This window comes from Cynocephalus volans, chromosome 10 (genome assembly GCF_027409185.1).
Source record: "Cynocephalus volans isolate mCynVol1 chromosome 10, mCynVol1.pri, whole genome shotgun sequence".
NCBI classification, from domain to species: Eukaryota; Metazoa; Chordata; class Mammalia; order Dermoptera; family Cynocephalidae; genus Cynocephalus; species Cynocephalus volans.
In genome coordinates, this window is record NC_084469.1 from 59,412,150 (window position 1) to 59,688,641 (window position 276,492).

The following is a 276,492-nucleotide window of genomic DNA, read 5'->3' on the forward strand; positions in this document are numbered from 1 at the left end:
TTCACAGAGGAGATCCACAGACCACATCGCAACTGGCTGCAGGATTTCTATACATGAACGTCTTCTGACAGCAGTCTGGTGGCAGTGGGGTTACTGGAGCCTTGTCTTGAAGCTGTTTGCCCAGTAAGCTCTGTTTCCATTTAGGATTTGGGGGGGGCTTGGAAATGGGGATCATAGGACATTATGGGGGCCAAAATCCCACTGGCCACCCCCATCCTCTATCCTGGACATATTAAACATCATCCATGTCTGGAGCATGCTTTTGGACATGACCCCATGACAAGCCCTTAGGGTGAGCAAGGAGAGAAGGACCACCCACTCCCAGTGCTGCCCTCCCAGGTCTCAGTTGAATCCAGGAGCTGGGGAAAGCCTTATACACTCCCCAAAGGATGAAACCTCCCCACCCTCTTGCGTCCCATGCTGGTTGTTACTGCCTCAGACCAGAGCTGAGTCCCTGGGCTTGAGCGAAGGGATCTTTCAGGAGGATGGGTCTGCCCAAGAGAGGAAGGAGGCACAGAGTTTGGGACACACTGGGTGGATAGGACCTGGTATCCAGGAACAGGGAGACCCAGGCAGGGGAGATGGTGGCCTCTGTGCCACAGAAGAGGCCTCAAGCCATGCTGAGCAAGACAGGTAGGGCATGGGGAGCAGTGGGGGGCCATTTGAGGTGCGGGGAGCCTGGGAGGGAGGCGGCACAGGGGAGGCCAGGCTGGGCTCAGGGCTGAGCGGTAATTAAAGGAGACGTAGGGGGCTCCCCAGGGCCAGCGGGGCTGGTAACTGACACGCGGGCCCCATTGCTCCGCTCATATTTCTCGCCGGATCGATACGTTTGACTCCCGACAAGACAATAATCGCTTGTACGCGGCCGGCGAGTCGATCAAATACATTATTAGAGCGAGGTCCCCCGGGGGCCCGGCGGGGAGTTGGAGAGGGGGAGCAGCCGGCCCACTGGGGAAAACAGAGCTCGATTCTTCACCCCTCAGGGCCCCCCAGCCATGGCCTTTTCCTCTTGGCCACCCCTGGGGACCCTCTCTGTGGCTCAGTTCCCCAGCCTTCCTCTGGAGAGAGCCGTCTTTGGCGATCTCTCCATTTGGCCCCCAGCCTCATCCCTGCTCTGTGTAGGGCCCAAGGGTTCTTTCCCCATAGGTGCTGTCTTCATCTGTAGGGCTGTAACATGTGGGAACTCAGAGAGGTCCCTCAGACCCCTAGCTTGGCAGGAGATAGGTAAACCAAGACGTAGACACACTGTGAGTCAATGGCTGGGCCAGGAGATGAACTTGGGCCCAAGATTCTTTGACACCAATCTCCCTCTGCCCAGCCTCCCTTCTGCATCTAAGCGCATCAGCCTTCAGCAGAGCTCAGGCCAGGGGCAGCCTCTGGGAGGTTAGGAAAAGCTGGTTTAGGGACATAAACAGACAGGAAAACAGGTTGATGGGGCAGCAGACAAACACAAAAAGAGATGTGTGACTAGTCCTGTTGCAGTGCCAACTGTCCCTAGTGGGCCTCAGATGCCCTCAAACTATGCCCAGCCTCAGATGCCCTCAGACCACGCCCAGCGTCAGCCCTGGCCTGTCCTGGGCACTGCTTGCCCACCTCTTGCCCACATTCCTGACTTTGGGACTCAAGCCTATTTTCTGTTTACATACCTGTCCTCACCCTCCCACCCCTCCGGCCCCGGACCAGAGATACCCTCAGGACTGCTTCTCCAGTGGCCATGAGTCAAAATCAAGTTCTGCTTAGGAGCATCCAGCATCCAAGGACTTAAAATCTTCTCCTTCCCGCTCCTCCTCCTCCTCTTCTTCTTCGTCAGCAGCAGCATCACTGTCTATTCTGTGCTAATTGAACTCATACATTATTTCTAAACCTTCATGACAATCTGAGGAGGTAAGATCTGTTATCATCTCCATCTTACTGATGAATTGGGGTTCAGAGAGGTGAAGTCACCTGCCCCAAGTCACAAAGCATATAAGCAGTGGTCAGGATTCAAACCCAGTGGGCTGTCTTCCCAACAGCTTACTTTCTCTTCAGCTTACTCTCTTTACTCAGCCATAGGCCACCTTCTTAGAGCTTTGAAATGCTCTTCATCCTCCAATGAACAGCAGGAAAAGCCACTTCCTGCCTCCTCAGGAGCACTGGAATCCCATACGCACAGCCCACAGCCCAACAGCCTTAGAGTCTGTTTCTTTTCTTTTGGCAGCTGGCCAGTACAGAAATCTGAACCAGTGACCTTGGTGTTATAAGGTTAGGCATTAACCAACTGAGCTAACCAGCCAGCCCAGAGTCTGATTCTTGATATTCACCAGTGCATTGGACTCCTGATCCTATCAGCTCCTGGCTGAAGGTGGGCCAACCCTTCCCATTTCCTTCAGTTCAAACATTTCCTACATGTCTCTTGGCACCAAGCCCTGTGCTGGGAGCTGAGGACTCAGAGATGAGCTAGATTTGAAACCTGCCCTCAAGGAACTCATGGTCTGAGGGAAAGACTAGAGCAGATTAAAAAAAAAATACCCTGATAATCCATCACTTAGTCAGTGAGTATCCAATAAATGCTGTTATGTGCCAGGATATTGCTAAGGTCAGACAATACAATGGTTAAAAGCAAAGTGGAGACGTGTTTTCTCCTCCCATAGAACCTACAGTCTTTTGGGGGAGAAAGAATTTTAAAAAGCCATCAAATAAATATGTAATTCCAAGTTGAGAAAAGTGCTTTCAAGAATAGGTAGAGGAGGATACCTGATAGAAGATGGAGGGTGACGTATTGTGAAAAAACGTTCTGAGGAAGTGGCATTTACACAGCAATTTGACACAGCATTCATGAGGCAAAGAATGTGGGGAAGGACTCTCCAGGCCATGGGAACAGAGAAGGTGATGGCCCTGATGCAGCAGAAACACGGCAATTCCAGTAGCAGAAAGGAGGCCCGTATGGCTGAAGCAGAGTGAACAAGGAAAAGGAAACAGGAGATGAGGCGGAGAGGTGGGCAGGGCCAGACCACACAGGGCCTTTCAGGCCATGGTGAGAATTTCAGACTTTACTCCAAGTACAGTGAGACACCACCAAGGGGATTTTAAGCAGGGGAGTGACATGACTCTGTGAACATTTTTATGGATGATGTGGCTGCTGTGAAAGGACTAGAATGGGAGGAGGTCGGCCATGAGGAAGCTGATGTGGTGTCCACGTGAGTGACAATGGTGGCAGGACCAGGGTGGTAGCCCTGAGGGAGGAAGGAAGCAGGTGTCCCTGGAAGCAGTTTTGAGAGTAAACCAAGTAAGATGTGGTAATTGGCTGAACGTGAGCTGTGGGGAAGAGGGAGGAATGAAGAATGAGCCTCAGATACGTAGAAGTATCTTTTGTACCTTAGGAAGATGGGAGGAGAAGGGAGAGATGGGAAAGATCAGGGCAGGACGAGATATGTGCCTTGGGGTTGGATTTGATGTAGGTGGAAGCCTTCTGAGCAGGGAGAGTCTGTGTAAGGAAGATCCATTGGGGTGGAGATCTCTGGTGTGGGGACAGGCTGATGAGGTGGAATCTGGAGGCAGGATGGGACCTGTAGGGAGCTGGGACAATGGTCCAGGCAGCAGAGAAGGATGGAGCCATGAGAGTAAAACTTCAAGATAGAATCTACAGGAGGAGGAGACTGGAAGTGGCGGCTGGGTGGATGCTGAGGCCGTCTCCGATACACAGTGGGGAGGAGAGCATCTTTGCTTGGGTCAGTGCCGGGGTTAAGGTCAGGAAGAGGCGTCTTGGAAGCAGTGGGTCTATGGACCAGAAATCCAGAAGATGCTTTAACAATTCACCTTGACACAAACACTCCTCCTTATCATTTCCTACATCACCACAATTTCCCAAACCACCAGAATTTCCAGTTCACCTCAAGTAAGAAGAGAAGCACTGTGATACGGCTCAAAAAAGATAAAAGTCAGAAGGCCAACCAGGTTCTCATTGTGAAACTGGCCATCTGGTGGCCTAGGACCAGCCCTCCGTACTGTCTCAGCCTCAGTTTCCACATCTATAAGTGGGAGGTGGGCTGGAGGCATACTCTAAGACTTCTTCCAGCTCTAACATTCTATAGTTTGAAAGAAACAAGGACAGGCGAGATGGACTGGTGGATCACCTAGTTGTAGGACAAATAAACAGAGAGAGAGAGAATGTATTGCAGGCTTACTCTAGGGGGACCTGGCTGAGTACACTTCAGGATTCCACTGTCTCCTCACTGCCATCCTATGAGGTAGGGACTGTTATTATCCCCATTTTAAAGATGAGAAAGCTGAGGCCCATAGTCCCACAGCTAGGCTGGAGCAGACCCAGAGTCTCACAGATGCCAAAGCCTGGGCCTAAACTGCTGTGCTGAGCTCTCTGTTCTTCATCCTGACTTGCACATGTCTCTCCCAGACCGTAGGTCCCCCCAAATCATAGTCCTTGGCATCCATCACCACACACTCACCAGTGTCTCCAAATGAGCCGTGGAAGCAGGTGCCTGGCCCTGGGCCTTAGGAGCCCCCAGCTACCCGCTGCTGTGCCAAGGCTTTCCACAGCCCAGCTCTGACCTCCCACTCACCCAGCACCAACTCCACAGGCTCAGTGGCCACTGCTGTCTCCCTAGTGCAGGGAGCTGTCCAAAGGCTGAAACTCAAAGGCCCTCATCCTCAGTCCAGAGCCCTGCAGTCCTGCTGCCCCCAGGACAAACCCAATCACCTTACAATGGCCTCCAGGGCCCTGCACTCCCCTCTCCTCACACCAGCACCACCCTCCTTGGGGCCTTTGATCTTGCCGATCCCAGCGAATGCTGTTCCCCACTTCTTCCCATTCCTCTCATCCTTCAGGACTCAGCTCAAAGGCCACCTCCTCAAAGGAGCCCTCCCATAGTCACACTCCACTACATTACCCAGTTTTATTTTCTCCATAGCACTCTGGAATTCAATTAGGGTCTACTTGTTTTACTGTCTATTTCCCCCTCTAAAACATAAGCTCTCTGAAAGCAGGTGTGCTTTTCTATCACATTCATTGTGGTATTCTTGACACTTTAACAGTCCCTAGCACATAGCAGGAGCTCAAAACCTATTTGTTGAATGAATAAATCCTTCCAAGCTTCCATAGCCCACAGAATGAAGTTCAAGGATGGTTTTCCAAACCCAAGTGGATATGGTCCCTGTCAACCCCTTCAGCCATTTCCCTCTCAGAGCTCAACTTCTTTCTCTGTCCAATCACTTGGGTTCCCCCATGTGCCCTGTCCTTCATGCCTGCTTTACCTGCCACACCAGTTCTACCCACCAGCTTCCCTGGAAGCCTTCCCTGACTCCACCAGCAGCTCAGTTAATAGTAATGACCTCAGTCTTCCCACAGCTCCAGGCAGCATCCCTGGGCTTTAGCACTAATCATACTTCATTGAATTACTTCCCAATGAGTCTGTCCCCCACAGGCTGTGAGCACCTACAAGATAGGGCTGGGTTGATTAGTTCTTGTAGAGTCAGAGCCCAGCACTGGGCCTTCATATAGCCAGGGCTCCAGGAATGTTTGTTGAATGAGGACACCCAACCCACAGACAGGTATATACAATGACTGGTTTGGGATTCAGACAGGTGAGGGCTTGAAAACTGGTTCTTCCATTCATTTGTCATGTGACCCTGAGCAAGAAACTTCCATCTCTGAGTTTCAGGCTCCTCATCTGTGAAATGGGGGCAGTAACATGGGCTGACAGGAACTTCATTAATCTTAAATATAATACTTGCCCTATGTACAAAGGTGTTCATTATATCAAGGTCCAAGATTGAGAAAAAACAGAAACAGTCTAGATGCCACCAACCGGACAGTGGCTATGTAAGTTATATTATATTCATCCTCAGGAGTACTATGTAGTCATGAAAGAGAATGAGACAGATCTATGGATATGGAAATGGAAAGTTTTCTAAGACACCGCTGAGTGGAAGAGCAAGTTGTCCAATGTTTTATACAATTTGATATCCTTTATGTAAAAGATACAAAAAACACAACTCATTTTCCTGGGTGCACAGATATTGAGAAAATGCAGAGAAAAAGGTCTGGAAGGTAATTAATTAACCAATGACCACTACCTTTGGTCAGAAGAACAGGACCGGGAAAGCAGAAGGGACTTAAAGGGGACTTTTAACATTTTCTTTAATGATTTTGGTTTTTGTAATGAGATTGTATTTATTTTTTTTAATTAAAATTAGAATATGGGTTGGTTGGTTAGTCCAGTTGGTTAGAGCACGGTGCTGATAACACCAAGATCCAGGATTCAATCCCTGTACTGGCCAGCTACCAAAAAAAATAAATTAAAAAAAATAAAAATAAATAAGTAAAATTAGAATATGTTAAATGATATACAGGTGGGAAAACAAAGAAATAATTATCCCGAAAGTGAGGATTGTGGTTACCTCCAACAGAGAGGGAGTGGTATGTTCGAGAAGGGACACATGGGGGGAGGGGAGCTTCTGGGTGCTGTGCGTCTTCGACATCTCCACCCAAGTGGTGATTACACAGATGTTCACTCAATCAAGGTTCATTAAACTATGCATTTATGTCCCGTCCAGTGACTGCACACTTCCTGTGGGCAGGGGCCAATTCGGACTCATTGCAATATTATCTGTCCACCCTACTACCTCCCCCATATTCACTGCCCAGAAACAGATTTAATACGCCCATGTTCGGTAGGGTGCGCCCCATCGCTGCAAGCGCTCCAAAGGGCTGAGGCTGCTGTCCAGGGTACTAACGGCCCAAGCCTGGGAGGCCACAAGTAAAGCTGGCCAAGCAAGACCCCTCCTTCTAAAGGGCTGCCCCTCGACCCGCCTTGTGACCTGGCCCCTGCCCACCTCTACTCTGCCGTCTCCCATCACTTGCCCCATCCCCTTCACTCATTTCGTCCATGCTGGCTGGCTTTGTGTTCCTGCAACACAAGCCCAGGCTCCTCCACACCTCAGGACCCATGCCCTTGTTCTTGTGGTGCAATCTTTCCCCAGATGTTTCCATGGCTCATTCCCTCACTTATTACAGGATTCCACTTAAATGTTCCTTCCACAGAGAGGTCTTTCTGATCATCCTACTTCATACAGCCCTTCTCACCACTCTCTATTCTTTACCATGTTGCATTTTCTTCTAGCACTTCTCACTGCCTAACTTCAAGTTTCCGTGTACTATGTGTTCATTACTTCTCTTCCCCCAACTTGAATGTTTGTGCCAGGGGCACAGGGAGCATGTCTTTCCTGTTATTTTTTATCCCCCTTTTTAAAAGGACCTTGGGTGCACAAAATTGGATTAATCATAATCCTTGGTCATGACATACTCCTAACATTGGGCTGGACGGAGCTCTCTTTCTTTATTTATCTGCTTATTTATTTTACTAATTTTTAATGATGTGTTAATGTGAACCTCCCCACTCAACATACAGATTAGAACCATGACAATAATCACACTAACTTGTGTCTGTCCTGTTCACTGCTTTGTCCCCACCACCTGCAACATAGGAGACACTCAGTATCTATTTGCTAAAGAAGAAGCTAACAAAGGGACAACGACCTCCACACCCTCCAAAAGGGAGCTAATGGGGATGTCCCTGGCCTCAGAAGGAGTGGATGGGGGTGGAGACAAAAATCAAAGGCCAGGCCCTCCACTAAGCTGCCCTTGTTCTCCCCTGGTGCTCCCACACCTTGGTGCTCCCTGGCCAAGGGCCTCTTCAATATGATTCAATTCTACACCTGCAGGGAGGGCCGATTGTGCCAGGCCCTGTGCCAAGAGCTGGGGACGCAGGGCGGGTCAGTCTTGGCTATGCCCTTGAGGAGTTCTCAAACCTCTATGCAGCCCCTTAACTATCCCACTATTATAATAAGTAATAAGAGCAGCTACACAGTGCCTGCTCTGGGCAGGCATGTACTGTGTGCTTTCTTTGCATCATATCTGGGCATCTTCCCAACAATACACTAAAGCAGATGCCCCCACCCCTTTTCAGAGGAGTACCCTGAGGTAGGTCAGAGTGGGCAAAGACTTGCCCAGAATCAGTCAGAGGCAGACCAATTCCAGAGCCACCAGGCCACACTGCCTGTGTTGCATTGATCACATGCATGTTTCTCACCCTCAAAAGTCCATGAGGCCCTGGGCCTCTTGCATCTCTGTGAAAGCAACTGAGGACAGTGGGAAAGGTGTCAACTTTGGAGTCACATAAAAAGGGGTTAGGTTGCAGCTGCACAGCTCAGCACAGGCTGGGTAGGGTGTCACTTAGCCCAGGTTTCACATTCATGAAGGGACAAGATTAAAACAAGATGTGCATTTTCAACTTTACACCTGGATGCCACTACCAGACCACACCCCCTATAGGACACTGTGAATTTTGCTTTAATAAATCCTGAAATTACCTTGTAAATATCAGTTAGTATGGCATTTTGTTGTTGTTGTTGCTAAAAGCACAATTCTGTAACTCCACTTTGGTGTCCCTTAATTCTAAGTATACTGGACAGCTTGAAAATTAGAAGTAGCCTGGGCCTCTCTCAGCTGCTGTGAAGCCTGCTAAGTCCTTGCTGTGTGGCTTCAAGCAAGCCACTCCACCTCTCTGTGCCTCTCCCAGAACTGTGCAGACTCTGAGCAGCATCCACAGAGAGCCCGGCCTGAAGGAGGCGCTCTACAAGCATTTATTCAGAGTTTAACTTAAGGGAGTTGGGTTGGCCCAGGTCTTATGAGACATGGTCCCTGCCATCATGAAAGCAAACTCCAAGCTCTGGATGCTTGAAGGAAAGGGAGGGTTCAAGAGAGATGTATATGTTTTTGGTCTGACAATCATTTACTGAGATGGACATAAGCTCCCGGAGGAGCTTGGGGACAGGGAATCAAGAGTTCTGCTCTAGACAAGTTAAAGGAGAAGTCCTACATCTACGGGTCAGAAGCATTTTCTCATTGAATCTCCTCAACACTCTACAAGAAACGTATTGTTAACTTCCCAGTTTTACAGGTGAAGAAACTGATGCTCAGCACCAGGTCAAACCATTTGTCTGGGGTCACACAGATGCAACCAGGTTTGGCACCCAGGCAGTTAGACTCCAAAGTCAAGGATACCACTCACTGTTCTCTTGCCCTCCCTCAAACTCTTGCCTACCTCTCCCCTTTGGCTCAGCAGGAGACACTGGACTTGGATCTTGGCTTTGCCATTTGAGACAACCACATATCTCCCATCCTTGTCCCCAGTATGGCCTCCTGCCAAATATGAGCCATTCACTAACAGCTTTCACATTATTTGCCCACCTGGGATGCAAACTGAACAGTATTCCCCATCCCCACTTTATGGGGCCCTAGTAGATTCTCTAAGCTCACACAACAAATCCAGCTGTGAGGGGAGCCAACACCTTTGGATCCATTCACTCCCAACAGGATCCCAGTCTGGCAACAAACTTCTCCTCAGTGCCAAAGACACCAGGCACTTTGGGGTTCATGTGGAGAAAACCAAATAGATGCAACCCAGGCCCTTGCCTCTCAGAGGCTTCCCCAACCTCCTAGAGAAAAAGTAGCACCTATCCTGGTGAGAGGAAAAGCTGAGGTGAATTGGGGGGGGGCAGACCCTTGCTCTGCTCTTCACTTCTTTGAACCTCGATATTGTCACCAACTCCCCCACTACAGTCCAGGCCACCACCACCTCTGACCATCTCAGCAACCTCCTCCCTGCAGGTCTCCTTGATTCCATGCCTGACCCCAGTAGGCTCATCTCGCCCTGGCACCCAGGAAAGGTCTTTCTAAAACTTAATCAAGCAATGTCACTCCCTTGCTTAAGACTATCCAGGGGCTTCCCATACATTTGGGAATAAAACCCAAGCCCCTTAACAAAGTCCTATATAATCTGACCCCTGCCAACACCCATCTCTTACCCCATTGCCTACCCTGCTCCAAGCCACCCTCCTTCCTCTCTGTTCCTCAAACCAAGCTCTTTCCTACCCCAGGCCCTTTACATGTACCATCCCCTGTGCCTGGAACACTCGTCCCTTGCTCTTTGCCTGGTTAAATACTGATCATCTTTCAAGGTTCAGTTTAAATGTCTTGCCCTCTCTCTCTTGGCTCCTTGTTCTAGTCTGTTCTTTGGGGGAATTTATCACAATTTCTGATTTTATATTTAGTTGATATTTGCACTTGAAGATCTGCATCCCTTCTAGTTTGTCAACTCCATGAAAGTAGACTGTGCTGGTTTTGTTCACTGCTGTATCTTCAGTGCCCAGCAAGTGCTCAGCACATGGCAGATGTTCAAGAGACATGTGGAATGCATGAGTTAAATGGTTCCTTTCATGGAGACAAGACCGGAGACAGAGTACTTGAATCTTCTGAGCTCAGTTTCCACTTCCATAAAATCAAGATAATAATTCCTCCCTTACAAGGTGGTGGTAAGGACCCAGACAGAAAATGAACACTGGCAGTGCTTGGGAAAAAATACTCTACAAATACAAAAACTTGGAAGAACTAGAACCTAGAGGATGGGCCGAATCCAGAAAAAAAGAAGGGCAAGAAGGAAGGGCATGGCCATTTGTCAGGTAACCTCATTTGCATTTTACATTTCCTGTTTCACTGACTCCTATGAGGTGGTGTTTATGACACAGAGGAGGAAACTGAGAGAGGAGGAGCCACCTGCCAGGGTGTCACACAGAGGCCCAGGCAGAGCCTGGCTTTGAACCTCTCACATGGAGGCAGTTAGATTTCCCAAGCACCTCCTAGGAGTGGGCTCTTGACAAACTTTTATGGGTTGCACTAATGAAGAAGGCCAACCAGAGTCACTGGGCCTGGATGGCAGTCCTGGCTCTGCCGCTCACTGGCTGGTGACCTGGGGCAAGTGACTTCCTTTCTCTGAGCCTCAAGGTCCCCATCTGCAGAATGGGAATAATGATAATGCCTACCATCTAGGGTGGTCGGGGCCCATAAGAGCACAGAGGCCAAGTTCTTAGCACACAGAAAGGAGTCTATGAACAGCCATTAGGATTGTCACACTTCCACACAAGGGAACAGCATGAGCAAAGGATAAGAGGCCAGTGGAGAGAGGGTCAATCAGGGAGGACCTCTCAAAGGAGGGGCATCTCGAGCCAGATGGAAAGGGACTCACGATCTGCACCCAGCTGCCAAGGCAAGAAGTGAGAAGCCTTGATGTATCCCTAACTCCAAAGAGAAGCCGCTGTCCAGGGAGCCATCCTCAGGCCACCAGGGAGGTGCAGTGGTCGCTGCAGGCGAAGGGTCCCTGGTCTCCTGCTGCTCTCTCCACCCTCCACTGCAGATCCCTTACCTTTTTCCAGGTTTCCTGGCCTCAGTCAGAATCCCATACTCCTCAGCCAATGCTGCCAGCCTCCTCTCCATCCCAGGACCCGGCCCTGCCCCTAGTCCTCTTGCTCACGCCCTGGCTTTTCCCACATGGCCCAGAGGGATCTTCCTCTCTTCTGTTAGAAAGACCCTTGGCTAATTGGAAAACTATTATCTGAAGACAGTACCAAAAAATTCTTAACTGGTGAAGATTAAGGACGGTTTTCGGCATAAGCAGGTGTATGGCACGTGGATAGGGACAACCTTTTTAACAGAAATGGCCTCTTCCCCCACATCAGAGGATCTCTCCAACACAGACCTCCTCACTGCCCTTTGCAAACCAGGTAGCTATGAGGGCTAAGGCAGTGACATGTGAATGCTGCACTAATGCAGAGGTTTGTTGATGTGGGGAGGGGGTGACTGGTCGGGTCACTGAGTCCTAAGTGAAGGGTGGGTGGCCACTTGGAAAACAGACCCAGGTTCATCCTGGAATCATCCTCCTCCTGACTGCCCCACCTGTCAACTTCCCTTCAGTTCAACCCAGAGGTGTCTGAATCCCTCTGCTCCTTCCCCTGCCTTCTCCCACTGAGGCCCTGCCCCATCTGAGGTCACCTTTCTCTCCCCGCACCCCCACCCCACCACCTGTCCCGTTGCACAGGTTCTTCCTCATTTGCTCACTCTCTCCACAGATATTTCTTAAACCCCATCCATGTGGCAGACACTGGGCTAGGGACCAGTGACACCACAGCCCCTGCCCTGGGGAGCTGACAATGGAGTTGGGGTCTGGGGTCTCAAATCCATGCCCTATACTCCTCCTTAAAGCATGACTCTGGTCGGGTCACTCCTCTGCCCAGATCGAGAGGGGAAATCTTGGTATCCTAGACCTGCCCACTTCTCCAGCTTCATCTTCCCAAGCTGCCAGGAGAAGGTGAGAGGGCAGGCCTGAAGCCTTGAGATATCATGGTGGGGGACCCTGCATGGAGGGCTGACCATGTTCCCCAGCATGAGGATCCTACTAGAGCGGCCCCCCAAACCATCCCCAGAAGCCTGAGAGAATCCTGGGCCTTCAAAGCACAGGCAGGGCTATAAACACCATCTGAACAGCTCCTTTTTCATGAGAAAACTGAGGCTCAGGGCAAGCATGTTACCTGAGCAAAGCCACACAGCACATCTATGGCAGACAAATAGGACCCACTTGGTTCTCCAGCTCTATCTCTGCAGGTATAGATGCATTCTAACTCCTCTGGACACTGATGCGCCCAAGGGAAGGAGAGGAGAGGGGCTTAAGCCCCCTTCTCCAAGCTTTCTGCCGACATTCTAAGGACCTGGGCCTCTGTTTATTTTTATGTCTGTGGGAGAGGGGAATGAAACAAGAGAGATAGATATGGGCTGAGATGAGGGATATGGGGGGCAGGTGGGGTAGGAAGGGCAGAAGGAAAAGCAGGTAGAGGGCAGAGAAAAGAGGGGTGTAGGGAAAGAATACCTGGGAACTATCAAGGTAGAAAAGAGAAGCATATGGTTGTTTTTAAATCCCTGGAGGGAGAGGCAGCAATAAAGGAGAGAGAGTCAGAGTCAGACAGAGAGAGACAGAGACAAAAGGATGCAGAGAAAGAGAGGCAGAAAGAGAGACAAAGAGAAAAGGAGAGAAAAGAAAGAGGGAGGGAGGGAGGGAGGGAGGGAGGGAGGAAGAACAAGCCAAGGTGGGGCTACCCAGCCTTCTGTGAGTTGCTTTCCCAGCACCCTCTCCTCTGCCCCTCACACCAGCAGTCCTGCAGGAGGTGTGGTGTTGTCCCCAGCCCCGAAGGAGCTGTTCCAGGCAAAGCTGAGACTGATACATGGGAGGGATGTCCACCCCCCTACCCTATCTCTTCCCCCTTCACCCAGCTGCCTCCCAAAGAAAGGGACCCAGTTCAGTGTGGAAAGGGTGGGGACAGGTTCTGGGGCACTGCTGGGGGCATAGGGGCTGGGGCCTGCCTTCACCTTCCAGAGCCCTGTGCCTGCAGATACCCCACCTGTTCTTGTCCCTGTTGGCTGCTGCTGCGGGGCAGGCTTCTGGTCTCCTGACTTTGGCCAACGCCTCCCTCAACCTGTGGCCCGCATCTCCTTGCTTGCCCACCCCGACAACTCCTGTCCCTCCTCCTGCTCATCCCTGTGCCCCCCAAGACCGTTCATTCAAAGCCCACCTTTCTGCTCCCCTGTGGGTTTGGGGTTAGGGAGGAGGACTCAGACGCCTAGAGGGGATGCGGAGGGCTTGGCGGATTATTGAGGATGTGCAGGACTGCGGCTGACATGGATGAGGAGGAAGAGGAGGGGGTCTTGGTGATGGACGATGCTGATTCTGTGGTGGGGGGATGGCAGGAGAGGGGGTGGAGGGAGGCTGGGGGAGGGGTGGTGAGGAAGCGGGTTGGTTGGGGGGGGTAGAGCAGGACCAGGCTCACATTTGGCATTCAGGGCAGCTGACAATAAAAATGCTTTATTGCCAAGAAACTGGATCGATCGGGGCTGGAGGGGGCCGGCAGGGGGGACGCGGAGGGCTCAGCGCAGAGGCCGGCGGCCCGGCCTCCGCAGCGACCAGGGCCCGAGCCGCCCTCCCCCTGCACCCCCCTCCCCGCCTCCTGCCCTTTCTCTCTCCTGCAGCCACCGCTTAGTTCTTATTATATTTTTTCTTATATATTTTTCCCCCAGCTTCTCCTGCTCCTGTTTTTTTTTTTTTTTTTTTTCTTTTAATTTTTTTAAAACTCGCTGCACTCCCAATGCCTCGGGCTGGGTGGGGGTGGGGTCAGGTGGATGGCCTGGCAGATGCCCCCATCCATAGGGTGTACAGAGCTGCTGACTCTGAGATGAGCCCCACTTTGCCTTGGTGTCCCCCAGTTCAATCAGGCTCCCCCCAGAACCTGTCTCCTGAAGGTACCTATCTCCCTCTGCCACCCCTCCTAAGGGGCTACTTCTACCCATGGAGCAACCCCCCCAACATACACACCCATGGTAGGCTCAGGGCTCCAGCCAGGCCTTTCTCCCCTCCCCCCTACCTGGCCCCCTGCTCACTCCCAGAGCCATTTGGCTGATGGTCAGAACTGTCCGTCAAGGGGGCTCTGAGCCCCTGGGGACCCAGATGGGAGGAGGGAGGGGGAGAGGTCGGAGGTCAGGCCACGTCCCCTCAGCTCATCTCTTTCCCCTCCCCCTTCCTAACAAAGGGAGCAGCAGCCCGACGGTGGGAGGGTGGGGGGGCTGCCTGATACTTGGAGAGGAGAGGGGCTGCAGGGTGGCCATGGGCTGGAGGCAGGGTGGGGGCCTGCCTGTCCCTGCTCAGCCCTCCCCCTCAGGTCAAGGCTAAGGTGATTCCTCAACCTCTTGGAGGCTGGGCTAGAAGGGGAGGAGGATCTGAACAGACAAAGAACCAGAGCCCCGGGTACTTGGGGGCTGGGGGGACGCACCTGGGACACAGGCAGTCCTGGCTGAGGGAGGGGTGGCAGGCACCTTTCTGGCCCTGGTCTCACCCTCCGTATGACCCTGCCCCCCATCTGCACCAACCGCTACAGATCCCAGAGCCACACAGAACCTTCGAGCCAGGCAATAGGGATGTGAGGGAAACTGAGGCATAGGAAGGGGAGACTAAGCCAGGTTTGGGATCTAAGATGGAGGCAAAGGCCCAAGGTTCTCAGCACTGTCCCGGAGCCTCTCTCTTCACCTCCCTTCCTACCAAGGAAAGACATCTTCCTTTCCTGCCCTTCCTCACCCAAGTCAGGGGTGGCTTGAGATAGAGGGGCGGTTGGTAGAAGGTTCTATGGAGAGGGAAGAAGAGAGGAGAGACTGAGCTTCCTCCTCTCTCAGGCCAGGGCAGAGGGTGAGGAACCAGAAGAAAGAAATTCTAAATATGATCTGTCTCTAGCAATGGTCTGACATAGCTGTGGGGAGAAACTTAAAATTGGAAAGGACAAGAAACCAAACATAGACCAAGTGGTCCTGAGCGCCCCACTAGTGAAGGCGGGGGAAGAGGGCCTTCAGAGAGGTTTTCTCTCTTGCCCACAGTCACACGGGGAAGAAGGAGGATTCGTACTCCGGTCTGTCCCCAAACCAACATAATGCTGCCTTGGGGCCTCCACCCAGCCAGCCTGACTGCAGGGGCAAAAGGGAGCTGAGGGAGTGAGCAGCTGCAAACCACATGCCCACAAGAGATAGACGATGCCAGAGAGACAGAGACGAGCGAATCTTCTGTACCTGAGCTCTTCTACCGAGGCTGAGCTGGCTCTCAGGGAGAGGGCCTCAGCCAGGAGGAAGAGGGGGCGGACAAGGCAGGCCTCTTTTGGGGGGTGGGCCAGGCACAAGCATGCCCCCAGAGCTTGCCAAGGAGGCCCCAAATGGGCTGAGGACTATAGGGGTCCCGGCTGTCCTCCCCCAAACCTCCCCTCCCTTCTCTCCTCTCTCTTTCTCGGCTGGCTATCGACCGGGGCTGTGACATGGTAGATCAATACAGCAGGGATATAAAGCCGGCTGGCTGCCTGCCTGCCTCTGCCTCTCTCTCTCCCTCCCTTGCTTGCCTTGCTTCCCTTTCCCGGAGCCGCACCCAGGCCCCCCACCCCCATGTGCCCCTTACTCAAGCCTCTGAGGGGCCAGGGTCCCCCATCACCACTTCCCTACGGCAAGAGAGCTTAGAGAGGCTGAGAGCTTGGACAGCCAGGAGAGGGGGTGAGTATGGGAGTGGGCGGGGAAGCAGGTGGGGATGGGGGTCACACTCGAAGGTAAGGGGGCTGGGATAAATCGAGGAACAGTCCCCCTGGGAGAAGGCAGGCATCCCCTCAGCTGGAAGCAGCTCAGGGAGATCGGACTCTTCAGAGGTATGTGAGAGACAGAGCTCTGGGAGGTGGGCAGCGGACACCTGGGGATGCTGGGGAGACATTGCCCTGAGCCATGGGGCAAAGAGGAAGGCCTGGGGGCTGCTGGAGCAAGCTAGGGTGTATGGATACCAAGAAGAGTGGGGCAACCCACCAGGCAAGCCTGCTGTCCCCTCAACAGAGCTGGTGGCTGCCCCATCCTTTGGGTCCCTGAGGGTAGAAGCTGCCTTGGCCTCACCCCAGGGCCTGGTCTGCACATATGTGGTGGGGGTGGGGGGCTTGTGAGGCTTTGGACTGGAAGGGGGCTGTGGTGTCTGAGCTGCCGTATATGTACGGTGTGCGCGTGTCCTTAAGCTCTGCTGTGGGACTCTGGGACTGTGTGTCCCCAAGTGCCTTGGCTCCTGAGTCACGTCTCTGTGTGACCATGAGTCTGTGGGTGTGTCCCAGGGGCACTCGGTGGCTGTGTATGTACTTCAATGAGTGTCTCCCTGACCCTGGTGTCCCCAAATAGCTGCCTGTCCCTGAGGGAAGTATAAATGTATCTCAGGAGCATCTCAGGGGATATCCTCTGTCCCCAGATAATGTGGTGTCTGTGTGTTCCTATGTGCTCTTGCTCTAGAAAATCTGTGCGTGTTGGTGAGTGCGTGCCCCTGCCTGAGCACAATTCAGTATGGCTGTTCCTTTGAGTGAGTCTCTGTGTTTCCCTGTGTGCGGATTCTGTGCCTGTGTCGGCGGGTGGCTGCATATGTGTTTCAGGGACTCTGCATGATTGTTTCTGTGTATCAGAAGCTCTTTCTCTTTATGAGTGTCAGGGATTCCGTGTGGCTTCTCTGTGTGTCTATGTGACTCCGTGTGTCCCCTTGTGCCAACAGCCGAGAATGATTCCATGAGTGGGTTGGAGGCTCTGGGCGTGTCACTGGGTGTCATGGAGACTCAGTGCACACGACGGTGTCCGTGGTGGAAGGGGGACTACATCCCTGAGTCTCTGAGTGGGGGAGAATGGCAAGGGAGCAGAGGCTGCCACCAAGATGCTGGCTGGTCCGTGTATCTCTACATCGTCTCCAAACACAAATGTAAGGGCCTGGCTGCCTTCCCTCCCAGGGCCCCAGACCCCTGCCAGGATGGGCCCAGGGCCCCCTCCCTCCTCCCACCTTGGATGGGTCATACCTCTGCTCCTCAACACCCCTTGCTTGGGTGGACACCACCTCAACTCCATCAAGCGACCTCCGTCCCTCCCAACCCCCCCAGTGCCACCCGCTCCCCCCGCCCTCCCCCCACCACAAGTCCAGTCCAACCCAGACAAAAGCAATTACTCCTGAGGTAGGATGTGAGTGTGGGTGTTGGAAACAGAAAAGGGGGGTGGGGGAGGGGGGAGGGAGAGCAGAGAAACACACACAGAGGTAGGGATGGACAGCCAGAGACCCAGAGAGACAAGGAGCGAGAAAGAGACTGACACAATGTGAGAGACAGAGGGACACACAGAGAGACGCAGAGACAGATGACAGAAGCAGAAGATGAAAGAGACTAGAAGGGACACGGACACAGACACAGAAACGAGGAAGCAAAGGCAGAGAAAAAGCAGAGGAAAGGCCAATGGAAGGAACAGAGAGAGACACAGAACCGAGACCAGAGAGACGGAGAGAGATAAAGCTAGAGAGATAAACAGAGAGAAAGAGAAACACAACAGAGCGGAAAACCTAGAGATGGAGCCACACAGACAGAAGGCACAGGGACAGCGAGTGGGAGCCAGAAACAGAGAGGACTGGAACACAGAGGCAGAGAGGGAGGCGGGGGGGGTGTCAATCTCTGCAGAAAGGAGACAGAAAGACTGAGTGAGAACGAGACCAGGCCGAGAGACAGAAAGGCGAGCCAGAGAGAGAAAAGACGGACACGCAGAGAGAGGGGGAGAGAAGTTGGGAATGTACTAGAGACGCTGAGACGGCAAAGCTAGAGAGGAGCTGAAGGGAGACCAAGTCCAGAGCGATCTCGCTCTGTCTATCTCACACACACACACACATTCACACTCCGCTTTCTCCCCACCCCCATCCCCAGCTGGAAGTCCGATGCTCAAGCCCTTCCCTTGTTCTCTGGGCACCTGTGAGCTGGGGCAGGGAAGGGACAGGGTGGGTGGGCAGGCATGATCTTGGGCAGCAGCAGGGAGAGGCCGGAGCCGACTGGACTCATGACTACAAGGGTAGGTGGGAGCAGTGCACCCCTCCCCAGCACACGCCCTGTCCCCTCACCCTCCACACATGGGGACACACGCCGGGGCCTTGGCCAAGTTACTTACACTCTGCCAGGCACAGCGAGCCTGGTGAGGGGGCGCGGGCCCCAGCCCAGGTGGGAGGTACTTTTCCTCCCTGCCCCACATCGTGCCCACCTTTCTTGGCTGCCCTTGGCCCCCTCCTTTCTTGTCGCGCCCTCCCCCACCAAGCCCAGTGGCCTTCATCTCTCAGGGCTCATGCTCACATGCGCTCTCTCTCCTCCTCGCTGTTTCTTTCTGTCTCTGAGTCCCTCACTCTGCTTTCCTGTTGGACTTTTTGCTGATCTATTTCTCTTTCTTTTCTCAGTCGCCCCTTTTCTCTCTCTGCACTTCTCTGTTACTTGGTGCTCTCTGAGTCTCCTGAGTCTCTCTCCCACTCACTCTCCTCCGGTATAGTTCTGGACTCCCCTTCCTAGGAGGACCACCTCTCTGGCCCTCCTGTCTACCACGTGCCCCAAGAGGAGCAAAGACAGATGGCTGTGCACGGGGCTTGTCCTGGAGTGGTGGGAGGGGGGGGACATCTCCTTTCTTGCTTTTCCCTCAAACGCCTTTTTTCCTACTCCTTTTCCTCGCCCCCGTCCCCACCCCCAGCAGGCCCTACATCTCCGTGTGTGGCTGTCTCTGGAGACAGAAGCTAAGACACACACCCATACACTCCCTATAGGCAAGATTCGGAAACAGAGATCCAGGCTCAGAGAAATGGAGAGGCCAAGACACAGATGAAGACCAAGAAAAAGGAAGAAAGAAGAGGACGGGGGTGGAGCCACAGGGAGAGGAAGAGGAAAGCCAAGAGCAGAGACAACAGGGCAGCATGAGCTGGACAGTCCCAGGGTGGGGGTGGGGCGCTCAGCACGATCTCCAACAAAACGTTGCTAAAAATGGCTAGGGTGAGACTCTGAGGCCTGCGCTCTCCTACCAGCCCTCACCAGTGCTCCGAAGAACCCTGAGGAATGTCTCCCTCTATTTGAAGTCAGGGCCAAGTGCCTGCCCTCAGCCCCTGGGGCCCTGTGCTTACCAGGATGGCGGGCACTTAGTCTTCATTTGCTGTGGGACTGTCAGGGATTCCAGGGACTCACTGGTCCCTGAACCTGCTAAGAGATGGGAGCCACTTTTACTTCCTCCACATCTAGAAGCCCCATCCCATGGCTGACAAACACTCCCAGTCCCCAGTTGTCTCCACCCACTGGGTGACAGAGCAAAGGCAACCAAAGGGATCAAGCAATCTCTTGCCACCTCTAAGCACCCCACACAGTAAACAGCCCACTGCATCTGGACTCCACACCCAACAAGGAACACCGCTGCCTGCAGCCCATCCTGTGGGTCCCACTCACATCCAAGGGAGTGGCTCCCACACTGAAGCTCTGTCCCAGCCCAGCCCACCCCCAAGACACCTCTGTAACAGCACACACCTTATTCCCATAGCCCAAGCACCCAGGTGCGATTCAGAAGGAGGCTGACTGGGCCTAGGGCATCTGGACGAATCCCTGACCCCACCTACTCCTTATGACACTGGTGCACAGAGGCCTGCCCTTCAGATGCACCACCACACCTACACTCCTGCCTGAGGGAGAGCATCCCCACCTTGCGCTCAACATCCCCCCTCACGTCCCTCCTCGTGCAGCCCTGGGTTCTCTCCAAGGCACCTCACCAGACCCAGTGATTTCACCCTTTTACCCACACCTAAGCTTCTGCTTTGAGGCATTCAAGACTCCCTTGGGGTGTGCAGGCCCCAGGGCACTCCCCCTGGTGCTTATACCTAAGTCATCTCTGTGACCCCAGGATTGGCTCCACACCAAAGGCCACTGTGTCTTTTTGTGGAAGGATGGAAGGACAGAAGGGACGGAGAGACAAGGTGGCAACACAGTCCTGCTCCTGCCCTGGCACTCGGAGGGCTTTGGATATCCAGGGAACTGTAGCTGGCTGTGGGGACTCTGAGGCCAGGCCAGTATCCACAGTCACCAATAGTGAATAAGAGCCCAGTTGGCAGCCACCCCTTCCCACCCACCTGAATCGTAACTTATTCCTTGGCTTCTCCTAACCCTTCAGGGGTCCCCTCCTCCCAAAGACTTCCTGAGTGTCCCCCTACCCCAGGCGGGTCAATCTCTCTCTCTCTCCCCTGACCCAGCACCTTGCAGTCCCCCTGGTTCTGGTTGGTAGTGTTTGTGCCTGACTCTCCACCAGCCTGGGGCCCCCTCAGAGGCCACACAGGTATGCCTCCTCTCTGAATCTCCAGACAGTGGCACAGGGCCTAGCACACAAGAAGTCCCAGAAAATGTTGGCTGATGGAATAAATGGATGGATATGGATTTATGTGTCTGTTTGCTCGCTTATTTATTCATTCAACAAATATTACTGAGCACTTACACTGTGCCAGGAACTGAGTGCAAATGTGCTAGACAAAGAGAGAAGTTCCCCTCACCGTGAATTCTTCTGGGGGCAGACACTAAACACATAATACGTGATCAGATATGTGACAGTGCTCAGGAAAGAAGAGAGGGTGTAATCATCCTAGGGGGGTGGGGAGGGAAGGCTGCTCATAGTGGGAGAGCCTTAGAGGATGTGCTGAAGGGGGTGGAGGAATGAACCCAGCTAAGAGTGGAGAGAAGGCCCTGGCAAGGGTGGGAGGAGAGCCAGAAGGGAGTGAAGGAGGGGGAGCCACACAGCAGCAGTTGGAAGAGACCACCACTCCAAGGCGGGGAGGGGCCCTCACTCATCCTGGGCTCCAGCTCCCACGAGGAGCATTGAGGAGGCCTCCAGACTCACCTGGGAAATCACTCACCTTCTCAGTGTGGCTATAAAGGAAAGACAGTAGCGGGGGACAATGTTTGTTGTAGTTGTTGCTTTGCAGCGAAATTATACACCTGTAAGAGTGTGGCCTCCTTCAAAGACCTCTCCCTAGGAGGTTAAACTTTTCCTTGAACCCCTAAGATATTTTGGCAATGGCCTTCATGTCCAGTTTACAAATTCCAACAGCAAAAATCTCTCTATTATATAATTGTCTCTAATTTCTATTGAAAAACCAAGTGGCCCCAGTATTATCCAACCCCTTCATTGTTAAGTTTATCAGAGTTAGTGCTAAATCAGACTTTAGGTGTTCTCCCAAATCAAATTCACTCCCAAAGTGCAGAGATTTATTGCCCTGTGGAGATTCCAAAAACTATGGTGGGTTTTGGTGTGATAGAAGAATGAGAGCTTTAAGTTAAGATAGACCTGAGTTCAAATTCTGTCTTCTGTCTCTACCACTTACATGCTGGGTGACCTTAGGCAAGTTGCCTTTCCTCTCTTCCTCGGTTTCCTTCTCTCTCTCTCTCTCTCTCTCTCTCTCTCTCTCTCTCTCTCTCTCTCTCCCTCTCTCTTTATTTGCCAGCTGGTATAGGGAGCAAAGCCCAGACCATGGTATTATCAGCACTATGCTCTAACCAACTGAGCTAACCAGCCAGCTTCAGTTTCCTTCTTTTGTAACAGGTGACTAATACCCACTTCATAGGTGATGTTAAGAGCAAAGTGCCCAGAACAGGCCCTGGCACATAGGCAGCCTCTAATAAATATCAGTTTCTCACTGGGAAACTCTCTGTCATGTTTCCAAATCTGTCACACATGTTTCCACGAAATCTTGTATACTTAATGAACATCTATTGGAAGGAAAAGAACTAAAATCATAGACCTGACTGCAACCTCCACCAACTCTGAAACATAATTGAAGCCTTTCTGTTATGTTAGCCCAACTTTCAGGCACTCATAAAAACCAGGCTCTAGCCCCCAAACTAGTTCTGCAAACTGGATGCTCTTTGGCCCTCTTTTCTTTTTTTTTTTTTCTTTTCTTTTTTTTTTTAAAGATGACCAGTAAGGGGATCTTAACCCTTGACTTGGTGTTGTCAGCACCACGCTCAGCCAGTGAGCTAACCGGCCATCCCTATATGGGATCCGAACCCGGGGCCTTGGTGTTATCAGCACCGCACTCTCCCGAGTGAGCCATGGGCCGGCCCTGACCCTCTTTTCAACCTTAATGGTATCAGGGGAGGTTAAGATGCCTGGGAAAGCTACAACTCTGGTTCTCTAGAGAAAGCACGCTAGAGAAAGGACACATCTGTAACTAAGACTCCCAAGTTCCTCACCAGCTAGAACAAGAGTCCATGAATGAGCTTCAGGAGGTCCGTGAACATCCCAAAGTTGTAGCACAATTGGATAAGTATATGTGTTTTCCTGGGAGAAGTTCTATACTGTTGCAAAACTAAACATTTATGGACCAAAGGTTGCCTGAAACATGTCGTTGGGACCACAAGGAGATTTTTGAAATTCTGCATTAGTTGCCAACATTTAAAAATTGGGAGATGACACACAAAAGTATGGATATCTGGCTTCTCTTGAAAAAAACTGGAAAATCTGGCAAGTCAGAGTGGCATCTGTGCACGAGGACAGTCAGTGGAGCTGAGAAGCAGCACCCCAGTCCCATGCATTTTCTAGTCCACCATGGTCCCCGCCACACCAGTTTGCAAACTCTGGGCTACAGCTTTCATCTGCTTCTTAAAAAGTGAGGCTGTGATTCATGCACAGCAAAAGACTCCTGGGTAGGAGTCCTATGAGGGCAACCAAAGGCCTCTCCTGAAGCCTGTGAGTTAAGCTGCTGTGGTTGGAATAGGGGTGGCAGCATGGGTAGATCCCACTCCAGAGGCCCTGTCCTCACCCCTCCCCAGATGCTCCTTGCCAGGGCCTCACAAAGCTGAGTGGAGCAAACACAAGAGCAAATGCCCAGAACTCCTGCTTCCCACAGAGCTGAGCAGCTGGAGAGCTCCAGCTTCTCTCTGGGGGTCTCGGTGGGCTCCAGGGAAGGGCTTCGCAAACCCTATTAGCTGAGGGGAGCCCTTCCAGATGCATTTCAGGCTCCGACTTCCTGAGGCTACATGCTTTCGAGAAATAACTTTTGTCATCTTCACAACGCCTCTGTGTGGTGCTATCCTTCCTCTACCTCCTTTTGTCCTCAGGTCAGTGCTGAAGGTGGGTTCTGTTATGACTCCCATTTATAGATGAGGAAGTGGAGGCTCCAACTTTTCCAAGTCCTTCACAGTTAGGAACGGGCAGAAAAGACAGTGTGTGCCTGACCCCAAAACTGTGATCTGAGCCACCGAGTCACCCCATGTCTTTCCTACTGAGCCCTAACACTTATCAACAGAAACGCCCAGAGTCACCCACACTCAGAAGCACTGGTTTGGCCAGAAAGCCATAGGGATGCATGGAGGATGGAAACACAAACCAGTCAGACTCCAGCCTCTAGGGCAGGGGCACAGGAAGAACAGGAGAGGGCGGCAACCCCCAGGGTGAGGCCAGGGACAAGGATGGGAAAGCCGGGGCTTCCATGAGAAAAACAGATCCCCAAAAACGGCAATAAGCAAAATTCTGAGGCCTTGGCCCTTACCTCTTGGGCAGACGCAGCAAATCTAATACATTCAGGCCACCAATCCGGTCCAGTTGAGAACCTGGAGAGAGAGGAGAATGGAGTTAATATCGCAGGGACTTGTCTCAGATTCATGTGGGATGATGCACTCTCGAGTGGAGGGACTCTCCTCCTGTCCCACCATCAGGAGTTGCAAGTTGGTGAACTGTGGAGTCGGGTGCTTAGGACTCAGGTCCTGCTGGTCACTTGTTACCTTCTGTCGTCATTTCTAGCTTCTGAGTCTCAGTGTCCCGATCTCACAATTGGGCAGACTGATGCCTGTCCTTGTTGAACATCTGTTTTTCCCATCAGACTGGAAGCTCTTTAAAGGGCTGAGACTGTGTCTTGCAGCTTCAGTACTTAGCAGAGGGCCTGGCAAATTTGAGATGAAATACTTAATGGATGATTGAGTGAATGGATGGATGGATGGATGAATTAATTAATTAATCAACAAACTGTGGAACTCAAAGGACTGTTGGGAGGATCAAATGAGAAAGAAATTTGAAAGGTTACTCATTAGGTGCCTATGTGCCTGGGGAGCTGAAAATAAAAGTCATAATGAGGATATTCCTGACTTGTACCTTTGTCCATTCATTTATTTATTTGGTTAACCAACAAAATATAAAGGTTTCCCTGAGTGGGCTCTGAACCAAGTAGGGGGGTGGGTACAGAGATGGATTAGACAAGGTCTCTGCCCTGTCTACTAGGGGGCTCACAAGCAAGTTGGGGAGACAGAATAAAGAGCCAATGCCAACATGCTGGGGTAGACAGAGGGTACTATGGAAATCCAAGTGGACATTGGAGAAGAATTAGGGAGAAAGTGACACCCAAGCCAAACATGGAAAACAAATAAACTTTATTCAGGCAAAGAGCCAGGTGGGAGGAAAGAGAATGTCAGGCCTTTGCCTGCCCAGGGTTCAATGACAGAAGTGGGGAAGGACAAGGCTTCAGAGATTGCAGTGGCTGCACCCTGCAGGGCCTCAAGTACCTGGTCCATGCAGCTGGGGCTTCATCAGAGAAGGGGAGGGACACACAATTCATATTTGGAAAGGTCCCTCTGCACGCCATGTAGAAGATGGAGAGGACAGAGAGGTAGACAGGAGGTGGGGAGACCTATCCCCAAAGAGTGTTTACTGAGCCTCTCTGAAGGCCTGCAGGAAGGAAAAGTGAGAACTGGTATCATCCCTTTACAGATGCAGCAGGTGAGGCTGCAGGGGACATTACTTGCCTAGGATCAACTTGCCTAGGATCATGTACAGCTCATGAGCGGCAGAGTTAGTTAAAGAGCTCAGGTCTATGTGCCTCCCATTGAAACTTGGTTTCCTGCCTTCTGAAACATACCCTTTTTGGAAAAGCCGCTCAAAATCACATAAGGACCACCCTTGCCTCTGCCTGCTATGGGAATTCAGAGAAGGAGCCAGGGACTGTGGGATAGGGAGAGATTTCCAGAGGAGAAGGTCTTCAGGGAGACCTTCCCACAAGGCAGGTACTGAGGAGCAGACAGTGAGCCATGGCTCAGAGATGGAGAGCCCTGCAGGCTAGGCCACAAAGCCAGTAGGCCCAGCCCTGTCTGACACCTGTGTGTCCCAGTGACAGTGCTCCAGACAGGGGAGGGGAGAAGGGGGTGGGCAGGACTGGCTATAGACTTAGTTAGAAGTTTGGTAAGCAACTTTTCTATATCATAGCAAATCTGTTGGCACAGATAGGGAGACTGAGGCCCAGGACTGGCCAAGAACACATGGAATTAGGAGAGGTACCGGAATTCAGGACGAGAAAAGAGAAAGAGAAGATGGACTGAGATGGAAGGGAGAGAGATGGAGAGAGCGAGAAAAAAAAGAAGAAAGAGATGGAGAGGCAGAGAGGAGTAAAGGGACCAGAGTAAACCCAAATCAGTAAGAAAAAGGGGGTAAAAGGCACCAGAGGTCCACCAAACTCCCCTCCCCCAACTCCCTCTCTCTTTACTTTGGTCTCTCACTGGGCCTCCATCTTCAGGGGCAGAAGGGACCAAGACCCCTGGTGCCTGGGGGGAGGGAGGAGCTGGGGGTGCTCCCCCCTCGGGGGCTGCTCCCTGCTCCCCCCGCCCCTCCCCGGAGCTAATCAGCGGCTGTCATCTCCACAGTGAGGTCTTGGTTAAGGAGATTTAGGGCTGGGATCAATAGGAAATTTAAAAATCGATGCAGCGCGCAGGGCAAAATCGATGGCGTTTAATCGCCTTGCCGATTCCCAGTCAAAACAATTAGCCGCGCTGAGTGTAGAACATGGTGGCGACACGGCATTAACCGTCAATATTGGTGTAAGTGATGGCGGGGCGGGTAGGGGAATCCCCAGGCCTTGGAAGGGCCTGGAGTCAGACAGCGCCTTAGGGCTGGGGTCTTCCCCGAGGCAGCGCCCCCCACTTGAGGCTTCCCTCCAGCAGGGCCCACGCTTCAGTTTCTGCCCTCTGCCACCTTCACCTGCCGTGCCCATGGGCAGCACCAGCCCTGCCTGTCTACCTGCAACTCTCCACATCCCATCTCCCAGGCCCCTGAGCCTCCATATGCCCTGAGATGAGGGGAGAGGACCCCTTTCCCAAGTAGACAACATCTCCAAGTACAGAGACAGCCCAGGAGGAGCTGGGAGCTGTATCCCCAGTAGTGGGCCTTGAGACTGGGAGATGGTAGGAATGGGAGCTGTTTAGAAGATGCCTTCTTCCTGTTTTACAGATGGGGACTCAGGAACAGAGAGAAGTAACTGACCCACAGTTACCAGTCACAGGAAGAGGAGGAGCCAGGATTTGAACCTGATGTGTCTGACTCTAAAATCTATACTCTTTGCAGCTATGCCACAGAAGGGTAGATTCTGATGTTTGCAGAAGAAAAGAAAGCTCAGGGTTTGGTCCTGCCCCCTCAGTTCTCCTCACAGCCAGTATATATAATGGTTTACGGTGTTATGGTGTTGGTCTGCCACCCACTTGCCAGACAGTGAGCTCCTTGAAGGCAGGGCAGGGCCTGGCTCCTCTGGGGGTCCCCAGCGTTGTCCAGCACAGGGTAAGACCTCAAGCTGGGGCTTGGGACAAGCCTAAGGATGATGGTTCCACTTGCCCCCATAGACACAGACTTTCCACATATACCCCTACCAAGGGAAAAACAAATGGAGAGACCTGCACCCACAGACACATCAGTACAGATAAGTTCTCCAGAACATCCCTTAGTGACAGCAACTGGCATTTCTTGAGTGCTGGCTATGTGCCAGGCAAGGTTAGTTGCTCTGCAGGTGTGATTTCTCAGAATCCTCATAACTGTTTGGTAAGTATCGTCCCCATGATACTGTTGAGGAAATGGAGGCTCAGAGAGGTAAAGTCATTTGCCCAAAGTCACATAGCTAAGAGGGGACAGCTCTGTCTAACTGGACCCTGATGAATACGGGATGCAGTACAAACAAGGTCTAATGACTACAAGCAAAAGAGGTGGATGCAAGGAGGGGGTGCAGGAACCTGGCACTTAGACATAGGGCCAGGAGTGGCCTGCACAGGGCCAGGGGGCTACTAGTTCTGGGGTGCTGTTTGGGTAGGGCAGAGGCTTCTGTGGCCACCTGTTCCCTGGCGCAGAGGAGCAGGAGGGAGTGTGTGGGCAGGGGACGAGGCCCAAGAGATGAGCCGGGGATTGATCTGACAAGGTCCTAATCAAATGGTCAATATCACTGACCTGACCACTTAACCTATTGATAAGCTAGCAAGGATGGAGAAGGCGGCAAGTGGGCTCAGGGAGGGAGACAGTAAGAGGGATGGGGAAGCCTGACAGGGCAGGGCTCAGGTTCATGTCATGCCTGGATCGAGTGGCCTGGAAGAGGGTGGTCTCTTCCTCCAGTGCCCCTGCCTCCCCTCTGACAGGTTATATGCCTTCTGTCTGGGGGCTTCCTCTACCCAGGTCTCTTTCTCTTCTCAGGCCTGCTCAGTCCCTCCCTGAGTGAGGCTGGGAACTGCCCCCAGCACCCAAGCCACCCCCAGCTCCCCTTGGACCATGCCTTAGCTTTTCATGCACATGAAAGACTTCACATCTGAGCCTCAATGTCCTCATCTGTTAACTGGGGATAATGATAATAGGGAAAGCCAGAAAACAAGATGTCCTATTACTGGGGAGCAGTGCAATAAATGATGGTACAGCAGCCACACAAAGGAGGGGTCGTAGAAAATATGCTTGAAATAAATTCATTGACAAGGGAGGGATGTTCATAATGCATTATTAGGAAGGGAAAAAAAGGCAAGTTATAAACAAGTATGTAGCATAAGATCCCATTTTTACAAAACGCACACACACACTCTCCACCCCCTACCCCCAAAGAAAAAAGGTTTAGTGCAGAAATCAGAATTCTGAGTTTGGGTCCCAGGCATTTGAATTTTAATAAGTTCTTTGAATAAACTCGAAGGCATAGTCCCATTGGAGAAAAACCTACCTAGAAGGATAGACATCAAGAAGTTAACTAGGTTTTTTTTGGTTTGTTTAACTAGATTATGATGATAATAGTTTTTTCTCGTCTCTTTGAGTATCCATATTTTCTACTTTTTCTACAATGAGCATTCATTACACCATTAGTCTGTAATTGCAAAAAGTGGGGCTAATGAATACTGCTTCAGCTGCACTGTGGTCAGTCACTCAGTGGACACACAGTGAACCTCTCTCTGCTCCCCTTTCCCTTTCCCAACGGAGAAGGGCTTGTTCCTCTGGTTTTTGCTCTCAATAGATTGGGTAGGGTAGGACCAACCCAAGTTCTGTCCCCTGTCCCCTCTTCAGGAAACGGGCTGAGGGCTTACAGATAGGAGAAACATCTGGAGGGAAAGCTGAGACCCACAGAGAGGGAAGAGATTTTCCCAAAGTTACTCAGCTGGTTATGACAGAGCTAGGACCAGAACTGGGGCTCCTGGCTCCTTGGTCATGACAGCCTGCTGCTGGGAGGGGAAAACTGCATCAAGTGTGCACACAGACTACTGAGGGAGTGTGCACTTCTGCAGGGCAGAAGAGCATGGTGGTTAAAGACTGGGTCCACCACTTCCTCACTGTGTGACCCTGGGCAAGTCACTTCACCTCTCTTAGTCTCAGTTTGCTCAAACATAACATAAAGATAATGACTCCTGCCTCACAGTGCTAGTGTAAACAGACAACAAGCTAATGCTTAGAACTTAGCAGAGGGTGTGACACACAAAAAAGGGGTAAGTGAGTGGTAGAAATGATATTATAATTATCAGCCACAAATGCTGTTATGTGAGTGGGATATGAAGGAAATGGGAAGGGAAAGGAGAAGGTGTGTCTTGGTAACCTGAGCAAATGAGCAAGTGCAATGAACACACCTGGCTAAACACGTTCCTTTGTTCATTTGTTCATTCATTTATTCATTCATTCATTCAATTAGGATTTCCTAAGGCCAATTCTTGGCCACACCCTGTGCTGGCTCCTGCAATCCAGATATGAATCATGAAATCTCCTACTGGGTTGATAAAGGGGAATTAGGGATGGCTGGGCCTGGTCCCTCATCTCTAACAGCTGCTGCCTCAGTGGCCCGCGAACTGCCCTTTGGGGCTTCTGCTGAAAAGCGCAGGGCATAGGAGCACAAGCCCCCCACCGTCTGACTGGTGTGGTATTTCAGGTATTTATACGTGTATGCACACATTGGAATAGTAAGCTTTGTGCAGATGGGTTATGTTCACCTTTGTAATTTACCGCACCAAGCACCAGGTCTGATGCTCTGGGGACACTCCATGCTCATTCTTTTTTCCTCCATTTTTTTTAATGAAAAAAAAAAGTTCAAAGCACCTAGCACAATGCCTAACACCTGGCAGGTACTCAATACATAGCAGCTATTATTAGTGTCATCATCACACATGCAACCGCTCTTCATCCCCACAAAAAACCCTATTTTGCCAAGCAGAGAGCTCAAAGCTTAGAAGGAGTGATGTGATTTACCTACAGCCACATGGCTGAGATTTGAAGCTGGTGTGACTGACTCCACAGTCTGTGGTCTCCCCTCCTTTGTGACTGGGGGTGGGGGCCATCAGGGTGTATGTCAGGGTGAAGGGGAGGAAAGGCATGAGTGTGTGGGAGGAACAGATATGACAACAGGGATGAGGGTGTGTTGGTTGGAGTGAGGGGACTGTTGAGAGGGAGATGGGAAAGCAGAATGGGAGAACACACGTCCACCAGGATGACGGCTGTGAAGTCTGGTTGCTTTGAGGCTCAGGCAGGAGGTGGTCTGACTTGCCAGTGTACCCCTACAGCACTGGTAGTTGCAGTACCCCGAAGATCCCCCTACCCTTGTCTGATACAGCAGACATTCACCTCCAACACTATATTAGGCAAGTAGGATGACAGAGGATCTGGCTCCAATTTATTTAACATCACTGAGCACTTACTGTGTGCTGGGCACTGTGCTAGGCTCTGGAGATGTAGCCAAGAACAAGACAAAGTCCCTGCTCTCATGCTTTGGCTTCTAGTAGAGGAAGAGATACAATAGACAAGAAAATACATTTAAGGCTGGCTGGTTAGCTCAGTTGGTTAGAGCACAGCCTTATAACACCAAGGTCACAGGTTCAGGTCCTCATACTGGCCAGCTGCCAAAAAAAGAGAAAATATACTTAGGAGCTAAGAAGGAGAATAAAGCAGGTAGGGGGTGGGTTATAAAATGATGTTATTATAGACTGAGTGGTCAGGAAAGTTCTGTTGGGGAAGGTGGGTTTTGAGTAGCAGCCCAAATGAAGTGAGGAGAGAAGAGCTTTTCTGGCAAAGAAAACAAGTGCAAAGGCCCTGAGGCAAGAAACAGATTTAAGAAACAGCATAAAGGCCAGAATGGCTTGAGCTTCTGGAACCAGGAAGAAAGGAGTAAAAGTCAATCAGGCAGATAGGCGCCAGCTCAGGTAGGGCTTATAGGCCAAGGCAGATGTTCTTCTGAGTGTGATGGGGGAGAAGAGGCTCTCTCACTGTGGCAGGTGAGGGTTGGTCTCACCCTCAGAAACCAGGTTCCATCTTTGCCCCTTCCCCATATACCCTATGGGGCCTTCTGACCCATTCATTCTCCAAGAGCAAGCCCAAGAAGCCTTTGATAAGCCCTTGATGTCCCTGACAAGACATTGTCAGGGTCAACCTCCCCAGGCTGGGGACTCTTCTGGAACAGGGAAGGATATGACCCTTCTGTGTACCCTGGCACCCAGCTCAGGCCTGGCCATAGGAGGCCTCAGAAATCAGTAGAATGTTAGTAGTCGTTAAGGGGCACTATAATCCCTGACCACCAGCCCCCAGAAAATCTCCATTTGGTGGCAAGTCATAGCTAGTTTGATTCTGCCCAGTCTCCACTACCTCCCTGGGCAGGCCTTTTCTGGGGTTCCCAGAGTGGACAGGTAAGGCAGGAGGCCTCACAATGGGTGGCCTGTGCACCGGATCCCTTCCTCCAGGGTCTCCCCATCCTGTTCCTCCTCCCCACCAGGCTCCAAGGGATCCCTGACTTAGTACCAGGCTCACACATCCTGTGTAGTCCCTCCTTCAAACCCTTCATGGCTATGTGACATGCCCAGAATAAATCCTGAGCCTTACAGCCCTTCCCAATCATGTCAAGCCTCCTCTCACTCCTCTTGATGGTCTGGTGACACTGGACCTTGGATGGCGTTGGGTACATTCCACACTTGTTCACAAGATCCATGCCTTCACATAGGTGAGCACCTCCATTTAGAAATCCCTCCACCTCCCCTGCTCCTCTGAATCCTACCCACCCTCTCCATGTCTCCTCCCCCTTGAAGCCTCCTGGACTCCCCCCTCAGCATTGCCCCAGCATGCTTTGTTCCTCCATCAGAGCCCAGAGTCTGGGACCCAGCTGAAAAGACTCCATTTCCCAATTAGGGACATGACAGAGGAGTTTTCTAGAGGGACAGTTGTGACGCAGCAGGGTAAGGGTGGGGGCATCTAAGTCCTGCATTACTTATGCATGTGTGGTGAACTTCAGGAGGGCTAGGTGTGCACATTTAGAATCTGTATGTTATGTCTAAGGCTCAGCTTAAATGTCACCTCCTCTGAGGTATTACACCTGACCCACCAATGTAAACCAGGTTCTTCCATGATCCCCTCCCACAGCCCCTTATTCCTCTCCTCTTCCCAAATATAATTGCCGTTTATAATTAACTGTACACTAAGGTCTGATCAGTGCTGGTCCTGTTGACTCAGAGCTCTTGGAGAAAAAGGCACAAGTCTGTCTTGTAAACCGCTGTTTCCCCAGCTTCTAAGATGGGGCCTGCCTCATGTAGGGCTCAGTATCTGTGTGATGAGTGAATTAATTCCAAGAACATTTTCAAACTTGAGCATCTATCCATTTTCATTTCACTTTAAGCGGAGGAGGCTAGACCGAGGAGTGTCTGTGTGCTATAACTTAGGGTGTGTCCCTTTTGGTCACCGTGTGTGGCTTCCCCATGGGATCTCTGAACACGGCCTGTGTGTACTCATGAGCATGTGTGCTGGGATGTTGCCATGTTTAGTGTATTTGTACATTTTCTGTTGAAAAAAATCTTCACATGAGGAGCACCCAGTTGTTTTGGTACTTGTCTTGCCCTGCAATGTCTCAGTACCTACGTGCCTGCATAGACATCTGGGTTTTCATACCTGTGTATCTGTGCTTATCCTTGTTTCCAAATCTGGTGTGTCCACTTCAGCATCTCTGTAGACTTGTACACAAGTGTCTGTGTGAAACTCTAGGCTTTAGTATCTACATATTTTCTAAGAGAATCTTTGACCGAGGGCATAGTACCTGGGTCTCAGGACCCAAGGGCACGCATGTCTCTCATATGTTTCAGAATCTGTGAGTGTATCAATTTCAGGATCATTCCATACATCTGCATACATATCTATTTCAGTATTTGCCTATGCATCTGTTCAAGACTTATGTGGCCTCTCTAGTTTGCAGAGTGTGTGTGTGAGTGTGTGTCTGTCGGGGGTGATATGGGCACATGTACACCTGTGTGTCTTTCTTCCCCTGGCTGCTGCTGCCTTCCCAGTCTGGATGAGTACTCTCTCTCTCACACACACACACACCCATGCTCATATGTGCTGTGTGGATGGGGAGGGGGCTGGGGTGTCAGCGAGCTCCTGTGTCACAAGGTTAATTTCTCCGCAGCCAGGCAGGCTGGGCCCTGAGGGGAGTGGTGGGGGAGGGGATCGTCCCCACAGCCCCTCTGATAAATATGTATTTGGGGCTGCTGTGCTCAAAGGTCATGGGGGGGAGAAGGAGGAGGAGGGGTGGCCTACACTGTGCTGTGTTGCTGGGTCCCAGCCAGGCCAAGCATGGGTTCTGTGACCCTCTTCCAGAGGGATGATGAGATTCAGGGAGATGCTCCCCCATCCCAGTTTGGCCCACCCCACCCACAGCCATGCTCAGCGAGAGATGCTGTTGTGCACACACAGATATTCAAACTCTCGAGCAGGCAGGCACACAAGCCCATGCCCACCGATACTCAGAAGCTCAAACGGATGCACAAAGACAGCCTCGTGGGCACCAGATGCATGGATAGCTGAGAGTCCACAGCCAGACCCATCCCTTCTCCCCCACCCCAACCTTCATCCCAATGCTAAAAAAACACTAGCACACAAGAGTGCATAGCATCTCATAGTAAGAAAGGTCCCTACATGTACTCATTACAAACACACACACACACACACACGGACACAAAGGTGCACAGGGTCCAACAAGAAAGGTCCCTGAACACTTTGTGGGTGGGCATGTACACATATACACACAAGCAAACACACACAAAGGCATGTACATAGATGCATACCAAGAGTCCCAAAGACACAAAGTTCTTCAGAGGTAGGCACACACTGACAACTGCAGATAAATGTATGAACGCACATGCACACAAACATGCTCACTCACACATACAAAAGACCTCAAGACACACACACCAGGCAGGATGCATGGTGGAGCCAGGCTGGGAAACTCACCCTGCTACAACATAGCCCGCTCTGGCCCTTTCCCCACTGAGGCGAGAATGGCTGTCTGGTCTCTGGTCCTTGGCCCCCCAGCCAGTTTCAGCCAAAGGCACCATCATTTGTCCAGCTCTGAGTTACATCAATTGTCAACCTTCTCCTCCTCGCTGACCAGCCATCTCGGCCGTTGGCGGCCTCAGCCATTAGCTGGCTCCTGCCTCTGGCCTGCATTTGTTGAATCTCCCTTACCTGGCAGAACCGTCCGGACCAATGGAGCCCTTTCAGGGTCTGCCTGACCCTTTCCTCAAGAGAATCCGATGTACCCTGTTGTGACCCTTGGCCCATGCCTCAGGGCTACCCCCCCTCCTCGGCACACTGCTCAGGCTGTCATTCTTCAGTGACTGCTGGCCACTGTGGTCATGGTGGATCACGAGGCTGTGTTTGAGTGTGTGTGTCTAAGTCTGCCTGTAGGTATGTGTGTATGGGTGCTGGGATGGCTACAGCTGTTCTTTAAGTCAAAAGGAGTGTGTGTGTGTGTGTGTGTGTGTGTGTGTGTGTGTGTGTGTGTGTGTGTGTGTGTGTGTGTGTGTGTGTGTGTGTGTGAATAAGGGGTTAGGATGTCACAGCCTTGCTTAAAGTCAAAGAGTGCCTGAGTTTATGGTTGTGCATATGGGGAGATAGAATATCAGATGCTGTGCTTCGTGTGTGTGCATGTATGTGCCCGTATGTGTGTGCTTTAAGGCAGGAGTGACTGGGTGTATAAGGCTGGGATTGGTGTGGGGGCCATGAGGGGCTGCCTCCTTCTTGTGCATGTGGGTAGTACAGTACAGGCGTCTGTTTCTCAGAGGTCGTGAGCAAGTGGAGTGTGTCTCTCTCAGACCCCGTTGCCTGTGTTTATGAAAGTGACAGATGCTGCCTCCCTGGCCTCACTGCAGCGGATTAAGACTGTGAATGCCACATGAGTCTGCACCCCAGGTGGGGGAGGGTCCCCAGCCTGCTTTTACACTCGTGTGTGTGGGCCACAGCCCTGTACATCATAGGATTCTGGGGACAAGGGCTAAATAAAGTTCCCCCCTTGTTGGTTTCTGCGAGGGAGATTCTGAACAGACACCAGGATGAAAGTCCCTGTGTGTATGCACACAAGAGCACACTGGTGCTCACAAACTAGTCCATGTTGTCCAAGGCACACTGTTGTGAGATGCACATGTGTGTGTCATTACATGCATGATATCTCCCTGTGGCAAGCCAGATCAAGTCCAAACTTCTCAGTGAAGCACCTGAGCCTCCATAGAGGGGGCCTTGTAATACAGTGCCCATCTCTGCACTTGGGGCCATGCCACCAACCTGGACTGCTTCTTCTTGCTTCCCTCAGCCATCTTCATGCCCTCCCACCACTCTCCCTTCCTTGATGCTTGAGCATCCTCAAAGACCCACCTCCCTGTCCAAACCCATGCCTTCCTCTTTATCCACACTCCTAATGACCTGCAAGTTCCCTTTGTGCTCACAGTACAGGCACCCAGAATCTTGTCTAAGGCTGGCACTGGTTCCTCTTCAGAGTCCAGGCTTGAGTCAGTCTATGGTTGGTGCCTAACCACCCTTTTCAGGTAAGAAGTGATCATGCTACCATTGCCTTATTACCTCAGAGAACTTACTGTACTTCATTCATTCAGTGATTCACACCACTCAGTAAATATCTACTGAATGCAAGGACCTTGTATGTGGGGCCACCATCTCCAGGCTCCTTCCAAATGTGTCAGAGCTGGGAAAGCTGCCTGCCCTGAGGATCTAATGAAGTTTGAGCACTGGGTGAGTGAGGGAAGGTGCACTTGCCTTCCAAGGCCACCGTGTGCATATGGAAAAGTGACACAGAGCTCACCAGAAGGGGCTGGGAGGACCATAAGCTCACCCATACCCCTGTCTTTGAACAGGCCCAGCCCCAAACCGCTACTGACAGAGTAGACTCAACTATGCTCATTTGCCAGCTTTCCCTTTAGGATACAAAGCGAGACTCAGGTCTTCGAAGCCTTTGCTGAGCCACATAATGCATCCATCCACCTGACAGGTCCTGGGAGACAGGTCTGTGGATGGATGTCTCAGGGGGCAGAGAGGAAGCGGGGGAAAGGGCAGAGCCAATGAAAGAAAATGGTGCTGGGACAGCTAACAGGAAAGGGACAGACCTCTAAGAACAGACAAAGCTCAATACCAAGAGTCCAAAGACCTTGGATCTAGCACCAGCTTGGTTGCTTATGGGCTGAGCAAGTGATGTGGGCCTCAGAATCCTCATCTGTTAAAGGGGCACCATCAGGACTGCTGTAAGAGCTGGGGGATGTAAGGGGCATTATCATCATTATTATTAGATCAGGTGGTGTTTGGCCCAAGGGAAAAACTGGTGAGTGGTATATATTTAGAAGGAAAAATAGACCCCAGTCTGAGGAGACTCCAGTCCACTTTTTCTTCTAACAATTCTTCACGCCTGGGTTTCTCAACCATTTCCATCCTGAAAATCCTGGAAATTAACCAGCACATGCCAGAGAGGGAAACTTCTGCCTTGCCCCCATCAATGTCCAAGCAGCCGCTAGCATGGCCACCTGTCCCCGCCCCACCCCCAGCAGGTCATACCCTCACACATTAGGATTATGCACCAGGACTACGGAAAGTCCTACTCAGTGGGGCATAAAGGTTGGGGCCCCTTGCTTGGTTGTCACATTGGTAGGTGAAGAGGTCTGCTCTATGGGCCCTGCATACAAGGAGAGAATATATATGAACCAGAATGGAGGTGACCTAGAGTGGTCACTGACGGACCCTCTGGAAAAAAATCTGGCCAGCACACCATCTAGGATATATAGGCTAACAATCTCTATTACACACACACACACACACACACTCACACTCACACTCACACACACAGTGGCTCAGTTCTTTCCCTACCATGGCCCTGCCACGGACACCTTCCATTTTCCCTGCAAAGACTGGCAGAGGAAAGTGAGGGCAACCAAGACCTCCAAGGATGGCACTGCAACCTGCCAGAGGGTTTGCCTGCAGCCTCAGGGAAATGGGGATCTGGACTTCTCCAGTGGGCAAGGATGGTCCTCTGTCCAGCATTACCCATAAATCAGGAAGTAGACACAGAATCTCCAGCAACTGGAGATGCTGCCTGTGGCCCTGACCAGCTTCCCTCCTGGCCTGCCTGTCACCTCTGACACAGGCTGCTTTGTTACTGTGGAAGGGCCAGGGAAGGTTTTCGTGGGCTGGCCAACTGCAAGGAGAGGGAATCTTTTCTTGTTTTGTTTTCTCAAACCCAGCTCCAAGGTTGCTGTGCAAGCATGCTGTCAAACCCCCCATACACCCACAACCTCTGTGCACTCACACATCTCTCATCACTCCACCCAGACCCCACTTCGCAAACCCACCCTACCTCTTACCCGGGACACACAGACTCCTGACAATAACAACAACAAGAATAATATCTCCATGCTGAAATCATACTTTCACACATGTGACTTTCTTTTATGTGCACCATTGTGTGCACACACTACATTCAGACCTAGTGCCCATACGCGGAGCATCTACTCCAAACACGCTACACATATTGAGTATCACGTGTCCACTGCTGATGCCAGACTCAGTACACAGACCTACACACGCGTGGATGCCTTCCACACACAGAGCCAGAGAGGGCCTCTTGATTGCGCACACAGCGAGTGGTACATAAACATCAAGGCGAAGGACACCAGTACAGATACATGTGCTGCCTCCCTCTTCCACATGTATCACCTACAGTGGGGACCCCAGTACCCAACCCCCCACTGAAAACACACCTTATGATTCTACTCCTTTGACTCTTCACTCTGCCAAGGCTCCTGCACACGTAGTTAGCCCTTCTTGAACACCTCTTGCCACGCATGCAGGCCTTGTACACATGTACACTGCCGCCATGGTCTGACTCTGTCCACCCCAGCCCTTCACCGTGCACTGACTCTAACACCTTCCCCTCACAACCTGGGCGGGGGGGAAGAGATTCACCTGACAGGATGGCAAGAGGCTAAAAGCTACTGAGTTAAGCAGCTGTTTGGGTCTTTCTCTGAATCCAGGACCTTCTCCCCAACTCCGCAGGCCCCAGGATGGAGAGAGAAAGTGGGGAGTGGTCAACAGACCAGAGGCTTTCTCTTGAAATTTTTCTTTATGTTGGACTCAAAATCTCTAGGGACCCTCTCAGATGGACCCCTGACCCAATTTCCTCCCCTTTTCACTTCCCGCTAGCCATCCATGTCATTTTCTTCTCTGTCCACACCCTTCTCTCTCAATGGGGCTGAGTCCATAGCCATAAGCCCTCACTTAAGATCGTTCCCTTTCCCTGCTATAACCTCAGTGAGCATCTAGGAAGACTTCCCTAGAGGTCAGAAGGAAATAGGGGGTGATGCTAGAACCCCCAGGGCAGACCCAAGCCCCCAGCCAGGAAAAAAGAGGGTAAAAAAACATGGGTTTCAGAATAGGGGTTAGGCTCTGGTGGGAAGTTGGGGGATTCCTCCCTCTATACAGAGCCCCTGTCCCTGGCACCCTATTCAAGGCCGGTGCTGCAAAAGTGATGTATAAATGAAACTGAGATGGGGTAGAAAGGATAGGTGACAGAGGAAACGAGTGGCAGGAAGGGAAGAATGAAAGAAAAGGGAAGAGGGGCAAGGAGGAGAAAGGGGAGAAAAAGAAAGGAATGGGGTAGACAGAAGGGAGATAGAAAAAGAAGAGAAACTAAGGGGGGTGAAGAAAGAGGTTTTATTGAGAGGAGGAAGAGACAGAGAAACTGGAAAACAGAGAGATAGAAAAACCCATAAAGGAATTGAAGAAAAAGGAGCCGAGAAAGGGCATGAGTAGGGGAAGAAAAGAGAAGGGAGCCAAGAGGCAGAAGGAGGCAGCTAAAGGGTTCCCCAAGTTGCAGACTTTGCCCAGAGAACTGAGGGGCGTACCGGACTCCCCAACACCACTCTGCGGCCCTGGAGCTCTGCTGTCCGCCTCTCCTCCTGCCTGAGACGCCCCACCTCTCCGCACCCCATCCCGGCTGCTTCCTCCTTCCCTTTCCCACCCTTCCTGCAGTCCAAGGCACCCCGTTCTTTGCTCTCAGCCCTCATTCCCACCCCCAGCCCTTTCTCGTTCCCCGTGTCCTCTTACCTCTCCCCCCCATGCACCCTGCTTGCTTCGGAGCTTCAGACGGCATCACCAACCGATACCCTGACCATCATCACACTAAACTGGCCCCACACCCCAGGAAAGGGGAGAGAGAGAGAGGGAGAGAGAGGGAAAAAAAAAAAAAAAAAAAGCAGGCGGCACCGCCACCAGCCCTGACCCCCTCTCGCCTCATTTTCTCCACAGTCGCCCCTTCCTCAAATGAAGGGTCAGAAAGGGGGTCCCGCCCAGCCCGGGGAGCCTCTGCGAAGCGCCGCAGCCAGCCGGAGCGGACGCCGCCTCGCTTGTCCGCTCCTCTCCCGCTCCTTTTTGTGTTCGGTGTCCCCGGCTGCGATGTGTTTTTATTGGTATTATTTTTTTCTTTTTCTTTTCTTTATTTCCTGGCCTGGGGGCGGCGGCGAGGCGCCCGCTGCCTGCCTCCCCCGCCGGCTGCGCGGCGGTCCGGCTCTTTCTCCAGCCCGCGCTCCTCTCGCCTCCCGCCTGCCCTTCGCTGCCTGGGCTCTCGCTCCTCCGTCCTCAGCCGGCTGCCCGCGCCCGTCTCCGCCGCCGCCCGCTCCACGCCTCTCCGTTCGCCGTCCTTCTTGCCCCTCTCCCCTTTTTCTCTCCCTCTTCACCTCCTCTCCATCCCCATTTCTTCCATCCCTACCTCCCCCCACGTACGTCTCTCCTCTGGTTCCTTTACTGCCACCAACAGCGAGCCAAAGCCCGCTCCCTCCCAAATAATAAAAATACCCAGCCAGGGGGCAAAGCCCCGGCGCCGGGCGGAAGGCGAGAGGGCCGGGGCCGCAGCGGCGGCGGGCAGCCGGAGCGCGGTGCGGAGCGAGCGGCGCCCGCCCGGCTCCCGCCCGGAGAGCTCTGCAATAGGCCGAGCCGGCTGCATTAAGCTTCTTGCAATCAATAAAGCGCGGGTCAGATTATGCAAAGCGCAGATATTAATATGCAAAGTTTTAAAGATTTTTAAATGGAAGGGCGAGCGCGGCGCGGGCGGGCGGGAGGGCAGCGGCTGCGAGGGGAGAGGGAGAAAGGGAGGGCGAGCGGGCGGGCGCGCAGGCGAGCTGGGGAGAGGAGGAGGCTGCCCGCCGCCCGCCCGCCCGCCCGGCTGCGCCGCGCCGCCTTGCCTTACCGCTGCTCCCATCGGTAGGCGCCGCTGTCTTCGCCATGCGCGTCAGCTGCACGGCTCCGAGGGGATGGCCGAGGAGGAGCCGCCGCCGCCAACGCTACCCCCGCTCCCGCTCCCGCTCCCGCGCCCGCTCGCTGCCTGCTGCTGGCGCTGCTCTGGCCGCTGCTCCTCGCCTGAGCTGCCGGCGCGAGCCCAGGCGCGCGCCATCCCCGGCTCCCACCTTGTCCCCATGGCAACCCCGGGCCCAAGGATGCTCAGAGAGAGAGCGCGAGCGAGAGAGCGAGGGGGGAGAGAGGGAGCGGGAGAGGGCGGGGAGCGCAGGGGACACGGAAGCAGGGAGAGGCCCGAGACGCACAGAGACAGAGAGACACAGAGATATGCAGAGACAGAGACACTCAGAGATATGCAGAGATACTCATCAGAGACAAAGAGAGGGGAGGGGGTGGGGAGGAGAGGGGGACACCAAGACAAGGAGAAGCCTTGAGACCCACAGAGACTCACAGAGATACTCAGAGACAAAGAGACACAGACACATAGAAAGAGACAACAGGGAAAGGGAGAGGAGCAGGGAGCAGAGGGGGACTCAAAGGCAGGGAGAGACCCTGAGGCCCAGAGACTCACAGAGTTACTCAGCGACACAGAGACAGCCAGAGACTGAGACAGAGAGAAAAGGGAGAGGGGACAGGGCAGGGAGCACAGAAGACACAGGGGCGGGGAAAGACTCATAGAGACAGATGCTCAGAGACAGAGACACACAAAGACACACAGAAACAAGTAGGCACAGGGACACACAGAGAGAGAGGAGAGACAGAGGAGGGTGGGGAGCAGAGGGGGACTCAAAGTCAGGTAGAGGCCCTAAAAGCCAGAGATTTGAAGAGACACACAGAGACAAAGAGGAAAGGGAGAAGGGAGAGAGTGGGGAGTACAGGGGACATGAAGGCAGAGAGATGTCCAGAGACACACAGAAATGTACAGACACAGGGACAGAGTGCAGGGGGAGGAGGAGAGAGATGGGCAGCAGATGGGGACACAAAGGCACAGAGAGGTACCAAGAACCACGGAGACGCCAAGAGACAAAGAGATAAAGAGAAGGGGTCCGTGCAGAGAGAGAGATTCAGAGCCAGAAAGACAGCCGCAGAGAAGCAGACACACAGAGACAGGGAAATACAGATTATAGAGAGAGAGAGAGAGAAAGAGAGAGAGAGAGAGAGAGACTCAGAAAAAGATAGAGAGACATTGAGATAAGAGAGGTAGTCATGTAAGAATGTCATGTAAGAATCAGAGATAGGTGAAAGAGCCATATGTGGGGAGAGAGGATGAAGAGGCCAGGTGTACCTGGAGAGACACAGAGACAGAAAGAGACAGGCACAAAGAGAGAGAGAGGCACAGATAGACAGACAGAGATAAGAGAGATAGACCTACAGAATCAGAGAGACTGAAGAAAGAGACATTGAGAGAGAGTGTGAGTAAAGTCAGAAAGAGACAGACACCAACAGATACCAAAAGATACAGAGACAGACAGAGACGGACTGAGAGAAAGAGAGAGTCAGACAAGGAGACAGATGATTAGTGAGATGTAGACAGAAACACAGAGAAAAATACATAGGGATTCTAAGAGATAACCTAAGAAACAGAGACAGAAAGAAATGTGCAAAAGAGACACAGAGACCAAGACATTAAAAAGAGACAAAAAAGAAATACACAGCTAGTGAGAGATAGAAAGCAAAGACATTGACTTAGAGAATCAAAGTGATGCAGAGAAACACAGAGGGACACAGAGAAACACGGACAGAGACTGCAAGAATGACACGGGAAATCAGAAACCTAAGGAGGCACAGAGAGAGATACAGGGAGATGGAGACAGGCACTGGAAGAGGCTTTCTGGTGGACAGAGACCCACAGGGAGATACAAGACAGAGACAGGAAGAGATAAATGGACAGTCAAACACAGAGAATGAGACCTGGAAAAGACACGGAGTGGGGACAAAGACAGAGCCCAGGGAAAGCAGGAAGGGGCAGGCTGGGGTGAGAGCAGAGACCAGGAGAGTGACAAGAGGGTCTAGGAGGACACTAAGGGGGACAGGACAGGTGGGAGGGGAGAGAAGAATGGCAGAGAGGAGAAGAGAAGGCAGGGAAGAGAGGAGGGCAGTGCCCAGTCACTGTGCACCTCTCCTGTGCCAGGCACAGTATGGCTGGGGACGGGGAGAAAGGAAAGGAGGGCAGAGAAGGAAGGGGCCCTGAGCCAGGGGAACGTCTGCGCTGGGTCTGGAGAGGGTGTGTGGCTCCCGCCCCCTGCCGGTGGGGGCGAGGCAGTGTGGGGAGGAGGATGGGGCTGAGAGTGGTACCCAGACCCAGACCCAGGAGGGGGTGTGGGGAGAGGAGGAAGGAGGACGTGGGCACGCGCAGCGCGGTCTCAGCTCAGCAGCCGCAGCCGTCCTTCGCTTTGTTACCGGTGTGGCTGCCCCGCGCGCGTATTGAGTGGGCACGCGGGACCCTCGCGACGTGTGCGTGAGAGAAACATGAGAATCCCCAACTGCCCACATGTACAGAGAAGGCTCCTGGGACCTACACTGCAAGTGCATAACAGAAATAAATACAGGAAACACCTACCCCGCGGGTGTACAAAGTAAGTACTCCGGACCTGTGCAGCCCGAGCATTAATTGACATGTTACTACCTACTGCTCCCTGTGCGGAGCAGCCTCTTGGGACCCACATTGTGTGCAAAACACAAATGAATGCAAGAAATACCTACCCCATGTGCATACAAAGTAGATTCAAGGACTTATGTGGCATGTACATAACAGACATGGAAACACTTAATACCCCCTATATGGAGCAGGCTGTATGTACAACAAATACATACAGGAAACACCCACCCCACTCACATACAAACTAGGCACATGGAACCTACAGGGCATGAACATGAACATAATGGACATAGAACTACCCAGTAGCCACAAACCCAGCAGCTTCCCAGGACCCACAGTGTGTGTGCACAACACGAATGCAGGAAGTACCCTATCCCCCATGCCTAGAAAGTAGACACACCAACCTAATAGGCCTACCTGGTGTGAACATAATAGACACCCATGAGCAGATTCTGGTGACGCACAGAGTGCATATAACACAACTAAACATAAAAAATTACACTCCCCCAACCCCAGCTTGCATGCAAAGTCACGTGGAGTCCCACTAGTAAGGAAGGAACTCAGGCTGGCCAGTTAGCTCAGTTGGTTAGAGTGTGGTTCTGATAAAATCAAGGTCGAGGGTTTGGATCCCTGTACTGGCTACTGCCAAAAAAAATAATTCTGCCAAGAGGAAGGAACTCAAAAGGGGTGTGTGTGTAATGACAACACACAAACTGCCCACTCTGGAAGGAAAAAGAAGGGACATTGAACCCTGCAATGAATATACCCAGCAGTCTCCTGAGACCCCCAGTCTATATGTGTACAATAGACCCAAGAGGAGTTACAGACACCCTGTACACTAGAAGACAAGTTCCAGGACAGGATAAGGCCCAAGGATATCCTGTTCCCTGCCTCACCCCAGCACCTAGAAGGATTGGCACATGGGGGTGGCATGGAGTATGGTCTCATCACTTCTAAGAATGATGAAGTACATGATAATTATGTATACAATAAGTACATACTAAGCACATGAATACCAATGTTAAGGATCAAATAAATCCACATCATATGCTTGCTGGACCGTATGCTCAGTGTCTATGGTCCAAAGCCTATGTATGATTGATATCTCTTAATTATCCAGAATATTCATATTAAGCAGAAGCTGACATCCCTCACGTACTTACCAGAGGTAGGTCACAGGAGACTCAAGCAAGCCCTGAGTGCAGGTTGTCCTAAGTGATCTCGAGGGCTCCACCCAGCCCTGAGTCATGACTCCATGAGGGTTGATGCAGCACATGTATACACACAAGGCATATGCAAAGATACACATGGTACACTGTACACAACACACCGCAAAAACACGCGTGCTGTCTCTGCTTCTGAAAGAGCCCCAATTCCAGAAGTACTAGCTTCCTCTGAGGGGTATGCGTGCTTGTGTGTCTCAGTGAGGGCTGTCTCTGGGTTGGGTGCACACGTGCACAGCTCTTCCCATGCAAGTTAATTTTTGTGCTTAGCTCTCACTCATTTTGCCTGTTCACATTTCAGAAACATGTATAAAAATAATAGTACTGTCGTATACTAAGTGCAATACATTGCAAGCTGTGGATGCTCTTGTGTGTGTGCGTCTGAATGTATCTCTAGGTAAATGCACAGGCTCACTAATGCAACGTGTCTCTTCATGTATCTGTGACCGTGTGTGTGTGTGTGTGTGTGTGTGTGTGTGTGAACATCTTGGTGTTTGGTCATAAAACTTGGGTCTCCCTTAGAGGATAAAGGGGATAAGATAAGGGAAATGGAAGCACACAAGGGAGGAAGGAAGGAAACTGGTAGAAGAAGGGAGGAAGTGTTGCAGGGAGAAGGGGCAAAAAGAAGAGACCTGGAACTGGAACTGGACCTAGGAAAGGAGGAAGGAAGACCTGAGGAAAGAGGCAGATGGACAGAGAGCAGGTGAAGAGGGAAGAGGGCAAGGATAGGAGAATGGGTGGGAGAGAAAGGCGGGGAGGCTGGGAGAAGGAGGAAGGGAGGTGAGTGGTGAGAAAAGAGCAGAGTGAAGTGTCAAGAAGAGTGAAGGAGACTGGCAAGGAGAGAAAGGAGATGGGAGAAAGAGGGACGGAGCCATGGAAAATAAGAGAGAAACAGAGGCTTTTCTCGTCTGAACAAAATTTAAAGATTCTTTAAAGGGCCTCTTTGGGGGAAGGTGTTTTAGTGGAGGGATGAGGAAGAAGCAAAAGAGAGAAAGGAAGAGAAATCATAACCTAGCTCCCCAGAATGGAGCAGCCAGCTGCCTCCATCATCAGCCCCAAGAGAGAGGTACACAGCACTAGGCAGAGGCACCTGAAGGGGGAGGTTCCTGGAAGAGACAGTAGAAGGAGCTGAGAGACTGGCAGACTGTGGGAGGTGAGGGCTCAGCTATGTGGAGACTTCCAAAGACCAGAGGAGGCTGGAGTGAGCCATGGAGCAGGGGGCTAAGACCAGGAGTGGGGTACTGAGGACCAGGTGTAGAGAAGGAGATTAGAAAGGGGCAGAGCAGGGCCGGCCTGTGGCTCACTCTGGAGAGTGCGGTGCTGGTAGCACGGAGGCCGCGGGTTCAGATCCTATATAGGATGGCCGGTGCGCTCACTGGCTGAGTGTGGTGCAGAGGGTTGCGATCCCCTTACCGGTCAAAAAAAAAAAAAAGAAAGAAAGGGGCAGAGGAGGAAGGGCCTGCTGAGTGGAAATAGCCAGGTTAAATGGAGTAGGTGAAGTGCAACGCGAAGGCCAGGTTCATCTTGCAGTTGGGTCCTACCTTACACATCCCAGGTTCCAAAGCTCTCCTAGGTTGGCTTTCCAGGGCATTTGATTCAGTTGCATTTAAGAAACATGTGCTGAGTACTGCTATGTATTAGCACTAAGCTTCAAGCTGAAGAAACAAAGGTGAAGAGATGCAACTCTGCCCTCACAGAAACCCTCATCTGGGGAGAGAAATAAACAATAGTTATTGATACACACAGCAACATGGATGAGCCTCAAAAGCAAAGTGAAAGAAAGTAGATGTAGAAGATTACATACCGTAGGATTCCATTTACATGAAATCCTAGACAGAGCAAAACTATCATGACAGAAAGTGGATCGGTAGTCGAAAGGGGCTGGAGTAGGAGGAGGGGACTGACAGCAAAGGGACAGGAGGGAACTTTTGGGGGTAATGGAAATGTTTTGTATCATGATTGTGGTGGTGGTTACGTGACTGTATGTGTGTGTGTGTGTGTGTGTGTGTGTGTGTGTAACTCATCAAATTGTACATTTTAAATTGGTGAATTTTATTTTATGTAAATTATACCACAATATACCTAACTGCAAATAAATGAATAAACAAGTGATTACAAGCCAGAACATTAATAGCCAAGAGGAGGTGGAGGGGGCAGTGAAGGAAGGCTTCTGGGCAGAGGTGATACCTGAGATAAGACCTGAAGGATAAGGGGGAGGTGGCGTGGGGGAGGCATTTCCATGGAGGAAGGACTTTCACATAGAAGCAAATGAGAACTGAAAAAATCCCACATGTCATTTTATTTTATTTTATTTTATTTTATTTTATTTTATTTTTTGGCGGCTGGCCAGTACAGGAACTCGAACCCTTGACCATTCAGCATGTTTTGAACACAGAATTCAAAGTAGGACTATCAAGAAATGAGAGCAGAGAAAATCAAGATCTAAAATACAAAACCCATGGCTATTGGAAGTACTGTGTTGAACAAGCCCCACCAGCGCCCCCTGTCCCCAAAGGTCCACAAGAAGGAAACTGCAAGACAGGACTGGGAACTTCCAATCTGCGCCCACAGAAAGAGCCTCCTTCCCAGAACTTCCCAGAACGTCTTTCATTCTCTCTTCACATAGGGACGTCCCTCCTGCTAGGAAACTGCCTCTGCTTTGGACCAATCCCCCAATCCCGGCCCACATTTTACTTTTACTAGCCCCAGTGAAGTCCTCCTACCTGGATTCCGTGTGGCCACTGCCCCCTGGTGGCTAGGATGATGCATTACTGAGGACTAAGAGCTACAAGGCCAGGCCTGGTCTCCACCCATCCAAAGCCCAGGCCAGGCCGCTCCCATCACTGTCCCCGCTCAACAGCTTCCTCTTTGCTAAATACAACAGTTTGCTAAATAAAACAGTCAGTCCTATCTGACTCTCTTTCTCTGCAGCATGCAGCCACAACTATCTTTTAAAAATTCTTTTGGCATCTAAGAAACCTCACTCTCTTGGTTCTCTTGCTCTGTCTGGGCTACTCTGCCAGGGTGAATCATCCCCTCCCACAACTACTTTCTCTATGTTGATAATCTTTGCGTTTGTCTCCATCTTACTCATAAGTTTAAGGCATAAAGGGGAAATTGTCCTCCCAATGTGGAGAAAGGGGTATTAAAATCAGAGGACAGCATGAACAAAAGCATGCACATGAGGAAGAGTAGGTTGTATGCAGGCAGGCAGTTGGGGTTGCTAAAGCACAAACCGTAAGAGAAAGATGCTTCCAGAGAGGCTGGATGGGGCCCCAATCCGATCACAGATTAGATGAGGAGCTACTGAAGGGTTTTCATCAGAGGCAGCTTTGCATTTTTAAGAGGATGCATTTGAGGCGACAAATAGAGGTAAGAAAAATCAGGAAGCTATTGCAATATCCTGGGCAAGAGATGCTTAAGGCCGTATTACAACATTGGTATCAGGGACACAGAGGAGGCAGTAGGTTTGAAAAACCTGCTGGTAAGTCAAGTCAGCAGAGCTTTACGTTTGGATATGATGGTGGAGGAGAGGACGGCGCCAAGGATGATGGCCATGCTTCTCACTTGGCTGCCTGAGTGGATGGAGGTGCCACTCACTGAGATGGGAGAAAACAGGAGGATGCACAGGATTTATTCAGCTAAGTTCTTTTTTGAACTCTTGTGTCTGAGGTGTCTATGGGACATGTCCTGGATACAGCAAAAAGTTATATTGGTTCTACAGTCTATATTAGAATATATTTGTATGCAGTATCATGGGGAGAGGTCTGGACTGAAGATTTGGGCATCATTAGCATACGGTTGATAGCTGAAATCATGAGAGTCAGTGGTGCCTCTCAGGAGGAATATGCAGAATGTGAAGAGCTATGGGCCAAGGAAGGAGCCCAGGGGAAGACCCACATTTCAAAGGTAGAGAGAGAAAGAAGAGTCCCTCAGTGGACCAGAGAATAAGTTGTCAGAGAGGAAGGAAGGGAACTGTGAGCCTGCTTCATCACGGAAGCTATGGTAGGCAGATGCTACGAAGCCTCCTACACTCATGCCTTGTGTGATGTCCTCTGCTTGAGTGTGAGCTGAACCTAGTGACTCACTTCTAATGAACAGAATATGGCAGAGGTGATGGGATATCGCTTCTGAGATTAGATCATAAAAAGACTGGCTTCCATGTGTCATGTGTGTGTGCACATATGTGCGTGTTTGTCTCTCTCTTTTTCTCCCCTGCTCCCTCCCTTTATCCTTCTCTCTCTCTGTTGTTTCATTCACCCTAGGGGAAACTATGTCATGCTATCCCGCCCACAACCCAAGCCTTCAGAGACCACAGCCCCTCAATTAAGCTACTGATGGATTCCTGATCCACAGAAACTTTGAGATAATAAATGTTTGTTGTTTTGAGATACTGTTTTGGGTTGATTTGTTATACAGAAGCCAAGGGAGGAAAAGTTGCCAAGAGTGAAGTACTGTTCAATGCAGTTAGAAATTGCAGATAGAGACTGAAAAATGTCCTTGGATTTGGCAAGAGAAGGTCCTTGCACTCTCAATGTGAATGGTTTCAGTGAGTTGAGACTCTGATGGGGCTGGTGAGCAGGACTGCTCTGTCATCATGTTTTGTTCCTGCCTGCCCATCATCTGTAACAGTTTCCTGACTTACCTCTGAGTAACCACCCATGGCCTACTGAATACGTTTCTGTGAGACTGTCAGGGCACCCAGCTATCGACAGGTCAAGGGGAGCCCACATGACTCAAGCTGCATTAATCAGAAGCTTTCCCCGGAATTTGAATCATGAGCTTACATCATAGGGGGCCCAAACCTGGTTGGAGCTTATTCAGGCTGCAGCCAGCGTCCCGAGGAAACTGCCATTCCTTCTTCCTGCTACCTCAATCCCCAGTACTCCCTGGTTCCAGTCTTTTCTGAAGCCTGGTTGATGGAGTTTGGATGTGTTGTCCCCTCCAAAACTCATGTGGAAATTTGATCTCCAATGTGGCAGTGTTGGAAACTGTTTGAGTCATGGGGGCGGATCCCTCATGAATGGATTAATGCTCTCCCTGGGGGAGGGGGGATTAATGAGTGAGTTCTCGCTCTATTAGTTCCCATGAGAGCTCGTTGCTTAAAAAGACCCTGGCACCTTCTCTCTCTCTTGCTTCCTCTCTCTTGCTTCCTCTTACCATGTGATCTGCTTGTACCCACCGGCTCCCTGCCACTTTCTGCCATGAGTAGAAGCAGCCTGAGGCCCGCGCCAGATGCAGCTGTCCCAGAATCGTAAGCCAAATAAACCTCTTTCCTTTATAAATTACCCAGTCTCAGGTATTTCTGTTACAGCAACACAAAATGGACTATAACACTCGTTCTTCGGTCTCTCCCATTGTTATGGGTGCCACCCTCATTTCCTTCCTATAAATACCTTTATTGCTTAAGTTGGCAAGAGTCAGTCTATGTTGCTTGCAGCCAAAGAACCCTAATTCATACTTGTTCTTTCAAGAATTTGGGCTGACACGAGAAGGACAACAAAGGACGTGCACTAGGGGAGCACTGAACAGAGGGAGGTACAGTTATTTTGTGAGTTTTTAAGATGGTGGAAATTTGGATATATTTATATGCTGAGAAGGAGAGAAAAGAGGGAAGAATGTGGAAACAGAGTAAGGAAGAGTGATGGAGTGATATTCTGGGGAATTGTGATGGAATGAACAATGCACGGATGGTGGGGTGGGACTAGAACAGAGCCTGGAGAAGTGAAGTAAATATGGGTGTAGAAACATGTATGTTTGAATGTGAAGCTGAAGGAAATCATAACTGATTTGCCTCAATTTTATTTGTTAAGGCTGAAAAAGTAGGGTTGGGAGGATACTCAAGAGAGAGTGATGACTGAGAGAGGGGGCTGACCAAAACGTTGGAGTGGCTCCCATATGTACCACTTTGCCATCATTTTTCCCTGAGCCAAGCTCAACCACCTGGACCAGGGTTAGGGATGTGCTGGTAGGTGAGGCAGAAGGTGAGGGGTGTACAGGAATTGAGAGTGTATGCTGGTCATTTTCCATTTGCCCTCCAGGTCCACCCTCCACCCTTCTCTATGCATATGGATGGCATCATCTGGGCTCCCTTGACCTCTGACTTCTCATTAAGTTCTCCCCAAGTGAGGGACCAGCAGGGCATTACAGAGAGGGGAAAGAAAGCATTCTGGATATTTCGTCTCCTACTCCCAGCTCTGTCTCAGTACCTTGGTTCTCGCAGTGGCTGTACCCTTCCACAACTCCAGCTCCTCTCAGGTGTGTGCCATGACTCTCGTGGGGGCTCCATCAATACCATCTCCTCAGCCCTTCAGACCTAAGGGCAGTCACACCTTCCTACTGCCTTCACCTCCCTTGTTGTTTCCCTCAACCCTGCCCACACCTCTGCAAATAGTCCCTTCATTAAATTATTCTCAAAATCCCAGCTGTGGTGCCTTCTGTTTCCTGCTGGGACTCTGACTATTAGGGAGCTAGTGAGAGAGATTAGATGGTCCAATATGACACTCTGGCTGGGCAGGGAAGGGAGAGAAGCCAGTAGGGGTCTGGCAGACTGGCAGAAAACAGAGGGATCAAGGGAGTGGAGCTCACTATGAGTTGATGCTACAGGCGAGATGGCAATGAGGGCCTGTCAGACCTGAAAGGCAGGTGCTGGGATCATAGAAAAGGATTCTGGATTTCAAACATGAAAGATAGTACTGGGTTGTGGTTAAAACCAAGAATTTTTAATATGGGACTCAGATAGTCCTGTGTTAGAATCCTGGATCTGCCATTTTACTAAATGTGTCACCCAGGCAAGTGACTTCAGCTTCCTGAGTGTGTATCCTCATCTGTAAAATGAGGATGCCAATACCAACCTTGCAGGTTAGTGTGAGGGATAAAAACATGTAAAGCATCTGGCACAGTGCCTGGCACGTGGTATAAGTGCTCAGTAAAATGTTTGCTATGTATGCTACACTTCCAGTTAATGACTAAGTCCAAGGTGTGGTCACAGGAGTGGATGGGTAGAGTGGGATGAAGGTTACCAGAGATGAGAGGGAAAGACACTGTGAGGCTAGATAATTGGAAAGATGGATCATCTCAGAGCAGTTAAATATCCCAGCAGGACAGCACAGATTGAGGTGGAGAGGAAGTCTGTGAGCAGATGCTGGAATCTTCAGGAATGGAGGGAAGTGACGAAAGAGTCAACAGATGTCCATGAGGAAGTGGGATAGAAAGGTTAGAACCTGAGGACCTGGGCCGGCCCGTGGCTCACTCGGGAGAGTACGGTGCTGATAACACCAAGGCCCCGGGTTCGGATCCCATATACGGATGGCCGGTTCGCTCACTGGCTGAGCGTGGTGCTCACAACACCAAGTCAAGGGTTAAGATCCCCTTACCGGTCATCTTTTAAAAAAAAAAAAAAAAAAAAAAAAAAAGAACCTGAGGACCTAAGCCTGAAGGAAGCCTGGGTTCTGCAAAGCCAAGTTAGAGTCAGCAGCCACCTCATCTCTGCTCCCACATCCCTTTGAGATGTCCCAATGATCATGTCCCCTACTAAGCCAGAGTTCATCAAGGGAGGGACTGGATCTAACCCATCCTGTAGTACCTAGAAGAGAAGTACAAGGGTACTTCAGAAACTTCATGGAAAGTTTCACATTATCTTTTAATTCTATTTTTCTCAAAATTTTTGAATTACTCTCACATAAGTTGGTAAATGTTTGTTGAATGACTTGGTAGTTGAAAGAAAAACAAAAGTCTACCTCTGCATTTTATTTACCCTCGATCTTGTTCCATTTATCTCTCTGCATTCTCTTTAGATAACCTAATGCTAAGAGGCCGGCCCATGGCTCACTTGGGAGAGCATGGTGCTGACAACACCAAGTCAAGGGTTAAGATCCCTTTACCAGTCATCTTTTTAAAAAAAAATAAGTAAATAAATAAATAACCTAATGCTAAAAAACAAAATTTAAAAAACCTCTTATTCAACTTAAACAGATGTTTCCTGTGTCCTTCATACATGCTATTCCATCTACCTAGAATGCTCTTGTCCACTATATCCACTCAAATATCTCCTACTCCTCATTTAAGAATGAGCAGAGGGCTGGCCGGTTAGCTCAGTTGGCTAGAGTGTGGTGCTGATAACACCAGGGTCCAGGGTTTGATCCCTGTACCAGCCAGCTGCCAAAAACAAACACAAAGAGTGAGTAGAAATTTATCATCAGCGGGAACAAAAATAAACCGCAGTGATATTACCGCACATCCATCAGATCAGCAAAATTAAAGCACCTGATAATACAAAGTCTTGGTGAGGACGTGAAGGAAAGAGAACTCCCATTCAGTGCTGGTAGGAGAGTAAACTGGTACAGCCACTTTAGAAAAACAGTTTGGCAGTACAGTAGGTAGAAAAACGCCCCCACAAAGATGTCCAGACTTAATCCCTGAAACCTGTGAATGTTACCTTGAACAGCAAAAAGGATTTTGCAGATGTGATAAAAGGATTTTGAGATGAGGAGATTGTCCTGGATTATTTGAGTGGGACTTAAATGCAATCACATGTATCCTTATGAGGGAGGTAGATGAAGATGTGACACAGGCAGAACAGAAGGCAATGTGACCACAGAGACAGATTGGAATGATGCCCCCAAAAGCCAAGGGATGCTGGCTGCCACCAGAAGCTGGAAGAGGCAAGGAATGGACTCTCCCCTAGAGCGTCAGGAGGGAGCATGGCCCTGCTGACACCTTGATTTCAGTCCAGGGAAACTCATTTTAGATTTCTGGCCTCCAGAACTGTGAGAGAATAAATTTCTGTTGCGTTAAACCACCATGTTTGTGGTAATTGGTTATAGCAGTTATAGGAAATGATATAGACAGTACCTACTAAACCTGAGCATATTCTGCTTCTAGGTGTATCCCATCAGAAATATAAGCATTTGGTCACCAAAAAACATGCACAAGAATGTTCACAACAGCATTATTAATAAAAGCCCCAAACTGGAAACAACCCAAATGTCTGTCAACAGTTCAATGTACAAACTAATTGTGGTATATTCATATAATGAAATACTATACATCAATAAAAATGAGTCAACTACAGATAAGCACAACATGGAAGATTCTTACAAACAGAACACTGAAGCAAAAGAAACCAGACACAACAGGACACATATCGTATGACTCCATTTAATTAAGTTCAAGAAGAAACAAAATTAGTCATGCACCATAAAACATTTTGGTCAATGTCAGACTGCATATACAACAGTGGTCCCATAAGACTGTAATGCCTATACCATTATAGCCTAGGTGTGTAGTAGGCTATACCATATAGATTTGTGTAAGTACACTCTATGACGCTCATATAATAATGAAATTGCCTAATGATGCATTTTTCAGAACGTACCCCCAACATTATGCAATGCATATCATTAAGTAATGAAAAACCAGAGAGTTAGGGCTGGCCCGTGGCTCACTTGGGAGAGCGTGGTGCTGACACCACCAAGTCAAGGGTTAAGATCCCCTTACCGGTCATCTTTTTTAAAAAAAGAAAACCCAGAAAGTTAAAGAAAAGCGAGGAATTAATTACTATAAAAGTCAGGATGGTGTTTTTAGCTAGGGGAAAGGGGATGGGGGTTGTGATCAGGAAGACACAAATGGTGGACAAGGGGGCTCCTGGGGTGCTGGTAATGATTTTCTTGGCACAGATGGCTCAGGTGTTCTCTGGTAACATTAACTGTACATTTGTCTTATATAATCTTCTGAATGTTATATTTCACAACGAAAATGTATATTAGTGGTGGTGGTGGTGGTGGTAATTTTTAATAAAATGAACAGGGAGCTTCCCCATCCCTAATGCCCTCCTGGGTCCCTCCATTCAGTGTCCTCTGGGCTCCTCCAGCCTTTGCCATTTGCTCAGTCATGGCTCTGACCACTCTGGGCTGTGACCCACTGTGTCCCAGTCTACCTCACCCACCAGAACAGGAGCTCTCCAGAGCCAGTGTCCAGGCTGGAGTCTTCTCAGGGTGCCCAGCAGAGCCCAGCTCAGGGCCTGGCACACGGGAGGCCTTGTGAAACATGTGCTGCCATGCCCCAGTCACACTGGGCCTGCCTTATGTTACCACCTTATCTTGTAACTGTCAGGGTCCCTGTCTGTCTCTCTGCCGGTTCCTGCTCCCCACACTTAAGAACATGGTAGCAAATGACTGCTGACCAAATAAGGGGCTGGCTGGCTCTGCATTTCCAATTAACTTCGACTCCATCCATCTGTCTTTCTACACCCCATTCAAGAATGTTCCAAAGCCTTCACAAAGGCTGTTCTGCCTGGAATATCTCCTGTCCTTATGTTGAACTCCTATTCATCCTCCAAGGGCCAGTCCCAGGCTCCTCTCCTCTGTCGAACCATGGCCCACCTTCCTCTGAGTTCCACAGGCCCCTGTGCCCTGCCCCACAGAATCCTGTTCTCGACCTCTGAGGCTTTTTTATCTGCCTGGGTTGTCCCCATGGCCTGGGTCTGACCCACTTCTGGGCCTCGAAGGTCTGTCCGGCTCCCCCAGCGGCCCTCGCACACCCGGACGAGCTTAGGCGAGCTCCACAGCTCGTGCGCTCAGGGACACTCAGGAGGCGCGAGAGATTGCCTCGTGGTTCCCGCCAACGCCGACTTTCTGGTAAGCACCGCGCCTGCGCGGGCTCCCTCAGCCTCGCGGTTCCGTACTTAATGCACCGTGGAACGCAAGCAGGGGGTGGGACCGGAAGTGTGTCCAGCCAGGAGGCGGGACCCATCACTCATGAGGAAAGAGACAAGCCTCAGGGATCGAGGGAGAGAGAGGTGGATCCTGGAATTTAGTCCAGTAGTTAGAAGCGCCCACCTGCACACACAGGTAAACCCCAAGTAGAGAAGAGCCTCAAATTTTAGGTCATGAAAACAAATCCTATCGCAGGCCAAGGAGAGCCCCCCAGCTCCAGTGAAGGGTGGGAGTAAGAAAGTAAAAGCCCCACCGCACTCCCCAACCTAACTGCTGTCACTAGGGTAGAGATACTCTCCTCAGTTCTTCTGTGTCCCTCAGGCAAGCCACTTCCCCTCTGAGATCATTTCCTATCAAAAATGGGGATAAAATCCACAGAGTGGCTAAGTATTAAACAGATCTTGAGTAGGTGCCAAGTAGAACTTGAGAGCTCCCATAAAGAGCATAAAGACAGGGTGTGGGATCACCCAGCAGCTGGCTGGGCCAGGCTTTGGCTTGTGGACAGGACTCAACTCCTAGACTTGCCACTACGTCCATGTACATCAACACAGGTCAGGGTAGGGCAGGCCCGTGGCTCACTTGGGAGAGTGTGGTGCTGATAACACCAAGACCACAGGTTTGGATCCCTATATAGGGATGGCTGGTTAGCTCACTTCGGAGAGCGTGGTGCTGACAACACCAAGTCAAGGGCTGAGATCCCCTTACTGGTCATCTTTAAAAAAAAACAAAAAACAAACAAACAAAAAAAACACAGGTCAGGGATCCAGGACAGGTTCCAAGGTGTGGGCAGGTGCACATTTTCCCCCAGGAAAAGCAGGCCCTTGGGAATCCCTGCCCACCCTACACCCAACTCCGCAGCCCAACTTCCCCCTCAGGAAGGAAAACGTGGGGTATTGCATAAGAAACTTGAGTTCCTGAGCCTTTACACAGGGGTTGGGGAAGGGGCAAAAGAGGCGACAATCTCAGCTGTAGCCGCAGAGCAGCAGGAAGAAGTGTTGGGCCTCAGAAAGAGGAAGAACAGAGACCCAGGTTAAGAGAAGGTGAACGTCCAGAGGGTACGAGGGCTGGGGAATCGTGGAGAGAAATTCCAGGAGAGAAAACCCTTAGCTGCCTATCTTTCAGTTCCCAAACCCTGGGGCTCCATCAACCTTGGGGGTGGCTGGCCCACCTCACTGAACAAGTTAAAAATCCTGAGACACCCCCACCCACCCACACAGGAGGATATACAAGAGCAAAGCATATGTGAACAGGGTTGGGTAAGTTTATGACTACAAGGCAGTATTTTGTCTTTTGACAGATGAAAAAAGTGAGGCCCCAAAAGAGCAAGTATATGATAGTAGCTGGCAGATGATCAGGCGTCCTGCCTACCCTCCAACCCCTAACACTGAGCCAAGAATACCCCTTCCCCTACCAACAGAGTTCTAGAAAGCCTTGATGTCCACCTATGCCCCTTCCAGGGCAGTTTTATTGGTGCCATTTATAAAAGGTCTTTCCCATCAGCTCCCAAGCCCTTGCCTTTCCTTTCCAAGAAGGCAGTTGTTTTCTGGTCCTGGCCCCATAAGCAACAATAAGCCTTGGTCTATGCTGCCACAACACCCACGTGTGATACTCAGTCCAGGTGCAAGTCTTCATCCAGCTCTGGGGAGGAGGGGAAAGTGAAGAGAGCCAGATCTGTGTTTGGAAGCTGCACAGAGCCCTGCCTGGCTAGAGATGTGTCGGCAAGGTGAGCAGGCCCCATGTGCACCCCAGCTCCAGTGCCCACTGGCATGGCTGAAGCCCAGGTTGGGGGTGGTAAAATTGGAGATCCTGAGAGAGAAGCCTTTAGGCCAAAGAAGTGTGTGGAACAGGCCAGAGCCGGGGCTCAGAGGAGATTTCAGAGGGGGTAGTATGTGGGTGAGCGTGCACTACCATGCACACAGACAGTCCAGATTCAGGGAAAGGATGTGCAGGGGGCCTTTGGTAAGTGCATGGCTATGCCCCCTTCCCTTTGGGGATCTGCATGAGCCGCTGGCCTCCTGAGGCTGAGGAAACACACCTGGGGGTGCGGGGGGGGGAATTTGGGAAGGAAACTCAGCTGGAAGTGGTTTAGGCCCCAGAGCCCACATCCTGTGGGAGGGGCTGTCAAGTGGCCGACCGTCCTGTTGCAGTCCTCAGAGCTGCTGCAGTAACAGTCCTCTAGGAGCAGAGATGGTCATCCTCCAGGGGAGAAGATGGCCCGGAGACTCAGTCCTGCCAGATCCAGGATCAGGAGGCCTCCGTCGGGTGCTGCCCACCCCCCTCCTCCATCAGTAACAGGCGGCGCCGGCCAGCCTCATAGTCAGCCTCATCCACACTGACCAGCAGGCGGACAGCCTCCCGGCCCACAGCCTCACGCAGGGCCTCAGTCAGGAACACGCCCCGCAGGGCCTGCAGTAGGGCACCACTCAGGTAGTCACCCCAGAAGGCGTCCAGATAGGAGAGCTCTGAGAACTTGATGTCACACACCACGGAGCCCAGGTCCCTTGAACGCAGCACTGCTGTGGCCTGCCCAAACACGTCCAGCTGCCGAGCCAGTGCCTGGGGCCGCCGGGAGGCCACACCCTGCTCCAAGGCTGGCCCATGCTCACAGTACTCTGCTCGAACCCGGAGCCGGATGTCTGCAGGGAAAGGAGGAACTTGTCAACATATAGATCAGGGGGACCGCCACTTTTCCTCCCTCCAGGGTCCTCCCGCTGCCCCCTTCCGGTAACCACATCCAAGTACAATGACATCATGACACAGCCTCCGCAGCTCCTGTGGGGTCCAGTCTCTATTACCTCTCCCTGACCTCAAGTCCTCCTCTCCAGCCTCACCACCTCCTCGCTGTTTTCCCAACCACCAGGCTGGCTCCACCTCGGCCCTGCCTCTCCCTGGCCAGGAGTGCTCTTTTCCCAGATCTCCAAGGGTCTTGCTCCCTCACTTCCTGCAGGTCTTTGCCCAAATGCCACCTTCCCAATTAGGCCCACCTGAACCAACCTATTTACAACTCCACCCACCACTCCTCCTGCAGCATTCCCAGTTCCCCATACCCTGCTTTATTTTTTCCCAAGGCTCTATATCACCCTTTATACCATGATTACTATGGTATCTGTCTTCTCCCAGTAGAAGCTCCCTGAAGAAGGGATTTTTGTGTTTTGTCCACTTGTATACCCTGTGGCACACAGTAGGTGCTCAATAAATATTTGTGAAAGAAACAACACATGAACTAATGGACTTGTCTTTAGGCAACCAGCCTCATGCCCCTACCCCATGCCCTATCTTCAAACAGTAAGATCGATGTGGGCCCAACCACATCCCCATCCCTCTCATCCACCCTAGCAAGCACCAAGGAGGCAGACGGGCCCACCAGGCCCAGGAAACTCGAGACTCAAACTGTGCTGGCTCTACTGCAAATCAAGTGCGCTCTTTCCACAGAAGCTGCTAAGATGGTGGGCTATAAGCCCAGAGCTGCTGGGGGCCATTGTGCTATCAAGTGAGGAGAGAATGAAGCCTACGCAGGGCCAACAATAGAGAAAGATTTCTGAGTTCATCATGTAAACCCAGGATCACAATGCGCTTGGATTTTCAGCTACAATCAATTCTCATTTTGGCTTAAGCCAGTTTGAGTTGGGTTTCTGTCACTTATAACTTTACCCAAATCTGCCCAAATGGGGCGACAGTTCTGTACAAGGGACAGGACACATGATTGCTGAGACTACCCCTGTAATGTGAACTTGGGCATATCACCTGGGATTTCTGAATTCCCACCAGTGAAATGGGGCTACTAACAGTAGCACCTCTCCACAACCAAACACAAGGCTGTCCTGAGGATCACCTATAAGCTGGAGATAACAGCAGCCAATATTTACAGAGCACTGACTGTCAGGCACTACTCCAAATGCTTGAATCACATGAACTCACTTAATCCACAAACCACACTGTGAGGGAAGCCCTATTATCACCCCTAATTTACAAATAAGGAAATGGAAGCCAAGAGAAGTAAGCTGACTTGCCCAAGGCCACATGGCACGGTGGTTAGCAGTCATTTAACCTCCCATGCCCCAAAGAGCAGCCTTCTGAGTTGACAGAGCTGATTCTAATCCAGGAGGCTTCAGGCAGTAGCTGTGTGACCTGGGACAAGTCACAACCTCTCTGATTGTGGATTCCTGCCTAAACAAGGGGACAACCTCTGCCATAAAGATCTGTTGAGAGAATTAAAAAGAGAGCAATGGTTAGAAAGAGGCTAGCACTGTGCACAATGGGCGCTCCAAGAATGGCAGCCACCAACAGCTCTAATGTGCCAAGTGCTTGATCCTTGGAAGTTCAGCAGAATCACTTCTGAGGGACAGAGGCCACATTCAGCCCATTTGATAGATGAAGAAACCAAAGCTCTGGGAGGGGAAGTCTCATGCTATAGGTTCCCTTCACCTTTCACAGACTGTGTCAGCAACAGAGTTGAAAGTGGTACGCAGATGCCCTGCTCCTCCAGATGACTTCTCAGCCCCACCTACTTCCTCCTCCCACCCAAAACCCTTCCTCTTTCTGCCTCAAGGAAAACCCCATTCTATCTACTCAACGCCCAAGGAAGCCTGCCTGGCCTCAGCCCCCAGGCCCTCCCACGGCACTCAGACCCAGCTCCCTCCATCCTGAGGACCAAATAAGCCCTCTGGGCCCACATGCTTGACTCCTGTGTCTGGTCAGGCCCTTGATCAATATGGGCAGGGGAGCAGGAGGCGGGGAGGAGTAGCACCTGTCCAAGGCCACACAGGCTGGTCAGCAGAGGCAGAGCCAGAGTAGAGGCAGAGTCCCACAGACCTTGAGGTGAGTCCCAGCTCTGCTACTCTCTAGCTATGAGGCCTTGGGCATGTGACCTCACCTCTCTGAGCCTGTTTCCCCATCTGAAAAACATAAACAGACAAATAAGAGGTCCCTGCTGCATGGTAAAGTCACAAGGATTAAGTAAGGCAACTCGTAGAATGCTTGACTCAGGGCCTATGACACAGAAGGTACCCAGAAACAGGAAGTGGGATTTTGACATCCACCTCTACCCATCCAGGGTCCCCATCCAGGCCTTCACCTCTCTCACCTGGGTCCCTGAGCCAACCCCTCCAATCCCTGCTACAATCCTACAACTCCTACAATCCCTGCTACATCCTCGGATACCCTGCCACATCAAGTCACAACAAAGTGACTCTCAGCACAAGCCTTATTCACAAAATCACCTGTCCACCATGCTCACCAAAGCTCAGCTCACAGGACCTCACATCCTGCCCAGGTGAATCCTTTCCTGGCACAACCTTCTCAGCATAGATCTAGACCTATGGTATAAATCATCTGTCTATTCACCCAGAGCCCCCACCATAGGGGTGAACAGAGGACAAGACCAGGGCAGACTCATGTGTCCCCACTCAATCTCTCAATTCAACAGATATTTAGTGAGTGCCAGGCACACTAGGGTGACACAAGGGCCCTGTCACATGTGAGACAGGGAAACAAGTAACTCACAGTTAGAAAGGACTCCCTGTGTGCCAGCCGCTACTCAAGGGCTTTCCCTGCCCTAGCCCACCTAATCCTCAGAGCACTTCCATTATCCCTGTTAACAGGTGAGGAAATCCTTCACCAGCACATAGACCAACCTCTGATCTGGAAAACACAATCACGGGAGATAAGAGGGAGAGGACGAGGAGGCTCCACTGGGCAAAAAGAGAAGATGAGCTGTATCTGAGCCACTGCTCCATCCCTGGCCCTGAATCACAATCACGGGCCTTTCAGGCAATCTCTCCTTTACCCTCACCAAAAAAATAACAACAGACAACACTTATCTACTACTTCACATCTATTGATCCTCTGATCATCCCCACGACCTTATGAGGTGATGCTGTTATTATCCCATTTCTGCAGATGCGGAAACTAAGGCTCAGAGGTTACATCACCTGCTCAAGGCCACACGGGTAGAAGTGGCAGAGCCAGAATTCCATCTGAGGTACCTGGCTCCAGAGCCCGAACTCTTAAAGAGCTCTCCAGAGCCCTATCCTGTTTGCTGCCTCTCTCACAATCATACACATAAATACATAATTAAAAGACATCCTGAGAGCCAGAAGAGAAAATTACATAGAGCAAATTATAATTTAGATTGAAAGGATAAGACAGGACCTCTCTAGGAAATGACATTTGAAGTGAAATGTAAAGGAAACAAATAGGTTTAGAGAGGAAAACAAGAGAAAGGGAAGAATGGCATTCCCAGAAGAGAGAAGGGCACTCGAGGAAGTCCAGAAAGAAAATGAACTTGGGGCTCTCACAGGCCGAGGGGCCAGCACAGCCAGAACGTGGTGGAGGAGAAGGGTACAGGGCAGAACTGGTGGTGGCTCAGGGAGTGTGGTCTCGCTCAGCAGCAGAGCACCACAGCTCTGGGGCCTCTGAAGGTAACCACACCTCTCTGTACCTCAGTGGCCTCCTCCGTAAAACAACGCTTATCCCAGCACCTGCTCTCACAGGGCTGCTGTGAAGATTACATGGCTGAGTGCAAATAAACACTGAGGCCAGTGATTGGAATGCAGGAAGGACAGAGCCTCCAACTCAGAGGCAACTCCAGCTGCTCTGTAGAAGTGGCAAGTTGGCAGGAATAGGGCCAGGGCAACAGACAGACAAGGGCTGCAGGTGGCTGTCCAGGATGGGAACAGTAGAGGTAGAGAGAAGTGGATAGACTAGTCCAGGTGTGTCAGCGAGGGGCAAGGCCAGAAGGGCACCCAGCATCTATCTATGTGACCTAGGCTGGGGGCTGGCTGAATCGGTTCCACTTTGGCAGCTGTGGAGAAATGCTCCCTGCCCCTAATGGGTAGTGGGGAGGCTATGCCTTTCTAGGGAGGAGAGTTGCTCCTACCTCCTGCACTCAGGTGGGCTCCAGTACCCTCCTGTCCCCCAACCCCACCTCATACCCCAGGAGGTCTCTCTTCTGGGACAGAATGGGACACAGAGGGAAGTGGGAGGGGCTTCCTAGAGTGAGGTTCAAGGGAGCAGGCCCTGGGCTAGGTGCCAGACGCTATGCTGGGTGTGCCAGAGATGAGCCTCACTCAGGTCTTCCCTCTCAGAATTCCTAGTTGGGTGGCCTGGGGACAAAGAGAACCTGTCTCTTATGGCGCTGGTGGGGAGTTTCCAGCCTTGGTGAAGAGAGGCAGCCAGTATGCTTCAATGGAAAGACACCCCCTCCTGCCACAATGTGGCCAGCACTGCTCTCCTCTAGACAATGGAAGGACCCCTCCCCAGCCTCCTGCCTTCACGCCTGCCTCACTCCAGTCTCTTCCCCACAATACAGACAGCATCATCATGTCAAATGCAAAGTTCTCAGCTCCTACTGAACTAATGAACTGAGGCAAAGAGATGTTGCCGCCAACTTAAGAGAAAGATAAGGCTTTGTTTGCTTCCTGATGAAAAACACAATACCACCCAGAAAGTGAACTTGTAAAAAACAAAACATCAAACCAGAATCTGACCAGGCCTCTCCAGACCCAACCACAAATTTTCAGGAAATACAGATGACAGGGGAACACGTTAAATCAACTCTTCCACAGGATGCAATTGGCAAAATCCAATATTTGGAAAAAGCTGTGGGACAACTGCTTTCAATAAATAACGATGCAAGGAAGGAAAAGAGAGATGGCAGGGGAATCCTAGCAATTAGGAGACTTAAGAGAACCAGATACTTATGAGACAATTGAAAATTTGAGTACTGATTAGATATTTGATGGTAAGAAATTGTTGTTATTTTTTCTGGTGTGGTAATATTTTAAGGAATTTTTATCTTTTATAGATACACAGTAGAACATGAACCATTGTAACTACAAAATAACATGGATGATGAGACAAGATCAGCCATGAGTTGACAACCACTGAAACTTAGGGGAGCTGAGGGTTTGTTATGATAGTCTATCTGCTTTGGTATTATTTTCCATAGAAAAAGTCCATAGAAAAGTTTGGGGAAGGAGAAAGCAAAGCGGATCCTGTCATTCAAATCCTCCAACTGTTTTCCATAATTTAAAAAAAATGCTAAGCCCAGACCCATGGCTCACAAGGTCCTGCAGGATCTGCCTTGGTCACATCTCCTGTCCTCATCTCCTAGCAGTCTCCTCCTTGCTCCCTCCATTCCAGCTTCGCCAGTTTCCTTGCCACCCCTGGCACTCTCCCACTCAGGCCCTTGCTCCTGTTATCCCTCTATCTGGGACACCCTTTCCCTGATATCTGAAATTTCTGTCTCTTGGCCTCCTCCCATCAGAACACAAGCTCAATGAGGGCAGGGGCCTCCCATCCCTGCTGTGCCTAGCACATAGCCAGCACTCTACAAACATAAGTGGAACAAGTAAATGAACAAATCCGAGTTTCAGCCCAGCTATGCCCAACACTCATTCTAGTGACTTCCTTTCCCTCAGCCCGTTTCCACCTTAGCACAATGGGGGACGTCACCCCTACCTCAATGACTGTCTTGAGAATTCAAGGTCAGGTAAGTAACACGTCCAGCACAGTACCCAGTGGACAACCCTAAGGAATGTGGAAACTCCAAGGCCCTGAGTCCAAGCCCTGGATCCCCAAGTTCCCCTCCCTCACACTCTCAGACACTTGGGAGTTTAGTCTAGTTCTATCCCTCAAACGAGGACAGCTGACTGCAGATCAACTCTCACAGGTGAGAAGGGGATAAGAATGGCAGGCTTCTTCCTCAATCAAGTCAGGAGGGGCCTCCTTCCACCCCGGCACTGGGCCTTGTTACTTCATTAAGGCTAAGATACTGTAATGTGGTATTAATTTCTGTAACACCAAGGTCAAGGGTTTGGATCCCCATACTGGCCAGCTGCCAAAAAAATCAAACAAAAAAAAAAACAACGAAAGCCATTCCCATTTTTCAGAGGGGAATACTGGGGCTCAAAGTGGGGGAGCCCCACCCTGCCTAGTGAGTCAGCAGTCAGACCTGCTCACCAGTCTCCCATCAAAACGCAGCCACACCCTGGCTAACTACCTCCTGGCCTCAGGGAGGAGACCTGCTCCTGTCCTCCCTGAGGCAGCGACTCCCTTGCCTGCCCAGCCAGCCTGGTGGCTCTGGTCATTACTGCCTGACTGGGTGTTTTGTGGTGGGGGAATGAGGAGTCAACACCAGGCAGCCACCGTCTCAAGCCTGGAGCTGTCTGAGGACACAGGGCTGGCTCTATTGGTCTGTTCCTCCTGACGGCACCCAGTACAGGTATCTGCAGCTTCATCTACGAAGCACGCGTGACCTCCACTGCCTAGAGGGCCACGATGGGAACTAGGGGGAGCAGGGGCACCCACTCTGCAGGAGGAGGGAGGAAGCACACACTCTCCGCACCCTGCTTATATTTCCATCCCATCACGCCAGCTCCTCCTGTCTCCTGATCAGCTTCCACATCAGCCTCCTTCCCTGAGCCCTTTCTCCTCTTTGGGCACCAGCCGTCAACCCGCTCCCCCCGAGTTACCCTTGAGGTACCCCAGGAAGCTCCTTCCTCACATCATTCAGTCTCAGCCCCCCCCACAAGGGTGCTTTCCCGGCTTCAACAAAGTGCACTAGCTTTCTGTTTCTTCACAGCACCCATTAATAGTTGACGTTACATGATATACTGGTTGTTTACCAGTTACCTATTTCACCGACTATAATTCTCCAGGCTGGGGACTTTCTCTACATGGTCCATTTCTGTGTCCTCAATACCTAGAACAGTGCCTGACATATAGACAATACTCATTAATGAAAATTAAGTGAGAGAATTAGCAAATGATCCCTTCCATGGCTCTCCCAATCCCTAGAACAGAGTCCAAACCTTCAGGGCCCCCACCTGCCTCATGTTCCCGGGCTTTCACCTACAAAGCCTCTGCTCCTGACAGATTCAACCCTAATTACATCCCACTGTGGACATACAGTTCACTCTGCGAGGAATGCCGTTCCCAGGTCCTCTGCTTCCTCAAGCTTATTCTGGAAGAGGCACCTCCACAGGGAAACAGGCTGGCCAGAGGTCTCCCCTACACACCCGAGTCCCTGTGCTCACACTACTTGTGGTACCTGTCACACCAGCCTGGCTGCCACTTTCCTGGACTGTCTTCCCTGCAGCCTGGGAGCTCTGGAAGCTCGGACACCATATCTGATGTCCTCTTCATCCCCAGGCTTGCCTAACTCAAAGAAGGAAGTACCAGAGATGGAGGGGGAGTGGGGGCCTATGTCTATGTCCTCCCCACAGGACCAGGTGAAATTTCTCAAAGGCAAGGCCTGAGCAGAGCCCCCAATGCACCCCGTCTGCAGTCAGCTCTATGTCCAAAATATTTCCTTAGCCCACTCCTCATCACGCTCTCCAATGTGACTATCCTAGGCCAGATCTCTGCCCTCTACTTCTCCTTGGACTGCACAGCCTCTTCACTCATTTCCCTGCTTCTGCATTATTTAATCTTCTTAATATGCACCTAACAGAGCATATATTAGATGCTCAGCACCGTCCTAAGCACTTTACAAACCCTAACTCACTCATTAACTTATTTCCCAGATGAGGTCAGAGTTCCTTTTTTTTGGCACTGGCCAGTATGGGGATCCAAACCCTTGACCTTGGTGTTATCAGCACCAAGCTCTACCAAGTGAGCTAAACAGCCAGCCTGACAGTTCCTTTAAAAAGAGGTATCAGAGGCCGAGCCCGTGGCGCACTTGGTAGAGTGCGGCGCTGGGAGCGCTGCGACGCTCCCGCCGCGGGTTCGGATCCTATATAGACCTGGCCGGTGCACTCACTGGCTGAGTGCCGGTCATGAAAAGGACAAAAAAAAAAAAAAAAAGAGGTATCAGATCACGTCCCTGCCCTGCTTAAAAAGAGAGCTTAATAAATGGAATAAAATCCAAACTCCCACCTGCCAGGCCCAGCTGCTCGGGCCCCTGCCCAGGCCCATACCTGCTCCCCACTCTCTCTTCATGGCACTCATCATTGTCTAAAGTACCTTCAGTTTCATGGCTCTGTCACTGGACTAGAAGGTCAGCTCCACAGGGCAGAGACCTCAATGCTGCATTCCCACCCCAAGCACAATGAATAGGAACAGTGTGACTGACAGCAAACTCTCACACTTCATATGTCTCAGTCCAGGCATATTCCAAGCATATTACATGGGGTAACTCATTTTCTCTCACAACCCTAGTTGGGAGATACCATTATCAGCCTCATTTCACAGTTGTGGAAATTGAGGCACAGAGAGGTTTACTCCCCTGCCCAAGGTTAGCTTATTTAAGTGCCAAGGCCAGGATGTGAATCAGGTAGCCTGACCCAGGGTCCTTGTCTTTTTTTCTTTACCTTTGTGATATTCCACCACTGCACAAGAAGTGATTGTCCACTAAGTAAAGCCCTGCAGATGTCTGCTGAATAAAGAAATGAAATTGGGGAAAGGGGTTGTGAGGGTAGGCTTCCTGGAGGAGGTAGCACATGATCTGATCCTTTAACAATGGTAGGATATAGAAAAGCAAGATGGCAGCAGAAAGAACAAGAATTCCACTGTGCTCAATGGGTAGATAAGAGTTGCTGCCCATCTGCCAGGTGTGTCACACCCCAAGCAGATTTCTCCCACCTTCTGACTGACTCTACAGCTTGCCCTGGGCACCATACATGCACTACCAAGGCCCACAGACACCTACCACAGGTCACTTTGCCTTCTGACACAGGCCCAGCCTGCTCCTGCTGGGGAGTGGCTGGGCCCCCTCTCCTCCGCCTTCTGGCACCACCACTGGGTCGGCCCCGACTCCGCCGCTGCCGCTTGGTAGGGGAGGAGCCTAAGGAGAGACAGATGGGGCAAGCTGAGGACCACGATGACAGGTGGATGCCCAGGTGGGTACCAAGGGAAGAGCTCAAGGCTGGTCTCAGTGCTATGAGCCCTTGGGTGAGCCCCTCTGCTTCCCTGCCTCAGTGGCCCTGTCTAGATGACAAGCATCATCTAGAAGGGCAGACAAGCACACCCCACCACCCAGGAGGCCCACTCCAGGTCTGACCCCAGAAAATCCCCTGCACACACACACCAGGAGACACACATGACAACAGCCACTAGGCATCATTTATAATAACAGAAATAAATAATTTGTGAGTCTAAAAAAGAGAGATGGTGGAGAGCAGGAAAAAAGGAAAACTCCACTTGATACAATTCCAGCTAACAAAGCTAGAAAAAAGAAAAAAATTAGAAAATCATTTTACAGGGGCAGGCCCGTGGCTCACTCGGGAGAGTGTGGTGCTGATAACACCAAAGCCACGGGTTCAGATCCCATATAAGGATGGCCGGTTAGGTCACTGGGTGAGCGTGGTGGTGACAACACCAAGTCAAGGGTTAAGATCCCCTTACCGGTCATCTTTAAAAAAAAAAAAAGAAAGAAAGAAAGAAAGAAACACGTCCAGCAAAGACAGCTAGATAAAAGATGATACCCACAATGTAATGCCATTTAAATGAAATATGAAACCATGTAAAACAATTCTTTATGTTGCTTCAGGATATGTGCTTCTAGGGCCAGCCCGTGGCTCACTTGGGAGAGTGTGGTGCTGCTAACACCAAGGCCACGGGTTCGGATCCCTATATAGGGATGGCCGGTTAGCTCACTTGGGAGAGCGTGGTGCTGACAACACCAAGTCAAGGGTTAAGATCCCCTTACCGGTCATCTTTTTAAAAAAAAAAAAAAAAAAAAGGCTATGTGCTCCTGTAGCAATAATAAACACATACACACACTGAGAACATGAGACAGAATGACCCCTTGGGCCCCTTCCTTCATGGGCAACGATGGGGGAGGTTCATTAGGGTCCAAAAGGAAGAGAGGGACACTGTCATCCAGCTGGACTCACCTGTCTCCCACTGACCCTGCTGAGAATCTGAAGAACTGCTTGATGGCCGATGGCGACAGCAGCTGCCCTCTTTTCTCTTTGAAGAGCCAGAGGTGCCATAGCTGTAGCGTTCTGGAGACACTGTGTAAAGAGAAGAAGCGTTCACAGCCTCCCACCCCTCTCAGGCCCAGCTCCCAATCACCTCCCCTAGAAGAATGCCTGTACCACACAGTGCCCAAGCACCTGCCCAAAGGCTGCTCAGATGCCTTCTGAGACAGAAGATTCATCACCTCTTGCGGCCATCCAACCCATGTCTATAGCAGCTACAAGTGTCAGGGTTATTCTCCAAGCAAGCATAGTGAGAATCTCTGCAAAGGCCCCTTGCTCCCATCCACTCTCCCCAGCTCTCCCTGAGGCCCCAAGGAGTAAGCAGACCTTTCTACAGCCTCCACAAATCTTCTCTTCTAGAATCTGACCCTCAGATATGTTTTCCCCAAAACACTGTCAGCCTTCCCTAGAGTTGCCCTTCTCCTGTAAACCAAATCCCATGGGCTTACTCTGGCCATATTGCCCCCTCCCCAAACTAGCCACTGCACTTGTAGTAACCCCACTAAAGGCTCAACAGCCTAAGCATACAAGGGCTCCTGAAACCCTCCCAGCTCCTTACCTTCTCAGCTCTGCTACCCTCCAGGAGCACTTCTCTCACAAGGATTAATGGCATCAACTCTGGCAAGGCAAGTTTGAATCCTGGCTTCCATACTTTCTAGGTACATTATCTGCAAGCCCCTTTGTGACGTGGCTTCTCACCTACCTCTCTGCCCTTGCTTGGATCCCCTCTGCTCCTGCCACGCTGGCCTCTGATGATGCCCAGCTCATTCCTACCTCAGGGCTTGGATCCCTGCCTTTCCCTCTGCCTGGAATTTTCTCCCCTGAGATCAATGCATGGCTGGCAGGGCAGCCTCAGTTCAAATATAACCTTCTTAAAAAGCTCCTCAGTGGTTATCCAATCTAAGATATCTTCCCTTCACTTTGCTGCCCTCCCTATTCTCTCTATTCCATTACTTTCAGTCTTTCTACAACCAAATATAAGAATAAATTATTTACCTGTTTTATTGTCTGATTCCTCCAATAAATGTAACCTTTATGGAACAAGCACCTTGTCAGTCCCATCACCTTGTATCTCCTACACAGGATTTAGTTCTTATATGTGGGCAAGCTGTTTAACTTCTCTGAACCTGATATATTTTCCCTGTACAGTGAGGACAGTAACAGGACTTCCTCATGGAATTACTGGGAGGACAAAAGATGATAGTTCATGAAGGACTTAACAGGCACATGCTGTGCCTAGCATGAAACAAGCTATCTATAAACAGTGGCCATAATCATCATTATTGACATGGCCAAATTCTACACCCCTCCCAAAGCCATGTCTCCTCCCTCTTGTGTTGCTCATTGATACTCTGGGAATAGGGGGGAATGGACTGGAAAACCGGCTATTTGATACGACACTGTCCATATCAGGATACCATGGGGGCCCAGCGGGAGCAAGGCTCTCTCCCCACCGAAAGTCCAGCATCCTCCCATTCAACCATACCTGGCCGGGGTCGCTTGCGCGCCAGGTGCGGCAGCAAGTCATGGCGGGACAGAACGCGCAGGAGTTGCCCCAGCAGCCGGAGGTTGCTCTCGTCGCACTGCCCGCGGCGCTCCAGCTCCAGCATCAGCTCCAGGCCGCTGCGGGCCCGAGCCAAGCCTCCAGCAGCGCCGGGAGCCTCGTCCAGCAGGAAAGCCAGGAGCTCCAGCTCGCACTCGGTCAATTGCCCGCCTACCACCTCGAACATACGGTGAAGTGACAGCATCCCGTAGTAGTCCAGGCACTCATCCTCCTCCCAGCTCGGAGCCGGGGTCGACCCGGACAACGCCATTCCCGGGCGAGGGGGGCGGAACAAGCTCAGAACTGGGGCCTAGAACCCAAAAGGGAAGGAAGCAGTGGTCAGCGACGCGGGGTCCCGGACCTCACACCACCAGTGCATCTCCCCCGCCCCGTCGCGCTGGGCAAGGCCGCTCCCACATCCGACTGTCTAAGCCTCCCCCTCCCTCAGAAAGGAATGGTATTGCTCGAGGTCCCCTAGTAACAGGTCGAAACACCAGACCCCGCTCATCCTCCGACCAGTAGGGCCGCCGCGCCCGAACGCCCCTCCCCAGGTGGTACGTTCCGAACTAACCTCCGGACCCAACCAAGTGATTCGGCCCGAGGCCCATCCCGGGGGACCCTGCTTACTACCCTTTGACTCTGGGTAATACTGTCCGGACGTGCCCCTTGGCTCCGTCCACTCGTACTGTTCGATTAGCCCCACGGCTCCACCCAAGTAGTACCGTCCGAAAGTGACCCTCCGCCCCCTACAAAAGGGTCCAACCAAGGTAGCTCCACACAGGTGGAACTGGCCGAACCCGACCCCTTCGCCCTGTAAGGGCGGTCCCACGCTCTCCCCAGCGTCCACGTAGTTTCGTATATCCTCCACCAGCCGTCCTTAGGCCCCTCTGGCTCCTCACCGGATTGTGGCGTCCGATGACTCCCGGACGACGGCCGCAGCCACTTGTTTTGGATCTTTCTGGCACCTTCTGTATTATTACGCCTGCGTCACCTCGCCCCTCCTTCTTCCCCCAACTCGCGCAGGTGCGACCGCCACGCCCCTTAGGCGCAAGCGCAGAATGAAGCCTTCAAGCCCCTCCCCTCCCAGGCCTCCTGACCCGCCCCCAACAGAAGCGCCTTGTCTTCCTTGTGCTGCGCTTGCGCAGGGCGAGATCTGTGCTGCGCCTGGGCCGGATGTGGTACCCGATTGCAGAGTCCCTGCTTCCCACCAGTGACTTAAGCCCCTGGGCCCCTGTTGCCCCACGTCACGACCTGTTGGATCTCATGGACTACAGCCACCTCCTGATCGCAACCTCAACGCTCACATTACCACTGCCCCAGCTGCCCTTGGCAAAAGACCACAATCACGACCGTCCCTGCTCCCAGTAGCGCCCAAGCCTCTCAGGATCGGGACCTGGACACTCCTCCATTAGATTGTCCCCACTTCTACTGGCAACCAGGAACCTACATCCCAACCATGCCGTCTCATGATCCCGACTGGAAACCCCCGCTCATTCAACAGGACCCCCCTCACCCCTTCCACTATCTATCAGTTCCTTCCCCTGATCGAGACCAGGACTTGGCCATCTCATGTTCGGGACTAATACCTCCTTCCAAATCGCAATAGACCCCTCCTTTCCTACTGTGCACCTCCAGATGGTGTCCATCATGACCCCCACATCACAGTCAGAAAACCCCCACCCAAGGTCAGAGCGGCCCCTCTATAACCTTCCAATCTCTGCCCTCCAGGGTCACGGAGCCACCCAGATACCCCCTCCCTAAACTGCAACAATGGGGAGTAAGCATTGAGGCTGCAGGTGCCTGAGACAGGTCCTCTTCCCAGACCGGTTCTCATCCCCGGAATTGTCTCTCCTTGGGAGGTGGGAGACCTGGGTTCTGCTTGGCATTGGCTCAGTACTGGCTCTGCTTGGGCTGCAGCAGTGACCTCGGAAGAATCCCTTCCCATCTCTGGGCTCACTCCCCAACCTGTGAAAGAGATGGATGGCAATGGTCGCCTACGGAACCATAGTCCTGGGCCAGACACACAGTGGGTGCCCAATAAGTGACTATCATCAAATCAAACGAAGCGTGTGGGGAGGTAAGGGAAAGCAATTTTACAAATTGGGAAGGATTATGTCCACATTAGACGGGTTATAGTTGGCACCCACGGTGTATCAGGCCCTGTGCTGAGTGCTTTTACATGTGTATCATCTAATCTCATCAGCCTTCGAGGTGGATGACTCAAGCCCACTTTACATGTGAGTAAAGCTGAGGCCCAGAACCGGTAAGTATCCCATCTGTGTCTGACTCCAAAGCTCTCAGAGATGCTCATTTTCAACTGTGAAATGACACCTTTGTCAAAGTCTCCCTCCGCCCAGTCCACTCCATGGACCCTCGCTCTCCACGGATGCCCACTTCACTGAACTTTCAGACAGAAAAGGAGGGGGCCTTGAGAAGTGCGCAGGCGCTTTCTCCTCGCCCCAGCCCCGCCCACAGGGCAGAGATGGGTGCGTGGAAAACTTGCGGGGCCCCGCCTGAGCGGCAACACGCAGGCGCAAGGGCGCGTGCCCTACGCTACCGGCTCTGATTGGCCGCCATGAGTAAGGGCACCGCCCAATGGGAGGTGTGGATAGTGAGGGGTCCCACACGCCTGGAGCCGAGGGTCTGTGTCAAGAGCGGCAGGGGCTGCAGCAGGCAAGAGAGGCGGGTGAGGGCGCCGCGGAGCGGGCCGGGGAAGAGTGCTTGGCGTACGGAGGCGGCGGAGGGAGAATGAAGGGAACACCGCGAGTCGAAGAACCTTGGGGCCCGCGCTAGGGCGGGAGCGGCGCGGGTAGGCAGAAGAGTACTCCTTCCTGTGTGCCCTGGAGCGTTGGTTGAGGGTCTGCGGTGTGCAGCGCCCTGTGCTTGACCTCGCTCCCCCACCCCCACCCCCTTCAGGAACGCTCAGTCTGCAGATGAGTCTGGTAGGAGGAAAGGGCTGTGTAGCGGGAAAGTTGAACTTGCAGGCCCTAGTGGGTTCTTTCCTGGAGGGACTTATTGATGTACGCTGTCAAAAGCCCCTATTTCTCCTCCTAGTTGTTCACAATCCAAGATAGGGGAAGGGAATGCAGATGAGGAAAGTGCAGACTTCAGGTCTCCTGGCCCACCTTCTAGAGAGACATTTTTCAGATGCCTACTTAGTGCATGCAATCCTTGCAGCCGGCACTGGACCTTCCCCTAGGGGAGATCTGTTTTCAATGGGGCTGTAAACAAGGAAAAATGGAAATCTGGTAGACTACTTCCAAGAAGATCCTTTATGGAATGACTATTGTGTGCAAGGCGTTGGAATATTAGATAAGGAAGTTTAGCTACTGGACTTGTAGTAAATCATTTACTCAAGGAGCATTTATTAGGCACCAACTGAAAGCGAGGCCCTGTGTTGGGCTGTGTATTGTGTGAATTCACGGTCTAATGGGACGGCTGGTCTGGTAAAAGTGGGATGTGCACAGGGACGGTTAAACTCCCAGGGCCTCACTTCCCGGAGGGAGCATTACTCATTCACTAAATTTCTACTGAGTGCCTACTGTGTGCTAGGCATTGTTTTTGGCATTGGAAATACCTAAGTGATGAACAGGCTAAAATCTCTGCCCTCTGGGAGCTTAATGTTTACAACTTTTACATGCAAGGCTATGAGCTAAATTCCGCCTGCCCTCTGGCACTAACAGATGAGGTGAAGAAGAGATAAAGAAAGTGGAGATTGGATTCAGATTAGTTTCTGAAAGAAGAAGGATTGGATTCAGAAGATTAGTTTCTGGGCATGGGAGGTGGCAGTCATTTGTTGAATGGACTCAGCTGCTGCTTTGTGAAGAGGTGTGGGTTGAGTTGAACCCACACAAGTAGAAGGGGAGATACTGCACATAGAGGGAAGTTTGAAAGCTAAAATTCCTGTCCCTAGTTACTGGTTTTGCTGGTGACTAGGGCTCCCACAATGAAACAGACTTCCCCTGCCTGCAAGCTCTCAGTCCAGTGAAGAACACAGAGATGTCATCCCAAGCTCAATATATTTGCTATAATAGAGGTGGCACAGGATACAATAGGAACATGAAGAGGTGGGAGTGGCCAACATCCTGAGGATGTGGAGATATTGTCATAGAAGGCTTCACAAAGGAGATGCTGGGTAGGAATTTGCTAGGCAAGAAGAAGAGAGAACTTTCTTTGGCAGAGGGAATAGCAGCATCAAAGACTTAAGGTCCAGAAACAGCCTTTCTATAGCTAACCTTTATCAGGTGCCAAAGATTTTGTCGTCAGTACTACTTTTAACCCCATTTTACAGGTAAGAAAACAAAAAGGGAGAAAGTAAGTGGTAGGTCTCAGATTCAAGCTGAGGGCAGTCTGGTTACAGAGTCTGTGCTCCTAAACTCTTTGCTGTATTTCTGTGTATGTGTAAGAGAAGGAGGAAAAATGTTGCACAAAAAGGAAACCACACAGGCAAAGGCTGGGAGGCCCAAAAAGACATGCCATGTTCTCAGAAAGGGTGTGACTGGCCCTCTGGGAGGAGGGCAGCATCAGAGATCAGACTGAAGAGTGCTGTCTGTCTCTTGCAGATGCTTCACTGCCATGGGGCATGGGTAGGCTTCAGAGACACGGGATCATCGAAAACTGAAGCATAAACATTGGATTAAGTCTTGTTGATTGATAGAGGCTGGTGAGTACTGGATGGACGACGGAACTCCTGAGACATCCTCCCTTCCCTTGGGTTCCTGGTATCTTACTGGCTCCTGTCCTTTTTTCTCCAGGAACTGCCTTCCCCATAATGGCAGAGATGGTGGCTAAGGTGGCAGCTGAGGTTGCTGAGATGCCAACACAGATGTCACCGGAGGCAATGGAGATGTCAACACCATTGTTAGGGGAGATGACAGAGATGTCAACAGAGGTGACTGAGATGACAACTGGGGAGGCCCTTGCCTCATCCCTCTTCTTCCAGCACCACCAGTTCATGTGCTCTGAGTGTGGCAGCCTCTACAACACACTGGAGGAAGTCCTCTCACACCAGGAGCAGCACATGCCCACTATCTCAGAGGAGGAGGCACTGACCTCCCAGGATGCTGGCTTGGAGCCAGACCTGGTGCCAGGCACTGAAGAGGGGCCTTTCCAGTGTGGTGAATGCAGCCAGCTCATCCTCTCCCCAGGTGAGCTCCTGGTCCACCAGGACACCCACCTTCGGGAGTCTGCAAGCCAGATCCAGTACCAGTGTGGAGACTGCCAGCAGCTGTTCCCTTCACCTGAGCTGTGGGTGGCTCATCGCAAGGCCCAGCACCTTTCTGCTACAGTTGAGCCACCAGTGCCACCTCCTTTACCTCTCCCAACACCACCGCCCCCACCCCCTCCACCACCCGAAGTCAAGATGGAGCCCTATGAGTGTCCTGAGTGTTCCACCCTCTGTGCCACCCCTGAAGAGTTCTTGGAGCATCAGGGCACCCACTTTGACTCCCTAGAGAAAGAAGATCGTAATGGGCTAGAGGAGGAGGAAGAAGATGAGGAGGATGAAGAAGATGACGATAAAGAGACAGAGAATGAGGAAGAGGTGGCAGCAGAGGCCGGTGATGATGCTATGGGAAGTGACAAGTCCACAGCTGGCCAAGCCCGGGGCTGTGGAGATTGTCCCCAAAACAAGACCTCAGCAGGAGCACGCCGGCAACACCGGCGGGCATCTCACAGCCCAGCATCAGCAGCCCACCCCTTCCACTGTAGCCAGTGTCAGCGCAGCTTCAGCTCAGCAAACCGGCTGCTGGCTCATGGGCGGGCCCACATAGGGGGCACACATGAGTGTACGACCTGCTCTAAGGTCTTCAAGAAAGCAGCCTCGCTAGAGCAGCACCTGCGGCTGCACCGTGGCGAAGCCCGCTACCTCTGTGTAGACTGTGGCCGTGGCTTTGGCACAGAACTCACATTGGTGGCCCACCGGCGAGCCCACACTGCCAACCCATTGCATCGCTGTCGCTGTGGCAAGACATTCAGCAACATGACCAAGTTCCTCTACCACCGGCGCACTCATGCTGGCAAAAGCGGGGTGCCCCCCGTGGCAGCAATAGCCTCCCCAACTCCAGTTGAACCCAGCCCTCCACCACCGCCTCCTGCCCCACCTGCCCAGTTGCCCTGCCCACAGTGCTCCAAGTCCTTTGCCTCAGCTTCCCGGCTCTCCCGGCACCGTCGTGCAGTCCACGGGCCCCCTGAGCGGCGGCACCGCTGCGGGATTTGCGGCAAGGGCTTCAAGAAGCTGGTGCATGTGCGCAACCACCTGCGGACACACACAGGTGAGAGGCCCTTCCAGTGCCACTCATGTGGCAAGACCTTTGCTTCTTTGGCCAACCTCAGCCGCCACCAGCTGACCCACACAGGTGTGCGTCCCTACCAATGCCTGGACTGTGGCAAGCGCTTCACACAGAGCTCCAACCTGCAGCAGCACCGGCGACTGCACCTGCGGCCGGTCGCCTTCGCCCGCGCCCCCCGCCTCCCCATCACAGGTCTCTACAACAAGAGCCCCTACTACTGTGGGACCTGCGGCCGCTGGTTCCGTGCCATGGCAGGCCTGCGACTGCATCAACGGGTCCATGCCCGAGCCCGGACTATCACACTGCAGCCTCCCAGATCACCACCTCCTGCCCCGCCCCCACCCCCTGAGCCTCAGCAGACTATCATGTGCACAGAGCTGGGGGAGACCATTGCCATCATTGAGACGTCCCAGCCACTGGCGCTTGAGGACACACTGCAGCTATGCCAGGCTGCACTGGGGGCCAGTGAAGCGAACGGGCTGTTGCAGTTAGACACGGCCTTTGTGTGACACAGCTGAAGAGCAACAGTAAAAGGGTTTGGTTGCACAGCGAGTGTGGGTACCTCTGAGGAGAAAGAGGACCACTCCTCTGGCAAGCTGATCTGGCCCCCACTGTGTGCCAGCATCTGCCTGACCTCTTTTATCCACTGACTGCTCAGAACAGCCCTGCCAGGTTTCTCTTGCCACCTTTCTCTGCCTGAGGGGAAACTGAAGCTCTGAGATGCCATGTGATCTGTCCCAGGTTACCCCACTGCATTGCAAAGGGCATTGCCAAGACTTTTTCACTGCATCGCCCTGGTGCTCAGCACCATCAGGTAACCTTTACTGAATACCAACAGTGTGCCTGGTCTGTGTAGGGCACTCTCATATACCTCTTCAGATCCTCTGTTTGTCCCTTCAACCCTAGCCTTCCGTGGACTTTGGGGACCCAGGACTTGGCTCTGCCTGGTGGAGAAAGGCACCTGACTTCTCTGGGCTTCCTTCATCTCGGTTTTGACAATGTGGAAGGAAATCTGTAGTAACCCACATACTCAGTTCCAGACTGGGTGATGCTGGAGACCCAGAAATGAGTCAGACATGGCTCTGCCCTCAGGAGGCATGCATGGTCTGGTAGGAGGAACACACACAAGTACAGATGGCTTGTTCTCTGAGTGTGTCTCCTTGATTCATTCAGCCTCTGTGTCCTAAGGCCTTCCTCCCGCCTACTAGGTGATGCTGGGGGCCAGAGACAGTCAGGTCTAAGGATTCTCAGGGCTGTGATGGGGATGTGCAAGGGATCCCAGAGCAGGGAACAAACCTCTGTAGTGAGAGATCAGGAGTCAAGAGACTTCCTAGAGGAGGTAGTCCCTGAAGAAAAAGTAGGAATCTGCTTGTGGAAAAGGAAAAGAACATTCCAGGCAGACAGCACTGCAAGAGGAGGGTGAGTTCTTGGTAGGTTTGGAGACCGTCTAATTATTCACAACTACAATATCAGTGAACATTTGCCTAGCTGTGGCAGGCACTGCACTTGGCACTTTGCTAAGTATGCTGTGTAAGCCTGCTATGATCCCGACAGACTTGTGAGGTAGATCTCAATATTATCCCTGTTACACACATGAAAAAACTGAGGACAGAGACATGCCCAAGGTCTCGCAGCTAGGCAGAGGCATTGTGAGATATGAACCCAGGTGGTCCCTTGAGCCCACGTTTGTAACCAGTACTGTTCTGAGTGATTAAGACCTGAAACTTGTGCAAGGGCTGGAGAGTCAGAGGATTCATTCTAACTGGAGGAAAAGTAAGTGAGTCTACAGAGCAGTTGGGATTTGAGGGGGTCGTGAAAGATCAAGGGTCTTGGGAGAAGGGGATCCCCAACTTTTTCAAGAGTTACTTTGGATAACAGTTTTTAGCTCCCTAAGTAGATGCAGATGATTATTGGCAGTTCAATGGGGCAGGCTTTTCCTAAGCCTCTGCAGACCGGGGTGCTTGGGTAGGTGAAACAAAATGCAGCTGGTGATGGGAATTGTCCAGAGGGAGGCCTAGACCTTGGAATGCCTTGAAAACTGGGCTGTGTAGTTCAGGACAGCGCAGGGGGTGGGGTGGGGTGGTCATAACTCTTAGGTCTCCCTGGGGTCAGAGTGGGGTGAGTGGGAGGCTGGAGATGGTCCCAGGGGAGAGAACAGGGTCAGAGCTGGGCAGGGGCCATGGGAGTGGGAGGAGAATGAGGGATACCCTCAGTGATCTCGTGGTTGACCAGATGTGAGCAATGGGGAGGAAGGGATCCCCAAGAGCCCAAGCTTGGTCTGCCCTTTGCCCGGACCAGCCACCCTCCCACTTGTCCAGTGTACTTGCTCTATGTATTCATTTTACAAACAAGGTGGTTTGTAAAGATTATGTTAAGCAAGGGAGGGACAAGGTCTGTCTTGGGCAATATAAAGATGCCCCTGTGAGTGGTATAAGCAGATTGGAGAGCCTAGACACCACAGTAACAGTTTCTGCACTCCCTCTGGGACCTGTTCAAAACCCCTCTCTTTTTGTTCACAAGTGGAATCCAGCAGAGGACATGTCATTGCTCCTCTCCAGGCTCCCTTCCACTTCTGGGGCCTCCTGCCCACGCTTACTGCTTGGCACCACATGGAGGAAATACCATTTCCATCTGGCACCAGTACATTTTAAAAGTGAGGGGGAAAGGGCTGAGCCCGTGGCGCACTTGGTAGAATGCTGCGCTGGCAGCGCGACGACGCTCCCACCACGGGTTCGGATCCTATATAGGACTGACCGGTGCACTCACTGGCTGAGTGCCGGTCACGAAAAAAAAAAAAAAGTGAGGGGGAAAGCCAAGCTCTTTGCCCCAACACCCCTAGAAGGTGGACAAGGTAGGTGCCTTGTTTAAGACAAGGAAATGAAGGCGTTTGGATCTGCTAGGGTTCTTCCCCTGGTCACGCCCACCCAACTTGAGAGTCTACAAGCAGGCCAAGTTTTGTCCTGAGTAACCCCTCACCTAGTGTCCCCACCAGACCCTGAAGTATCAGGCAGCTCCAGCTGAGACAGATAGCCCTTTGTTCAAATCTTGACACCACCCCTTAAGCTCTGTGGCCTTGACCACTCTGATCCCCAATTTTCTCACCAGTCTCTAGGGATGCTAATCCTTCCCCCTCTGAGCAGTAGATGATTTCTGCTGGGTCATGGGGTAGGCTCCTCCCAGGGCACTGCAGTGGAGAAGCCAGATGGAGCCACCATCCCCACAGGTGCAGAGGAGAAAGCTAAGGTGCAAGAAGGTTGGGCACATGAGTGAGGGCTAAGACTTGGGCCTCCCTACATTCCCTTGCCTTAGAGGCAGTACGCTCCTGTCCCGGAACAGCTCCCCAAGCACTCCCCCTCACCTCGGTGGAAATAGGCAGCCAAACAGGAGAGGTTTTCATGCCAATAATTTATTGAACGGAGGTCTGTACACAGGCAAACCTTACTGTGGAAACTAAGACGTCAGAGCTCTCCCCATTCCCCCGGCCCTCTAGGGTGGGGAAAGGAGGGAGACCTTGAGGGCAGAGGACAAGAGGGGAGATACAGCTGTAGGAGGGGAAGGGGCCAGGTTGGACAGTGCCAATCGACGTTTTCTTTAAGAAAAAAATTATAACAATCTATTTACACCCAGGGGGCAGAGAAAGGAAGAGGAGATGGGCTGGGCCGGTTCTATTTACAAGGGACACAAGAGGGGGGATGGGGGTTGCAGGAAGTGGAGGCCTGGGGGGAGGGGGGCCAAGGGGGTAGGAGATCCTCATCCCCCAACCCCCCCGTCCTTCCTTCTTTTCCCTCCCTACGACCAGTTAAGATCCTCTTAAAAAGCCCACCACAGGGGTGAGGCTGCTGAGGGAAGGACTGGAGGTGGGGACAGGGACTCATTTACCTCTGCTCTCTAGTCTAGGGGCCCAGCCAGGGCAGGGGCTTGATGAGCTATGGGCCCCCTTCCCAGCCCCACTTGGGGCTCCCAGATGGAGGTGGAAGGGAGTCGGTAGGGCCCTCAGGAAGAGTTAGTGAGGGTAGGTGCGGCATCGGGCGACTGCCAGTCTGAGCCAGTCTGAGCTTCAGTTAAAGCTGAAGTCGGGGGAGGGAAGGAGAAGACAATTAGACTTTCAGGCACACACCCTCACCCTCACCCAAGAATAGGAAAATTTGGTGTAAGATGCTACATTAAAAGTTGAAAGCTGTTGCTTCAGGTCCAGGGTTGCAAACTCAAATGCCAAGGGGTCAGGTTGATAATTGAGTGACTCACACCACGGAGCCAGGCTCCACATAAAAGATGCAGCTGGAACTCAGCTTCACCTGCCTACTGTCAGGAGGAAAGCAGGCCCACTGCTACCAAATCTGATTTTCCTCCCCAAGAGAAACAGGAAATCTGGATTTTTACAAAATAGCCTGATTTTTAAATGTAGGCAGCAAATTTAACTTTGTTCAGACCGAACATATTTTTGGGGGTTTTCCAGTCAGCATTTAAACACCAATGTAGGCAATAATGGTCATCATTCACATACTACAAAATATGCTTCCTATGCCATCAAAATGCCAACAACTAAAAATTATGTGCAGGAAACCCAGGGACTGTGAGAATGACCCCACACCTCCCAGTTTGAGAATGCTGCTTTAACCATCAGCAGATGACCCCCAACTTACCTTGTGAGGACGGGGTGAGGGTGGTAGTGCCCGCCGGGGACCTCAAGTGAGGAGGGATGAGAATGGCATTGAGAGATGGTTGGATGGAGAGTTCTAGAGACAGAAATTGACATGCCCAGTCAGCATGAGTGCAGGGCATATGGAGACCTGGTTAGGGTTACGATGGGGCACCAAATGGGGACCTGCTATTGGCAAGGCCAGTTGTTTGTGAATACTTGTAGCCACAGAACCCTTAAAATGAAAAACCAGAAAGAGCCTAACACAAGGCAGTTCACAGTAGAGTGCAACTGAAGCAGGTTTGCTTCTCCCTGAAGCTGGGGAGGATCCTCCGTGAGCCCCAGACCTGCCTTGTTACCACCTCCCCCAGCTGCCCACTCCCATTTTCAATACCAAGCTTGTCTCTACTATCTTTGGCTTCCCCTCCAGCTCCCCAGATCCCAGGTTGTACCCTCACCGCCAGGACTGAAATTGAAGAGTGGGGGAAGCGGGCGGTTGTTGGGGAGCTGGGTTCCGAGACATCGCAGTTCATCAAAGAAGCTGTGGGCGCAGGCCTCTAGTGGGGAGAGCCTCGAGGACGGTGTATACTCCAGCAGACTAGAGCAGAGTGCGATGGCCTCGGGCGGCGTTCGAGATTTGAACACCTGAGGGAGGGAGGTATAAGGGGTCATGAGGGTTAGAGATGCAACAGGCACTGGCGTCCTCCTGTATCTCACTGCCACAGTGCCCGGGCAGATACAACTGCCTGCCTCCCACAAACCCACCTTCCAAATGAGGAAACTGAGACACAACCACTGAGGGGAGGTCAGTTTGTATCAGGTAAGCAGCCAGCCCAGGTCCCATGTATGAGCCTCAGTTTCCCTGCCATAAAAACGGGAATCTTGAATTTACTTATAGCTCCTCAACTTTTAAAATTCCATAAACTCTGAAATCTGATAAAAGTTTTTGACCCACTTCCTGGATAACTTCATATCTGCCCAAGCCATGATTCTGAAGCCAGGTCCCAGACCAGTTGGCCTTCAAGGGAGACCCAACCCTCAGCTAAGCTGCCTGAGCCCCTAGCCCTGCCCCGACCTTTGTCCAGGGGTGAGCTTTAATCTGGGGAAACTTGAACTCCGTGTAGTTGGGGTTCATCTCTCGGATTTGTTCCCGGGTTGGTGTTCCCAGCACCTGTAGGGGGAGAGAGGCGTCTGAGAGAAGGGCTCCTATCCCTCAGCCCCGCCCCCTGGCCACCCTGGACCGGCCCTCACCTTGATGATCTCCACCAGCTGGTCCACCCCACTGTCCCCTGGGAAGATGGGCTGGCCGAGGAGGAGCTCAGCCAGTACACAGCCAGCTGACCACACATCTGAAGGGAAATGGGGGGCGGGAGAGAGCTAGGTGAGCAGGGCCACCAAGCCCATCTCACAAGCCCATTCCCCTCATGGCCATCCTCAGAGGTGTCAGGAGCCCAATTTTCTCAGCTCAGAGAGGAAGCAACTGGCCCAGGGGGATACACAGCTTAGGAAAACTGGAGCCTGACCTTGAACTTCCAGGTCTGCCCGACTTCACTGCACTCTGTAGTCTAGGTATGTTTCCAGCCCTCTCCCTCCACTCAACAACCCCAATGAGCCCTTTCTCTACCTCTACCCTTGGTAGACAGGCCAAACTAGGCCCAAACCTGCCAACAGGCACTTCTGTTCTTCGGGCCATGGGAAGGTAAAGCTTTAAATCCTGAACTGCCTTTCTCACTTCCTATCTATCCTGACAATAGGAAGAGCTGTAGCCTGGCAGTCTCACCCCTCCCTGGTCTGTACCTTGACCCCTATGGCACAAGTTCACACCTAAGGACCACACAGGTCCTTCACACTGCTAATGAATGTTCTCTTTCAAATCCTTTCATGCTCATTTCTTCATTTCAGCCTTCATTCATGACTATTATCCCCATCAACAAGAGAAGGACATAGAGCAGGCTGCACCCTCATGGTGGCAAAGCCTCACCTCCCAGTTCCCCCAGTGTCACCACTAGCCCCTCCCTCCCACTGAGAACAGAGGGCTGACTGGGAGGTTCCAGAGCTGGTATGGACTCTGGAGTCAGGTCAGCTTTCAAATCCCAGCCCTGCCCAGTCCCAGTAGTGCAACTGCAAGCAGGTGGCCTCATGGCTGTAAGCCTTAAGATTGCTCATCTGTAAAATGAGCATTCAGCAGCATCAGCCTCCTAAGTTTGTGAGGACTGGGTAAAAGAACAGATATTAAGCTTTTATCACCAAGCCTGGCATAAAGCACATAGAACTCAAATACTGCCAAGACTGTCATTCGCCACCCTTTCCCTCCCATAACTCTGACCGATGGACGAGGTGTAATCAGTGGCTCCGAAGATGAGCTCAGGGGCCCGGTAGTAGCGAGAACAGATATAGGAGACGTTGGGCTCCCCCCGGACCAACTGCTTTGCACTGTGGGAAGAGATGTGCAGGGGTAAACACAGGGCAAGGGTTAGGGTCCCCCATCACCCCTTCAGCCACCTAGCATGTCCCAGGTCAGTCCCACCTGCCAAAATCGCAGAGCTTGAGGACAGCAGTGTCAGGGTCCACCAGCAGGTTCTGGGGCTTGATGTCACGGTGACACACACCCTGGGAGTGGATGTAGGCCAAGCTCCGGAAGAGCTGGTACATGTACACCTGGCAGGCAGGGGAGAGCAGAACTTCAGCCCAGCTCTTCCCACATGGCACACCACTGTTCACTGTCTTGGCCTAAGCAGCCCTTCCAGACCCACTATCTCTGCTGCCCCTTTGAGATCTCAGGGAACTCCCTGTTTTAAACCCTTGGTTCTTAAACTTTAGCGTGCACCACAATCACCTGGACAATTGTTAAAATAGAGACTGCTGGGCCCCACTCCCAGAGTTTCTGATTCACTGAGTTCAGGATGGGCATTTACAACAAGCCCTTCAGCGCTGATGCTCATCCTGGACCACACTTTGATAACTATTGCCTTAATCACACCCCTTGGCAGAAGCCTAATGAGACAGATACATCGGAAGACCTTGTCATAAAGCAGGCTGGGAAGCCAGGCACTCAGCTTCCCCCTCACCAAAAACCACTAGGTCTAGAAAAGACTCAGCCTCCTTAATCCAACATCAAAACCACCCACGAGCCAGCCCCTCCTCCAGCTTGATTTTCCTGCCACTCTCCCTCCCACTGATTAGAATGTAAGTGCCAAGAGAGCAAAGTTCTCTGAGTTGATCACTGCTGCATCCCCCTGGGCCTATACCAGTGCCTGGCCTGTAACAACTGATCCATTTCTACACCACACACAGGGCTGCTTCCTGGGTCCCCTTCTTCCTTGTTCCCATTCCTCCCCGCCACAGAAGTCACTTCCTTACCCTGCACCTGGTCTCCTCCCAGAAGGACCACCTCCTCCTTCCTTGATCCTCCTTGCCCCCAAACCAGGCTGGGCCAGGGGCTTCCTCTGTTTCCAGAACTCACTGTGCTCCCTCTCATATGGCAGCATCTAGCTATTTCTATAGTTTTCCAATGACAATGCCTGTCTACCCTACCAAACTGAGAGCTCTTCAAGGGCAAGTCCTGGGTCTCCGTCAGCTGTGCCTCTGGAATTGCTCAGCACTGGGCCCAGTACACAGGCAGCCACAGGACACTCACCAAATCAGAGAACTCTCCTTCTAGGAGGTGAAGTCCAACAGCATCAACCACTGATAGAGCCCATGTCAGCTCACCTAGGTGGTGCTTAAAGTCAGCAGGAAGAGCAGCTGGGCTCAAGCAATCTCCAGCAAATGAACCCACCCATCTCTTCCCAATGCTCCAGCCCCTGTTCTCCATATCACTCCTGGGCTTCAATTATTCATTCAAACACCCAGAGCACCGTGCCAGGCACTGGGGATTGAGCCTGCACAGACAATGGATGAAGATGCATTCCTGACTCTGTGGACACTAACCTTCCTCCAACCCTAATTCCTTCCCACCTACTCCCCCCACCAAGGCTCCAAAGGCCTGTACTCTAACCTCAGCAGCTCTCCCTCTGCATTCTTGGTCCCCACCATCCCCTTTTCCTGAGCCAACCCCAACACCAGTGGTGTCACCAGGCTCCTAGAGTGAACCTGAACAGGTACCTTGCAGCTCCTGAGCCCCCAGTCAGGCTGCCTTCCAGATTCAGTCAAGCCTCACCTTGGCCCTCCCCTGTGTTTGGCAAGCTTCATCTCCAGGGGTTGTGGGAGCAAGAGCAGGGAACACAGGGCCTCCAGAGACCAAACTTGGAGGATGAAGGGACCCACAAAAGGCAGGAGATTTCAGAGCCCCTGCCTTTGTGGGCCTGGGCCCCAGCAGCCTGCATGCCTGCCTACCTTGACATAGATGATAGGTATGGTCAACTTGGCCTTGGTGAAATGACGGGCCACCCGGTATACTGTCTCGGGCACATATTCCAGCACCAGATTTAGGTAAAGCTCGTCTTTCTGCAAAGAGCAAAGTAGAGGTGTGAAGCATTGTGAGAAAAGAGGTAGGGGGGAGGGAAGATGCGTAAGGAAGAGAGGGGGAAGGACTGGCACTCATGCGAAAAGCAGGCAGGAAAATACCTGGGTATAGTCAAAGTGGAGTGCCCCTCTCCCTCACGCCCCCATGTCTCACCTTCTCCCCACTGGAGTAGAAAAAGTATCTCAGCCTCACAATATTGCAGTGGTCCAGCTTACGCATAATCTGTAGCTCTCGGTTCTTGAGGCCAAAGGAAGAGAGTCTCAGAATACAACCAACTCTCTGCCTCCCCTCCCTAGCACCCCTCACCACAGCCCTACTCCCCCATTCCTACCTGTGGAGCCAGGCAGGTACTCCCTGTGTCCCAGTTTCAAGTCCCCTCTGAGGCATCCCCTAATTCCCCCCCCCATCCCATTCCTCTCACACAAAGCTGGAGGCCTGTGAGCTAAACCCAGACCACAAATGTTTTCTTCAGCCCACTTTAAAAAAAATTTTCAATTTATTGCTGGCATTTAAAAATCAAATGATGGGCTGGCTGGTTAGCTCAGTCAGTTAGAGCACAGCCTTATAACATCAAGATCATGGGTTCAGATATCCATACCAGCTAGCTGCCAAAAAAATACAGCTATCAAATGGCTTCACACATAAATCCAGTTTTCAGCTTCTCTTGAAAAATCAGATGAAATGGCCATATGAGGCTCATCACCATAGGTGGCACAAGCAACAGTAGACAAGTAGTGGCTATCCAGTTCACTCTGGTCCCCACCACTCTCTACTGCTTCCCCTGGAGGCATGTGGGTTCTTGAACTCCAGCTTGGATGGTAGGTCCCAGACTCCAGGCTTCCAACCCTCATCTTCCAATCCAGGCCTCAGCCTCTTCCTAGAGGCCCAGTCTCAGCATTCTCCCCCATTCTCTATTCCCCCCAGGGCTTTAGAACTCCCTGCTTCCAGATCCCTCTCACTTCTGGAACTCAACTCTAATCAAATTTTGGGGGTTTTTTTGTTGTTTTTTTTTTAAAGATGACCGGTAAAGGGATCTTAACCCTTGACTTGGTGTTGTCAGCACCATGCTCACCCAGTGAGCTAACCGGCCATCCCTATATGGGATCTGAACCTCTGGCCTTGGTGTTATTAGCACCACACTCTCCCGAGTGAGCCACAGGCCAGCCCTCAACTCTAATCAAATTCTGACTGACACCTGGAGCTCCTGCCACCCAAGAGTTCTCACTGCCAAGACCCAGGCCATGGCCTGATTCCCTTCCAGCCTAGACTCAGTTTTCCTACATCCAGACTAGACTAGGTTCCAAATGCCAGTCTTTGAAACACCAATTATCCCTTGACTTCCATCTCCATCTAGTTCCCTGGGCCTCGACTTCCATCTCCATCTAGTTCCCTGGGCCTCGACTTCCATCTCCATCTAGCTCCCTGAGCTGGATTCCATCCTGCACTGGCCAAACCCCTGAGGAAGACCGTGACCAAGAAGTGTGACCAAGTGGTTGGTTTAGGTGGAGAGCTTGGGAATCAGGCCAGATTCTAGTCTTAACTTACTTCAGGACCTCTAGACAATTCTCTTATCTGAGTTTAAGTTTCTGCTTACTTAGTACAACAATAACGATAGCATCTACCCTCAGAGAATCTTTATTACATAAATTAAACAAGAACCTGCCTATATAGCATTTGCACTAAGTAAATGCCCAATTAATGTCACCTCTAGGCTCTCCTGGAATCCCATCTTCCACACAACTCATTCCTTTCTCTCCCCCTTTCTCCTCTGGCCCATGCTCAGATCCCCTCTGAAACCACAGGCTCAGCTCTCCTGCTGGGGCTCTCTCACCAGTCATGCCCAGTCCCCAAACCTCATTCCCATTCCCCCTAAGCTACCTTGAACCTCTTATCCTGGAGAACCTTCTTGATGGCCACCAGTTCTCTGGTCTCTGCCAGCCGTGCCTGGTACACGACCCCAAATGAGCCATTGCCAATCACTTTGATGTCTGTGTAAGCCACCTCTTGGGAGCGCTCTGGGCCTTGGCCTAGGGTGGCTACCACTGTAGTCACCTTTCCACTGTCACCTGGGGAACAAAAGGGACACACGATCAACTTACCTTTCCTCTCTGACCACCACCCTAACCTGGGGTTGTAAGAGGGAGGGAGGGAAATCTCTGCATGAAACTCACTGGTGGGCCACTTTGTCCCTTCCCCCTCTTTGAGGGAAGGTGACTGCTAGAGACTTCCCAGTGACCTTTCCCTTCTTTCCTTCAGGGAACCCTAAATCCTGTCTCCTGTCATATGAAAGGATATTGACACCTAAACTACTTTGCTGTTCAAGAGTTAGCCAAATCCTAATTTCTACTTCCAGGAAGCAGCAACTCACTCACTGGTTCCTCTTGGTTCTGGGAAACATCAGCACCCCCAGATGTTGAATCTGTCCACTCTGGGCCCACTACCCTCTGGCCCCTCCTATTTAGGGAAAGCTTAACCTAACTTCTCCTGCTTAAGGAAGCAGTAACCGTGAGGTATTCCTACTTTAGGAAAACGTTAACTATTCTCATAGCCTGGAGAACAGTGACCTCTAAGTCCTCCCTGATGGAGCTAATAACTTCACCACTGATTCTTGGATGAATGTCCTCTTTTGGTATGAGTACTAGTGCCCTGACCCTCACTTTTTAGGGATAGTTACCCCTTACCCAGATGCTTTGGGGTTAGAAAAGGCACTGAACTGACCTCTTCACCTGTGTGGTCCAGAGCCCAAGACCTCTCCCTGTATGTGGGCGGTCCCTAATGGACAAGCACCAAATTGTGAGAATGGTGAACCTGATCTCTATTCCAGCCTCAGTCCTTTGAAGGAAAGCTATAATACCCAATTCCCATTCTCTGAATGGCAGCAAGCTTTGGCACCATTCATAAGGGATAGTGACCCCTTTTCTTTGGAGAATCGATGAACTCAATCCATTTTGAGGGTCCAATGACACCTTTTTTTGAAGGAAGATGACCCTACCTCGCTATTTTCTTTCAGAGCCGATAACGCCATACCCCAGAATATTTATTAAATAAGTATAACCTCAGATCCATATTCCATGGGGAACTGTGACCCACCTCTAACCCCCAATCCATTTTTATTAAAGGAAACCCACCAAGCCACGCTTTTTGAAAACAAGTATAGACTTCGTTTGAGGGGTATGCTGACTCCCAATCTGTCCTTACTTCTAAGAAGCAGCAACTATTAATTCCCACCGTTACGGGTACATCTCTACATATTTTGGGTAGGTAACGATGCCAGGCCTTGTGTTTTAAAAGGAAAGATGACCTGGGTACCAGGTTTGGATGGCCCTGGCCCTGTTCCTTCGGGACACAATAACCCCAAATCCCTGCTTCTAAGTGATATTCACTCCAAATTGCCATCCTCTGAAGGACAGCGAATGCAGATCCACTTTTGGGGAGTGGTGGTGATCTTATTCCTGTTCTCTAAGAAAAAAATAACCCTAGATCCCCACTTTCAAACGACTGTGACCTCTGATCCTGTTCTCTAATGGATGGCAAAGTCAGATTCCTCTTTTTAAGGCTCAAGGACCCAAGACCTTGGTACTGGAAATAGGGACTTGTGATCCCTGTTTCTTTAAATGTTAGTAATTCTGATGGTAACCACAAAACCCCTTTCTCTGGGAGAGAGTTCAGATCCCGGATTTGGGAGGAACAGTGACCTCAAGCTCCTATCTGGACATATGAAAGAACATGATCGACGTTTGAGGCGCTTCGTGAAACACGACCACTATCCCACACGGGCACCTCTAGTACTCACGGCCCAGCTTCACTCCCGGCGGCGGGAAGCTAGTGCCTGCGCCGGGGCCGCCGCTGCCTCCTCCGCCGCTGCCGCTGGGGCCACCCCCGGAACTCGAGGCCCCCACGCCCCCACCCATAGCCCCGACCGACGCCTTTCCGCCGCCAGTGCCGCCGGGACCAGAGGCCGAGCCCCCGGGGCCGCCTCCGCCGCCTCCGCCTCCGCCGCCTGGCTCAGCGAACGAGCTGGTCCGCGCCCGGCCCGAGCCCCCAGGGCCGCCTCCCGAAGGCCCGCCGCCGCTCATGGCGCCGAGCGCAGGCCCAGGCCGCGGGGCTCGGGCTTCCCGGGCTATCCCTGCCGCCGCCGCTGCCGCTGCCTCCCCCGGGCTCCGGCCTCTTCCAGGCCGCGCCGCTCGGGCTCCGGGCTCCGGCTCCGGCCCAGCGCCCGCCGTAGGGCACGCCGGGAGATGCAGTCCGCCCGCTGTCCCAGCCGCCGTCGCCGCCCTCGGTCTGCACAGAGCCGCCTGGCACGCCGGGAAATGGAGTTTGTAAAGGCCTCCGAGTAGACAGCAAGGATGACGGGTAGCGCTGCACGTTGGGAAATTGAGTCCGGGGTAATCCGTCAGCTGACTTAGCCGACGGCTGACTCTGAAGCACTGTGGGAAACTGAGTCAGAGCCGCACACTCACTCTGCTGCGACAACGGCGAGACCCTAGGTGCGTCTCAAAGACGTATTCGCAGCCCCTCCGTCCCTGAGCTGTGTAGGCCTGATGCACACCGGGAAACGGAGTCCAGCTGCTCACTTAAGTCTATCGGCTATGTATGTCTACCGGCTCCAGGATTCGGCAACCGTGAACCCGGATATCCCGGGCCGTGAGGCAAGCCGGGAAATGGAGTCGTCGCCACGCCCTCACCGCATTGCAGGTGTAAAGCGGTTTCCAAAACACGCTGGGAAATGGAGTCCCAGGAGGTCCCTAAGCCCCAAGTGGATACTCCACTTCCGGAGAGAGGCTAGGAAATGGAGGAGGTATCGCGCTGCTCCTCTCCGGAACGCTAGGCCGCAGTCCCTGCCGGGAAATGTAGTCGACACCAAGGCTTCAGTGGCATTTGCTCCAGCGAGACTTGGTGTCTTCTGGGAAATGGAGTTCAAAAAAGCTTCCCCATTCACTGAGGAGGCGGGATCTACCATGAGTCGAAGCACGCTGGGGAATAACGCAGACCCGATCCTGACCCTTTGTGAGGCCAGGCTGCAGAGGCTTGCTGGGAAGTGGAGTCCAATGGGTAGGGTACCGTCAGGGGAGTATGAACGAAAGGTTAAAGATGGCAGTTCCCTGAGGAGACTGAAGTGTGTTTCATCTCCTTCTTCGCCCCCAGGTCCTAAGAAGGAGCCAAAGTCAATTAGGGAGTTGTAGAAAATGGAGCCCACGCACCTTTAAGTTCCAGGTGATCACATGTCGGCCAGGAATAAACGCTCCCTTCCTCCACCCTCAAAGGATTTGGGAAACAAAGTTCCCGCCGGTTTCTTAGAACACTAGTCTTCGGATAGTCTAGCTTTCTCTAGCAATGTGTGTCGCAGCAGGAGGCTGAGCGGAGTGTTAAAGAGACGGAGACAGAATTTCCGTCTTGAACCCCCATTAACTTTTTTGCGTCCTCCCGCTTCCTAAATTACAGGATCCTGGAGGGCCCAAAACAAGGAAGGCTGCTGTAAGCAGCCTCAGGTTTTGTGCGTTTGGTGAGTCGCCCCACTTATCGATTAATACCCGGAAGGAGAGTAGTTCAGAGGGCGCCGGAAAACAGTTCGTGTGCGCGCGCGCGAGAAAAGGGTGTCTCACTCTCTCGGAAGTAGTTGGGACTAGAATGAAAACGCCCTCAGCCCCTCACGCCTTGTGGAGTGGTGGGAAATGGAATCTCTGGGCTTCACTTTAATCCGAGCCTGTGTTCACACTGTACTACCATTCCTGAAGCTTGACGGCAGTCCTGTCCACTCGGTCTGTTCCTGACTGTAATCCCTAACAGACACACAACAGAGGCATAGTAAAGCCTTTTCAGACTACATTACCCAGAAGGCAAAGCGCCCACACACTTCCGCTCCCTTCGCAAAGCATGCGGCTACATCGGTCACAGATCGGAGCGGGTGTTTCTGGGAGTTGTAGTTTCCCAGCCAAATGGTGCCTGCTGCCCTCTGATGGCAGCTTTGAGTGGAAAAGTAAAAGTCCGAGTCAAGTCCAGAGGCCTAGGGAGTCTGACAAGGAACCAAGAAGGTTCAAAGGGCAGCGGAGCGCAGTGGGATAGCGGCGGCTACTTAACCGCCACAACCCCTAGGACATGCGCAGTGGGCCACGCGTGGGCAACCTGCACGAGATTGAGGTCCATGGGAGTTTGAGGGCGACGATCCGAGGAAATCTATCAGGATGTTTGTAGGGGATGGGAATGTTTGTAGAGGATGGGAATGTTTGTAGGGGATGGGAATGTTTGTAGAGGGGTGCTAGGAAGTGTCTAAGAGGGGCCTAAGGGTGTCTGCAGGGGCTGAGGGAAGTCCGTGAAGAGGTGAAGGGGTCTTTGATGAGCTATAGGCACTTGAGACCAATTATTGGGGAACAGTGGAGATGTCTGAGGGGACTTAGGGAGTCTGTAAAAGGTCTTTGGGAGACTGCGAGAAATTACTGGTGACTGTGGGGATCCCTTAGCAACCTGAAAGGGTGAGGGATGGTTGACAAGCATCAGGAAGGAGCTTTGGGAGTCTATTGGGTGCTGGAGGACTGTAGGTGCAAAGAGGGTCTTTGATGGGATGAATGAATCTGTGAAGTGTCCTGAGGATCTACAACAGGCTTTCTACTTGGAAATAAGATCTCGGAGGACATGAACAGGACCAAGGGTGTCTTCCTATAGGAACATTTCAGGACTGCAAATGGATTTAGGTGGGTGATTAAAGATTGGGGGAGCCCCTAGAGATTCCTGGGCCAGATGCCACCTGTGACATCCCACACAACTAGAATCTGGGGCAACAAGTCATGGTCTGACCTGGTGAGCAGTTCTGGAGCTCAACACTTACGAATACATGTGAGAGGTGCTTTGAAGGCTCTGAGGTCAGGGCCTTAGGCTACTAGTCAGGGCCCTATCTCCCTCCCCCCAGTGACATCCCCCTTTTCTCCATCATCTCACTACCTCCAACTCAGCCGCATCTATGTTGCCAGGAGACATGCCTCATCCCAACTTCCAGAAATAGCCCAGTAGCCCCCACCCCAGGGAATGACTTACATCACCCAGGAGAGGGAGCAGTTGCCTGCAGCATGCCAAGGGAGCCTCGGTTCCCTGCCAATATCCCAGCCTTGGATTCTCTCTTCACTGCCAACCAGCATCATCTGGGACCACCCACCCTGGGCTGGCATGAGATGAGGTTCAAGCAAAAGTGGGTAGCAGTTGCCAGTCAACATCTCTTCTCCCTCAGGGTTGCACAGGGTGGGGTTTCATGGTGAAGGCAGTCCAATAGGCCTTAAACTCTCAATTCCCACTCCATCTCCTTCCCCTTTCTGGGCCTCAGGCACCTCACCTGCACTGAAGGGATTGGACTTGTTTCTAAGGGCACTTAGAAACAACTGGATTCCTTGTTCTGATTCTTTGATCCCTGATTTGAGCTCTCCAAACTCAACTTCTAACTTTATTTGTTCATCTGTTAGACCCCATGATCCTGAGACTCTCATCTGGATCCTACCATCTTGGCTTTAGAGAGAAAGGAGTTGTTCAAAGAGCATGGGCTTTGGAAACAGAACTCATTTAGTCCTGGCTCAGCCTTAGGACCTTAGGCAAGACACTTAACTGAGTCAGTTGCCCCTACCTTGTTGGATGTTTTTTTTTTTTAAAAAAAAGATAATCGGTAAGGGGATCTTAACCCTTGACTTGATGTTGTAAGCACCACTCACCTAAGTGAGCCACGGGCCGGCCCCCTTGTTGGATGTTGATGGGGCTAAAGCAATACAGCTCCTAAGTACTTGGCACACAGTAGCTCAATCAAGTAATTATGACCAATGAGCCAGTCCCTTCTCAACTTGCTGGCCAGGGGTGTTCCCAGGGTTGGACTGAAAAATAGTTACCTTGTGAGGTCTCCATATAAGTGTCTCCTTGCTTAACTCAAAGTACCCTGAAGAGAATGATGTAAGGAGAATGCTAGAGGCAGTGCAAAAAGAGCTCCTGGCCTTCACTGGGTACTGGGGGTTTGGGCAGAAATTAACAGGACCAGAAAGAAAAGGCATTTCAGGCCATCAGAAGAGCACGGACACACTGGCTGGTTAGTTCAGTAGGTTGGAGCAGTTATAACATCAAGGACAAGGGTTTGGATCCTCATACCAGTCAGTCACCAACAAAAAAACAAAAAAAGCAGCACAAAGGCAATGGATTTAATGGGTGAAGAATCTAAAGAGCTTCTAAGGACAAGCAGATCCCCATGGAATAGGGGAGCAGACAGATATAGTGACAGAGTAAGCTCTGGGGTTTATGTACCCCTAAGGTCAGATAATTTCCCAGGCCTGGATTTGACCCATTCAGATGGAGTTAGGACCTCTGGCCACAAATCCACTGGGGTCCCAAAGTAGGCCCCATCTTTCAGAGTCAAGCAAAAGCTGTGGTCCTGCAGCAACTACACCCAGCACCTAAGACAGATGACCACATCCAAAGGTCCAAAGTTTTATTGTTTTGAATACATTCTCCATCAGCCCCCCTACTCCCTCCCCCCTCCATCCCCAATACAGAATAAGGCTTGACCACAGCTCCCCTACCCAACCCCAGGGGCCCCAGCTGGGAGGCAGAGGGGGCTTCCAGTTTGGTTTCAGGGCACCCCCTTCCCAACCCCCAATTCACCTGCCCATGGGCCAGTCCTAGGAGCAGCTGGGGGTGAAGGGGGTGGATGGGTGCTAGGGTGGGGAGTGGGAGAGGGATAGCAGGCACTTGTAGAGATTTGTGGCCCATGGGCTGCACCCCTCACCCTCTTCCACCCCCCCCACTGACATGGAATTTTTGGTTCATCATAAAATTCTCCCTCCCTCCCCTGCTGCAACCTTGTGGGGTATGAGAAACCCAGGCACTCTTGGCCCCTGGAGGGGCAGGGAAGGCAGGATTAGAGCTAAGGATGGCTGGGGGTGGAAGGAGAGAGGTACAAGAGGCAGAGGAAAGGAAGGGAGACAAGGCTTTACTTCCTAAGCGATTGTAATAAAAAAGTTCCTGGGTGTTAAGGCCAAAGCCTCAGTTCAAATATAAATTCCCCAGAATGGAGGTGGCCCCCTTAACTCCCCCCTCCCTCCCCACTACCACCACTTTGCCTGGAGCTTAGAAACCCACAGAGACAGGGGATAACCCCCAGCCCTGGGCACCCACCCACCCCACCATTAAAAAAAAGAAATTAAAGTTTTATACAAAATGTGGGGAGGAAAAAGGGAGGAGGCAAGGAAGAGACTAGAGAGTTATCCTCACCTCCAGGGCATGGGGGGGGGGGGTGGTTAAGGCAGCAAAAGAAGCATGGGGGGTGGGGAGGGAAACGTGAGTCCCCTGCCCACAGCCCTCAGGAATCTCGGTGCTCCAGGGAGAGCTGGGCCGTGGCATGCTGGAGGTCAGAGCTCACCCGCCTTGGGGTGAGTGGTCCCCCAGCCTCCCGGGGCACCTCCCCACGCACCTTCTTGTCCTCACCCTCATCCTCAAGGCCCCCAGCAGGGCCTCCACCCCCCTCCAGGCGACAGTCTTCACTCCAGCGCCGCTTAAAGCGCAGCTTGAGGGGCATGCACTGGGCTGCCCCAGGTGTGTCGCCCAGTTCAGGCTTGGGGGGCGCAGGTGGGGCACGGGGTGTCTTGAACACCTCCCCATCTTCCTCATCCTCATCACTAATGTCAGTCACCTCCACCTCCTCCGACTCGCCTTCCGAGATAGGCTCCACCTTGATCTGCGGTGGTGGTGGTGGCGGGGCCAGCACCCCAGCCCCCTCAGCCAGCCCGCCTGTGCCACTGCCAATGCCAATGCCAACACTGCCCTTGTCGGCACCTACTGGAGCCTTCTCCCCAGCTGCCCGCCGGCGTCCTAGCGGGGGTGGCTGGAGCTTAAACTTGAATGGGGAAGAAGAGGAAGAAGAGGAGGACGAGGCCGAGGAGGGGACTGGTGGGGTCTCAGGTGCCACTGGCGGCAGCGGGCACTTGTCAGGGCGCTGGGGCTGGGGCACCACCAGCCCAGGGTAGTGCAGGAAAGCGCGGGGGCTGAGGTGGTAGTTGTAGACGCTTTGGGTGTGGGCCTGCAGGTACCGTTTCATGTCCTCAGGGCTGAAGGAGAAGTGGGAGCCTCCTCCTGAGCCGCTGGGGCCACTGCCACCACTGGGGTACATAGGGCTCAGCGTGGGCGAGGGTGTGTAGGCCAGGTGGGTGGGCGTCATAGGCAGAGCCGGTGAGAGCTGAGGGGGGAGCAGAGAGCCAGGCCCGGCCAGAGGTGACACAGGGAAGGGGCTGAGGGGTTCAGGGCCTCCCCGGGGCCGGGGGTAGACACGGAAGACGCCAGGGTCATGGGGCAGGCGGGCCAGGGGGGGCCCTCGGAAGGCACCCAGCTCCGGAGGGCCAGGTGGTCGGGCCCGGAGGTCCTCTCCTAGCGGCTCCTCCAGCTCTGATGTGCCATCACTACAGTCACTGACAGAGCCTCGGCCCAGGCGGCGGGCCACCACAGCTGAGAAGAGTGAGGATGAGGATGAAGAGCAGGCCGGTGGTGAGCGTGGGTCCTCGGTCGGGGACAGCACCTCAGAGGGCGTCGAGGGAGGGAAGCGGAAGTGGCTGCTGCCCGACGGCACTGGTGGGGCACTCTGGGGCACAGCACCCCCTGGCAGGAGAGGAGAGACTTGGGTGTCAAGGCCCCCGGCCTAGCATGGACATACAGACAGACCCTCTTCCCCCTGTGAGGCCATTCCCATTAACCCTGGTACTCACCAGCCAACCCCACATCGATAAAAGGGTAATTAACCAGCACCAGTTTGTTGAAGTTGAACTTGTAGGTAAACCGTTTCCCCTTGGTCTTGTGCAGAATGCGTTTGTTGTAATAATAGCTGTGGGTGTAGAAACACCATTGGTCAGTCACACAGGACCCAGGTCTTACCTCCAAACCTTGACATGAGTTTAGGTGCTGCTTACAAAGGGCAACCAAGAAACACGGGCCACACAAGAGAAATCAAGTGCCCAGACAGTGGGGACCAACTCTCCCCTCAGGTCTGGGGCCAGACTAAAGGCTCTACCAATGACCATTCTCTCCTCAGGACACTTTCTGTGTTACCAAACGGCTTGGAGAAGAGCTAGGACTTGCCCAAAGTCACACAGCTAGGATTTGGCAGAGCCCTGAGTCAAACCCAAAGCCTGTTCCCAAGGGTCGGGGGCTGTCCAACTAGTGGGAACTGTCCACATCTGCTCAGGGGCCCCCAGCTCCTCCTCACCGCAGGGCCCGGCTCAGCTTGTCGTAATTCATCTGGGGCTTGCACTTGCGGACGCCCCAGAGCCGGGCCACCTCATCAGGGTCCTTGATGACAAACTCCCCGTAGTCCCCCTGCCAGGCGATGACGCCCTGGTACTCCTCTTTCCGAAGCAGCTCCAGGATAAAGTGCCACAGCTGGATCTGCCTCGAGCCAGGGGACGACTCCGGCTTGTAGGCCCAATCCGGGAAGGCAAACCCTGGGGACGGGAGACAGGGAGTGGCCCTGTGTCAGGACACCAAGTCTGGCGCTCTGGGTTCCATACCAGGGTCCACCTCCTACCCCACCCTCAACATAGGGAAATCCATCTCCCCTCAGTCAAGTCAAGACCTGAATTAGAAAAAGACAGTGCGTGTCTGTGTGTGTGTGAGGGGGCTAGACGGGAGCCAGGGGGAGGGGAAGCTGGAGCCTGCTCCAGCGACACCAGGAGAAACAGGAAACCGTCGGCGGCGGGTCCCGGGGCCAGTGCCAGGGGGCCAGGCACCAAGCCAGGCCAGCGGGCAGGGCTGCCAGTGGGGGAGGGGCAGGAAGGTGCACACGTGGCCAACAGAGTTGGGGCTCAGCCCCCTCAGCCCCCCCTTCTCATTCAGAGTCAATTATGCCCCCCCTCCCCCCTAGCTCTTCTGGTCCCCTCCTTAGACCATACACTATCTTCCTCTCAAGGCCCAAGAGAAACCCCGTTCCTACCCTAGGACCTGAGAGGAGGATTTTTTTTCTTAAAAGACCAGGAGGGGTGGGGTGGCTGGTTGACGATGAGGTCAGCGCTTGCACACACAGAGGCTTCTGTCTTCCCTGGAGAGTGAAACCCAGACTGTCTGAGAGGGCGCCCCCCCACCCCCCCCAGCCCTGGACCCTCTGAGTTGCACTGCCCTCCCCAGACCCAGGCATCCAGGCCCAACCTGGCTGGAAGGCCCCCAGCCCAGACCTTGAGATTAAGCAGGCACTGCTGGAGCTGTCGCACTCTTCTCACTTCTGCCTCCTCATCCTCAGCTTCTTCCCTGCCCACCTGCCTGCCTGCCCCCAGCATTAACCTTGGGTAGAGGTTGGTGGTGGGCTGGCTGGTCCCTGGAGGGGGTGGGCAGCCCGGGGTGGGGGTGGGGGGCTGCGGTTGTTGTCATTTCCCAAACCCCCGGGTAATCAGGGGCCATCAATAATTCAGCACTAGGCAGCCGGTAATGGAGGGATGGGAGGAGGGAAAGGGGAGGAAGGGAAGGAGGGGGGAGGCAGGACAGGGGCCCTGGTACCACTAGAGAAGGAGAACATCAAGGTGGACTGCTAAAGATGGACAGGTCCCAAGTCCCTGTCAGGCTGCTGGAGTCAGTCTTCCTCCTTTGGCCTAAGTTCAAGCAGGTACCAACCAGGCCTCTGGGCAACACTGAGCCTCCCCCGAAGACTCCACCCCAGTCTGGAATCCAACAGGGGATCCTTCCCCTTGGGAACACAGAGGATCAGTAGTTCCTGCTCCCATAGGGCCCACACCCTCCAAACCCTGAGCTTACTGTCCTGCACAGGGAGCCAGGCCCCTGACCCCTGGCCCTGAGTAGACTGGCAGGGCCAGTAGGCTTTCCCCACATAGTCCCTGCTTCATTCAGGAAACCCAGCCTCAAACCAGCCCCTCCAAGCTCCCAGGATATGACCTCCAGCTGTTCAGACCCAGAGTCCTTCACCAGCAGCCCCTGCTCTATTTAGATGTGACAGTCCCTGGCAACTCTTTCCAGGAACCCTAGCATCCATAGCCCTATCCCTCTGTTGGGACTCTAGGTGTTCACCCAATTTTCCTCACCCTGCTAGAGAACCCAGGTGCTAAGTTCTCCCTGAGGCCCAGAGTTCTTTGGGACCCAGGTGACCAAGCCACTAGCTCCGTGCATCCTCTCCAAAAAGCTCCTGGCCCCCCTCAGGGCACCAAACTCCATGCTACTCCCACCTCAGCACCAATCTGGCTCCTAGACCCGGGGGGTGGGGGTGGGGGGGCTTGAAACCGTTGAGCCATCAGTCTGTGGGTGGGGGGTATACTGACTTCCACCCTCCCCCCCAAATTAAAGCCACCCTTCCCAGCCCACCAGCCCCAGCCTCCGTGTCCCGGTAACCAGGCAACGTGTGTGCAGCGACAGTCCTGGGAGCGGGGGAGCAGGAGGCTAAAAATAAACTTTGCAGAAGAGAGGGAGTGAGAGAGACTACATGCAACACAAAGGGAACTCGGAAAGGAGGTGGGGGGGCTCTGGAAGGGCCTCAAGCGGCATTCTGGGAGCTGTCCCAGGCCCCCTAGTTAACCCTCTTCCCTGAGCAACCCCCCTCACCCCCCAGGGCCTGGACCTCAACTCCCACTCCTGGCAGGGACCCTTCCCTGCTCCCAGGCCCACCCCAATGCCAGCTTTCCTCATCCGACACAGCATACATGAAGGCCTGTTCCCAGCTTCGGGGGGAAAATGAAGGGAGGGGTGACGTCAGGGTATCTCAATGGGGCTCTGTTCCCCAGGCCTTGGAGCCAGGAGCCAGGAGCCAGGCACGAGCAAGGGGAACATGAGTGTGTGTGTGTTGTGTATGGGTCCACGTGCTTAAAACAGGGAAACACCGGACTAGCATCAAGAAAGCTTGGGGGTGCAGGGCTTGTGGAGCATGGGGGTCCACTGAGGCAGCAAATGAACAGCCATAGAGAGAGGGATGCAGGAAATTGCGAGATGGTGTAAAGGTGGCAGCTGACAAACAGGAAGGGATGGGAGGCAGGGTCCCAAAAGGCATATCTGGGTTCCACAGTGGTGGGGTAGGGATTCTCCCGGACTGCAAGCCTGAGAGTGCAGAACTCCTGGGCACCCCCCAACTTCACCTGACTGCCCAAACTTTTTTTTAAGGTACTATAGGGGTTGGAAGGGAGGAGTGGTTGTAAAGGAGGAATACGAATACGCCGGCCTCCTGGGGGGACCCGCCACCTCCCCCGCTCCAGGCAGCCCTCTATGGCGCCAGAGCCGGGGAAAAAACAGGAAGTGGGAAACAGCCACGGTAGAGGAGAGAGGGGCTGGGATGGAGGATCCAATGGAGGTGCGCATAGCCCCCAACAGCGAGGCAGACGGAAACACGAACAGATGAGGAGGCCACTCCAGACCCCTCGCTTCTTTCCACTCCCCCAGTTAAAAAACCCACACATTGCTCCGGCCCCCAGACAGGGTTGGGGGAGCGGCCCAGCCGGTGCCATTCGGCCAAGGCCCTCAGTACGAAGGGAAAACGAGGCGGGGTTGTCTGGGCGCCTCGGCCCCCTCCTCGGGCGAGGGGAAGTTCTTGCTTCCCCCAAGACCCAGCAGCTCGGGAGCCTGTGGGAGCCAGGGAGCTTGAAGGACGCACGTGACTGACCCTACTGCACTCCGCACCCCTGCCCCACCCCCAGCCCCCCTCCTCGGCCCCAATCCCCTGGCGCTTGAGCCCTGCTCCGAGCCCTTTAAGAGCCGCCCCCACCCGCCGAGCAGGGGGGTGGGGTGGGTGGGCCGGTCGGGGCACACACCCGCACACAGGAGCCCTAGCCGCGGCCGCCGCCGGGGGAAGGAAACAAGTTTGAACAGCGGCGCCCGGCCCCCTTCCCCCTCCCCCGTCCCCGCCCCGGGCCGGATTCCGACGGGGTAGACGGGCAGGGGGCGGCTAGGACCCCTCCCCCGCGCGCTCGGGCGCAAAGTCCACATTGCACGAGCCCGGGGGCGGCGGGGGAGGGGGGAAAGGTCCGAGTGGGAGGGGGCTAATCCCACTGCCCCCCGCTCTCCGACCGAGGGGGGAGGGGAACCCTGGCCCCTTAAGGAGGAGCAAGTTGGCGGGGAAGAGAAGGGAGGAGGGAAAAGACGGCTCGCTGAAACAGAAGAGCTGGATCAGGGAGGGAGGGCGAGGGGGGAGCCTCGGTGTCCCACCCCCTCACCTCACCTTCCCCACGCTCCTCAACCCAGGGCCCCTGGCGGCGCGGGAGGAGGGTATCCAGGTCTCCCCAGAGCCACCTTAAAGCCGCGCGTTCTAAGGTCGGAAACAAAAAGTTCCTTTTTCGAACGTTCGGGCTGCGCTTTGGAACTTTGCGACTCGGCGCGGGCGGGGGAGCGAGGAACCGGCGGAGACGGGGCGGGGGAGGGGCGGCGCAGCCCGGACCCCGAATCCCCAGCTTCTCACTTCACGCCCTCCGCCTAAAGACCATCCCTTAACCTCCCCCAACCCGTTGCGGGGCAGGCGCCGCCGTGAAGGTCAAGGGCCGGACCGCGCAGCGCAGAACCGGGGAGAGCCGGCCCCGTGGACAGCCCCCACCCACCCCACACACGTCCCGGCCCCTAGAGTGCAACGTGACAGAGCGAAGGGGAGGAACCCCGCCACCCCCGTGATCCCAGGAGTTGGGGAGCCCAGCTTGCGGTGTCCAGGCAGGGAGAGAGGACCAGGACCCGCAGCACCCACAGCACTCCGCCCGGAGCCAAGAATCGGGGTCCCAGGCAGCACCTCCTCTCGCGCTGCGAGAAGCAACAGGTCTCGAGTGCTTAGGGGTCCCCCAGAACGGGGGATCACTGGGGTTCCTCCAGAACCCTTCAACCCCCCCCAAAGTTTCTCCGCCCGGTTTCCCGAGGCAACAAGTCTCCCCCACACGTGCTGCCCCCGCCCACACCTGTGTCCGCCGGGGTCTTCATGCTGGGGGGCCCGGGGCGAGGTGCTCCGACTCCGGGCCGCGGCTCCCGGCGCCCGCGCTGCCCCGTCCCGTCCCGCGCCCGTCGGGCTGCCCTCGCCGCCTCACCCGGCCTCGCCTCTCAGAGCCTCTCCCCTCCCCGCCGCCGCCTCCCGGGTTAATATCGCACTCCGGGGCCGGGACGCCCACGCCCCCCGGCCGGCTACGTCACCGCCGCGTCGCCATGGAGACACTGCGCCCGCCCCCTCCTCGCACACTCACACACACGCTCGCGGGCGCACAGCCACTGAGGACCAACCGGCTCTGGGCTTAAAGGGGCCGCACGGCGGGGGAGGGAGGAAGGAGCGGGTAGGATGGGATGGGGTCCTGGAGGTCATGACCCTTCTCCGAGGCTTCAAATCTGAACATAAGTCCTCCGCACTTGCTACCTGCCGCCCCCGCTCCTCTTCTGCCCACTAGGGGTTCTAGAGTTTCTTTGGGGAGCCTGTAAGCGGGGAAGGGGGGCGCGGAGAGGGGACCTTCTGAGGGGGTTCAGAAACTTTTGGGGGAAGGGGCATGGATCTTTAGGGAGGAGGCAGAATCTTCTCTGCAGGGGAGCGGGGTCAGGACCTTAGAGGATGATCAAGACCGTAGCATTTCCCATCCTGGCCTTACTCACCCCACCCCCACCTCACCCTGAGTCTGAATGGGGGCAGCTGTCCAGGGGTTGGGTGGAATGGGTGGGAAGCATTTCCCAGCATCGGAAATGGGGAGGCGGCTGTGCCCTCCGTTCCTGTGGGGATGGGGTCTTGGCCTTTCTGATAGCCGCCGTCCAGCTGGGGAGGAAGTGACCAGAGACAATGTATTCGGGAGCCACCACCACCACCACTACCATCCACAGTCTGCAGCTGTCCTGGGGACATGGCTGGCGCCGGAGGTCCCACCACCTCCACCACTAGGGCAGGGGGTTCCGGAGGTGGAGCCAGGATGCGAGGGGGCGACCAAAGTCTGAACAAATGTGCTCCCAAGGGACACTGGGGTCGCCAGGAAAGAGGAAGATAGGGCTTAAGACTGAAGGCCGGGCTGGCCCTTTAGCTCAGCTGGTTAGAGTGTGGTGCGGATAACACCAAGGTCCAAGGTTCGATCCCTGTAAGGGCAGCCGCCAAGAAAGAAAAAAAAAAAAAGACTGAAAGACGGGAGCTTAGGGGAGTGCTAAGTCTCTCTCCCTTCTCCCCAGCAGCAGCAGGATGGATGGAACCTAAGGCCCTGGGAAACAGGAAATCAGAATGCAGATCTGATGGAGGTAGCAGGGTATGGGGAAAGTAGAACCAATATTCACAGACAGAGTCTTAAAAGAGATTCTGAGGTACCAAAGGAGGGGGGCTCAGGACTGAAACCTGGAAGATGGGCAGAGAGAGACAGACAAGCCACAGGGTGGGAAGGCCTGTGGGGGTCAGGCTCTGGGTTGTTAGGGCTTCAAGTCCAGCTTCCTCATTGCTAGATTCCTAGTGTGCCTTAGCCAGCTCCTCACCAGAGCCTCAGAAGAAGTCTCAGGCCTCTTCCTTGGGGAGATCAAGGCCTCCAGGGAAGCGTCCTCCCCCCACCCCGGCCAAGGAATTAGGAATTATGTAACCCTGCCTAGGACAGCGCAGCTCCTCCACGTATATTGTTACCCTCTGAGAGCAGTGTGGTCCAGCAATAATAATTATCATCACTGTTAGAATAACAGCTCCTGAGTTCCGAGTGCTCAGTGTGTGCGAGGAGCTAGGCCAAGCACTGTCAGGGGCATCTTGTCATTTAGTCCTCACAAAATCTCATTGAGGGACATTACTATTGTTATCCTCATTTACAGATTGAGAAAGTGAGGCTCAGAGGGGAAATCAGTCTGCTAATGTTGTATAGCCAGGACTAGTTTGAAACCAGGATTCGCACCCAGATCTATCCAATTCCAAATCACCACCTTTATTTTTTATTTATTTATTTTTTTTTTAAAAAGATGACCGGTAAGGGGATCTCAACCCTTGACTTGGTGTGGTCAGCACCACGCTCACCCAGTGAGCGAACCGGCCATCCGTATATGGGATCCGAACCCGGGGCCTTGGTGTTATTAGCACCGCACTCTCCCGAGTGAGCCACGGGCCGGCCCCCAAATCACCACCTTTAACCATCAAGACAGAGACCTGGGCCGGCCCGTGGCTCACTCGGGAGAGTGCGGTGCTGATAACACCAAGGCCACGGGTTCGGATCCCATATAGGGATGGCCGGTTGCTCACTGGGTGAGCGTGGTGCTGACAACACCAAGTCAAGGGTTAAGATCCCCTTACCGGTCATCTTTAAAAAAAAAAAAAAAAAAGACAGAGACCTGGGTTGCAACCCTAACTCTGCTACTTCCTATCTGTGACATAGAGCAAGTAAGTTAACCTCTTTGAGCCTCAGTTTCCTCATCTGTAAAATGGGGGTGTGAATAGACCCTACATGATGAAGTTATTGTGAGAAATCAGGGATGTGAAGTAAGTATACCATAAATACTGGATTACCAGAGGTATCCAGAGGTATTAGTGGAGGTATATATAACTATATACCCCATGGATAATATGAGTACCCTTTACCCGGCAGACTCCAACTGTAGACAATAAACACACGGCATTGACAGTGTGAAATTGCCTATTGTCATAATCTCATCCTAACTCAGACAGCTCAATCCCACTGTTCCCATGAAAGAGCCGTAGAAGATAGGCATGCCTCATGGGAGCATCTGAACCATCTGCAGGGAATGGGAGTCCGGTGAAAATGTCCCCTGGGCCCCATGACTTCAGTGGTTTGTGCAAACCTGTCCATGGATATTGTAGCCTTTCAGGGGTCTGTGTGACTCCACCACAGAAATTTGTACCCTCTAGGATAATTTAATTGCTTCCTGAACACTGAGAGCCACCCCCAGAGATGGTAGAGATAGTGAACACCATCATTACTGTGTGAAACACCCAAATATTGTGAATTTGTGATAGAAACTACCCATCACCACTGGCCATTCCTTAAAAACATGCCATCCAACCAAGGTTATTCAACTCCAGTGAACAAGGGGACCCCCTCCCATTTCACTATGGAAAGCCTCCACAGATACTCCTGGGGCTGATGAAGAGTGCGGCCTCTCGTGGACCCAGAACACGCCTGAGATGAACAGCTCCATGGAGAAGACAACTCTTTCCAGACAGGACACCCCCACTCCCATGGACCTGGTAGTTCTTGTTCCAGTTTACTGCACTGACACAGATAATATTTATCCCACTGTTGTCAGGCAAAGGCATGGACAGGACCTGTGCCCATAAAAGTCACAACATTTCACAGACTTGTCACCTCTCTCCTGAAAAGGAAACTGTGTGGACAATAAAAATCATAATCACCACCCACCCATCAACCCTATGAGCAATAATGAACCATGAAGATACCAACAGCATTGTACTTCCCTTTGAAATAGTCTGACCCACTTCATATAGACAGTGTAGCCATCATAAATGTAACCCCATTATAATATCCCCCTTTCTCATCTCCCTGACCTGAGATGCTGAAGGCCCAGTATCTTCCATCCCCACTTGTTTCCTTCATGATCTCCACCAGTCCCGTGGTGGCTATACCTATGCTGATTATACGCACATTTCTATCTCCAGCCCGCAACTCGCCCCTGAACAATCTCCCACATCCAGCTGCCTCAACCAGTGTCTCCGTTTGGATTTCTCAAGCTTGCCAAAAAAAAAAAAAAAAAAAAAAAAAAAAAGGCCTTCCTGAGCTCCTCCAAACTGTTTCCCCCCGGTCTTCCCCATCTCAGGAAATTTCACCTTGATTTTGCTGGTTGCTCGGGCTGAACATCTTGTAGTCATCCCTGTCTCCTTTCTCTCATCCAACATCGAATCTGAAGGGAACTCCCATCGGTTCTACCTTTGGCTATTCCAGAACCAACTACTCTTCACCATCACCCCCCGCCCCCCAGTCCAGGGTCTCCTTACTAGCCTCTCCTGCTGCCATGAGCCCCTACAATCTGTGCTCCACCTGCAGCCAGAGGGGTTCTGGTAAATTAGATCATACCCCTTTGCTGCCCCAAATGCTCCAGTGGCCCCAGTGGCCCCTCTGCTCACTGGGAGTAAAAGCCAACCCCTTCCAGTGGCCTATGAGGCCCTTCCCTAAATTCACTAACCTCCTTTTCCTTCATTTCCACTCCAGCTACACTCAGCCTCTTTGCTATCTCTTGGACATGCCAGGCATATTCCTTCCTCAGGGACTTTGCTCATGCTTTTTCATCTGACAGGAAGGCTCTTCCCCAAGACAACTACATAGCTCTGTTCCTCATACCTTTCAGGTTTTTACTCAAAAACCACCTTCCCAATAAGATCCTGCCTGACCACTCTATTTTATATTGTAGCCCTTTTCTAGATCCATATGTTCCTTTTATGTGCTATTTTTCTCCATAGCACTTATCCTCATCTGACATAATATTTCCATAATGTATTCACTTGTTGCCTAAATCTCTTCTCTATGGAATAAAGGGCAGAGATTTTTTGCCTGTTTTGTTGCTTGTGACATCCACAGAGCCTGGCACAGTGCCTGTCAATCTATGATGAATGAATAACCCCATCTTTGGACAGTGAACCTCCAATGTAATACCAATAAATGTAACCCCATACACACAGAGAAACTCTCGTGGACAGTTAATGCCAGTGCAACACCCTAAAGACATGAATCCCAACACGAACCTCATAAACAGAGGAAACCCCATAAAGGATGTGATGTCCTTTTCTTTTTTCTTTTTGGCGGCTGGCCGGTACAGGGAACCAAACCCTTGACCTTGGTGTTATAAGGCCACATGGTCTAACCAACTGAGCTAACTGGCTAGCCTGATTGTCCTTCTGAATGTCAGCTCCACAAAGACAGGGATTTGGTTTATTTTCTTTACTACATTATCACCAGGGTCTAGACCAGTGTCTGTTATAAAATAGGCTGGTAATAGTATTTGCTAAAGTGAGTTGAGTCAACATAAAGCTGGTATAACCCCACCAACAGTATGAATCCATAAAATGGTACAGTGTCCATAACTGATATAAATCCACATATAAAGTGTGATTTTCATACCGACAGTGTATGTCTCAAATAGCACAATACTCAAAAACGATGTGAATCCCCATACAAGCAATGTGACCCTCATAAACAGTGTAAGCCCTAATGTAGACAGTGAAACCCTCATAAGCATCGTCAGCCCCATATAAATGGTGAGCCAGCGTATAAACAATGTGTGCCCCTGTACAATTCCATTAGTGTGACCTACCATGGAGGCAATGTAACCTCTTTTAACATTGTATGAACTCCTCTCTGAATAGTGTCAACTCCCATAACGTGGGTAAAACCCATATGCATGGGGTAACAACCATATAAACAGGGTCACTCCCATAAGCAGTGTAACTCTTCATGTGAAATGAACATGACCTCATGCAGTATAACCCATGGACATCGCGCTCCCATATAGATAGTGCCACTTGCCTGGGTGGACTACCAATGAGTACAGTATAGACTATGAACAGTGTAGACTCATCAATGCAACAGGTGCAATAAACCTCAATGTCAGTGTGTCAGCTTCATGAAATCATGGATAATATAACTCTTTTCCATAGACAGGTAGCAACTCCATGTTCGATTTAAACTCTTTGGGCCTTTGCGAACTTTATAAAATTATATGACTCTCCCCCCCCCAAAAAAGTCTTAATTCTCTCATAAAAAATTGCCCAACCCGTATTCTACACACACACACAGATTAAGACACTATGACTCTCTCAAGGGTGGTATATCCTATTATGGACAATGAGGTCCCCAATAAAGGTGAAGAGATGACTAATTCCTGAAGGGCAGGGCCTTCCCAGGGTCCAGTGCAGGACACAGCACATAAAAATCATAAGTCCTATTTATTGAGCACTTACTATATATAAGGCCATGGGTTAAACATCTCATTTCATCCTCACCTCAACTTTATGAGGTAGGTTCTCTAATTATCCCCACTAGACCATAATGTCTCCTGATGGATTGATAAATGTCCCATAGAAATGCTGACTCCTGGAATCATTCAAAAATGTGTCACTGTCACCACCATCACCATCACCACCAGAGCACACACAAAGTATGGACAAGGTTAGCAATAAGATTGTGACAGCATAAACTTTTCAGGTAGAGATAAATTCCTTCTGAATAACAATAATCGCAATTGCTAACATCTTGGAGGACTTAGTCTACTTACTCTTACACTGTTCTTTTTTTTTTTTGGCGGCTGGCCTCTATTCTAAATGCTTTGTACATGTTAACTCATTACATCTTCATAACAACCTTATCCCTTAGGGTTCTTTTATTATGTTTTTATTACAGGAGTGGAAATCAAGGCACAGTGGGATTAAGTGACTTGCCCAAGGTCACACTGCTGGGAAAAAGTCCAGCTGGGATTTGACCCTGGCAGCCTGGCTAAACCTGTGCTATCCTGCCTCCTGCAACATCACCCCTCACCCCACATGACAGTGTAATCTCAATGAACCATATAACTAAGTTAACTATGGTTTATGTAATTCTCCCAAGGGCAGAGACAGCTCCCTGCACATACCTTTCCTCTATGACAGGGGAAATAGGCCTTGGACAGTGTGAACTCCCACTGACGGGTTTCCTTCATGCATGGATTAACTCGCATAATCAGTGGGGATCCCTCAGTGGATATTACAATACCACACTCCAACAAACTGAGCTAACTGGCCAGCCCCTCCATGGATATAATAAATACAAGGGTACTTCGAAAAGTTTGTGCAAAAATAGTTTGGTTTTTTTTTCCAGGCTGGCTGGTACAGGGATCAAACCCTGGACCTTGGTGTAGTTCGTGCAAAAATATAATCAAAAGATAGTCTGAATCTTTCTGTGAACTTTTTGAAGTACCAGTTCATGAAAGCCAGAAATAATCCTTAACTGACAGCAGAGACCCCTTTTCTTTTTTATTTATTTATTTTTGTGACTGGCTGGTATGGGGAACGGGGAGACCCCTTTTCACTACAGTAGCAGAATGCTTCGTAGGCAGGGTGAGTTCCTCTCTAGAGAGTTCAGACTTTCCCCCTAATAGTCTAATTCTCCCTCACATCTGATGCGAACTGACTGTGGAACAAGAAACCCCATCCTAATCAATGGAAATGTCCTGCAAACACAATGTAAACTCCCACGAGCAATGTAAACTCCTGCTCAGTATAAGCCTCCCCACGGACAGTGTAATCTCCTCCACGCATAGGAAACTTTCTGTGGCTGCTGTGCACCCATTTTGTGACAGCATGAACCACTCCCCAAGGGTCTACCTAAGTGGGCAGCATGAACTCTTTCAATGAGTATAAATTTCTCACAGATCCAGCATCTACCAGATGAGCACAGTATAAACTGCCCTGCAAAATTTCCTTCAATTTTGGATTCACCCAATATGGAAGTATGAGCTGTCTTTTTAGAATAATGTTAAAATAGGGCCTGGCTGATTAGCTCAGTTGGCTGTAGCGTGGTGCTGATAACACCAAGTTTCAAGGTCCAGGATCCTTTTTTTTCAACAGCCAGCTGCCAAAAAAAAAAAAAAAAATCAAAATAGTAATAGTATGATAGCATAATATTGTATAAATAATAACAGCATAGATAATAGTATAAAATTCCTTCCACGTGTGAACTCTTTGTGGACAGTGAAATTTTCCCCAATCTCAGGTAAATACTCTGTGGAGTGTGAATCTCCTTCATACTAAATGAACCCCACTGAACAATTGATATTCCTTCCACGCCCTGTGTGAACTATCCATATACCATAACACATTCTCTCACACGTAGTTATTACATGGACAAGTACAAATGATACATGGACAGTATGACCTGTAATAGGCTAGATGCATTTTCTTCACAAATGGTGTGAATCCCATGTGGATACTGGGAACCCATCACAGACAAAAGAAGCCCTCCCGGCTGCCAGTATACACCGCTCCCCATTACCCTTGGTCCAGGGTAAATCCAATGTGGAGAGTATGGATGCACCACGGACAGGTTCACACCTGGTGTAAACTCCAAATCGGGGCAGCAGGCATCTACAACTAAGAAGGCATCTCCCTCTCCTCACCTCCATTGTGACCCCACCACCTCCATCTTTTAAAATCTCCCTCGGCCAGGTGTGAACACCCACAAAGTGTAGCTCTCCCTGGAATGCAGTGTGAAGCTCCATGAAGCGCTGCATTTCTCTATCTTGTGCCCCCCCCAACCCAATGCTTAGGAAGGCTGTTAGAAAACTGCGCCATCCTAAATGTCAGGGTCTTGCAGGAGGTGACATACCCCAGGGCCCCAAACCCCAGGCCACGCGTGTTGCCTACACTGCAGCGCGCGCCACCCAACAAGCGCGCGTTCTCTCCCCTCCCGGTGGCAACAGGGCTTTCCACGGGGCCGCGCCAGACTTTTCGAGACCGTTGATTGGTCATAGTTCCAGACACGCGACAGCCAATCATACGGGGCAAAGGTGACATCACTGGTTCTCCTCCCTTCCCCCCACCCCAAACTTCCCTACTCTGGCTACCGGCAGCAACAACCACGTGGGGGAGGGGTAAGAGAGTAGAACCGGTGAGGTCATTGCACCGCCCCGGCTGCTACTGATTGGCTGCGGGGCCCACGAGTGGCTGTTGGTTGCTCCTCGCACCTCCCCCTCGTGCCGCTACAGCCGCCACTGAGAGGAATCACTGGCGACACCAGAGCCAGGAATCCAGGTGAGTCGGGGCTCTGGGTCTAATATACCCCTGGTGTCCAATGAGACTCATGAGGAACTGCCCTTTCGACTTTTTCTCATCGCCCGGGTTCTTTGGGGCACCAGACACTTTGTCACATGGGAGTTGTAGTTTGCCTTGTACTGTTGACTATGGGCTGGAGATGAGAGAAGACTACTATTCCCAGCAGGAATTGAGACTAGCCGGTCAACAAACGCTCGGGCCACACCTTCTAAGCCCACTCATTGGAGAGTCCGGTTCTTAGCCCTTCCTTCTTTCATTTCATTGGCTACTGTCCCTCACAGAGGCTGGGTTCGGCGTAGGGTGCATAGCGACTGGGTACTGTATTCGTCATTCAGCGCTAAGGTGACCTGCAATTGGTCAAGGCTGGTATCCATCAGTTGTTGTGGGGCAGGGCCCTAGGTAGATCAGGCGGTCGTAAGCTCAGGTTGGTGTGGGTCCGGGGGGAGGCCGGTCTTGGACTTTGGCCCCTCCCCTTGACGCGGCCGGGTGGGCGCGATTGGTCGCTGTGAGCGTCGCTCGTCGTTGAGAGGCGGAGCCGGCCAGGCTGCGAGTATCTATTGGTCTAGGCCGGTGCCGGTCAACGGGGTTGTGGCCGCTCATTGGCTGGCTGCTCCAGCTGTTGCAGGTCCATTCACCATTTTGTGTGTTGGAGTAAAAAAAAAGGGAGAATCGAGAGGGAGAGCCGGAGGGGGGGCGGGGAGGGACCGGACCGGACCGAGCCGGGGCCACGGTCCCCCGCCCCGAAATCCCGCCGAGCCCGAGGTGAGGGGCGGGGCTAGGGCTCACACAGTCAGGGGGGATTTGGAGGGCTGGGGACCGAGAGGGGACAGGTGGCAGGGTCGGGTAGCGGGTACAGGGGGAAAAGGGTGGGGGGAAGGTAGGGAGGGGGAATGGAGTGGAGGAAGTGGTGGGGAAGGACAGAAAAAGGGTGACTGGGAGATGGGGTTGTGGGCAGAGAACGGGTAACAGGAATGGAGGGGTGACAGGACTAGATCAGAGTGACAGGGAGAGGGAGAGGACAGAGTTGGAGGGGGTGACAAGGAGAAGTGATGGGGAGAGAAGGTGACAGGTCCAGAGATGGCTGACAGGAGAGTGACTGGGAGGAATAGGTAGCAGGGATAAATGGGGATACAGGAGGGGGTGACAGAAGAGGGGGCCTAGGGCCTGTGAGGAGAAAGGCAGTGGTAGAGGTGGCGACAGGGTGGGAGAGAGAGTGGCAGAGAAGCTGGTGCCAGGAGGACTGATGGGCACGGAGGGTATGAGACCCCAAAGAGCCAGGGCCTGGGCTTCATGAGCTACTGTTCAGATTCTGAGGGAGGTGAGGCCCCACAGGAATTGGGTGGGAGTTATCCAGAGAGGGGTGGACAGGAAGAGAGTAGGCCCCAGGGAAAAGAAAGAGGCTTGGCTTCTGAAGTGAAGAGGCTGGGCCAGGCAGCAGGGTCTAGGGGAGCCAGGCAGTGTGATTGTAGACCCTGGGTGGTGTATGCAAAGGTTTATGTTTGGTCAGGACTGGGGCCGGATCTCAGTTCGCAGGACAGTGGCCCAGCAGGTCAGTGGGGAGAAGGTAGTGATGGCTGCCCAACTCCTGGGCCCCTGCGTGCAAGCCTCGGGACTTCCAGGTTCTGCCTATGAAGACTCCAGGATTGGCCCAAGAAGGGCCAGGCCCAAGACTTCAGGGTCCTCAGGAGGAACAGGCCCCAAATGGGAGAGCATGAGGTCAGATACCCCCAGAGCTTGAAGATTGAGTCAGGGGTGCCTCTGATTATGTTTGACTTATGGTTCTGGAACCCCCACTCCTTCTAGAGGCCCCCTTTTGTCCTCTCAGGTTCTCTTAGTCACTTCAGAGTAAAGTTTTTTTCCCCTTTTCTTAGGGCAGCTTGAAAGGGGGTGGGCGGTAATGACTGTTCAGGAAGTGGGTGAGGTTGGCCTGTTGGGCTTGTCCTGCTTTCTTTGACCTTATCCCACTTATCCCCACTTGGAGTTGGAGGGCATATTTGGGGGCCTCGGGGAAGCCGGCCGACTCAGCCACCCTGTCAGAGCCAGCCCAGCCAGGGCAGAGATGCATGCAGGCCAGAAGGGGGGACTGGGCTTGGGGGTATCACACTGGGTGCTGTGGGGGGAGGGGCAGGCTCCCACCTGGTGGGACAGAGAAACCCTGGGGTGTAGCTCTGTATCCCACTGTGTGATGACGTGTGTGTGCCTGTGTGTGTGTGTTTGTGTGCGTGCGTGTGCTCATGCATGGTACCGTGGCAGTGCTGGGTATGAGCTGTTGCCCCAGACGTGCCCCTGCCTGCTCCCTGCCAGGATCTGGGGAGATGGCTGTACCTGGCAGGCCCAGGGGACAGAGCAGAGTGGGCAACCGTCCCTTGGTACTCTCAGCTGCTCACTCCTTCTCACAAAGCCTGGCCATGCCAGGCTGCCCGGAGGGGTGGAGGGAGGGTGGGGAGTGGAGAGGCTCACATCATAGTCCAGTCACCTCCCTTTCTTTGACTTGGTTTGTGTGTGTGTGTGTGTGTGTGTGTGTGTGTATGTGTGTGTGTGTGTGTATGTGTGCGCGTGCGCGTGTGTGCATGTGTGTGCGCGTGCCCTCTGAACAGTGACAGTGCGAGTAAGCGTGCCCTCTGGATCATGTGACAGGCGGCACACTGAAATGATTAGGAGCATTGACGCTGGAGCCAGGTTGCCTGGGTTCATACCCTAGCTCTGCTGTTCCCGCTGGATGATCTTGGACAAGTTGCTTAATTTCTCTGTGCCTTGGTTTCCTCAATTGTAAAATCGGGCTGATAGTAGCACTCACTTCTTAGGGCTGTTGTGAGGATGAAATGGGCTAATAAAGGCAAACTTAGCTTGGGGCTCAGGACAAAGTGAGCGCTCCATGGGTGTGAACTGTTAGTGCTTCTTGCATCCCCTTGGGGCAGATGGAGTATGTACGTGAACATTCCTGAACATTCCGTCCTCTACAGAGAGAGCAAGTGTATGTGAATGCTCCTGAAGGAGCCAGAGTGTATGCTTAGGGGATGCGGGTGTCAGTCTTTGGGTGCTAGCTAGGGGCCCACAAGAGTTGAAGGTGGCCAGGGAGGAGGCCTTGGGGATCATGGAATTACAGTGAACTCTGCAAATTGGAAGTCTTGGGGGACACAAAGTCTGGGGTAGGGTTCCTGAGTTGCTCCCAGTGATCCCTGTCTGCTCTCCCACTCTACAGGTGAACAAAAGATGAAGCCAATGAAGAAGGCATGCACTGGCCTTTCAGGTCCTGGCAGTGGCAGCAAGTCCCCACCAGCCACCAGGGCCAAGGCTCTGAGGCGGCGAGGGGTTGGGGAGGATGACAAGCCAGAGGAGGAGGACGATGAGGCACAGAAGCAACAGCAGCCCGGACCAGAAGAGGCTGACGAGGGTGAGGAGGAGGAGGCCAAGCAGGGCCTTGGGGCTGAGGGACCGCCCCCAGAGCTGCACTCCAGTGACCTGACCCCAGCTCCAGCCGAGGACCACAAGGGAGATGGAGAAGCAGGCCGCTGGGAGCCCTCACTCAGCCGTAAGACAGCCACGTTCAAGTCTCGAGCGCCCAAGAAGAAGTATGTGGAGGAGCATGGGGCAGGCAGCATTGGGGTGGCTGGGGCCCCTGAAGAGCGGGTACAGACCCCTGAGGAAGCCAGCGCCCTGGGTGTGCCTCCACGGCCACCCACCTCCGCCCGTTCCTCCTCCACTGACACAGCCAGTGAGCACTCAGCAGACCTGGAGGATGAGCCGGCTGAGGCTTGTGGTCCAGGCCCCTGGCCCCTCAGTGGCACCAGTGGTGGCTATGACCTGCGGCAGCTGCGGTCCCAGCGGGTGCTGGCTCGGCGTGGTGATGGCCTCTTCCTGCCAGCTGTAGTGCGCCAGGTGCGCCGAAGCCAGGACCTAGGTGTGCAGTTCCCAGGTGACCGGGCCCTGACTTTCTATGAGAGGGTGCCAGGCAGTGGTGTGGATGTAGTTTTGGATGCCACGCCACCCCCAGGTGCCCTGGTGGTGGGCACTGCTGTCTGTACCTGCGTGGAGCCCGGTGTGGCTGCCTATCGTGAGGGTGTAGTGGTGGAGGTGGCCACTAAGCCAGCTGCCTACAAGGTCCGCCTGAGCCCTGGCCCTGGCTTCCAGCCAGGCCCACCAGGCACCTTACCACAGCCCCCACAGCCACTGCCCTGTGAGCTGGAGGAAGCTGTGTGGGTGGCCCGCTCTAGCCTGCGCCTGCTACGGACCCCCTGGGAACCTGAGGCCTTGCTGAGGAAGCCCCCCACAGGCCCTGAGGAAGAGCGTGCTGAGCCTGGGGCCACCATACCCCCTTGCCCTGCTGCCCTGGACCCCAAGCAGCCCGAGGATGCTGAGGTCTCTAAGATCAGCTTTGGTGGCAACTTGGGGGCTCACTGTGAAGAGAGCGAGGAGAAGCACCTGCCAGCCCTTGGCACCCCAGCCCTGCTCCCACTGCCCCCACCTCAGCTCCTGTCGCCACCACCCAAGTCCCCAGCTTTTGTGGGCCCAGGCCGCCCTGGTGAGCAGCCCTCACCCTGCCAGGAGGGGAGCCAGGGTGGCAGCCGGAGCAGCAGTGTGGCCTCCCTGGAGAAGGGGGCTGCGCCAGCAGCTCGGGCCCGCACACCACTGACAGCTGCCCAGCAGAAGTACAAGAAGGGTGATGTAGTCTGCACACCCAATGGAATCCGAAAGAAGTTCAATGGCAAGCAGTGGCGACGGCTTTGCTCACGAGATGGCTGCATGAAGGAGTCGCAGCGGCGGGGCTACTGCTCACGCCACCTGTCTATGCGAACCAAGGAGATGGAGGGCTTGGCAGACAGTGGGCCGGGTGGGGCTGGGCGGCCAGCTGGTGTGGTGGCCCGGGAGGGCAGCACCGAGTTTGACTGGGGTGATGAGACATCACGGGACAGTGAGGCCAGCAGCGTGGCAGCCCGTGGAGACTCACGCCCACGCCTAGTGGCTCCTGCTGACTTGTCACGCTTTGAGTTTGATGAGTGTGAGGCGGCTGTGATGCTAGTGTCGTTGGGCAGCTCACGCTCAGGCACTCCCTCCTTCTCACCTGTCTCTACGCAGTCGCCCTTCTCGCCAGCCCCGTCACCCTCACCCTCACCACTCTTCGGCTTCCGCCCCGCTAACTTTAGCCCCATCAATGCCTCACCAGTCATCCAGCGAACTGCCGTTCGCAGTCGCCACCTGAGCGCCAGCACCCCTAAGGCAGGAGTGCTGACACCACCAGAGCTGGGCCCCCACCCGCCGCCCCCTGCCCCCCGAGAGCGCCATTCTTCTGGCATCTTACCCACCTTCCAGACCAACCTGACCTTCACCGTGCCCATCAGCCCTGGGCGACGGAAGACAGAGCTGCTGCCCCATCCAGGGGCATTGGGGGCCTCTGGCACAGTGGGTGGAGGAGCTGCCCCGGACTTCCCCAAGAGTGACAGCTTGGAATCTGGCATGGACTCAGTGTCCCACACACCTACACCTTCCACACCGGCTGGCTTCCGGGCTGTGTCACCTGCTGTGCCCTTCTCTCGCTCCCGCCAGCCCTCACCATTGCTGCTGTTGCCCCCACCTGCTGGCCTGACCTCAGATCCGGGGCCCTCCGTGCGCAGGGTGCCTGCCGTACAGCGGGACTCACCTGTCATTGTCCGCAACCCTGATGTGCCACTGCCCTCCAAATTCCCTGGGGAGGTGGGCACTGCCGGTGAGGCGCGGGCTGGGGGACCTGGGCGGGGCTGCCGTGAGACCCCGGTGCCCCCTGGGGTGGCCAGTGGGAAGCCTGGCCTGCCCCCACCTCTGCCGGCCCCTGTGCCCATCACCGTGCCTCCAGCTGCGCCAACTGCCGTGGCCCAGCCAATGCCCACCTTTGGCCTGGCTTCTTCGCCCTTCCAGCCCGTGGCCTTCCACCCCTCACCTGCTGCCCTGTTGCCTGTCCTGGTGCCCAGTAGCTATACCAGCCATCCTGCCCCCAAGAAGGAAGTCATCATGGGCCGGCCTGGAACAGGTAAGAGGTGCAGGTGGATGGCTGGGCGAGGGCTCACTTTTAACAGGGTACTTGCAAGCTGGGCTCTCGAGAGGTGAGCTTCCCACCTCGGGAGGGATTCAAGGGGAGGCTAGCCTCTTCTCTGCACAGTGTTGCAGTAGGAATTCACATTTCAGGCAAGGGGCTGGACTTTGCACCATTTCTAGAGTTTCTGTGTTGGAGAATGCACTCTCGAGGGGTCCATCAATCAGCAAACCTTTACTGAGTGCAGACTTTGAGTCAGGCCCCAATGGAGCAGATAGGGCAACAGAGAACAATAATTGTGGGAATAGGTCCCATGTCTTGGGGGACTGGGAGGAGGCATTGCCATGATAAATGCTGCATGTACATTATTATATTGCCAATTTTTCACACCTACCCCATAATGTAACACTCACCCCACCCCCCACCCCCTGTTCTAAACCCTTTCTAGATATTAGCTCATTTTGTTTTCACAACAACCCTAACAGGCGGGTGCTATGATTATGCTCATTTAGAGGAAAATGAGACCAGGTTAGTAACTTGCCCAGGGTAATGTGGCTAGTAAATCCTGGAGCAAGCCTTCAAACCCAGGCACGCTGGCCGCTAGCCACTGGGCCATAGTGCTGGATTACATATGGGAAGACTGAGGCTCTAACAGGTCCTTTGCCAGAAGGTGGTAAACAGAACAGGGACTGGAGTCTCCATCTTCACCACTGTGCCTGGTAAATATCACAGGCGTGGTCAGTGCCATGGAGGGGAGACGGGGTGTGCTGGGCACTCCTCCAGGTGGGAATCTAGTCTGGTTGCCCTTGGGACAGGGTGTGTAAGCCAAGAGTTGAAGGATGAGTGGAACCAGCAGCCACAGGGCAGAAGAACCTCCTGGGAGGAGGCCTATGGGAAGGCTCTGAGGCCAGAAGGAGCACAGCCTACGAGGGGAGGAGGGAAGGCCAGTGTGGCTGGAGGGCTGAATCTGGGGGTGGGGAGAGTGGCACTTCTGAGATGGTGCTAGAGAGCCAGGGGCCCAGGCCAGGCTTGGCCTTGTAGGAGCAACTCACAGGAAGGATGACAGACCCATCAGCATCTCCTTCCCTAGCATTTTTTCTTATTCACTTTATTCATCTACTTTTGACTCAGGGTTCCCTCTGTGCCTGGCCCTGTGCTGGATGGTGCTGAGGACACAACACTGCCCTCACAGGGCTTACAGTTCCTTGAGTAGACAGACCCATCCCCAGATAGTGACAGTCCAGAGTAGTCAGGGATGGGGTGATGGAAGCCGAGGAGGCCATGGGAGCCTGGAGAAGATATTGATCCAGACTGAGAAGTCAGGGAGGGGTTTTTGGAGGAGCCAGGGGCCTATGAACTGAGACCTGAAGGGTGTGCAGACATAAGCCGGGGAAGGCAGGCAGGCAGGAACTACCTTCAGGAAGAGGGAAGAATTTGTGCAAACGCTTTGAGGCATTGAATCTGTGGAATCAGGAGGTCTAGAAGGTGGGTGAATGTTAGGATACGCTGCTGGATTGGTGAACAACGGTCAGAGCAGAGAGAGTCCTAATAAGACTTGTGAACTTTACCCTGAGAGCACTAGGGAGCCATGAAAGGTTTTGAGCATATCCAACCACAGCTGCACCATGAAGGGTGGGTTCAGGTCCCTGAGACTAGAGGCAAGACCAGGGAGGAAGGAGGCTGGAGTGTGGATGTGGGTAGAAGCCTCTGAGGCTTGGGTGGGACAGGGGCCAATTCAGGAAGGAGCCTGAGCCCTGCCCTCATCCATCCCAGCTCCAGCCTAGGCCTCTCCCTGGAGCCAGGGCATAGAGATACAGAAACTGTCCCTGCCCCTCATTCTTAATATTCTGAGGATGTGAGCTGTGTGTTTTGCCCTGCCTCCAACATTCTTTACATTTGTCAATGTAGTTGATACAAGCAAAATTTCACAGAGGTAGGCACAGCAGGAATTCTGTCCTTAGGCAGATGAAGAAACTGAAGCAGAGGGTCTCTAACCACCCCCTTCACCCCCCTACCCCACATGTCCACAGACCCTGACACTGCCCCCATAGTATCGAATTGTCTCATGACCCTCACTGCTGCTGTGTGGGGAGGGATGGCACCCATGCAGGTGACTCTGAGGCCTACCAGGGCAGGCCCAGCAGGGGCTATGCCACCATTTTCCAGATGAGGAATAGTGGGGTCCTGACAAAAGGAGAGTCCTAATTAAGGTCACCCAGTCAAGGAGGGGTAGGACTGAGCATTGACCCAGGTCTCCCAATCTCCAGATTGCAGGACTTTCACTACCAAAAGTTACAGTAATAGTATCTTACTGAGCATTGGTGATACATGTGCCTGGCACACTGTCATTGGGTCCTGCTGAGCATTTTCTCAGTGAATCCTCACAATGCCCCAGCAGGTTGGTATGATTACTAGTTCCTTTGGACAGAGGAGGAAACCTTAGCCCAGAGAGTTTAAGTGACTTGCCCAGTTAGGAAGGTCACCCAGTTAGGAAGAGAGAGTGAACCAGGATTTGAACGTAGGCTGTCTGGCTCCAGATCCCAAGCTCTTAAGCACTCTCAATAATAATGATAATAACAATAATAAACCAGTCTTTATTGAACATGTACCATGTGACCAGCCCCAGGCTTGGGGCCATTTCATCAAATCCATCTGATGCTGTGAAGCAAGGATTACCAGTCCCAGCCCTGTTGTCCAGGGGTGGAACTGAGGTTCAGGGAAGGGAGGCACCTTGCTGGAGGCCACCAGGTCGTCAGAACTTGTCCAGCGCCTGTCCTGGCAATTCTGAGCAGCGCCTCCCTGACAATACCCAACCTGAGGTATCCAGGATACCCTCAGGTTCCTAGCCAGCTGGCCCTTTCATTCTTCTCCTAGAGGCCTCCCTAAACCCTGGGGAGGTAGGCACTTTGGGGCCTTCTCTCTCTGAGGCCTGGATAGGGCAGACCATCCCCAGTGGTATGGTGAGGCTGCAGTCCTAGCCCCTTCTGCCTGCCTATGCCAAGGCCTGACCCTCCATCAGAGGGCAGCAGGTGTGAGGGGGTGGACCAGGGCAGCCTGCCTGCTCATGCCCCTCGACAGGCATTTGCTTCCGCTGGGGGACGTGCCGGGGCAGGCGGCCGGCATTCTCCACATTCTGTGCATGGCATGGCCAGCCAGCTGCCGTTGCCACCTCCCTCTGACTCTTCCCGTCTGTTCCCCAGGAGAGGAACCCGCCCCAGGGCCTGTAGCCCCAACCCAGGAGGCCAGATGTCTCATCCCCATTCCTGGCATGGTTTCCCATCTCCCAGCTTCTTGGCTAGCTTCCCCTTAGTAACAGGCATTGCCCCTTCTGGGCTTCTGCCTAGCTGTCTCTCTTGGGCTTCTGTCTTTCTCTCTTTGATGTATATCTGTCTTTCCCTTGGGTTTCTTTGTCGCTCTGGTCTTTATTTCCGGGTCTGTGTATCTCTTTCTGGATCACTGTCTGACTCTTTGAGTCTGGTTCTCTATACCTTTCTGGCTTTGTCCCTCCCTGGACTTCAGTAGTTGTCTGAGCTTTCAGCCCACTCTCTTTCTGTTTTGGCTCTGTCTTGGGATCCTGTGTCTCTGGGACAGCCTTAGCCTCTCCCCTGGCTTTTCCTCTTTCACTTTTTAGGTAGACTTGCTGCTCCCATCCCAGCCTCCCATCCCTATCCTGTGCACATTAGGTGCTCTGATCTTTTAAGTCAGCGGGCAGTTGCTAAGCACCAGCACCCCTCCTACCTTCTTGGGAGTGTTGGGAGGTTGTCCAGGCTTGGGAGCCCCTTCTTTCTCCTTGACAAATTAATTGCCTACTACTGTTCCTGAAACCTGCTGAGAAGTGTTGGGATCCATCTTGTAGACTGATCTACCATCTAAGCACCTGTTCCCAAGACAAGTAGGAAGGTGGGGGCTGTATGGGCCAAGCTAGGAAATCCGGCTGTAGGGGGTGGCAGGAAAGCAGCTCCTATGCCACCCACCTGCTATGGTGCATGACCCAGATCACCCTACATTTCATTCTCCTCCTTTCAGAAGACATATTTAGTGCCAGCTCCATTTAATGGAGTCCCGGATTTATCACCCCCAACTGGTAGGGCCTCAAAGACCAGGCAGTATCTATTGACTATACTTGGAGAAAATGAAGCCTAGAAAGGGACCAAGGTGGGTGAGCCTAGGTCTCCTAATTCTCAAATCCAGGATCTGCCCACCATAATTTCCATATTTACTCAAATAGTGAGTCCCATCTCCACCACTAGAAGTCAGCTCCCTCCTCATTCCTCTGCCACGTCCAGGGCTGAGCAGTACTGGGGCAAGTGGTTGGAGAAGGGAGATGTGGATGCAGGCGCAGGCACAGGCAAGGATGAGCCAACGGAGGTTATGAGTTTGGAGAAGCCAGAGGACAGGGACAACTCAGTGGCTGATGGGGGGTTGATGAGGAAGGTTCAGGTAGGCTTCTCATTGGAGGTAACATTTGAGCTGAAGTATGAGGAATAAGTAGATTTCATAGTAGTGAAAGAAAGGAAAGGGCAATATAGGCTGAGGCAGCTGCATGAGCAAAGGCCAGGAGGGGTGAAAGTGCATGAACTCCGAGTGGCTAGTTGAAGCTGGAGCTGACACTACAGCCCAGGCTTGGCGGAAAGGTGCCATGGAAGACAGGCTCAGCCGGGCGGGGCTTGAATGCCAGGCTGAGGAGCTGGGGTTCTACTCTGGGGCCTTAAAGAGCCAAGAAAGGGTTTAGAGCAGGGGAGGGAAAAGGGTGGATCCAGGTATCAAAGATCCCTGGAGACTGCCCTAGAGAGGAAGGAAGCCTAGGTTGGGAAGAAGAGGATGGGACGGGGAAGAGGACAGGAGGGAGCGCTTGAGAGGTTGCAGGGGTGAGTCTTGGTGACTTCGCAAAGAGACCCCAGCTCGGCGGCCTCCAGTACCAGGAGCTGCAAAGAGATTAGACTGCCTCCTGGCGGCGGCTGGCGGCGTGCGCATGCGCAGGGGGGAGGGGGCGCGTCCTACAGTCCCCGGCGCCCGGGCATTAATGGCTCCATTAGTGGCCGGGAAGGAGGCGCATTAGCGGCGGCGACGGCGTCTGGCTCCCATTACCACCGGCGGCAGCGGCTGCACCGCAGGCGGCTGGACCCAAGCCCGCTGCGCCGCCTCCTCCGCCCGCACCCCGTCTCCTGTTCCTGCTTCCCAGTAGGGCCCAGCAGGGACCCTGTCCCCGTTCCCCCATTTCGGTGGAAAAGTTAATTGTGAAACCAGGTAAACTTCGGTTCAAATCCCGCCGTGCCACGTCCTGAAAGCAAGCTATTATTCTTCTCTGAGGCTATTTCCTGCGAAGTAAGAAACGGGGCGCACCGGAGGCTTTGTAGATCTGGACCAGCATCCGGTGAGGGTCGCGCCCAGCTCCTGCCAACACCTAGGGGCGCGGGTTCCCGCGCGTCCCAGGGTGTAGGCCCCGGCGTCGGGCCTCCGTTATTCCCATTGGCTGCTGTCCCGCCTGCCGGCCGCGGATTGGCTGAGGCCCGCTCCCTCGTCCCTGCGCGATTAACCCCTGCACTGCCGCGGCACCGGGCTGGGTGTGGGCAAGACCCCCGCCCACAGCAGACGGCTCGAGTGCCAGCTGGCCCGCGCCCCGCGTGGGTGTCAGGCCGGCCGGGCACCCGCCCGCCGTCCCAGCACAAAGCGGCTTTGTGGGGCATGCCGGGGGCTGGCTGGGGGCCAGGCGGCGAGTGGAAAATCTCGTGAGCGAGGGGAGGGGACGGGAACGGAGGGCGGCACCCCCTCCTCCGCTCGAGCCGTGGCGCCTCCCTCGGGCCGCGCAGACCATCCTTCCCAGCCCCGGCGCCTGTATACCTCCCTCTGCGACCCCGCACCTTCCCACCCCCAAACCCACATCCCTCCCCCCGTCCGCACCCCGCCCATCTCGCAGTCCCTGAGGACCCTCCCCCACTCCTCTCCCCTGCCTCTCTTTCCCTCCCGGTCCCCCTGCCTACCCTCAGTCTCACTAACACTGACTCACCCCTGCGCTATTTTTAGCCCCCATCCCTGCCAATCCTGGGCTCGTTCCCCAGGCAACCCTGGCCGTCGCCGACGCCGCACGGGGTGGGTGGGTGGGTGTGTTTATGTGGGGAGCGGGTGAGGGGAGCTGGGGACACTGGAGTGGTGAGCCGAGGTGGGGACCGGGACCCCTGAGGGCAGGGTGGGTAGTCACTGGTGGTTGGCGGGGCCGCAGTGCCTCGAGGGCTCAATAAATGGGGCCCGTGAGTTCAGAGCTTGTCTGCCTGTCCCTCTGTCTGTCAGCATCCCTGGCTGCTCGCCCCAGGCTTCTGGGCAGGTCTCAGCCTGCGCGTGGCGGTTTGTGTCTCTGTCTGGGCTCCCTGTCCCTAGGCCTGGGTGGGGTAGTGCGGTGGGGGCTGTTTAGGGCCAAACCTTTTGTGGAATTGGTTAGGGGGTGGCTGCCACCACAGTCCTGCCCAGTACCTTCATTGAGTGAAGGATGGCACTGCACCTCTTCTCAGATGGGGCTGGGGCCCTGGTTTGGGGACCCCCCCCCCCTCAGCCTCTTCCAACTAGGGAGGCCCCAGTTAAGGTTGGGGATGGCAGGAGAGAGGGAGCTGTTTGGGGATAGGACCTCTTCCTCCTCTCCACTTCTAATCCACTCCCACCCAGGGTTCTTCCAACCTGAACAATGGAAGCTAAGTATAGGGTTGGCCCAGTGCCCGGGGCAGGGGGGCCCTTCCTGCCCAGATTCCCGCCCAGATTCCCGCCCCTCCCTGCCAGGCTGAGCCCCCACTTGGTTGTACCTTGCCCCAAAAGGGGCCTCTTCCCATCCCTCCTTCATGGGCACCATGTCTTCTACCAGATGTGCAACCTTCCCAGATGTGTGGGGCCCTCTTTCCCTGCTGTGCCATGCCTGGCTCTTTTTCTCACCCAACAGAAGTTGAGGAGCTGGAGCAGGGTTCCTCTGAGCTCTGTCCCTGGGCTGCACTGCAGTGGGCAATGAGTTAACTTGCCAGTAGGTGACTCACTCACCGGTGGGGAGTGGAGGGGGCAGTGGTGGGGAGATAGCGGGGCCACATTGATTTCAGCCTCAATTTCTGCCTCACATTGCAGTCCCTGGGGCAGTGAGGTAATGGAGGGTCTGAGTCTGGGGCTGCATAGGGAGGAGGGGGCAGTCACCTAATAGTTCCTCTGGTAGCCCCTCCTGGCTCACAGCCAAGTGTCTGGCCCCAGTCTCTGGAGGTCATAGGGCTACAGACCTTCCCTTCCATTCTGGGCTCAGATTACCTGTTTTTTGCCTCCTCTCCTCTGCCTTCAACTTTGTCAGTGGATGGGGCAGGCTGGGAAAAGCGTTTGTCTGCCCCCTTTGATGACCTAACCTGTGTAGAAGCCCAGTTTTGGTCTGAGTCTGGGCAGCCCTTACCTGCTTACCTGTGACCCCAGATCACTGTCTCTACTGGGTGTGGCCCCAGGGCCCCTCGGGTCACCCAAGGCCTCGGCATCTCTGCCTAGTGAGCCCCAGACCCTTGCCTGTGTCTCTGAGTGCCCTCTCACCTTTCTGTAGTTTACCAGTCTCTCTGTATCATTGTCTGGCCATATTGCTGGGCCTGTGTTTGGAATTCCCTGCCCGTGTCTACCCGAGGTTAAGTTTTGAGTAATGGAAAGAGTACTTGAGTTGGGTCTGGACTGTTTATATCCTGGGTGCATGATTTTGTACAATTTATTCTATCTCTGAGCCTCATGTCTTACCTCAACAATGGGCATACTTCCCTAGGTGACTGAGGATTCAATAAATAAGATAATACACATACGCTCCCAGCACTTAGCAGCCCCAGTGTTAGTTTCCTTTCTTCCTCTTGGACCTTTTCCTGCGTGCGCGCGCGCGTGTGCGTGTCCGTGTGCGTGTCCGTGTGTGTGTGTGTGTGTGTAGTGGGAGGCGTGGCTCCCAGCCTAGGGTGGTGGGGCCAGCTATGGTGGTGCTCTGTGGTCCCCTGACTTACCTTGCTAGGTAGAGGGGCCTGAATGGCAGATGAGCGTCAGGCTGGGTAACTGAATAATGGTGGGTGGCCATGGAGCTCTGTATACTTGATGTGCCTGGGTACTGAACTAGTTAATTGTTATGATGATAAGATTATAGTGTAGGATCAGTATGATGGTGTCTGTGAGTGTGTGTTGAGGACGGGGGTACTTTGGAAGAGAGTGTATATGGTGGTACAGGAGGGATGTGGGGTGTGTAGTGGACAAGCAGTGGCTGTGCTGAGGTCTGACTCTGCTATGTTGTCTGTATGATTCATGTGGGCTGGTGGACGTGCGCTGAGGATACATGTTGGTGAGGCATGTGTGACAGCATGTATAAAGTGAATGATGTGAAAGGATGGGTGAGAATGTACATGATTGCAGGTGAGGAGTAATGGACTGTGAGTGTGTGAGGTGTGACTTCGTGTGTGACAGTGTGGCTGTAAGGCCGAGGGCATATGTGCCTGTGGGGTGTGTAAGAGATAATGGGTATAGCACGAAAGTATGTCTATGAGGAGCGTGAGTTTTTGTTTGTCTGTGTGTGTGCAAGAGTTGGTGAGGTCTCAGGAATGGCTCGCCCAACCCCATGCACAGTTTGTCTGCCCAGCGGTGCCGAGCGCGCCAGGCGGGCGTGCAGGAGGCGGGCCAAGCCGTGTGTGAACGTGTTCCTCGCGCGGACCGGACACAGCACCACACACAACCCTGGGGCCTCTGCAGCGAGGCGCCCCGAACCGCCCCCCTGGCTCCGAGCCTTTACTGCAGTGCGCCCTCCCTACCACCCTTCTGCCGCGGGTCCCGCCCCCGGCCGGCTTAGGGCCAACCGGAGCTCGCCCAGCCCTGCCCTTATTTGCATATAACTGACGTTCCCTTGGGGCGGCCAATGGGGGCGGGCGCGGCGGGGCCTGACCCGCGCGCGGCGGCGGCAGCCAATGGGCTCACGCGCGGGGGGCCGGGCTTGCGCGGAAGGCCGCGGGGGAAGCGGGGAAGGGGCGGGGGGAAGCGCGGCGGGGGGAGGGGAGAGCGTAGTAGTGGCGGGGCGGGGAGGCAGCGGTGGTTCGGCGCGGGGCTCTCTCGGAGCGCACGGACGCACGCACGCTGGTCCGTCTGCCCGCCCGGGGCAGGAGGTCGACCCGGCTCTGAGTCGCAGGCCCAGGGCCCGGAAAGGCGGGGCGGCAGCGCCAGCAGCCGGGGCGTGCGGGGCCAGAGCCGTTACCCGCCGGAGCTGCGAGGGAGGGAGGGAGCGAGGGAGCCAGCGAACGGGGAAAGGAGGGGGCCGCCCCCGCGCACGCGCGCCGCGCCCCGCCCCGCCCGCCCCGCCCGCCGGACTCCTCGAGGGAGGAGGGAGGGGGCGGCGCCGATGGCCCCCGTGCCGCGCGCCCCGTGACGGCCCCCGCGCGCTCTGGGGGGCGGGTCGGGGCCGGTGCGCGCTGACCTCCCCCGCCCCCCGGGCGGCGGGAGGAGGCAGGCGGCGCTGTGCGCAAGCGCACCCGGCGGAGACCCCCCTCGTGGGGAGGCCGGAGGGGGGCGAGGGGGGGCATGCGGCGACGGCCTCCCGCTGCCCCCGGGCCCAAGCGGCGACGGCCGAGGAGCCGGGTTCGTCGGCCGCTGAGGAGGCGCGAGGCCCTGCCGGGCCCCCCCGCGCCGGACCATGTACTCGGCCCACAGGCCCCTGATGCCTGCGTCCGGCGCGGCCTCCCGTGGCCTCGGCATGTTCGGTCAGTAGCACCCGGGCCCTGGGACTGCTGGGGTCAAGGTGTCGGGGTGCTAAATGCAAGTAACGGTGATGGGTGCATAGTACAGTGGAAAACAGTAGATGCAGAGTAAAAGGGTGACAGGGAAAGTTAAAATCTCAGGCCGGACCAATTCGTTAGTGATGGCAGGTGGGAGTGTAGGGGAGCGATGAGAGGAGTGGGGAGTACCTGGAGGGACAGCTGTGGTGTGTAAGTAATGGGATAGAACAGGTCCTTTGTCATTGGAAGCCAGGGGTGCAGAATAACTGGCTTTGGAGCCTTGGTTAGAATAGCAGGTGAGACCTGCTGGTCCTAGGTGTGGAATCGAGATGGGGAGGAGGGCTTTGACTGAGCAGTGGGGCTAAAGACGGGGCTTGGGAAGTGAGTGAGGCACTGTTTGGTCAGAATAGAGTGATGGGCTGCCGTGTTTGTGGTGTACTTTGCAAAGAGAGAGAGGGAGACACCTAGGATTCTGGAGAGTAGTGCACTGGGGAGGGGTGCAGGACCAAAGGACTGCTCCCCATTGTCTGCTAGGTCTCTTCTCCATTCCCAAAAGATGAGGAGGCCCTGATGAGAAAGATCTTTGTGAAGAGAGGGACAGGTCCAGGTCCCTGGGGAGTTTTTATGGGGTTGGAAGGTCCAGCAGTCTTTTGGGCCCCCATTGCCCCAGAGGTAGGGGACAGGATTATCATAGTCTTGAGTGCCCTCCACTGCTGTCTTCCTGATCCCTTCCCCTGTTTCCATGAGTCTACTTTTTCCTTTGTCAGTCCCTCACAGAATCAGGTCTCGAGGCCAGTTCCTCATACAGAGCTCCCCCAGTCCAGGCTTCTGAAGGCATGGTGGTGGTGGTGGGGTCACCTCAGTTCAGGTTGATCTGGATCAGGGGGAGGCCTGGAATGATGGATACTAGAGCTAGGGCGTTTCCCTCCTCCCTTCCTTGTCTTCCCCGCTCAGGGGCCTCTCTCCTCTGCTGGTTCCACTTCCTCCAGGGAGCCAGGCAGTAAGAGGGGAAGCCCACTCCGAGCCTAGGCCCGCCCTAGAAGTCCAGCCAGGGGTGGGTCCCAGCCCAGGGCTTGCCCTCCTATTACCCAGCTCCTGGGGCCAGTGGTTGGACCCCCAGGAGCAGCCCCCTGGCGAGGAAGTAGTTTCCCGTGCTTATTCTTAAGGAAACACCTGGCACTTTTGCCTTCTCTGGGAAGAGACTTGTAACAATTCTCTTCTCTGCCCCATTGTCCGTGCCTTTTCTTCCGAGGAGTTTACCACACCCTCCCCTTTTTCTGGGCAAGGGGGCTGGACACTGGGCTAGAGATAAGCTCAGGGGTTTTGAGAGAGGGAGGCTGGGAAGCTCTTCATGAGCTGTGGATTCTCTTTAGGGAGGTAAAGGGGAGCTACCTGTGTCCAGCCCAGGAAGGGCAGATCTGGCTCCCTGAGGTCTGTGGCAGGGGGAGGAAGGCAAGGAGGAAGAACTTTCATGCACCACAGGCTGTGTGAGATACCACAGCCTGTGGGTACTGGATAGAGAATTGGAGGGGAGGGGACATAGGACCATCTGCCTCAGGAAAGAAAAGGAATGTGAGGCCAGGATGAGGGGCTGTGTCAGACGGCTGCATGGGTGCTGGGATTGCAGCATGACTGGGGTGTGGAGACCCAGCCTGCTGAGGTCTTGGGGCCTTGGGAGTGTGGGATGGCAGCTGAGAGTGACCTGGTTTGTGGCAGAAGCAAGTTGTTTCTCTGGCTTAGTCCCTGGTGGCAGGGGTGATGGTGGTTGGGGGTGGGAGGAGTGGGCTGTGAGTACTATTTCCCTTCCCTGCTTCTGTTTTCTTTTTTATAAACCGAGAAATCTTTCAGGGAGGAGTCTTTCCTGAGTGACATAGCATGGACGAGCCCAAGAGGCTCGGGTTGGGGAAGGGGGTGTAAAGAAGGGGTGGAGCCACCCTATCCAGTGGGTGAGAACTTGAGTTGAGGATCAGGGCAGAATTCTGCTGCATGGGTCACTTGGCTCCTTTCCACAGTGTGGACGAATGTGGAACCTCGCTCTGTGGCCGTGTTCCCCTGGCACTCCTTAGTCCCCTTCCTGGCACCCAGCCAGCCTGACCCCTCGGTGCAGCCGAGTGAGGCCCAGCAGCCTGCCAGCCACCCAGTAGCCTCCAACCAGAGCAAAGGTGAGGGGTGGGAGGCTGGGAAGGCATGGGGCTGGGGTCCAGATGACCCAGGAGCCCTCTGATCCACCTTTCTGCCCCCAGAACCTGCTGAGTCAGCAGCTGTTGCTCATGAGCAACCACCAGGCGGGTCAGGGAGTACTGACCCTGGGCGGCCACCTGGAGCCACATGCCCTGACAGCCCAGGGCCTGGACCCCCACACACTTTGGGGGTGGTGGAACCTGGTAAGGGTCCCCCTCCTACCACTGAGGAGGAGGCCCCTGGCCCTCCAGGAGAGCCCCGGTTGGACAGCGAGACAGAAAGTGACCATGACGATGCGTGAGTGCCCTGAGGCCTGGGCCTGGGGGGTGGGGAGGTGGGATGGCCAGATATATGGCCCTCACTGTCCCTGCTGCCCCGCCACAGCTTTCTCTCCATCATGTCTCCTGAGATCCAGTTGCCTCTGCCACCTGGAAAACGTCGGACCCAGTCCCTCAGTGCCCTGCCCAAGGAACGGGACTCATCTTCTGAGAAGGATGGACGCAGCCCCAACAAGGTGCCTTATCTCCTCCAGTCTCCTGCTTACCCTATTGTTGCCCAAGCCTGTCTCCTTGGTCCTAACTGTCTTGCTGTGGCCTGTGTTTGCTGCAGCGGGAGAAGGACCATATCCGGCGGCCCATGAATGCTTTCATGATCTTCAGCAAGCGGCACCGGGCCCTGGTCCACCAACGTCACCCCAACCAGGACAACCGGACTGTCAGCAAGATCCTGGGCGAGTGGTGGTATGCCCTGGGGCCCAAGGAGAAGCAGAAGTACCATGACTTGGCCTTCCAGGTAGTGCCACCTCCTCCTGGCTCCTCACAACTTTCTCTGGTGGGGCAGGTGAGTGAAGGGTCGCCCTGCCCTCTCCTGCCAGGTGAAGGAGGCCCACTTCAAGGCCCACCCAGATTGGAAGTGGTGCAACAAGGACCGAAAGAAATCCAGCTCAGAAGCCAAGCCCACGAGCCTGGGGCTGGCAGGAGGGCACAAGGAGACGCGGGAGCGGAGTATGTCGGAGACAGGCACTGCCGCCGCCCCTGGGGGTTAGTCAGCCCCTCAGCTCTCCCACCCTCTCCCTCCCTGAGAGCTGCCACCTACCCTTTTGCTTGCTCACCCCTAGCCCCAGCAGCTTCTCTCTGCTTTGTTGCTCTTATTTGAGGACCTTTACCCATGAAGGAACTGGCAGTTGTTTCACATGAAGGAGCTAGGGAGATCCAGCCAAATAAGACTTCCAAACAGTAATCTCATTATCATCTGCCATTTAGAGTGTTTACTACATGCCATGCACCCCTGGGAATATAATCTCTGGTACTCAAAACCATACCCCATTTCCAGATGAAAAAACTGGGGCTCAGAGAGGCAAAGTCACTTGCTTAGAGTCATAGACTGGTAAATGGCAGAGCCAGAATTTAGCCTGCATCTTGGCTGGCTTGCAAGACCAGAGTTGGAAGCACTGCAGGTTGCAGTGCCCCTGATCGGCTGCTTCTACTTAACTGAGGGTTTCTGGTGTGCCTGGCAGTGTCCTGGGGAACTTTTTTTGGAGTGAACCTATGGATGTAGCCCTGTAACTCTGTGATGGGGGGACATGTTATTTCCTCTCTGAGATGAAGAAACTGAGACTCAAACAGGCCAATGGTTAGTTAGCCAGCACCACAGGAACCTATCTGCAAGGCTTGCTTACTCTCAGAGGGGATGCCTCCCAGGGAACAAGCTTGCTTTCTTCAACCCCAGAGGGCAGGAACCAGCAGGAGGGAGATGCTGGGCTGGTGGATGATGTTTTTTCCCACTAGGTGGCCCAGGAATTCCAACCTGCCTCTGTCCAGTACCTAGAAAGATCTGTAGGTTGTTTGGCCAGTCTAGGTACTGGTGAGAGGCTTCCTGACTCTGTGACAACCTCCTCTCTCCACTTTACAGTATCCTCTGAGCTCCTGTCCGTCGCAGCCCAGACACTCTTGAGCTCTGACACCAAGGCTCCGGGGAGCAGCTCCTGTGGGGCAGAACGACTGCACACAGTTGGGGGACCTGGCTCGGCCCGGCCCCGAGCCTTCTCCCACAGTGGGGTACACAGCCTGGACAGTGGGGAAGTAGAGAGCCAGGCATTACAGGAACTGACTCAGGTCTGGGTTGCAGGCCACGGGGGATGGGGGGCAGGGAGGGCTGCCCAAGGCGGCAGCCCCAGCTGACCCATTCCTGCCACCTGCCCTGCAGATGGTGTCTGGTCCTACATCGTACTCTGGCCCAAAGCCTTCCACACAGTATGGAGCTCCAGGCCCCTTTGCGGCCCCCAGTGAGGGAAGTGCCATGGCGGCCAATGCACGGCCCCCGCTACTGCCCACCCGAGCCTCTCGTTCCCAGCGTGCAGCCAGTGAGGACATGACCAGTGATGAGGAACGCATGGTCATCTGCGAGGAGGAAGGAGATGATGATGTCATTGGTGAGCAGTGCAGGGTCCAGAATCCTGCCCAGGGACTAGTAGGCTGAGGCTCCAAGGGTGGGCAGAACTTAGATCCAGGTTTCTTCTGTTTCTTCTTTCCCACATTTGTTTACGATTGTATGTAATCATTTCAGGCCCTGTGAAGCAAACCCAACCCTACCCTCAGGAAACCCCCAGCCAGGCAGGAAACTTGAAGGACATGGGCGTGACCGGACAATTAGGCACAGTGTTAGATTCTCTTACCTGCAGGCTGTTAGGCTCCTCATTGACAGGGGGGTATAGTCCTGGGTTGAGGAATTGCCTTCTTGGACAACAGTCACTACCTGCTTGGAGGAGAGCTGAGACCAGAGCCTAGACTCCAGACTGTTCCTTTTGGGTAGTCCTGCACCCAGCCCCTTGCCCATGCTGTTTCCTTTACTCCCTCAGCTGACGATGGCTTCAGCACTACTGACATTGATCTCAAGTGCAAGGAACGAGTGACCGACAGCGAGAGTGGAGACAGCTCTGGAGAGGACACAGAGGGCAACAAGGTGTGAAGGCTTGGGACATGTTGCTGTATTATTATACTTACTCCTAGAAGGGAGATACCACTGCTCCTCCTGCGCATTTTAGAGAGTGGGAGATTAAGGTCTGGAGAGAGCAAGTTACTTGCCCCATGGGGAATGGGTCACAGCCCTGATGAATTGAGGCCTTCAGCTGGCTGGGGTATGGGCTTAAGCTGACCTGGCTGAGAAGCTGGATGGGGGTAGTTAGGGAGTGTGTGTCTAGACATCCTGACGTGTCTGCTTTTTCCATCCACCCAGGGCTTTGGTCGGAAGGTATTCTCACCTGTGATCCGTTCCTCCTTTACACACTGCCGTCCGACACTGGACCCTGAGCCCCCAGGGCCCCCAGATCCACCTGCAGCCTTCAGCAAAGGCTATGGTCCCACCCCATCTTCCTCCTCCACTTCCTCCTCGCCCACCGCCTCCTCAGCCTCGGCAGCCACTTCCCTTTCAATGGTCTCAGGAACCTTCAAGGCCCAGGAGTCTGGTCAGGGCAGCATAGCAGGCACACTACGGCCCCCACCTCCTGGGGCTGGGGGCCCAGCGACACCTTCCAAGGCCACCCGGTTTCTCCCAACGGATCCTGCCACCTTCCGGCGCAAGAGACCTGAAAGCATGGGGGGTCTGGAGCCACCAGGCCCCTCAGTCATTGCAGCACCTCCCAGTGGGGGAGGAAGCATCCTGCAGACACTGGTCCTGCCCCCAAACAAGGAAGAGCGAGAGGGCAGTGGAACCCGAGTGCCCTCGGCTCCCACCCCATCACTGGCCTATGGAGCTCCAGCAGCCCCTCTGTCCCGCCCTGCCGCTACCATGGTCACCAACGTGGTGCGGCCTGTCAGCAGCACTCCTGTGCCCATTGCCTCTAAGCCCTTCCCCACCTCTGTTCGGGCTGAGGTATCTCCAAATGAGACAGCAGGTGCCAGGACTGAAATGGGCACTGGGTCCCGGGTGCCTGGGGCCTCCCCACTAGGTGTCAGCTTAGTATATTCAGACAAGAAGTCGGCAGCAGCCACCTCACCAGCCCCACACTTGGTGGCTGGGCCCCTACTGGGCACTGTGGGGAAGGCACCTGCCACTGTTACCAACCTGCTGGTGGGCACCCCAGGCTATGGGGCCCCTGCGCCCCCTTCTGTCCAGTTTATTGCCCAGGGGGCCCCTGGCAGTGGGGCCACTGCAGGCTCAGGGACAGGTGCTGGGAGTGGCCCAAATGGGCCAGTACCTCTGGGCATCCTACAACCAGGTGCCCTGGGCAAGGCTGGGGGTATCACCCAGGTGCAGTACATCCTGCCCACGCTACCCCAGCAGCTTCAAGTGGCACCTGCCCCAGCACCAGTTTCTGGGACCAAGGCAGCGGCTCCCAGTGGCCTTGCACCCACCACCAGCATCCGTTTCACCCTCCCACCGGGCACCTCCACCAACGGCAAGGTCCTGGCTGCAACTGCACCCACTCCTGGCATCCCCATCCTGCAGTCTGTACCCTCCGCCCCACCCCCTAAAGGTGAGGCCTGGGCTGGGCAGCACAAGGAGAGGGGCCACAGGCCTGTTTGGCCCCCTTGTAAACTTTTACTTTCTTGCCTCTTCCAGCCCAGTCGGTTTCTCCTGTGCAGGCCCCGCCCCCAGGTGGCTCAGCCCAGCTGCTGCCTGGGAAGGTACTAGTGCCTCTGGCTGCCCCTAGCATGTCAGTGCGGGGTGGAGGGGCTGGCCAGCCACTGCCCCTGGTGAGCCCGCCCTTCTCAGTACCTGTGCAGAATGGTGCCCAGCCATCCAGCAAGGTAAAAGTACCCTGGCTATGGTTCTGCCTTTACCTCCTACTCCTTCCTCTGGGTTTTGGTCCCTGTATTCCAAAGTTCTTGTGTCTGCTTTTCTTTCAGTCTGTCTTCCTTTTCTGTTTGTCTCTGGGACTCTCTCTTAAAATCTCATTGACATCTCTATGCATCCTAACTCTCTTTTTCTCTCTCAAGTTCTCTCTCTGCACCTTGTTCCTTGTTTGTGTTCCCCACCTCTCTCTGTTGTCTTTCCCATCCTGTCCTGATTCCAAGGTCTTAGACCTCTCCTGCCCCACTCTGGGACCACAGGCTCACCCCAGCCTTTGGGTGCTCTTGTCCACAGATCATCCAGCTAACTCCGGTGCCTGTGAGCACACCCAGCGGCCTGGTGCCGCCCCTGAGCCCGGCCACACTGCCAGGACCCACCTCGCAGCCCCAGAAGGTCCTGCTACCCTCCTCTACAAGGTAAATTGCAGTTGAGCCCTTACCTGGAGACCAGGGAAGGGGTGGGGTAAGGAAAGCTCACTTCACTCCTCCCTTTCCTTTCCCTGTGGCAGAATCACCTATGTGCAGTCAACAGGCGGGCATGCACTGCCCCTGGGCACCAGCCCTGCATCCAGCCAGGCTGGAACAGTCACTTCGTACGGGCCCACAAGCTCTGTAGCTCTAGGCTTCACCTCGCTGGGGCCCAGCGGCCCTGCCTTTGTGCAGCCCCTGCTGTCAGGTGAGGGTTACCCTGGCAGGCAGCACTGGGGACCCAGGGTGGGGCTGAGGGAGCCTGGGTCCTAACTCGGCCCCCTGCCTCTCCTTGTCTGTCTCCCTCTCAGCAGGCCAAGCCCCACTGCTGGCTCCTGGCCAGGTGGGCGTGTCACCTGTGCCCAGCCCCCAGCTGCCTCCTGCCTGCACAGCCCCTGGAGGTCCCGTCATAACAGCATTTTACCCTGGCAGCCCCGCACCCACCTCCTCGGCACCTTTGGCCCAGCCATCCCAGGCCCCCCCAAGCCTGGTCTATACTGTGGCCACTAGCACTACCCCACCTGCTGCCACCATTCTGCCCAAGGGCCCACCGGCCCCTGCCACCCCAATCCCTACTAGCCCTTTTCCTAGTGCCACAGGTGGGTATAAGACCATCCCAGGGCAGGGTGAGTTGGGGGACCCAGGGGATGGGCTCCAGTCAGACTTGGCTCAGCAAATGCTCTTCTCCCCACCAGCAGGCTCCATGACCTATAGCCTAGTGGCCCCCAAGCCCCAGCGGCCCAACCCAAAGGCCCCCCAGAAAGTGAAGGCGGCCATTGCCAGCATTCCCGTGGGCTCCTTTGAGGCAGGTGTCTCTGGGCGGCCAGGCCCCACACCCCGGCAGCCTCTGGAGCCTGGCCCAGTCCGTGAGCCAAGTGCCCCAGAGTCTGAGCTGGAGGGGCAGCCCACACCACCAGCCCCTCCACCACCCCCAGAGACCTGGACTCCCACAGCCCGGAACAGCCCCCCACTGCCCCCGCCTGCTGAGGAACGGACCAGCACCAAGGGCCCTGATACCATGGTGAGCATCTGGCAGGCTGGCTTTCGCTGGTACTCAGCTCTGCCCTTCCGTCCATCGTCTGCTTCTCTTCCCTCATGCCTGTCATTGTTGTATCCCCTCCTATCTGAGGTCTGCATCCTGGCCTTCACAAGGCTTTGTCACTAGGTATTCTCTAAGGGGCTGTGTGTCAGGCTGTCTCAGCATTCATCTGTTTCTTGTTTTTGCCCCAGTGAATCTAAGCCTAGTGTTCTCCATCTCCCTGCCCATCCCACCCCAGGCCAGCAAATTTCCCAGCTCATCTTCAGACTGGCGCGTTCCTGGGCTGAGCCTGGAGAGTCGTGGGGAGCCTCCCACCCCTCCCAGTCCGGCCCCAGCTCCAGCTGCAGCCCCCGGTAGCAGCAGTGGCAGCAGCGAGGGCAGCAGTGGGAGGGCGGCTGGGGACAATCCTGAGCGCAAGGATGTGGCTAGTACCGGCAAGAAGGTGAAGGTGCGGCCGCCGCCCCTGAAGAAGACCTTTGACTCTGTGGACAAGTGAGCATGGCCTGGGGACCTTGGCAGAGTGTGTGGGGTTGGTGGGGGGAGGGCAGCTGCAGACCGAGGCAGGGGAGGTGACCCTGCTGGCTCTCCAGCAGGGTCCTGTCGGAGGTGGATTTTGAAGAGCGCTTTGCTGAGCTGCCTGAGTTTCGGCCTGAAGAGGTGCTGCCCTCACCTACCCTGCAGTCTCTGGCCACCTCGCCCCGGGCCATCCTGGGCTCTTACCGCAAGAAGAGGAAGAACTCTACAGGTAGGCAAGTGCTGGGCACTCAGGATAGGTGGGGGAATAGACTGGGGCCACCTCCACTGAGCCTGCTTCTATTTGACCAGACCTGGACTCCGCTCCTGAGGACCCCACCTCGCCCAAGCGCAAGATGAGGAGACGCTCCAGCTGCAGCTCAGAGCCCAACACCCCCAAGAGTGCCAAGTGCGAGGGGGACATCTTCACCTTTGACCGTACAGGTGGAAGCGCAGTGGTGGGCAGAGCTGTGGGGGTCCCAGAGCCTGCAAAAAGAGTGGAGTCTCAGGAAGGCAGTTAGAATGGGAAAGGTGGAGGGCCGGCCCATGGCTCACTCAGGAGAGTGCGGTGCTGATAACACCAAGGCCATGGATTCGGATCCTATATAGGGATGGTCGGTTAGCTCATTGGCTGAGCGTGGTGCTGACAACATTAAGCCAAAGGTAAAGATCCCCTTACTGGTCATCTTTAAAAAAAAAAAAAAAAAAAAAAAAAAAGAATGGGAAAGGTGAGGTGGGTGTCAGTGAGAGGAAGAACAGCAGGTCAAGGATGAGTTCTGGAGTCCGACAGGCCCTTAAGTTGCCACATGACCTTGGGTCAGTTTTCTCTCTGGTCCCCCTGTGAAAAAGAATTCAGTAAGGGTTTGGGTGGACACTCAGACTGGGGCAAGGAGGCTCAGGTTGCTGCTGTAGACTTGATCCTGCTTCCTGTGCACCTATGCAGGTACAGAAGCTGAGGATGTGCTTGGGGAGCTGGAGTATGAGAAGGTGCCATACTCGTCACTGCGGCGCACACTGGACCAGCGCCGGGCCCTGGTCATGCAGCTCTTCCAGGACCATGGCTTCTTCCCATCAGGTGAGCATGTCTTGGAGTCTTGGGGAGCACTCGGATGGGACTTGCCTGCTCATCTCACCCTGCGCTTCCCACCATCTTTCTGTCCCCAGCCCAGGCCACGGCAGCATTCCAGGCCCGCTATGCAGACATCTTCCCCTCCAAAGTTTGTCTGCAGTTGAAGATCCGTGAGGTGCGCCAGAAGATCATGCAGGCAGCCACTCCCACAGAGCAGCCCCCTGGAGCTGAGGTCCCCCTCCCTGGACCACCCCCCATTGGCACAACTGCTGCCCCTGCCACCACTCCCAGCCCTGCTGGGGGCCCTGACCCCACCTCACCTGGCTCGGACTCTGGCACAGCCCAGGCTGCCCCGCCACTGCCCCCACCCCCAGAGCCAGGGCCTGGACAGCCTGGCTGGGAGGGGGCCCCCCAGCCCTCTCCCCCACCCCCAGGCCCCTCCACAGCTGCCACAGGCAGGTGAGAGGCCCTTAAGATTCCAGAACCCAGAGTGCCCCCCTCAGGATATGGACAGTATGTAGGTGGCAGGAAAGGGGGGGCAGGATGGTTACCTCCTCCCGAATAAAGCCATTTCATCCTTTCTAGTTTGGGATGGAATGAGGCCTGCTCCTCTTGTATATATCCCCCTCCCCTTGGCTCCTTCCCTGAGCTGGGGGGGCAGCTGAGGGGAAGCAGGGGCATAGTCTCCCTCTGAGCCCCTGTATATAACCTGGAGTATGTGACCTTCAGAGCTTTTCACTTGTACTTTATGCAAAATGGCTCCTGTGAGGGCTGCAAGCTGGAGGGTAGTGTGGGCCTTGGGCCACAGGGAGGTGCCTGTGGAGTAGGGGGAGTTCATGTACCCCTTTTTTCCCCAGAGGGGCTGGACTCAGGTTAGTTTGGGGGTGGGTGCTCCTGCACTTTGCCACAGGCATGGGGAGAGTTATCTCCCCACCCCCTCTGCCCTCCCAACTTGGGTTGTACTTTCTAAGAAGGTGATTCCCCCTACCCTTGCTCCCTTCCCCAGAACAAAACATGTTGATCATGTGCAATATTTCTTACTGTGCCGAGAAGCCACAATGACTGAGATTAAAGCTGTTTAACACACCTGTGTGGCTGCCATTTCTAAAGGGAGAGGGGTGTTGGTGGTACTAGTCCTGTCCCAGATGGCCATGGAGTGGTGCACTTTCCACGGGGTGGGGGGGAGCAATTCCAGGACCACCCTCCCTCCCCAACATCAGAGGGACCCGTGGGCCAAGCTTCTTGACTCACTGTGGACCAGGTAACCCTTCTCTAGCCTGGGAGCCCTGGTGCTAAGGGAACCATGATGCCTTCTCTGCAATTTTGTCAGCCATCAAACATGCATGAGCTTGGGGAAGGCCTGAGATGACATGCTGCAAAAAAGTTAGTTCACTCTTACTGGCCTTGAAATCATTTTTTCTCAGGAAACAAGCTGCATGAGGTCCTAGCCCAGAGGCAGTACTAGGTGCGGAGGGCAGTCCACTCAGAGTAAGGTGCTGTCCTCAGTGGCCCCCGCTGCCCCCACATGGCCTGGGTCAGCACTGCAGCCAGACTAGAAGGAGCCTCTCCTGGGTCAAACCCCTCCCACTCAAGACTGTGGACACAGTGCCCACCTGAGGAGACTGAGATACCGACATCCTGGGTGGAAGGATGACAACTAGGGGTGGGAGGGTCAGGAAGCCTCCATAGGAAGTGGCACCTAAGATAGAGCCAGAGCACCAGGGAGTTCTAGCTCAGGGAAGGGCATATATAGAGACTGGAGGGACAGCTGAGGGTGGGCTTTAACTGTTGAGTCACACTGTGTTCCCAGAATTCTTGCTTGACCTTGATCCTATAAGGCAGTGCTGGCAAACTGGTTTCACCTAGTGTGTTTACTGATGGATAGCACGTGCTTGAAGCACACTATTGTGATGGTGGAAGTTCTCTGCAAGAACCAGAGTGTCTTGATGGATTAGTGGTGCCTGCCTTGGTCAGAAGTAGAACTACCCTGCATAGCCACAGGGTCACAGATCAGGGTGAGGATCTGGCGGTGGTACCCAGACAGGCTTGGTCATAAAGCAGGAAATGGAAGACTGAGGAAGGAGAATTTAATGTTACAGATAGCAGGATGCCTAGGGTGCAGGCTCTGGCAGGGGGACAGCCTGGCCCTGATCTTGGGCCAACAGACGCAGAAGCAGCGAGTGCAGGGCCCGGCAGACGGGTGTGTAGCCCAGGCGGCTCAGATGCAGGTAATCATACATGTCGTGGTGACTTATGGTGCCATCTGAGTGCACGAAGCCAGGGTCAGCATCCAGGAAATGGGCCCGTGGGTGGCCAGCCAGTGCCACCCTTACTAGCTCATTCACCCGTTGGTTCTTCTCCCGAAGTGGGTTGGGGTGCTGGCCCCTTGGAAGCAGTCCCTGAGGAGGAATACCGAGAGCCATAAAGGGACGTCCTATCAGCATCTGGGTATCCTGTTCTCTGTGCTAAACTGTCCTCTAACCCCCCACCATGAAGTTTCCAGCTGCAGAATACACTAGGGATGGGAAAGTGGGGAGGGCAAAAGGGTAGTCCTTTAGTCCTTGATATCATGTCCCAGCCCCCATTCTGCAAGACCCTCTGGGTGCCAGCCTCTTTCCAAGTATCACTCATAAAAGTGTTGACATCATGGCAAGGGGTCATTCCCCTCTTTCAGAGGAGGAAATGTCCCAGCTAGAAGTGATGGAGCCTAGATTCACCCCAAGAATTCCTGACAGCTTTTGGCTATTCAAACGTTGTTTTGAGCTTTTCAGCACCCTCAGAATCTGCAGCAGTCCCTTGGGCAAAAGGGGCTAATTGGTCCCTGAACACATCCTTAACCACAGCTGCTCTGATGGGTGTAGCAAGCTTCAAAGTGAGATTTTGCCTGAAAGCCACTGTTCTGTGCCAAGTTGCTCAGAATTGTGCCAGCTGTAGCTACATCTGAGGAGGTCCCAGACCACTGCCATTCCTCCTTTCCCACCCTGCCAGCTTCTCACCAGCACCACGACTCGGGCCTGGGGCTGCCGCTGGTTCACCAGTTGCACAATGGCCTTGATGCCACCAGTCACCTGCTCTGCTGTGTGCCCATGGTTGTTGGTGCCCACCCAGACCACCACAATCTGTGGAAAGAGGGGCATGGAGCAGCAATGAAGCGGGCAGGCAAAAGATGCTACAGCTCTCCACCCAAGACCCGCTCACCTTAGGCCGGATGTGTTCTAGCTCCCCATTCTCCAGCCGCCATAGTACATGCTGTGTGCTGTCCCCACCAATGCCAAAGTTAAGTGCGTGCAGAGGAGAGAAGAGCTCCCGCCAGATCTGTGAGCAAGAAGTGGTGTGGACACAGGGGCACTGTCAGCATGGACCACCACCCTCTGTCCAACACCTTCTGTTAACCAAATGCCATTATGGAAGAGACTCACTTTATGGGAGCAGTCCGGTTTAATCTTACCTTGAGTAAATCTCAGTATGGTGGAACCTCACTTCATGGAAACCTGTTAGTATCCCTTTAAAACAAAGCTCACAGAAGCAAGACTCACTTTATGAACCCAGTCTGCTTGAGCCAAGCATTGAGCCAATAGCATTATAGTTGAACTTTATTTTGAGGAAAGCCATTGCAGTTGAACCCTGCTTAATGGAAAGTTATGATTCAGCCCCCTCTGTGGAGGGCCATTACAGTTGACCTTCACCTCATTATAGCCTTGTGTAAACCCAGTTGGGCTGTGCACCACTTTAAGCAAACAATAAAGAGCCTCACCTTAGATAATCTTACTGCAGGAAAGCCTCATTTTAAGTCACTATACACAAACCCAGTCTGACAAAGTAAGGGCACACATTTGCTTCTCAGTAGAATGTTACACCTTACGCGGAGATTCTCATTATCGGTGCACGAGGCTACCTTAGGCTATTTCGGGTACCCCATACTCGGAAATGAATCCAGATTAGGGTTCTGGTCCCAATGTGTCAGTGAGGGCACAGGCATGGGGAGCAGGGGCCTCACCTCGCACTGGTGCATTAGCTGGACTAAGGAGTCCCCGATGAAGACGACTTCGGGTTCCTTGTCTTTGCTGTCCGCCACGAACCGATGGTGCTGAGGGATCGCACGAAGGGAAGTCAATGGCACGCACGCTCCTGGGCCCGCCTCGCCCTCCGTCCTTAGGGAGCATCACCCCAACTGCCCTCACCTTCCCAATCAGGTAATGAGAGCGGCACGAACTAGCAGTTCCTTTGAGCGCTACCCCCACCCTCCGGCCCGCCCCGGACTCTCCTGAGTATCGCAGGCGGCATCGCTCACCAGGGATATCCAGCGCCCGTCGCCCTGTACGTCCTGCACCGGCGTGGGCTTGCTGGCTGGGTTCTCCTCTCCGTTCATCTCGGCGCCGCAGCTCCTGCAGGACGAGCGAGTAAGGTCGGCCCGAGAGTGCTCCGGGAGGAAGCGGCAGCGCCACGCTCCGTCTTAGCCCTCCAGGCAACAAAGGACCGTCAGGACGCTCGCACTCCCGCGGAGGACGAAGGCCGATCCAGGGCGCCTCCTCCTCTCCCTAGGCGGAAACCTTCACTGAGGAGAGAGGTGAAATTGGGAACACTCGCTTCCCCTACGGCGGCCGAACTGTGGGCTCGTCCTGCACTTCTCGCCCGGGCACTCACTCACCGGCAGCGGCAGCGTGAGAGGCAGCGGCAGCAGCCAGCGCACCCTGGCTCTGGGGAAGGGGAGAGGCCACCATCCAACACCCGGGGCGGGGAAGAGGGAGAAACCAACTGCTGGCGTCACGGGGAGGGCCGAAAAGCCAAGAGTGGGCGGGGAAAATCTAGCGCCCTTCCTTGGGGAAAGAAACCATTTGCTGTAGGGTGAGAGGTGTGCGCAAGGGACGTGTGTGTGTTTTGTGTGTGTGTGTGTGTGTGTCCATTCACGTGGTGGTGGGGACGTGTGTGTTGTGTGTGTGTGTGTGTGTGTGTGTCCATTCACGTGGTGGTGGGGGAGGGGAGAGAGTGAACGAGTCCATTCTTGGATCCCTTGAGGGGGTGGCTCGTACACACCTGTCTAGGAGGGGACGCGCCCATTTTCTGCTGATGTGGGAAACAGAAAAGGAAGATGGCAAAATGTGAAAATTAGAGGCCCAGTTCTTAGGAGACACTCTAAGGCAGGGCCAGCGCTTTAGTGAGCCTATCTGCGCGTGGACTTGCCCTGCCTATAGCGCCAGTGTTTCTGTGTGTGCGTGTAGGTGGCATAAAAATCTAAACTACATATCTTTACATTCGAGACACCACAGGACCTACGTGAAGGGTAGAAGAAGGTGCTGAAAAGAGAAAGGAAATTAGAGACGCCTGCCGGGCCCAGGTCCAATTTGGCTCCCCTCCCCCAGATCACCTTGCAGATCTGTCGCCTCTGCTCCCCTCTCTAAAGCCATGGGCTGACCAACAATTAAAGTTGGGTGTGTCTGGGCTCTGAAACTCACATCCACATCCAAGGCCACCTAGGGTCGCGCCCCTCCGGCCAGCCCCAAATTAATCTCAGACCTCAATGTCTTCTCAGATCTCCCTACTCTCAGGAACCAGGGCGGCCTCACTCCCCCCTAAACGACCTGGTCATTTTTCTGTAGCCCCACTCCCAGGCTGGATCATCCCATCTATTCATTCATTTTAGGTGGATTGTTACTGAAACAGAGATGAATCTTATTTATTGTGTTTATGTTCTGCCTCATTCCACTTTCCTGCAACAGGGCCTGGTACATAGTGGCTGCTCAACAAGTACTTGCTGAATGAATATTAAATGAATGGGTGAGATCCTGGCCTTGTGCCGGTGTTTTGGGGGAGACAGATCCAGACACAGAGACATGGGTCTGTGTGTCAAAGTTGTGATTGAGGGAAGTAAAGGGGACCTCTGGGGAGGAGGAGAAGGACTCTGAGGGCTAGAGATTTCCTAGAAGTAGTATCTGATCTGGGTTTGAAAGATAATGAAGATTGGGCAAGCAGTAAGAAAAGACACAGGTAATATAGCTTACTTATTAGGACATGGGAAATACCCTGGTATAACTTGATTTTCAGGTCTGAGGGGACACATGCAGACAGAAAGTTGGAGATGTAGAAGGGCAGTTCCTGAAGCAAAGCTTAGTGAGAAACAAACCTTCTAGGCATTCATTCATTCATTCATCAGGCACTGTTTCGAGTTAAATGTATTGGCTCATTTCATCCTTCTAGCAAGTGTATGAAGGAGTATTATTACCATCCTCATAGATTAGGAAACTGAGGCTCTGAGCAGTTACAAACGTTTCCAAGGTTACACGACTCAAATGTGCCAGTTTGGGCATTTGTCCCACAATTTTTATTTATTTATTTTTTTGGCACATGGCTGTGGTACTGGGATCTGAACCAGTGACCTTGGTGTTATAAGGTCAATTTGGGCATTTGAACCTAGATAGTCTAGCTCCAGAGCCTAGCTCTGAATCATGATACTATACTTATTCTCTAGCAATGAAGTCTGTGACTACCTGGGGAACGGCTGGTCATGGCTGGGGGCTACAATGACCCTTCTCCACCTCGCACCTCGCCTCATCTTGAACTCTAAAGTCCACCAATAGCTGTCTAAACCAATCAGCATTCAGGAAGGGGGCGGACCTAGTGGACCTCATAGCCAATTGGTGGCCGGGAGATGCTAAAGACAAGTGAGAGAGGTTCCTGAAAGTGAGGCTGGGCGGGGCGGTCTTTAACAGGCACTCTGGGCCCCTGGCATGCAACGGTGGGCCTCGAGTCTCTCTCAGGGGCCCGGAAGCCAATGGGCGTGGAGGAGGGCATGCGCATGCGTGTGGTGTGCCTGAGACCCGGAAGAGGGCCAGACAGCTTCGAGAGCTGGGGTCACCACGAAAAAGAAGCCATTTCGCTTCACAACCACGTAGGGGTGAGAGGGGGGCGGGGTTCGTTGGGGCAAGAGACGGTGAGGTGCCCCTCCCCCACCCGGCTCCCACCAACCGTACCCCACCTTCTTCACTCTGCCGCCTGCCGTACCTCAACTGCCCCACCCTGCTTCTTCTCCTACCCTAGGCCTCCCCTCAGGAGCAGACCGTTGTCCCTGCTAGCTCCTCTGTCTCCCTTTCTGTCCTCCCGAGGTTTTTTCAGGCTGACCAATTTCTCCTACTGCTCTCTCTCCTTCCTTTCTGTACCATCTCTCTCCAGTCCTCTACTCCTGGATTTCTCCCCTGTCCAAAATCCCTTTCTGGTCTCCCACATCCCTCCAATCTCAGGACTCCTTCCTCATCTTCCATCTTTTACTATTCCTCCATGTCCCTGTCTCCAATAACTCTTTTTCTATTCCCTGACGTCTCTTGCCATTAATGATGACTACCTTGACCTCATCTACCCCTATGACTCCTTCCCTGACCAAGCCTTTTCTAATTGTTTTCTGACTACTTCCTTTGTCTCATCTGTCTCTCTAAATAGTATTCTCACCTCACCTCAAACATTTCCTCTTCTCAGTACTCACTTTTCTACTCACCCTGACTTATCTGCAGGCTGATGACAACCCTATCTTATCTTCCAGGACACCATGGACCCCCGGGGGCCGGCCCCCCAGCCTTTCCAGCGCCGTGAGAAACCTGGTCGTGTCCGCCGTCGGAAGACTAGGCGGGAGCGGAATGAGGCCCTAGTGGGCAGCCGCTGCCCATTGGCCCATCAGGATCCTCCTGTGGCCAGTCGAGATCCATCTATGGCCCTCCAGGATCCTGTGGCCTCTGCTGTCCCCAAGCTTGTGGTCATAACTCAGGGTCGGCTGAGCCGGGAGCACAGGGGTCTCTTTAACCACGAGGTGAAATCCCTGGATGTGGCACGGCTGCTTAGCAGTGGGTCCCTGGAGCCAGGCACCCCTCCACTCTCCACCAGGCATTGCCCAAGCCCAGGCAGGGCCCAAGAACCAGCCCCACCGTCAAGGGGCAAGGAGAACCAGGTTCCTGGAGGCTCGGGCCCAGGCCCACCCAGATCTCAAGAGCTCCCTGACTTGGGGAAGCTGCTGGGGGAGCTGCAGTGCCAGCTGATTCTGCCACAGGCCTTTCCCAGGAGGAACCTGGTGCAAGAGGCCAGGGATGCCATCGTGGGCACCTTACAGACCTGCCATGGCTGTGTTCCCGACCTTGCCTTGGTGCTACGGGGCTGCCAGCCACCCTTGCCAGGTGAGCCCACCTCCTGCCCCCTGCACTCCCCTTTCCCTTTTCTGCTTGGGCTCAACTGTTCCCCATAGTTCTTTCCTCTGTGCCAGGGACTAAGCCTGGGGGCCCGGAGGCGCAAAGGATGACACCCTCCTGGATCAACAGCTCTGAACAGGCCACAGGAGAGGGAAGGCAGAGAAGGCGACAGGGGACAAAGGAGTTCACCTTTGTCATGCCTCATACCTCCAGCACTCCCACTGCACACAGTGTGAGCCTGGCACCACCAAGAGGTCCCTGGCCACCTCCCTTGCCCTCATTGCCTTTGCCATCTGGGGCGGCCTGCGTCCCCCCAACAGCCTTTGACCTGCTGAAAAGCATCTGGCTGGTAACCACACCGCCCCCTCCCCAGCCCTGGGGAGTCGGCCCAACTCAACTCCTGCCACAGCTGCCATCACCCTTGTTGCCCCACACCTCTGCCCTGGACTGGAGCCCCAGCCCCCCTGCCCCACTGCCTGGTCTCTCCTGGGTGGTAGCCCAGAGCAGTCCAGAAGCCTGGTCCTTTCCACCCATGAGACTGTACTGAGGGGGCTGAGGCTAGGGCTGGGGATAGGTATCCCACATTCCCAGTCACCTTAATAAAGTAGCTTCTTCATAGTCCTCTTGATTTTCAGTGAGTGGCTGACCCAGGAGAGCAGCTTTCCTTAGCTCTGAGTTCTAGGTCCAAGATGGAGGGGAAGTTACTGTCACTTGTCACCTTCCTAGGGCCTGAGGGGATGGCAGGATAGGGAAACTTGGGGCTTCAGTCATTCCAAGGCTTACACCCACTGTGGTCAACTATGTGCCCATCTCTGAGCTCTGGCAATGCTGGAGTCCCAGAGTGAGTAAGACTGAGGCCCTGTCCTTATGAGACTCCCCATCCAGTGGTGGGCACACACAATCTCAGCTCCAGTGATTGCATCTGGGAGAGAGGTGCAGGGGCTGGGGAAGTCCAAGGAAGGAGTGATGACTCTGTCCTGGTGATGAGGAAAATCTTCACAGAGGAGTTGAGAGACCCTGTATTTTTCAAGATTGATAGAAACTTGCTAGTTGAGAAGTATTTCAGGCAAAGGGAACAGCATGTACAAGCCCTGGAGGAGGGAAATAGGGGATGCGGGACCATTTCCATTGAGCCTATATCCCTAGGCCATACTGGGACCTAGAATGAGTCACATCTGGGCCTCCCTTGAGGAACTCCGGGTCTGTTGGGCATAGAGAACAGTGTAAGTATAGGATCAGGACAGAAGTGGCAGATCAGGCTGAATCTGGCCCATACACTTTTTTCTTTGGCTCACAGTATATTTCAAATATTTTAATAAATTGCCTATTGTTAAAAATCAGGTGGTTAGCTTTTTTAAAAAAAATTGCATTTCTGGCTTTTCTTAAAATAATAATAAAAAAAAGGATCTGGCAGCAGACCTACAATCCCTCTTGACAACAACTGGCCAAGTAGCAGAGGACCCTCTTCATGGGACCCACGCTCTGCATTGAAAGTGTTGTGCTTATTTATCTTTCCTACTTGGCTCCTTGGCTTAGAAAATTTTTAAAAAATGGTATCTTGAAGGTGCTGGCCAGTTAGCTCAGTTGGTTAGAGCATGGTGTTATAACACCATGGTCAAGGATTGGATCCCCGTTCCAGCTAGCACACAAAAAATTTTAAAAAGTTGGTATTTTGAGCAGCAGCAAAATTTTTGCAGTGGAGGGGGAGGGACAAAGATAGAAATGTTGGTTGGAGTCTGATCAGGAAAATCAAGCTGAAGGGCTTAGAATCTACTCTGGAAAGCTTTCCTAGGGCTTCCTGTTGCCCACTGGGAAACCATAGGGTCCTTACCAGCATAGAATGGTCTGGGCTGGGAGACTGGCCAAGGTTTTATGGTGGAGAAAGTGGAAATGCTGGGATTTGAACCCAGACAACTATATCAAGAGTCCATGCTCCTGTATACCTTACACCACTGCCAGTTTCATCATACCCTGGTAAACAATGACAGGCCAGGGGTATGGTGGTTGTGGCTGAGGGCTCTACCACTTCTGTGTTATAAGACCCAGAATAAGTGGCTTGCCCTCTCTTTGCCTCTGTGGGCACTTCACAGGGTGCATCGGATCTGGAACATGGCAACTCGGTGGTGGACACAGTTGGGAGTGGCTGCCATGGGGGCGCGGATGGGCAACCAAAGAATAGTTTGGGGACAAAATTGGGGGGAAGTCAGGACAGAGCTCGGATCTAGGGGTTCTGGGCCGTCCCAGAGACGGCAGTCTGGAGGAGGCACGGATTGGGGGAATGTGAGTTCAGTTTAGGACATGGGGAACCGGAGGTATCCGTGAGACTCCTGGCGGGGAGGACTGGGGCTGGGGCGGGGTGGCAGAGGATGTGAGAGCGGCTTCCCTTCCTACGCGGAGAGGATAGTGGCCAGGTTGGGTCATCGGGGGCGGGGAGCGCCGCGCCCGGCGGCCCCTTTAATCGGAGGCGCGCGCTGGCCGGCCCGCGCGCTCTCGCCTCCGTCGCGGGAGCCGGAGCGTAGCCGGGGCTGGAGCCGACAGAATGGAGCCCCCGCGCGCGCCCGCGCTACGTCGCCTGCTTCCGCCGCCGCTGTTCCTGCTGCTGCTCCTGCTGCTGCCACTGCCCCCCCGCGCCCGGGCCAAATACGTGCGGGGCAACCTAAGCTCCAAGGAGGTGAGCGCTCCGGGCCCTCCTCGGCCTCCCTCCCGGCCCCAGCGGGACCGGAGAGAGGGGAGGAGGGAAGAGGGTACCGCCCCGCCCCCTGCCGCCCCTCTCAAGAGGATCCTGGGAGCTGCGTGGGGCTGGGGGCGATGGGGGACTGGGCCAGGGTAGAGGCCATACTTGGGGGTTGCAGGAGGGACGTTTAGGTCAGAGCTGGAAGGGGAGGGGAGGTGGATTGGGAGAGTCGGAGTTGGGGGGGAGGGAGGGGCCGCCGAAGTGGTGCTGAAGGGACAGCACTTTTCACTCTGCAGAGAGCCTCGGGTTCACCACACTCCCGCTCAGAACCAGGAGGGGGCCGTTTGGAAGATTCCCCAGCACAGATGGTCTCTGAGACCACCGTGGGGGCAGGTGTATGAGTCGATAACTGGGGGAATGCTGGTCGGATGGTGTCTGGGAGAGAAGGTGGCCGGGATGGGCATCTGGCCTTCCAGGGTCTTTCTCAGGGTGCCTGGGATATGGAAGTGTTGAGGTGAGGAGAGGAAACTTGGGGGGCAACTAAGGGAGAAAATCAGGGCAGCAGGAATCTTAGACCCATGGTGAAGGGATCAGGGAAGAATTTTGGAGGTGACTAGGTTTCCTTATGGTACCTGGGAAAACAGGTACCTGAGGGTAGGGAAGAAAAGTTTCGGGTCTGTGGAGTCCAAGAGAGTTCTCCAAAGACTGAGAAGAGGGTCCGACTGAGCCCTTTTTCCAGGACTGGGTGTTCCTGACAAGATTTTGTTTCCTCTCTGATTACGGCCGACTGGACTTCCGTTTCCACTACCCTGAGGTGAGTCTCTCCCAGCCACTCTGCACGCTGAGGCTGGATACTCCCTTGGCCTCCCAAGGCAAGGGCTACCCCAACACCCAACACTCCCCCAGACCCCAAAATCTCTGTGTCTGCAGGCCAGGTGCTGTCAGAACATTCTCCTCTATTTCGATGACCCATCCCAGTGGCCAGCCGTGTACAAGGCAGGGGACAAGGTGAGGGCTATGAGGAGGACATGGGGAGAGGGGAGGTCATGGATGGCCAAGGAGTGATCCTGTTCCTGCCTTCCTCAGGACTGCCTGGCCAAAGAGTCAGTGATCAGGCCGGAGAACAACCAGGTCATCAACCTTACCACCCAATATGCCTGGTCAGGCTGTCAGGTGCGGGCCCAGCCTGGGTGAGTGGGCAGGTGCTGAAGGTCAAGGGCCTGGGGACATCGGGGACATGCTTCAGCCTTTCTCTCGCTTGTCCCCAGGTGGTGTCAGAGGAGGGAACCCGTTACCTGAGCTGCTCCAGTGGCCGTAGCTTCCGCTCCGTGCGTGAAAGGTGGTGGTACATCGCGCTCAGCAAGTGTGGGGTAAGGGACTGGGGTGACCACCTGGGCCTCCTCTTCCTTGCCTTCTTGTAGACCCCCTACCTGCCCAGGGCCCCCCTTAGGCCTCCACACTCCCTGCAGGGAGATGGGCTGCAGCTGGACTATGAGATGGTCCTCACCAATGGCAAGTCCTTCTGGACACGACACTTCTCGGCTGATCAGTTTGGTAAGCATATGGGGATCCAGAAGCCAGAATCTTTGTAGGAGCCAGATCTGGGTGCCTGCTGAGGTGCCACCTGAATGAACTGTTTCCTTCTTCTACCAAATTGGCAGGGATCCTGGAGACAGATATGACCTTCCTCCTCATCTTCATCCTTATCTTCTTCCTCTCTTGTTACTTTGGATGTGAGTACAGCACATGGTGGGGTGGAGGTAGGAGATACAGGGGCAGCGGGGTTGGGGAAATGAGCACTTTTCCTTTCTGTCTGTGAACAGACTTTACCTATCCCCCTTTCTAGATTTGCTGAAAGGTCGTCAGTTGCTCCACACAACTTATAAAATGTTCATGGCTGCAGCAGGAGTGGAAGGTAAGGTTTAGAGTGTCCCAACTTTTGTGTCCTGTGGGAGGAGGGACTTGGGACCCAGACACCTGGGACTAAGAGAGAAATGGATGGGAACCTGGACTCCTGGGTCCTGGAAAAGGAGGGGCTGGGGGTCTGGACTCCTGGGTCAGAGGGAGGAGGGGCTGGGGGCCTGAACTCCTGGGTCTGAGGGAGGAGGTGCTGGGGGCTTGAACTCCTGGGCCTGAGGGAAAAGGGGGCTGGAGTCTGGACTCCTGGGTCTGAGGGAGGAAGGGCTGGGGTCCAGACACCAGAGTCTCCTAGCAGATCAGTGGCAATAGATGGTCTAGAGTCCTGATGGGAGTGGAGGAGGGTTCAGATCATCTGGATCATCGTGCTAGAGGACAGCTGGTTTCTGTCCTTTCCTCTATCTGCCCACCCTCCCCTCAGTCCTGAGCCTCCTGTTTTTCTGCATCTATTGGGGTCAGTATGCCACCGATGGCATTGGCAACGAAAGTGTGAAGATCTTGGGTGAGCATGAAGTGGGGCTGGGGGAGGGTGGAGAGTGTCCTCTCTGAGCCCATCTCAGAGCCGCTCTCTCCTCCTTTCTCCCAGCCAAGTTGCTCTTCTCCTCCAGCTTCCTCATCTTCCTGCTGATGCTCATCCTTCTGGGAAAGGGATTCACGGTGACACGGTGCCCGGGCAGGGGGAGAGCTCGTGGTCATGGAGTGGCTGGGCTGGGGAGCAGGACGGGGGGTGGGTCTGGGGGGGAGCCACCCCCTCCTCCCTGACGGCCCCCACCCCTGCTGTCTCCCCTCATGGGCTGTCGCCAGGGGCCGCATCAGCCACTCAGGCTCCGTGAAGTTGTCTGTCTACATGACCCTGTACACCCTTACCCACGTGGTGCTGCTCATCTATGAGGCTGAAGTGAGTCCCACCAGCCCCTCCCTCACTCTCTGCTCCCCTTCAAAGCTTTTGGCGCCCCTTCTTCCCTTCAAAGCTTTTGGCACCACCTCTTCCCTCTTCCCTGTCTGCTACCCCATCCCCAAGTAGCACTCTTCCTGGCTCTCTCTCTTTTCCACCCTATGATTTTCCGCCTTCCCATCTGTTTAACTGATTCCTCCCCTCTTCACCATCTCCCAGTAGCATTCTTCCTCCTTGTCTCTCACTGTCTGTCACATTTATGCTCAATGTCATAACTAAGAGTTCAGGAGTCACACAAACCTGGATTCCATGCCCCTGTCACACACTTCCTAGCTGGCTGACCTTGTGGATGATGCCCCCCCTCAGAGCTGCTTCCTCTTTGGAAAATTAGGAGGATCTTACCTACCCCAGGGAGTTCCTCTAAGGCTGTCAATCACCTGTATAGCTTTGGCCAAAGGGCTTCCCTCAAACTGTTTCCTCCTGTGTGAAATGAGGTGATAATAAGAGCTACCAAGGGCCGAGCCCGTGGCGCACTCGGGAGAGTGCAGCACTGGGAGCGCGGCGACGCTCCTGCCGCCGCCGCGGGTTCAGATCCTATATAGGAATGGCCGGTGTACTCACTGGCTGAGTGCCGGTCACGAAAAAGACAAAAAAAAAAAAAAAAAAAGAGCTACCTGGTTGATTTGATGCTCACACATTGTTTACATCTGGTAGCCGATGTATTTATTGTCTATCTTTTTCACACTCTCTGTCTGCCCCTATGTGCTTCGATCTCCATTCCTGGCTCTCATGCTGCTTCTGTCCTGACTGAGTACCTCTACTCCCTGGGTGTCCAGGGGTGGGGTCTGGGGACCCTGATGGAGGGCAGGAGGCCAGGCTATGATGAGTCCTCTCCCATGGGTCCAGTTCTTCGACCCAGGCCAGGTACTATACACATATGAGTCGCCGGCCGGCTATGGGCTCATCGGGCTGCAGGTGGCAGCCTACGTGTGGTTCTGCTATGCTGTGCTGGTCTCACTGCGCCACTTCCCTGAGAAGCAGCCCTTTTACGTGCCCTTCTTTGCTGCCTACACCCTCTGGTGAGATGTGGTGGGTCCCCAACCTGTCCCTGCCTCCCGGGGCTCCCCAGAAGTGAGGAAGATAGGGCTTCAAGGCAGGCAGTTGTCACCCAGAATCTGCCACTCACTCACTTTGTGACCTTGACAAAATTATTTTCCAAAGTAAAAAAATTGCTTTCACAAAGAGTGCTTCAGGTTGCTTACCCATAAAACAATATTATTAATAGTATCTCCTGCAAAGGGTTATCTTGAGCATGCACAGGGTAATATATGAAGGCTTAGTGTCTGGCACATAGTAAATATTCAATAAAAACTCATTGCAATTATTATCATTCAATGTGACATAGCAGTAAAGTAGGTGGATTCCAAGCCAGACAGCTTGCTCAGATCCCAGCTCTAAAGTTTGTAAACTATGTGACCCCCAAGACAAGTCCATTAACTTCACTCTGCCTCAGTTTCCTCACCTGTTAATGGAAATTGTACCTTCATCACAGAGTCATTGTGAAAGTGAAATGAGTTTATATGTATAAAATGCTTAGAAACAGGCTTGGCATGCAATAAGTCCTTGTTATCATTTTTTGATACATTCATTAAATATCTATTGATTTCCTATGAGATTCCAGGATTTGGGCTGGGGTACAGCCGAGTTAAAGCCACCCTCATCCTTGCCCCCCAGAATTTCCCAGGCCAGTGGGATTCTTGCCCCCTTTCAACCTCTGGCTTCTGAAAGTCACAGTGGTTTTTCTTCAGTTTGGGACCTGCCTGGGGCTTCTATGTGTGTGCAGGGCAGAAGAGGTGGGACCATGGGAGGGGGTGGAGGGTGAGGGCAGTGTCTCTATTGACCCAGTACTTCCTCTTCAGGTTCTTTGCGGTTCCCGTCATGGCCCTGATTGCCAATTTTGGGATCCCCAAGTGGGCCCGGGAGAAGATTGTCAATGGCATCCAGCTGGGGATACACTTGTATGCCCATGGCGTGTTCCTGGTGAGGATGGGGGCATTCAGGCATGGGTGGGAAACAAAAGGGCAGAGGATGTGTGAGGCTTCCATTCCTGATCTGCCTGAACCTTCTGTTCTGAGCTCTTGATCCCCATTTCCCCTTTAGTCATTCACCTGTTTAGTCATTCAGCAGACACTTATTGAGAGCCTGCTGGATTCCTGCAGGCTACTCTACTGTGTCCCCCAGAGTCCAACCTCTTCGATTCCTCTCTCCCCCTTGTGTCTTGGCCTCTTTCCCCACTCCCACCCTCTTTCTTTGACCCCCCCTTCCAATTTTCATTCTTGACGCTGTGTCTCTAGACTCTTGCATTTCCCTTCTGTATCCCTACTGCCTTCCCCAATCCCCTTCGTCTCTACTACATCCTTCTCCCACACATTCTCCCATCACAGGCCATTGTTCAGGAAGAAGCAGCTGGGATTGGACAGGCTGGGGTTCTTGGGGGTCTAGATCTGAACAGTGTTGTCAAGACCTAGGCATCAGGAGGGTACCAGCACCAAATCTATTCTTTGCCCTGGTTCACATTCTATCTGACCTTCTTGGTGACTATTCTTGTATTCATTTTTTTTTGTCTTTTTCGTGACCGGCACTCAGCCAGTGAGTGCACCAGCCATCCCTATATAGGATCCGAACCCGTGGCCTTTGTGTTATCAGCACTGCACTCTCCTGAATGAGCCATGGGCCGGCCCAGCCAGCTTCCTTCCTAAAAATGCTTACATTAGATCAGCATGCTCTAGTTCTGGCTTCCCACAGCTCATTGGTTTCAGCTCCTTGTTTACTTATTCAACACAACTTTCAAGGGGCTGTACTGGGCTTCTGGGGTGTAGTGATGGAGTCACACCCTCTCCCCACCCTCATGGCCTACCAGACTAACATCCCCACATTCAACCAATACTTATGTGTGTCAGGCACTGTTCTAGAAGGTACTGGGGATCCAGCAGGGAACAGAAGAGTCAAGTTCCTGCTCTCATGAAGCTAACATTCTAGCGTGTTAGTAGCTGTCCAATTCAACTTTCCGTGTTTATGAAAATATTCTATAGTCTGCACTGTCCCATATGAAAGCTATTAACCATATGTGTAAATTGAGCACTTGAATGTGGCTAGTGTGACTGAGAAACCAAAATTTTAATTTTGATTAAATTCAAGCCATGTGTGGCTAGTAGCTATCATACTGGACAGTGTAGGACACTGATCTCATCCAATCAGTGATAGCCCAGTGATCAGGTCTCTGATACAGGAAGCAGAGGCAGAGTAATAAGAGTTGTATGGGGTGGGGTTTGGGGGAAGGTTAGAGCTCAGGGCACTGTGAGAGCCCAGAGGAGGAGTCTAATTCAGTCTGAATGGTTGCAAGGAAGGGTGTATGGGTGTGTGTCAAGCGAAGGAGAACTCTTAGGACCCCAAGTTTATGGAGACAGCCTGGGGCCTGGACAGTACTTCTCTAACCTGTGTCCTCCCGCCCCAGATCATGACCCGCCCATCAGCAGCCAACAAGAACTTCCCTTACCACGTGCGCACGTCGCAGATCGCCTCAGCAGGGGTGCCGGGACCCGGAGGGAGCCAATCAGTGGACAAGGCCTTTCCGCAGCACGTCTATGGGAACGTGACGTTCATCAGCGACTCGGTGCCCAACTTCACGGAGCTCTTCTCCATCCCCCCGCCCGCCTCCTCCGTAAGCCCCACGGCCCCAGAGCCCGAGGAGCTGCTGGCGCCGCCCCTGGAGTACCTGACCCCGCTCCCGGCCCCACCGCCGCCCCCTGCCTTTCGCACGCCGCGCGCTCCAACGCCGCGCCGCCACCATCCCCCGGCGCCCGCCCCTACCCTGCCGGACTGGGTCCTGGCGCTGTTGCGCACGCCCCCGCAGACGCCACGCGCCGTGCCCCCACCGCCCGCCTTCCGCGGCTCTCCCGCAGCTCCCCGGCCGCCACCCGAGTTCGTCCGGCGCACTCCGACGCCGCCCCTTGAGTACCTAGCTCCGCTACCCACGCGCCCTTGCCACCCACTTCTTCCCTGACTGACACATGATTCCATACCTGGGGTGGAGGGTCCTCCGGGGGTAGGGGGTCGGGCCTTCGGGGCCGCATCTGCCCCCCGAGGGTCCCAGACGGCCTCTGACCTTGAACCCCCTCCCAGGCCGGGAAGCAGGTGGAGGAAACGGCGGCGGCGGCGGCCCCGAGGGGCCGCGTGGTGACCATGGCCGAGCCGGGAGCAGCCTCCCCGCCCCCTCCCGCTCGGTTTCCCAAGGCGGCCGACTCGGGCTGGGATGGCCCTACGCCGCCCTACCAGCCGCTTGTGCCCCCGACGGCAGCGCCGCACACCGGCTTCACCGAATACTTCAGCATGCACACGGCTGGGGGCACCGCACCCCCTGTCTGAGCACCCCTGCTGCCCCTGCCCCATGGGCCGCGCACCGGCCACCGGCCGGGCTCGGGATCCCCGCTCTATCCTGACCCCAGGGCTCGGGCATTCCGGCCTTCCCGACCCTCCCTGCCCCGAGTGCCCAGGTGGGGTGCGCTGCGTCCCGACCCCCTTTCCCTCTTGTGCCAAACGGTCCCGCGGGAGCCGCTCTCCCCGTCCCCTCCCTCAGTCCCTGGCCAGAGCGGCGCCGGATTCTGGGATCCCGCTGTTCCGTGACCTTCGGCCCCCTGGTCCCCTTCGAGACCTCTGATCCCGCCGGACTCCGGAACACCTGTGACGACCGCCAGGACCTTGTCCGTGACTCTTCAGGACTCCGCGACCCTGATCTGCTGCTCCCGGGACGGATATTGTGAAGCTTGTCTCGACTCTGAAACCCTCCCTAGGATCTGTGATCTCCGACCTGTGCTCTGTTCGCCTCTGTCTTCATTCCGGGGACCTTCCCTCAAGTCCCTGGCAGAAAGACTCCCCCCCACCCCTTGCCAAAATAAAGAGGATTCGTTGAGTTTTTATCTGTGACGTAGTTTCTTTTACATCTTTTTTTTGGCGGTTGGCCGGTTCTTCTACTTTTTTTTTGTGGCTGGCCGGTGCGGAGATCCGAATCCTTGATCTTAATGTTATAAGGCCGAATTCTAAACAACTGAGCTCACCGGCCAGCCTGATTCTTTTATATCTTGATGATACTCAGTGGTGGGGCTGAGCAAGAACCGTTTCAGGTTCTGGGACCGGAGGCAAGGGCCTGCATTAATTGACCTTTATGTTGATCCAGAATCTGGGAGCAATGAAGATATAAATCTAGCCGCACCGCTCCCTTTATACCTTCCCTTCCTCAGTCAGAGGTAGAGGCGCCCTCCAGTGGCACATTTTGCTCAGCTACCGGCACCCCAAGTTTGGGTTATGATTTGATTTTATTGATTGATTGACTGGTAGCTGGCGGGTACACCCTTCCTGTTATTAGCACCGCGCTCTAACCAAGAGAGCTAACCCGCCAGTCCCAGGTTTATGACTTTAGCGCTGCGCATGTGTCAGTCTCTCTTCACAGGCCGAGGAAGTCGCTGCTGCGCATGCGACTGGGAACAAATGGGCGGAGAAGTTTCCGGAAGTCTCCCTTTGCGGAGGGGTGGTCTGGGCACTCTGCAGGCCTCCTAGGGCCGCTCTGGCTGGCCTTTCTGCAACTTCTCGCCTCCTCTCTGTTGGTTGTTGCACAGCGGCCGTTAGGCTCCCGCCCCCTCGCACTCCGAGCAGGTCTTCCCGGGGCCGCTCTGGCCCGAGCGCCCCCTCGTCTCTTTGGTCCATCCGGCTCAGGAGGGAGGTGAGGGTGGGTGAGTGGAGAACTGCGTCTGTAGTCTGGGCCCGGCAACAGCTCGCGACGCGCCCCCGGCTGGAGTGGTCTCTCCAGAACCATCCGGTCCTGGCCCATCCTGGCCCGCATCCTGTATGGAGGTCCCTGCCGGGCCGTAAAGCCCTTCACCCCTGGTGACCCACCCATATATAAGGTCCGTTTTGGCCTGCAGCGGCCTAAGTCTAGACACCGTTTATGGGATCGGCCCCCCATGGGGGCTCGTGTCTATAAGGGATCCCTACGGTTCCTAGGGGTCGGCCCGGTCCATAACGACCCCATGTACAGGGCCTTCCATGGATCTGTAGGGCCCGCCCCCCGGCTTCCAGAGCCGGTCAAGAGCGGCCGTTCCCTTCGCAGGTACTGCGTCTCCGGGACCTCCCCGGTCTACACGGCCATGCTGCGCCTATAGAGGTCGCATTTGCGGGGCCTCACGCCGGGTAGCAGGTCCTCTTGGGTCTTTACAGCCTGTCCCGTTTCTAAGAGTCAGTGCCGTGGGCGGTGATGGCCCTGGGCTGGGCTCTGGCCGCGGCATTGGCCCTGGCCTTGGTCGTGCTGGGGCTGCTGTCCCCCGGGGTCCGGGCGGGGGACTGCAAGGGGCAACGGCAGGTGCTACGGGAGGCTCCAGGATTCGTGACGGATGGTGCGGGCAACTACAGCGTCAATGGCAACTGCGAGTGGCTCATCGAGGGTGAGTGTGGCTGTATCACTCACTCATTCGCTAGTTCATTTATTTGTGCATTCATCCATTCACCACATTCCAGGCCTTTTGCTCTAAAATGCTGGACACCCAGGGTTGCAACCAACCTGGGCCCTGCCCTGGAAGGCTTCGAAGTTTGAGAGGGGAGATGCACCCAGACCCAAATGGTCAGTTTACAAACCATGAACTTCAGTGAGGGGTATTTTTTTTTTTTTTTTTTTTTTAAAGATGACCGGTAAGGGGATCTCAACCCTTGGCTTGGTGTTGTCAGCACCACGCTCAGCCAGTGAGCAAATCGGCCATCCCTATATAGGATCTGAACCCGTGGCCTTGGTGTTATCAGCACCGCACTCTGCGGAGTGAGCCACGGGCCGGCCCCCTAGTGAGGGGTATTTTGAGTAATTGTTCAAATCTCAGTTTCTCAGTCCAGTTAACTAACTTCTTTTTTTTTTTTTTTAAAGATGACCGGTAAGGGGATCTTAACCCTTGACCTGGTGTTGTCAGCACTACGCTCTCCCAAGTGAGCCAACCAGCCATTCCTATATAGGGATTCAAACCCATGGCCTTGGTGTTATCAGCACCACATTCTCCCAAGTGAGCCACGGGCCGGCCCTGTTACCTAACTTTTAATTTAGGCTCTACTTCTTATTAGCTTTGCCACTTTAGGCAGGTGACTTCCTTTCTCTAAGGTTCAGCTTTCCTTCCTCCCTAATTGGGGATAACAATAGTACTCACCTCATAGGGTTGTTGGAATTAAATGAGACCAGGTATTTAACATGCCAGATGCCTGGTACATAGTAAATGTTTAATAAATGGTATTAGGATTATTATTGTTGCTCTTTTTAAAGTACTTCAATAAGAGCATTTTTTTCCAGTCATTCATGTGCCAGATGCTGTGCTTGCCACTGTTACGTAGTAGAGACCAAGACAGTCCCAGCAATCTCAAGTGACTTAGGGTTTGGAGGCCAGTGGGGGAGACAAAGATATTATCAGACAGTGAGCCCAGAGTGGTCTATGATGGAGGAACCCCACAGGCCAGGGAGAGCCCAAAGGAAGTGCCTGACCAGGGAGCATGGTGACAGCAGAGAGGCTTCCTGGAGGAGGAGATGTCTGAGCTGAGACCTAAAGGGACCAATGGCAATCAGCCAGGAGGGAGAAAAAGAGCATTCCAGAAAGAGGGAACAGCCCTACCCTTATGGGCTCCCAGTCAGTGGGGGAGACAAACCCATTCCCAGGGAGTAGGGAAGCCCAGAGAAGATATCTAACTTACCCCTGGGGTATAGCTGAGACTAAAGGCATGTATAGCAGGGAGCAAAAGGGCATTCCAGGGAAAGAGATAGCCCATGCAAAGGCCTGGCAGTGAGAGAGTATGGTGCTTTTTGAGGAACTAGAAATCCAGTGTGCTAAAACTTGCACTACAAGAAGACAACCCACTGAGCCAGAGGCTGCAGGGTTGGGAGTAGCCAGAGTGTGTAGGACCTTGTGATTTTGAGCTGTATCCTGAGGGCAATAGGGAGGTGGAAGAGAAGTCCAAAGGCAGTGGGTGGTGAAGTCCAAGAAGGCCTCACAGAACAGTGGATGTAGGAGCTGGCCTTCAAGGAGAGGTTGAAGTTCCCCAGTCACCTGAGGTCATGGGCAAAAGCCAGAGGTGTGCCAGGGTCTGGATCATCAGGGCCTCCCTCCTCAGGCTGTGGAGCTTGGTCTTTATCTGGGACCACTGGGGAGCCTATGGGAGAGTTTTTAGCAGAGGAAGGACATGATCCAATTTATATTTTAGAAGATCTCTCTGGCTGCTGTGTGGGGTATGGATGAAAGCATGTTCCTTGAGGTTAATGTGTCTAACTGTCCCCAGCTTGGGGGCCATTTCTGTCAGACTAGGGTGTGAGAACAGAATGGGAAGTGTGTGGAGTGGGGTGGGGTAAAGGAGGTATAAATCATTCTCTGGCTTTGAAGAGTCCCAGGCTGGTTGGGAATGGTGGGGCTGGACACAGACATTCAGCCCCCAGTGTGCTCACTGAAACAGTACTCAGGGCTGAGACAGAGGCAGGTGCAGGAGTTGGGTGGACAGAACTAGGGGAGGGAGAGGACTCTGTTGGAGGTTGTAGAGGAGGAGCCACTGAAGCAGGGTTATGAAGCATGCAGGTTAGTTTAACTGGGTAGGAAAAGGGAACATCCTGTATGAAGACATGATGGAGACTGGTGTGTCTCAGAATCCATGTCTGGGTTGGTGTGGTCTGGCTGCACTGTTGACTGGGGGGTGAGGAGGAAGCCAGAAGCAGGTGAAGAAGGGCCTTGAATGTCACACTGAGCAGCTTGGCCTTTCTCTTGGGGTTGATGGGAGCCACAGAAGGATTTTGAGCAGGAGTGGGGCATTTCTCACAGGCTGGGTTGGGGAAGACTGGAGACTTGGTATGCTGGTCTCATAGGAGAGAATAAGTTCTGAACTGGGGCAGGGGCTAAGGGGGATGCAGAGTGCAGAGAGATGTTTATGGAGTTTCATCAATGAGAGTTGGTACCAACTGGCTGGATGTTGGGGTGAGGGAGGAGTTTGGGAGACCCGAAGACCTCCCTTGGTCTCCCATCCTTCCCAGTGCCTGTCACCTCTGAGATCCAACATCTTCCTCCATTTATTAAAAAATAAGCTAGCAACCCACTTTCTTTTGTATCACCTTCACATTTTATCTAGTTTTAGTCCTCATAACATCCTCATTGTTAAGAGGCATCCTACTTTTGAGCAAGAGGGTTTGGGATCAGATTTCTGTGCAGAATGGTGTGGGGGTTGGGTGGAAACAGGAGACCTTGAACTTAGGGAGGAACTTGGGCAGGCAGATGGTGAGCTGGCCTCTGGCAGGCACTTGACAAAGATGTACTTGTTGTGATTCCAGGAACAGAGCTTTATAGTTTGGTTGAGGCTGGTAAGATTCTGGGAGGTCTAGTTGCCTGGTCCAGCTGAATGTTTCTTCTGCGTTTCCCAGACCACAGGTGGGAATCTGTGTGTGATATTCTCGGGGGCTCTGGTCAGAGTCTGAGGGAGAGCTGCCAGCTTCAGTGTTCTTTGTTTTGTGCATTTCTTCATTCCTTCATCCAGTATTTCCTGAGCCCTTGTTCAGTGCCAGTTCCTGTGCTGGGCAATGCTGGGGAGGGAATTAGGCTCAGATCCAGGCTGTGCCCTGCAGGTCTCCTAGGCTGAAGGGGGGAAAGACCTGGACACAGATAGTCTTGGACACAGATAGGCCCAGAGGAATGAAGGTTATAATGGGATGTGAAAGGGCTGGCCCGTGGCTCAGGGAGAATGTGGTGCTGATAACACCAAGGCCACGGGTTCGGATCACATATAGGGATGGCCAGTTCACTCACTTCAGAGAGCATGGTGCTGACAACACCAGGTCAAGGGTTAAGATCCCCTTACCAGTCATCTTTAAAAAAAAATAAAATAAAATAATGGGATGTGAAAACTCCAAAGCGGGGCACATAATTCAGCCAGGGGGCATCAGGGAAGTCTTCCTGGAGGAGGAGGGGAAGTTTGCTAGTGGGAAGAGAGAATGTGCTCCAGACAGAGGGTGAAGCTTGTACAAAGGCTGGACTTTCTCTTAGGATGGTGGGGAGCCAGGCAGGGATTTTGATCAGGGGACGGACAGGGCCTAATGTTGAGTTGGGAAAATCTCTCATGTTAGGGCAAGACTGGAGGCTAGGAGGCCAGGAAGGAGCTGGATCAGTGGCCTGGTGGAAGAGGACTAGGCCTGGGCAGGGCATATTATTGAACACCCTGGCTCTGGGCTGGCAGGTTAGAGTCATCATCTCTTTGAATTCAACATTCAGTTCACACCAGCCTTGGTGGGTGGGGAGAATTATCCCCATTTTATAGGATCTAGGAAACTGAGGCTCAGAGAGTTCATGGAACTGGCCCCAGACCACAAAGTGAGTGGTGGATGAGCATCTCCAGAATCCAGATGAGTATACTGAGGGTCATGGGGGAAGAAGTTGGCCTAGGGTCCTCCAGCACGTTAGGGGCAGAGCCGGAACCCAGGTCTCCTGATTAGTTTCACTAGCCCAGAGGACTCCTCTGAGCTGCCTGCAGTGGCAGAAGAGAGAGTCTCACAGAGCCCCCGAGAGTGAGATGTGGAATGAGAGAACCTTCTAGAACCAGGACCTGGCACAGAACAAAAATAGTGACAGTGATAGGAGTAGTGGCACTTACTACAACATGCTAGGTGCACATGTAAGCGCTTTACGTGCATTATTGCCTCTCATATGGATTTCAGTCAGAAGTCAGCTGGGGCTGCAGTCATCTGAATGGTCACCCAGACCAGACATCCAAGAAGGTCCCTCTCAGGGGTGGCAGTTGATGCTAGCTGTCAGCTGGAAGCTCAGCTGGGGCTGTCGGCTGGAACGCCTACATGTGGCCTCTCCATGTGGCTTTGGCTTTTCATAGCATGACAGCTGTGTTCTGAGAAGGAGCATTCTACAAGACCTAGGTGAAAGTAGCAAGGCTTCTTATGACCTGCCTGTGGAAGTCCCGGAATATCACTTCTGCTTTTTATTGATCAAGCAAGTCACTAAGGCTCTTCCTAGACACAAGGGGCAGAAAATTAGCTCTCACATTTTGACAGGAGGAGTAGACTAGAAGCTGGAATCCACCACAATACCATTTATATTCCCACTGTCCAGATGAGGAAACAGATCCAGAGGGGGTAGGTGACCTGCTCAAAGTCACACAGTTAGTAGCTCTTCAGTGGCAGAATCAGGATTTGAGCCCAGGCAGTCTAGCTCCATAGTCTGTGCTTGTAGCCACCACAATAAATAGAGAGGTGAGACTCTGGGTGGGGACAGGGGAACTGAGTCATTCCAAGATTGGGGCTTTGTACAGGGAAAAGAAATAGGACTCTTCCCTCAGATCAACCCGGGACAGAGGACTGTCATGGAGGCACTTTTCTAACGGGATACGCCTGTCTGCTAGACCCGGACCCTGATCCTCTAGCCTGGAAATTTCTGAAGCTCAAGGAGGGGAAGAACAAGGCATTAGGAACACTGGCTGTAGCTCTGTGTGGCCACTGGGATGGGATTTCCTCTCTCTGCACTTTAGTTTTCCCATCTGAATGGTGGGGGGTGTTCAGCTGATCTCAGAAGACCTTTCCAGGGCGGATATTGTAATTCCTTCACTGGGCTCCTGTTGCTCTGGCTGTCAAGGCTTTGACCTTCCTGGGCTATGAGACTGGGAGCCCCTCCAAGGTGGGACCCAGGTCTGACTCATCTTTGAACCCCTGGCATCACCTGGAGCAGGGCTTGGTGTTTGTGGGTGGGCTGCATAGAGGCGTGGGAACGTCCACATTTGAAGCTGGCCATTCTCTGCTCACCTCTCAGCCCCAAGCCCCCAGCACAGGATCCTGCTGGACTTCCTTTTCCTGGACACAGAATGCACTTACGACTACCTGTTTGTGTATGATGGTGACTCCCCCCGAGGGCCACTGCTTGCCAGTCTGAGCGGGAGCACCCGGCCGCCTCCCATCGAGGCTTCCTCAGGCAAGGTTAGTGGGGACAGGGGCTGTTGTGCTGTGGCTGGAGGATCTAGGTGGGATGTGGGGGAGAGAGGGATAGATAGAGGGAAATGAAAGGGGGAGGGACAGAAAGCGAGAAGGTATCAGAGAGAGAGGGACAAAGGAAGATGGAGGGGGACAAAGAAAGGAGGTGGGTTTCCAGGTCCCCCAGGTGGGGGCAAGAATCCAATCCCCAGAGCCCTGCCCACCTTGCCCAGCCTACCTTGTGCCTGCAGATGCTGCTGCACCTCTTCAGCGATGCCAACTACAACTTGCTGGGCTTTAATGCCTCATTCCGCTTCTCCCTGTGTCCGGGTGGCTGCCGAAGCCATGGGCAGTGCCAGCCCCCGGGTGTGTGCGCCTGCGAGCTGGGTTGGGGGGGCCCTGACTGTGGCCTGCAGGAGTGCTCAGCCTACTGTGGCAGCCATGGCAGCTGCGCCTCGGTGAGCCTGTCCCCAACTGTCCCCTGGGGCCCTGATCTGTGACCACACCCACCACACCTATTTCCTACATCTGACCTTGCTCCTGCCTGAAACTCCCCCTACTACCCCTCCCTCTCTCAGGACACCCACTTCTCTTTCCTTCCAGATCCTATCCCGACCTGTTACTCCAACCCCACCCCATCTTCACCTGCAGGCCTGCCCCTGCCTGAGTCCACGCCTGTTCTCATCTATATCCCACCTCTCACCTGTGAATGCTGCCCTCCTTCCTCTTGCCAGGCCCAACTCCCTCCCTCCACCCAGCCACTCTATGTGGCCTTGGGCCCCCTGCCAAGAGTTCGCACCCACCTTTGACTGCTGGTCTTGCCCCTAAGCCTGTGCATATCCAGCTTTGGGTCTGGATCATGTTTGAGGCCTCTGTGCCTTGGCCTCCCAGATCTGAGCTCCTTTAGCCCTGGCTAAACATTGACCTCACTACTGACTGTCCCTCTTCTCCAACCTGTCTTCTTTCTGTCTGTCTTTATTTTTCTCTGTGGGTCTTTCCCTTTTTCTGTTGGTCTGTGTGTTTTTCCCCACCTCTCTGTCTCCTGGTTGTGTCTTTATGTCCCCTGTTTCTTTCTTTCTTTGTCTGCCTATCTCCTTTTTCCTGTCTCTTTCTCTTTGCCTTTCTGTCTTTTTTTTTCCCCATTCTTTCCTTTCTTGTCTATCTCTTTCTGCTTTTCCGCCCCATCTGTCTCACTCTGGCTTTGTTTCTCTCTCTGTCTCTTTCTCTATCCCTGCTTTGTATCCCCTTGCCCCAGCCTCTGGGACCGTGCCGCTGTGAGCCTGGCTTCCTGGGACGGGCCTGTGACCTGCACTTGTGGGAGAACCAGGGGGCTGGCTGGTGGCACAATGTGAGTGCTGGGGACCCTGCCTTCTCTGCCCGTATTGGGGCAGCTGGTGCCTTCCTGTCTCCGCCGGGGCTGCTGGCTGTTTTTGGAGGTGAGCAGATGGGATGAGCGTCTGAGGTCTGGAGTCCTGGCAACCTGTGGCCAGGGCTTGAGACCTCCACCCCTCCACAGGCCAGGACCTCAACAATGCCCTGGGTGACCTTGTCCTGTACAACTTCTCCACCAACACTTGGGAGTGCTGGGACCTGAGTCCTGCCCCGGTATGGACCCTTCCTCTGCCCTGGCTGGAGGAGCCTGTCCACTCAGACCCAGACAGGGCCTCCCAGATTTACCGCCATCACCCCATATTTTTCCCTTCATTTCTGAGCTTGATATAGGAACCTATTTCTCCTTGTTTCTGCCTTTTTTTGCTCTGATTTTATTTTTTTCTTTCTCTTTCTGCATCTTTTTTCTGTTTGTATTCTGTCTCTCTCTTGGTCCATGTCACTGTTTTTGTCTGACTTTCGGTCTTCTGCTCTCTTTGTCTCTGTCTCTCTGGGTCTGTTTCTCTGTGCTTTTCTCTGTCATTTCTTCCTCTATTTCTGCCTCCTTGCTTCCTCCCTCTCTTTTGTGTTTCTCTATTTTACCTTGTTTTTATTGGCATGTCTGTCTTTCTGTGTCTGTGTCTTCTCTCTCTGCATATCTCTGTCTTTCTCCTTGTCTCTTTCACCTTCTCTCCATCTTTCTCTGTCTCTGCATCACTCTGTGTCTGGCTCTGGCCCTCTCTGTGTGTCACCATCTGTTTCCCTCTCCATCTCTGTCTCTTTGTCTCTTCCTCACAGGCCGCCCGTCACTCCCATGTGGCCGTGGCCTGGGCTGGCTCCCTGGTGCTGATGGGTGGTGAGTTGGCTGATGGTTCACTTACCAATGATGTGTGGGCTTTTAGCCCACTGGGCGGGGGCCATTGGGAGCTCCTGGCACCATCTGCCTCTAGTTCCTTGGGACCCCCAGGCCTAGCAGGTCACGCGGCTGCCCTAGTGGACGATGTCTGGCTCTATGTGTCTGGTGGCCGCACCCAGCACGACCTCTTCTCTTCTGGCCTCTTCCGTTTCCGTCTTGATAGCCCCAGTGGGGGCTATTGGGAGCAGGTTATTCCAGCAGGTGGGCGGCCCCCTGCTGCCACTGGCCACTCCATGGTATTCCATGCCCCCTCCCGAGCTTTGCTGGTTCATGGTGGACACCGGCCGTCTACTGCCCGGTGAGTGACCTGCCTCACAACCCCTGCCCCTCAGGGCTGGACCTGGCCCAATGCCCTGGGCCCTTGGAGGTCTTTGCTTACTAACAGACTCCTGTAGTCATTCAGTCACTTCTTTCTTCATTCGCTCACTTATTCATTTATTCATTCAGTCACTCACCTACTCACACATTTTCTGATCTTTTGTTTGGAACACTTTTATTTTATTTATTTTTGTCGGCTGGCTGGTACGGGGATCCAAACCCGTGATATTGGTGTTATAAGGCTGTGCTCTAACCAACTGAGCTAACCAGCCAGTCCCATTCTCTGATCTTTTAACCAATCTCTTGGTCAATCTGCCCACACACTCTAACCCATCCATTCATTCAATAAACCCCTGCTTACTATCCAGCCCTTTCCGGATTAAGCAGGTAACCCAGGGATGAGTCAGACCCAGGTCCTGCCCAGGGGGAACTTATAGTTCGGAGGGGACACAGATCCAGTCATGGCTAGTCTCAACCTTGGATGATCACAAACAGAGCCCAGAGGAGGGAGAGATGCCTTTTGTGTCCTGAGTTCCTGCTCTCCCCTTCCCTCTGTAGGTTCTCTGTGCGGGTGAACTCCACTGAGCTCTTCCATGTGGATCGATGCATGTGGACAACCCTGAAGGGCCGGGATGGGCTTCAAGGCCCACGGGAGCGAGCCTTCCACACAGCTAACATCCTGGGCAACTACATGGTGGTCTATGGTGAGGAAACTCCCTGATCCCTCCTGCCTGCTCACCTGCCAGGGGCCTAAGCCAACCCTGAGTTGAGGTTCCATGCATAGGTATCCCCACCTCCCCCAGGCTTGCCAGCTGTGCCCCTTTCCTCCTTTCCCAGGGGGCAACGTGCACACCCATTACCAGGAAGAAAAATGCTATGAAGACGGTATCTTCTTCTACCATCTTGGGTGCCATCAATGGGTATCGGGGGCCGAGCTAGCCCCCCCAGGGACCCCTGAAGGTGAGTGGCCCCTCTTTCCCTGAGGGACTCCTGGGGGTCCCATCTCCCCCTACAGTGAATCTGGGCCCAGGCCACCTCAGTCCTTGTCAGGGTGAGCCAGACACCCTGTTAGAGCGGGCTTCAGACAGGCCAGTCTGCAAGCCTGGGCTGCAGACAGGACTAGGGCATTGTTACCATTAAGATGGGAGGCAGTTCCAACAGTATCAGATGTAGGTTCCAATCCAGGCTTTGCCAGTTTCCAGCTGCCCCAGAGAACTGCCTAAGAAGCAGCGACTTTTTCAAAGTCACAGTGGCCAAGTGGTAGAAGCAGAATGGCTGGCCCCAAACAACTATCTGTACAAAAACCCTCACTTAATCTCCCTGTGCCTCCATTTCCTCATCTGTAAAATGCAGATTATAATACTTATTCCACTGGGCTATTGTGAGAGTCATTGAGATGCTGCATGAAACATAAAGAACCCAGCAAAGGATTTGACACGTTGTCTCTATAATAGCAGTGAAGGTCCTGCCACAGGGCCAGAGGGCTCACCAGCGAGGGGTGTAGAGAAACCTTTCAAATGCATTAGAGCAGAAACTGCTTTGAGAATGGGAAGAAGGCCACAGACCCTCTCTTCAGAAGACACTTGTATGCACAAACTGGGCATATCATTTTAGGGGGCTGTGGACTTCCCAGAGGCCCATGTATTCTCTCCTCCCCACCTAAAAAGAAGAGAGAGTACAGAAGACAGGCATAAGGCAGGAACATTAACATTTGTGACCATAAGGTATAAAGTCTGGGCCTGGCATTTGAGGCCCCTGTTCTGGCTGTCCTTTTCCTATCCCTGTCCTTTGTTTAAGCCCCTTCACTGAGCAGGCCAGAGTGTGAGGTTACTGGAGGCCTCTTCATCCTTTGCAGTTTGTGATTCCCTGCCAAGTCTCATGTGCTTATAGAGCGTGTGCATCAGTAAGAGGGTGGGTGAGTCATTATTCACTATTACCTGCCAGTCAGGATTCTTGGCCATAAGTGACAGAAAACCAACCCAATTGGCTTAAGTAGAAATGAGAGTTTCTTGGCTCACTTGAGTGAAAACTACAGGTTCTAGCTTCAGGCTGGGCTGGATCCAGGTGCTGACATGATGCCATCAGCCATTTCTCTCTCTAGGTCTCAGCTGGGTTCACTTCACTCTCTAGCAGGTTGGCCTTTTGTAGATGGTCACCAGCAACTCTTGAATTATATCCTATCTCCTTGAAATGCCCATGGAGAAGAGAATTCCTTTTTCCAAAGAATTGTAGGAATTAGGTCCTATACCCATCCCTGAGCTAGTTGCTAAGACTGATAGGCCTGGGATAAGATTCTGCTTCTCAGGCCGGCCCATGACTCACTCGGGAGAGTGCGGTGCTGATAACACCAAGGCCACGGGTTCGGATCCTATATAGGGATGGCCGATTTGCTCACTGGCTGAGCGTGGTGCTGACAACACCAAGCCAAGGGTTGAGATCCCCTTACCGGTCATCTTTTACAAAAAAAAAAAAAGATTCTGCTTCTGCCAGAGGCAGGGACAGCTTGACTTAAGTCTCGTAGAGTGGGAGAGGGTGGTTTTCCAGAGGAAAATCAAGGGCTGTCACCAGAGGACAGGTTGGTGCTATACAGACAAAAGCAGGTGAAACCTAGGCAGCCTATTCTCCAGTCCTCCCAGATCCTTGAGGGCAGGATAGTGATTTTATTTATGCAGGAGGAACCAATACTCAGAGAAATTGAGTCTTCTGTCCGAGGCCACAAAGCTGGTCAGTAGTTGATCCGTGATTTGGACCCAAATAAGTGGTAGACTGAGGGTTTGAATCCAAGTCTTTCTGACCCCAAAGATGATGCTCTGTCTGTAAGATGATATGGGCAGAGGTGTGGGAGCTCAGAAAGATTGGGAGGGTTTCCTTGGCAGGTGGGGTTGAAGCAGCAATTGCAAGGCTGGGATGAAGCACAGGAGAATCTGGGGTAGCCCCCTTGGAAGGGGAGCCATGAAGATGGTGTTAGGGTAATAGGGTTCTAATGTTTTGGGGGGTCTGTATTCTTCTAGGCCGAGCAGCACCTCCCAGTGGTCGGTATTCACATGTGGCAGCTGTGCTTGGTGGCAGTGTCCTGTTAGTGGCTGGGGGATACAGCGGTCAGCCCCGTGGAGACTTGATGGCCTACAAGGTGCCCCCCTTTGTGTTCCAGGCACCTGCCCCAGACGTGAGCACTGGGGCAATAGGGAGAGGGTGGCTGGGGGAGGAGGAAGCATGGTTCCCGCAGGTGAGGGAGAAAGTTGGGAGGGGGTCCCTGGGAAAGGGAATGGAAATCTCTAGGGCCATGTGAGAAGGAAATGAGTTCCCTAGGGCTGAGGGAAGAGGAGATAGAGGGTCTGGGGGAGAAATGGATGGGAGTCCTCAAGGTGCTGAGCAATACGGGTCCCCTGGGATAATCAGAGTGAGTGAGGACTTGTGAGGCAGCCCGAGGTTGGTGTAGCCTCCTCCTTCGTCTCCCATCTCCCTGCAGTACCACTTGGACTATTGCTCCATGTACACAGACCACAGCGTCTGCTCCCGAGACCCTGAATGCAGTTGGTGTCAGGGGGCCTGCCAAGCTGCACCCCCTCCTGGAATGTCCTCAGGGGCTGTGAGTGACTGCCCCGGACCCTCTGTCCCCTTGCATAGAGACCTGCCTCAGTGTCTCTCTCTACCTAAACCAAGTGGACAAGGACTTTCCCCAGTTGGGAGACTTGTTGTCACACCTAAGGTTCTCATGCCTGACGCTGGCTTGCTGACCCCTGAACCTTTACCCCTGTCCTTAGATCCCCCAGCACCTGTCCTCTTAATCTCACACATTCCAACCCTGCCTTCAATTCCCCATTCTCCAATTTCCTCGCCCCTTCCACCCCAAGACTCCTGTATCCACAGCTCTTCCCAGATCCCTTGAGCTCCAGTGGACAGTGAACCTTGTCCCTTCCCCTCCTTGCAGTGTCCAGCTGCCAGCTGCCTGGGCCTGGGCCGACTCCTGGGTGACTGCCAGGCATGCCTGGCCTTTAGCAGCCCCATAGCCCCTCCCCGGGGGCCTGGCGCCCTGGGCTGGTGTGTGCACAATGAGAGCTGCCTCCCTCGGCCTGGTGAGTGTCCAGTGGCAGTGGGAGAGGGGGTGGCAGAGCACTCCACGCTGACCCCCAGTCCCCCACCCCCTTGTCCTCTCTCAGAACAGGCCCGCTGCCGAGGGGAGCAGATCTCAGGCACTGTGGGCTGGTGGGGGCCTGTGCCTGTCTTTGTCACTTCCCTGGAGGCCTGTGTCACCCAGAGCTTCCTGCCTGGTCTGCACCTGCTCACCTTCCAGCAGCCACCCAATGCCTCCCAGCCTGACAAGGTGGGGAGTCAGGAGATGGGGTCTAGGGTGGAGTGTTGATGGTCGTGGTCCTAGGGTTTGTTTTTTTGAATGGATCTTTATCACACTTGTGTTTATTTCAAAAGTCTATATATTCAAGGATCTGATTTTTCTTATGGGCTTAAAAAATTTTTTATTGTGGTAAAATACAAATAAAATTTACCATTAGTGGTATTTAGCACTTTTACAGTATTGTGCAGTCATCACCACTATCTAGTTATAGAACGTTTTCATCACCCCAAAAAGAAACCCTGGTCTCATTAATTATTCACTTTCTGTCTCCCCCCAGCCCCTCACAACCACTAATCTGTTTCTGTCTCTGGATTTCCTAACTCTGGACATTTCGTGTAAATGGAGTTATTTTGTATTTGGCTTCTTTCTCTTAGCATAATGTCTCAAGGCTCATCCATGTTGTAACTTTATTCCAAAAGGAACTTTATCTATTCCTTTTTATGACTCAGTAATATTCCATCATATAGGTGTACCACATTTTGTTGATCCATTCCTCAGCCAAGAATAGACATTTAAGTTGTTTACACCTTTTGGTTATTGTGAATAGTACTGCTATGAACACTCATTTACAAGTTTTTGTTTCGACACCTGTTTTCAATTCTTGTGGGTATATACTTAGGAACGGAATTGCTGGGCCATATGGTAATTTTATATTTAACTTGTTGAGGAAATACCAAACTGTTTTCCACAGTGGTACCTTCCTGATTTTTAAAATAGGTAATATATTCACATGGTTCAAAAGTGACAATGATATAACAAGTTGTTGAGTGAAAAGTCTCTCTTATCTACTCCACTCCCCACCACTTCAGTGTTCCAGATCTATCTAGCTGCAGCATCCCCCCAACTCAAGACCACCCTAACTCCCCAGAAGATCTATTTGGGTTTCTTTTATGTCCTTCCAGAATCTATCTGTTCAAATACAAGTAATTGTGACATTTTATTATTTTTCTTTCTTGCACAAGAAACAATATACTATCCAAACTATACTACCATTTCCTTTTTTCTTAACACATTCTGTTAATCTTCCCATAACAGATCTTAGGAAACACCCTCATTTTTGTTTTTTCTTTTACAGCTGTATAATATTCCATTTATATTCTAATGCCATAGTGCTGTGGTTTATTTAAATATTCTCTCACATATTAGCAATAAATCATGTGCTAAGCCCATCAGTTTGAATGTTGGATGTGGGCCTTGAAGGGCTTAGGTGGGAAGGTGGGGAAGAAGATAGTTAAAGGTCCATTCTGGAGTTTTCATGCTAGATGGAGATGAGCAGGGGCCAGGGGTCAATGTGGGTTCTTGGACCCTGTCAGCTATTGTCTAAATTTTAGTCCTGAGTCTTTTCTCAGAGTGATCTTTGACAAACCGCCTAACCCCTGTCCCCAGGCCTCAGTCTCTCATTCGGTAAAATGGGAAAGGAGATTGGGTTGAGTGATCTTTTATGGCTCTGATGTGGCCTGGGAGTGTGGGGGTTTGGGGGCAGTCCAGACAGGGACTCACATATACACCCCATCCCTGGCTGGCACAGGTCTCGATTGTCCGCAGTACGACCATCACCCTGACACCCAGCCCAGAGACAGATGTGTCCCTGGTCTACCGTGGCTTCATCCACCCACTGCTGCCAGGAGGGCCAGGTGGGCCAGGGGCTGAGGACGTGGCTGTGTGGGCCCGGGCCCAGCGCCTACATGTCCTGGCCCGGATGGCCCGTGGCCCTGACACAGAGAACATGGTGAGGGCACCTGGGACATTCAGGGGGCTGGAGGTGTGGTATGGGGCATCTGTGGTGATTTGAAGGTTCTGGAGGAGGAGGGGGGAGAAATCAGAGGCGTGTGGTATATCCTTAGTTGGGGAAGGAGGGTGCTGGACTTTTTTATTTTTATTTTTATTTTTATTTTTTATTTTTTTTAAAAGATGACCGGTAAGGGGATCTCAACCCTTGGCTTGGTGTTGTCAGCACCACGCTCAGCCAGTGAGCAAACCGGCCATCCCTATATAGGATCCGAACCCGTGGCCTTGGTGTTATCAGCACCGCACTCTACCGAGTGAGCCACGGGCCGGCCTTCTTTTTTTTTTTTTTTTTTTTTTTAAATTTTAAAAAAGATGACTGGTAAGGGGATCTTAACCCTTGACTTGGTGTTGTCAGCACCACGCTTTCCCAAGTGAGCCAACCGGCCATCCCTATATAGGGATTGAACCCGTGGCCTAGGTGTTATCAGCACCACACTCTCCCAAGTGAGCCATGGGCCAGCCCCTTGGACTTTTCAAGTGAACAGAATTTGGGGGGAATTTGGAAGAAGTTGGGGAAGGTCTCAGTTACCAAGTCAAGCCCCCCTAAGGAGCAGGTGGGTCACTGGGGGCTTTGGGGGTACCTTGGAGATTCTGGGGGTCTAAGGAGCTCTGAGGGCTCTCTTCTTTCTTCGCAGGAGGAGGTGGGGGTGATAGGTGGGTTTGGGGCTCTTGGAGGTTTCAGGGGTCTGTGAAAAGTTGTGAGGCCCCTGTCTGTCACTCACCCCTACCCCAGGAGGAGGTAGGGCACTGGGTGGCCCAGCAAGAGAAGGAGACGAGGCGGCTACAGCGCCCGGGGTCTGCTCGCCTCTTCCCGCTGCCTGGACGGGGCCACAAGTACGCAGTGGAGATCCGAGGCCAGCTCAATGGCTCAGCAGGCCCTGGCCACAGTGAGCTCACTCTGCTGTGGGATCGGACTGGTGTGCCAGGTGGCAGTGTGAGTACCCAGGCCCAGGCCTCAGACCCCTGGGCTTTCTGAATCCCAGGTCACAAACTCTAACTCCCAAAATCTTGACCTGACTCTTTGACTATTGGCCTCTGAACTTTGGACCTCACCTTGAACCCTCTAGACCCCCAACTTCTGATCCCAGACCCTAACCTGATCCAATATTTCTTTTTCTTTTTTCATTGTACATGTTTATGGAGGTACAGTTTGTTGTTTCAATACATGCGTATATTGTATAATGACCCAATCAGAATAGTTAACATTTCTGTCACCTAAACATTTATCATTTCTTTGTGGTTATAACATTCACGATCCTCTTTTCTGGCTATCTTGAAATATACAATGCAATGTTATTAGCTATTGTCACCCTAGAGTACCAGAACTTATTCTTCCTAGCTAACTGTACCTTTGTAACTGTGTAACAGTCTACTAACATTTCCACAGCACCCCTTCCCCACTTCCCCTGCCTCTAGTAACCACTATTCTACCCTCTATCTCTTTTTTTTTTTCTCTCTTTTAATTTATTTTTCTTAACTGACCCATGATAATTGTATATATTTGTGGAGTACGATATATTTGCGTACATTCACTGTGTGCAATCTGATACCATATTTCGTCCCCGATCCACATCTTCTGACTCCTGCTTTCCTAACCCCACTGTCCCTGACCTCTGCGCTCCATACTTCCAACTCTAATCTCTAGATTCCCTCAGATCCTGATTCCCTTTTGTCTGCTGATTTCCTAAACCCTTTCTACGTGCCTGAGTTCTCAATCTGGTCTCCAAACCCTTAGCTTCAGTTGTTAGCCCCAAACTCTGACCTCTACCCCAAACTGTAACTCCTGACCCTTGACTTGGAGCGTGGGCCCCTGGCCCTCATGTGACGCCACCCCTCCCCCAGGAGATCTCCTTCTTCTTCCTGGAGCCCTACCGCTCATCGGCCTGCGCCTCGTATTCCTCCTGCCTGGGCTGCTTGGCAGACCAGGGCTGTGGCTGGTGCCTGACCAGTGCCACCTGCCACCTGCGCCAGGGTGGAGCCGACTGTGGGGATGACAGGGCCAGTGGGTCCCTGCTAGTGCTGGTGCCTGCACTCTGCCCACTCTGTGAGGAGCATCGTGACTGCCACGCCTGCACCCAGGTGCCTGCCAGGCCACATAGGGGAGGTCTCAAGATGGAGGCAGCCAGAGCAGACAACTGGGAAAGGCCCCGTAGGGCTGGCATGGGCAGCTGAGGGGCCCCTGGTGGTGCACAGGGGAAGACAGTTAGGGCTGTTGTCCTTGATCTGCAGGCAAGAGCCAGGCGGGGAGTGGAGGAGATGGGGTAGAGAGATAGGCACCTGGGAGTCGGGAGATTCTCTGTTGCAGGGGCCAGAAAACATGACCAACTCTCTTCAACAGAGGGGGATTTATTGGCTTGGGCAGCCAGAGTCCAGGAGTGGGTCTTCAGGCCTGCTAGCTCCAGCAGTTCAAATGATGTTGTCAGGCATCCCTCTCCCTTCTGCATCCTCTTGTTCCCTGGGAAGGTTCAGCCCTTGTGAGTGGGAAGGGAGCCACAAGGGCTGCAGTCTTTCATCCCCCAAATCAGTCCAAAGTGGAAAGAGCCTTTTTCTCCTTCCATTCCACCCCTCCCTTGTAGTTCAACAGGAGTCCCAGAATCCTGTTTCATTGGCTCTGGTTGGGCCTTGTACAGGCTCTTGGGCCAATCACTGAGATCGGAGAGGAGAGTATGGCCCCTTGCTTGCCTCTGGATCCCAGGGATTGAATCAGCCCCACCCAGACCACACAGAAGGGGTGCTATTTCCCAAAGAAGGGGGTGGGTGCTGAGCAGGCAGAACCTCAGATATCTGTGGTTGAAGGGGAAGGTCCAGAGAGGCAGGCAGCTGGGGAGGGAGGTGGGCTTAGAGGGGTGGCCTGTGGGGTGGGGCAGGTGGTGGAGACAAGTGCTTGTGGAGCAGGTGATGGGATGGGCCCTGGGAGCCTTAGGGAGTAGGTGGGCTAAGCTGGGTTCTGACCTCTTGTCCACCCCACAGGACCCCTTCTGTGAGTGGCATCAGAGTACCAGCCGCAAAGGGGATGCAGCATGCAGCCGGCGTGGCCGGGGTCGGGGTGCCCTGAAGAGCCCGGAGGAGTGTCCCCCACTGTGCAGCCAGTGAGCCCAGCTGGGCCCAGGGAGTGATTGGGTGGGCATGTGTGGGGATGAGGGCTGGGCCATGGAGTGACCCTGTCCCCTCCCCACTGCAGGCGGCTGACCTGTGAAGACTGCCTGGCCAACTCCAGCCAGTGCGCCTGGTGTCAGTCCACCCACACCTGCTTCCTGTTTGCTGCTTACTTGGCCCGGTACCCACATGGAGGCTGCCGTGGCTGGGATGACAGGTGTGGTCCTGGAGGCGAGGCCGCGGGGACTTCTGGATCAGCAGAGGGGCCCAGGTTCTGAGCCCCCTACACCTGTCACCCTGTAGCGTGCACTCGGAGCCCCAGTGCCGGAGCTGCGATGGCTTCCTGACCTGCCATGAGTGTCTGCAGAGCCATGAGTGCGGCTGGTGTGGCAATGAGGACAACCCCACACTCGGGCGGTGAGCAGGGCCCAGGTGGGCGGGCGGGGCACCTTTCCGTTCTCTTTAATTCTAACGGCCTATTTTTTTCTCCGCCGCTTTGCCCTGTCCCCCTGCTATGGCTGCCTTTCCTTGTCCTTACCATCATCTTTCTCTGTTTTTCTCCCTTTCTCCTTTTGTCTCCATTTTTCTCTTTTCCCCTCCATTCTCTCCCTGTCTCTGTGACTTGTTTTCTCATCTTTCCTTCTCTGTTTTCTTTCTCCTTGTCTTTCTGTTTCTGTCTCCTCTTCTCTCTTCCTCTCACTGTATCCCTCTCTCTCTTCTGTCTTTTAAAATCTTTCTTTGTCTGCGACTTCGCTTGATTTCTCTGTCTCTCTGTCCATATTCATATTTCCATTTCTGTCCCTCTGATTGGCCTCCTCTCCCTGTCCCTGTTTCTCTGTCTCTGTCTCCTGATTCTACATGGTCTCCCTTCTTCTATCTCCCATCTCCCAGGTGCCTACAGGGGGACTTCTCAGGGCCCCTGGATGGGGGTAACTGCTCCCTGTGGGTAGGGGAGGGCCTGGGGCTGCCTGTGGCCCTCCCTGCCCACTGGGCATATGCCCGCTGTCCAGACGTGGATGAGTGTCGCCTGGGCCTGGCACGGTGCCACCCCCGGGCATCTTGCCTGAACACACCCCTCAGTTATGAGTGTCACTGCCAGCGAGGCTACCAGGGCGATGGCATCACACACTGCAACCGCACGTGAGTGAGGCATGGGTTGCCATGGTGATGTCACCCCAGTGCTGGGGAGGAGATGGAGGAAGCCATTGTGGTGCTGGGCTCCCTCTCATGCAACCAGCATCCCCAGTTAGCCTGGGCTTTGCAGACTAGGCCCTCATTAGAGTGACTGTGTCCCCAGTGTAACCCTAGTTACTGTGGAAATGGGTCACCCATAGTCTGTGGACCACAGTTTTCAGCATTGCCATGGAAATGGAGGAGGACCCAGTTGAAAGGGGATTTTCACAGTGGTGATATGTGGTTGCTATAGAGACAAGCATTATCGTGTGTGGTAGCATTACTTTGGAGACAGAGTCCCACAAATAGCCTAGGGCCATAGAAACAGGCTATGGCTTGTGATGGTGTTGTGGTAGGTGGAGTTACTGGGAGTGCTTTGGTGCCTCTAGCCCTGCCCAGCCCTTTCTCCACCCCTGCCACGGTTCCTCAGGTGCCTGGAGGACTGTGGCCATGGTATGTGCAGCGGCCCCCCAGACTTCACCTGTGTGTGTGACCTGGGCTGGACATCTGACCTGCCTCCTCCCACGCCTGCCCCGGGACCTCCCGCTCCCCGCTGCTCCAGGGACTGTGACTGCAACTTCCACAGCCACTGCCGAAAGCTGGGTCCTGGCTTCTGCGATGAGTGCCAGGGTGAGCGGCCCTTGTTCCAAGCCCTCGGACTGGCTTCAAGAGGCCTCCTCCCTTCTCGGGGCTCAGCTTCCTCTTCTCTGAGTGGGCTTCAGTCTGCTCTTGCTAGTTCTGGTTCCACCTGCCCCATTCCGTGCTCCTGACCCAGACGGGTTTCAGTGCCACCCATCTCTCTGGCTGGATCTCAGTTCCCCTCCTGGAACTTGTTGTTTCCCTGCAATCTGGGCCTTGGTTTCTCTCCTTTGAAGCAGCTGGGTGGGATCAGGGATTGGCTGAACCAGGTGGTCTGGGCCCCTTCCCACACTTGCTCCTGACTCTGCATCCAACCTGATGGGACCTCCACAGACTGGACGTGGGGGGAGCACTGTGAACGGTGCCGGCCAGGCAGCTTTGGCAACGCCACAGGCTCGGGCGGCTGCCGGCCCTGCCAGTGCAACGGGCATGGGGACCCACGCCGTGGCCACTGTGACAACCTCAGCGGACTCTGCTTCTGCCAGGACCACACTGAAGGTGCCCACTGTCAGCTTTGCTCTCCAGGCTACTATGGGGATCCCCGGTGAGCCAGGGGGCCAGCCAAGGTTGGGTAGGGTAGGCTTAGGGACATGGTGGGGTTGGGCAGGACTGGTCTAATGCTGGCTCTTCTCCATCTCCCCAGGGCTGGTGGCTCCTGCTTCCGGGAGTGTGGGGGTCGTGCCCTCCTCACCAACGTGTCCTCAGTGGCACTGGGCTCACGCCGAGTTGCGGGGCTGCTGCCTCCAGGTGGTGGAGCAGCAAGAGCTGGGCCCAGCCTGTCCTATTGTGTGTGGGTTGTCTCGGCCACTGAGGTGCTGCAGCCCTGTGCCCCAGGGACCCTCTGTCCCCCACTCACACTCACCTTCTCCCCTGACAGCAGCACCCCCTGTACGGTGAGCACTGAGGGGACTAGAGTTCAGGCCTGTGAACCAGAAACATATTCCCCCACCCAATCTGTATCCTCAGACAGACCCTGACCCTGTGTCACTGTTTTTTTAATCTTTCAAACCCCAAACTATTCTTTAGACTCCTCCAGCCCTTTGTTCCTAAGCCCACAGACCCTCCCATTTCCCGGATCACTTTCTATTTCCTGAACTCCCACCTGCCATTCTCTGGATCTTTAAACTCCCTTTCCCCACCCAGACCAGGGATGGTAAATTGTTACACCTTATGTGCCAACTCTGATCTGCTGGCAGTGGCTGCCAGGAGCTGTGTATTGAGAAAAAGGTCAATGTGAGAATGCCTGATGGATTAGCCATGTCTGCTTTGAACACAGGAGAGTGGTGGCTTCTATGCCACAGTTTGCCAGTTTGCCCTGGATATTCAAATGGCCCATTTCCCAATCTCAGAGTGCCCTCTTATCTTTAACCCCTCCTACCCCAGGCCCCAAGCGTCCCTCATTCTCATCTTCATCGTCCCCTAATCCTTGGCTCTGCACCCCTCCAGCTGAGCTACGTCCTGGCTTTTGATGGATTCCCACGCTTCCTGGACACTGGTGTCGTCCAGTCAGACCGTAGCCTCATAGCTGCCTTCTGCGGCCAGCGGCGGGACAGGCCCCTCACTGTGCAGGCCCTGTCTGGTATGGGGGCTGGGGAGAGTGGGACTTCTTTGTCTTGAGCTATGTATCCCTTGCCCCTGCATTTGCCACCTGGGATGGGCTCAGGACCTGGGTTCGAGCCCGACTCTGCCACTGACTTGCTGGGTAAGGCAGTCCCTCACCATCTCTAGACCTTGATTGTCTGTTTCTTCAGTTGAAAGGAAAATAGAAAGGATTATGCTGGCTGGCTGGCTCTCTGGGGATAAAGGCTGAGTAGGACATGTCTTTGGGGTACATAGAATGTGGCTGGTGTGAGGCTTCCTGAGTATCTCCTTAGCTTAGTGATTCTAAACCAGGGGTACTTTTTGCCCCTCAGGGGACATTTAGCAATGTGGAGACATTTTGAGTGTTGCGATTAGGGGTGCTACTGGCATCTAGTGGGTGGAGGCCAGAGATACTGCTATGCCCCAAATATCAGCAGTGCTGAGAGGTTGAGCAGCCCTGCTTAGTGTGTTGGAAAGAATTTGTTACCCATGGCAGTTAAAGGGCCTGAGTTTGGAAATGCTTTTCTTTGCAATGTAAATCAAAGTGGCTCCCAGGCTGGGAGACAAAGGGGTGGAGTTGTAATTGGCTTTCCAGAGATGGCCTGAACCCCCAGGCGCTTCACTGAAGTCCTAGAACTGAGGTGATTTCCATGGCTCAGCAAATGTTTACTGCATACCTACAGTGAGCAGGCTTGAGCTGGAAACTGGGGATATAGCAGTGAACCAGGGACACAAGTGCTGCCTTCATGGACTCACGGGGGATGGGAGCAGGGGCATCCCACATGGAACAAAGTGTGCTCAGAGTAGTTACACCTTTGCTAAGGGCCCGGAGAAAGCACTGGCCTCACCTGGGGAGTGGGGGAAGGGTTTTTGCAGAAGTGAAATTTGACTTGTGGCCCAAAGGTGTGTAAAGGCGGTCCTCCAGGCAGAGTAGCAGAAGCCAAGGCCCTGAAAGCAGGAGCGGGCCAGGCCAGCAGGGGGTGGGGAGAGGTCGGACCATGAGGTCATAGGGTCTATAGGGCCCTGTGGGCCCCAGAGGGGACTTGCTTTTGTTTTAAATACAACTTTTTGAGGCATGTTTTATATATGTGATTAATTTCTGCCCCCTGCCCTCCACCCACCACCCCCTTGAAACCACTAATTTCCTTTGTAAGGAAACTCAGTCTTATGTAAGAGCAGTGGGGAGCCATGGAAGGTTTGGAGCTTGCTGGTGATAGGGTCAGATTCATGTTTTTAAGGATCACTTGGGCTGCAGTGAAGGCAGAGTATAGGGCAGCCAGGAAGACCAGTGGTGAGATGGATGCTGGTGTGGATGGCAGCCCAGGAAGTGGCAAGCAACATGTGAATGTTAGAGACAGGGAGATGTGTGCAGAACAGTTAATCATGGGGTGATTATTGATTATTGGGGTGCCTCACTTCCCTGCCCAATCACACGGTTCTCTCAACACCTGGGAGTGGAGCAGCACCTAGACTGTGCCTTTGCCACAAGCCTCCAGCCTCTCTCCCCTACAGGGCTACTTGTGCTGCATTGGGAGGCCAACGGCTCCTCATCCTGGGGCTTCAATGCCTCCGTGGGCTCGGCCCGCTGTGGGTCAGGTGGCCCTGGGAGCTGTCCTGTCCCCCAGGAATGTGTGCCACAGGACAGGACTGCAGGTGCTGGACTCTGCCGATGTCCCCAGGGCTGGGCTGGCCCACACTGCCGCATGGCTCTGTGTCCTGAGAACTGTAACGCCCACACTGGGGCAGGGACTTGTAACCAGGTACAGGTGGGACAGGGAAAGCTGGGTGGGACAGGGGTGGTGATTGGGGCTCCCCTGATCTTCCTTATGCTGTCTCCAGAGCCTGGGTGTGTGCATCTGTGCTGAGGGCTTTGGTGGCCCCGACTGTGCCACAAAGCTGGATGGTGGGCAGCTGGTCTGGGAGACCCTCATGGACAGTCGTCTCTCAGCTGTGAGTTGTGGGGACCCACTCTCCAGGGACTTGCCACACAGTCCACTTCCTGAATCATTCTCCCACCTCCACCTCCACTTCTGGGACCACCCCTCAGACCCTGCACCCAAGCCTGACATTTTGTCTTGATGTTAGTCTGACCCCTAACCCCTCCCCCGCCACGCCACCTCCAGGACACTGCTAGCCGCTTCTTGCACCGCCTGGGGCACACCATGGTGGAGGGACCTGATGCCACCTTGTGGATGTTTGGGGGCCTGGGCTTGCCCCAAGGGCTGCTGGGAAACCTATACAGGTGAGGACTGCCCTAGGAAGGTGGGATGCCTGAATTAGAGAAGGTCAGCTCAGGGGATGCTGAGATGTCTGTCCCCCAAGAGTCACCTCAGGGGAGTGCAGAAAAACATCTAAGATGAGGGACACCCCAAAGGATGCTGGGACACTTGTCACAGGAGGCTTACCTGTGGACACCTGGGGACTGGGGTACTTATTTGGATGATGCTACCCCTGGGAATGGTAAGATGACTACCATATGAAGATCATCCTATGGTATAGGAGGGTCACCCCAGGGGTTGCTGGGACACCTGTCAGCAATGGTCACCTTTAAGTTGCTGGAATGACTGTATAGGCTGCTTTATTTGTGCCTTGCCCCCAGGTACTCAGTGAGTGAGCGGCGATGGACACAGATGCTAGCGGGAGCCGAGGATGGGGGCCAAGGCCCATCACCCCGCTCCTTCCACGCGGCTGCCTATGTGCCTGCTGGCCGTGGTGCCATGTACCTGCTTGGGGGGCTGACAGCAGGGGGTGTCACCCGAGACTTCTGGGTCCTCAACCTCACCACCCTGCAGTGGCGGCAGGAGAAGGTATCTCTCCTCACCCCATTCTCTCTCCAGCCCCCAACCTGAGCTCTGGCAAAGACAGCCATAGTGGCTCCTGCAAGCTTCACAACCAGGGGAAACAGTGTCCTTCCAGGGTTCTAGCAGAAGTCCCAGAATTGAATTTTAGTGGCCATCCTGGGTCACATTGTAGTCTCGAGCCAATCCCTGGCCAAGGGAGCGTGATGCTCTGGTTGGCCAGGCTGGGACACATCCCCACCAGCCACAGAGTGAGAGCAGAGGAGCAAGGGCTTCCCAAAGACATACCAGACTGCTCAGACCTGAACTGGACATTGAGCAGGCATAAGTGTCAAGAGGCCTACTGCACACCTGCGAGGACCCTGGCTGGTCCGAAGGCCTGGGATCTCACCAACCCCCGAGAGCTTACTACCTCCACAGCAGTTCACAGGGGATGTTGGGGAGCTGAGTCACATTTCTCTCTGCAAGGTGACCCCTGACCTCTGCCCTGTCAGTGACCTTGGTCCTCTATCCCTCAGGCCCCTCAGACCATGGAGTTGCCAGCAGTTGCTGGTCATACCCTTACTGCCCGCCGAGGTCTGTCTCTGCTCCTGGTGGGTGGTTACTCCCCTGAAAATGGCTTCAACCAGCAGCTACTTGAGTACCAGCTGGCGACCGGCATCTGGATGTCTGGAGCCCAGAGTGGGACACCCCCAACAGGTGGGACTGGGAACTGGCAGGGCACAAAACCCTCTGACCTTCTGGCTGTCCAGGGCTGTGTGTAACTATCTATTCACCCCCACACTCTATGGTTACTGCCTACCATACCTTATCTCCATGTTTTCCCCCAGCCCTCACTCAGATTCTCAGGCTACCATCTCTTGAGATGTTCAGTTTCTCTTATTTACCCCTTCCAGACTCCATGATAAACTGCCCACCTCCTGCCCAATGTGGTCACTGTCCCCCTCCCCTGGGTCTGAGATCACTGCCTCTCAGAGGTTCTCATTTCTCTTTCTTTTCTACACTCTGATTACTGTCTCCCCCACCACTCAACCTGTTTTCCTCCTATGAGCCTGTCATAACTTCCCAATAGTTGATTACTCTCTTCTCTTTCCTGGAGTCTCTAATGATTGTCCTTTAGAACCAAAGGGAGGGGGAGGAGTTGAGAAGGACTCCTAGGTCTCTGGCCTCAGGGCCTGGCAGGGTAGTGGGGTGCTCACTGAGAAGGGGAGCCAAGGAGGTCAGTGGGGGCGGGGGGTCATTGCTGGTTGTCAGCCTTTGCCCCAGTCTGTGGTCACTCTGTCCCCCTCACCAGGTCTCTATGGTCATTCTGCGGTCTACCATGAGGCCACCGACTCCCTCTATGTGTTTGGGGGCTTCCGCTTCCATGTGGAACTGGCAGCCCCGTCCCCTGAACTCTACTCCCTGCACTGTCCTGACCGCACCTGGAGCCTGCTGGCCCCTTCTCAGGGGGCAAAGGTCAGGAAAAAGGGTCCAGACGGACATGGGGACAGGAGGGAGGTACCCCATTTCTCAGTGCTTCTGGGACTGTCTTGATCCTGGATTCCTGCTTCCCCTCCTTTCCAGTCCCCTACAGTGAACTATGACACCACCAAGTCTCCCCTTCTTCCATCTCTGATTTGGAGGAAAAAAATCCTAGCCCAGGAGGTTAGAGGCATGGGTTCTTCCCCAGCACTGCCCTGACTCTTGGTGTGACCCTCCCAGGCCCCTTCCCTTTCGTGGGCCTCCCCACCTATAGAAAGTAGGACTGAGGCTCCTTGTGCTTCCTGCCTTACAACTCCAAGGAGATAATACGTAGAACAGTAAACCTCCTCCATGCTGGTTAGAGACAATTGCATTTTCAGTTCACATACATATTTCCAAGCCCCTCTTGGTTGGGGGGAGGCAGAAGCAAGAGACCGCAGGGAGCCTTACCCCTAGGATACCCCCATCCCAGCTGGTGAGATAACATGAGGAATGTGTTTGGTTCATCTCAAGAGGTCTAGGCCAAGTTCATGGGGAACAGCATGGGTTGTGGGGGTTCTGGGGGCTCAGGGGAAAGGGGGAGGCTCTGTGGGCTGCTCTCAGGCATATGGGGTAAGGTTGGAGGGGGGGGGTTCCTGGAGGAAGGAGGTGAGATTTGAGGGAGGTTAGGATTGGGTGGGCAGGTAGGGCAGTTCAGGGGTGGCAGGTGGGATGGGAGGGCATGCAGAGCAGAGGACTTGGCTCTGACAGGCCATCCCTGCCATGGGTCTCCCCAACAGCCCCGCCCCCGACTTTTCCATGCCTCAGCCCTACTTGGGGACACCATGGTGGTCCTTGGGGGGCGCTCAGACCCCGACGAGTTCAGCAGCGACATTCTGCTCTACCAGGTCAACTGCAATGCCTGGCTACTGCCTGATCTCACCCGTAAGTCCCCATGATTCTTCCCCTGGGACATCCAGGAGGAGCCCCGTCCCTGACATCCCACTCATTAGGAGTCACTCAGGCCCCTTTAGACCCACTAGCAAAGCTCCTATCTCCTCCATATTATCTATCACCACGGAGGTGCCCTCCTTCCTTTCTTTTTTTCATAGAAAAGTTTATTTTTTATTCTGGTTTTAAAAATAATAATAGTCATTGTACATAATTTGTAAAATAGGGAAAAAACACTCATAATCCTGTCATCTAGAGACAGCCATTATATGATGGGGGTGTTTCCTTCCAGTCTTTAATGTTCATAGGTTAGAAATGGGCTTAAGTCTTGCCTTTTTATTTCACTTAACATTGTAAGTGACTGACTGTGTGTGTGTTTCTGGGCCTGTTTCCTGTTCTTTTTTTGTTTTTGTTTTTTTTGGCAGCTGGCTGGGGATCCAAACCCTTGACCTTGCCTGTCTCCTTTTGTTTTTGCTTCTCTCTCAGATCCTTTGTTTCTAATTCCCTTTTCTTTTAATTTATCTTTCCCACAACTCTGTGTCTCTTTATTTTTATTTTTTTGAGGATTTTTAAAAGTTGAAGTGAAATTCACATAACATAGAATGAACCATTTCTATATTTTTATTTATTTATAATTTTAGAAGATTTTTTAGCAACAGGTTTTATTGTTTAAATATTGTAATTTTATATAATTCTTCATTTAATATTTCCAGATCACTTTACTCTCCTACATTTATTTATTTATTTGGTGGCTGATACTTGCCTACATTTAAATGCCATATTTTTTTTCATGAATAGGTATTTTCTTGAAATTCTAAATTATTTGCTAAATTGTGTGTGAACTAATTTTCAAAGTGAAATTAACCATTTTTAAATGATTGATTCAGTGGCATTTAGTGCCTTCACAATTTTGGGCAACTACCACCTCTACCTGGCTCCAAAACATTTCTCTCTGTTCCCGTTCCACTTTCTGTTTCTTTTTGGGGGGGAGGGGGGTCTTTCTCTCCCTTTCTTTTGCCCTGCTTTCTATGTCTGTTCTCTTGCCCTGTCCTGTCCTTATATATCTGCCATCTGCCTTTCTGTGTCTATCTCTGCCCTCCTTTGACTTTGTCTTTTTCTTCTCTCTTGGTGTCCCTCTCTGACTGGCACCTTTGTGTGGATCTCTTCCCTGAGTCTCCTGCTCTCTACCTCTCTCAACACCCCATCTTTTCTCAGGCCCGGCCTCTGTGGGGCCCCCGATGGAGGAGTCTGTTGCCCATGCTGTGGCGGCAGTGGGGAGCCGCCTGTACATCTCTGGGGGCTTTGGGGGAGTGGCCCTGGGCCGCCTGCTGGCACTGACCCTGCCCTCTGACCCGTGCCGCCTGCTGCCCTCACCTGAAGTTTGTAACCAGTCTGGGGCCTGCACCTGGTGCCATGGGGCCTGCTTGTCGGGGGACCAGGCCCACAGGTAACCATGGTGACTGACAGCAGGTGGTACTGATGCTCACCCTCCAAGGGGACTTCTGGGCTAGGCCAGGCTGGGAGGGAGGCCTCAGGAGTGTACTGTCTTTTTTGGGATACTGGCTCACATGGAAGTGGGTAAATCATCAGAGGCAGGGGTGGCCTGGGTGAGCTCTGACTAGGGACCCCTGCTTGGGGGCTGGGATCTCATGTAAGAATGCTTCCTGGAAGATCTGGGTTTGAACTGAGCCATAAATGACTGGTAGAGTTTAGGTTAGCAAAGGCTCAGAAGTTGGGCTGGGCTGTGCCTGGCACATTTGAGAGATGATCTGTTTTTGGGGAAAATGAAATTGAAAAGGTGGGTGAGGTTGGCTCAGAAAGGGCTTCCAGTGCCTAGCGGAGGCACTGGGCTCCTTACAGCTCCATAGACCCCTCATCTGTAGTTCAGAAACCCAAATATCTTTGGAGGCTGAAAGTGCTTTCCTAGGTTTACCACAGACTTGTTGGGCTGCTTGATCATCCTGAACTGATGTGAAGCTATTAATGGGCTTTATTTGTCCCATGAAGTGTGTCATGATATTTATTACAGGAATATTAATGCGTTTGATTATGGGGTACTCCCCCATACCCCACTGGGCATGTTGTGTAACAATGGGTACACCCACTACTTTTCTAAAATCTGGAAAATTCTGAAATATTTGAGCTTCCAAGGATTTTGTGTAAGGGGGGCAGACCTCCACTGTGGGTGATGGGGAGCCATATAAGGTTTGAGTAGGAAAGGACAAGGGCAGGCCTGGACAGAAAGATGCCTGGAACTGTTATGAGGGATGGAGTGGTGAGGGGAGACTGCACGTGAAGACTGGGGCGGAGTCTGGGCTGAGAGGAGAGCCCCGAACTGGGCAAAGGGCTGCCGGGGTGGGGAGGCAGAGAGAGGTGGCTGGAGGGGCAGGAGGACATGGGAGATTGTCCAGTGTCCTCTGGCACAAGTTGCAGGTAGATGTAGGACCTTCCGTGGCCAAGTGTGGGTGGGGGAGGACTAGGTTTGGGAGGCTTGTGCAGAGTCCAGCTTGGGGCAAGGTGTGGGGGACCTGTTAGACAATGTCCATGAGGTGGAAGGGTGGGGCCTGGCTGGGTGTGAGTGAGACAGGCCTCGTGCCCTCCAGGCTGGGCTGTGGAGGCACCCCCTGCTCCCCCATGCCTCGCTCCCCAGAGGAATGTCGGCGTCTCCGGACCTGCAGTGAGTGCCTAGCCCGCCATCCCCGGACCTTGCAGCCTGGAGATGGAGAGGTAAATAGCTTGAGTGCAGGGGTAGGAAGGTCTTGGTCTCCACTCTGGTCAGAGTCCTGCCCCAGGGTCTCAGGAGCTACTGAACCCTTCAGCTGTGATTGGGTGGGAAGAGGTGGGTCAGGAGGGGTGCTGGGGACCCCACTGAGCCCTTCTTCCCCTGCCAGGCTTCTGCCCCCCGCTGTAAGTGGTGTACTAACTGCCCTGAGGGTGCCTGCATTGGGCGCAACGGGTCCTGCACCTCGGAGAATGACTGTCGGATCAACCAGCGAGAGGTCTTCTGGGCCGGGAACTGCTCGGAGGCCGCGTGTGGGGCCGCTGACTGCGAGCAGTGCACACGGGAGGGCAAGTGCATGTGGACGCGGCAGTTCAAGAGAACGGGTGAGGGTCGGGCTGGGGCCCTGCAAGGGGACTATGAGGGCCTGGACTCCTGGATCTAAGAGAGGAGGGGGCTGTGGGCTTGGACTGGGTACTAATACCTGTGCCCACAACCTCAGGGGAGACCCGCCGCATCCTCTCAGTGCAGCCCACCTATGATTGGACCTGCTTCAGCCACTCTCTGCTCAATGTGTCCCCAATGCCGGTGGAATCATCGCCCCCACTGCCCTGCCCCACCCCCTGTCACCTCCTATCCAACTGCACCTCCTGCCTGGACTCTAAAGGTGCAGATGGGGGCTGGCAGCACTGTGTCTGGAGCAGCAGCCTCCAACAGGTACTGTACCCAGCTGAGGCCGGGCAAGGGCAAGAGCCTTTCAAAGTCTCCCCTCTCTGCCCCAGCACTGACCTTTCTTCTTCCTCTGTCCTCCTCCTTCCTCCATGTCCCTAGCTCTAGCTCCACAATCCTGCTTTCTGTCTCCTCCCATTATCTCTTTCTTCTCTCCTGGCCCTGTGAGTCTTCCTGCTGTGTCTTCTGGCCATATTTTGTGCCACCTTCCTGACTCTCCAGTCCCTGTGTCTCTCCATCTCATTCATGGTCTCCCTGCCCCATCCTTTCTGTGTCTCTTGTTTTGGGCAGCTGGCCCATACAGGGATTGAACCCTTGATCTGGTATTACAAGGCAGTGTTCTAACCAACTGAGCTAACTGGGCAGGCTCTTTCTGTGACTCTTAATACTGTCTCCTCTCAACCTCCCAAACCTTTTCTGCTTCCCTCCTGTATCTCTTTTCCTCTCTGCTTTTGAAACTTTTGCTTGTAGGAAATAGACACCATTCAAACTATTTTATTATAAGGAATTGGGGGTATTTAATGGAATCTGAGAACAGGAAGTGCTGCTGCTCTGTCACTCTTGGGTTATATGGCCTGTAATCTCAGCTATTCTCTGCACATCTCCATCTTCCCGTTTCTCTTGTCTTGATCATCAACACACATGGCCTCAGATGGGAGCCTTGCCCTTCAGTCTATATACCTTTCTAATTCCAGATACCACATAGACATCTCCGTGTTTGTTGATGTTTTAGTCTGTTTTTTGTTGCTTGTAACAGAATACTTGAAATTTGGTAATGTAAAAAGAAAAGAGGTTTGGGCTAGCCAGTTAGCTCAGTTAGTTAGAGCAAAGTGTTCTAAAACCAAGGTCAAAGATTTGGTTTCCTGTATCAGCCAGATGCCTCCCCCCAAAAAGTTTATTTCTTATAGTTTTGGAGGCTGGGAGGTCTAAAGTCTAGGGGATGCATCTGGCCGCCTTCTGGGTGGGAACTCTCTATAGGGTCCTGTCGCAACGCAGGGTATCACCTGGCGAGAATGGCATGAGCAAGAGGGTTAACTGCTCACTTGCTCTCCTTATAAAACCATCAGAATTACTTTGTGATAACCCATTAAACCATTAGCCCATTACTCCATAAGTGGATTAATCCATTCATGAGAGCACAGTCCTCATGATCCAATCACTTCTTAAAGGCTCCACTTTTCAAATACTGTAATTGGATTACCCACCTTCTTAACACTGTTACAATGGGGATCAAGCTTCCAATACATGAATTTTGGGGGGACACATTCAACCTATAGCAGTCATTTAGCTCACATTCTCAGGGAAAGACTTCACTCTGCTTATTATTTGGGTGTCCAGCCTTGGTCCAATAGGATGTGGCTAGGGTGGGGTAAGAACACACAGTTCAGGTGTGGCAGGTCAGACTCAGGCCTCATCTGTGGCTGTGGGGTGGAGATACTATTTAGGAAGGTGGGTGTGGTCTGGGCAGTTACCTTGTGTGTCCATGATAGTTTGTCCCTTAACTGTCCAGCACAGGTTCTCTTGTTTCCAGAAAGCCCATTCCAAAGATACCTCCACCTAGCATGATTTAGCTATTGTGGCAGCAGACACAAAGGCATTTTCCCCCCACCCCACCCCAGTGGGAGACAGGACCTATTCACCTCCTGCTGTCACATCCAGAAGCAGTGTCACTGGGCTGGAGTTCTGAGTCTCATTTCCATTGATGTCCACTCCTTATTCATACCTCAGTTGTTCAAGACCCATTGGAGGCATGAATACTCATAATCCCATGACCCATGAACTAAATGATGGGTCCAGCTACCACCTGCACACCCAGGAGACGACAGTGCAGGGAAAATGGGACATTTGTTATTAGAACTTCCATTTTGAAAGGTGGACTAATGAAAGAAACGATAATACTTCCTGCGTGGAGGACCAAGAATTTCACAGCATTCGCATCTAGAGCTAGAAGCCTCGCCTTGGAGTAGCATGTTAGCTCACTCCCCAGAGGTGTTTTCCCTCGTGATCAAAAGCTTAGGCTCCATGGTCAGCCGGGCCTGGGTTCAGATCCAGCCTCACCAGTTCCCAGCTGTTTGACCTTGGGCAAGTGGCTTTCCCAGCATCAGTGAGTATTTGATCAAATGAGAATCATCAATAGACCCCATTCCATGGGCCGGCCTGTGGCTCACTTGGGAGAGTGTGGTGCTGATAACACCAAGGCCACGGGTTCGGATCCCTATGTAGGGATGGCTGGTTAGCTCACTTGGGAGAGCCTGGTGCTGACAACACCAAGTCAAGGGTTAAGATTCCCTTTCCGGTCATCTTTAAAAAAAAAAAAAAAAAAAATAGGCCCCATTCTGTAGGGATGTTGTACCAGTTAAATGGGAGAATTTATTTAGAGCATGGAGCAGTGTCTGTCATTCAGTAAGCACTCAATATATTTATTTTTATTGTTTTTATTGTAATGAGCTGTGGTAGGGACAACCTGGCCATCCCAAGTTCCACCCACTAGAAGGATTCCCAATCTCCAGTGTCTGAGATACACCAAGAAGGTTGCTGTGGAGGTTTTCCATGGGGGTTTTCTGTGTGGCCAAAGGGCAGAGACCCCTTATGGTGTCAGTCTGTAACAAGCAGAGAGGCCTCTGTCTCTGGGGTCCTTTTAGCAATATAAGTCCTTTCCAGACATTATTGAGATTTCCATTATTTGTCTTCATGGGGACTCCAGGGACAGTAGGGCAACACCAAAGAGCCTGTTGGCATGTGCTGCTCCCAGGCAGCTAAAGTGTTGACTCATATTTTTTAACAATACTGCACAGGTCAAACATAAGAGGCGTGCAGGACAGACCTGTTATGATTTGGCTCAAGGGCTGCCAGATTTTAACCATCTGACATTGTTCTTTTTAATGGCTTTGTCTTCAGAGCCTGGGGCAGGCAACAGAGAGCTCTCTTCCCTGACCTTCCTTCTTCCTCCCATCCTTGCTCACTTCCTCTTTCCTTCCCTCCCTTCAACAGACATATTATTGAGCACCTTCCTTGTGTTGGGCACTTGACTAGGCTGTGGGGTATGTCAACAGACAAGCTAGGGCTGGCCAGTTAGCTCAGTTGGTTAAAGTGCAGCCTTGTAACTCCAGGGTCATGGGTTCGGATCCCTGTATTGGCCAGCTGCAAAAAAAAAAAAAAAAAAAAAAAAAAAACCAACCCCAAACAAAAAAACCCTCTGCAAACAGATCTTGCTCTTGGAACTTATGTTCATACACCTTTTCCAGGAACACAGGAAATGTACTTTATGGTGTTGGGCATCATCAAACTTGGCCACTAGGGAAGTCATAGCAAAAAGTGCTGTACAGGACCGAGAACTCGGGGTTCTCCTCCCACATTGGCCTACCATCTGCCAATGGGTGCACTAAATTTAGGTCTGGAAGCCCAGCCTGGCAGAGAATTTGCCTCTGGCTTTTCAGCAAGGCTCAGCTGGTCACAGGCCCTAACCTTCAGTGGGCTCAGAGCTCCGGCCACAGCAATCAGGGTTTTCTATTTCAAGATTACATGGTTGCTTTGCTTTTCCTAAGTGCTCTCAGGCAGCCAGACCAAATTAATCTCTTTCCTCTTATACTTCACTTAAGGCCCAAACAGTAAATAAAATGCTCTTAAACACAAATTCCCAAGAGGCCGAACATCATTATACATGTCGTCTGGATCTTAAAACATGATAAATGATGGCTTTAAGTTGCTGCCTGGCCCCCAACCCAGGATTCCTGAGCTTCCTGGTTTGGGGTGGGAGAAGCTTTTTGCCCCAGCAGCCAGGTCTACATTTTTTTCCAAGTGACTGTGGTTTGCATCCTCACTCCTGATACTCTGTTCTGTCTCCATCTGGGATCATTGCCTTCTTTAGTTGTAAGAAACAGAAGGTCCCTTAGTTAGGTAGGTGAACGGAACTGATGATGCCAGTGCAGTGGTGTCTTTTGGGTCCCAGGGTGGAAGGTGCAGCGAGGCCTCACAAGGGACTGGCAATGAGCCTGGGGTCTCGGGTACATGGTTCTCATCTTTCTGCAGCTGCTCTTTTCCTGCCTCTTCATGTTCTTTTCATTTGCTCATCATTTGCTCATCCAAACACTCCCTCTGGCCCAAGTCTACATGATCTCCCAGTTTCAAGAACCTCCCCAGCCCACTTCCAGTCTTGATGTCTAGTTGCAGATGATTGAGAGGGAGAATATGATGCCCCCAACCAGTGTTCACTTTGGTCCACCTAGCTATGGCCAGGGAGGGGTGAGGCCTTGGAGAAGAGTGTGCAGTCTGGGAAGATATCCAAAATCCTCTTTCTCTGCCTCTCTCTTCCCCAACCCCCAATTCCCCTCCCTTGTACAGTGTCTGAGTCCCTCCTACCTGCCCCTGCGATGTATGGCTGGAGGCTGTGGGCGGCTGCTTCGGGGACCTGAGAGCTGCTCCCTGGGCTGTGCTCAGGTGACCCAGTGTGCCCTATGCCTGCGCCGCCCCCATTGTGGCTGGTGTGCCTGGGGGGGCCAGGATGGGGGTGGCCGCTGCATGGAAGGTGGACTCAGCGGCCCCCGTGATGGTGAGAGGGGCTTGGAGGTGGGGCAGAGGAGTGTAGCCCTTGGCTTAGGTCTGGCACAGAGAACCTGGGGGGTAATGGAAGCTGTCAGGCGTGGCTCTGAGGAAGTGGAAGTAAGGGCCTGGGTGGCTGGGGATGAGGGGCGCAGAGGCCCCCCCAGGTGAAGCTCTGTATCCCCGGTGCCAGGGCTGACATGTGGGCATCCAGGGGCCTCTTGGGCCTTCCTGTCCTGCCCCCCTGAGGATGAGTGTGCAAATGGGCACCATGACTGCAACGAGACACAGAACTGCCATGACCAGCCCCACGGTTATGAGTGCAGCTGCAAGACGGGCTACACCATGGACAAGTGAGGCTGTAGACAGTACAGGGGCTTGGGTGGGTTGGAGGAGCAGTGCCAGGCAGACTGTGAGGTAGGAGAGTCCGTGGGGAGCAGTAAAGGATGAGGTCTAGAGCAAGCAGGTTAGAAGTAAAGGAAGGCCATGGCATGAAGGTGGTGGGATTGATCTAGGAAGGTGGAGGGCAGTGGGCTCAGTTGTGGAGGGGACTGGATGGTGAGATAGATTAAGGATTAATGGGTTTAATAGGGGGCCCTGAGAAGAGGGAGGGTTGTGGGCTAGATCTTGGTGGAAGAGGTGATGGAAAGACCAGGGATGAGTGACTAGTTAAGATGAGGTGGTGTAGTGGGTGGTGGGCCAGGCTATGAGGAGGGTGGGTCTCCTGCCCAGCCACCTACTCTCACCCCTGCCCTCATCCCTGCTCTGCCCCTGTAGCATGACAGGGCTTTGCCGCCCTGTGTGCGCCCAGGGCTGCGTGAATGGCTCATGTGTGGAACCCGACCACTGCCGTTGCCATTTTGGATTTGTCGGCCGCAACTGTTCCACAGAGTGTCGCTGCAACCGCCACAGCGAATGTGCCGGCGTGGGGGCACGTGACCACTGCCTGCTCTGCCGCAACCACACCAAGGTGGGCTGCCCAAGGCCTCAGACCCCTGATCCCAGGACCCTTGCTTGCCTTCAGCCCATGCTCAGGCATCTTGAGCTGCATTCCAAGCCCTGATAAGCCAGGGGCAGGGAAGTGGTGGCAGAGCCCTGTTCCAGGGAGGTGTGAGAAGACTTTGGGACACCATCTGGGTTTGTATCACAGAGGGGCTGCCTTAGAATAGTGGGCAGAGTGGGTGCTGGGCCAGGCAGGGTGGGCACACAGAGGAAGATTTGGGATAGTAGGGAAGGGCTTTTTGAGCTCAGGACTTTGGGCTGTAAGTGTGCAAGTAAAGGCGGGGTCTAAATTGCACCATCCCTCATGATTCTACCACCCTTCTGACTGCTCTGTTCTGGGTTCCCAGGGCAGCCACTGTGAGCAGTGCCTCCCACTGTTCGTGGGTTCAGCCGTGGGGGGCGGGACCTGCCGGCCCTGCCATGCTTTCTGTCGTGGCAATAGCCATATCTGCGTCTCCAGAATGGAGCTTGAAATGGCCAGGAGGGAGCCAGAGAAGTACTCACTGGATCCAGAGGAGGTAAAAGAGGCTGGGGCCTAGACTCCTGGGTCTGAGGGAGGAGGGGCTGGGGGCTTGGACTCCTGGGTCTGAGGGAGGAGGAGGCTGCTTCATGCCTTTTTTTGACTACCCTGTCCTTCCTTGGCCAGATTGAAAACTGGGTGACAGAGGGTCCTAGTGAAGACGAGGCCGTGTGTGTGAACTGCCAGAATAACAGCTATGGGGACAAATGCGAGAGCTGCCTCCACGGCTACTTCCTCCTGGACGGGAAGTGCACTAAGTAAGAGGAAGGGGGTTTGGGACCCTCATCTTTCTTACTAAGAATAGCTCTGTGAACCAGACCTTCCTCCCTAGTGCTCTGACCTTAGTCAGGAGAACATCCCCAGGGAGCCCATAGGCTGGGGCAGTAGTTGGAGGAAATGAGCTTGACTCAGATGAGAGACCCTTACCTCAGAGGCCAGTGCTGAAATGCAGGCTACAGAGCAGTCCTTGTCAAAACTGGTGGGCAGAGAGAGAGGGCTGCAGAGGAAGAGGCCTCAAAGCAACCTCCCCATTTCATCCCATTTCTTTTGAATATTCAGTGAACTCTGGAGTCAGTCCACTTTGCGTTCCAATCCTAATGGCAACTTAACTGCTGTGTAGCCTTAGGCAAATGGCTTGACCTCTGCGAGCCTCAGTTTCCTCTTTTGGCTTGCTACACAGAGTTGAGCTCACATATGCAGCATCCAGCCTGGGCCCCTGCTGGTCATGGAAGTTCTCTAACCCCCATCTTCTTCTCCGTCTTCAGATGCCAGTGTAATGGCCATGCAGACACATGTAACGAACAAGATGGGACAGGCTGCCCGTGTCAGAACAACACAGAGACGGGCACATGTCAGGGCAGCTCCCCCAGTGACCGCCGAGACTGCTACAAGTATCAGGTACGAATGGAGAAGCGAATTACAGGCTAAGGGCCGCATATCCCCAAGAGGTCAAAGCTGGGATAAGGTAGTTAGGCCCAGGTAGGACTGATAACATGGTTCTGATGTCTGTGGTCTTGGGATCAATGTTAGCTTGATAGACTGTTCCTGAGTCCCAGTCAGTTTCAGGCCCTGGGCAGTGATGCTGGAGATTCAGATGTGAACTGCTGGGGGATTCTCAGACTGGTGGGGAGACAGTGTCTATTACAGATAGTTACAATTTGAAGATTGCAAATGCCAGAACACCCATCTTAGTAGCTTAAACAAAAAAAGAAAATGCATTGTCTCTCAAAATTGAAGTCTGGGGTCTGCCTTTAGGAATAGCTGGATCCAGGGCCGACCCCGTGGCGCACTCAGGAGAGTGCGGTGCTGGGAGCGCGGCGATGCTCCCGCCGCGGGTTCGGATCCTATATAGGAATGGCCGGTGCACTCACTCACTGGCTGAGTGCCGGTCACGAAAAAGACATAAAGAAAAAAAAAAAAAAAAAAAGGAATAGCTGGATCCAGGTACTCACACAATGACATCAGGAATCTCACTTTTCCCGCATCTGACTCTGCTTTCCTCTGTGTTGGCCTCATTCTCAGGCAGGTTCTCCCCAAGGGGTAGCCTCCATCTGAGGACCTGGCCTAACAGGAAATCTCATACGTTCTAAAGTGCAGACTCAAATTCCCCTTGAGTCCATTTCTCTTTTCTTTTGCAGAGAGGCCCCTGGAACACCTGCACTGGCCACCTGGCTGGCTGCTATGTTGCAGGCTCACCTCCCATGGGGAGGATATCCCACACTCCCTTCTTAGAGTACAGCTCCCACCACCCACCCACCCACCTGCTTTCTCTAGTTCCCAAGGGGGAAGAGAAAGTCCCTTGCTCACCTCAGTCTCCCCCACCCATCTACAGATACATCATATCTGCAGAGATGCAACTCCACCCAAAATGGCAATAGTTTTATAAGACTTAGTAACCCCTAACATTTCCATCCTGGATCAGAAATTTTTGTTTGTTTGTTTTTTGGCAGGGGCCAGTACGGGGATCCAAACCCTTGATGTTGGTGCTATAACACTGTACTCTAACCAACTGCTCTAACTGGCATTCCCTGGATCAAAATATTTGCTTTCTTGATTTATAATCAAAGGCCCATTGGCCTTAACCAGAGAGTCCCAGAGATTGAGATCTCCTCTTGTGCTCTGTTGGCAGCTCTAAAGTAGCAGTTCTTTTGGTTCTAATAATAATAGGAGTAATAGTTAGTATGTAGGGAGTGCCTCCACTGAGCTGGGTGCTGTATTGTGGATATAGTGGTGACAGCACAGATGTAGAAGTCTCGGCAAGGCTGTGCTGGGGCTTCAGTGAGGCACAGTAGTAATAGGAAAACAGGCTCAGAGACATTAAATGTACTGCACTGGGTCAGGCAGCCAGTTTGGAGCCTGGACTGACCCTGGTCTTATCCCAGAACTCAAGTGGTTTCCACTAGGCTACAGGAATCATAGTAGCTTTTATCAGTCCATCCACTCATTTATTCAACTTATATTTACTCAGCATTTCCTATATGCCAAGTGCTGTGCAAGGTGCTGGGGACACAGTAGGGAACAAAGCAGGCAAAATCTAGGAGTTTACATTATTCTGGAGGAGTCATGCAATGAACAAATGAATAAGTAAGATACGCAATGTGTTCAACAGGGATGAGCAGTAAGGAGAAAAATTAAGTAGAAATTGGGGGCTAAGAATGGAAATAGTAGATACAGTGGCCAGGGAAGGCCTCAATGAGAAGGTGACACTTGAATGCCAAGTATTTTGACCCAGAGAATGCCAATTAGAGGGATGTGAGCATGCCAGATGGGCGGATGTGCAGGAGGAGAGTGTCCAGCAGAGAATCAGCCAGTGCAAAGGCCCTGAGGTGGGGGCATGCCCAACACGGTCCAGAAACAGCCAGGCAGGCCAGTGGGTTGGCCGACCCTGTACCAAGTGCTGTGCATGTGATTTCAGTAGTCCTGTGAGCAAGCCACACTTACTACGTGTGTACAGAGGAAGAATCTTAAGCTCAGGGAGGTTAAATCACTAGTCCAAGGCCATATACTTAGTGAGGAGGTAGAGTCAGAATGCAGAAGCTCTTCATCACTGTGCCTCAGAGTGCTAGAAGCCTTAGCATCAGGGTGCTAGAGAGAGTGGGGGTGACACCAGGGACAGCAATGCTGGAGTATTGGGTCCTGGCAGTGTCCACACTGTGGCAGGGAAGTTCCAGAGGTCACAAGGAAGTGGCTGTGGCACAGTGGGGGAGGGGGATGGTGCTCAGGGCAGTGGATCCTTAAAAACAGGTAAGGATGTCAGTTCTGTCTGGGGGGTGGCCTGGCACTGAGCTTAGCCATGATGGCTGCCTCCAACCCTCGCCCTGCCCACAGTGTGCCAAGTGCCGGGAGTCATTCCATGGGAGCCCGCTGGGTGGCCAGCAGTGCTACCGTCTGATCTCAGTGGAGCAGGAGTGCTGCCTGGACCCCACGTCCCAGACCAACTGCTTCCATGAGCCCAAGCGCCGGGCACTGGGCTCAGGCCGCACTGTCCTCTTTGGTGTGCAGCCCAAGTTCACTAATGTGGATATCCGCCTGACACTGGACGTGACCTTCGGTGCTGTGGACCTCTACGTCTCCACCTCCTATGACACCTTTGTGGTCCGTGTGGCCCCTGACACTGGCGTCCACACTGTGCATATTCAGCCCCCCCCACCTCCACCACCTCCCCCACCCCCTGCTGATGGTGGGCCACGGGGGGCCGGGGATCCAGGGGGACCAGGGGCCGGGAGTGGGCCAGGTATTCCAATGGAGCCACGAGTACGTGAGGTGTGGCCACAGGGCCTGATTACCTATGTGACAGTGACAGAGCCATCAGCAGTACTGGTGGTCCGTGGGGTTCGGGACCGGCTGGTCATCACCTACCCACACGAGCACCACGCACTCAAGTCGAGCCGCTTCTACCTGCTGCTGCTGGGTGTGGGAGACCCAAGTGGGCCTGGTGCCAATGGCTCAGCTGACTCTCAGGGCCTGCTCTTCTTCCGGCAGGACCAGGCCCACATCGATCTGTTTGTTTTCTTCTCTGTCTTCTTCTCCTGCTTCTTCCTCTTCCTCTCACTCTGTGTGCTCCTCTGGAAGGCCAAGCAGGCCTTGGACCAGCAGCAGGAGCAGCGCCGGCACCTACAGGAGATGACCAAGATGGCCAGCCGCCCCTTTGCCAAGGTCACTGTCTGCTTTCCACCTGACCCTGCTGCCCCAGCACCTGCCTGGAAGCCAGCTGGGCTCCCGCCACCCACCTTCCGCCGCTCTGAGCCCTTCCTGGCACCCCTGCTGCTGACAGGGGCGGGTGGGCCCTGGGGACCTGTGGGAGGGGGGTGCCCGCCAGCCATCCCTGGCACCACTGCTGGTATGCGAGCTGGGCCCATCACCCTTGAGCCCACAGAAGATGGCATGGCTGGTGTGGCCACACTGCTGCTCCAGCTGCCTGGCGGGCCCCACGCACCCAATGGTGCCTGCCTAGGGTCGGCCCTTGTCACACTGCGGCACAGGCTGCACGAGTACTGTGGGGGTGGTGGGGGTGCTGGGGGCAGTGGGCATGGGGCTGGCCCAGGCCGGAAGGGACTGTTGAGCCAGGACAACCTCACCAGCATGTCCCTCTGACCAGCCACAGGGTCCTCAGCCACAGCAGCTGAGTCACCTGATGGGACAGCTCTGGACTTGGGGCCCCGAACACTGTCTCCTCAGAAACCACTAGCTTCCTTCCTCTGGGGGTCCCCAGACAGGGTTTCCTTTGTTCTGCATTCAGCAACTATTTATTGAGCACTTGCTATGTGCCAGGCACTGTTGTAGGCATGGGGCAAAGAAAGAATGCAGAGGTGAGGTTCTCTGATCTCATGGGACTTAGGTTCTGCTGAAGGGAGACAGGCAGTGCGTGTGCGCGCACACACGATAGAGAGAGAGAGACACACACACATGATAGTTTCAGATACACACACACACACGCGTGTGCGCGATAGTTTCAGAGAGGAAGAAGTGCTGTGAGACCTCAACAGGATGTGGCAGTGAGGGCCCGCAGGTTGAAGTTGATTGGGCATTCAGAGAAGCTAGACTGAGAAAGAATGAGAACTGGCCATGGGAAGAGCTTCGGGAAGTAAGTTTCAGGCAGAGGGAATTGCACAAGGAAAGGCCCTGAGGTGGGAACCAGCTTGTTTTACTGGAAGAACCAGGAAACTGACCAGTGTGACCCAGACCAAGTGTAAGGAGAGGAAGTTGGGTACAGGAAGGGGCTGGATCACCCAGGGCCTTGTTGGTCCTAGAAGGGCCCCAGATGGTGTTTTGGGTCTTATTCTCAGGGCAGTGGCAAGCCACTTGGTGGTTTTATGAAGATCCCATATACCTAGTTAAGAGGTCACTCATGGTGTGGAAAATGGGTTGGAGGGGGCAAGAGAGGCAGCAGGGGGACAAGGATCAGATGCAGGATGTGTGTGGAAGGGTGTGGTGAGGTATGGATGTCAGGGTGAAGGAGGGGGTGAATCCAGGATGACCCCTAACTTTGTGGTCTGAACTGTGAGTGGATGGTAGGGTCATTTATTAAGATGGGGCAGATGGGCTTGTGGGGAAGATCAAGAGTTCAGTTTTTGGCATGAGATGTCTAATCTCTTCATTCAGGTCCAGCTAGAAATACAGAAACCACTGTGAGTATTTTGACAGAAGGATTGGGTATAGGGAGTGGGTAGTGCTGGTGAGGGAAGTGGCTGAGAGGGACAGTGAGACAGCCAGGAGGTGAGCACCAGCAGGAAGTACTGCTGCCACCCCTAGGCTGGAGGGACCAAGCTCAGTGGTGGTTTTACCTGATCTTGGGACCAGGGTCAGCTGATGAAACTGGAACATGGGCCTGTTTTGGAGGTAGGCTCAGAGACAAAACCTCTGCCTGAAATGCTGCACCAAGCAGGCCTGCCAGGGGTGCTGTTGTGGGTGGACACCAAGGTTGGAGATAGAAATGCCAGAGTCATTGGTGCATAGCTCTCTTCCAGACAGTGCTGCCTTGAAGACTTCTGGGCTCTCCCCGGGGGCTGCCTCCCACCTGAGCCACCTCCTTGGACTTTTGAGCTCCTCCAGCTCTTGAGGACCCCCTGTCCCTCCGGTCGTAGCCATCATGAATTTGGGACTCTCGCAAAACTCCAATCCCCAGCTCCGTTTTTGGTCCCAGGGGGTAGGGTAGGGGGGTGGGGTGGTTTGAGTTCTGCGTCTCCCTTGCTGGGGGGGGCCTCAGTCTGAGAGGCCACACCAATGTGTGCGCATCAGAGGCGGCAAGGGTCATGTCTGAAGAGGAGGGAGCAACCCAATCAACAAATAAAAAGTATGGGGAAGACCCAGGTGTTTGAGCACAGTCTGCATGCAGGAGAGGGAGGGATGGGTGTGTCCTCCTCTCTGAACCAGCAGCTGAACACTGGATAACTCAGATAAATGCCCTTTGCACGGTGCCACCTCCAAGCCTTGTGTTCTTAGCCTTGTTCCTGGCTGCCCCTCCTAAGTGCTGGGGGTGGTGCCACGACAGAAGCTCTTGTTCTTCAGAAGGGATGAACTGAAGGGAAGTGTGGGCAGTTGAAGCCTTTGGCCCTTCCCTGAGACCTTTTTTTTTTTTAGACCCCAGTTTGGCTCAGAAAGGGAAACAGACTGCCTTGGTCCCAGGCACAGGTTTTTAAAAAAAATTTTTTATTTTTTTATTTTTTTCCTTAATTTTATTTAGTCGATATACAATGTGGTTGATTATTGTGGCCAATTACCAAAACCCCCCTCCCTCCTCCCTCTCCCCCCTCCCACCCAACAATGTCCTTTCTGTTTGCTTGTCGTATCAACTTCAAGGAATTGTAGTTGTTATGTCTTCTTCCCCCCACCCCCGGTTTTTTTTTTTGTGGTGTGTGTGAATTGATTTATTTATTTTTAGCTCCCACCAATAAGTGAGAACATGTGGTATTTCTCTTTCTGCCAGGCACAGGTTTTATTCCAGGCCCTGATGTAAAACAAGAGTTCAAACCAGACAGCACGCTGACTGAAATGAGGCCCTAGCATAATGAGCTTTCTCTAATTCAAATAGACTCTCATGGTCAAAGCCAAAAGCATCATGGGAGCTGTTTTATCTGTCAGTCCCCTGGGCAAGCAAAAGCCCTGATGTGAGGGCAGGTGGGAGCTGGAGATCTCTGTCCCCTCCACTAGCCTTGACTCGGCGTGGACATCTTGCTGGGAGTGCTAAAACAATGTACAATCTGGCCTCTAAGTGCAAGCTGGTTGCTTCATCAGGTGCTCAGCCAAGGACACAGGGATGTGTTGGACTTTGGGAGTGTGTGTGTCTCCAGTGCGGCCCACAAATAACATGGTATTTTCAGACTTTGTGGGCAATTTAAGGGATTACGCTGAACGTTGAGTTTTGCCTTTACGAGCTGATGGTAGTACCTGCCTTCCAAGATGTGACTGTTAACTTGCATTTACCCAGCAACATATCCTAGACAGTTTGCTTAGCATATTACTGCTATGGTTTCATTTGATCTTTGCAGCAATCATAAGAGGTAGGTACAGATGAAACAAAAAGTCATAGGTGTAATTTTGCTGTTGAGTGACAGCTGCCATTTAAACCCCAGCTGTCTGCCTGATCATTAGGCTCTTCTACTTCCCAAGGAAGGAACCCTTTTTTTTTTTTTTTAACACAGGTTGATGTAGCCAAGAGCTGTCCCAGAACACAGAGCAGGCACTAGGAACAAGGTGTTCAAAATAGCTGATTTCCACTGAGGATAAGGCAGGACTTAACTGAGGAGCTAATGAGCAGCGGGATATGCTTCCCAGAGAGAGGGAGTACTGAACCAGAGGAGAGTTCATCCTGTATGGCCAGAAAGCAGCTAAGGTCCTTCTCAAGACTCCTCTGTTACGCCTGGACCCTTTAGGTAAGGCCTTTTCCTAGTTGTTACCCTGTGACTTGGCAGAGCATCCGCACTGTTACTGGGCCTTTTCTTTGGGACTCAGAGCCACTCTCCGTCTGACTCCTGCCCCTGCCGTGCCCATGTGCCTGCACAAATGCCCATAGCACATATTCATCCTCCCTCCACGTCAGCCTCTCAGCTGTCACTTCTCCCTGGATGTACCTGATTGCAAGAGGCTCATTGTGAGTGGGAGAAAGCCTGGGCATGAGAGGCCAGAGGCCTGGGTTCTAGCCCATGTGTGGCTGCCAACACCCTAGGGACTTCAGGGAAGGGGGGGGAATTTTACCCCCTTCAGCCTTCCAGGTACTGCTGGATGCTTGGCATGAATTTTTTAATCTTCCCATCACCACTGGGAGGTACAGGTTCCTTTTTCCATTTTGCAGATTCGAAAGCTAAGTCTCTTGCTGAAGAATTCAGAGCTAATTAAGAGGCAAACTGGATTCTGACACAAGCCTGTCTGACTTTGTTGCCCCACGCATCACCTCCAAAGTCATTTCCCTCTTCTGAGCCAATGCTTCTACCTGTGGTCACCTACAGTGGGCCCCACATTGTTTAGGTGCTGGAGATACAGCAGTGAACAAGGTCCCTGCCCTCATGGAGTGATAAGCCAGTGGGATGACTGATAATAAGCAAATGATGCAGTATGTTGGAAGGTGACCAGAAAAGGCAGTGAAGGGAGTGGGGAGTTGGCACTTGCTATTTAATGTAAGGTGAGAAGAGAAGGCCTCTTTCATAAGATGACAAGTGAGCAGAAGTGAGGGAGTGAGCCAGAGGGACATTGGAGGGAAGAGCACTCCAAGCTGAGGGAACAGCCAGTGCAAAGGTCTTGAAGTGGGAACATGCCTAGCATTTTAGAGAAACGACAGATTCATGTGGTTGGAGCACAGGGAGTAAGGGGGAGACGGAGGAGACAAGGTCACAGAGGGAACAGGTGGCAGATTCTGCATGCAGGTCTTTGGGCCATGGTGAGGACTCTAGCTTTTACTCTGTGGGGATGGAGCCATGAGAGGATTCTGAGCACAGGAGGAATGTGGTCCACTTAAGTGTTCACAGGGTTCGTCTGTGGGGAAGAGACTAAAGTGGTGGGGCAGGGTGGGAAGACCAGTGAGGAAGCCACTGCATTAGTTTAGGTTGAAGAGGAGAGTGGCTGGAACATGGAGGGTGCAGCAGATTGGGGAGAAGTGAGGAGAGTCTGGACATATTCTGAAAGTAGAACCGACAGAATTTGTTTACAGATTGGATGTTGTGTGAGAGAGAAAGTGACTGAACAACTGGAAGGATAGAGCTCTTTCCTGAGATGGGGAAGACTGTGAGAGCAGAAGATTTGGGGAGGCAGAAATCAGGAGTTAGGTTTTGGACATTATATTTGAAATGGCTCTTAGATATTCCAAGTGAAGATGTCACTTGGTTGGATACACAGATCCAGAGAGAGAGAGAGAGAGACAGAGGAATAACAGCAAATAATAATCTATTAATATTAGAATAGGTATGCTATTATATTTTACATAATATAGTGATATTAACAACAATGATTTATTGATTTCACCCTATGGCCTTTCCATCTGTGACATCTCTTGCTCTCACAGTAACCATATGGCATATCAGGGATTGTTACCCTCAGAGAAGGAAACAGGTTCAGAGAAGTTTATGAATTCAACTTAAGATAACACAGCAGCAAGGCTGGCTGGTTAGCTCAGCTGGTTTGAGCGTGGTGTTGTAACGCCACAGTTCCCTGTACTGGCCAGCTGCAAACAACAACAAAATGAAAAGATAGTAAGTGGCAGGATCAAGATTGGATCCCAGGTTTGTCCAATTTTGGGACCTGAACGTTTTCTAATCTGTTAGTTGCTTATACAACAAAGACCCCCCCCCCCCCCCCCATATAAAGATGACTGGTAAGGGGATCTTAACCCTTGACTTGGTGTTGTCAGCACCACACTCTCCGAAGTGAGCTAACCGGCCGGCCCTAAAGACTGTTGATTGTACTGGATAATCCTTAAGGATTCTTTTCAGCTCCAGAGAGCCTTCCTTAAGCTTGGCGAGTCTCTGTTCTGGAGACAAAAGTCCCCCAAACCTGTTAGAATTGTGTGTAGATCAGAAAGTCTGTAGGTATTGAGTGAGCAGGGCGGTTCTCCCAAGCTTTTTCTTTGAGTTTTAGTGCCTTGACTTCCTTTCTGTTTTTGCTTATTTTCAGGATGCCAGCAGAGTTTCAGATAGGGAGTCTGCAGCTAAGGGGTTAGTGGTTTTACTTTGAGGACATCTGGGTCTAAACCTCTACAAAGAGGGAAGACTTACAAAAGTCATATACAGCCGTTCAGAGTCAACTCCTCCCTCCACACCTAGTCATGTTTCTTGTGACCCCACCTTCCTTTCCACCCAGAGTCCTCCTCTGGGACAAAAGGGATGTAGGCGAAGTTGGTTTTCAGGATTTTATTGGAGGTGTATTTCTGCTGGTGGGACAGGGGCTGCGGGACAGGCCTTCCCAGGTGGGGCCAGAGGAGGCCAGGTGGGGCCAGTCGAAAAGAAGGGGGAAGGTGGGGAACGTCTTTACTCTCGGATCTTCAGTTCCCGCGCCATCTGACAGAGGGCGCAGGGCAGACAAAAGGTGAGAGCCGCCCAGTCGTGCCCGACGGAACCCTAGACGGTAGGAGAGAGAGGTCAGGTGCTCTGCCTTGGGTCCCAGGAGGCCAGACCCCAGCCTCCTGCTCCCGCGGGTCCGGGGCCCGGCGCGCACCTGGATGTGGTAGCGCTCGCGCATGCCGGTGCGGATGGAGTGCAGGCCTCCGGGCAGGTAGGGTGCGCAGCAACACTCGCCGAAGTCGTCGGAGATGCGACAGGCGAGGCACAGGGGAGCGAAAGTGCCGCACAGACCTGGGCCGGGCGCAGGGCGGTCAGGGGCGGGGCCGGCCGGGCGCCTCATGCCGGCTCCGCCCTGCGGAGGGGCGCGGCTGACGGGCCGCGGAGGGGAGTTGAAGGGCCCGGAGGGAATTGAACGTTGAAGGAATGAAGAAGAGGTCCCAGAGGGATTTAGGGGTCCGAGGAAGGGGGTGGTTTAGCGGTTGGGAGATGGGGTTTGAAGGGGGAATTGGAGGTCACAACGAGAAGAGCGAGGGTGTGAGGGGAGGGTGAGCACGCGAGGGCAAGCTGAGCGTGGGAAGGTGTGAACGAGGTCGGCATCCTGGGAGTGCTGGGGGTCCGGGAAGGGGTGAGGGCTGGGGAGTGGGAATTAAAAGTCCAAGGAAGGGAGGTGGCAGTGGGGTGAGGAGGGTGTCGGAGGGGGTTGGAGGTGAGCTTCCCTCCCGTCCCCGGGCGGGCCTGGAGAGGGAGCTGGCGGGCACTCACAGATGGGCATGTCGTTGCAGCAGTCTGTGAGACCCGTGTGCCAGTCACTGAGCTGAGTCTGGTAGCAGCTGCTGGCACACTGGGGCTGACTGGTCACTGGGTAGGACATGGCTGCGGAGGTGGGGGGGCGGGGGTCAGCGGCCAGTGTCGCAGCGCCTCCTGAGCCCCAGCGCCCCTGCCACCCTTCCCTCTGCCGGGCAGTCCGGGCGGGGCCGCCAGGCCGCCCACTGAGGGGACACCACTAAGCCTCCCCCTTCCCTTTTGCCACATCTGGACATCGACACCCCAGTCTGTCCCTGTTGCCGCCGCCTCCTGCACATCTGGTTGAGCTTGGGGTGGGGAGCTCCTGCGGGTCTGAGGAAGAGTGGGCGCCACATCTGGGCGGAGCTGAGACGTGCCGCCTCCTCCTCTACGTCTGGGCCTGGGGGGCTGGGCTCCCGAATTTTGGGGGCCTCTGGGGTGGAAGCAGGAGCCGTCTGTCTTCGAAGCCAGGGTGCCCAGGGGAGGGAGGCGGCCACGTTCGGGGTACTGAGAGGGTTGCCGGTCCATCCAGCTATCCCACCTTTGCCTTTCACGTTGTCATGCATCTCAAACTGCATCTTGATGGCCCTGAGGAGGTGGCGTTGGGGACAGCAGAGGTGGCTGCAGCGACAGCGGTGGAATCTGTCCAAGGGATGCTGGATACCGGGGAGGGGAGGGGAGGGGACTGGGGTACTGGGGGCTGGGCTCTCAGTGGGAGGAGAACTGGGGAGAAAGAGGCCAGGTCAGCCTGCTGGCTAGGAGAGATGTGGAACAGGGAATAAATAGGGTGGGGGCGAGAAACTCGCCCATTTCTTTATAGCTGCCCGACAGACCCCAGAGGATCCTCCTTATACCAGAGGAAGAGCTGGAGAGAGGGACCAAGAGACAGAGACAGGCAGAGTCAGAGATAGGGGGAGAAAGAAATCCGAGCCAGGCGCCAGTAATGCCCACATGTGCCCAGCACTTTGATTTCTCTGCAAGCCCATTTCACTGATGGAACACTGAGGCTCAGAGAGGTAAAGAGAAATGCTGCACATCTGATGGCCCCCCAGCCAAGGGGGTTAGTAGAGGGAATGCTGGGCCTCAGGACTTACAAATTCAACTCAGTGCCATTCAGATTGAGAAGAAGGGATTCAGGGAGGGCACTGAGAAAGATATGTCCAGAGAGACAGGCAGACAGAGATTTGAAAGGAGACAGAGAAGTGTGAGTGGGGTAGGGTGGAGAGAGAACAGAGCAGAGGTACCAACCTCAGAGCAGAGCGCTGAGGGAAGGGTGTTCCTACCTGCAGGACGACGATGGTAGTGATGGAGACAGGCTTGAGTGACTCGGGCACTGAGTTCTCAGTCTTGGGTCAGGAGCCTCTTATATGGGCGGGCCACAAGGCCCTGGGTGGGGCTCTGATGGAGATGCCCAGGGAGCCAAGCCGGTCTGGCTGACCCTCTTCTCCCCACTGGGATTTCCCACCCTCCCTCTCCTGTTCCCCTCCTGTCTCACCTCCCAGGACTGAGGAAATTGTGAGAGAGAGAGAGAGAGAGAGAGAGAGAGAGAGAGAGAGAGAGAGAGAGAGAGAGAGAGAGAGAGAGAGAGAGTGTGTGTGTGTGTGTGTGTGTGTGTGTGTGTGTGTGTCCAGGGATGAGGAGATGGGGGTGGAGATAGAAACAGAAGTAGGCAGAGATAGAGACAGAGAGATGGGGAGAGAAGGTGGAGGGAGCACAGCTGAGTCAATGTGCAGAGACCAAAAGAGAGGGAGAGAAAGAGAAATGGGGAAGGAATGGGGGACACAGACAGAAGGGGAGGCAGGGAAATGGTGAGATGGGAAGGAGAGAGATGGAGAAAGAGATGCTGAGAGAGACAGAGACAGAGAGAGAGCGCGAGATCTGGGGAGGAATAACCAGAAAAGGGGTGATAGGATTCAGAGAAGAGAGACGCAGAAATGGAAAGGTAAAGAGGCAGGTGGAGGGGACCACAGCAGAGGCCTAGAGGGAAGGGGAGGCGGGTGGAGGAGGTGGGTGGGAGAGAGAGAAGGGTCATTGGTGTAGGAGAGAGTGCAATGTGAGGCTCCCTTTTAAGGGTCTCTCTCATCATACTTAGTGATGTCTCCATCTTCCTGGGAGAGGGGGACATTGCCCTCCGATGCAGGGCCAGGAGACAGATGGGGGGGATATGTTTTGAGGAGTGACTCATGCTTGAACCAGAATAAATAAAACACACCTCACTCCACCTCCAAATTGGGAAGGGAGGAGGCTGGGAACTGGAAAGCCTTGGTTCCTGAAGGAGGCAGATCCGGCCCAGGACTCCTGGGTCCTAATAGAACAGAGAACTGGGGGTCTGGACTCCTGGGTCTGAGGGATCAGGGGCTGGAGGCCTGGACTCTTGAGTCCTGTTAGGCTAGGCTGCACATCACTGAGTAGGGTAGAGGTCTTGGGATTCCAAACTGCTGGGCTCCTGAGGGGTGAAGGAGCTGGGGGCCTAGATGCCTGAGTTGCTAGTCTCCCCCCAACAGGCCTGACAGGGTTGGAGGTGACTCAGTGAGGGAAGCAGCAGTAGAGCTGGGTGGGGTTCCCAGCACGGGCATCACCCCAAAAATGTGGGAGGCACCAGCAAATTGGGGTGTCACCTACAGAGGTGCTGTCATCACCCCACTGGGTATGGTGTGAGGTGATGACAGGAGGATCACCCTGCTGGCCTGGGATCACAGCTTTCCCCCCACCCTGATACTCCAGAGGACCCAAGACTTGATGTCCTGGCACCACCCAGATGGCTGGCTCTCCTTGTCCACAGACCTATGGGCAGTGCTCATTGTCTTCCCTGTGCATGTCCTTCACTTGGTCTGGGAGCCTGAGTATCTGGGGGACATCTTCTTCCCACTTCTGTCCCTGTCTCTCCATCTCTGCATCTACTTCTGTCCCTGTCTCTCCATCTTTATTTCTCTGGGTCTCAATCTCTTTCTTTCCTCATTTCTGCAAATCTGTTTCCAAATCTCTGATTCTCTGTCTCTCCATCTCTGGGTCTCTCTCCCTCCAGGCTCTGTGTCTCTGTGCCCTTATCCTGGGGTCTCCTATTTCAGGATCTCTCCCCATCTCCAGGCCCCATCCCTCCAGCTGTCCAGACTATGGGCTTGCAGGTGCCTCAGGTTCAGACAGTTCTGAGGACCCTGGGCCCCCCGATGCCCCCATGACAGTCTGAGTTGTCCTTGAGTTTCCTCTTCCCCTCCTGACACAGCCTGGGGGCCCCAATTAGATGTAACAACTCATGTAGATGAGGAAATCGGGACTGGGGAAGCTGTGAGGTGGCCTGCTTGGGGGTGAGGAGGAGGACCATGAGCAGGAAGAGGCCTGGGGGCTGAGGGTGACTGTGGCACAGTCACTAGGCATCTGGCCTCCATGCCCCTCAAATGGGGTTGCCAGAAAAAGAGAGGACTTCTGGTTAAATCTGAATTTCAGATAAACAACAAAAACTTAAAAAAAATTAATTAATTGATCGATTGATTTTTTTCCAAAGTGCAAATTTCTGCAAGTTTTAATTGTAGCCCATTCAAAAGGGAAAAATAATTACGGTTTTCTAACACCAGCTACTTGGGGAGATGGGGAAGTGGGACTGTGCCGCTCACTATCAACTAGAACATTGGTGGTCAGTGGGGATTTGGACACATACCAACTGACCGGGAACTCAGTCTCAACCCAATCTATAGAGGGATAGTCAGGGCCCCTGAACTGCTGGCACAGCTTGGTGCATTGGAAATGGTTAAGCTGAGCTTTTCCTGGCCTCCCTCACATCTAAAAAGAAAAAGGCGCCACTGACCTCAGCTCCAGGTTGCTTCCCTATCCAGATGACCTTAAATATTATGCACGAAAATAAAAGGGAGCCAGGAAAAAATGGAAACAAAAGAAATTCCCATTCTGGGGAGATGGGTGGCAGTAAATACTTTTTTTTTTTTTTTTTTTAAGTATAAGTGTGTTCCATGCACCGTTTGGGAAATATACTAAAAAAGTAGTTGTTATTTATTTGAACTTCAAATTGAACTAGGCTTCCTATATTTTTATTTGCAAAATACAGAACTCTGCCTGCAAAGACAGAGGAATTTAGGGACCCGGCCTCCTCTCTCTCAGAACCCAGGAGTCCAGACCCCCACGCCTTCCCTTCCTCAATACCTGAGAATCCAAGTCCCAATCTCCCCTCTCTCTCTCTTATAATGAATGGGGCACCCAGCCCCTACTCCCTCAGAACCCAGGAGTCCAGGCTCCCAGCCCTTTTTTCCCCAGAATCCAGGCGTCCAGGACAGGTCTGAGTCCAGTTGCCCAACATGGGTTTCACAAGGCAGGTTGTGCCATCCTCAGCCCCAGTGGAACCAGTCAGGCTGAGCAGACAAGTGAGGTGGCCCCCCTTCTCTCTTAAACCTGCTGTTTCCTTGAGGACCAACCCAGAGGGGCTGGGAGCAGAACAGGAGGGACTCAGTGAGCTCTGGGTGTGTTGATGTGTCTGGGTTTGGGTGTGTTGTGTCTCTGTGTGCGGTTGTGTGACTCTCTGGGTGCTGTGTGTTTGTGTGGGGATTGTCAGGCTGTGTCTTTCTTTGTGTTGTTTCTGTGGTCTGTGATGTGACATGTGAGGGGGGTTCTATTCATGTGTCTATATTGCCCTCCTGTGATTCTACACACTGCACCTGTTTTGGGTGTGTTCTCAGTTATTGTGGTTCTGTGATTCTGACGGATTAAGGCAGCAATTATTTATTGAGTGGTAGTCTTGTGTGAAGGATTCTGGAGCCAGAAAAACCTGGTTTCAAATTCTGACGGCCTCTTATTGGCTGTAAAACCTTGGGCAAATCAACAAACTTCTCTGGACCTCAATTTTTCCCTCTGTAAAATGGGTTGTTGCAAATAGGGTGGTTTAAAGTATTAAACAACTTAATTAATGTAAAGTCCTTAGAATTGTGCCTGGCACATAGGACACATTTTGTGTTTAAGATGATGATGATTACAATTATGATGAGTTCTTCTAGTTCTGGGAACATAACAGTGAACCAAACCAAGTCTTTGCTCATGGTCCTTCTAGTAGGAACTGGATGAGTGGCCTATCAGTGGCTGTGCATATAACTGCATAGTTGGGGTGTCTGTTTTGCTTGTGGAACAGGCTATTTCTTGTGTGTAGTAAGTGCAGGTGATTCTGTGATTGTTTGCCTACGTTTGTGTTTGTGCTTCTGGGTGATTATATGTGCAGTGTGTGAGATTCTCTGATTGTGTGGGTACAAAAGCAAGATGACACCTAACATGTAGTATTGTGAGGGCACACGTTTGGTGTGATCTTGCATTTCTGACTCTGAGCTGCTGAGAGTTTCTATATTTGGAGTCTTGAGAACCCCTCTGTCAGCCCCGAGGCCACTCCCTTACATGTCCCACAGGTGACCCTGGGAGGGTGACTCCTTCCAAAATGAGCCTCAGTTTCATCCTACTGGGGATGACAGGCCCAGTGCCTTCAGGAAAAACACAAGGGTGAAAAGGAAGGTGAGAGGAGACAAGTGAGGCCAGAAAGAAGCTGAGAAATGTGATGGCGATACCAAAAGAGATGGCGGGATGGGGACAGAGGAAGGAAGAGCTGTGACAGAGAAACGTGGGTGTTTGTCAGTCCATTCCATAAGCATTTGCTGAGCCCCTGCAATGTGCCAGGACCTCTGGAGGGTGTTGGTTCAAGGTCTGGGGGAAAGTAAAGATGTCCTAAGAGATGAAGACCCACCAGGAAAGCTGTTGCTGCCCCAGGGTGGCCCACCTGTCTCCACAATGGGCCTCAGTGACAGTTCTGAGTGATGAGTGATGGAGATGCGAAGATGGAGAGGTCCCTGTCCCTCCCTGGTCCTCCCTGAGGTCTGATCTGTCCAGATCAAAGAACGGGGGGAAAGGCCCTTCCCAGGCCAGGGGCATCCCCATGAATCATTTTCTTATCATCATTCAATAGGATAATGATGTGCCTGTGCCTCCTAATCACTATTTTTGGCCCCAGCCAGGCCCAACACCCACAGCAAGAAGGGTCAAACAAGCCTGTTATCATGGAGTCAGGGGAGGAAATACCTGGGAGTCCCTATCCTTGGTCCTGCCTCCTCCAGTACCCAGGAGTCCTAGTCCCCAGCCCTCCACCCCAACCCCCAACCAGGAATCCCAGCTCTCAGTCCCTCTTCTTTTGTTTGCTGTCTACCTTTTCCTCTCTCTCTGGGCCTGTCTTTGTCTCTTTGTCTGTTTATCTCCATCTGTGTTTTGCCTCTCCTGTCTCTACATCTGTATCTTGATTCTCCCTCACGGGGCCTCAATTTTCTCACTTGTAAAATGGGGATAATAATAATAATCTGATCGATTAGAGCTGTGATGAAGAAGACATGAGATAATTATGTAAAATGCTTAGCACAGAACCCAGGCCACAGTAAACTCAGTACAAGAGAGCTCTATTATTATTAATGTTTTATTATTATTATTATTATTATTATTATTATTATTATTTTTGTGTCTGTTATGTGTAGGGATCTGAACCTGTGACTTTGGTGTTATAATACCGAATGTTTTATTATTTTTATCTCTCTACTGGTATCTATGTTTTTCTCTTTGTCTCCACATAAGTCTCAAGTCTCCTCCCACTCTGGGTTCTTTTTGTAGACAGCATCCTGCCCCTGACTTCCCTTTTAGGGACGAGGAAAAGGCATATCCAGGCCAGAGCTTCCCCTAAGCCTCTTCCCTCTCTATCTCTACTCCAAACTCCACTTCAGGACCCAGAACATTTGCCTGAGGGCAAGGCCTGGCTGCAATCCCATAAATAGCCTCATAAAATCCTGAGCACAACATCAGTCATCCCTGGGCAGGATCCAGGAGTCCCTTCCCTAGACCCCAACCTTTTAGGTTCCCTGCCACCCCCCCCCCCCCCCCCCCGACCCAGAAGTCCGGGCGCCTCGTCCCTCCTTCCTTGGGTCCCCAGTCCTCTCCTCCCTTGGGATCAATGAATCTAGGATCTCAAGTTCCCATCCTCCCTCAAGATCCATGGATCCGGGAGTTGGCCGGTTAGCTCAGTTGGTTAGAGCGTGGTGCTGATAACACCAAGGTCCAAGTACCCGCCAGCTGCCGGGGGGGACAAAGAGAGAGAGAGAGATCCAGGGATCGGGCCTGCAAACAGCTCAAGTGTGTGCCGCCAGAAACCCCATTTATCGCCATTCTGCTACCGACCACGCCCGCGGCTACCACGCCCCGCCCTTCAGTCTCTCCAGAAGCGGGTGCTCACACGCGAGGCACTCCTCCGGAGTCTAGCTAGGACTACTCGAGACGTCAGTCACTATCATCCAGCAAGTAGTCACCCTACCTCCTACCTCCCGGCCCCCCACAGTGGGCGGGGTCCACAGCCTCAATCGGACAGCGATAGGCTCTCGGAGACGCCAGTCTCCGCCAGTGCCTGCTGCCGGTCTGCCAATAGACGCGGAATCTGTGGAGTCGGAATCCCGGTCCGCTCTGCAGAGGTCTGAGCCGGCTTCCGAGCCAACCGGTTCTGCGGGTCACTCCGGGTAAGCCCTTTCCAGCATGCCCAGTATTGGGATTCTAGACATAGCTCGGACAGGAATGAGGCGTGGTGAGGCTCACGGAAAAAGGGGGAGCTCAGCCAGGGCAAACTCATTTTGCCTTATTGGAGAAACTGAGTCTGGGATGCACGATCTCAGATGTTAATCCACCCCATTCCTCACTCTGAGCCTGATTTTCTGCCCCTGCCTGTCCTCATCAATCGGTTCAGCCCTTCCTGCCCTCATTAATTCCCTCACTCACTGATTCCCTCGTATAACCACTCACTCACTCACGCACACACTCACCCATTACTTAAACAAACACTTCCTAAGGCAGGGCAATGGTGGTGACCAACATGAGTCAGTCCTGGGCCCTGCCCTCAAGGAGCCTGGGTAAGATGGGAGAACAGACATTGATGAGCAAGGGTGTGCAGAGGTGGGGGAGCTGAGGAGAGTGAGTCTAAATTTTGGGTTTGGCGTGGTCAGGAAAGGGTTTCCAGAGGAAGAGCCGTTGGAGCTGGATCTTGGAGGAGCAGGAGGTGACAGGCAAAGGTTGAGAAGAGGGTATGCGGAGTGTTTCAGCATGAGCAGACAGGGCAGCATGCAGGAGCATTACTGTGTACAAGTGCCCAAGTGGAAGGCCAGTCATGTTCGTGCTGCCAGCAGGGGAACTGTAAGGCTGGAAAAGGATAAAGAGGTGGGCAGAGGCCAAGCTGAGGAGATTAGACTGTTTTGGGGTTTGGGGGGTGGAGAACCATTGAAGGTTTTAGAGCAGGGGAGAGGACCAGGTCAGAATTGGGATTAGAACTGGAGGAATGAGGGCTGGCCGGTTAGCTCAGTTGGTTAGAGTGTGGCATTATAACACCAAGATCAAGGGTTTAGATCCTGATTACAAGGCAGCTGCAAAAAAAAAAAAAAAAAAAATTTAAATTAAAAACCCACAAAAACCAAAAACTGGAGGAGTGAAATGAGACTGGAAGCCAGTAGCCCAGGAGGTGGCTTTGGCAGGGACCGAGGCAAGAGAGGATGGAGTCTGGTTCAGGACAGAGGCTGAGGGGATAAGTTAGAGATCCAGGAGGCAGAGAGAACAGAATATGGGGATTGATGGGCTATTAGAGAGGCGGGTGTCCAGGACAAGACCCAGAGCTCTGGCCTGGGGGATGGTGGAGCCATCCCTGAGATGGGGGGGGGGGGGGAGAGAGCGCCGAATCCTAACCACTAGACCACAAGGGACGCTACCTGAGATGGGAACAGGAAAGAGGAGCAGGTTGGTGGGTGATGACTCTTTTTTGACATAGATGAGCCAGGGGTCCTATGAGCTGGACAAGGGGAACTGTGACTCAGGCCAGTGGATCTGGACCTTCAGGGAGAGCTCTGGGCTACAGCTCTCTGCCCTATCACAGGCCCTAACTCAGAAGTCACTTGCTTAGGGCCGGCCTGGGGGTCACTTGGGAGAGTGCGGTGCTTACAACACCAAGTCAAGGGTTAAGATCCCCTTACCAGTGATCTTGAAAAAAAAAAAAAAAAGTCACTTGCTGGGTGATTGAGGGTCTCTGAGATGAGGATACCCTGCTTCACGTCCCCTTGGGAAACCGTGCCTTCTTGTGCTTCTGCATCTTCAGTTTCTCCTTCTGTGCCAACATCAAAACATGTTCCATCACCTCTAACACACACACACACACACACACACACACACACACACACACACACACACACACACACACACACACACACACACACACACACACACACACACACACACACACACACACACACACACACACACACACACACACACACACACACACACACACACACACACACACACCCTTGCATCAAGCTCCCTTGACTTATGTCATCCCCTTTTACAGCTAAAGACTTGTGGTACCTACCGGCTCAATCCCTTACTTTCCACTCCCTCTTCAACCCAACACGTCTGGCTGCCCGCCTCCCATGGCCCTGCAGTGGCTCTGGACAAGTTCACCGAGGTCACCTGCTCATTGCTGAGGCCTGAGGATAACGTTTCAGTCATCATCTGACATGGACCACTCCCTCCCGCCTGAAACTCCCTTTGCTTTACATCCTCTTCTTTCCTGCTTAGCTTCTTCCTACTCCAACTGCTCCTCAGAACCTGCCAGTACTGGCCTTCCACTGCCCACCCCCTTATTGGGGGCCATGGTCCTCAGGGCTCTCTCTGTCCTGGCCCTCTGCTTGTCCCACCTGCCCACTCTTCCTGGAAAGATTCCAGTCCCTTGACTCCAGCCAGAAATGAGCACCCAGGTCACTCTCCTGCCTCCTGGATGTCCCTCTGGATGTCCTTCATGACAATGAAGACCTTTGATCTCACCATGTCCAAAACAGCTCTCAGCACCCCGTCCTCCCTCCCCCATATCACATACTCCTGAGGCACCTCCTCCCTCCCGGTGAAGAGACAGCCTCACTGTTCACCACTCCCCTGGCTGGACCTGTGTGTCATCTTTGTCCCCTTGCTCTGTAACCTTGCCCCTACCCTCAGTAAGTCCTCTTCATCAAACCTGTTATGCTGTTATGGCTCTAGGATGCTCCACCTGCACTCCCCACCCTCATGGCCTCTGCCTCAGCTCAGGCCTTATCTTCCCTTGTCCGCAGCCTCCTCCTTTGCCAGGGCTCCAATCTTGCCCTTTTCAGTCCATCCCTTGGTGCCCCAACAGGCTCTTACAGAGCCCCAAGTCAATCCTGGCCCTTTCCTGCTCAAAACGCTTCTGTGGCTGTCCACTGTCCTCCAGTTATAGACCAAATTGTATTGCAGGCTCTTCAGGACCTGCTCCTACTGACCAGTCCAGGTCCCTCAGACCACTCCCCACTTTACACCTGACCTTCTGGCCAAGAGGAAGTTTTTGATCACTGCCCACTGGTCTCACAACCTGGCATGTTTTTTCTGCCTAACAAACTTGTGCTCATCCTTAATGTCAGACGCCGATCGCCTCCTCTGTGAAGCCCTCCCTGACTATCACAGATGGAATCCCTGGGGACCCTGACAGCCTGTCTATCTCCTCACCCTCCTTGAATACAGGATCAGTAGCCCCTTGAGGTCAGGCCCTGGGTATAAATCATCTCCGCTCCAAACCTAGGACCTACAAGAGGCAAGACCTCTAGGGATTTGGTTGAGGGACTGTGATAGCTGGGCAGAGTTTGCACTTCCAGTATTTTGGGGGACCAGTTTGCTTCTGCTTTCCAGTTAGCTTTGCTCCAGTTCTGTAGAGAGTTTGCATCACTGGAGCCTTGGAGACCCAAATGTTTTTTTTTCTCTCTAGTGGATGCTGAGGCTGGGTACTGAGGGACTATAAGGGGGAGGAGCTGAGAAGCCAGCGTCCTCTGGCACTCCATCTGGATTAAGTCTGAGGGAGCGGTGGCTCTGTCAGTACGGAGTCCACTCTCCCCCACCCCCGCCCCCGCCCGTCCACACACCCTTCCTTCTCAGGTTTCTCGGTTCCCAGCCGTTTGAGTCCGATGCTGCCCCCTGGTGGGCAAACACCCACCCTATTTGAGAGAGGCCAAACTAATTAAATACTTTTATTTACAGCAAACAAACAAGCCGACCTGCAAGGGAGAGCCAGACCCTGCCCCTGCGGCGGTCGAGCAGCCAGAGAAGGCATCGGTGGAGTGCAAGTGTAGCTGTCTCGCTGACCGGTGTGTGCGCGCCCCCCTCCCCCAGGCCGGGCTCTCCACTTTCGGCCCCCTTGCCGCCCCCCGACCTAAGGCACAGCCCGCCCCCTCCCGCCCGTCCCAAAGCTCATTCACCACGGAGGCGGCGCAGATGGGAACAAGAGGCCTTTAGTGTCGCCCCCCGCAGCCCCCATCTCCCTGCGCGGCCCGGCCCCGGCCGGAGTCTCAGAGCGGTGGCGCGGGCGCGGGGGCGGCGGGCGGAGTGAGGACCAGGCGGATGCGCTCCACGCACAGCTCCGCGGCCTGCCGCGTCTCACGGCACAGCGCCGCCAGCGTCAGGAAGCCGTGCGGCAGGTCCTCCACCACGCGCAGTGTCACCGGCTGGCCCAGACCACGCAGTCGCCGCGCGAACATGACCGAGTCGTCCAGCATGGGGTCCAGCGCGCACGCCTGCGGAATGGCCGGGGGGTGCGGTGGGGGGACACGGTAGAAGAACGAAGGGAGGGGGAATCACATGGACGTAAACATGGGGGTGCGGGGAGTTGGGGACGGAATAGATGGAGATGTGGGAAGGAAAAGAGAATGAGGTTAACTGGGCTCCTTGGCCTCTGTCCACTCTCTTCTACCCTCTCCCCGCTTCCCCGGAGACCCAGCTTTTCTCTGCAACTCTCCAAGCCTAGCGGCTGCCCCACTGCCCCAACCCCTTAGCCCTCAACCAAATCGCAAAAGAAAACGGTAGCCCTGACTCCGTCCTCCCATTCCCAGACACTGTTCTCTCCTGGTGGCACACCTCTCCTCTCGGTTGGGCAACCTACTTTCCCCCACTCGGAGATCTCTTCCCCAGGTGCACCTATGCCCCACCCCATCCTGCTCCTCAGGGCGGGTGCACCTTCCCCGTCTGGCGCTCACCACAATGTGCACGGGTGGCAGGCTCTTCAGCATGTTGTCAGGCGCCAGCAGCGGTGACATAAAGGGGTTCTTGGCGATGGGCGATGAGTAGAGGGGCATCCGTGTAGCACCCTGGCTCGAGCGTCGTGGGTGGAAACCCTCAGGGAAGGCAGCACCGACGCCAGGGCCTCTGTCCTTGGTGCTTAGCTCATCTTTGGTCTCAGCCTCTTCGGGGACATCCCCGGGCCGCAATAAGAAGTTGACGTCCGAGGGTGTGGAAGGGCCAGGTGTCTCAGTGGACAGTGACATCTCGGGGATGCCTGACTTCTCGGAGCTGCTCCTTAGGTTCAAGTCCTTCAGTGTCAGGCTCTTGAGGGAGTCTGTGCCCAGTAGGCCCTCGGGCTGGGCCAGTGCTGCTTCAGACACGCTGCGGCGCATTGGCTCTGTGACAGGGGCAGGGTCGGGGGTTGGACGGCCACGGATAAGCCTGGCTCTGGTAGCTAGGTGTATGGGTAGCTGGCAGGGAGGGTAGTGGGGAGGGCAGTGGCCTGTGAGGAGGAGGAGCTGCATCCTCCGCAGCTGTGGAGGGCTGTGGAGGCCTAGGGTGTTCCCCCAGACTCCCCTGGGGGATGGGTGGAGAGTTCCAGGGGCCCCAGGTTGCAACTCCGAAGGGGGGTGGAGTGAGTTACATGGTGGTCTTGGAGGTGGGGCTGTGTCCTAGTGGAGGGTGTGTGTGCAGTGACTGGGAAGGTTAAGTGCCGTTTACCTCTGCGAGCCTCAGTTTCTTCCTCTGTACAAAGGAGATAAAAATAGTTCTTAGTTCATAGGTGGTAAGGGCTCAGTGGGATAAGATATGTGGGATTAGGTACTGCTACCCCCAGGAGATTGTAATATGCCAGTATTAAGGTTTTATTCTTAGGCCTGGTGCCCTGTTCCAGCTCTACCCAGTCTCAGCATGAGGCCCAGCCAGCTTTTTGTGACCATTTGACACAGGGTGTAAATGCATCAAAGTGATTCAAACAGTGAGCAAGCCCACAGCGCTTGAAAGGAGGCCGTGTTCACCGGGAGCTAACAAGTCTCAAGGGTAGATTAGATTCCCAGGGATCCTGCACCTGTAGCCACACAGATGTGCTCCCAAACATTTCCTTCATGTTCTTCGGTTTTACCCCTTCCCTTTCAGTGACCAGGCAAGCAAGTGCCCAAATGATGCTAAAGATACGTTTCCAGCCTGCCTGGTGTGCCCACCTTAGCCTTAGCTTTATTAATTTCATCAGACCAATGCTGCTTATCAGTAGCATCAGGATCCTACATTCAGTTTTTTCACTTGTCTTTATAAATATACCAAGGCAAAATGCAAGATGATGTGAGAATAATCGCTTAAGTGTTCTGTGACCCAGAAGGTCACTGCAACAGGATTGTTGACACAGGGCACAGGGGTGCTGACGTCTTCTAAGAGCACCAGGTATTGTGCTGGGCACTTGATGCAAATAGGTGCATGCAGTCCTCATAACAACCCAATGAGGCAGGTACTCTTATTGTACCCATTTCACAGAAGAGGACACCAAGGCTCACAGACAATGTTACTTGCCCATGTCAACCAGCAACCAGCAAGTAACTTGAGGAGTGGGGAGCTAGACTGGAGTGTGAGCCTCCAGAGGCTGTGCTTATCACCCATCCCATAGGGAAAACCCCAGTGCTCAATGGTCCACATGCCTCAAATTCAACTCTCCTTTAATTGTTTTTGTATGTTTTTATTTGCATCTATTTGAAGATCCTAAAATTAAAAACTTAAATTTAAAATTTAATTTTAATTGGAATAATTAAATTGGAATAATTCACTCAATTGGAATAATTTTCGAATAACAGGAAATGCATCTACTTTTGAACATGCAATTCCTATTATTCAGAAAATACTGTTGGGTTGCTAGAGATAGAAAATAAATTGAATTGGTGATACTTTAAAATCCTCAAAAAGTTATGGTGGGGAATAAATGGATCCCTGCATGGAAGTGATTTTTGGCATCCTGAGGGTCCTGCCACCACCTAAAGCTAGGAATCTCCTCCACTTCCCAAGGTCTCTCCAATCTGTTGATCTCCTCACCCCAGTTCCTAGACCAGCCCCTGGGGGGATATTAGTTCCAAGTGCCTTTGTTAAAAGTCTGTGGAAAGAATTGAGGAGGCCTGGACCTCTGCCTAAAGGCCCAAAGGATTTTCAAAGATTAAAAATCAGGACATGTGACAGATCTTCTGAGTCATTTCCCAGGGTTCAGGGCCTTTTTGGGTGAGGCTGTCAGGAAAGCTAAATCCTGTAATTCCTGGGAATTTGAGATGACCTAGGAGACTAGAAGTCCTATAATTTCCAGGATGCCATAGATGGATAGGGAGCACAGCCAGTCAGGAAGGTGATCTCTGCTTTCCTGTGTGCCGGGGGCTTGACCCCTTTCCTGTCCCGGGACTTCTGCTTTGCCAGGCTGGCCCTCCTGGCTACCTTGGCTGGGTGCATGGGGGAGGGAGTTACTCACCTGCTATGAGCTCTGTCTTTTGGGATTTACGCCCACTCAGCTCCAGGAAGGAGTTGAGCCATGAGGAGGCGCCCAGGCGGAGGTCTCGGAGGAGCAGGGCTGTGTCCCGCCGTACCAGCCCCATCACGCCCAGCGCCTTCTCATCTGAATCAGAGTGGTCCTCTGTCTCCGCACCTGCAGAGTGTATGTGGGGGGTTGAGTGGGTCTCCTCTCTTTCTGGGCCCAGTCTCAACACCCAGAACTTTAGGCATCTGAGCCCCAGTGGACCCAAGAACATCTGATCACTTCAGAAGAAAAAAGGAGTCTCAGGTTCCTCTGCCTGGCCCCTCCTCTCAGTCCCAGGGGTCCAGGCCCCCAGTACCTCCTCCCTCAGATGTAGGAGTCCAGGCCCCCAGTACCTCCTCCCTCAGACCCCGGGTTCCCAGCCTCCTCTTCCTTCAGACCCAGGAGTCAGGATCCCCCTCCTCCCTTAGACACAGGAGTCTGGGCCCCTAGTCCCTCCTTTCTCAGACTCAGGGGTCTGGCTTCTCAGCCTCCTCCTTCCACAGACCGAGGAGTCCAGGTCCCCAGCCCTCTCTACCGTCTGACCCAGAGGACTGGGTCCCAATCCTTGTCCCTGCATGGTGCAGGCATCTAAGCACCCCTGCTCTGAGAGTGTGGGCCTCACCGGCATAGGCGCTGACACACTTTGAGAGCACGCTGAGGGGCAGCAAGGGGTCCACGAGGCTCAGCAGGCGGGAGGGAGAGGCAGCAGACTGTAGCATTGTGGCTGGGTAGGCTGCCATTATGCCATCTGGCACCCGTACCCCATAGGCTGCTGCCCGAAGGGACACGGTGAAGCAGAGGTTCCCACCTGCACTGTCCCCTGCAAGGCATATCCGCTCCCCTGTTGAGCCTGGTTGGGGTGGGAGGGTTTTGGTCATAGTGTGTCAGGGGCAGGGTTCTGGGGAAGGAGGGCAGGGAGGAACTCAAGCTCTGAGCTATGAGAGCTGGGCTCTCAGAGGTGGGGCACGGGGTTTCCCAAGGCCTAGCAGACTACAGTGTTAGAGACTGGTCAATCAAGGCAGGGATTTGGACCCATTTGGTAGAGAGTGGTCAGAGGATCAAGAAGCCTTGGGATGTGGAGAGGCCCAAGGGTCAGGAAGCTCTGGGAAAGTTTGGGGGCTGGAGGTCAGCAGTAAGGAGGGCAGGTGGTGGGAGAGGCAAGCTCAAGGAGGGAGGGCATCAGAGGCTGGGAGAGGGAAGGTCAGGATTCAGGCTGACAGCACAGAAGGGCTGGACCACAGCCTGCTCTGTGTCCTTGAAGAGGGAGATCAGAGGAGCTGGAGGGTGGGCTGGAGCATGGGCCAGGAGAGCAGGGGGTGGAGCAACTGAAGGACGAAAGAACAGGCCAGAGGAGACAGGAGGAGGGTGGGAAATGGACTTAAGGTAGGTGGGGAGGTGGAGGAGATGGAGACTCAGGCTGGAGGGAAGGAGCAGGAGGCAGAGGATGAAGTGGCTGAGATGGAAGATAGGGCAGGAGTGGGGTGAGCAGGTGGCAGAGGGTGTGAGGCTGAGGCTTGAGGAACTAGGTGGTTCAGCCCCCCACCCCCCTTGCAGGATGAGATGGGGTGGTGGAAGCAGGTTGGGGCAGGGATGGGAGCAGGAGCGGGTGAGGGGTTTGGGCACACCAAGGAGGGCACAGTGCTTGATGGCCCAGCAGTAGGCGAAGAAGCACTCCTCCAGCGCGCGGGGGAAAGGGGCCTCGGGGGCCAATGAGTAGTCGATGGAGAGGATGGGGGCACCCAGCTCGTGGGCCCAGCTCTTGAGGTAGGGCTCGTGGGATTTAGAGGTCTGGGCCACGAAGCCGCCGCCGTGGAAGTGCACTATCAGGAAGCGCGAGCGGGGTGCTTGCTGGGGCCGTGGCCGCAGCTCCAGGCTCCGCTGGCCCTCAGACTTCACCAGGCTGCTGAGTTCCTCACTATCCTGCAGGTGAGGAGGGAGCGGGGTGAGGCTGGGGTGGGCCTGCCTGGGCCTTCTCCCTCTGCAAAGGGACGTGCTCAGAGGCACAGGGTGGGTGCAGGAATGAGCAGTGGGAGGCAGGAGGGCGGTGTGGGGCAGAGGTGTGAGAATGGCAGGAAGGGCATCTAGGGCTGGGGAGGGGCTGCCCATGCTCCTCAGCTCTGTTCCTATTCCTAGCTGAGGCCGGGGCCCTACCTGTCCTTCACGCAGATCATAGGAGATGAGCCTGACGAAGATGGGCCCGGGGCCCGTGTGGGCCAGTGGGGGTGAGATGGTGACCGTGAGTGTTGGGTCAGCAGTTAGCGGCATCTCAAAGGCCTCGGGCGGTAGGCTGAGCAGGCGGCTTACCCTCACGGTGGCTGATGCCATGTTGGCCAGAGACTGGGGGCAGGGAACAGAAGGAGGGCTAAGGAGGGGCTGCCTGTGGCAATGCCCCTCAGACCTCTGGCCTCCAATCTGCAGCCTTTCCCCTCATGAGCTAACCCTGGGCCTGGAGCCCTGTAGAGACTTGCTGTGGCCTCAGCTGGGTCTCTGGGTCTCAGTGCCCCATCTGTCACAGGTCAGGGCCCTTATCAGGCCCCATACTCACCGATAGCACCTCAATCTCTGTGATATTCCAGAAGGCTTTCCAGAAGTGCACGTCCAGGTTCTGTATGATCCGCTCAAACTCGGCCCCTCGCAGCTCTGGGTCGATGGCAAAGCGGCCGCTGGTAAAGAGGGAGCTGGCAGTCACACCTGGGGGGTCATAAGAGGTGTCAGGATACCCCGGTGGGTTAGGCTGCTTGGGCAGGGGTGGGGAGGAGGGACAGCAGGGAAGGGTGCGGTAGGGCCCTGCTGGCACTCACCGAGGCCTGTTTCATTGCGTTTGTAATGCTCCCCAAAGGACACTAGCCCGATGGAGATGGTCTGCAGGAACGGCCGGATGGCGGGTGTGAACTGTGGAGAGACACAGCAGCATCACCCACCTACTTAGGAATGGGACGGGGACAGGGCAGGAGTGAGGTGCAAAGACACATGGGGGAGACACATTCATTCGTTAAACATTTCGTTAGCTCCTACTGTGTGCCAGGCATGGCTCTAGGCCCCTTCAAGGACCTGATGTTCTCGAAGGGAAGAGGATGATAAGCAAATAAAGCCACATGCAATATAACGTCAAGTAACAATGATTTGAAGAAAAAGACAGTAGGTGGAGGGGACACAGAGTGACGACCAGGGGTCAGGCTACTTAGATGGGGTTCAGAGAAGGATGTGAATGAAGCAAGGGAAGGGTGTTCTCTGCAGAGGGCACAGCCTGTGCAAAGGCCCTGAGGTGGGCCCGAGTGGCATGGGCAGTGAAGGCCAGGGGGCCGCTGTGGGGGGAGCAGAGTGAGTGTGGGAGAGGGGCAGGAGGTGAGGGCCTGGGCTGAGAGCTGAGGAGTAGGATGATGAGGGATTTCCTAAAAGTTACAGGGAGAGGACAGAGAGATGGGGCAGCAGGAAGACAAACAGGGAGATGGTCAGAGACAACTAGACAGGTACAGAGATACAGAGATCTTGAGGCAGAAAGACAGCCAGATGGGGAGACTAAAGCCCTGAGATGGGGGCAGACAGCTACCCTAGAGAATGGGAAGACACAGCATCTGAGAGAGGAGACAGGCAGTTAAGAAGAGACATGGGGAGACAGGATCAGAGGCAAGCTTTAAGTCACAGGAGGCCAAGGCAAGGGGCCAGTACAGTTCTTCTGTTCAGTAAACAAACACTGGCCAAGGTACTACTGTGTGTTAGACACTGGGCTGGAGACAGGGGAGGCCTCTGTCCTCCTGGGGGCTGAAGTTCTAGAGGGGGAGGTTCTGTACCAGAGCAGAGCCGGGCTTTCAGAGAGTAGCTGTCAGGCATGGTCCTGCCTCTGGCTGGTGGCCTAGTAGGCCAGAGAGCACAGGGGTGCCTGGCCATTGTGGCTAGGATGCTGGTTCAGGCAGCCCTGGTATCTTTTTCTTGTGACTTCAAGGTCACAGCTGGCACACAGAGAGAAGCTGGCTGGCCCGGCTTCTGATCAATATTTGTGGGTTCACCCTGGGTGAGGGGAGGTTCCTAGGAATGCCTGGCTGGGTTGCTGTGAACAGACTGGCCCACAGGAAAGCCTGGTGAGGTAGGGTGGAACGGGGAGGCTGAGGGACTGCCAAGCTCTGCTATCACTTAGGTGGGGGGAGGCCCAGAGGACAGGGTCACACAGCTCCAGATACTCCTGCTGTGGTTCCTTGATGCAGCTGGGGACTGGGGGACCTAGCACGAACCCCAGACAGTATTCTGAGCCTCTGCTCTGGGCCTGGTGTCCCAAGACCCCCCCAATTCTCCAAGTCCCCAAATCACTTTTTACACAAGTCTGAGAGCCTTTGGGTGTAGATGAGCTTAAGTGTATAGATGAGCAGTGTCTCCCTAAGGGTGGTTTGAGATGGCAGAGGGTAAGAGAAGGCCTACAGCTAGGGTCAGGATGCCTAGTTCAGGGAGGAGAGAGGCCACAACCAGGTCTTCCTCCCTGTCACCAACTCTGATGGGCTAATTGGCCCTCCTTCCAGCCTGAAAATCCTGTGATCCTACAGCTCCTAAAGTGAATCAAAAAGCCCAGGTCCCAGCCTAGCAGCTATGAGCTAGCACCTGACCCCCTCCCAGGACTCCAGTGGAGATGACTGAATGGGGCATGCTACAGAATAGGCCTTTGAGACCTCCTAGGGATCTGAAACTCAATGACTTCAGGGGCCAGACAGGTAACATAAATGAGTGAATGAATCTCTTGAGTATAGGGCAATAAAGAGTAGTGGATATCCTGATGGAAAAAAGTTATGCAAGTTAAAGATTTCTTTCTATACTGTCCATCTGGCACAGGGGCCATGAGTTTGAGACCCCTGGTGCTGCTGTCTGAGCTCCAGCCAACTTCCCCTTTCTGTATCTACTGCTGTCTGAATCCAATAATACTGACCATTGTGGTTATTTTACCATACCATTGGCCAGGTTTAGGGGCCATCAGGTGCCTTCACTGTGGGCACAGAGGGGCACGGAGCAGGGGGCTCACCTGGAAGCCCAGGCAGCGGCCATAGAAGCAGCCCTTATGCAGTGTGACATACTCGCGCAGAAAGTCAGCAGTGAGCCCCTCGTCGCCTTCGAAGAAGAGCCCCCCGGGCTGATTGGTGGCCAGCAGGCGCTGAGCGTAGTAGGCCAGAGCACGGAGCTGGGTGAGGGCAGCCAGGTAGGCCTCCAGTTCAGCCAGGTTGTGGCTGGTGCGGAAGAAGATGCTGCGGCGGTTGGAGGCCACATAGCGGGATTTGTGCAGTAGGTGCGCCAGGCAGCAGCGGGCTGTGTGCACTAGGCTGCGGTACCCATTGGCTGGCGTCTCTGCGTCCAGGTCAAAGAGGTGCGCCATGCCCAGCAGGCGGCCCAGGGCTGGCTCTAGCCCCAGCGCCTGCTCCCGCACACCTGCAAAGACGTCCGACAGCCGCCGTGCTGTCTCCCCAGGGCCCTGGCTGGAGAAGAAGGCCATGTTGTCCTCTGCCAGAGTCACCAGCGACTGTGTCATTGTGCGCAGGTCCATGCTGTGCAAGAGCCTTGAGGCTGTGGGTAGAGGGGAGGCCTCTTAGGCAGCGCTGGATCAATCCTTGCTCAGCTGGGGCCCAGAAGTCCAGGTCTTATCCCCCTTCTGCCTCAGGTACAGGCCCCCAGCCCTTCCTCCATCATACCCAGGCATCCAGGCCCTCAGCCCCTCCTCCCTCAGACCCAGGAATATAGGCCCCAGCCCCTCCTCCATCATACCCAGAAGTCCAGGCCCCCAGCCCCTCCTTCATCATACCCAGGCATCGAGGCCCCCAGCCCCTCCTCTCTTAGACCCAGGTTTCAGAACCTGGTCCTTTCTTCCTTCAGAACCAGGGACCAAAGACAGCAGCCCCTCTTCCCTTAGATGCAGGAGGTCACCCCTTGTTTCTGGAACTCAGGAGTCTGGGGCCCTGTCCCCTTCCTTCTTTAGGATCCATGAGTCCAAATACCCAGTGCCCTTCTCCCTCCTCAAGAACTAGACATTTGAATCCTCGGTTCCGTCTTCTCTCAGACCCAGGAGTCTAGACCCAGACCCCAGGCCCTTCCTCTTCAGGATCCAGAAGTCCCTGCTTTCTCCTATTTGGGACTCATAAACTTGCTGTTCTGACCTTTTCCCCTGTCTTTGACCCAGGAGTCTAGACATTCTCCAGAGCCCACAAGAATCTGGTTCCCTAGCTCCTGCATCTCTCCTATGACCCAGGAGTCTGCCGACCCTTCTTTCTTTCTTTCAGGGACCCAAGAGTTCAGGCACCTTCTGGGGCCCAGGGCTCCTCCTAGGTTCTGAGAAGTCTGGACCTCCAGTTAGTCCTCTCTCTCAGGACCCAGGAGTCCAGGCCCCCCCATTCCACTTTTCCTTCTTAGGCCCCAGGTGTAACCCACAGGCCCTTCCCCTCCAACAGTATTTGGGAAAGTTCAGCCCCTAGCCCACCTATTCCCCATGCCCAAATCTCCTCCCAGTCCCAGGAGCTCATAATTCTAGCCTTACTTAAAACAGAGGAGTCACTCCTGAGGAGTCAAATCTGGCTGTGGAACCCCATCCAAACTCCAGCTCCCTCCCTGTTCCTCTGCGGGATCCACGAAACTTGGTCTCACTTCTCCCCCAACTGGATCCTCTGGCCTTTGGGCTTGTCCACTGCTCTTGAATTGCATGGCCAGCTCTGCTCTCCTGCCTGGGACAGCACTACTCATCGCTGCCACTGACCTTGAGCTCACTGTTCCAGACACTGTTCTAAGAGCTTTCTGTGCATCTGCTCATTTGGTGTGCTAACCCTCCGAGACCCACATTGCCTAAGTTCAAATCTCTACTATTGCTGGCATTCCCATTTTATAGGACACGAAACTGAGGCTCAGATGTGCTAAGGAGCTGAGGGCTGCACTGAAAGTGGAAGAGCCAATTCACACCCCGATCTCTGGGTCCAGAGGTGTATCTTATGCCAGACTCCCTCTCAGGACTCTGGAGGCTGGAGCTACAAACACTTGTAGCTCTGTACTACACCTGACTCCCCATACTTCAGCATCCCCAGTGATCTTCTCTTGAGGATCCCCATCCTTCCCATGGACTCAGGCCACCCTGTTTCTTGGATGCCCTGTCACCTAGATCCTGGACAAGCTGCTCTTGGCCCCCTTGTTAGGGATGCCATCATCAATCCCAGGGACTCTTCCATTCTGAAGCCTGGCACCTTGCTTCCTGGGTTCATGGCTCCTTGCTTCCCCAGAAGAAAGTGTCTCCTCTCATTTCTAAGCCCTAGGCTCTGGCAGCAGCCATTCCTGTCTCTCAGTTGAACTGGCTGTACACTCACCCTTCCCAGGCCTCTTCAGAGCTCCCGGGGCTGGGACTGCTGGTCTGTGGCTAGTGTCAGTAGCAGCCTGGGGTGATAAACTGGGGCAGGGGCTGGCCCGCCTAGGGTGTGGCCACAGGCTCCACCTCCCACCCAGAAAGGACAGTGAGAACCACGTGTTGTAAACAGAGCAGAGCCCAACTCCCTGCTGCACAGCTTGCTGCCAGTCCCAGCTCAACTGGGAATCCTTGTCACAGGCTTCCTCTGCCTTAGAACTCAGGAGTCCAGGTCCCCATCCTCGTCCTTCCTATGACCCAGGGGTCCAGATCCTCGGTTCCCAACTCTCTCAGACCCAGGAGTCTAGGCCCCCAGCCCCTCCTGCCGTGTCACGACCCAGCAGTCTCAGCCCTAATCCTGAACAAATTGTCCCCTCTCACCCAGCCAGGCTGCCCTCTCTCTGCCCAGAGTGGATTCAGGGAGCCAAAGGCCCAGTGATCTCAGCTCCCACCCCCAGGCTGGCCCTGGCACAGCAGGCCCCAGCTGTTGGGGGGAAAGAGGAGGTAGCCAGCCCTGCCTGTCTCTCCTGGGAGGACAAAAGCTGATTAAGGGCAGTGCCAAGCTCAGTGAGGGGCCCAAGTCACAAGTCTTAATGGGTAGTCTTCCCATAGCAGGCACCCTGAATTTGCCACTTACCCTTCACAGCCAACCCTGCTGTGACTGCTATCCCCACCTCACATATGGGGAAACTGAGGCTCAGACAGACGCTTCACCTATGTTACTGTATATGCTCCTTGTCTGGCTGGCTCTTTTTCACCCTTCAGGCCTCAGCTTGTCACCTCCTCAAAGAGGGACTCTCTAACTCTCCTCCCCATGTAAATATACACCTTCCCCCGTTATTTTTTGCCATAGTACATAGTTCTCCTTCCTGGAGTTTTACACATTTTGCAATTATACATTTATTTGTTTACATATTTGTTGTTTGTCTCCCCCAGGAGAGAAACAGGTTTTATGGAGTCATGAAGCTTATAAGGTGTGGGGCTATGGCTGTTTAGGAAGAAGAATACAAAATTCTAAATACAAAACTAGGAACAGAGCCCTTGAAAGGGGCCTGTGCAAATTAGAGGCCCTGAGGCCTTAGTGTCACTTGCTTGGCTGGAAGTGAATCCCCTATCTTTCCCCCCAGGACTGTCATAGCCAGGAGGACGGGGTGGTCCAAGGGCCTGGCATGGGGCCTAGCATAGCAGGTGCTCAGCAAATATCTGAGGAAGGAAGGAAGGCAGAAGAGTCAGAGTAGGGACAGAGGGGGTGGGGGGAAGCTTGGGAGAAGACCATCCCTTCCCATGGCCCGTGAACAGATGGACAGATGGACAGACTGAGGCCTCGGGAGGCAGCTCTAAGCTTGGCAGCTGTGAAATGGGATACTGGCCCATGCCACTTGCCAGGCCATTCTGCATGAGTCTGGTTTCCTCATCTGGAAACTGCACATGGCCATTCTGCCCACTCAGAGTGGAAGACATGCTTTATAACCGGCACCCCATGGGTGTCATTTTCTGCAAGTGGTTTGCTTGTGGGAACACTTGGCTTCACCGAAATGGTATATTGGGTTATTTTTCTCTGTGGCATTTATCACCATCTAATATACTATACAATTTACTATTTATGTTGTTTGCTCTCCATCTCCCTGACTAGATTATAGGCTTCCCAAGGGCAGGGCTTTTTGCCTTTTTTATTCAGCCCTTAAGCAGTGTCTGGCCCATGGCTGGCTCCTGGTAAATATTGCCTGACACTGTAATTCCCCACTTTAAAAACCCAGTCTCATTTACTTCCTATCTATGGGGTGGGAATCTTTATTAAAGATGAGGAGAAAACATGCCTCCAACAGAACAAATGACTTGCACAGGCCCCGGTGACTCCACAGCCCTGCCCTTTGCCCTGTTCCACATGGCTCCCTGAGGGCTGGGTTGGTGGAGCCATGAGGAAGGGAGGCTGCCAGAAACCTGCCAAGAATCCCAGACAGAGGGAACTGGGGTAGGGGCAGGCCGACTAGGGCCATGGATGAGAACTGGGGTAGAGGTAGGGCTGAGAGGGCTTGGCTAGGGGAGTATCCGGCTGACTGGGCACCAGCCCTTTGCCCTAAAGAGCCACTGGACAGCTGGACCTGGCCTGGACTTTGGTCCCTGGGGACCGAGCAGGGCTGTGGGGAAGGAAGTGGGGGGAGGATGGAAGAAGGGCCAGGTCTGGGGCCTGGGAGGAGGCAAGAGCTTCTGAACGGGGGAGGCGTGGGATCAGATGCAGGTGGGGGGCAAATGAGTGTGGCCTGCCCCCCGAGAGTGTCTTCATAAGAGCGAATGCTGTACCTATGACTGCAGAGCACCAGGCACTGTGCTCTTTATGTACTTTACGTTAAGTCACTTGTGTCACCCTCCCCACAACCCATGAGGGACATTATCATCCCCTCTTGGCAGATGAGAAAACCAAGGCACAGAGAAGTGACATGACTGCCTGGGGTCACAGAGCCAGCAAGAGGTTGCTCCAGGATGGCACTGCTGGTCTCTTCCGGTTTTTTTGTGTGCCGCTCCTCTCTCTGTCTATGCCTCAGCTGTGTGCTTTCTGGATGGTCAGGTGTGAGTGTGTCTTTGGGGTTCACATGTATATATGTACACCTGTAGCTACGTGTAATTGCCAGTGTGAGTCCCAGCCCGTGTTTGTGGGTGGGTGTGTCAACATGTTTTCTCAGCCTGTGCATTTTCATGTTTCTCGGTATATCTGAAGGTAGGTATGCTAGTGTGCAAGCGTCATGGCCTATGTGTGTTTCTTAGCCTGTGAGTCTGTGTCTCTGTTTCTCTCGGCCTGTAAGCTTGTGTGGGCATGTGTTTGTATATGTATGAATATATATACAGGTTTGTGTGTATCCTGATCTCTGGGTGTGTGTGTGCATGTGTGCATCTCTATGTGTGTTGAGAACTCACCTCTCCCCATCCGCTCAAGCTGGAACCCAGGGTGTCATCCTGGTCACTTCCCCCACTCACACCCCCCCATCCAATCCATCATCCAGCCCTGTCCATTCTGCCCCTGGGGAGCCTCTGAAATCTGGCCCTTCTCCCACCTCCACTGCCTCCTCCCTAGTCCAGGCTGTAGAATCCTCATCTGGATGACTGTAACAGTTCTTTATGTGTCTCTGATTTAGTCTCCTTCAATCTGTACTCCACATAGCAGCCAGAGGATCTTTCTAAAACATAAATCTGATCGCACTCTCCCAACTCTTCAATGCCTCCCTGCCTTGCTCTCAGGACAAAGCCCCAAATCCTGGACATGGCCTCCCAAAACAGGTCACATCCTCCTCTCTTACCCTGCCCTCCCCGGCTTCCTCCTTTACCATTCCTCCCCTCTCTCACAGAGCTCCCTGCCCTATAATGTGCTGCTTCCTCGGGCCTCAGGGTTTTTGCCTATGCTGTCCTCTGCCCTCCCTTCCCATCCTTGGGTCCAATGCTACCTCCTTGGGAAGTTTCCCTCTTTCATTTTCTCTGCTGTATTTATCACAGTTTACAATTACAGTCTTATTTGGCCAAGAGCTGTGTTCCCAGCTCAACTGTGAGTCTATCCTGTTCACCACTGAGAATCCAGGCCTGGCACAACTAGGTGTTCAGCAAATGTCTGCTAAACGAATCTGCGCAACTGTAAACTTTTGGGCCCAGAATCAAGGATGGGCATACAGCAGTTGTGGATTCACTAACTCCCTGCCCTGAGGAGGTGGGGGCAGCCATCTCTTTGCCCTCACTGGCCAGGTAAAGAAGCCCAGGTGGCCTCGGTCCCTCAGAATCTCAGAGTCATCATCTGGGAAATGGGGTGATCATAATGACACTTGCCTCATCCACTTACTGGCAAGATCAAACTGATTATGAGGACTACTTGAGCCAGCCCAGATGCCCTTGGGGTAGGAGCAGGGTCTGATTCACCCATCTGAGAGGCCTGGTACCAGGTCAGGCCTCAGGAAATTACAGGCAAATCATGGATCTTGGGGCTTGGGGGAATGAGCCTTTGTGAGTAGGTGGGTCCATAAGTTTGTGAGTAGGACTGGCTGAGCCCTGTCCAGAGAGCCCTACCCAAGTAGATTTTGACTCCCCATGACAACCCTAAGGCAAGCATGATTATTAATATCCCCATGTTACAGTTCATGCATTCCGTCACCTATTAGTGCAATAAATATTTGAGTGCCTATGTGCCTGGCATACCAGGCTGTGGCAATACAAGGTAAACAAGGCAGACACAGCCCTGGTCTTAGAGAGCTCACTGTCTAGTGGGGACTAATAGTAATAATACCTCTACCTCTCCTGAGGTGCCAGTACTAAATGCTCTATACTCATTCAACCCTCATAACAGCCCTGCAAGTCAGGTACTCTATTATCATGCCCATTGTACAGCTCAGAAAGTTGAGGCAGAGAAAGATGGAGCCTGTTGCCTAGTGCATCAGAGCTTATGGCCTGAGGAACCAGGTCTCCGAGGCCCATGTTCTTAACTGTAGTCTGTACTGCCTCCAGGTATGCCATCCTGCTAGTGAGGCTCAGTGTCTTGCTGTATGACAGTGAGTGCCCTCGGGCTCCAGTCTGAGCTCTGAGCCTGTCTGAGCCTACGTGTGTGTCTGGAGCCAACTCCAGTTTTACCCTTGGCTAATGATGTGTTCTATGGCAGGAAGAACAAAGAATTTGGGGTCCCTTGGGCTGGGGGGCCACGTCAGTTTGTTTCCTGCACAGGAACTTCCCACAAGTCCTCACAGAGATTGATAAATACGCATAACTGAGCAAGGACTTAATGCCTGGTCCTGCCTGAGGCTTGTGGCATCTCTGTTGGTCTGTCAGTCTTTCTCCAGCCTTCTGAGATCTGGAAATAATGAGACACCTAAGGGAACCCAGAAGACAGCCCTCCCTTCTCCCAAGGGAGGTTGTGGAGATCCAAAGCCAACCCGGGGTCACCTTGTCCTGGGAGGCCTGGGGGTCAGGAAGCTACGCCCCAGTGGAGCCGGGCTGAAGCAGGTGGACTGACAATGGATGATAGGATAGGACTGTGATGAGCTGTACGAGCTGTACCTTACCGGCCCCGCTGCATTCCCCACTACGGGGCATCCCTTCCTCCTACCTTTCCGGACCAACCCCTAAACTTCCTCTTTGGGTAACAGCTGTTAAACCCCTTCCCCATTATCCTCTCAAGAACGCTGGAGACGTGGAAATCAGCGCTTGAACCATTTCCCAGGTGGGAAACACTCAGGTCAGCAGTTGACCTTGGTTACACAGTGAATACAGAACCCAAGCAGGAATCCTGGTTCACGGGACTCGCAGTCCGGACTCTGCTCTCAAGCCGGTATTGGGGCGTCTGGTAGTCTCTATGCCTGGGTGGGACATTCCGCTCTCACATCACGCCCCTCTCACAATGGATCATCCCGACCCACCCCTCCCCAGGACGGCAATGGGCCAGTCCACGGGCTCCCCACCTTCTCGTGGCAGTGGATCAGTCCCCTCTGTCCCCAGTTCCCCGCAGGATGTGCAAGGTTTGGGCTGCTGCCGGCCCCTGCGCGCTCACCTTTAGCCTTGCCTTTTCGCCACCGCCGGCGACTGCGGGTTCTCGATCCCTCTTTTGCCCTCTTCGAGGCCCGGGCCCCACCGGCCCCGGCGGGCCCCATTCCCCTGGCTGACTCCATCAGTTCTTTGCTGTCCCCGGGCGGGGGGGGGGGGACAGTTCCAGCCGCCAGGCCCCGCTCCGAGGCCCTATCCTAGCTACACACCACGGCCGGGCCCCGGCCCCAGTAGCTAGAGCTTAAGCCCTGGCTCCGCCCTCTCGCACGCATTAAAGGGCCCGCGGCCAACAAAAATGCAGCCCCGGAGGCGGCGAACAGCGTCCTTCGGGCAGAACTAGTGGGGTGCCCCACGGAGGTCATCCCAATAGGGAAGCTCCGATCTTCTCACGTGCTGGTGTTTAGCCTCGCCATCCCACTCACCTTCCCACGGAAGGATCCCATAGAACGCGGCCTGGCCCGCCTGCCGGAGGGGGAGAGCAGGGCACCGCAGAGACCTGGGGACGGGGGGGAGGGGAGCGGGCCAGGTTCTCCGGCAACTCAAAGCCGGGGCGGGGCGCCAGTACTGGAGGCGTGGCTGTGCCTGAGAGCTGTTGGAGGAGGAAGCCCCGCCTCCCTCCCTGCCCCCCTCTCCCCCCGCCCCCTCTCCCCCGCGTCTCCTAGTTCTATTGCTTTCTTTCTCGGGGTTCTTTTCTCCCTCTGCCCTCTCCCCGCAACTCTCCCAAGAATGGAAGGGAGAAGGGAAAAGAGTGCTCGGCGCCTGCGCACTAGCTTCAGACCGCGGGCCGGTCCGTAGAGAGGAGCTGAAGTAGAATGAGCGGCGCGTGCCTGGGAAGAGGCGGGAAACGCAGGCTCGAGGGTCGCGCATGCGCACACAGTCAACTGCTTATAGGGTATCTGAGGTGAGGCGGCCTTGTCCGCCTCGGGGGCGTGACAAGGTCGTCCCTTGAGACTGGCTCTGGAGGCCGAGAGAAACAGCTCTTCCCTCAATTCTGGAGAAAGCAGGCCTCAAACCTTCTCTTTGCACCCTGCCCCACTTCCCCTCTCTCCCAAAGCATACAGCCAGCCCTGGCACTGAGACCCTCTTCTCCTCAGCCCTGAGAAAGACGTCCCAGCCCTTCCGGGAGGGACAGGCCCCTGGGCGGAGAGACCACCATTGCCCACCCTTCAGACTACAGCCTTAGAGCTTCAGGATTGGGCTTGCATTGTTTTTTTGTTTTTGTTTTTTTTTCTCACACGGGTTACTTTGACAAGTAAGTTCCAATTCCATGGATAAAATTTGCAGTTCCCAAACAACTTTACACGAAAAAAACAAGCAACCCAATTAAAAAATGGGCAAAAGAGCTAAGTAGGCATTTCTCTAAGGAAGATATACAAATGGCCAACAGACATATGAAAAAATGCTCAACATCACTCAGCATCCGGGAAATGCAAATCAAAACCACACTGAGATACCATCTCACCCCAGTTAGGATGGCTAAAATCCAAAAGACTCTGAACGATAAATGCTGGCGAGGTTGTGGAGAAAAAGGAACTCTCATACATTGTTGGTGGGACTGCAAAATGGTGCAGCCTCTATGGAAAATGGTATGGAGGCTCCTCAAACAGTTGCAGGTAGATCTACCGTACGACCCAGCTATCCCACTGTTGAGAATATACCCAGAGGAATGGAAATCATCAAGTCGAAGGTATACCTGTTCCCCAATGTTCATCGCAGCACTCTTTACAATAGCCAAGAGTTGGAACCAGCCCAAATGTCCATCATCGGATGAGTGGATATGGAAAATGTGGTATATCTACACAATGGAATACCACTCAGCTATAAAAACGAATGAAATACTGCCATTTGCAACGACATGGATGGACCTTGAGAGAATTATATTAAGTGAAACAAGTCAGGCACAGAAAGAGAAATACCACATGTTTTCACTTATTGGTGGGAGCTAAAAATAAATAAATAAATTCACACACACACAAAAGAAAAAAAAAAACTGGGGGGGGGGAGAAGACATAACAATTACGATTCCTTGAAGTTGATACGACAAGCAAACAGAAAGGACATTGTTGGGTGGGAGGGGGGAGAGGGAGGAGGGAGGGAGGTTTCGGTAATGGGCCACAATAACCAACCACATTGTATATCGACAAAATAAAATTAAAAAAAAAAAAGAAAAAAAAAGTTAAAAAAATAAAAATAAAAATAAAATTTGCAGTTCCCCTTTCTCCATGGCAGGGGTTTTGAGCAGGATCAGGGCCCGAGTGCCACAGAGCTGGAGCCTGTCCCCCAGGAGCACCCTTGCCTTCTTCAGAGGAATACCAGGAAGAGCCAGAGAAGGTGAGGGAGCCCTGGACACATCACCCTCTGATGCTGCCCTCCCCACTTGCCTTCCATCTTTCCCTGACCTTGCCTGGGACTTTGGTGTCCCCGCAGCCTCTCTTCCCAGCTTCTCCTTCCTGGGAACCCCAAGGCCTTTGGGCTTGACTTGACTGAGAGTCCTCTGTAGAGGCAGCCTGGCAGGGGAGGACAGACCTGGTAAACTCATAGATGGTTAATATCCCTGATGTTCTGCCTAGTCAGCATGGAACTCCAGGAAAGTAAAGGCTACATTAAGCATTGTACTGCTGGTGCTTATGACAGCGTTTGCCCCAGAGCTGGTGCTCAGTCAGTTTTTATGGACAGATGAATGAACACTGGGAGGAGGGCAACTTTCCTGGTTTCCTGCTCCCTATCCCAGAGCTCTTTCCCACCTCTATTTGAATTTCCCCAAATCCTCTGTGGAGAGGCAGCCTGGTGCAGGGGAGATAGACCCTGGCTTCAAATCCTGTCTTTTCCACTTCCTAACCACATGGCTTTGTGCAAGATCCTCTACTTTATGTCTCAGTGACATCATCTGTAAAGTGGGGATGTTGATGTTTATCTCACAGGATTGTTGAAGGATGACCTGAGCTCACCTGATATACTGTAAGTTCCTAGTGTTTCAGAAATGAATGAATGAATGTCCCATTTCCTCCAGCTTCAAACTCACCTGTGTCTGGGTAGTGTCTGTGATTCTGGGCAATGGTTTTCTTCCCATGTGGTGATGTCCCACCATATCCTGACATGACTTCATAACTAGGTTTCCCTTTGAAGTTTAGCTTTACTCCCTGGGACACTGTTTCACCCCTCGTTGCTGGAGGATCTGTCTCTGAAGATGACTCCAAATCTAATTCTGAGTCGGGATCTGTAACCCACTCAAAAAATGTCTTCCACTCTTGGGCTGATCGCTCAATGGATAGTTCCTGCAGTTTTGTTAGAAATCCCCACTCACTCAAAGATCCTTGCTTTGATTTAGCTCCCTGGACTGGAGTTGTTTGCTGGGCTGTATGGTCTGACTGTTCAGGTCTCTCCTGGGATGTAGATTCAATCTGGGCAGGGAGTCCCTTTTTGGGTCCAGTTTTAGTCTGAACCATAGATGTTGACTCATCTTGTTGAGTTAGAGGTGGCTCTACTGGCCTAGGTCCTGGCTGGGCTACACATTCCTCTCTCAATTCTGGTTCCTGTTGAGTTGTAGATTCTTTTCCTGGCTCAGGTCCCTGCTGGGAGTTAGCTTCCTGTTGAGTGAAGGGCCCCTTTTGCATGGGAGCTGATTGCTGTGGTACAGGCTCCTGTGGGGCAAGAAATTCCAGTGGTGAAGCAGATTTTTGTTGGGGTCTAGGTTCCTGCTGGGGTTCACCTTCACGGTGGGCAAGAGGATCCTCCTGGGTGAGGGGTCTTTGCTGTGAAGCAGGCACTTGTTGGTTATTGGATCCCTGCTGAATCTTCGAACCTGGCTGGGCTGTGGGTGTTTTTTCTGGCCCAGGCTCTGGCTGGGTTATAGGTCTCTGGTGTGGCTCAGGTTCCCAGTTTAGCCTACATTCTGACTTAGAATCTGTCTCCACTCTTGTTATTTCCCTCATGGGAGATGTTGATCTCCCAGGCTTCATCCTTTTGGGCTCCACTCCCCAGGCCTCCCTCTTTACAGATCTCTCATTGACTCCTCATGATGGCACCGCCCTTTGAGTTCTACTCCTTCATGCTGGCATCTCTGGTCTTCCTTTTTAGGGCTGCTGGCAAGTGGGCTGATCACTGCTTGCCCCGTCTCCAGTGCCTGCTGATCCACTCTGTGCCTCCTACTTTGAGGGGAAGGATTAGGAATAGGAGGAGGCTGTGTGCCCAGTACTCTATTCCCAGATGGGAGGGGCTTGCCCTCTTGTGTCATAAATAGGGCCCCACCCCACTCACCGCTCAGTTAAAATGTTTCTTCTCATAAGGCAAGCATTGCGATTTAGTTCTTTGTTTCATATGGGTTGAGAGAAACCAGGTTCTGAATGTGTGTTCCTTTCCCACCACCACTTATTTTTTTGGTGTCTGGCTGGTACACTTTTGAACCCTGGACCTTGAGGTTATCAGCACTATGCTCTTTTCTCCCCTTTGATATTTGAGGAAAGGGTTATGGGAGAGGCAGTTTCTGTAGTTGTAATATTTTTTCCCCTCTATTCATTCCTACAGATGGTTGCCATTTAATCTCCTGATATTGTTACTCTGATCTTTACAAAGAATGTAATGTCAGGGCTGGCCTTGACAGCTGTAATGTCAGTGGCTCACTTGGGAGAGCGTGATGCTGACACCACCAAGTCAAGGGTTAAGATCCCCTTACTGGTCATCTCTTAAAAAAAAAAAAGTAAGGTCCTCCCATTTCATAGCTTGAAGCCCTTTTGAATGGTATTTGAGATCCTCCACACCACCTGCGTAGCTCTGAGCCATGGTTCTGCACATATATCTTCAGTACTAGATTAGAAACTCACAAAATACAATGGTCATGGTGATGATGACAATAATTCATAAATACTGAAGCCCGCCTTCATGCTAGGAAACTGTGCCAGGTTTTTTTTAAGCCTATATTATCTTTAATAAGACCATATCTGATTCATGCTCTACCTGCTTTCTTTGCTCCACCTAGCTCTTACTTCAGGTTTGTTGAGTGAGTGAAAGATTAAAAAGTTGGACAGTGGGGAAAGAGTGAGGGTTGTGGTAGGGGAAAGTATATGTAGAATCTGGTTGGGTTTGGAGTGAACAGAGTAAAGTGGGCCATTTAGATTGGGCGTGAGTTGGCAGACCCCATTTGAAAGAAACAATTTTGACTTATTGCGTTTAAAAATGTTTATTGACTTCTGTTTGCTACTTTCTTGATTGTATTTAAGGTCAGGTGAGACCAGCTAAGAAGCAGGGGTTTCCTGGGTTCTTTCAGATAATTAAGCTTAAGTCTGGTTAAAGGGAGGGCACAAGAAAAGACTGACAAGAGAAGGCACTAGAGGGAGCAATAGTCAATGTGATTTTGGGGAAAATGCTTTTGATAGCACTGGAATGTTTTAGGAGGTGGGGACCGGGAGTGGGGAGGATACGGTGGGAGAATAAGGGTATCCTCTAGACGTGCTCACTGCCTTCTTGACTGGGAATATTTGGTTGGGTGAGTGGGCTCTCAGAGCTCCTATAAAGGCAGAGCAAAGCTTGCTAGCTGACATTGCTTCAGAAATTGCTGGCAGGCTCTAGAGTGCTTGTTTGGCTTCCTGTGGTGCCTTTGGTGTCCTAGGGTGCAAATAAAGGGAAGAGGCTAGTGTTAAAAACATTTTTAAAATTTAATTTTTATGAGAGCTTTAAAAATTATGAAACTAGACTAAAAAAAAAAAAAATCCAGTAGAAAGTAAAAAGATTCCTCCTACCCCAGCATCTACAATCTATTCCCCAGAGCTACCCACTGTTAATAGTTTGCTACATATTCTTCCATACCTTTTGGTATATAAACATAATAGCTTACTTTTAAAAAATGAGATTATACTACACATATTGCCTCGCTTTGCACCTTTAACAAATCTTTTATTATTGCAAAATATTATACACCTGCAGAAGTTTATTAAGGCATATATGCAGTTCAGTAGTTATAAAGCAGTTATTAATGAAACTAGTACCCAGGCTTAGAAATAGAATATGACCAGCAGCCCCCCACCTTTTCTGATCACTGCCTTCCCTTTCCCCCTCACGGAGATAATCCTGACTTTTATAGTAATCATTTACTTTCTTTTCTTTGTTTTACCACCTACTTATACATTCCTAAAGAATTTAGTTTAATTTTGCCTGTTTTTTTTTTTCCTGGCAGCTGGCCAGTACAGGGATTGAACCCTGGACCTTGGTGTTTTCAACATCATTCTCTAACCAACTGAGCTAACTGGCCAGTCCCCCTTTCTCATTTTTGAACTTTGTGTTTATTCTGTGATCTGAATGTTTATGTCCCTCAAAATTCATGTTGAAATCCTAACCCCCAAGATGATGGTATTAAGAGGTGGAGCCTTTGGAAGATGATTAGGTCATGGGGGCTGAGCCCTCATGGATGGGATTAGTGCCCTTATAAAAGAGGCCAAGGGAGCTCAGTTGCCCCTTCTGTCATGTGTGGTTAGAGTGGGAAGTCTGCTGTCTATGAGGAAGTGGGCCCTCATCAGACACGGAATCTGCTGGTACCTTGACCTTGTACGTCCCAATATCCAGAACTGTTAAAAATAAATTGCTGTTGTTTATAACCACTGCGTATATGGTATTTTGTTATAGCAACACAAATAGACTATACCACAATTTATTTATTCATTCTATGGTTAATGGACATTTGGTCAGTTTTCAGTTTGGAGCAGTTATTTGCAATGCTGCTATAACATTTTTGTATGTGTCTCCTGTTGTACATAAGCATGCATTCCTTCTGAGTATATATCTAAGAGTGGAATTGCTTCGTCACAGAGTACACATAACTTAAACTTTAGTAAATAACTGTTAACACTTTTTCAAAGTGATTTACCAATTTACACTCCCATTAGCAGCATATGAGAGTTTTTCTGCACTACTCTCTGCCAACACTTGGACTTGTCAGACTTTAAAATTTTTGCCAACCATCAGTTGCATAATGATATCTTATTTTGGTTTTAATTCACATTTTCCCAATAATAGTAAGGTTGAGTGCCAAGGTTTAATTTGCATTTTCCCAATAATAATATGATTGAGTGCCATTTTATTATTTTTATTTTTTTTGCTGGCCTATAATAGCAAAATGGTATCAGGGTTCTGATTGAACCCTGGACCATTTCATATATTTATTAGCTATTTGAATTTCCTCATCTGTGAAATGGCTATTCAAGTCTTATGCCTCTTTGTTGTATTGCCTGCCTTCCTCTCACTGATCTGCAGAAATTTTTTATATATTCTGAATACTAATCCTTTGTAGGTTCTATGAGTTGCTGATATCATCTCCTACTCAGTAGTTTCTCATTTTATTCTCTGATGATCAAAATTTTTAAATTTTGATGAAGTCAGATTTATTTAATCTTTTCCTTTATGGTTTATACATCTTGTATCTTGTTTAAGAAATCCTTCCTTATCCCATGGTCATGAATATCTTCTACATTCCCTTATAAATTTGTCTTTCAAATTTAGATCTTTAGATCTCCTGAAATTTATTTTCATGAAGAATGTGAAGTAGGGGTCTCTATGTCTATTTTTTTTTGTGTGTGCTAATATATTATGGATATCTTTTCAATTAACACATGATGATTTACCTCATTATTTTTGACAACTGTGGATTTGCCATATTTGCCATTAGTGACCATTTTTCTCCATACAAATACAGTTATAATTAATATTCTTGTACATATATCTTTGAATATCCATGCTAGTATTCTATAGTTGAGATTTCTTGAAGTGAGATTACTGGGTCAAAAAGTTTGATAGGTGCTGCCAAATAAATTATCCTTCCATCAACAGTGTATAAGGATCCTGATTTATCCCATTCTTAATACTATCTTAACATCAACCAGTATAACATTTGCCAATTCTCTTTTTACATGATACTTAAAAACTGCTAGATTAAGGAAGAGTCAAATTCCTTTTGACATTGAGACTGGTGTCATCTTTAGAGATCAATTACCAGGTTCCCAATGACCCCGTCTTCCTCCACTTTGATAAGCATTAACGTTCTAGGAATTTGATCAAACCTTTCTGCTATCAGGAGAATTGTATTCTGCTTTTCTTGCTTCTCCTATTTCCCCACAAGTTGACATTGAATAGAAAGGGCTGAGATGTGTGCTTATCCTGGTCTCCATTTCATCTCTCTTCTCTGTTCTCAACCACTGATTCCAGAGTGACTCTGGTTTAAGGAAGGTCATTCTCTTGAAACTTACTGGTGGGCCGGCCCGTGGCTCACTCGGTAGAGTGCGGTGCTGATAACACCAAGGCCACGGGTTCGGATCCTATATAGGGATGGCCGGTTTGCTCACTGGCTGAGCGTGGTGCTGACAACACCAAGCCAAGGGTTGAGATCCCCTTACCGGTCATCTTTAAAAAAAAAAAAAAAAGAAACTTACTGGTTTTCTTTGCATTGCCTTTGAAGGGATCACAGGGACACTGCTTTTCTGGCAGCCCGGGCACCGTCATGAGTTTTCTTTTAGGGGCTCTCAGGAACCAATCTGAAATAACAGTGTTGCTGCTTAGGTGGGAGGGTTAATATATTTGAGAGTGGGGAGTAGGGAAGGGCTTTTCTTGGTATCTTCTGTACCTTCCAGTTTCTCTTTCATACTGCATTGGGGTGGTAAAACGGGTCAACACAGAACAGTGGAACATTCAGCTATTTGAATACCAGAATGTCTGAGTTGTTTTTCCTGACCTGTGTGGACAAGGATTTGGTGCAGGTCTGGAGGGGGCATGAAGATATCATTGGGTAGTCCAAAGAATAAGGAGTAAGACCTAGGTGTCAGCCTTTTAGTGGCGCTTTACCTTGGGCAAGCCATTTTGCCTCTCTGCTTTTAGTCTTTCCTGTGAGTAAAACAAGGCTGAGAGTAGAATCCAGGAAGCTTTTGGAAGTCCAGGAAAAGCCTTTTGGAAGGCAGCCCTGGGCTCTTTGGGAAAAGGGTAAGGGGGAGGAGTATCTTGAGATTTGGCTGGCTCTCATCTTGCAGGCGTCCAGTTGTTGCCTGAGACTCAGGAAGAAAGCAGGCATTGGTGCTGCGTGCGATGGGCTGGTGGAGAGGGGAATGGGTGAGGTCAGCTGAGATAATATCTTCACTGGCCCAAGGGAGAGAGCTGGGGTCATGGTGGTGCCATTGCTGTTGTTGATGCTGAGTTACTGACCTTTGCATCCACATCCTTGGCCGCCTTCCTGGAGCCACCTCCCAGAAGCCTGGCGTTGGTCCCTATGGCCTCTGGCGACCCCTGTTGGAAGGAAAGAGGTCACTTCCAGACATTGGAAAGGGAAGGCGCCAACAGCATTGTGCTACCTAGGTCAGCACAGTTCCATTTTTCCTTTTTTTTTTTTTTTTTCTTTTTTTGACTTCAGGGATCTAGGTTACTTCAAGAGAGGAGTATTTCAAATGGATAAGGCATTGAGGTTTAAAATCTGGCCTAGAGGTAAGCTTAACTGAAGTTAGGTAGGGAAAGAATGCCTTCTGGATGGAAGAGAGGACAGAGGTGGGGCTTTATCAAGACCTTGCACGCTCCCCACTCTCCCCATCCCACACATTAAAATCCTTATGACTTAAAGAGTGAGGGCAAGGAGAAGATTATTGTACAAACCAGGATTTTCACCTGACTTCCAAGTTGCTGTATTTGAATTTACAATCCTAGTTCAACTATAAGAGGATGGTATTTACCTTTGTTCTTCTGGAACAAATATATTCCTCTTTTGGCCTCTATCCAAGCCTGTTTTATTATCTGATTCTGTCATATCTGTATTTTGTGATACCTAAAATATTTTTATGACAATCAAGGAGGATGGTTTATGGTTTATAGACTTGAGATTATCAAGCTAGAACTGAGCTCAGATGATACCTCCTCTGTACAGTAGTTTCTTATGTTTCCTATCAGAATTAATTATGCCTTCACATGGTTTCTATTGTATTTACATGCAGGTCTGTTATTGCACAGTTATAATTTGTTGTTTGAAATCTGTTATGGACTGAACTGTGTCCCCCAAAATTCACATGTTGAAGCCCTAACCACCAGTACCTCAGAGTGACTGTATTTGGAGATAGGGCCTTTAAAGAGGTAATTAGGTTAAAATGAGGCCTTTATGGTGCGCCCTAATTTAATCTGACTGGTGTCCTTATAAACAGAGGAGATTTGGACACACAAAAAGACCTCAGGGACGTGTGTGCACAGAGAAAACATCGTGTGAGGACACAGCGCAAAGGCAGTTGTTATGGACAGAATGTTTGTGTCTCCCCCAAAGTTCATATGTTGAAATCCTAATCCCCAGTGTGATAGTATTAGGAGGTAGGGACTTTGGGAGGTAATTGGGTCACGAGAATGGAGCCCTCATGAATGGTATTTGTCCCCTTATAAAAAGGACCCTAGAGAATTCTTTCTCTCTTTCTGCTCTGTGACGATACAAGGAGAGGTCGGCTATCTGCAACCTGGAAGAGGATCCTCACCAGAACCCTACTATGCTGGCACCCCGATCTGGAGTATCTAGCCTCCAGAACCATGAGAAATAAATTTATATTTGTTTGTAAGCCACCGAGTCTATGGTACTTTGCTGTAGCAACCTGAATTAAAACAGCAGCCATTTGCAAGCCAAGGAGGGAGGCCTCAGAAGAAACCAGTCCTGCTGACACCTTGATCCTGTATTTCCAGCCTCTAGAACTGTGAGAAAATAAATTTCTATTGTTTCAGCCTCCCAGACTATGGTATTTTGTTATGGCAGCCCTAGCAAACTAAAACAAAATCTTTCTCCCTCACTAGACTCTGAACCAGTGATTCAGTAGTCATTCAGCTACTTGGTTCTTGGCACATAGTAAGCATTTGGTAAATTCTTATTCAATAAGTAGAGGGAAAAGTTGTTTGGAGAGGGTCCTTAGAAATCATCTGGTTCAACTCAGGTCTCCTATTTCCCAGATTTGTGCCCTTTCTGCCAGATGGAGGGTGTTGCATCATTTCCCCAAGTGCTAGTTCTCAGACGTTCTTATGTGCTGTTTGAGTGCTGTTAAAGTAATTTAAATAGGCATAGCCCCTGCCATCTAAACTTTTTAAAAAAATATTTTACTCTTGCCTGACCTCTACTCCTAGTTCCAGAGAAAAGCCACAGAATATTAGAGTGAGAAAGAATCTTGGAGATTATTTAGTTGAATCCCTTGGGAAGTTCTTTTCATTCTAAATGTAATATAACTACATTGGAAACAATTTTGAAAGTACAAAGAAATTATTAGTCTTACCAACTGTTGGTATTTTGGCATATTTGTTACCTACATATGGTTTTCTTTATATAGTGATAACCATAGTACGTGAACTGATTTCTATTGTTTCCCCCCATTTTATAAGCATGTTTCGATGTCATCTTCTTAACAGACATTTTTAATGACTGCATAATACTACCAGTAAGTATATGTGTTCCAAATTATTTAACTGTTCGCCTATTGCTGAATATTTAGATTGTTTTATTTTTAGATATTGATACATTTCTTTGTTTTTGTAATTGTTTTCCAAATTTTATATTTTATTGGGAGAGAGCTCCCACAATGGAATTTCTGGGTCAAAAGTTAAGCACAGTTTTCTTTTTTCTGACAGCTGGTAGGTACAGGGATCCCATTGCTTGATCGTGGTATTACCAGCACCACACTCTAACCAACTGAGCTAACCAGCCAGTCCTTTTGTTGATATCATTATCAAATTGCTTTCAAAAGTGTTGTACTAATTAATTAAATCACTGTCTCATTTTTTTTTCAGATAAGGAAATTGAGGCCCAGAGATAGCAAATGAAATACCCAAGTTCACAAAGGTAATGGTGACACACCTAGGGCTAAAATCCAGATTTAAGGTTCTTAGTCTGTTGTTCTTTCTGCGGCCCTATGTGACCCTAATTTCATGGGCATAACTGAAAATGAAGCTACATGGCCTTGGAGTATAATGTCTCTCCCAAACCTCAGACATTTGTGGGCCATCTTTATGATTTTTTCTGTAGCTTGTACCACTTCTACTATTATTTACTTTATAGTTTTTCTCTAAATAAATTTATTTTATAAAACATCCTTGTTCCTATGCAATATTACCTGTGAAATTATAGGTTTGATGTACACTTATATTTTTTTCTAACATGCATTCAAATTAACATAACTATTAAAGTAAAAAAAAAAAAAAAAAAAAGCTAATTTATGTTCCACCTAAAATCAGTTTTGGGAAACACTGATACAGTAGAATAAACTAGGACTTTATATCCGGATAGACCTGGAGTCAACAACTGGCTGTGTCATTTGACAATGTAGTCTTGGACAAGTCACTTAGCGTCTTTGATCCTTGATTTGCTGATTTGTAAAACGAGGATAGTAATACTCACCTTGCAGAATTTTTAGGGATAAAATGAGCTACTGTGGGTGCCAGTGGTCAAGTAGGCATTAGGTACATGATGTTTATTATTGTGGTTATTACTATGAACTTCTAGTTATTTTCCAAAGAGAGTGTCTGTGCTGAAATACTAAGCTTGTGGCTGTCTGCTGACATGTATGTATAAAGAAGTTACTTCCACTTGTTAGGACTTGTGGTAAATTTATCATTGTTTTGATTTCCCAGTTCCACTACATAGGTGCTTGTGATTTTGGACAAGTTGCTTAACTTTTCTGTGCGTCATTTACCTAATTCATAAAATGTGGCTAATGATAGTACATTAGTGCGCATGTATGTTATTTCCCAGCTCTGTCCACTAGGCGGCCTAGAGTCACCAGCACCTACTACCAACGGGCATATCTAGTGCCTGTGGTTTGTAAATACCATTGTTCCATTAAAGGAACCAGGGCTCCCTGGAGAAATGGCTGATTCCAGGAATTCTGGGGCTGGAAATTAAAAGATGATCCTGGAACATCTTGTGGTGTCAGAAAGTAAGGAACAGCTCAAAAAGTGATGGGGATATGTCAAAAGGTCACAGAAGCCAACTTGAAGGAGCTCCAAGTAGCCAATTTGGGGGCAATATGAACAACATAATAAATAATGATAGTAAGGGATTATAACCCACAAATATCCATGATTCCATACTGATATAAATAAGTTTTTGAATAAACTAATCAATGGGGGGGGGGGAGGAATAACTTTCTTATAGTAGAATTTTAGTTAATAAATGTAGAAGAAATCGTGGAAATAGAAAAATCAGTATTTGACTAACACCACAGTAATGATTGTTGTAGGCAAGAATCAATGGATTCTAAAAATTAATGGGTAAAATTATGATGAGAAGAAACAGGCTATGTGCGAGTCTCAAAGTACCTCTCCAGAAGATACTTATTAATTACAACAGGAAAAATAATTACTTTACAGTAGAGAAACTTGGCAAACATCATCTTAACCAAGTGCTTACAATTAACATCATCAGTAATGACAGATATAGATATCCTGGGTCTCTTATGTGATGTACTGAGAAGGACACAACTTCTGTGGCATTCTTGCCAAAAATGTATAACCTGAACTTCATCATAAGGAAATATCAGACAAACCCAAATTGAGGGACATTCTACAAAATAACTGACCAAGTCTGGCCAGTTAGCTCACTTTGTTAGAGCACGGTGCTGTTAACACCAAAGTCAAGGGCTCGGATCCCCATATTGGCTAGCTGCCAAAAACAAAACAAAACAAAAACATACATATATATATATATATTCCAGTTGCCCCTCCCCCCAATAACTGACCAATGCTCTTCAAAAGTGTCGAGGTCATGAAAGACAAGACTGAGAAAGTACTCTAGATTAGAGTAGACCAAGGAGATGTGGCAGTTTTATTCAGTGTGGGATCCTGGATTGGACGCTGGACCAGAAAAAGGACATTAATGGGATGATTGGCAAAATTTGAATGTTTGTAGATTAATTAATGTTATTGTATCAGTGTTAATTTCCTGGTTTTGATAATTGTATTATGTTTACATAAGATGTTATTTGAAAAAAACTGATTGGAGGATATACCAGAACTCTGACTATTTTTACATGTTTGACAGTCTGAAAAATGAAAAGTTAAAAATAAAAAAAATCAGGTAAAAAAAATTAGATTTCTCTGAGGACAAAATGAGATAATATGTGTGAAGTGCTTAGAACAGTCCCTGTGACATAGGAGTTTTAAACACGTCGGCTATTATTATAAGTAATTTTATAATTAATAAGTAATCAAGTAATGAGTAATCTATGATAAGTAATTTATTTTCTAATCTTATATATTCTCACCTGTTTTTTCCCCCCCTCTCCCCAATGAAAAGCATATTGAGCATATATGTGGTTATTTTAAGAGATAAAGTAAGATCAGATTTTATTTTGAGAAATTTTTGGGGGGGTGTAGTGGGGGGTGTCATTTCCTCTAGCCACTAATCAGCTCTGACTGAGGCTGGCATTGCAAAACTGCTTTTGGCTGGGAAACAAGACTTGCACCAGGCCATCACCCATCCCATGTAGTTTGTGACAGTGCCACTTGGAAGTGCAGTGAGCTTCCCTTAATTCATTGCCCCTGTGCTTCAGGAACTGCTATAGAAATATCATTCAGTTCATTTATTGAACCTTTTCTAGGTGCACATTACAGATCATTTAATATTCACAACAAGTCTGTGTGATAATTGGCATTTCATTCATTTTAAGATGATAAAACTGAAGCTCAAAAAACTTAAGTGACTCATCCAGGGTTGCAGAGTGAGTGGCAGAGCTGGGATTTGAATCTGGGTCCCTTGACCTCAAGGCAGAGTCTGAATGTTTATGTGAGTCTAATTGTGGAGCTAGGTGTGAGAACTATTAGTATAGAGCAGTGGTTCTCAACCGGGGGTGGTCCCTTCCCTGCGCTTCCCCCCACCCCCTGGAGACATTGGGGAAGGCTGCTATTGGCATCTAGTGGATAGGGGCCACACAGATGCTGCTACACACCGTACAACGCACAGAACAGCCCCCAGCACAAAGAATTATTCAGCCCCAAATTTCAATTATTACACCAGCTGCCAAACCCTGGTGTAGAGTCTGAGAAGGGCAACACTTTGACCTTAGACACATGAGGATTTATTCTTTCTCTTAGCTAATATTTGCTGAGTACTGTGCTGGGTAGTGTGAGGGATATGGAAACGATACAACAGTTTGTGGCACTGAAGAGGTGACTGTCTAGAAGGGAAGGGGCTGGAGGTAGGAGAGGCACATGAACACCTTCAACATCAAACAGAATATGACAGGTGCAAAAAGAGAGTCAGGTCAGGCTGAGCGTGCTCACAGGGGGCGAGCCCATGTCTGGTTGTGGAAGGAATCCAGGGAGGCTGTGAGGAGGAGGTGGTTTTGAGCTGGGTGTATGAGCAAAGTGGAGCTGGTGGGAAAACAATGTTCAGGGAACAGCAAACAGTGTAGTTTGGGTGTGGCATAGAGTATTTGTTAGTGAGTAGAGGGAGGTGGACTGGAAAGGCAGGTTGGATCTAGAGCTTCGAATCCAGACTGAGCGCTCTAGCCTTGGTGTCTGTCCCAGTGATGGAAAAGCCTTCCCTTCAAGAGTGGTGCTCCAGGCCCTAGGGCTGTGGGGGTCCAGAGCTTCTAGAGAGCTGTCTTTATGAAACAGGAAAATTTGAAATTGGGGTGGAGTAGGGTGAACCTTAAGGGCCAAGTGGATGCTGAATGTGTGACAAAGCTGTTTCAGTTCATAGTAGCCCTTGGAGAGATGGTGCTCTCAAGTAGCAACATACATGGGGATGAGCTCTGCCAAGGGCTGGGCCACTTTAGCTGCAGTGAAAACTGGAGCAGATTCAGAACCCCTAACCAAAGGTCTGCTTCCCAAAAGGTAACAACAGGGCTTGGTATAACTAAAGCTTCAAAAATAATAGGTGATAGGATTTTTCTAGTTTATAACATTACCATTAGTAACATTAAAAATTGTTGGTGGCATGTCCAGTGCACTATAAAGAATATAAACAAGGACTTCTTATCTTCTATGAATGTGCAGTTGCCTTCAATACCCTCCTGCCACAGCCACCAAGCTTGGCCCTGAGGAAATTCATTACTCTTCCGGAGGTGAAGGCATGGAAGAAAATCTTTGTTGAGCTAGTGTGTATATGTGTGTGTGTGTGTGTGTGTGTGTGTGTGTGTGTTTTGCCAGCTATAGTTGCAGATACTTTCATGTCTAATATATCTCATTTAACTCTCACAACACCCTTTGGGTGTAAGTACAGTTTCTCCTTTTTGTAAATGAGGAAACAGGCACCGAGAAATGTTAACTTGCCCCAAATCCCCGTAGCTAAAAGGGGCTACATTTTAATGCATTTGTGTGGCTTGTCTTACCGTGTTTTCTCCCGGCTTTCCCTGCTTCATTGAGAATTTATCTTATTTACCTGGTCTTGGGCTGCTAGAGACCATGGACGTCAGCATTAGTGGCAGCAACAGAAGGAGGGAAGAGATTAGAACTTTCATTGTGGCTGTCGGTGCTGCTGGAAGTTGCTTGAAAAGTGTATGGAAGGTTCCCAGTTAGAGGCTCCCGATTTCTCGGGATGGCTGAGGTCGGTGTACTCAGCCTGCAGTCTGCGCTTTAATCCCAGGCCAGTGTTCCCATCAGAGAGCAAGAACAGGTAAGGTGACGCTGGCCTTATTAGGTAACAGATTGGACCACGTGTTTTACGGGAATCTAGGAGGTGAAACTGGTCAAACAAAAGAAATGCAGCGTTCTTAAGAACACAAGAAGGTGACAGGTAACTTGGCAGCCGTACTCGTCTCCCTGCAACTCCCCACCTCTCCACCTCTGAGTGCCTTATGATTTCTTCCTCAAGTCTTTTTTCTTGCTTGGATTTCCTTATACATTTTAATGACTCTTTCTAGCTGAATATCTGCCAGGAAAGTGGATACTAAGGGTTGGCGGAAGAGAGGATGACATGGTGTGTTTCCTTTTTGTTCTGCCCTCCCCCATCGTTGGGGGAATGTCCACTATAGTATTGTTGTTGCATGGGGAGTTGCCCTGTCCTCACTCTGTTTTCAGTTCCCTCCAATTCCCTCACTAGGTAAGGTGGGAGGAAGCACAGCTGGGTCAAGGAGAAGCAGTTCTCCCTCACCCAAACCGTCCCTGGAGCAGTGAGTAGAACCAGGCCTCCTCGTTGTTTGTTGGGAAGGTGGCCCTGGCTTAGTTGCTCCAGTATAAAGGAGAGGGAACTGAATTGGTGGAAGACCCCTAGGGCTTCAGGTGCAAGAAGGTTTGAGAAACCGGAACCACTGGAAGGAAGGAGCCGTTAAAGTGTGTTCGCCAAGGTTGCTGAGACTCCTGGCTCAGACCTTGTTTGGAAATGGCTCATGGCAAGGTAATAATACTTACAGTAAACATTAAGGGTTATGGAACATAAGCAGTTACTAAAATTGATGTCTGTTCTAGAGACCCTAGGAAATGTGCTCAATGAAAGAGAAGCTGGGCTTGAATGCTGGGTGATATTTGGGGGTGGGTGGGGGAAGATTAACAAGGAAATCCTCCCTGGAAGCCTCCAGGCAGGAGTGAGAAAAGGTCGTTTAAGTCAAACCCCTTTTGATTTTTGCTCAATCATTCTTACCCTCTCAGTTTTCAAATTATCTTGGCCTGTTGACATGTTAGAGAGTTATGCTAGGTAGTGGAGACTGTCCTCGAGTTGAAGGCTTGGGCTTGGTCTGGGCTTGGTCTGATACAAACCACTGAAGTGGCTTATTTCTGGAAAATTCTAAAGATGGTCTCTGTCCTCAGGAGGCTCACGTCTAACCAGGGAGATGACATTCACTTCATAAAAACTAGAGATATAAGTGGAGCCAACTTTCAGAAGTGACAGGAGTTCACTGAGGACTGAGAGGGACACTGGATTAGGTGGGTCTTGAGCTGGGTCTTGCAGGGAGGGATAGAATTTGGGTTGGTTGAGGCAGAGAGGAGGGGCAGTGCAGAGAAGGCACATGAGGTTCTCTCTGGGGCTAATTGGATGAGGATCGTTGAGGGCAGGGTCTGTTTATTGTTCATTTTTGTGTTCCCTGAACTTATGTAGGGCCTGGCACTTTGGGACTTCTCTATAAATGTGTGTTGGATTGAGTGATAGTTTTGTAATCCCTTAACGAGGACTGATATGTGAGAAAGCATGGAAAGTGCGGCCCGTTAGCAGAAAGAAAATCTTACTGACAAATGATCATGTGTACACATGAAGCTGGTGGGGATGCTTTGCTTTTCCCATCCAGTCCATCAGCCCACACCAAGGCCACCGCAAGATCAGGGAGCTCCACCTCGGACCTTCCTCCGGGCCCCCTCGGTCTGTTTACCCCTCCTTTCTCCCAGGTCGTGGCTCCCTGTCAGTTCTCTCCATCTGGTTTTCACCTCCATGGACTTCGAGTGGATGTTGCATCCTGTGTGTCATCAGAGGGGGCTTTGGGTCCCTCACATCTGTTGATAAAACACCCCAAAGATAAATGGACTTTCTCTTGTTAATATTGACAACTTCTCATAGCCCATCTTGAGAACATTATTTGTGTCAACAGAGGTGCCAACTTACAAAGGCCCTCCCCCAGGAAGGAGGTAAGGGGAACATAGGGAGAAAACACCATTTTGCCATGGTTATTTGGTTTCTCCAGTCTACAGTGTGCTTGGTAGACATTTGAAAATATTTGTTGATTAATTCCATGATTCATGTTGCTCTAATAATAGTCATTTATTCATATGTGCATTCAGTGAACACTTGAGTGCCTACTGTGTGTGCCTGGTATTTGCTAGACGGTGGGTACCTAGAAGAATAAGGTGTGATACTGTCTCCGAGGTGCTCTCAGTATATGCACAGACCTGTGGCTATCTAATCCACCTGCCCTATTTTACAGAAGTGGAAATTAAAGTGCAGGGAAGTTATACGATTAGTTCTACATCTTACAGTCAGTTATCCTCAAAGCCACAGAAGCAAAACACAAGTGTCCTGACTTGCTAGATTTTGTTAGTGTGCAGCTCTCTGGCTGCTGCATGTGCAAAGGTGGTCAGCTCTAATAGGAGAGAAAGGATATTCAGAATGAAGTAGGAGCTCATAGTCACCCTGGGTTAGCCAGAAGGAAATACCCGATTCAACTGTGACAGAAAAGGACCATCTGGGACATTTGCATTCTCTTTTTTCACTTTGAGCTTGAAATGAGGAAAACTGAGGCCAGAAAACCAAGAGAGGAAGATTCTTCACAGGTGATTGATGAGATGGTTTAAAATAATCTGTATTTATGTCTAGTGTGGTGTTTCTCACAGAACTGTAATGCTCTGGCTTTGAATTCTGTTCCCTCCATAGCCTGTAGCTCTGTGAGGGCAGGGACCAGGTCTGAGTCATCTTTGTCTGCCCTGTGCACGGTACGTAGCAGGCTCCGATCAATATTTCTTAAAACATAAAACTGAGTAAAAAGTATACAGGTATGGGATGACTGAGCAGCAGCACAGGTACGAAAAATCAGTATCCCCAAATCAGCTGATGTGTTATTTGTCTTTCTAAATAGGGGTGTCGTGCTGGAACGGGGACACAGATGGTCCTGTGGCCCTGCTGCTCTGGTTTGGACACTCTTAGAACTCTGTTTCTGCTGTGGTTGCCGCACTTCACTTGCCTACGAGAAAGTGACAGGAGAGTGTAGGGGCTGCAGATTACGTCATGTGGAAATGGCTGAGGGAAGATGGGGTGCATGGTGGCTGTTTACGAATATGTGAAGGTTGGTTTTATGAAAGGTATTAGATTCATTTTGGTGCCTGCAGAGTGTAGGCCTAGGATTGGTGAGTGTGCATTTTGGCTCAGGATGAAAGAACTGACAAAGTAAATTAAGTTTCCTTGGAAAATTACAAGTTTATTGGCAGAGTTTAGGCAGGGGCTGGATGTATGAAAACACCTGTCACAGTGATTTTTAAGGTTATGAGGGCAGAGCTTGGCTTGGAACCCAGGGTTTCCACTAATACCATGTATTAGGTATTATAGAAATTGTCCTTTGAGATATGATATTGCTCTGTGATGCAGGCTGAACCCTCTGTGACTGTTACGTTCACTCACTGTGAGCAGTTGTGATTCTCTTATCTAATTTGTGACTTGAACTTCGCCCCCCTGCCAGTCCCCCTCCCCTCCTTTACTAGAGAGAATGGTAAGAGTTTTGTGCAGTTACTGATCACGGTCACAAGGTGGCAGCACTGCCTCACTGGTGTCTCCTAAAAACTCTACCAGGATGTGGGCAAGTCTGAAAGTGGCTATTAGGATCAGGAAAAGGGCAGAAATGAGGCAAACAGGTCAACTTTTTTTTCTCTCTTCTGTGAAGTGACAGGGTTGAGATGAGTGTGAAATAATTGCATTTTGGAAATGGAAGACGCTTTAGAGAAGTGTTTCTCAAACTTTAATGTGCTTAGGGATCGCCTGAGGATCTTGTTTAAATACAGATTCTGACTCTTTTGGTGGGGCCTGAGATTCTGCATTTCTAATATGCTTTTGCCATTGCTACTAGTTGGTGAACCACACTTTGAGTAGCAAGGCTTTAGAGGTCATTTAGGGATTAATTGTCACTGCATCTGATGTATGGATGAAGAGAGACTGAAGTCCAGAGAGAATATAACTTGCCTAATACAGCCATGACTTTAGCACATGACCTTTTGCATTTAAACCCAGAGCTTCAGCCTCTTAGTCCAGGTCTTGCTCCACTATATCATGTGGCCCCTTTAGTGTTGCGAGTGACATATCTTTAGCTTAGAACCCAGAACTTCCATTTTCACCACTCCCTTTGGTCTTTGCTCAAGGTGTTGCTTTGGTCACTCCTTTACCCCAAACATTCCATGGCTCTTCTGTAATCACGAAATCAAGTTCAAATGTCCCTGCCTAGTTTTCAAGGCTCGACAACATATGGTCCCACTTTAGCAGGCTTACCTAACTTCCCTGTTTCTTTCTTTCTTTCTTTTTTTTCTTTTGGTGGCTGGCTGGTAGGGGATCTTAGCTTCCCTATTTCTTAACTGCATCTTTCTGCCCTAGCTGTCCCTGCTCCTTCCTGTTCCCTAAACATGCTGCATGCAGTCCTCTTACAGTGGTAGTGGTAATGGCATGGGCTCTGACGTTAGATGTAACTAGTTTCCAATACCAGATTGGCCACCAACCTTGGCAAGTTACATCACCTTTCTGAGGATCATTTTCCTTCTCTGAGATAACATCATATGGTGATTGAGAAGAATAAATAAGATAACATATGCAAACCCACTCTCATTCCTAAGATCCCCTTTAAAACTAGCATCTACAATGGTGCCTGACACCTGGTTCCTTTTTTTTTTTTTTTTTTTTTTGCTTATTAAGCCAGGATCCAATGCTTTTGTTTTGTTTTGTTTTTTTAAAATTTTTTTTATTGACTCAATTCTTTATGCCCCTTGTCCAATCTCTCCCCTCCCCCTCTCTCCCCCCTCCCCCCTATAATTACCCTAGATTTCTTCTCTCCTGAAAGAATAATGGTTACTCTGTTGATTTGTTGCCTAAATGATCTGTCCAATGCTGAGAGGTGTGATCAGGTCCCCCAATATTATCATAGAGCAGATGCTTCTTCTGTCACTCTGAAATGGGCTTTGTGTAGAGAGACATCCTCTTCTTTTCTTTATCTCTGCTGGTGACTCTCCATGTGTCAAAGCACTCCAGTTGTTGGTGGACCATCTGCATGGTGGCTGTGGCATCTAGAGGCTTTCATGGCAGCCATGGTTATTGTGGTGGCTGTGGTGGGCCACCCACACAGAAGTGATGTTTTTGGCGTGCTCCTTGGCAGTGGACATGTGCCTGGTTGTGGGGTGTGTCTGGTCCCCAGATCCATGCCTTGGGTCACCGGGTGGGCCCTGAGGTGCTGGCATGGTGTGCCTGGTTGTGGGAGGGGGGTCTGGTCCCCCAGGTGGGCCCCGAGGCACTGGCACAGTGTGCCTGGATGTGGGAGTAGGGTCCGGTCCCCGGCTCCAAGCCTCCAGTTCTCAGGCAGGCCCCAAGTCGCTGGTGTATGCCTGGGCTGGAACTAATTTGTTGTCCTTTGCTTACTTTTAAAACAGGGGAACTTCCCGTGGGAACCAGTACTTGAGCTGTGTGGCTGAGGTAAATTGATGCTTTGCTACTGTTTCCCTAGGGAAGGTTTTTTGTGCAGCTCAGAGTTTAATGGCTGACCTTATGGGTACTTCCAGCTCTCCAGAGACTGGGTGCACCTGGGTTGTGTAGAAACTCTAATCTGGGCCTGAGTTTTGTCATCAAACTTCACCGCATGCCATTCTGCATTCCCGACCAGTCTCCTCTGAGTGGTCCTGTGCTCATTAGGTGGTGGGTTGGCTGTCCTTGCTGTGTCCCAGTGTTCTCCTGGTGGGCCTGTTTCCCACACCGCCCATGCTCCAAACACTTCCCATGGGATGGGCCTTGTGCTGGTCCGTTGCGATGACTCACCGGCCTCTGAATGGCTCCCTTTTTTCAGTTGTTCTGGCTCCTCGCTCCTGCGTGAGTCCATGGGAACCCTATTAGTGGTCTTGCTGTCCTGAGGGCCACCAAGGCCCTCTTCTCCCCTGCTGCCTCCAAGTAACTCCATCTGAAGGGCACAGCTGCGGCTTCTGCTGACTCCTGCTCCATGCGCTCATCAGCTCCAGCCTCAAAGCAGTTGTGGCCTGAAACCCTCAGAGCAGTTCTTTCTCTCCTCGTGGTTTCTTCTGCCTTCATGAACTCCGAGGGTCTCTCCTCCTCTTCCCCTGAGCTCCAGTGGGCTCAGCTTGGCTGACGTTACATTTTTATAGTTGTAAATTCATTGATTTGTGGGAGACAGTGATGGTGGGGACCATCTATTCCACCATCTTGACTGGAACCACCACCTGGTTCCCTTTGATTATGTTTCTCCCTGTCTCTGTTTCCCTAAGGCTTAACCATTCAAAGGCCTAACCTGAATCCCATCTCTTTCATGAAAACTTTCCCAGCCATTTCTGACCCAATTTATCTCACCCTTTTATAAATTATTTTACCATGTATTAGCATTTGATTATGTGCCAGCCCTCTCAGTGAGACCCCACAGAGAGGCTTGAAGGATATTGGCTATATGATAATTGAGGGATAATTGAGTTCATTCTTTTTTTAGGTACTCCCTGAGAGCAAGAGCTCCCTTCTTTTTTATTCAGTTATTGTCTAGCAGCAGCTTTTCCTGCACCAGCAGTGCCAGACCTTGGTAGTCATGTGAAAGCTTTAGAGAGAGCTCTCTTCATGGTCCTCCTGCCCCTGGAGTATGGTTAAACTGCTGTTTCCCTTTGCATGTTATTGGATGGTCCCCCAAGGGAGGGACTGATGAAATCTCCTTATGGCAACCCCAAGATAATAACTCTAAGGAAGTTGAGCACAGTATCTTATTGCTTCAACAGCATGGTGACAGAAGATGTATACACCTTCCTATTTCATGAAATTTATAACAGGGTCCTTACTCTCTTACTTCAGAAGAGATTAAGGACAAAAGACCAAATGGAGAGGACAGGATGTTTAAGGGAGGTCACATATCTCTGCCCTGGATTCTGTGAATTGTTCATTCAACTGCACCTGGAAGTGTGCATCTTTGCATGTGTGGTTGTATATTTTTATCACATGATGCATAATTCTCTCCCTATCAGTGGCAGTTAGTAGCTCATGTAAGGCTTGTGATAGTAAAATTACGTGGTGAGTGCTTTCACTGCAGCAAAGGTCTGTCTGAGGTCTGGAGAGAAAATAGACCAGGAGGGCTGGCTGGACATTTTTACTTAGGGTCCTCCTTTCTCTTTTTATTGGACAGTGGTCTACTCACCCATCACTTTCCTAGTCAAGGGATTTGGGGCCTTCCCTTCCCTGACCATGGGTCCATGCCAAAATCCAAAAATATTTATCTGTGCCTGGAACTGGATATTCTTTTAAAAAAGAGAAGCCGAAGGAATGTCTTTCTTGCTGATTTCCAGGATTCTAATCTTCACTGTCTAAGCTGTTGGTTTCCAACATTGGATACTGGTTAGAATCACCTAGAGGGCATTTAAAAGCTACCAATGTCTGTGCCTCATCCCCAGAGAGTCTGATTTGATTGGTTTATGGTGTGACCCAGGCATTGGTAGTTTAAGAACATTTCCAAGTAGTCATTTTACAGTGGAGGAACTTCAGCCAAGTGCTCAAAGTTTGTTTGTTTGTTTCCTTTTTTTTTTTTGCACTAGGCCCTGCCACAGGACCAGAAACAAACGTTTATTGCAAAATGGGGACCTTCAAGTTACAAGGATGTCAGATCTGGCCTTTTGCCTGACACCAGGCATTGGAATCTGGCCTCTATGTGGTTGTCTAGCCCTTTCCACTGGGTCTAACGGGGACTTTGACACAGTGTAGGGGCTGTGAATTAGTGTGTGTGTATGGGAATGAGAAGCCAGGGCCTTTCAACATGGATACTTAAGGAGGGGTAGGGGGTAGGTGCTCCTCTAGACTGAGGGTCCTCATGTGGCCAAGGTCTGTGTACACAATGGCAGACCAGGACATGTTTGTATTTGGGAGAATCTGCGGACCAGGTGTTTGGAAAGAGTTGACCATGGTGTAGACTTGTGCTGGAGACACAAACCTGTCCTTGCCTACTGTTGAGGCTGGAGGCACCGTCCTAGGCACCAACCACCTCCCAAGAGTTCCTCCTTCATCTGTGGGGTGGAGGCCAGCGGGGCCGGAACTGCAGCAGGAAGGCTGGGGGGATGTTGAAAAGGCCACTGACAGCTGGCTGGAGGCTCAGGATGCCTGGTGGCCATGAGCTTTCCAGAGAGAAGGTGTGCAGGATGACAGTGAAGAGGAGGAAGAGCTCCACTTGCACCAGGCCCTTCCCAAGGCAGATACACATACCTAAGGAGAAGGGCAGGAATGCCTCATGCTTCTTTAACCTTCCATCTGCATCCAGGAAATGGCCTGGGTTGAACTCCTCTGGCTGCTCAAAGATCTTGGGGTCATGCAAGACAGAGCCAAGGAGGGGGAAGACCTCAGTGCCTGGGACAGGGTGTACCCTCGGAAACAGGTGGTCCTCGTGAGGGCACGAGGTATTCCCATGGGCACCAGCGCCAACAGCTGCTGTGCCTCATGCAGAACCCCGTCTGTGTAAGGGAGGCGGGCATGGTCCCCTAGACCTGGTCCCCAGCTGGTCCCCAGCTCCCGTATCAGCTCCTCCTGCACATGCTTTTGGACCTGAGGATATTTCAGTAGGAGCAAGAGGGCACAGCTGACTGTGGCGCTGACTGTCACTGTCCCAGCAAACAGCAGATAAATTACTATCATCAGCAAGTTCTTCTCAGTGACTTCTGTGTTTGGGTCTTGTTCCTCCTATGCCATCTTCAGCAGGAAAGCATCAACAAAGTTGCATGCGGGGCTTGAGGTGTCCAGTCTGCCCTGGTGCTGTTGCACCTGCTGGACAGTGAAGGCAGCCAGGGTGCCCATGGGGTGGAGGAGCTGTGTATGGGGGCCTGGCAGGGGCTGCAGGAGCCAGGAGAACATCTCGTAGGTCTAGCCCCATGGGGAGCTGATCCCCAGCCAGGTACCAACAGCCACCTGGTCTATGGTCTGGAACTCCTCATCTTCGTAGGGGAAGCAAAGGCCAAAGGTGAGGGAGAAGACTATGTTGGAGGTGGCCTGGGCCAGCAGCAGGGAGGGGTCCAATGGCATCCTTCTGTCTCCCGGAATGCCTCCACCAGACACCTGGCCTCTGCCTGGATCAGCTCCTTGCCTTCTTGCTTCCCCATGCCCAGGTCCCTTGGAGCAAGAGTGGTGAATCTCCTCAGCTGCCTCCACCGTTCCCCACCGGAGAAGAAAATCCTATGGCCATCAAAAGTTCGGTCCAGTGTTGCCAACATTCCCCGCACACTGAACTCCTCAGCCTGACCTTCCAGGGCCTCCTGTATCGTCTTGTGCCCAACCAGGACCACCACGTGCCGCCAGGGTCCCAAGTACACAGTGAACACTGGTCCATACATTTTACTCAGCTTAACTTCTTTCCAGCTGTCCTCACCTCCTCCGTCCACGTGCTCAAAGTTAACACCACTCATAATGAGAGATATCAACACCGCGGGCCTCCTAATATGATGGACCGAGAAGGCAGACAATTACTTCTGCGGTATTCTTGCCAAAAGTGCACAGCCTGAGTTTTATTAAGAGGAAATATTAGATAAGCCCAAACTGAAGGTCATTATACAAAATAACTGGCCAATACTCTTCAAATGTTAAGGTCACGAAGGCCAAAGAAATTCTGAGGAACTGTCCCGGATTCAGGAGACTAAGGAGACAAAACAACTAAATGCAATTGCATGATCTTAGATTGGATCCTGGTCCAGAAAAAAGACATTAGTGGGAAGATAGATGGAATTTGAATAATGCCTGTAGATTAGTTCATTGTATGATATCAGTTATAATTTATTGATTTTGGTGATTATGCTGTAGTTATCTAAAACGTTAACATTTGGGGAAGTTAAATGAAGGGTATATGGGGACTCTTACTATATTTGGAACATTTTTGAAAGTCTAAAATTGCTGCAAGATGAAAAGTTAAAAAAGAGCAAAGAAAAAAGAGAATTCCAGGTAATTCTAATGAGTTGCCAAAGTGGAGAACCACTTCCCTAAGTCATGTTGCCTAACACTGTCAAAGTAATCTTCCTGAAAATGCTGTTTTGTCATGTTTCTGACCTTCTCAAAGCTTTCCAGTGACTTCTGTCATCTATGGAGTGAAGATCAAATTCTTTAGGCTGACATTCGAAACCCCTGTAGCACAGACCCAGTCTATTCCCTTGATCTACGTAGCAGGACCTGACTCACATTTTACTTTCCCATGTCTGATCTTATGCTGATTATTTTCCTTCTCCCCATAGAACCCGTGCCTTCCTGCTCAGGCTCCTGAATCATTCTTCGTCCTAGGGCCCAGTTCAGAGCCCGTCTCTTCGTTCAAGCCTTGTATTATTATTTCTGTTAGAAGCAGTCATCTTTCTTTTCTTTGAATTCTGGAAGGTACAATGGTGTGGAGTGAAGACTTGAGCTTTAGATTTAGAAATATGTGAGTCTGAATCCTGGTTCCACCTTTTACCAGTGCTAAGAGAGAAGTTAATTGACTTCTTAGAAAATAGGGATAGTAGTACTATTTACAGAGGATCATTGTGAGCATTAGATGAGGTGCAAACATGAAGGTTCCAGCACATAGTAGGTTCCTTCCTCTTCACTTTTGTAGCTCAGTGATCCCCAAAGGTATTTTGGGCAGTGCAAAGGCTCTTATGAAAATTTCCTGTGGAGGCTTTTAAAAATATTTGTTCCTGGTCATCTAATATGACACAGTCTTGAACTCAACTGAATGCTTGGGACTTTAAAGATTTCAACTGATTTTTTTTTTTCCTGGAACACAGGTCAATTAATATTTGTTTTTGGTGGCTGGCTGGAACTCAGTAAATATGGGCAGAGGAATGTAACTCCACAGAGGGAAAAGGGAGGGATGATGGGTTTCTAAATGGGAGAAAGCTGTGGTGCCTTCCACATCCACTCCTTTGCTCTCAGTCAGACACATCAAGGAAGTACAACTCCTTAACCCATGAGTCCTGTGCAGCAACCCTTCACAGATCCATTTCCTGCCTAGGTGATGTGTACATAGTTGAGTCAGGCCCCTATGAGTCGAGCTTTCTTCTCTGATTTCTGCTTCCTCCACTGGCACAGCTCCCTGCTGGGCGCTCTGCTCTGGCCCCAGCTCCCTGGCCTCTGTGGGCTGAGAAGGGAGTCGGATGCCCACAGGCACAGAAAGAGACAGGTGGGGCTGCCGTTGTTCACAGGCCACATACTCGGGGTGTGTTTTATGACTGATTCTGGTTTTGGAATCTCTTCCTCTTTGTGACCACTCCAGGGCCTCTCCCTCCTCCTACATCCTTCTCATTACACTTTCTTTCTCTAGTGCACCCCTTTTTATAGCCAGAGAATGGCTGTGCAAATAGTTGACAATTCAGTAAAAATGACTTTTTATGAGGACTGGGAACCTTGCTCTGCTTTTTCCAAAAGAGATTGAGGTTCATAAAAGCAAGCTTTCATGAAGTTGTGAGTGTGGTTTAGTGAACGGGTGCGTACATGACAGTGAGACAGAAAACAAAGTGCTGGTTGTTGGTCAAATCCTGAAAGTGGAGGGGGCAAAAATCATTCTGGAAGGTAGACATTCTTCAAGAGATCTCAGGAATTTTAGGGTGTCCTCTGCCCAGATGGGTTGGGGGATGAGATTAAATTATGAAGTTGTGCGATGTTGGGCACATTACTTAACTTCTCTGCTTTGTTTTGCATAATCTGTAGAAATGGGGATGCTGGCACTCATGGGATTTTTGTGAGGACCGTAGCTGCATGTAAAGCCCTTGAGATAATGCCTGGTGCCTAATGAGTGCTGAGTCTGTGTGAGCTGTTACAGCTATAAGCAGAGGGGCCACCTTGGTCACTTAGGGCGGGAGGTATTTCCCAGCCAGCGTCCTGGCAGGCCAGCTGGAGATGAAAATGGTAGGGGAGGCTTAACTTCCAGGAGTGGAAGGATTGGGGAGCAGTAACTCACGTACAGTGCTTTGTGAAAACACTTTTCCCAACAGCAGGAATACCCAGAGTGGGTGTGGCTTCTCTCGCAGTTATTGTCTTCTTGGGGTCTAGAGTCAAGTGGTGCTGCTGAAAGCCAAGCCAAGTAACAGGCTTCAGGTGGTGTCTTGCAAATAGCATTCATCTTGCCACAGGAAAGCATTCATCTTATTAAATGAAGTCCCTATTGTGGCCGGCTCATTATTTTTGTCTCTGTACTATCCTTATTTATAAGGTGTAAAAAGAAAAGACTGAGGAAGGATGAAACAAGGAAATGAATGTATAAATTAACAGGGAAGAATTGGGAGTGGTATGTATGAGGTTTTTCAAAAAGTTTGTTGAAAAATAGAATTAAAAGATAATACAGATCATTCCATGAACGTTTTATTTTTTTGAGTCAGTGTCTTGCTATGCTGCCCAGGCTGGAGTGCAGTGGCTATTCACAGACACAATTGACCTGCCCTGTTTCCAACCTGGGCTGGTTCACCCCTCCGTAGGCAACCTCGTGGTGGTCCCCTGCTCAGGGTAAGTTGCCATATTGATGCCACACATCTGACTGGCAGAGGGAACTACAGCCCTGAACTCCTCAGCTTAAGCGATCCTCCAGCCTCAGCTTCCTGAGTAGCTGGGATTACAGGCATGCACCACTGTGCCTGGCTCCATGAACTTTTTGAAATACTCTCATATAAGTTGGGAGAAAGCATATATTAGTTTTATGTGAATGTAAAAGGACTTTAAACAAAAAAAATAAACAGACTTTATGTAAAGGGTGTGGCCTGCCTTGAGTAGGTAGAACAACTGTGTCACAGGAAACTTCAAGCAGAATCACAAAGGAGTGGGTACTATGGCCTTGTTTGTTAAATAGGTTAGACTGAGTAAGTCACTGAAGAGAAAGGAGACAAAGGAGAAAGTGGGCAAGGGTGAGAGAAAATGGGATGGTGACTGGAAAGGATTGAAAGGAATGTTTACCGAGGGCTCATCACAAACCATGTGTTTAGTGCCTTATGTATCTTCATTTACTCTTTTACTGTCATTTTCTAACGCAGTAATAGTTATCCTTTTAAACAGATGAGAAACGAGTTTGAGGGAGGTGAAGTGACAGGATTATCCAACCAGTTAATGGCAGAGCTAGTGTGTTTCACCATGAAGTTTGTGCTCTTGCCTCTGTATCAGACAGAAAGGTGAAAGAGAAGGAAGGCAAACTAAATTTTTGTTGTGGGTGAAATTTATAAAATGTACCTGTGCTAGGCAGAATAATGGCCTCCCCAAAATGTCCACATCCTAATCCCTGGAAGCTGTGAATATTACTTTATTTGCAAAGGGACTTTGCAGATGTGATGAAATTAAGGATCTTGAGATGGGGAGATTATTCTGGATTATCTGGAGGGGCCGAGTGTAATCACAAGGGTCTGGGTCCTTTTAAATGAAAGAGACAGGCAGGAGAGTCAGGGTTAGAATTATGCCACATGAAAAAGACTCCACTGGCCATCACTGGCTTTGAAGATGGAAGGGGCCATGAGCCAAGGGATGTGGGTGGCCTCTGGAAGCTGGATTTGGCAAAGCAAATTCACCCCTAAAACCTCAGGAAGGAATTCTGTCCTGCCAATACCTTGATTTTAACCCTTTTGGACTTCTGACCTCTAGAACTGTAAAAACTGGAAAAAAGAGAGAAAAGTAGGTAGTCTTTGCATTTCAGGAGGTTACAGTCTGCCATACAGAAAAAGAGACCAGAAGAAATATGACAAAATATTAAGCAATGATTAAGTCCAGACTATGGGTGGAAAATGGAATATTGGTGATAGTTATTTTCTTTTTCATACTTTATATCTTCAAAGATAAAAAACTTAAAGGTCATTACATTGTAATGTTACAAATAGAAGTATGTTCAATTTACCTGTGGGAGTCCCTTGAAGATCTCTGAGAGACCATGCCATTTGAGTTTAAGGATGAATTTGCTAAGGGCAGGACTGAGGGAAGGAAGGATATTACAGGTAAAGAAACAGCTTGTGCAAAGGCAGGAAGGGAGGACCTGTCCTGAGGGCAAACTTGAGACTTTATCCTTCAATCTAAATGGCCCATCACTTCCATGGATCAACTCAAATGAATGCATCTCTAGTCATCAAGGAATGTAGTCAGTGACCTTTTATGGGGCGAACTGAAACATTCTGCAAACTTGGAATCAGTATCAAGTACTGTAGCTTTGGACTTGGTGGCAGGGGAGAATGTGCTTGTAAAATGTTTGTTGTTTAAGGATCAGCCTTTTCTGCTTTTCCCTTCTACTGTTTCTTGCAATACTTATGTGGGCAGGGCACCAGTCCCTAAGCAGGTACCTGGTTTTTGCAGGCAGGTTTGTTTCCTTTGTTGAGGGGTGGGTATGCTTCTCTGAGATTGTTATTTGTTCCTCTCTCTGTTAGAACAGCCTCATAATGGAGCCATCTGAATCTCTTCTTGATTCCTCTACCCTCCAGGGAGCCACACCTTTTCCTGGCCCTCCTAGATCCTGGGGACTCAGAAGGCCATGTAGGGTACTACTTGAGGAAACAAAACAAAACAAAACCCAGGGGTGGGTAAGGACTCTTATAATTGCCTCTGTTTTCTTAAAGTATGTGTTTCTTTCTATCCTCCCCCCTCTCCACCCTAATATTTTAGGGCCAAGTCCTCATCTCTGGACACAAAGAAACTGGTTTCCTAGCTCCTGCTATGGTTTGGTTCCACCCACCAAGACAATGGGCCTATTTTTTTCTTTAGTCAAAGGCTCTGTGTTTGGCCCCTGTAGTTCCACCCTGAACTGGTGCCAAAGCTCGTGCCTTCCTGTTCTGTTCCTTCCAGGTCATCTCAGAATCTGCAGGCTTGTGGGGTGGGTTAGGGAGTCCTGAGTTGGTCCAGGGAAAGGGGAAGGTTGTGGGAATACCAGACAGTTGTGCTTGAGAGAGTGAGTCTTCTAGGCCTACTGGCAGAAGCAGAATTGTGAGCTAGGACCTGGGTCCTGATGCTGGTGACAGCTCTGACCTTGAATGAGTAGATGTGCCTCTCTAGGCCTTAGCTGTGCCTATTGCAAAGTGAGATTTGACTAGTTGAACTCAAGTGCTGCAGCTCGAATGCTCTGGTTATGCATTTTCTTTCCTCTTCCTTACTGAAATCTGTATCATCCCTTCTGGGCCCAAGGATTCACCATCAGATAAAATCAACTTGGCTAATGGCCATGTGAAAGGAGGGGGACCAACTCTTAGGTATCATGTATTCTTTTGAGGACGTGGCTCTCAGTTGGCTGGCCTTTAGGCTAGAGTAGAGTGGGTAGATATTTTTGATCTAGACTTATTTTGGGGCTCGTTGATAGCAGGAAAGGTAGGATCTTGCTAGACTGTGAAAGTCTTAACTACCAGCTTGAGGAGTTTGGACTCCTGTGAGTGGGGAAGTACCAGAGGCTTCAAGTAGGAAGTTACCTGGTCAGATCCATGTTTCAGGACACACACTCTGGCAACTGTTTTGCTGGGAGAGCTGTGGCTGTGGGGAGTCCACATGAGAGACTCAGATCTGAACTGGGAGGTCAGAGGGCACGGAGAGCAGGGATCGGTGAGAGCCATTTGAGGAAGAATCAGCAGGTCTTTGTGAGTGACTGCAGAGGAGACAATGCTGAGAGGGGCCTGGAGATGGCTCTCAGCCGAGTCTGGTCCAGGCTTTGGGATGCCAGTAGCCCTGAGGTAAGGATAGGGGTTAGGTTGGTTAGGGCATGAGAGGCTAGACTCAGTCTTGGATATGTTTAGATAAGATGCCCGTGCGCCATTCAGGTGGAACTACCTGGGTAGTATGGGCTGTGGAAGAACACAGCTGGAACTAGAAGGAGGCCGAGGCTGGGGCTGGAGTGAGGGAGTGGTGGAGGCTGAGGAGGAAAAGAGGGCACACTCGTGGGGTCTCTGCCTCTGTAGGAATTACGTGTCTGGTCTCCTCCTTCACAAGGCAGGTGGCTGTGTTCTCTCTCTCAACATTTCCTGTGCTGATCAGAGTGATGGTTCAGGGATTCGGACAGACAGATATTGCCTGGGGATCACATGTTAACTACCAATAAGTCTTTTGGGAAATGGAGGCTGTGAATCGATGAGTGGAAAGAGGCAGAAAGGGGAGAAGTGAGGAAGGAGGGGCTTTTAGAGAAAGATAACAGTGAAGAGCCGGCAGGTCAAAACAGATAGTATAATACACTTAAAGAAAAGCACTTTAACATTCATTACAAACCATAAAAAGCACAATGTAAATGTAAAGTTCCGTTGGGATCATCATGTCCATGGGTCAGAAGAGTGAGGAGTGAGACTAGGGGGGCAAAGATGAAGGATGAAGACAAAAGGTGGGCTACACAGTCGAGAAATCTCCTTGGCAGGCTCCCTGTAGCTTAAAATCACTCTGCTTCTTCAGTCTCTTGGGAGTGATGCATTTTACATGCTCATATTACAATACAAAATACTAATGGCCAAGGAATACTGTGGGCCTATAATTAGCACATCTAGTGCCACCAATACAACTAATTGTGAATAGTATAACTAATGGCCAACAAATATCATGTGCTTAGTACATGCCAGGTGGTATGCTAAACACTTCCAGTAGATTACCTCATTTGATCCTCACAGCAGCATGTAAGGTGGTTCTTTTATTAGCCCCATTTTACAGATGAGGGCACTAAGGTCCAGGGCCTTGCAGCATATGTGCTGGAGCCAGAATGTGAAGCCATTCTGTCTGAGTGACTTGATAGCATGTGCTCTTAACCACTCAGCAGCTCAGTGTAGTTCAACAAATTCTTTTTTTTTCTGCTTTAAAATAAGACCTAGGTAAAATACAGCTCAGGTACAGAAAGTGTGTGGGGAGGACTCTGAGGTCGACAGCAGGAGGGCTGGGAAAGGTGATAAGGCAGGACTTTTCTTAGAATGGTCCTTGGACCATGTGCATCTGAATTGTTTGGGATGTTTGTCAAAAACTGAGATCTGTAGGTCTCCCTTGGGCTTACTGGAAGTAGAACGTCTTGAACACTGATGTCTGAGACTTGCTGAGTTGGGGCTGGATGTCTGGGTTCTGGAAGGCAATGGAATCTCGGCTTCTCCAGTCTTATTCCTTTGCGAAATCAGCAGTGTAGTCTATGTGCTCTTTCCTTCTTTGGGCTTGTGGAAGGGTGGGTGGGTGGGAACAAAAGTGGATGGAGTCACACTGGCATTTATGCCAGAGGAGGCACTTTGAGGCAGCATCTCTTATTCATATTTTTCTTTCACCCTTCTTTAGATTCTCTTTCCTCTTCCCAGCTACTCCCCTTCAGAGATGGGTTTCACTTCTCCGCCTGTGCCTGGGGGTCTTGTAACCTGGGTGGGCCCTGTCTGTGGTTTGGTGCTCAGTGGGGGATGAGCACTGGGAGAGGAGCAGTCACAGCTGTGGTTCCTCTCAGCCCTGCCACCTCTGACATGGAGGTGGAGCTCTACATGAATTTTGGCTGCTTTGCTCAAGAGCAGGGACCTGCTGGGAGCAGTGGGTGGGGAGTAGTGGAATTGCAGCCTGGGTGTGAAGTGGGGATCCTGTTACCTGCAGCAGCAGTCCATGTGTGTCCGCACCTTTTCTGAAATGGAGTGTTACTCTTCCTAAGGGCCTTGAGCCAGGCAAAGCAGATATACAGGAAGAAATATGAATCCTTCTCCCTCCACCTCATCCACTAGCAAGTTTGGAAGGCCGATCCAGTTACACCCCCCACCTTGGGGGAGGACATCAGAGAGTTTCATGCAGTTCACATTTAGGGATGTCCACACACTCTGGCCTCAGGAAGATCCAGAAGTGAGGGGAGGGCCCTGGGCTGGGAGTGGGTAGACCTGCTTCTGTGTCAGCCAAATTGTCAGCTTCCTTTGTTACCCTGAGAAAGTGACTGGCCCACTCTGGGCTTTTCTTATCTGTAAATTGTCTGACTTGAGTGGGATAATCTTTTTTGTTCCTTTTCTTCTACAGATTCTGTGATCTGTAGCAGGGAGCGGAGGCAGGTGTGGCAGATCTCTGAATGCTGCTTTTTTGTCACATGTGCTTGCCTCCCCTGAAGTGATCAGGGTGTGTGTTCTACTTGTGTCTCTTCTCTAACAGCTCTGTGTTTCAGTGGGCTGAAGATGCCCACTGTGTGTGTGGTGGGGAGTCTCTGGAGCCAGGAGCCCCCTTGGCCCTGGGGAAGGAGGGCCCATTTGGCAGGTTTCCTGCCATTGCACAGACTTCTCATGATGTGGTCTTGACCTGACTTCCCTTTCTGTCATCCCACCTCCCTCTACAACCTCCCCTGAGTGTCACATTCAGTTTCTGGGTGGGCTATGATTGTTTTGCCAACTTTGCTGGATGTTTCCTGCCTGTGGTTCCCTGAAACAGAAGGAAATTCTTCTTATAGCTCTCAGAGTCTCTGCTTCACATTTTCCCTTTCCCCATAGAACCTGAGAGAACACACGGGACACAGAGAGATGTGTCTGTGTTCTAGTTCCCAGCACTCATGTATGATGAAGGGCAGGATGGGTTATATTCTCTTGGGTTGGTTAATGTTATCTGGGCAGCTCCTATAACACATATGTGAACAGCAGAGGATCCTAATGGCTTCCATGTTACTGGCACTTAAGAGTTTAGGGTGGTGCTGTGAATGTGCACAAGTGTGTCATGTGTCTGGGTATGTGCATGTGGGTCTGATTGTGGGGTCAATGGCAGGTGGTGCCAAGAGGGAATGATTCAAGAGCTGAGTTTGCTCCCATTATGTGTTTCCTTTTTGCGCAATCAACTGGTAACTTGTGTTGTCAGAGGCTGAGAAGATGGTAGAAATTTCCAGCCTGAAGTCCACCTTGTTTTATTCTTGGGTGTGTATCCTCTGAGGTGTTGGGAAGGTGGAGGATGAAATATCCAGATCTTCCTGAACAGTCTGAGGTCAGTTCTCAGAAATTACATGTTGGTCATTCAGCTATCACCACCCTTGGGTTTATGAATAACACCCAAAAGATTTGAGAATTTCTGTGATAGAGCTATCGTCTGCTCTGGGAAGATTAGAGACAAGTTGACAAGCAGGAAACTGGTCAGATTTGTGGCTTGTTTCTAACCAATATTTAGGCATTCTGATCTTTAAAAACAATTCAATTTCACTGATATTTGTTACATACCTTCCAAGGGCCAGGTGCTGAATTTTCAGAGATAAACTAAATATGATCCCTGTCCTCAGGAACTAATAGTAGTCTGTCTTTTCTGGAACATGGCTTTCTGGGGAAAATCCCCCAGTGCCCATCTCTCTCCCACTAGTAAGCCTTGTGGAGCTCTCAGAACCAGACAGGGAGTTCATATGCTAGAACGGCTGGAGGAGGAATGCAGGGCAGGAGTCCAGTCCCTGGCCACTTTCTGACTCTCCCTTTCAGGAGCACAGTGAGCATGGGAAGGGAGGAAACTGGCTCCTTAGGAAATACTATGATAGGCAAGATACCAGAGTATGGCCTCAAGCACTCCCAGAGATGCAGAATGAGCATGAATTCCCCGGGGGACAGAAACAGGATTTATTGGCTGTTCTCAAGTACATTAGCAGGGAGATGGCAGCACAAGTAGGTATCTCTAGGGAACTACGATGACTTCACCTTGTTCAAACCAGGATGTCGGCAGTAACTGTGAGTAGGGGCGAAGGGTGTGTGTGGGGGGTGGGGGTGGGAAGATGCATAAGAAATGCTCAGACCAACTGGTGCCATGATTTTGTCTGAGACTCGCACACTAAGCTCATGTCCTCTCTACCACACCAAGGTGCCAAGGCAGTGTGGCTGGGACTTCCCCTCCAGGTTTTCTCCCATGCTACTAAGGCTTTGTGATATCCTTTTGTGACTTCTTTCCACCTCCAGTACTGCCTTTGATATTCATTTTAGCCTGATGTCATGTGTGTAAAATCGCTGGGGTTAGGGTAAGCAAAAAATTTCCAGGCTCTCCATTCTTAGTGTTGGCCCTGGGCCCTACATTTCCACTTCTCCAGAATGATTCTGGAGACTTAATTCTAATGTGGGTCATACTGAAACTCTTTGACAAGCCCAGCTGCTCCTTACGTATAGTTCAGCCTGAAAGATATATATATATATATATATATATATATATAGAGAGAGAGAGAGAGAGAGAGAGAGAGAGAGAGAGAGAGAGAGAGAGAGAGAGAGAAGTTTCAAACACTGGGTGCTCAGTGCCTTTAGAGTCAGGCTGACTAAAACTGGATTTAAATGCATTTTGTCCTTTATTAGCTGTGTGATCTTGGGCAATGGAGTTAAGCTAAGACTTAGTTGCTATAAAATGGAGATGATACCCACGTAATAGTTACAATAATAGCTAATGGGTATTGAGCACTTTACACTTATCCAGTTAATCCTAATATGTCTCTAGAGATTAGGTACTATTGTAGTTGTCATTTTTCAGAGGAGGAAATTGAGGCACAGAGAGATTAAGTAGCATGCCCATGTTAACATAACTTATAAGTGGTGTAGCTGGGATTCTGAACTTGGACAGTCCAACTCTAGAGCCTGTGTCCTTAACTACTGCACTACACTGTGTAGTCCACAGAGCATTAACAAAGATTAATTGAAAAAAAAAAAGAAAACCCTTTGAAGCACTGGGTGTTGTGCTTGGCAAACAGTAGGCACTTAGTAAATTGTAGCTGTTACCATCAGAGTAGAGCAGCCTGCTTTCTGAGACGCATTTCCACATGGGCATGTGGAAGATGTGGCCCTGGTCAGGGTAAGGCAGGAGAGAAATTTGTCCTCCCACTGACCTGGGGTTGGGAGAGTGTGGGGCTTTGTCCACTCCAGCTCTGTTATACAAGGTGTATTGGCAAAAGCCTTGTTCCCGCAATCCCAAAGTTGCCTGACAGGCTCTGAAAGGAAAACACAGGCGCTGAAACTGGGTGGCCATAGGGAGGGGCTCCCTCCCAGTGAACCAGTTGCTCAAGAATCACTTTTCTGATTCTGCTTCAGAAGAATCTGGTGTTTCATATCCTGATGTCTTACCCATTTAGTCAGGGCTCCCAGATTGCTACCTGTGGAACTGAGTGGGGCTGCTACCTACATTGGCACAGGGTAAAGAGTCAGTGCCAGGAAGCTAAGGACACTGTTTAAGGGCCCAAGGAGACCCTCATGAGGGCTTCAGAGGAAGGGAGCGTCAAGCTTGCTCTGTCCTTTGTCATGTGTACCTTGGCTCTCTGCCTGGCTCTGGAATGGCTCAGTCAGTCAATGAGGAATTCTGGCACACCTGCCCATTCAAGGCATCTGCTGGGTTATAGGCATAATGGTTTTTGGCCATAGGTGTTTTAAAGGCTGAGGGACCTGGATTCCTCACAACCCTGTCAGTTTTTAGTTGTGTGACTTTGACAGTTTATTCATCTTTTCTGAGGCTCAGTTTTCCCATTTGTGAGAAAATTGTGAGGATCAAATGAAATAACATAAGCAAAGCTCCTAGAAGAGGAACTTCCATACTGCTCAGTAAAAGTTCCCAGGTACGGTTAGGTGCAGTTGGGGCTGCAGATAAATATAAAATACAATCCCTTACCTTTAAGGAGGTTACAGTCTAGGTGGGGTGAGAGGTAATAAGACAGATAAACATGTAAATCACAATGTTGGGGATGCATGTAACAGAACACCGGCCAGCAAGTGTCATGAACAGTGAGGACTTCAGGTGTTCAGAGGTAGGAGAGCTGTCCTGTGAGGGAACAGGGATTTTAGCAATTGAACCTTGCAAATGTGCAAAGATTGGAAAGGAATCTGGAGGGGCACTCGAAGAAAACATTAGAATGAGACCAGGTGGGATAAGTTCAGGGGATAGAAAAGAAATCAGTCAGATGGGAACCAAAGGGTTGTGGGGGAGACTAGAGGGAGAGGAGGTTCAATAGGTAGGTTGTAGCCAGGTTGTGAAGGGCTTTGAATGCCATACCAAGGAGTTTGGAATTTGTATGAAGGTTTTTGAGGAGGGGAATGACATTAATATTATGACCTTGATTTGGTCACTTATTCTTTTAACGTCTCTGGGCCTTAGCTTCTTCATCTATAAAGTAAGAAGTTTGGGCCTTGTGATTGTAGAGGAGTTTCTCTAGTTAGAAAATCTAGGATTCTAAGGTACAGGAAAATTATTTTAGTGATAAAATGCAGAATTGGTTTGAAGAGAAGAAACTGTAAGTGGAGGTATTATTTAGAAAGCCAGTGCAATATCAGGCATGAAGCAACATGGTTTCAGAGGCATTATCTCATTTGCTTCTTAGCAGAGTCTCCTGAGGGAGGTTAGGCAGGTGCTATCTCTGTTTTATGTATGAGAAGAGGCTGTAATTTCTCAGTCTTTCAAATCTAAGCCTCCTCCTTGTAAGTGAAATTAACTTTTTTTTGCTCCATGTCCCTCATGGAGCTCACATCCTCCATTAATCAATTAATTCAACACATATTTATTAAGTGCCCAGTATGCATCAGATACTCTACTTAAGTGAGGTCTGCAGGAGGGCATATATTTAAGAGAAAACATTGTGCTAATTGTAAAAGCAATACATGTTTATTATAGAAAATTTGTAAAGTAGAGGAAAAGATTCCCCTAATCCTACTATCTGGAGACATAGATATGGTTAGGCTTTTTTCTTTGCTCATTTTTCTACCTTTTAAGATCATACTATGTATATAACTTTGCATACTGATTTTCCATAGTTATGAGTATTTTCTTATATTTCTCAAAATTTTAACAAGCTTTTAATTTTATTTTGGGTTTCCAGTCAAGATGGCGGAATAGAAGGTCCCCAGTGTCACTCTCTCCCACAAATCAACCAATTTACAACTATAAAAAGCAATGACAGCCAAGCTGGTGCCACTAGAGCTCAGGGGAAGAGAAGGAGAGACCTATGGAATGCATGAAGGCAGGAGAAGACACGATGAGAGAAAGAAAGAACCACTCCGACTGTTTCGAGCCCCAGATGCTTTAAGGCTGGAGTTGGTGAGTTCCCAGATCAGGAGCTGCCAAGAGTTGCAGCTGTGCCCTTCAGATGGAGTTACTTGGAGGCTTCAGGGGAGAAGAGAGCCTTGGTGGCTCCCAGGCCAGCAAGACTACTAATAGGGTTCCTGTGGACCCACACAGGAGCGAGGACCACAACAACTGAAAAAAGGAGCCACTCAGAGGCCAGTGAGTGACCGCAAGGGACCAGTGTATGGCCCAACCCTTGGGAAGTGTTTGGAGTATGGGCGGTAGGTGACACGGGCCCACCAGGAGAACACTGAGGCACAGGAAGGACAGCTGATCTATCCCCTAATCCGCGTAGGACCACTCAGTGGAGATTGGCCAGATATTGCCCTTGGTGAAAACTAAGATATCCTGAAGGATAGACTCATCCTTGACAAAGGTCAGGCTAAATCATACATATATTCCAGACAGGTGAAAATAAATAAGAAAAGACAGAAAAAAGTTGTGTTTTTTAGGCAGAAGACGAAATTCCAGGGTCTCAAAATTAGAGTGATTTTGAGGTAGGGCAAAGGAGGCTGCTGCAGGCTATGCTCAGATCAGGCAAAAGTTCAGCAGGTAACCTAGAGGGCAGAAAGAGAAGGGCTGTCTTCCCCCAGCCATGGGAGGGAGGTGTCCTAATGAAAGGGAATGAAAATTAAATCAGGCTGGGGCCAGCCTGTGGCTCACTCGGTAGAGCGTGGTGCTGACAACACCAAGTCAAGGGTTAAGATCCCCTTACTGGTCATTTAAAAAAAAAAAAGAAAGAAACGTAAATCAGGCCAAACCTGTTGCTTAATACAGGTTAATGGCCTGAGGAGCAGAATCTGTTGTCCAAGGAGGTTCAGTCCTAGGTGTATGGTAACCAGAGAATTCTTTGGTTAGTCTTTATTGTCAGCTGAAAGTTTCTGGCTTTAAAAAAAATAATTTTGTGTTTTTTTCTTTTCTTGTTCTTGTTGTTAGTTCCTACTTAAAAATTATAGTCATCTTGGCTGAACTAAGTAGAAAAGATTCATTTTTACCTAGGCCAACATATGTAGAGTGGTAGAAAAGGCTACTCTAGAAACCGGGTGGTGGTGGCTGGGGCCATCCCATAGCCCTTTTTATAAATTTAATAGCTTCTATTGCATTGTCATTGTGCCTTTTTCTCTATCTGAGTACATATCTAATTTTCCACACTCCTGTGAAAGCACCTTAAAGATAGAAACTGAGTCTTCATTACTGATTTTTAAAGTTATCTGGCAAGATGATATTTACGTTATACGGACCCACTAAAATTGATTAAATTTAAGACTTCTCAATGTCTCTTGCACATGGATTCCAGTAAATGTTTGATACTATTTATTCATTCATTTCCTTAATAAGCCTTTAGTTTCCTGAATGCCTACTACATACCAAGTGTCATATTAGGTGCTGGGTATATTAATGGGAATAAAAACACGGTGGCCTTTAAGGAGCTCATAGTCTTGTGAGGGAGACAAGTCACATAAACAGATAATTACAGAACAGAATGACAAGAATTATGATTGGAGGACAGATGGGGTGTTATAGGAGTGTTATACAGAGAAGGTTTTCCTAACTTATCCTGGGATGAGAGTGCTAAAACCAGTTAGAGAAGTCTGTTTTTTTACTTTTCTTTATTTCTTTTTTTCAAGAGCTTAGTTCCAAAAGACAAGTAGAAACTGAGGGAAAAGCCTTCTAGGCAGAGGGAACAACACATTCAGTGTCAGTGGTAGGGGAGCACCTCTGTTCAGGGAATAGAAAGTAGCTGAGCATGTTGTTGTAACAGAGAGTACAGGGGGACAGTGGTTAGAAATAAGCAGAGATGACCACACACAGCCCCAGTGACCTTACCCATTCTGGCAGAGGAGTTGCCAAGTGCCCCAGCTCCTCTCCCAGGGGCCCAAAGTCCTGCCCACCCCTTGGAAACCCAACCCATTCCAGCAGAAGATCAGCTAAGAACCCTAGAACCTTTCCTGGGGGCCTAAGGTTCTGCCCATGGCCCTGGTAAACCCATTCACTACAGTGAAGGAACCACAGAGAATGGCCCTGTTAAACCCACTCACTACAATGAAGGAACTACAGAGAATGCCAGCACTTCTTCCAGGGACCCACTGACCCTATCCACTCCTGCTGAGGAGTTGCCTGCCAAACTGCTGAGCACCCTTCCTGGTGGCCTGAGGATCCACCCATCCCCTCCAGTGACTCTGCTCATTCCAGTGGAATATCAGCTCAACTCCTAAGCACCCGTTCTGGTGGCCTGAGGTCTGGCCCATCTAAGACCTTCCTCCCCTTTCCCCCAGTGACTCTACCCCCATGGCCAAATGAGCTGCACATACCTGCGCTCACCCTGCAGGAGCTCAACCCTAACCCTAACCCCTAGCCAAGTTGCATCACAGCTTCCACAAGCACCCACAGCCTAGGCCACTGAGGCACTTCAGACACCTCTGGTGTTGAATAAAATTGAAGGAATCACATGGAGACTACACTATTGTGCCCACCAAACCAAAACACCCTATCTAACAGGAACTAAAGAACACATGCACAGGAAAAAAGTCTTTCCTTACAGAAACTATTCCATAAAATTAGAAGAAGTGACTGTTCCACTTTCCACAGATGTGCCAACATCCATGTAGGGATACAAGAAACATGAAAAAGAAAGGAAATGTGACACCCTCCAAAGAACATAATTATTCTCCAATAACATATCCCAGAGAGAAGAAAGCATTGAAATGTCTGAAAAAGAATTCAGAATAATGATCTTAAGGAAACTCAGTGAGATGTAAGAAAATACAGATACAATTAAATAACAGAAGAATCTATTGAATGAAATAAGAAGACAGGTCTTTTGAAATCATCCAGTCAGAAAAGAAAAAAGGAAAAAAGAAAAAATAAAGAATGAAAAAAGTTTATGAGATTTGTGGGGAAACTTTAAGCAAACAAATATTTGAATTATGGACATTCCAGAAGGACAAGAGAAAGGAAAAGGCATTGAAAACTAAAACTTATTTAATGAAATAATAGCTCAGTTGGTTAGCTCTACTGCTATGGCTTGTGCTAGCGGTGACTGAGCACTGACTTGAAAGTAAGGTGGGCACCCTTTTCCCTGTGGTCACAAACCAGGCAAAAGTGCTTTCCAGGTTAGAATTGACCTGGAAGATTAATTTGCCTGACCCTTCTCAAGAAGTCTCCATAGACATTCTCCATCTTGTGAAGAGTCTTTGTTCCAAAGTTGACAGTGAGTGCCTTTAGGGCAGGAAATGTATTTTTACTCACTTTTGTATTCCCTGGACTTGTTACAGTGTATGACACATAGCAGGTGATGATAGATATTTGTTTGATGAGTTTGAAATTCATTGTTTTGGACTTGAAATAAGTTTCATGAAATATGTTGTAAATGTTGATTAGGTGTTCAGATTCCCCCTCAGAAGCCTTTTAAATCTACAGCTTAACAGGGGCACTGGGCATATCTAAGGCCTGAGAATGGGATGGACTCTAGGAAGTGGGGTAAGTTAGCATCATGGGAAGGAAGATACTTCTCAGAAATATTTAGCTGTTGACTAAAATGGTTTCAGTAAAGTTCTGGGCCAAAGTTTGTAGGTTCTTAGAAAGACCTGTTGGGGAGATTAGGAAGTTCTGGATTCCCTTTGCCACCTACCATTGCACAAATGGCTTTCCATTCTCATACACTTTAAACGACAGTTAAACTAGATGACCTGCCATGTTTTCCTGATTATTTTTCTTTTTATGTTTCTTTTCTTCATTGCAATGCCTTCCTCCTTTATGTCATTGCCAGCATTCTTTAACTCGCTGTTGAATTGCTACTTTTTTTTTTTTTGGCAGTTGGCCAGTACAGGGATTAAACCCCGGTTGACCTTGGTGTTATCAGCACCATGCTCTAACCACCTGAGCTGGCCAGCCAGCCCTGAAATGCTACTCTTTTTGTGAAACCATAGGGAAGAAATAATCTCTCCCTTTCCTGAACATTTTAATTTTTAGAGCCCCTTATGGTACTTAATGCTATCTATCTAGAATTCCATATGGGTTATCATCTTTTTTTTTTCTTTTTTCATTCTTATTCCCACTAGAAGGGAGGAATCACATGTAATTTAGCAATGAGTATTCCATAGTGTCTAGCACAGGGCCTTGTACATGTTGAATGAATAAAGTAGCTGAACTATATTATTTACATAGTATGATGATTAATTTTATATGTCAACTTGACTGGGCCACTGGATGCCCAGATATTTGGTCAAACATTATTTTGGGTATTTCTGGAAGGTTTTTTAAAAAACGACATTTATATTTAAATTGGTAGACTGAGTAAAGAAGATTGCTCTCCTGAATGTGGGTGAGCCTTATCCAGTCATTTGAAGACCTGAATGGAACAGAAAGGCTGACCCTCCCCTGAGTAAGTGAGAATTCCTCCTGCCAGATTGTGTTCAAACTGGGATATTGGCTTTTTCCTGCCTTTAGACTTAAACCAAAACACCAGCTCTTCCTGGGTCCTGAGCCTGCCAGCCTTTGAACTGGATCTGTGTCATTGGTTTTCTGGGTCTCTAACTTGCTGACTCATTTGAAGATCTTGGGACATGTCAGCTTCTATAGTCATGTGAGACAATTGCTTATAATAAATCTCTTTTTTAAAAAAATTTTTTATTTTTTATTTTATTTTGTCGATATACAATGTGGTTGATTATTGTGACCCTTTACCAAAACCCCCCTCCCTCCTCCCTCTCCCCCCTCCCACCCAACAATGTCCTTTCTGTTTGCTTGTCGTATCAACTTCAAGGAATTGTAGTTGTTATGTCTTCTCCCCCCCCCCCGGTTTTTATTTTGTGTGTGTGTGTGTGTGTGAATTTATTTATTTATTTTTAGCTCCCACCAATAAGTGAGAACATATGGTATTTATCTTTCTGTGCCTGACTTGTTTCACTTAACATAATTCTCTCAAGGTCCATCCATGTTGTTGCAAATGGCAGTATTTCATTCGTTTTTATAGCTGAGTAGTATTCCATTGTGTAGATATACCATATTTTCTGTATCCACTCATCAGATGATGGCCATTTGGGCTGGTTCCAACTCTTGGCTATTGCAAAGAGTGCTACGATGAACATTGGGGAACAGGTATACCTTCAATTTGATGATTTCCATTCCTCTGGGTATATTCCCAGCAGTGGGATAGCTGGGTCATATGGCAGATCTATCTGCAATTGTTTGAGGAACCTCCATACCATTTTCCATAGAGGCTGCACCATTTTGCATTCCCACCAACAATGTATGAGAGTTCCTTTTTCTCTGCAACCTCTCCAGCATTTATCGTTCAGAGTCTTTTGGATTTTAGCCATCCTAACTGGGGTGAGATGGTATCTCAGTGTGGTTTTGATTTGCATTTCCTAGATGCTGAGTGATGTTGAGCAATTTTTCATATGTCTGTGGGCCATTTGTATATCTTCCTTAGAGAAATGCCTACTTAGCTCTTTTGCCCATTTTTTAATTGAATAGCTTGTTTTTTTCTTGTAAAGTTGTTTGAGTTCCTTGTATATTCTGGATATTAATCCTTTGTCAGATGTATATTTTGCAAATATTTTCTCCCACTCTGTTGGTTGTCTTTTAACTCTGTTAATTGTTTCTTTTGCTGTGCAGAAGCTCTTTAGTTTGATATAATCCCATTTGTTTATTTTTCCTTTGGTTGCCCGTGCTTTTGGGGTCGTATTCATGAAGTCTGTGTCCAGTCCTATTTCCTGAAGTGTCTCTCCTATGTTTTCTTTAAGAAGTTTTATTGTTTCAGGGTGTATATTTAATTCTTTAATCAATTTTGAGTTGAGTTTAGTGTATGGTGAAAGGTATGGGTCTAGTTTCATTCTCCTGCATATTGATATCCAGTTCTCCCAGCACCATTTGCTAAAGAGGCAGTCTCTTCCCCAGTGAATAGGCTTGGTGCCTTTGTCAAAGACCAGATGGCTGTAGGTGTGTGGGTTGATTTCTGGATTCTTTATTCTATTCCATTGATCAGTGTGTCTGTTTTTATGCCAGTACCATATTCTTTTGGTTATTACAGCTTTGTAGTATAGTTTAAAGTCAGGTAGTGTTATGCCTCCAGCTTTATTTTTTTGCTCAGCATTGCTTTGGCTATGTGTGGTCTTTTGTTATTCCTTATAAATGTCTGGATAGTTCTTTCCATTTCTGAGAAAAATGTCATTGTAATTTTGATGGGGATTGCATTGAATTTGTATATCACTTTGGGTAGTATGGACATTTTCACTATGTTGATTCTCCCAACCCAAGAGCATGGGATATCTTTCCATCTTCTTGCATCCTCTCTAATTTCTCTCAGCAGTGGTTTGTAGTTCTCATTACAGAGATTTTTCACATCCTTGGTTAACTCAATTTCTAAGTATTTTATTTTTTTGGTGGCTATTGTAAATGGGCAGGCTTTCTTGATTTCTCTTTCTGCATGTTCACTATTGGAGAATAGAAATGCTACTGATTTTTGTGTGTTGATTTTGTATCCTGCTACTGTGCTGAAATCATTTATCACCTCCAAGAGTTTTTTTGTAGAGGCTTTAGGCTGTTCGATATATAGGATCATGTCATCTGCAAACAGGGATAGTTTGACTTCATCTTTTCCAATCTGGACGCCCTTTATTTCCTTCTTTTTTCTGATTGCTCTGGCTAGTACTTCCAACACTATGTTGAATAGGAGTGGTGAGAGTGGGCATCCTTGTCTAGTTCCTGTTCTTAAAGGAAAAGCTTTCAGCTCTTCCCCATTCAGGATGATATTGGCAGTGGGTTTATCATATATGGCTTTGATTATGTTGAGATACTTTCCATCTGTACCTAACTTATAGAGGGTCTTTGTCATGAATGAGTGTTGAATTTTATCAAATGCTTTTTCAGCATCTATAGAGATGATCATATGGTCCTTGTGTTTGATTTATTAATATGGTGTATCACATTTATTGATTTGCGTATGTTGAACCAACCTTGCATCCCTGGGATGAATCCCACTTGATCGTGGTGAATAATTTTACGTATGTGTTGCTATATTCTGTTTGCTAGTATTTTAGTGAGGATTTTTGCATCTATATTCATCAAGGATATCGGCCTGTAGTTTTCTTTTTTGGTTATATCTTTACCTGGTTTTGGTATCAGGATGATGTTTGCTTCATAGAATGAGTTTGGGAGATTTGCGTCCGTTTCAATCTTTTGGAATAGTTTGTAAAGAATCGGTGTCAATTCCTCTTTGAATGTTTGGTAAAATTCTGCTGTGAATCCATCTGGTCCTGGGCTTTTCTTTGTTGGGAGCTTTCTGATAACAGCTTTAATCTCCTTTATTGTTATTGGTCTGTTCAGATTTTCTACATCTTCATGGCTCAGTTTTGGGAGCTTGTGTGTGTCCAGAAATTTACCCATTTCCTCCAGATTTTCAAACTTGTTGGCGTATAGTGGTTTACAGTAGTCTCGAATGATTCCTTGTATTTCAGATGAATCAGTTGTAATATCGCCTTTTTCATTTCTAATTTTTGTTATTTGAGTCTTCTCTCTTCTTTTTTTTGTTAGCCATGCTAATGGTTTGTCAATTTTATTTATCTTTTCAAAAAACCATCTTTTTGATTCATTGATCTTTTGTATCACTTTTGGGGTTTCAATTTCATTAAGTTCTGCTCTGATCTTAATGA

At 51.9% G+C, this 276,492-nt stretch overlaps 12 protein-coding genes and 1 pseudogene across 40 annotated transcripts; 5 read left to right on the forward strand and 8 right to left on the reverse strand.

The window, feature by feature from the left end:
• Positions 1 to 56,049: 56,049 nt before the first annotated feature.
• Positions 56,050 to 70,082, reverse strand: DEDD2 (death effector domain containing 2). 2 transcript variants are annotated; one of them, XM_063111269.1, is made up of 5 exons: positions 69,978 to 70,082; positions 69,022 to 69,388; positions 67,449 to 67,568; positions 66,263 to 66,397; positions 56,050 to 57,248 (listed from the first exon to the last, which is right to left on the reverse strand). In XM_063111269.1, exons 2-5 carry the CDS (start codon positions 69,347 to 69,349, stop codon positions 56,857 to 56,859), a joined length of 975 nt encoding a protein of 324 aa, XP_062967339.1. In that variant the 5' UTR covers positions 69,350 to 69,388; positions 69,978 to 70,082; the 3' UTR covers positions 56,050 to 56,856. The 2 variants fall into 2 exon arrangements, with proteins under 2 accessions (XP_062967339.1, XP_062967340.1); XM_063111270.1 differs by lacking the exon at positions 69,978 to 70,082 and adding an exon at positions 69,650 to 69,879.
• Positions 70,083 to 71,693: 1,611 nt separating this feature from the next.
• ZNF526 (zinc finger protein 526) lies at positions 71,694 to 76,499 on the forward strand. 2 transcript variants are annotated; one of them, XM_063111921.1, is made up of 3 exons: positions 71,694 to 71,887; positions 73,641 to 73,741; positions 73,833 to 76,499. In XM_063111921.1, the coding sequence occupies exon 3, from the start codon at positions 73,850 to 73,852 to the stop codon at positions 75,875 to 75,877; it is 2,028 nt and encodes a 675-aa protein (XP_062967991.1). In that variant the 5' UTR covers positions 71,694 to 71,887; positions 73,641 to 73,741; positions 73,833 to 73,849; the 3' UTR covers positions 75,878 to 76,499. The 2 variants fall into 2 exon arrangements, with proteins under 2 accessions (XP_062967991.1, XP_062967992.1); XM_063111922.1 differs by lacking the exon at positions 73,641 to 73,741.
• Positions 76,500 to 78,758: 2,259 nt separating this feature from the next.
• GSK3A (glycogen synthase kinase 3 alpha) lies at positions 78,759 to 88,714 on the reverse strand. Its single transcript, XM_063110400.1, has 11 exons — positions 88,266 to 88,714; positions 86,351 to 86,538; positions 84,626 to 84,709; positions 84,343 to 84,453; positions 82,535 to 82,665; positions 82,334 to 82,440; positions 81,259 to 81,356; positions 81,083 to 81,178; positions 80,466 to 80,652; positions 80,012 to 80,104; positions 78,759 to 79,435 (listed from the first exon to the last, which is right to left on the reverse strand). The coding sequence occupies exons 1-11, from the start codon at positions 88,546 to 88,548 to the stop codon at positions 79,362 to 79,364; spliced, it is 1,452 nt and encodes a 483-aa protein (XP_062966470.1). The 5' UTR covers positions 88,549 to 88,714; the 3' UTR covers positions 78,759 to 79,361.
• A 4,906-nt stretch (positions 88,715 to 93,620) lies between these two features.
• Positions 93,621 to 100,475, reverse strand: ERF (ETS2 repressor factor). The gene is made up of 4 exons (XM_063111812.1): positions 100,342 to 100,475; positions 95,688 to 95,922; positions 95,191 to 95,306; positions 93,621 to 95,083 (listed from the first exon to the last, which is right to left on the reverse strand). The coding sequence occupies exons 1-4, from the start codon at positions 100,361 to 100,363 to the stop codon at positions 93,795 to 93,797; spliced, it is 1,662 nt and encodes a 553-aa protein (XP_062967882.1). The 5' UTR covers positions 100,364 to 100,475; the 3' UTR covers positions 93,621 to 93,794.
• Positions 100,476 to 109,058: 8,583 nt separating this feature from the next.
• Positions 109,059 to 136,029, forward strand: CIC (capicua transcriptional repressor). 13 transcript variants are annotated; one of them, XM_063109549.1, is made up of 22 exons: positions 109,812 to 109,904; positions 112,345 to 114,833; positions 115,035 to 115,146; positions 126,896 to 127,045; positions 127,127 to 127,361; positions 127,449 to 127,578; positions 127,674 to 127,856; positions 127,939 to 128,104; positions 128,976 to 129,178; positions 129,270 to 129,495; positions 129,922 to 130,025; positions 130,299 to 131,538; positions 131,625 to 131,812; positions 132,150 to 132,271; positions 132,364 to 132,530; positions 132,634 to 132,921; positions 133,018 to 133,343; positions 133,600 to 133,853; positions 133,952 to 134,106; positions 134,187 to 134,318; positions 134,818 to 134,949; positions 135,039 to 136,029. In XM_063109549.1, the coding sequence occupies exons 2-22, from the start codon at positions 112,356 to 112,358 to the stop codon at positions 135,404 to 135,406; spliced, it is 7,359 nt and encodes a 2,452-aa protein (XP_062965619.1). In that variant the 5' UTR covers positions 109,812 to 109,904; positions 112,345 to 112,355; the 3' UTR covers positions 135,407 to 136,029. The 13 variants fall into 13 exon arrangements, with proteins under 13 accessions (XP_062965614.1, XP_062965619.1, XP_062965611.1 ...); XM_063109544.1 differs by lacking the exon at positions 109,812 to 109,904 and adding an exon at positions 109,059 to 109,121 and having other exon boundaries at positions 112,345 to 115,146; XM_063109541.1 differs by having other exon boundaries at positions 112,345 to 115,146.
• Positions 136,030 to 137,013: 984 nt separating this feature from the next.
• Positions 137,014 to 139,832, reverse strand: PAFAH1B3 (platelet activating factor acetylhydrolase 1b catalytic subunit 3). Of its 4 annotated transcripts, none has more exons than XM_063111681.1 (6): positions 139,592 to 139,832; positions 139,235 to 139,328; positions 138,941 to 139,030; positions 138,142 to 138,258; positions 137,940 to 138,062; positions 137,014 to 137,342 (listed from the first exon to the last, which is right to left on the reverse strand). In XM_063111681.1, exons 2-6 carry the CDS (start codon positions 139,310 to 139,312, stop codon positions 137,055 to 137,057), a joined length of 696 nt encoding a protein of 231 aa, XP_062967751.1. In that variant the 5' UTR covers positions 139,313 to 139,328; positions 139,592 to 139,832; the 3' UTR covers positions 137,014 to 137,054. The 4 variants fall into 4 exon arrangements, with proteins under 4 accessions (XP_062967751.1, XP_062967750.1, XP_062967749.1 ...); XM_063111680.1 differs by having other exon boundaries at positions 139,235 to 139,481; positions 139,592 to 139,831; XM_063111679.1 differs by having other exon boundaries at positions 139,235 to 139,493; positions 139,592 to 139,831.
• A 1,711-nt stretch (positions 139,833 to 141,543) lies between these two features.
• On the forward strand, positions 141,544 to 144,393 carry PRR19 (proline rich 19). 4 transcript variants are annotated; one of them, XM_063112428.1, is made up of 3 exons: positions 141,544 to 141,602; positions 142,475 to 143,099; positions 143,168 to 144,393. In XM_063112428.1, exons 2-3 carry the CDS (start codon positions 142,481 to 142,483, stop codon positions 143,656 to 143,658), a joined length of 1,110 nt encoding a protein of 369 aa, XP_062968498.1. In that variant the 5' UTR covers positions 141,544 to 141,602; positions 142,475 to 142,480; the 3' UTR covers positions 143,659 to 144,393. The 4 variants fall into 4 exon arrangements, with proteins under 4 accessions (XP_062968498.1, XP_062968495.1, XP_062968496.1 ...); XM_063112425.1 differs by lacking the exon at positions 141,544 to 141,602 and adding an exon at positions 141,699 to 141,835; XM_063112426.1 differs by lacking the exon at positions 141,544 to 141,602 and adding an exon at positions 141,699 to 141,835 and having other exon boundaries at positions 143,186 to 144,393.
• A 1,226-nt stretch (positions 144,394 to 145,619) lies between these two features.
• Positions 145,620 to 153,552, forward strand: TMEM145 (transmembrane protein 145). 4 transcript variants are annotated; one of them, XM_063111092.1, is made up of 15 exons: positions 145,620 to 145,782; positions 146,525 to 146,599; positions 146,716 to 146,793; positions 146,872 to 146,958; positions 147,054 to 147,155; positions 147,255 to 147,339; positions 147,447 to 147,518; positions 147,632 to 147,700; positions 148,124 to 148,204; positions 148,289 to 148,367; positions 148,507 to 148,600; positions 149,504 to 149,676; positions 150,517 to 150,637; positions 152,112 to 152,318; positions 153,234 to 153,552. In XM_063111092.1, the coding sequence occupies exons 1-15, from the start codon at positions 145,651 to 145,653 to the stop codon at positions 153,312 to 153,314; spliced, it is 1,536 nt and encodes a 511-aa protein (XP_062967162.1). In that variant the 5' UTR covers positions 145,620 to 145,650; the 3' UTR covers positions 153,315 to 153,552. The 4 variants fall into 4 exon arrangements, with proteins under 4 accessions (XP_062967162.1, XP_062967160.1, XP_062967161.1 ...); XM_063111090.1 differs by lacking the exon at positions 153,234 to 153,552 and adding an exon at positions 152,780 to 153,099; XM_063111091.1 differs by lacking the exon at positions 149,504 to 149,676 and having other exon boundaries at positions 152,780 to 153,317.
• Positions 153,553 to 154,378: 826 nt separating this feature from the next.
• MEGF8 (multiple EGF like domains 8) lies at positions 154,379 to 196,979 on the forward strand. Its single transcript, XM_063109409.1, has 41 exons — positions 154,379 to 155,091; positions 160,462 to 160,625; positions 160,871 to 161,077; positions 161,875 to 162,055; positions 162,136 to 162,224; positions 162,786 to 163,201; positions 163,780 to 163,925; positions 164,059 to 164,181; positions 166,233 to 166,387; positions 166,691 to 166,810; positions 167,153 to 167,297; positions 167,382 to 167,545; positions 169,104 to 169,304; positions 170,097 to 170,297; positions 171,206 to 171,442; positions 172,334 to 172,452; positions 172,545 to 172,676; positions 172,763 to 172,876; positions 173,351 to 173,599; positions 174,063 to 174,262; positions 174,605 to 174,815; positions 174,915 to 175,164; positions 175,718 to 175,850; positions 177,365 to 177,612; positions 177,692 to 177,802; positions 177,976 to 178,094; positions 178,452 to 178,659; positions 179,169 to 179,349; positions 179,945 to 180,108; positions 180,894 to 181,038; positions 182,260 to 182,491; positions 183,648 to 183,771; positions 183,936 to 184,149; positions 184,266 to 184,480; positions 188,834 to 189,041; positions 189,225 to 189,384; positions 189,809 to 190,001; positions 190,381 to 190,551; positions 190,680 to 190,810; positions 191,318 to 191,450; positions 193,881 to 196,979. Exons 1-41 carry the CDS (start codon positions 154,905 to 154,907, stop codon positions 195,144 to 195,146), a joined length of 8,367 nt encoding a protein of 2,788 aa, XP_062965479.1. The 5' UTR covers positions 154,379 to 154,904; the 3' UTR covers positions 195,147 to 196,979.
• Positions 196,980 to 200,875: 3,896 nt separating this feature from the next.
• Positions 200,876 to 203,146, reverse strand: CNFN (cornifelin). Of its 3 annotated transcripts, none has more exons than XM_063112794.1 (5): positions 203,107 to 203,146; positions 202,365 to 202,444; positions 201,803 to 201,913; positions 201,195 to 201,331; positions 200,876 to 201,097 (listed from the first exon to the last, which is right to left on the reverse strand). In XM_063112794.1, exons 2-5 carry the CDS (start codon positions 202,399 to 202,401, stop codon positions 201,008 to 201,010), a joined length of 375 nt encoding a protein of 124 aa, XP_062968864.1. In that variant the 5' UTR covers positions 202,402 to 202,444; positions 203,107 to 203,146; the 3' UTR covers positions 200,876 to 201,007. The 3 variants fall into 3 exon arrangements, with proteins under 3 accessions (XP_062968864.1, XP_062968863.1, XP_062968865.1); XM_063112793.1 differs by having other exon boundaries at positions 202,365 to 202,546; positions 203,107 to 203,144; XM_063112795.1 differs by lacking the exon at positions 202,365 to 202,444 and having other exon boundaries at positions 203,107 to 203,145.
• Positions 203,147 to 213,105: 9,959 nt separating this feature from the next.
• Positions 213,106 to 230,005, reverse strand: LIPE (lipase E, hormone sensitive type). Of its 4 annotated transcripts, none has more exons than XM_063111700.1 (11): positions 229,734 to 230,005; positions 221,452 to 221,987; positions 219,248 to 219,338; positions 218,992 to 219,137; positions 218,598 to 218,783; positions 218,072 to 218,366; positions 217,069 to 217,296; positions 216,402 to 216,575; positions 214,646 to 214,669; positions 213,901 to 214,322; positions 213,106 to 213,441 (listed from the first exon to the last, which is right to left on the reverse strand). In XM_063111700.1, the coding sequence occupies exons 2-11, from the start codon at positions 221,965 to 221,967 to the stop codon at positions 213,217 to 213,219; spliced, it is 2,307 nt and encodes a 768-aa protein (XP_062967770.1). In that variant the 5' UTR covers positions 221,968 to 221,987; positions 229,734 to 230,005; the 3' UTR covers positions 213,106 to 213,216. The 4 variants fall into 4 exon arrangements, with proteins under 4 accessions (XP_062967770.1, XP_062967766.1, XP_062967768.1 ...); XM_063111696.1 differs by lacking the exon at positions 229,734 to 230,005 and adding an exon at positions 229,319 to 229,720; XM_063111698.1 differs by lacking the exon at positions 229,734 to 230,005 and adding an exon at positions 223,766 to 223,825.
• A 4,809-nt stretch (positions 230,006 to 234,814) lies between these two features.
• Positions 234,815 to 245,747, reverse strand: CXCL17 (C-X-C motif chemokine ligand 17). Its single transcript, XM_063109135.1, has 4 exons — positions 245,669 to 245,747; positions 238,489 to 238,569; positions 237,726 to 237,827; positions 234,815 to 234,912 (listed from the first exon to the last, which is right to left on the reverse strand). Exons 1-4 carry the CDS (start codon positions 245,745 to 245,747, stop codon positions 234,815 to 234,817), a joined length of 360 nt encoding a protein of 119 aa, XP_062965205.1.
• An 8,184-nt stretch (positions 245,748 to 253,931) lies between these two features.
• On the reverse strand, positions 253,932 to 255,321 carry LOC134387426 (cytochrome P450 2S1-like; annotated as a pseudogene).
• Between the last annotated feature and the right edge of the window lie 21,171 nt (positions 255,322 to 276,492).

Excerpts from the sequence above, each read along its gene's own strand:
- ZNF526 (XM_063111921.1), top strand. The coding sequence starts at position 73,850 with ATGGCAGAGATGGTGGCTAAGGTGGCAGCTGAGGTTGCTGAGATGCCA.
- CNFN (XM_063112794.1), bottom strand. The coding sequence starts at position 202,401 with ATGCAGTTTGAGATGCATGACAACGTGAAAGGCAAAG. Across the intron at positions 201,914-202,364 it reads TGACAACGTGAAAGGCAAAG|CCATGTCCTACCCAGTGACC; the intron begins GTGGGATAGCTG and ends CCACCTCCGCAG. Across the intron at positions 201,332-201,802 it reads CTGCAACGACATGCCCATCT|GTCTGTGCGGCACTTTCGCT; the intron begins GTGAGTGCCCGC and ends CGCCCGGCCCAG.
- MEGF8 (XM_063109409.1), top strand. The coding sequence starts at position 154,905 with ATGGCCCTGGGCTGGGCTCTGGCCGCGGCATTGGCCCTGGCCTTGGTC. Across the intron at positions 166,388-166,690 it reads TCCAGGCACCTGCCCCAGAC|TACCACTTGGACTATTGCTC; the intron begins GTGAGCACTGGG and ends ATCTCCCTGCAG. Across the intron at positions 183,772-183,935 it reads TGCAGCCTGGAGATGGAGAG|GCTTCTGCCCCCCGCTGTAA; the intron begins GTAAATAGCTTG and ends TTCCCCTGCCAG.
- TMEM145 (XM_063111089.1), top strand. The coding sequence starts at position 145,651 with ATGGAGCCCCCGCGCGCGCCCGCGCTACGTCGCCTGCTTCCGCCGCCG. Across the intron at positions 147,340-147,446 it reads CTTCTCGGCTGATCAGTTTG|GGATCCTGGAGACAGATATG; the intron begins GTAAGCATATGG and ends CCAAATTGGCAG. Across the intron at positions 147,519-147,631 it reads CCTCTCTTGTTACTTTGGAT|ATTTGCTGAAAGGTCGTCAG; the intron begins GTGAGTACAGCA and ends CCCCCTTTCTAG.
- PAFAH1B3 (XM_063111681.1), bottom strand. The coding sequence starts at position 139,312 with ATGAACGGAGAGGAGAACCCAGCCAGCAAGCCCACGCCGGTGCAGGAC. Across the intron at positions 139,031-139,234 it reads ACGGGCGCTGGATATCCCTG|CACCATCGGTTCGTGGCGGA; the intron begins GTGAGCGATGCC and ends GCGATCCCTCAG. Across the intron at positions 137,343-137,939 it reads AGGCCCGAGTCGTGGTGCTG|GGACTGCTTCCAAGGGGCCA; the intron begins GTGAGAAGCTGG and ends ATTCCTCCTCAG.
- ERF (XM_063111812.1), bottom strand. The coding sequence starts at position 100,363 with ATGAAGACCCCGGCGGACACAG. Across the intron at positions 95,923-100,341 it reads GAAGACCCCGGCGGACACAG|GGTTTGCCTTCCCGGATTGG; the intron begins GTGTGGGCGGGG and ends TCCCGTCCCCAG. Across the intron at positions 95,084-95,190 it reads TATCGATGTGGGGTTGGCTG|GGGGTGCTGTGCCCCAGAGT; the intron begins GTGAGTACCAGG and ends CTCTCCTGCCAG.
- PRR19 (XM_063112425.1), top strand. The coding sequence starts at position 141,713 with ATGGGCGTGGAGGAGGGCATGCGCATGCGTGTGGTGTGCCTGAGACCC. Across the intron at positions 141,836-142,474 it reads CGCTTCACAACCACGTAGGG|GACACCATGGACCCCCGGGG; the intron begins GTGAGAGGGGGG and ends CTTATCTTCCAG. Across the intron at positions 143,100-143,167 it reads CTGCCAGCCACCCTTGCCAG|TTCTTTCCTCTGTGCCAGGG; the intron begins GTGAGCCCACCT and ends TGTTCCCCATAG.
- DEDD2 (XM_063111269.1), bottom strand. The coding sequence starts at position 69,349 with ATGGCGTTGTCCGGGTCGACCCCGGCTCCGAGCTGGGAGGAGGATGAG. Across the intron at positions 66,398-67,448 it reads GCAGGGTCAGTGGGAGACAG|GCTCCTCCCCTACCAAGCGG; the intron begins GTGAGTCCAGCT and ends GTCTCTCCTTAG. Across the intron at positions 57,249-66,262 it reads AGAAGGCAAAGTGACCTGTG|ACATCCGGCTCCGGGTTCGA; the intron begins GTAGGTGTCTGT and ends CTTTCCCTGCAG.
- LIPE (XM_063111696.1), bottom strand. The coding sequence starts at position 229,436 with ATGGAGTCAGCCAGGGGAATGGGGCCCGCCGGGGCCGGTGGGGCCCGG. Across the intron at positions 221,988-229,318 it reads GCGAAAAGGCAAGGCTAAAG|CCTCAAGGCTCTTGCACAGC; the intron begins GTGAGCGCGCAG and ends CTCTACCCACAG. Across the intron at positions 214,670-216,401 it reads AAAGACAGAGCTCATAGCAG|AGGAAGAAACTGAGGCTCGC; the intron begins GTGAGTAACTCC and ends TCCTTTGTACAG.
- CXCL17 (XM_063109135.1), bottom strand. The coding sequence starts at position 245,747 with ATGAAAGTTCTAATCTCTTCCCTCCTTCTGTTGCTGCCACTAATGCTG. Across the intron at positions 237,828-238,488 it reads CCAAGGATGTGGATGCAAAG|ATTGGTTCCTGAGAGCCCCT; the intron begins GTCAGTAACTCA and ends CTGTTATTTCAG. Across the intron at positions 234,913-237,725 it reads AGGCAATGCAAAGAAAACCA|GACACCAAAGGCACCACAGG; the intron begins GTAAGTTTCTTT and ends TTTGCACCCTAG.
- CIC (XM_063109544.1), top strand. The coding sequence starts at position 112,356 with ATGAAGCCAATGAAGAAGGCATGCACTGGCCTTTCAGGTCCTGGCAGT. Across the intron at positions 130,026-130,298 it reads AGGACACAGAGGGCAACAAG|GGCTTTGGTCGGAAGGTATT; the intron begins GTGTGAAGGCTT and ends CCATCCACCCAG. Across the intron at positions 131,539-131,624 it reads CTCCGCCCCACCCCCTAAAG|CCCAGTCGGTTTCTCCTGTG; the intron begins GTGAGGCCTGGG and ends TGCCTCTTCCAG.
- GSK3A (XM_063110400.1), bottom strand. The coding sequence starts at position 88,548 with ATGAGCGGCGGCGGGCCTTCGGGAGGCGGCCCTGGGGGCTCGGGCCGG. Across the intron at positions 86,539-88,265 it reads GCCGGGAGTGAAGCTGGGCC|GTGACAGTGGAAAGGTGACT; the intron begins GTGAGTACTAGA and ends TTTGTTCCCCAG. Across the intron at positions 82,666-84,342 it reads TACCTATCATCTATGTCAAG|GTGTACATGTACCAGCTCTT; the intron begins GTAGGCAGGCAT and ends CCTGCCTGCCAG.